This window comes from Crotalus tigris, unplaced genomic scaffold (assembly GCF_016545835.1).
Source record: "Crotalus tigris isolate CLP2741 ecotype Arizona unplaced genomic scaffold, ASM1654583v1 scf7180000019259.915256, whole genome shotgun sequence".
Taxonomy (NCBI): domain Eukaryota; kingdom Metazoa; phylum Chordata; class Lepidosauria; order Squamata; family Viperidae; genus Crotalus; species Crotalus tigris.
The window spans coordinates 300,295-588,652 of NW_024097459.1; the positions used below are offsets into that span (position 1 = coordinate 300,295).

At 37.4% G+C, this 288,358-nt stretch overlaps 10 protein-coding genes across 31 annotated transcripts; 5 read left to right on the plus strand and 5 right to left on the minus strand.

Annotated features, from left to right (window-relative positions):
- Positions 1-12,361: 12,361 nt before the first annotated feature.
- On the minus strand, positions 12,362-24,760 carry ATP5PB (ATP synthase peripheral stalk-membrane subunit b). Its single transcript, XM_039361364.1, has 7 exons — positions 24,624-24,760; positions 24,486-24,534; positions 23,694-23,839; positions 22,638-22,801; positions 18,028-18,153; positions 15,439-15,618; positions 12,362-13,117 (listed from the first exon to the last, which is right to left on the minus strand). The coding sequence occupies exons 1-7, from the start codon at positions 24,652-24,654 to the stop codon at positions 13,046-13,048; spliced, it is 768 nt and encodes a 255-aa protein (XP_039217298.1). The 5' UTR covers positions 24,655-24,760; the 3' UTR covers positions 12,362-13,045.
- An 823-nt stretch (positions 24,761-25,583) lies between these two features.
- On the plus strand, positions 25,584-36,996 carry WDR77 (WD repeat domain 77). Its single transcript, XM_039361372.1, has 10 exons — positions 25,584-25,810; positions 27,375-27,560; positions 28,606-28,747; positions 28,832-28,881; positions 30,637-30,707; positions 30,924-30,978; positions 32,642-32,713; positions 32,815-32,923; positions 34,399-34,467; positions 35,612-36,996. The coding sequence occupies exons 1-10, from the start codon at positions 25,687-25,689 to the stop codon at positions 35,769-35,771; spliced, it is 1,038 nt and encodes a 345-aa protein (XP_039217306.1). The 5' UTR covers positions 25,584-25,686; the 3' UTR covers positions 35,772-36,996.
- A 5,675-nt stretch (positions 36,997-42,671) lies between these two features.
- CUNH6orf132 (chromosome unknown C6orf132 homolog) lies at positions 42,672-84,631 on the minus strand. Its single transcript, XM_039361371.1, has 5 exons — positions 84,166-84,631; positions 71,533-71,648; positions 55,961-56,036; positions 46,789-49,657; positions 42,672-46,022 (listed from the first exon to the last, which is right to left on the minus strand). The coding sequence occupies exons 1-5, from the start codon at positions 84,311-84,313 to the stop codon at positions 45,923-45,925; spliced, it is 3,309 nt and encodes a 1,102-aa protein (XP_039217305.1). The 5' UTR covers positions 84,314-84,631; the 3' UTR covers positions 42,672-45,922.
- GUCA1ANB (GUCA1A neighbor) lies at positions 49,865-107,073 on the plus strand. Of its 8 annotated transcripts, XM_039361378.1 has the most exons (7): positions 49,877-51,694; positions 79,784-79,929; positions 81,581-81,670; positions 83,991-84,097; positions 99,437-99,493; positions 105,611-105,674; positions 106,230-107,073. In XM_039361378.1, the coding sequence occupies exon 7, from the start codon at positions 106,275-106,277 to the stop codon at positions 106,638-106,640; it is 366 nt and encodes a 121-aa protein (XP_039217312.1). In that variant the 5' UTR covers positions 49,877-51,694; positions 79,784-79,929; positions 81,581-81,670; positions 83,991-84,097; positions 99,437-99,493; positions 105,611-105,674; positions 106,230-106,274; the 3' UTR covers positions 106,641-107,073. The 8 variants fall into 8 exon arrangements, 6 of the variants coding, with proteins under 6 accessions (XP_039217312.1, XP_039217311.1, XP_039217309.1 ...); XM_039361377.1 differs by lacking the exon at positions 81,581-81,670 and having other exon boundaries at positions 79,766-79,929; XM_039361375.1 differs by lacking the exon at positions 81,581-81,670.
- Positions 107,074-107,748: 675 nt separating this feature from the next.
- GUCA1A (guanylate cyclase activator 1A) lies at positions 107,749-120,505 on the plus strand. The gene is made up of 4 exons (XM_039361373.1): positions 107,749-109,167; positions 116,782-116,931; positions 118,201-118,291; positions 119,329-120,505. Exons 1-4 carry the CDS (start codon positions 108,970-108,972, stop codon positions 119,484-119,486), a joined length of 597 nt encoding a protein of 198 aa, XP_039217307.1. The 5' UTR covers positions 107,749-108,969; the 3' UTR covers positions 119,487-120,505.
- Positions 120,506-125,724: 5,219 nt separating this feature from the next.
- GUCA1B (guanylate cyclase activator 1B) lies at positions 125,725-132,140 on the minus strand. Its single transcript, XM_039361367.1, has 4 exons — positions 131,618-132,140; positions 130,269-130,418; positions 128,965-129,079; positions 125,725-127,717 (listed from the first exon to the last, which is right to left on the minus strand). Exons 1-4 carry the CDS (start codon positions 131,819-131,821, stop codon positions 127,590-127,592), a joined length of 597 nt encoding a protein of 198 aa, XP_039217301.1. The 5' UTR covers positions 131,822-132,140; the 3' UTR covers positions 125,725-127,589.
- Positions 132,141-148,585: 16,445 nt separating this feature from the next.
- Positions 148,586-171,825, plus strand: IRF6 (interferon regulatory factor 6). 3 transcript variants are annotated; one of them, XM_039361392.1, is made up of 8 exons: positions 148,586-148,682; positions 158,953-159,129; positions 160,698-160,902; positions 161,792-161,914; positions 164,250-164,408; positions 165,385-165,777; positions 166,354-166,472; positions 168,622-171,825. In XM_039361392.1, the coding sequence occupies exons 2-8, from the start codon at positions 158,956-158,958 to the stop codon at positions 168,841-168,843; spliced, it is 1,395 nt and encodes a 464-aa protein (XP_039217326.1). In that variant the 5' UTR covers positions 148,586-148,682; positions 158,953-158,955; the 3' UTR covers positions 168,844-171,825. The 3 variants fall into 3 exon arrangements, with proteins under 3 accessions (XP_039217326.1, XP_039217327.1, XP_039217325.1); XM_039361393.1 differs by having other exon boundaries at positions 148,634-148,731; positions 165,391-165,777; XM_039361391.1 differs by having other exon boundaries at positions 148,635-148,731.
- Positions 171,826-173,810: 1,985 nt separating this feature from the next.
- Positions 173,811-177,159, plus strand: CUNH1orf74 (chromosome unknown C1orf74 homolog). 4 transcript variants are annotated; one of them, XM_039361395.1, is made up of 2 exons: positions 173,811-173,902; positions 176,145-177,159. In XM_039361395.1, exon 2 carries the CDS (start codon positions 176,325-176,327, stop codon positions 177,123-177,125), a length of 801 nt encoding a protein of 266 aa, XP_039217329.1. In that variant the 5' UTR covers positions 173,811-173,902; positions 176,145-176,324; the 3' UTR covers positions 177,126-177,159. The 4 variants fall into 4 exon arrangements, with proteins under 4 accessions (XP_039217329.1, XP_039217330.1, XP_039217332.1 ...); XM_039361396.1 differs by lacking the exon at positions 173,811-173,902 and adding an exon at positions 173,909-174,484; XM_039361398.1 differs by lacking the exon at positions 173,811-173,902 and adding an exon at positions 173,909-174,248.
- Positions 177,160-177,511: 352 nt separating this feature from the next.
- Positions 177,512-223,902, minus strand: HSD11B1 (hydroxysteroid 11-beta dehydrogenase 1). 10 transcript variants are annotated; one of them, XM_039361382.1, is made up of 16 exons: positions 218,014-218,107; positions 212,501-212,644; positions 196,866-197,246; positions 196,056-196,155; positions 195,587-195,644; positions 194,560-194,584; positions 193,792-193,821; positions 192,372-192,467; positions 189,505-189,576; positions 188,407-188,547; positions 185,483-185,620; positions 184,643-184,778; positions 183,561-183,623; positions 181,288-181,430; positions 178,977-179,090; positions 177,512-177,780 (listed from the first exon to the last, which is right to left on the minus strand). In XM_039361382.1, exons 2-16 carry the CDS (start codon positions 212,540-212,542, stop codon positions 177,697-177,699), a joined length of 1,623 nt encoding a protein of 540 aa, XP_039217316.1. In that variant the 5' UTR covers positions 212,543-212,644; positions 218,014-218,107; the 3' UTR covers positions 177,512-177,696. The 10 variants fall into 10 exon arrangements, with proteins under 10 accessions (XP_039217316.1, XP_039217317.1, XP_039217319.1 ...); XM_039361383.1 differs by lacking the exon at positions 218,014-218,107 and adding an exon at positions 198,178-198,216 and having other exon boundaries at positions 212,501-214,996; XM_039361385.1 differs by lacking the exons at positions 212,501-212,644; positions 218,014-218,107 and adding exons at positions 198,178-198,216; positions 203,833-203,963.
- Positions 223,903-255,062: 31,160 nt separating this feature from the next.
- Positions 255,063-256,647, minus strand: G0S2 (G0/G1 switch 2). The gene is made up of 2 exons (XM_039361365.1): positions 256,510-256,647; positions 255,063-255,749 (listed from the first exon to the last, which is right to left on the minus strand). The coding sequence occupies exon 2, from the start codon at positions 255,726-255,728 to the stop codon at positions 255,384-255,386; it is 345 nt and encodes a 114-aa protein (XP_039217299.1). The 5' UTR covers positions 255,729-255,749; positions 256,510-256,647; the 3' UTR covers positions 255,063-255,383.
- Positions 256,648-288,358: the final 31,711 nt, after the last annotated feature.

The following is a 288,358-nucleotide window of genomic DNA, read 5'->3' on the forward strand; positions in this document are numbered from 1 at the left end:
CTTGGAAGTCGTGAACCTCATTGATAGAGAACTAGAGGAATTATGGAATTAATTTATAGAAGTTGTTAAGGAGAAATATGATTGTTTGGGGCAATATGCTGACTTTGTAAATCATATAGAGAGGGCTATAAAGCACTATGAAGTGATAGATAAGTCTAAGTGTTATTGCTATATGATCAGTCTTGACTTTCATTTATTGTATCTTGAGTTGAAGCCTTTTTTTTTTTCTTTTAAAGAGAGAAATGACAGAAACAATTGTTCTAGCCCAACACATGTAGGGAAGTTGCATCAGGCCATGGTCAGTTTTGAAATGATCAGTTGGTCAATGCTTTTCTTTCATGGTAATAAAATACTTTTCTCTGACTTCTATAGAGGAAAAAAAGGATGGAAAAATTGCATTGACTTAGAAGAAAAGAGGAGGCTCAAACAGCATTCGTTTGCCAGGCTTCATAGAATCTTATTAAGGCTTTAGTTGATGCTGTCGGCACCAGCAATTCAAGAATAAAAAAAAGTCAATGTGGCAATGTGTGACAATTAAAACCCCATTTCTTTTTTATCTGTGTTGCTTTGATTTCATTTAAAGGAGCTCCATTCTTACAGATACAACCAACATTTTGCTGAAGCAGTCTTTCCCAAGATGGTGCCTTCTAAATATAGTGGCTATGAATCATGGTAGTCCATTCCAACAGGTCTGAATGAATCACTATTACTAATGACCAAATGGTTAATGTGGCAACTCTTCCTACGTGATCATCTTTTGTGCTTGTTAGAATGAGTGAATTGTTCTGGAGTGGAATTAAGAAAGAATTGTTGTAACTGGGGAACGGTCAAGAGCAAACACTTACCAACTGATGCTAAGATCAGAGCTGCATTGCTAAACCACATTCCCTAATCCTAACTTTTTGCCAGAGGAGTAACCCCTTGATCAATTGTCACCATTTCCTACAGTACTTTTTAATACTCTATATCTATAGCAGTGTTTCTCAACCTTGGCAACTTTAAGCTGTGTGGACTTCAACTCCCAGAATTCTGGAAGCTTGCTGGGGAATTCTGGGAATTGTAGTCCACACAGCTTAAAATTGCCAAGGTTGAAAAACATTGCCCTATAGCAGGGCTTTTTAACCTTTTCACAGATTGTACCACTTTTAGGATATGGCAATATTTGAGTACCACCAGTTGTCTAGCAAGGTGTCAAAAACTTGATGACCAAAAAAAGGGAAAAAAGTGATAAAAGTGCAGGTAGTCCTCAATTTACAACAGTTCGCTTAGTGATTTTTCAAAGTTACTAAGGCACTGAAAAAAGTTACTTATGACCATTTTTCATACTTCTGACTGTTGCAGCATCCCCAGAGTCAATCTACATTTGGATGCTTGGCAACTGATTCATATTTATGATGGTCACAGTGTCCCAGGATCATGTGATCCTCTTTTGCAACCTTCTGACAAAGTCAATGGAGAAACCAGATTCACTCCTTTTATATCCCCTCTTCTCTCCTCCCTCTTTTATATCCTCTCTTCTCTCCCTTCTTTTATATCCTTTCTCTCTGCTCCTTCTATCCTGTCTTTTCTCCCTTCTTTTATATCCTCTTCTCTCCCCCTTTTATATCCTCTTCTCTCCCATATATCCTTTTTCTCCCCTTCTTATCATCTCTTCTCTTCTCTTCTTATATCCTTTCTTCTCTTCCCTTTTATATCCTCTCTTCTTTGAATATAATGGCAAATCAGCTAGCCAATGAGTTAAAATTAGACTGAAAAAGGTATTACACACGACTGAATCTATGTCTGATAGTTTCTCAAACAGAGTTCAGTATTATAGGCAAAGATTGAGAATGAATTTCTAACCCTATTGTTGTTAAATACAAGCTGTAATACTACCTGCCCATCAATGAGTGGTAAGTATGTTAATCTACACTTGAGCAATCTACAATAACCAGAATCTTTCAGTCCCAATACATTTTATCAGTCTTGGAAGGAATTATATAAACATTTCTGGAAAGCAGAACTGGCTCAAGGACAGAATTAGTCATGTTTAAATGCCACTGAAATAGAGCTGTAATCAATTACGATATATGTTATGACTGTTGCTGAATGTCAGTCTTTCCAAAGAATCAGCTCTGAGTATCCCTTTCCCTTCAGAATAATTTATTTTGGGTAACCCTTTTCTTAACATAGGGGTGGTGTGATAGTTCAGTGGTTAAGACACTAGGTTTGTTGGCTAGAAAGCCAGCAGCCCAGATTTAAGACCTAAGTGACACGTGATGAGGTGAGCTCCCATCTTCGCTCCAGCTCCTGCCCATCTAGCAGTTCTAAAGCATGAAAATTGTGAGTAGATAAATAGGTATCACTTTAATGGGAAAGTAACAGCACTGATGGCAGAAATGTCTTTGGATAGCATTGGCTTTATGGCCTTGAAACAGAGATGAGCACTGCCCTTTATAGTTGCAACAACCAGTGCTTTTTTTCTATTAAAAAAATGTGGCGGAACTCACACACGTCATACAACTCGCCTTGCCTAACCTACAAGGTTCCATCCAAAAAAGGTGCTTGAACTCGGTTCTGGGCATTCTATGAGAAAAAAAAAAAAAAGCCTGGCAACAACTAACATAGTAAAATCCGCAGGGACTCCTTTACCTTTTTTTTCTTAACATGACTAGCTTCATTGAAACAAATGACATGTAATAATAATGCAAAGGATGTATTAAGTTAGATGATGCTGATTGGATGAACAGAAATACAAACAATGAAAAATGCTACCTGAAATAACTAAAAGTTACAAACTGACAGAGACACAGTTCTCAATTAACTCTGATATGTTACATAATAGGAAGGAAGGAAATGCACAATCTAGTTTCCAGTCAGATTCCCTGTCAGTAATAATTTGTGTGACGCTAGGAAGGTCTACTGGGTAAGCTATGGAAAAATGTTTTTTTAAGAATTGAGGAATATCACTTTTATCCTGAGATATGAAGGAGCTGATAAAAAAGTGACAGACGTTAATGAAGGCAGTGATATGGGAGACAGCTCCATGAGGGTTCTTAGTTACTATGGCATGTATATACAATTCTTATTCCCTGGCCAAATCTTGCCAAGTCAAGATACTTTGCCCAAAATGAACCAAGTTACTGTAGGACATATAAAACAGAAAAACCTATCTATTCCTTTTCCCATCATAGGCAATAAAAATACAATCATAATAAAATAATTCAGTGGTCAGATTATATCTTACTTCCACCTAAGGGGAAGTCACTGTTTCAGAATACCGTTGGGATGAAAAAAGCAAAGAAAGGCAAATGTATTTCAGTAGCTTATCTGTCTTCTAGTAGGAAGACTGTAATTTCAACATGCATGTATGATTCTTATGAGGATTCAGAGTAACAGCTGAAGCGATGGTTTCTATGAATGGGTCATTACATATGTAAACATTCAGGCAAGTAGCATAGAGCCATGTAAATATATTGAAGATACTATTAAGGTTTTTTTTAAAAAAAAATCTCTAAAATCGAATCTCTAAAGTCAAGTGCAACTCCTGGTATTATCCAGGTATGTCCATGTAATTTTCTTGACAGCAGTAAGGAATTGGTTTGTCACTGTCTTCTTCTTCCATCATCATTACCATAGGAGACTTCAACTATCAACTGGGAGACAAACTCTGCAGAGAGCGGCAGATCAAACAGATTCCTAACCAACCTAGCTACACTGGACTTAATCCTTACAAATAGAGAAATGATAGTGGGAATTGAAATTGCTGCAATCTTGGGTGAAAGTGACCACGTCATACTGGAATTTAATATAATGCAAACACTAGCAATAGAAAACAATCCAACCAGTGTCTTAAACTTCAAAAGAGCTGACTTTAACAAACTCAGAGAGAACCTAGGAAAGATCCCATGGATGAAAATTCTAAAGGGGAAAACAACCCAAGAAATGTGGGAAACCCTGAAAAATGTAATCATAAAAGTCCAGACCAGCACAATATCATTGAGAAAGAAAACAAGAAATTCAAGAAGAAACCAGCATGGCTGCACAAAGATCTCTCTGACAAACTGAAAGACAAAAAGGACAAATACAAAAAACGGAAAGAGGAGCACATAACTAAGTCCGATTATCAGCAGATAGCCAGAACATGCAAAGATGAAGTCAGGAAAGCCAAGGTTCAGAACGAACAAAGACTTGCAACAGAAATCAAGGACAATAAAAAAAAAGTTTCTTCCAGCATATTAACAACAAAAAAAAAAAGTCAAGGAAACTGTAGGCCCACTAAAGAGAGAAGATGGCAAGGAAATAACAGACAACAGGGAGAAAGCAGAGCTGCTTAACTCATACTTTGCATTAGTCTTCACACAAAAAGAAACTATAGCCCAACATACTAAAAAAGCCACTGCAAAAGACATACTAGAAATAAAAATTAAAATGAGCAAGAAAATGGTAAGAGAACACCTATCTGACCTTGATGAATATAAATCACCGGGACCCGACAGATTACATCCCAGAGTTCTGAAAGAGCTGGCAGATATTATCTCAGAACCATTGCATCACATCTTTCAAAATCCTGGTGTACCGGGGAAATACCTGAGGATTGGAAAAGGGATCATGTGGTTCCCATCTTCAAAAAAGGGGAAAAAAAACAGACCCAGGAAACTACAGACCAATCAGTCTTACATCAATACTGGGAAGATCCTGGAAAAGATAATCAAAAAACAGATCTGCAAACAATAGAAGCAAACAAAGTCACAACCAGCAGCCAGCACGGGTTTGTCAAAACAGATCACGCCAAACCAATCTTATTTCATTATTTAAATTAGTGACTAAATTAGTAGACCAGCGAAATACTGTGGACGTACTAAGACTTCAGTAAGGCATTTGATAAGGTAGACCACAATCTACTCCTTGGTAAGCTAGAAAAAGGTGGAATAGACAACATCACAACCAGATGGATCTGTAGCTAGCTGGCAAACCTACCTATGAGTAGTCCTCAACAGCACTACATACATACTGTATGGAGAGAAGTAAGCAGTGGGGTACCACAAAGTTCCATCTTAGGCCCTGTACTCTTCAACATCTTCATAAATGACTTAGACAAGGGAATTGAAGGGGAACTCATCAAATTTGCAGATGACACCAAACTGATAGGAGTAGTCAACAACCCAGAAGACAAACTCAGGATCCAAAAAGATCTAGACAAACTTGAACAATGGGCCCTATCCAACAAAATGAGTTTCAATGTGGAGAAAAGCAAAGTTTTAAATTTAGGCAAGAAAAATCAAAGGTATAAGTACATACTGGGCAAGACCTGGCTTAAAAACAGTAACTGTGAGAGGGACCTCGGAGTCCTAGTGGACAATCACTTGACTATGAACCAGCAGTTTGCAGCAGCAACCAAAAAAGCTAATACAATCTTGGATTGTATAAACAGAGGCATAGAATCAAGATCACGCAAAGTATAATAATAGTAGTAGTAATAATAATAATGTTGGAAAGGTCCTTGGAGGTCATCTACTCCAACCCCCTGCTCAGGCAGGAAACCCTATACCATTTCAGACAAGTGGCTGTCCAGTCTCTTCTTAAAAACTTCCAGTGTTGGAGCATTCACACTTCTGGAGGCAGGTTATTCCACTGGTTAATTGTTCCAGCTGTCAGGAAGTTTCTCCTTAGTTCTAGGTTGCTTCTCTCCTTGATTAGTTTCCACCGGTTGCTTCTTGTCCTGCCTTCAGGCGCTTTGGAAAATAGCTTGATTCCCTCTTCTTTGTGGCAGCCCCTGAGATATTGGAACACAGCTATCATGTCCCCCCTTGTCCTTCTCTTCGTTAAACTAGACATACCCAATTCCAGCAACCATTCCTTATATGTTTTAGCCTCCAGTCCCCTAATTATCTTTGTTTCTCTTCTCTGTACTCTTTCTAGAGTCTCAACATCTTTTTTACATCGTGGTGACCAAGACTGGATGCTTGCTATGTGACCAGCCCATTTCCATTTCAGTTCTTTTTCTCTGTTTATGATAACAGGTTTAGTGTATATTGAAAAGCGAAATAATCCACTAGATGGATCCGTAGCTAGCTGACCAGCCGTACTTAGCATGTGGTCCTCAATGGAACCGCATCTACATCGAGGAAAGTGTGTAGTGGGTGCCCCAGGGCTCTGTTCTGGGCCCAGTGCTCTTCAACATCTTCATCAACGATCTGGATGAGGGGATAGATGGGGAACTCATCAAATTTGCAGACGACACCAAGCTGGCAGGAACAGCCAACACTCCAGAAGACAGGCTTAGGATACAGAAGGATCTTGACAGACTTGTGCAGTATTCCAAGTGTGGCCTTACCAAGGCCATAATTCCAATTAAGCTTAAAGTCAAAATAAAGTTAATAAAGCATTGCTGGCTGTGGAATTCTGGGAGTTGAAGTCCACAGGCCTTAAAATTGTCAAGGTTGAGAAACACTGTGATACCACCTACAGTATCTCCTGTTTACAACAGTCCTTTCAGCAGTTCCAAGAAGATTCCACACACATTTGCACTCTGATTCTGGTGAGCCTGAGGACACAGATAAACCCCCAAGTGGCCTCAACAGCTCTCAGAGAGAGTGCAAACGACCAGATGCCTGCAAAGGAATATGAATTTCATTTTCTCTCTCTCTCTCTCTCTCCCCCCCTCCCTTCATCATTCAGTCATAACTGAAGGTTCTTAAATGAGAAGTGAAATATCTTCCTCAAGGAAAAAACCAAGTCCAGTTGCTTTTGAAAAAGCATCTTTGAGACGTAACTGTGCAGAGGGTTTTTTTTTTTTTTTTTTTTTGCGATAGCAGCTCTCTCTCTGAAAACCTCCCGTCGCCTTCATATAAAGCATTACCCTATATGTGATTCCCTTGTTGGAAGAATGAATGTGAACTACAGATTTCCAATTACAGTGCAATGAATTTCAGTAGCCAGCACCACTTGGCCTCTCTCCTGTACCTGCTCACTTATGAGAGGATAATGAGAGGTATCTATAATGAGGTTGGATGCTAAGGAGTTCCAGAATTAATTAAACTGAAAACTGGTAATGAAAAAGTCTACTCTCAGATTTCCAAATGATTTAGAGGCAAATTGTTTCAATGGAGTAAATAAAAAAGAGAGACAAACTATAGGATTAAGTCTGCTTTGATTTCAATACAAAAAGGGTTATTTTAAAATCTTTCTGCAAACATACCATTTTAGAAACCAGAAGGAAGGGTGCTGATTGAAACAGGAAATGTGTGGCTTGTTGGGTGGAAAGGGATGTATTGACATTTTCACACAAAGAGACATTCTCACAGAGAGCTACACAGAGTATTTTGTAATGCTCAAGTTCAAGTAATGGAGATGCCCACCTGAATTTTTAAGAAAAATAACTTCTCCTCCTTTGCTGCACAGCCTAAGAGTAGCATCTCCAGTTATAGATTGCTTGGCTTTGAATAAGAAACAGATGTTGCCTAAGGGAAAACATCTGTCCCACATTCTGCTTGGGTCATTTGGCAAGGACCCAGTGGACTTGTTTCACCTGGATGAAGATACCAATTATATCATTGTCTGGATGGAAGTCTTTACATTGCCTGGAAAATATGATACATTTTTCCTCTTACAATTTGAATTACCAAGCAGTTAGTATTTACTGAATTTGCTTCACTTTTAAACCTCATATTTAATACAGTGCCTATTCCTTGCTCATATACCACAATTTGGCCTATTATGGTTCATCGCACAGTCAGCCAGATGTTCAGACTCGATTTGACATTTTTATTATTAAAATTTACAACTACCCAACTCCCAGAAACTCTGAGTGGTTTGCAAATTATTTAAAATATTAAAATTAGACATTAGAAATATCAGGAAATAAAGGTAACATGGCAGGATGATAAATTGAGTGGGAAGAATAGGTCTTACTGATCCTTTCCAACTTTGGGGTCAAGAGCCAGGTCTTCAAGGCCCTTCCAAACACCAGCAGGGTGGGGGCCATTCAACTCTCAGGGAGAATTTTTCAAGATGTCATTGAAACCAGAGGTTTCAACAGAGATGGAAATAACAGAAAGATTGACTTCTGACTAAGGTAAGAGATATTATGAAACAAAAACATAATAGAACATACCACCTGTTTAATACTGGTTAGGTAAGACTTTTCCCAACTTGATGGTCTCTAGGTTTCCTTAATTCCCAGACAATTTGGCTATGCTAGATAGGAACTAAGAGAACTGAAATCCCTGTATGTGGGAAAAAAAAAAACCATTGGGAAGGCTGGATTAGAATAACTTCCAGTAGATCCAGAATCTAAAGGGTTTGTCTTTGATTGTTTCTTCTTATCAATATCAGGCAATGAAATCAGTTCTTAGTGGCCCCTTTAGATTGAAGCATTAGAAAAAATGCAGTCAAGTGAACTAGTGTTTTTCAAACAGTGGCATTCAAACACCCCCCCCCCACACACACACATACACAAGTCCCCCATCAAAACTAATATCCATTTCAACCTTCCCAATCTGGTATCTTTCAGATATTGAACTTCAGCTTCCATAATTCCAAGCACAGCTGTTGACTATGCTGAGATTTATGAGACACAAATTAGGACTAAAGTAATAAATTAGGTGTGACAGATCTAACATCTAAAAGCCATAACCTGCAATGAAACAACTCATGTAGTTAAAATATTTAATACTCTGACAACTGATGTAGTTGAGTTCACTCATGGGGTCCGTTGGGTTAATGTAAAGTGATATCATATACTTACAAAGAGAATATGGGAAGACCAGAGACAGGTATGGGGATGCCATAGAGAAAATGATCAAGAATTATTTTCCACCAGCACTAAGTCCAGAACTAATGGATGAGATTGCAGCTTTTTATATTTTGCTTATATATAAAAGAAAAAATTCCTGAGAATGAGATCTGTTAAACACTAGAATAGTCTATTTTAGAAGATGTGGGTTCTACATCTTGGGAAATTTTAAGAGGCTACACGGCCAGCTCTCAAGGATGATTAGGTTTCCTGCACATTGCAGGTTGGGAAAGATTATATTTATGATCCCTTCCAAAATCTACAATTATTTAGTTCAATGATTCTGTACACAAATAAGAACAAAGTCATTCTATTATTTGATATCCAATAGTGAGGCAATTTAAAGAGTAACTGAACAAGCAATCAATTGTGGTATAGATTTTTAGAGCATGTAGAAACAACTCAGGACAATATATTTTTTCTACCACTAGAAAGAGTGTGGGAAGATATAGGTTGGGCAGGTCCTTGTCACCAATTGGGTGAGAAATCAGCACATTGGATTTCCTTAACAGGTCAAGTACATATGGGAGAATGTTCCTATGGGACACTGTTGCCATCCTGTGGTCATTTATGTCTACTTTTCACTGTGGCATGGTGTGATTTTTGAGGTCCCTTAGAATTTACAATGAAGATACCAAAATGGTGGATTTCTGCTTTTTATTGTCAAACATCAATAGTAAAGGAACAAGCAGTCAAGAAATACAATATGCCATAGAATTAGCACTTGGTGGAGTAGCCATGAAGGCCTTGGAAAAAAATATTTTGATGCCATGATGTCTCTACATACAAAAATGAGAATCATGCAAGTATTTCTGTGAGACTTTATGGAAATGAAAGTTGGACTTTGAAGAAGAAAGAATATTGATACTTTTGAACTTTGAAATTGGAGAACAGTCCTGAAAATATTATGGACAGCCAAGAAAATATCATATTAGAGTACATTTCTTTGCCTGTACCCAGTATCTGCACTGATGTTTGTCAAACATTTATTAAATCTGAAAATACTGTGCTGTGTTCTATGTACATTTTGCAGCCCATAGAGAATCCTTTCTCTGGGCTTTGAAATGTTAACAGAGTTTAGCATTTACATTTAAAAAAACCCACCATCACTTGTGCTTTGTTTTAAAATTTTGTTACCTACCTTCAGTATTCATCAGAGTAGAAAGCAGAATATTTCTATACAAAAATAAATTTGGGTTTAGCATCTCATACAGATTTGGTAACATGCTTTCCTCCAAGATCCATGTACCAACCAGAGGTACATGGATCTTAAACACTGGTGACTAAATTTACAGTTTCAAGGATGTCTAATTCCTCAGGACCAAGCTTAAACTCTTCCCCAATAGGTTAAGTTAGACAATGAACTCCATACTATTTGTCTAACTAGCGCCCAATGCAAAGATACTAGTAACTTGAGCCAATAAATGCCAAGAGCATTTCTTATAGGAGCCTACTAGGTGCTTCTCTTGCTCTTTCACCACTGGGTCACTTTAACTAAATTGAATATTCACTGGTTGCCACAAAGTAAACGTCTACCTTGCACTGATTTGCTTGTCTTCTACTAATCACTTTAACTAAATTGAATATTCACTGGTTGCCACAAAGTAAACTTCTACCTTGCACTGATTTGCTTGTCTTCTACTAACAGTGCTCTAGGCCAATGGCCCCCAACCTTTTGGGCATCAGGAACCAGTTCTATGGAGAGAAGTTTTTCCACAGGCTGGAGGAAGTGTGGCTTCATGTACTGCCTGCATTCCGCAGATGAGGCTTCCTTTATTTGTGCGGCCCAATTTCTGGCATGCCGCGGACTGGTGCTGGTCCATGGACTTGTGGTTGGGGACCCCTGCTCTAGGTATCTCTTGTAATTTCATTTCCTGGAGTACCTTTGAAAAACTTAGGGGCTCCCTGGAATCCATGAACGGTGTGTGTAGGCATGCTCTGATCTAATGCTGCAGTTGTCTACCTATTTTCAGTAACAGCTAATGCCTTAGTCAAACCATGCAGAAGGACTCTTGGACAACCCCAAATACCCTCTCAAAACCAATGGGATCTATCAGGTATCTGGTTGGATCAATCTAACATATTCTTGCTTGTTGCAAAGGGATCCCACACAAAACTGCACAATTAACAAGAAATGACCTGTCCAATGCAAAAGAAAATTTCCAGATCATACCACTACTGCTCTGAAACAAAATTCTTATCTGGAGTATGAGCTTTGATAACTAGGGCAAAGTTCTTGGAGACCACAAATCTGTTCCTAATCTGCTTCTGACTCCATGATGAAGGAAGACAGATTGAAGTCTTCAAAGATCTGGAGAACTCCAATTCTAACCTAGTTATGACATCCAGTAGTTCAGGTAGGAAGGTATTACAGGGGTCTCCAACCTTGGCAACTTTAAGACTTGTGGACTTCAACTCCCAGAATTCCTCAGCCAGCTTAGGGACCTCTGAAGTATTACACTGCAGGTAACTTGGTACAGTATCAGCAAGCCACCTGATTCCTAAAGCTCAATTTCAAGAACAGTATTTTACATTTGGATATTTGAACACCATCCCTGAAAACCACAAGTCTCCCAGATAACAATAGCCACTTCCTAATCCCAGGACTGCAACTGATGTTGCTCCCAAAATCAGATAGGTACATTTCTAATAGGAGTTCTCCTCATGTTCAATCATAACTGCTATGTGGAAAACTATATAGCATAACATTTTAAATTGTCTTTGAGGCCTACGGTCAAGCTTGATTCAGAGGTTTTACTTATATTTAGAAATACATTCCTCCACAAGTTTATGCCTTTACTGCTCTCACCTTTCTTTCTATAAGATTAATACTTAGAACTAATTTTTATCTAAAGTAATACCAATAATATGTTTATAGTACTCTAACTTATACCAGCCTTTTAATTACTAATATTTTATAGTCAATTCAATTTTAAAATGTTACCACTCCCTATTTCTTTTAATAAAATTAATACAAATAAAGTTCTTACATGAAAAATGTAAAGGAATGCTCATAGGTTCAAAAGCAACTCCATTTTCCTCTCCATCTCCTAAAATAGTTTATATTGTTTTCATCAAGTAAGATACAAATGGAGATTAATAGTAAAAAAACCATGTTTTTCCCCTGAAACATCCTATCCTCTTTAAATTATGTATTCTTGCATTCCAGTTCAGTCATAAATTCCATCATCTATATCTCCAGAATAAAAATGTCCAGGGAACTGCACATCTAAGGAATCTTCCACATTTAATATTGTAGCTATTTATTCACACTCAGACTATTAGAGAAATTCCTTATATATATGAACACAATTTAATATTTAATGTTAAATAAAGGATTTAGAAATATGTAGGAAAGCCTGGTGAATATCTAATAGGTAGTTGCAATTACTTTCAACTACCTTTTCAGTTTGATATTACTGGGTAACTGATATATGGTGAAATAAACATATACAGAAATGAATCCTGTATTTTACATTTTCATCTCTATTAAATACACCAGGTATAAATGATGTTAGATTACTGTGAACATATGCTGCCAAGTACTAAGGTCAGTCCCAAACCAAGACTGACACAGGGCAATTCTTTTAAGATGTTCTTTATTGTTTTACACCAATAGACAAAATCTTGCCAAACTGAGCATTCTATCTTCATTTACAATATACTCTGTGAACTATTAGAAATTATTTTCACCCTCTTTCTCTCACACATAATATCTGGGCTGAGTTGCCTCTTACTTCTTTGGAATGTACTCCCCCCCTTCTGGGAATCCACCTCCTTACTACATTCCATCAGAGAGGGTTGCTACTAGACATTTACTGCATTTGAAGAATAACAGTTAACAGATCTTACTAGCCAATGTTAAATCTTTAAAAAGTGCTATTTGCTGATCTACTGAATATTACTGAAATTTCATAAAATCTCAAACTCTGATCTTATGCCACCAGTGTGCCACTATTTTAAATGTTGCATTAACTACAATAAGTTGATTTCTTACCTTTCTCGTTTGTGAAGAGGCCTGACAAAACATCTCTTCTGAATTGTTTATAAGTGTGTGAAAGAGTATTAGCCATATTTAGAGAAGACAAATATAAATTTCATTTTGTGGTTGAATATGCAAAGATAATTCCTTTTCTGAATATTGTGATGTGAAAATATAAGGAGAGGAACACATTCAAGGCGCTTTCAGAGTAAACAAAACCAGGATACATATGTTTTAATTAAGGATAGAAATTGTACAATTCCGGAAGTTACAACTTAATGCTTGACTTAGAGAGATGGTTGGGCAGACTTTGACAGTGCTTTCAGGTCCAAGAGGCATTTAGCTATACTCTCCTTCTCCTATAATATAAAAAAGAAATTAACATTTTAGTTGAAAGAACCTACAGAAAATATTCAAAATCTGGAGGAGGTTAGTTTTGGAGTTCACTGCATCTTTATGATTCTACAGTTGACTTCTGTACAAATACAAATTACATGCTATTAAATACACAGAAACTTTAAAACATTTACTCTTGATTGAAATTAAGAATTTAAAATCAAGAATGAAGTTACTTAAATTGCATATGACCTTTCCAAAACTCAGTATTAAAAGAAAAAACATCTACTGATCAGATATAAAAATACAAAAAATAATAAAAAATAAAAAAATAAGAACATACTTGGTTCTTAAATAAAGTCTTCAGGTCAATGAAGAAAAAATGTAACATAAAAAAATCCGTTCCTAGAGAATTTAATTGATATCATGAAAAATCTGGCTCTTTACCCAATCCCCTCAGTCAAAAAGTCTGCTATCTTAAAATGTAGAGATATAAGATTTATGAAGACTGCCCTAAGCCAATTGCCCTATATTTAGAATAAAAGTATGTTGTTAAAGTATATTGTTACTATATAAAGTAATCTTTTCAGCATGGAATGATATGAAAAAAAAATAAAGACAATTTTATGGGGGAAAAGTGTGCCTTCTTATCATATTTTAACATTTTCTCCATTTTAAGGAAAAAAAGATAATTAAACAAGCCTTTCTATCACAATTACAATGGAAAATTATCTCCAAACACAGTGATTAATCTCAATTTAAAAAAAAAAAAACTAAGATCAATACATCTCTCTACATTTGCTATTATAGTTTGGAAAAAGAGAAGTTATGGTTGATAATTGTGCATTTAAAGAAAATAGGTTTTGGGCCTCTAGAGAAACAATTGCATTCTATTAATTTTATACAGAAATATTTAGAAAAACTTCCCACTCCAAATTCCAATGGAGCACCACATACTTTTATATATGCTTAACCATGATTTGTTGAATAACTCATACTTGGCTGAGTCCACAAGCTATGTTTTGCCAAACTTGTAAAATAAAGAACAAATCAAAGCAGTTCTGCTTAGAGACCAACATGGCTCTTAGCCCCAACTGAGTGATTTAACAAATAAATTAAAAAGTAATAGCTATTATTCTAACAATGAATGAAGTTCCCAACCTCTACAAAGTGTGGAATTTTGAGGTATATTATTGGGGTTTTCAGAAAATAGCTACCATGGTGGGCATAGTCACGACACACACATTATTAGAAAGGAAGCTTTTTCCCATGCTTCTTTTACTTTTAAAGAATGAGAATCTCAGTTTATATTTGTCTGTATTCCCTTCCAAATAAAGTACTGGGCTGTCATCCATTACTTTGTAATAAGGATTCTGAAGAGCCCAACTGCTATGTAGAATCGAGTAATGAAGTTTGTACTTTGTTTTACAGCTTACTATATTTAAAGTAAATAAAATAAAATAACCAAGATTGAGAAGAGACTTGGACATCTAATTGCTCTCCTATCTGCCCATTATTTTCAAAACGGAAAATTGATATAATTCTTATTTGTAAGAACACATCACATAGAAACTTTGAAAATAAAATAGTACTTATCTATAGGCTAATATTTGTAGCCTATGACAGCCACTTGTGACACTGCTCACAATTTTCCCTTATTCCCACTGGCCCAAAAATATTGCTTATTCCTCAATAAGTATTAATGGACAATATCTAAGAGTTGCTTTTGTTTGTATGTCTTGTTTACTTCAAAAAAGATCGACAAAAGGGATCTGCATGCTTTGAAATTAATTCAAAATTACACTAGAACTCAGAACTGTAGGATCTCTGTAGAGTAACCAAGCCACATTTTTTTTAGACTTCTGTGTGGCCATGAATACAGCAGTGTCTTTCCAGTCTGTGCGGAAGCTTGAAAAAAAGACATGGATGCTTTAAAGGTAGGTTCCCCAAAGTGGTCAATACTAACCCCCAAAGGTTAATCTTGCTATTATTATTGTAGGAATATTATTAATTAAAGCAATATTTATTAAATTATTTTCATATAATATATATTTGGAGATCAATGAACAATCTGAAACTTTATGAAGAGGTTGATGGAGCTGAAAAATCTCCAAGTCCAGCATATATTCTGAAAACCTCTTCTATGATTAATATGGTTCATCAACAAAATACAGAAGAGTAAAATCAATACAATGAAATATTAGTTCTAGATCAAGATACATTTATTGCCCAACTGGATAGATATAATAATTTTTCACTACTGAAGTAAAGGAAGGGAAAGCTAGTGGCTTTTCCAGCAGTCAAATGGCCACAAGCTACCTGTAAGGGAATATTTGCTAAGTACCTGTTGGGCAGTAACACTCTGCCAAACACTTTGTTCTACCCAATTGATCATATGATCTCGTTCCAGACGCCGCTTGAGCTGCTGTAATGCAACTTGATAATCTAGCCTCTTCTTCACTTCCCTGGATGCAATGAGAAGCCTTTCTCTATAGTTGGCCTCCAGGATCATAGCAATATTGTTCTAAAGTGATAAGAAAACATGAGATTCCTTATTATTTTGATTATCATACTTATGTGATATATTCAGTATTCATAAATAAGCAGAATACATAGATATGCAAGAAAAGCCACAAATTCAACCAATATGAAAATAATCCATATTCCCAAAGCAAGATATAAATGACAAGTTTAAACATTTGCTATTATCTTTTGCCGATTTTTATTTCTGACATCTCCTTTCTTCCAGTAATATGTAATCCATGTAATATACAAGTAATCCTTGACTCATGATCACAACTGAGCCCATGTTTTCTGTTGGTAAGAGACAGTTGCCAAATTAGTTTTGCCTCCATTTTATGATCTTTCTTGTCACAGTTGTTATGTCAATCACTGCAGATAGGTTAGTAACATGGTTGTAAAGTGAATCTGGCTCCCCCACTGACTTCACTTATCAGAAGGTTGCAAAAGGTCACAGGACTCTGGGACACTGCAATCATCATAAATACATGCCAGTTGCCAAGTGTCCAAATTTTGATCATGTGACCATGGGGATGCTGGAATGGTCATAAGTGTGAGAATCAGTTATGTCACTTTTTTTAGTACCATAATTTCACTAAACAAACGGTTTTAAGTCAAAAACTGGATCTGGCATTTTTATCCACCTACTGAATCCTTCCCAAGGACCTGGGATAGGCAGATGTTAATGTTTGATGGTGTTAAAGGTATTGTTGCAGGGTGTAAGCTGTTCCAAGTAAAACTGCCTTTTGCAAATTGATTTTGTCAATGCCAAAGGGGTTCAAGTGGTCTTGCAGTGATTTTGGGACTGTACCCAAGAAGCCTACTATTGATATTATTTTTGTTTTCTTTTGCCCCACTCCTTCTATTTTTATTTGTGGTCTTTGTATTTTGTTATCTTCTCTAGTTCTTTCTCTTCTATTCTGCTATCTCCAGGTGCTGCCATATCCACCATCCAGCCTTTTTTGTTTTTCTCATCATCAATTGTTAATAGCAGGGTTTTAATGTACTGGCCAAACAATTCTTAGTCTTCCCATGTCTTTTTTCTGTTCTTCATTTGGTCTTCCTGCTGGCCAGTTTGATCTCTCCAGTACTTAATAAGCCTTCCTGGTAGCTTCAGTGCGTCTTACTCTCTATCCTTCAGATATTCTTCCAATACCTTATTATTATTATTTAAAATTTAATTTTCAATTAGATTCACAATCTGGGACTGGTAAAAACTTAGCAGTTCATCCTAATCAAGGACCAAAAAGCTGTTAAAGTAGTGTCTAAGTATACTGGCAGTTCCGAGTAAGGTTTTTTGTTTTGTTTTGCAAAGTCAGAATATTCAGGTCTAATAAGTTCAAAAATTCCATGTATCTAGGCCGCCCTTTGGGTATTGCTCCAAGAGCTCCTATTACTATTGGTACAACCCATTGATTTCTTTCTCCATAGTCACTCATCTTCAATTTACAAATCACTATATTTTGTTATTTTTTCTAGCTGTTTCTCTTCAATTTGTGCATCAACTTGTATTGCAATATCAATGAACCACACTTTTTTTCTTTTCCACAATAGCGCTGTCAGGTATGTTGTGGGCCAGATGTCTGTCTGCTTGGATCAGAAAGTCCCACAGGATCTTGACTTGCTCATTTTCAAGGATTTTGTCAATTTGGTGTTCCCAGTAATTTTTGCTGCATTCGAACCCAAACTTCTGGCAAAGCTTCCAATGTATGATTTTTGCAACTCAGTCATGACATTGTAGATAATCAGTCTGTGAGATTTTGCTGCAGACACTGATAAGGTGATTCACTATTTCTATTATTGTTGTTGTTGTTTTTGTACACACAGATGGCAACGGAATGAATATAAATCAAAAAGCATTAATTGTTTTAATTATTTATGATGAAAGTGATAGAACTAGTGAAAAAAACACAAATAGTGATAGTTCATGTTTTGGTTATGTCAAGAGTGATTCCTGAATAAAAAGCAAGCATAGAAAAGTGCACAAGGAAAAGAAAACAATGGAAGAAATGAGTGTGAAAACAAAACAGAAAAGACATATGAATCTTGTATGAAAAAGTATTAGATAATTAAGTGCAATTCACAGAGCATAGGGTACCTGAATGAACCATTCTGTACCAGTTGTAGTTTTTTGTGCTCTTCAGGGACAGACCCATATAGAATATTTCAGAACAGTTCGCTATAACATGACTAAGGCATGAACTGAGTACTACTCTCATAAATCACAAGTACTATCATAAAAATAAAACCATTATTCATTATTATAATAGTTACCAGAGGGATTTGGTAAGACAACTTTATAACATCCAGAAGTTTGGATTTAACTTGTCAGCCCTAGCTGATTTGGACAAGAAAAGTGTTTGTGAGAGTTGTTTGCAAGTAATTTTTAGAACTGTTCCATTTCCTACTGTACCCGCTTGGCATCAAAGAGATAGTGGCGACCCTGAAGTCTCCATTGCTCTTTTTTTTCCTCCTCAATTCCGTTCTGGCATCTATTTATATAAGCACTTTTTAAGTCCTCGTAAGCAGCAAGTTCCTCCTAAAATGAGAGAAGTATAAGTCAGTTTAATCCTAAAAGAAATCATAATGTTCAAAGTCTTTTGCCATGTACCAATTTTATCCTGATACAATACTATTTGCAAAAACACTATAGTTACTTTAAAAAAAAATGAAATTAGATAAAAGATTATAAACACAAGCAATTTATCATCATAGGCTGCATTCAGATTGAATTTTGGCTTAACTGTTAACAAGAATACAGGTGGTCACTGCTCTCATTTGATTCCTTCTACCAGCAAGAATGGCCAAGCACATAAAGATGGTTACTTCTGTTTTATTTACGATAGACAGAATTGTGGTTTGTTAGAAGAAACTAGAATAATTAAGACCTATTTTCTCATTTTATGAGACAAATATGGCAGAGCTCCCAGTTCATATAATGTTGAATAATACAGGAGACAGTGTTGTCTCTCCGTTTAGTTAAATAGCAAGCAAGAATACTTCAAATTAAATTAAGCAGCTGATTATATCAGTTTGCATTTTTCTCTACTTGAATAAATAATATATGGGTGTATCGTCCTGAATCAGATAATAACATTCGAATTGCATGACATGGCATCTCTTAATTCTGGACAACCATTCTAGTAATCACACACACACACACACACACACACGGAGGGAGGGAGGGAGGGAGGGAGGGACAGAACTGGAATATTCAGATACATTAAATTCTGTAAGTTTTATTGGGCAGTTTTATTACCTCCTTGAAAGTCTTGACATTTCACAAATAACAGCACATGAGGATACACAGGCTAAGAAGGAAATACAGTTAGTCCGCAGGTTAGGACCATTCGTTTAGCGACTTTTTGAAGTTATGATGGTGCTGAACAAAAGGTAGTTAACAACTATCGTTTTCCCGAAAATAAGCCCTATCCCAAAAATAAGCCCTAGCTTGATTTTTACGTGTGCATCTAGTATAAGTCCTACCTCATAAACAAGCCCTAGTTAAGATCTCTGGCTGTAAGAGGTGGGGCGAGGTACATGCGTAAAAATAAAGCTAGGGTGGGGATGGGGGTGGAGCTGCCCCATGTGCCCTGCACCCGCTTACCCCAGGGCCCCTGCACTCAGGCCACTTGCCGCTCGGTGACTTCCCCCACCAGTTCAATGACCCAGCTGCCCACCCACCTCTTCCCTTTCATACCCCTCCCCTCCGGACTGCCATGCTACAGAGGATGGGCCTTACCTGGGCCCCCTCCACCATTTCGGAGCCAGGGGGGAATGACAGCAAAAGACTTTGCCCTTTGCTGTGCAACAGCCGCTTCTGCCACTGGAGGGGCTTTCTTCGGTTCCTGCCACTCCCGCTTCACCCTGCAGATCACTTGCCTGATGGCAGGCACCACCTTCTTCTCCTCTGCCAACTCTCCTGTGGCTTGCACAAGCCTCCCCTGCTTCCTCTCTCCGCCAGTCTTCTGTCATCGCCACTTCGGACGGCAAACAGAAGAACTTTGCTCCAGGAGGCCCTTTGAAATTGACCCCCCTTCACTTTTCTGCCTTAAAATCTAGAGCAGATATGTTTTCTTCCTCATCAGCTGAGGATACGGTAGCTAGGATTTTTGTAAGAAGCTGAATGTACCAATATGTGTGAGTCCAGCCCCCTCAGCATGGCCCGGCCCTGTGGGAAGCGGATCCGCTTCTCAAGAGGTTTACAGAACCATCGGGGGAAGGGAAACCTGGCCTTCCTCGCCCAGCTCCAGCTAGCATAGTTTTCCTGGAGCTTAGCATCCTTCCATACGAAGCATCCTTCCTTTCCTCCCTTCTGCCAGGAAGAAAGTAGCAGAAAATGGGGCTGCCATTTCCAGAACAAAGTAGGGAGATGAGGGCCAATGCAGAGCAGCAAGGAAATGTGGCAAGAAAGTGTGATGGCAGCAACAGAGGGCTGGCAGAGGGAGGCCACAGGACAGTTGGTGGAGGTGGCGGCTGCCACCGGGCAGGTGATCTGCAGGACGAAGTGGGTGGTGGTGACTGAAGAAAGCCCCTCCAGTGGCAGACACGGCTATTGCGCAGCAGTGGCAGATCCTTTCGCTGACACTCGCCCCTGGCCCCAAAACAGCAGATGGGACCAGTAAGGCCCATCTTCCACAGCATGACAGTCCGGCTCAGGAGGAGAGTGAAAGGGAAGAGGCGAGTGGGCAGCCGGGCCATTGAACCAATGGGGGGAAATCAGTGAGCAGGGAGTGGCCTGGGTATGGGGCACGTAGGGGAGCTCCACTCCCCAAAAAATAAGATGTTCCCCGAAAAAAAAGAACTAATGCATTTTTGTGTAAAAAAATAAAAGACTGGATCTTATTTTCGAGGAAACACAGTAGTCTTTGAAGTGACACGTGATCAAGATGAGCACTAGGGCTAGAGCTAGGCGACCAGTCTGCATTTACTTCATACTTCATTTTCTCCTGCCATGTGAGAACCATCCAACACCCACCTATCTCCCCCAATTCTGCCCATTTGGACACCTTGCATTCACTACCTACCATGTCATTGCCGTCCCAGCTGACCTTAACCATTTTCTTCCTTCAACTGCTGGCCTGGGATCCATGTGCTTTGCAAAGATGCATCCCTGGACATGTGTGGCAAGGTGACAGAGCCTTGTCTGCCAAAAGGCCAGCCACTTCCATCTCTCTGCCCTTTCAGCCATTGTAGATTTTGCTACCTCCATTCCCAGCTGGCCTTCTTCCCTTCTTTCTTCTCCTGCTTGTCTGGGATCTAGGCACTGAATGAGGATGCAGCCCAAGGATATGTACTGTGAGCATGGCAGATCAGCAGAATATTATATGCCAAAGAAAGCTTACCAGACCCAGCAGGGAATAGGCAAGGTGGCATTTGTGGGCAGGGGATCTCCATCTTCTGCTGCCAGTGTGAGCAACAAGATCCTGCAGAGCATGTAGAGTGCAGCAGGACAGGCTGGTGAAGTACAGCACCCTCATTTGCTGAGCAAAACAAGAGAGGCAGCAGTAGATCCCTAGCCAAAGGTGGTTATTGTGCAGGAGGTGCTGTTCAGGATGGCAGTGGAACTGGAGGAAGCAGAAGGCTGAGGGCTTCCCAGAGGCACAACACATGCTCTCCAGGACTTTTTGGAAATGCTCCTAAAGAACCAGCCTGTGAGCTTCAATGAGGGATGGACATGAGCCCAAAAGGCCTACCCACACACCCTCTGCTCACTCAGTCCAGTCTTACTCTTGCAAAGCCGTGTAAAGGGCCAGCAGCTTCCAATGCATGCTATGGAATATATATTGGAAACACTCCTGGAGAACTAGCATGTGGGCTTCAGCAAGGGGGAGAGGCGAGCCCAGCACCAAAAGAGCCTACTCATTTTCTACTGTTCTATCACCACATTGAACAGTACCTCTCTCCTGCACAGTCGCCATCTTTGCCAGGGGAGCCACTTCTGCCTCTCCTGCCCACCCAACCACAGACTATAGTATGTTTTGCTGGTATGATTCACTGCGCTGTTCACAATCTGAGGCCTTGTTCCTTGCATTGCAAAATGGGGCTCCTCCGCTCATCCTACCCCATTGCTCATCTGCCAGCTTTGTTCTGTACTTCTCCAGCCTAGTCTGGCAAGCTTCCTTCAGCAGACAAGTCTCTGATACATTCCCAGGGCTGTGGCCTTTCCTAGCACCTGGATTCCAGGCCAGCACTGAGAGAAAAAGAATGATGAAAGTCAGTTGGAACAGCGAAGGTGGCAGCAAAATACAAGGCAGTCAAAAGCAAGTGGAGGTGAAGCAGAGGTTTGAGCAGAACAGAGAATGAAGTCTTTGTCTAACAACCACATGATCATGGCCTAATGACTACAATCTGGACTGCAAGCATTGCTATCACTAAGCAATGTAGTCATATGATGCTTTGCTTAACAACTGCTGCTCTTAGTGAAATTCCAATTCCAATTAGAGCTGTAATTCAAGGACTATCTGCGAGATAATTTTAAATAACATAAAAGATTACAATTGTGTTACAATTTTATGTATATTTATCTAGAATGCAGCCTGTATGAAAATCATGGAATTAGCCTGTGTAAATACATGTATGATATTTTTGTCAAACTGCTTGCCCTTACAAATCTGGGTTTTGCAGGTCTGTACAAACCTGGATATTTGATAAGGCTTTGGGAGGATATTAGTTTGGGTCTGCCCCTGATGGATATAATTTTTATTCTATTATTTTTGTCTTTCTTTTTGTTGCTTTTAATGCACTGTATTTTCCTGCAAATGATTCATAACTAGCCTACAGCAACTAGAAATCTCAGTAGTAAATAATTAAAATAGGAGTTAGAAAGACCAAACTTAAATTGGGAGGTATTTATTACCATAATAGTGCTTGCAAATATCAAAAAGTATTCTGTATTCTAAAAATTCCTTTAAAATGCCTCACATTATGCAGAATATATTAAATTATAATATTCCTGGGAATATACCAACAACAAAATAAGCTATTCAACAAGGTATAATAAAACTGAAGCACTATACTTACGTCCATTGTTTTGTCAAGAAAAGCTGCTACAGCAGGACCATACTTCTTAATTCCATAGATAAGTAAACCCACAATAAGAACACCAGTTACTGTTTCATGATTTATTACATAAATTTCCTTAGACAGGAAGTAGAGTGTCAGTCCAGTTGCAAGCATATATGGACCTAGCAATAAGCAAAATATAATATTATACAGAGGGCAGAAACACTCAATATAATGGAAAGGAGCTAAAATGATCCTCAAGAATATTGTACACATTATCTTTCCCCCGTATATAAAGTGCAAGAGGCAAAAGGTATTGCTCTTGAGGCAGGTCACATAAGCCTGAAACAAGAAGTGCAAACCTTAAATTGTCATTTCTTCTTTCAAAATTTCATCAAGATATAGCAATTAAGCAATTTTAATAAGCAATTAATAATTTTAATAATATTAAAGCAATATTTCAGGGACTTTATCTAAAATGCTACTGGTTATATGAATCAGCACTGACTCCTGGTGACTGCCTGGGCAAGCCTCTGTAGTTTTCTTGGCAAGATTTCAGAAGGGGTTTGTTATTGCCTGCCCCAGGCCCCATCCCTTAATTGTTGTCATATAGTGAGACCCAGAAAGCTTATCTTCTTCATTCCTGCTTCTGCCCTGTGGAACACCATTCACTCAGAAACCCATAAGGCCTTGGCACTTCTGCAAATATTGGAGTAGAACAAAGCTAAAGTTGGGAAAGGTAGAATGCTGATATGTGGGAATGTGTCACCCCAGACTATCAGTTTTAATTGTGGTTATCTGGCTATCTGCTAACAATAAATACATTCAAAAATTAATTGCACAAGCCTGCATTTGCCACAAATAAGTTTAAATGCATAATTTAAAAATCAAATCAAATATATATTCATAATATTTATCATTTCACTGCCAGTGACTAGTATAATAAAATATCCTGGCAGTAAATCTATTAATAATGATAGCATCTGAATATTCCATAATGTATACATAAAATACTTTGAAAAAATCATGAATTAAGTAAACTAAATAAATGCTAGAATAGTTTCAAAGGTATACCTGTGACTCCTGTTTTAGGATATAAAAACTGGAAAAATTCTTCAGGGATTATTCCATGGCGAACTTTTCCTCCTTTCTCTGGAAGCGATGGCACTGGAGCCAAGTGCTGTTGACTTGTGTGAAGTGATCTTGATGCATGAATTACACTTTAATTAAAAAAGTCATTTAACATGCTAAATATTGGCCTCATGTTCCATAATTTTGCTAAAAATAATCAGGCAATAACTTTTAAGGGACATAGGTAAATGCAAATAAAAAAGATAAAAACTTGCATAATGAATACCATGAATACACATATGATTTTAAGGAGAAATACAAATATTTTAATGAATTATCACTATGCAAAATTACATTTGCACAAGAAAATTTATTACAAAGACCATCTTTCAGATAGCTAATGGGGACCAGACTTGAATAAATGTATCCTCCACAATTCGTTTTTCAAAGCTTGTAGCCAGAGCAATTCACTACATTTTTTAATTCCACCTAACTACCGAAACGGTTTTTTTTTGTTTTCCATATTTTGTGATAATAAATCTGCATCAATGTATAAATCACAGTAAAGATGGTCAAGAGCCGCTGACCAACTGCAGGGTTCATTTCAATTTCCCTATTTCATCTAACACTTTCAACCAAAAGGCCTTTGCCATCCAAATGAGGATATTCATGTGGCGTGTGGTTCACTTGAGGCAGGAACAAACCGATTCTTAACAGAGAAGACCCAGATGCCGACTACCTTTCAAGGCCATCAGCGCGTCCCATTCCCTTTCCCACTGACCCAGCTATACTCACCCCGATGACAGGGAGGGTAGAGCCACTGAGCTCTTCAGGCCGGCTGGGGCTGCAGAGAGCAAAACAGCAGATTAGGTCACAGTGCAACCCCCACCCCGGCCTCACGCCCCCCTGGCCTCCCCTTTCTCATTCACTCACCCAGGACACGCAACGCCAACCGAGAGAGCATCGTGCCTTCCCCAGCACTGCCCAACGTCCCTATGACCCTCGGCCACAACACTAAAATGGCCGCCCCCGTCACGAGAGTCTCGCGAGAAAACCGGACTCGCGTTACATCCTCCGAGCACCGCCTCCGACTCAGCGGCTATCACCGTAGAGCTACGCTAATACAACTGAGAGTAGTTAAAAAAAGCTAAAAAACCCAAAACCGTGGAACTAAAAAAAAGTTCCACAAGGACATCTACTGGTGATTGCGGGACTGTATTTCGTTGATGCGAAATATTATGCTCTTTCAAGTTTGAGTTTGAGGGAAAACCTGATGAGAACATTTTAAACAATTGGAAAATTGATACTATAAAACACAGTGATTCATATCACCCAACTTAAATATACCATTGTTCTCATTTTCCAGGCTGTGGATGAGATCCGCTCAAGGCAAGCCAATACTACTATTTTATTTATTTATAAAACATGTCTATATCATCTTTCACCTCTAAAAGGTGTTGTTACAATCAAAATCAAAATAAATGAGCAGTTATGTAAAATACATTCCCCTGCTGTTGTGCTTGCATTGCAAAGCTGAAGGTGAAATTTTATTTATGAAAACTTGATAATGTACCAGGAAGTCCCAAGGTACAGCTATTTAGAACAGAATAGTAAGATAGTCAACTTTCAGAATTCAGCGTGATTACAGCCATCTAATACATCTACCCAAGTCTTAAAACAATCACATCTGATAAATGTCAGTTCAAATTACATTGGTAGATTGGAGAGGAATACTACAGACAGAATGCAATTTAACATTTTCACTTAGACTTTGGAATGGGAGATTGAGAATCACTTAGTTCCAGCTCTATAGAACTTAATTAGATGGCCTAGGAAAATATCGCGAGAAAAGCATGCAAAGGCTTGAATTCCGCCTGGGAGTATTTTGGAAGTTCTCGCGAGACAAGGGAGAGTACTATCGGGACGGTTGCGGGTGTCTTTTTGGAACACGTGGGCGTGCTTGGAGTTTGCTGGGTCGCATTTCACTGCTGTACCTATGGAAGAAGCCAAACCGAGTCCCGGGCATGGAGTGGAGGCAGAAACCGGACCCGAATGGAATATTCCGCCCAACGCTCCCGCCTGCATGGAGCGCCACCTGGACGGGGCCCATTACCGATCAGGTATCCCATGAGTGTTTACCAAGTTGGTGTCCCCAAACGCCTTTTGTTACAACTCATCACCATCACCGCCTGGGAATAATGGCAGGTGTAGCCCCGAACATCTGGAAGACGACAGGCTGCGGAAGCCTGTAACCTGCATTTCAGAGATGTTGCGATCTTTTACGCGCTTCTCGTGGCTTGGAACCGAGATGTCGGGTGCCCAAGTTATCTTTCTCGTGAACTTCGCTCTCAACTGGAGCCTCTCTTAAATTGGCTATTTCTGCCTTATGAGCCGAGTTTCATTCTGTTGATATATTTTATGCAACATTCATTATACGCAATTTAAATCTGTCTTCTTTGATGTGTTTATAATTTATATTTGTCTTTTTTTTAAAAAAATGGCAGAAACCTAACAAGAATTATCCTGCGAAGTTCTGAATCGTTACAGAGTATAAAACTCTTGCTGTAGGATCAGTCTTCCCACACTTCAGGCTCCAGCTATCCTTACCTACAATTCCCAACCTTCATAGCAAGTGATGAGGATTGATTGTAATAATTGCAAAAATCCTAGTCTGATATAGGCAAGGGTACTCTAGATCAGTGGACCCCCAACATCCAGTCCATGGACCAGTACCAGCAACCAGTCTGCACAAACAACCAAAGACCCATCTGTGAGATATAGGCAGCACACAAAACTACACACCCTCGGGTCCATGGAAAATTTTCTCTCCACAGAACCGTCCCTTGTGCCCAAAAGATTGGGGACCTCTGCTCTAGATCACTTGATCTCAAGTGTGATCTCAAATAATATTTTAAAGTGTCTGTTTCAATTTTGAATACAGTAAGTATCAATAGATACAACCTGGCTATATGAAAACTCTTTGAGGTCCTCAATACTTGTAAGAATGTAAACTGCTAGTAGCAACCACTGTGCTTTTGTCTGCTTCTATAGTTGTGTATTAAATATTTGTGTGTAGTGCATTATGCTTAAACCTGGACAACACTCAGGAAAAGCAGCTTTCTCCATAGGTGAAGGTCCCCCCCCCATGTGAATGTTGATTGAAGGGCACCTCTTATGCTTAAAAGGCACTTTTTTATCATTAAAAGGTGGATAAACTTTTGTCATTAAAAAATCAGATTCAAACCTTATGCGAGTTGAACAATCCTCTGGTCATTTTTTAGTTATAAAAAATCTTGAGTAAGTTTCCACCTTGACAAACAGCTAGATCATCTTTGAATAAACTCACTTCTATTACAGATTTTTTTCTATTGTCCTTATCATTCCATTAGCTGCTTCATATTTTTATAATTTTTATACATACACCCATTATACACTTTTTGGTAAATGAGAGTATAGGCAAAAAAAACCCTTTACTTTCCTCCCTCACTTTGAGTAGAATCCAAAACTGGACTAAGAATTTAGGAACATATTTCAAGACAAAAATACATTTTCTTTATTGGAGCAGTTCTCTGCTGAAAAACAAAGGTGCTGGGTAAAATGTAAAACTCAAGTCATTGTATGCTTTATTCATTATACATTAAATATATTTATTACACTAATCTCTGTTTTAATTCTGCTTTTCAGATGGTTCTCTGCTCCTGGGAGCATCCAGTTTGAGTGGACGTTGCTGGGTTGGTTCCATTTGGGTATTCAAAGATACATCAAGAGCTCCTAATGAAGGCTTTTGCTCTGCGGGTGTTCAAACTGAAGCAGGAATAGCAGATCTGAAGTGGGTAGCAGACAAAGGAATCTTGGTAGCATCAGATTCAGGTGAGTATCAAAAGATATTTGTCTCCTAAAACTTGTTAGGGTTTAAAGATGGTGTCAAAGATGGGATGAAGTTTCCTAGCACATGTTGATTCAAGAATGTTGAAAACTACTTCCCATATTGGAAGAATCACTTCCAAAAATAGCAGAATGATCCTATAGAAAATCAAAATATTCTGGAGGAACTGGACAATGGAGTTTGGATACAAAATGCCAGCTTGAGATTTTGCTTTATTTCTTTCTTCAAGCCCGTGACAAACTAAAAGTGTCTGCTTGTCTCTGCCTTTTTTGTTGCATATGTGTGATCAAGCAAAACAATCAATGATGTAACAATTATTGATATTTTCTGTGAATGCTTGAGCAATTTCTTGTTTTGTAATGAAGCTGCATTGTATTATAGTTTAGGTTATCCCATATTTCAATGAACATTTGATGGAACAAATACCACATATCACAGTTATGTTTATGTTTAATTTTGACGCACTGCTCTGTACTGAAATCTTTCAGTTGATTTTTTTCTAAATGTAGACATTAGAAACATTGATTATAGCAAACTTAAACGTATAAAAATAACTGTTAAAAATAAAGACTGACAGAAACATGTGCTTTAATGGGGTTTTTAAAAGCTAATGGAAATATTAGACCCATATCTGCAGGAAATGTGGTCTAAAGAGCTGAGACTGTAAAAGAGAAGGCTTGGTTCCAAATCTTAGCAACTTTAACCACACTAAGGTAGACAATCTGTAAAAGATAGATGTTCATATGAAATGAGGTGTTCGGTTAGATAGCGTGGATCTAAGCCTTGTAGGGACATAAGAAGTCCTTTGTATTTTGCCCAGAAACAAATTGACAACTGGAGTGCTTTAAGCCCAGATATAATAATATGGTCTCTTTATATTCTTAATAGGACAAGCCTAGCTGCCAAGATGTATACAAACTGAAGTTTCTGGACTAGACATAGCCCCTTGTAGGGCTTTTTTCCCCTAAGACAATCAAACAATGCAAGTTGCAGAGTATGAATTTGACTTTCTTCTCTCCTATTCCTTAGGTGCTCTGGAATTTTGGGAGCTGGATGAGAATGAGACTCTGATAGTGAACAAATTCTGTAAATACGAGCATGATGACATTGTGACAACTGTGAGTGTTGTTTCCAACAACACACAGGCCATCAGTGGCAGCAAAGATTTCAGGTGACTCTCTTGTGCAGTTGTGTTTCTGCTTTGTATAAAAACATCTATATTTTTTCATAAATCTCATCTGACTTTTATGTCTAGTGTGAAGATCTGGGATATTCCTCAACAAACAGTACTCGGCACATATAAAGGTAAGAGCCAAACTTGCCAAATATTTCCTTATTCAATTATTTCTTTCTGCCTTTCTTCCCAAGTAAATTCCAAGTGATTCACCTTTGTCCCAGTGTATTCTCATGTGGGAAGATTGATGACAGTTATCTCAACCTGATCAAATAAACTTCATGAATGAACAGAGATGAATCAAAATGTCTTCCTTCAACACACTGGTATCCAATTACATGCTTTTCTCTATTTACAGTCAGTGCATCTGAGTTTTGTCATAATTTGTGCTCTGTGATTGGCAACTTTGGCAGAAGATTGGTGTGCTTTCAGACACCCAGTAGTTTTCAGTTTTTGTTGTGATAGGTTTACTGTTTTTCAAATAGTCTTATCAATCCATTTGGTTTTTTTTTTTTTTTTTAGCTGAAATCATCTCAGCAGGGTGAAGACTGTGCTATCCATGCTGGACTTGGCTGATTTGCTCCATTTTATAGGGAGTTTAGAAGAAGTAGCCATGTAGCTGCTGGTTTTCCTTTGTCTGAGCATATTTCAAGTTCTGTCCAGCATGGATTAGAGACAGAAAGTTATATAAAATTTTTGAATTGCTTGGGTATGTAAAATTTACTGCAAGACAACTAGATCTGAAAAAAAATGGGATATTACAATCAGAAAAAGGCACCCCAATTTCAGTTTTTAGCAAGGGTTATTACTCTACTTAAGCTGACACATGAGATGACTCAACATTATGAGCCATAATTGTTATTTAGGAGATAATCCATGATATTTTTTTTTATCTCTTAATTTTTAAGTTAATTGTGGTGGCTCAAATTAACTAAAAGCATTCTCATACTCACAAGATAGATTTCAAACATTACTTTTTACTGCAAGGTATTAAGATTATTATCTGGATAGAATTCAGCTGATTATATTTCTACAATTGTAGATAATTGTACTTATCCAAATCAACAAAGCCACTAAACACTTAACCGTAATTATAAAGTAAACCCCCCATTTAGCGTTTTTCTACTCCCTTTGCACAAGGTCTCTTGTCCAGCTTTAAGTTACCTGTCTGCTTTTTGAGATTATTTGGAAAGTTATTTACGAAGAAAAATTGTACTAATTAGGAAAAAGCATAAAGAAGCACTATGTTCTTGTCCCATGCTTATTAATATATCTACTTTGCCCTATTTCCATATTTATTGGCAGAAATGTATTTGTATAATTGCATAGATTTTTAAAGCTTTAAAAACAACTTTTAACGTTTAAAATTGTATAGACATTGAAAACTTTATATGCCTTCTAAAACTTTTTAGTATGCCTTCTTTAAGCTGAATGCAATGTTGTATGAAATGTGGATCAAATCTATTTTCTCATGTCTAAGATATGTGGTTCAAGTTGATTTTGTGTCTGAATTGGAAGTAGTCTCATTCCTTAAATATTCCTGTTTATGGCTATTCATTCCTATTATGTATTATACGCATACACATACATGCACAAACACATTCATTCCATTGTTGCTTCATACGTTCAAGGTGTAGGTTGGGCTGAGAAATGGTTATCTGTTGAACTTCATAACTAATGGAGCTTGAACTTTGTGTTTGTAACACATATACACATTTCTAGTGTTATTATTTCCACCTTCTGAGCAGCATTAATGAAGTGCATTTGTGTAGAAAGATTTTTGTCTTGTGTGAATCCAGTGATTTTTTTGGAGTATTTTTAGTTTAAATCTTAAGCAAATCCATATTAATAGGATACATGATACTTTTTGTTTTGATTTGGGCTAGCTCATTCTGGTCAAGTGGCTTGTGTGGCCTCCTGCCCTGGAAAGGATACAGTGTTCCTGTCCTGTGCTGAGGTAAAGTACACTTTTTATTTCTGAATTACTATAGATATAGATTCAGACTTAATCTCTGTGTTCTCAAGGGAAAAGTGAATGAATCTTAGAAATTGTCAAAGGGATAATAGTGTTGCAAAGCAATGGAGAAATCTGGAAAAACTGGAATATGAGAGTGTATATTTTGGTTGACAGTTTCACTTTTAATTCTGTTTTATTAATTTTGCACTTCTTTAGGACAGCAGGGTTTTACTCTGGGATACCAGATCTCCAAAACCAGCATCTCGAATTGGTATGTCTCATGCTTGATAGTTTTGTGGAAATGTTTCTGCTTTATGTCTTTCCCCTCTGACATAACCTTTGAGTGGGCTATTCAGTAGCCAGTTGGAAGGTCCTAAGAATACCAATTTTTAGATACTCATACTCTCATATACTCCTGTGCACCTACTTCTTGGTGCAGGTGGATAGAGTATTTCATCCATTGCTATCAAAAGAAGGCCTAAAGAAATATCAGTACTTTTTTTTGAGAGAGAGAGAGTTGGAGGTGGCAAAAAGTCTTTGACTTAAAGCTCTTTATGCCCAATCTGCATTATGGTCTTTTTGGCAGGGAATGGATACATGTAAGATTTTGTCTCTCTAGGGTTAGACCACTCCTTCCAGTCTCATAGGGGGAAGTTGATAAATCTCAGGGAAACAGCCCAAGGGATCAATTGACTGCAGCTTATAATTTTCAAATGTCAGTGAACTGTACTTTCCAGCAGGAGCTCTTAGAGATCTTTATGATAAAGGTTAGAGAGAAATGTGGTTGTTCCCCTGGAACAAATTTTTCTAACCCAACATTCTGAACATTGATTGAATCAGTGTCCTGTTCAAAAATTATAATCACAAAATCCAGTTCCTGGAATGAATGCTTTAATAGTTTGCGTAATTCTTTCATGCATGGAGTCTATTCTCTGGTTTTCAATCCAGTCATTAGAGCAGTTTTATAGATACACAGAGTGGGTACTAATGATCACTAAGTTGTGGTTTGCAAACTCACTTCAAGTCAAAGCTTGGGATATGCTCCCTTGGCTTTAATTGTTGGTTGTGGAATGCAGAAATATAACATTATTCCAAGTAAATAAAATGAGAAGAATAGATTTGAGGTGGGGTTGGGTAAGAGGGGCTCACTACATGATGTAGTCAGACAGTGTATATTCATCTGCCCAAGACTGTAGTGGCTTACCAGTATGCCTAAAAGCCAACTCACACCCCAGTGCTTATCAAAATTATTTGCAGCAGATGGTATCACTTGAATCATGTAATTCAAGAAGGAAATCCAATTATGAATTATAAAAATTGTTATGTTAAATTTTCCTTATTGTAGAAATGGATGCAGCATTTAGAAGTATTGTAACAAGTCTAATTAAGTGCTCAAGTTATTTCTGGACAGCAGTTTTAAATATCCTTCTCCTTTGTATCCCTGTCTTTTTTCTTAGATTTTGCCTTCTAAAAGGAAAATAAAAAAATACAATGTTGAAATAGTGTAGCATAAAATATAGGACATTAAACGCTTACTCTGGTTCACATTTCCTCTTAAATTTGAGAGGTCACTTAGGTCAATGATGTATTCTTAAGCTAACCAACTTTCCATGGTGGCTTTGGGAATAAAATTAAAGGAATTCCTAATTCTAATTCTGCCCTTAGATCCCAAAGAAAAAGCAGAATATTAATGCAAGAAATAAATGACTAAAATTTCTCTCAATGTATTTTTGTTTTAGGAAAAATTCAGTGGTTTATATGAATGAGTAGTCTAAACTGTTTTTTTTTTTTTAGAAATAAGTTAGCTAAATATGTTTAAAGGAGGGAATGTCTATTTGTGTGTGTTTTCTTTTGACTATTAGCTAGCAGTCAGTTGTTTTCTCTGAAACAGAACCTTGTGAACCTAACTATATATTTTTTCTGCCATTATTCAGCCTGCAATGCCTCTTGTAATCTTTCTACCTCACTGGCATGGCATCCACATCAAAACGACACTTTTGTTTTGGGTAAGGGATATTTTTTTAAAATCCTTTTTACATATTACAATATTTTGCATATTAAATACCCATTTAATTCCAGCTGCTTGTTCTCCATTGTTATTTCAAAGGTGACGAAAGTGGGATGATTGTACTTATAGACACAAAGAATCCAGATACCATCATCAGTTCAACTGTGCATTCCCGTAGTATCACAGGATTTGCTTTTTCTGCACACAGGTAGGACTGTAGTATATATAAAAAAAAGAACTGTATTTAGTTTGTCAGTTATTTTAATTTATAAATGTATGTGTTGTTCATTTATGGATATCAACTCATTCATATATGTACACATTATATTCTCATATGAGAGCCAGTGTCACTAAGGTGCTGGACTGGGAGTGGGAAGACTCAGGTTGTACTCATGGAAGGTGGCTGAATGAATATATGTCCATATATAGTTTTTATCATTTTAAGATTGTAAGCCATCCAGAATTATTCTGTGGTAAGATGGGCAATCAATAAATTTTACAAATCCATTAAATGTCTACCAATCTATATTAGATCAATGTGATAGATTATAATCTATAATCTTCATGAGCAGGTCTTCATCCTGTAATGCAGAGGTCCCAACCTTTTGGGCACCAGAGACCAGTTCCATGGAAAGAGATTTTTCCGCGGACCGGAGGGTGCATGATTTTGTGTGCTGCCTACATCCCACAGATGGGGCTTTGCTTGTTTGTACAGCCTGCTGTAATGGACTGTTTCAGTCTCATAATAATTACATATACACTCACCAGACAAAGAAAAGCTTTCTAAAAACTGTACAAACAGCAGCATGAAAACCTTAAAGGCCTACTAATCCTGCCTTGTAATTACAAACACTAAAAGCATTACAGCTTTTTCCCTTCTAAGTGGATGTAAAAATGGTTAATCTGTCAAAGATGATAAAAGTATCTTCCCTTCCCTGATGTTTTGTAAAATTGCTAAATCCAGAAGAACTTTCCCACGGCCATTTAAATTTACAAAGATCTATATAATTCAGAATTATATGGCTCTGGCTATAAATTGTCACTTGGGACCTGGAAAATTATCCTTTAGAAATATGTTGTTGAACTTTATATTTTCCTTTGAAACAATGAAGGCTAAAACATTACTAATTCTTCTAGATCTATATAATCATTTCTTTTACTATACATTTTTACTGGTATCTTTATTTTCAATTGAAATAAAACAAAAAAAAGGACTTAATTGGAAGCCTTGGCTAAAATTAAAGTACAATTCTGATTTTACCTAATCATATTTGGTTTTTACTAACATTGTTAATCTTTTATTTTCAGTTTTAAACTACAAAGGCTACTTTATTTTTGTTCATCTTGTGTTGTTACAAAAAGGATTCTTGTGTGTAAAGCTAATCAGTTCTTTTTCTCTGGAACTCACTAAATATATAGTGTATTTTTTTTTCATTTCACGCAATCTCTTTTATACTTCTCCTCTTGGATTTCATTGTTTGCTTTATACCTTAATCCATCTGTCTGCTCACTGAGCTGATAATTATTTCTGTTTCTTCCCCAGTTTCAATATACAGATTATAAGGTTTTCTTTGCTATGATACGGGTTTTTTATTTATGTCACTAATAATCTCTCATATTTGTTTGTGACATTTAAACAAAAAAAAGATGATATGTGCTAATTGATGTTTTTTCTACCTCTAGTTCACCTCTGCTGGGTTCTATCAGTGAAGATTGTTCTGTTGTTGTCCTTGACTCCAGTTTTTCAGAAGTGTGAGTTACAACACAGTTCAATCCACTTGTCTCTTGCAATTCTGAGTTTTTGTGTCATATAATCATTTAGGCTCTCAGTGATTTAATTGCCATCTTGGTTAAAGGTTGCATGTATTTATATAAAAATAATTGTGCACTGCAGTTCATATTCAAACTGCCACCTCTGGTTAAAGTGATGATCAGAACCAAACTTAATAAAGGATGCCCATTTTTATCCTGGTGGATCCTGTAGCCGAAGGCAAATCACTTGAGCCTCATACTTGGTCTACTAGGTTAATGGATCCATGCAAGAGTAGAACAGAGCTAGGTCTATTTATCCAGACTCATCCTTTCACAATGAAAGCAGCTTGCATATAGGATAATACAGTAAAATGAAGAATTCTATACAGCGTGGAATTGGAGGCTGCATTTCAGGGAGGTAATATGACTGTAGACTCTGTTCAGATTAGTTACCATCTCTGTTCTAGACAAGAAGAAGCGAAAATTAGAATCTGGTGCTTACACTGATGCTTCAGAAATATTTGAGGATTCCCTTCTCTGGAATATTATTTAAAATATTTATTCACCATGATCTTCAGATGGTGGAACACCAACATTATCTTTAATGTTAGTACTCCACCATCTGAAGATTCCAATAGATGATATGTGGGCTATAAATATTTAAATAAATCAAGAGCACATTCCTTTAGTTTTCACTAATAAAACTTAATCTAGAATTGGGAAATTAAATGCAGACTGAAAGCTGGATTGATGCCTGTCTAGTGGCTGAATATTTGGGGGGAAATGGGTGGGACTTTAGTGAGGAGGAGCCTTGTTTCCCTGCAGAAGCCCTTTCATTGGTTGTCGCTCCTGCATATGAAGCAAATAATGATGTCATCCTATCTTTTGCTACATGAAGAATGGCCCGTGTAGCAAAAGTAGTTTTTGCTCATTGCCTTATTTTTGAAGGAATAGTCAGTGTTTACAGATACTCCATGTGGAGTGCTTACAAAGATTAGTTCTTCCTCATTTTAGCAATTCATATCTTTCTCCTGGTTTCCCATTCTTAGTAACTTGAAGGTAGTCTGGTATTAATAATTATTTCTTTATGAACTCATCTGTGGATTTCTAAACTAACAGTAGAAATGTTTCCTATCTTTCCCAGTTTTAGGAATCGGTCTCATCGAGATTTTGTAACAGGTTTATCATGGTCTCCCTTGAATAAAAACTCATTGACAACAGTTGGATGGGACCATCAAGTTCTACATCACACAATCCCAATGCAGAATAACCACCGTTCTGGGAAAAATGATATCACTGCATAGTTTGTACTTCCTTGGTCCTTTCCTCTGGAATAGCTCTTTTTGTGGGGAGAAACAATGGGGCTAAATAATGTTCCATGCAGCAAAGAATGGTCCTATAACAATTTCACAGGAGTTGCCTTCCAGCTGCTTATTACAGCCAGTCAAATTCTGCAACAAACGGAAGTTTTATAGTGATTTGGACAATAATACAAATCCTAAAAGAATTGGTTTCATTTAATTTTTGTGGGCAATACTTTATACAACCTCGAGAGTGTTGCAGATGCATTTTGGTTTTTGTGTGTATTTTTTTTTACTGTGAAATAAATCTTACAATGCTTTCTGGACTTGCCTTCCAGATTTTGACTGAATTTATAATTTAATATACTCAGTTCGCATAGTACCGTAAATGCCGGCATATAAGGCGACTTCCGCGAGTGCTAAAATCGGCGCCAAAGACGGGGGGTCGTCTTATACGCCGGAAATACTGGTAGTTTCCGGTGTATAAGACGACGTTCTAGGAATGCGGCCCGGCTATAAAGACGGGGGTCGTCTTATACGCCGGGTCGCCTTGTACGCCGGCATTTACGGTATATACATCAATTGTGAGACTGCTTCAATTTGGCATATTTTAATTGGGGAATCTTCCTAGTGTGAAGCAAAAAAACCTTCCAATTTCCTGCTACAATTCTTATACATTCAACTGTATAATAGAATTCAATAGTTTTCTTGGATTTATGTTTCTTGAACAGCAATTCTTTCCACCGTTGTCTAGCATACATTGCAGACAAAACCCTCACCTGTAACAATAGCAAGATGCATGCAGAATAATTTTTGTCTTAACTTCAGTAGGTGCTGTTTAAAAAAGGGCAGAGATGAGTTGGAAAAAAAGTTGGTTGGAAAAAAAAAAAGAGTTCTGCATAGCATATTTTGTTGGACCTGACCCAGCCTTCCAAGTTTCCTTTTTAAAGTCTACATCCTTCCCTAAAGAGAGGCCACTTCAGAAAGCCACTGTATTTAGAACTTCCATAGTTTTTTCCGGCACATACTTAATATTTCATTCTACTCCACCACCACCCCCAGCTTTTTGATAAGTAATATAACAAAAATGGTATTCTTGTAAGTTCTATTTATCTTGAAGTAAAGTGCAGTTTGCCTTTAAGTTGTCTTAACAATCCTCATTAGATAAGCCTTCCCAAATGGGCTTTCTCCAAATACATTGGGATTGCTCTTACTATAGTTCTAGGATATGCTAGCTAAGAATTCTGGGAATTACAGGGCATCAGGTTAGAGAAAACTGCTGTAGATACTGTTCCACTTTGCTATTTGGCAAGAAGACTTTGAATATGTTTACATTATGATTTCTGTTTTGGTTCAGCATTTGGAAATTCATGGATGGAGGAGGGAGATACTTTGAATCTGATTGCTTTAATTTAGATTATATAACAGAGCCAGATAGATGTGTATATGAATGGAAAGGGGAATTGGCTATTCTGAAGTTATAGAACATTCCAGGATTCCTTGGGTATAAATCAAGTCTGAAATCTTTTAAACTCCTGTCTTAAGTATGAGCTTGCACATTTTTGGGAAAGGCATAGAAACAGGCAAGTATGGTGTAAATGTGTTGTTAGCTGTTGGGGTTGTCCACCATTGATTTCCAAACATGTAGGCTTTTATAAATACAGCATATTTTATTCATTATATGAAAGCCCAAATTTCATAATGGAATAAAAATTATAGGCATATTGATATAGCACATTATGGTTTTGTAATGAGATGCTAGGAGAACTTCTGGAGAAGGTCGAGAAACATAGTTATTTGATGTTCTTAACTATTGGGTACTAATTCCATGACTTGTGAAATCTGAAATGCATAACAACCATACACTCAAATGGAAGGCAGTTTTTAAAATAAACTTCTTGATTTTTAAATTTGTGATTTTTGTTTAGCTTGTTTTGAATTTATTTGAATCTTGTCTTTCTATTACTTTTCAAATTGTATTGATAAATTTTATCACTTAACCACAGTCCATGTGATTAAGTTTACATTGCAAATGATCAAGATCCAAATGCTACTTTTTCCCATGAAATATAAGATCAAAGAACAAAACACCAAAAATGTTTGGTAGGGTGGTAATATTCATTCTGCTACACAAATATGTCTACATCCTTAGACAATAATTGAAGCTTTTCTCCATTACTAGCAGTGGGTATTTCTACTGTTGTACCACAAGGAGGCAGATTGTTACTATTTAGCTTTGCTGAATATAGTACTTTACTGCAATTTGGCCTCTATGTCAGGGATATTCATTCTTTATTTCAAAGAGGAACTACGGACCTTGTGAATGCAGCTAAGTAAAGTAACTGTCTTTTTCACAGTCTCATCTGAACCTGGAAAAAGATCTTAAGATCATTATTCCATAACATGCATCCTGGTATAATAAGAGAATAGGTGAAAGCTGTCTTCATTGTGACATCTCTTGAGGTCTTCTGTTGATTCTTCAAGAAATGGAAAATATTTATATGTTTAAATACATAAAATATTTGTTTTTAATGTTTTTAAATATTTCATTCTGGCCAATATTATGCAGAGGGAAATCATTATTTCCCATGGTTTTGGAGATCATATTGATACAGCCTAAAATCATATGTACTGTTCATGAATCATATCATAAACTGACTCCTGTTCAATTGCAATTAAAAATTCTTGTGCCCATATAATTTACAAGCAAGAAATTTGCCATCTTGTTTGCCTAATAAGATAATTCTGTTTTTTCTCAACTCATAGGAGACTTCCTTTTTACTCCTTTTGAGCTTTATTTCCCATTATTCTCATGGTATAGAATCCTAATGTCCTGCTCCAGAAATCTGTTTTTCTTGAAGTTCAAAGTATCCAAGTGGCCTCACCTCAAGGTCTCCTTAAAATCAATATCTCCCAAATTACATGGTCACTTTCCTCTAAGTATATATTGTTTTTGTGTTGTTAGCTAAGCTTCCTGCATTAATCGACCAAGGATAGCTAACTTTTAGCTTCTTATATTTCTTGTATCTAGAGGATAAAGGGTATTCTAGAGGGAAAAGTCAATATGACATGAGGTATTTCTTTCCAGGACTATACATTGGCAGGAATTTGTCATTCAATAAATATCTATGTAATTAAGTTCTCCATCACCATGGGCTCCATGCCTGTTTGAAGGATCCATAAATGCACTGTGCCTGGATTCACACAGGTGGTAAACTAAATCCTGGCAAGCTACATTTGTGTGAGCCAGTCTTTCTTCTGTTAACTTTCCCTGTTCACAGAAACAGTTCTATGTCATGGAGACAATTCCCATATGTACTACAGTAAGGATTTTTTAATTATTTGTTGTTAAATAAATAAAACATGTCTGTGTTTACATGATGAATTAAGCTCTATACCATGATCTATAAACCACAGTGGTTGAATTGTGTTCACATCAAACAAATCAAATTATAATTTAGTGCAGTGTGTGAGCTAAACACTTGGCATGGCTATAGGTTAGTAGATTTGGATTTATCTTTGTGTTTGATAAATTCTAGCAACCTGGATGCATCCTACAATAGTTCCCTCCAGAATCCCCTATCAATAAGAAACTTGGGTGTGGGAAATTCTGTGAACAAAACTCTTAAAACTTGTTTCTGAAGTCAACAAGTTTAATATATTTAGGACCAAAGAAGAAAAAGATCCAGAGGACTTCTGCAATTTCATATGAGATGTAGTAATTTCCAAGAATCAAAAAAGGAAAGACAAAATATATTTAGGACTTCAAATGCATCAGCTTGCGCAGCCAACGTAAGGAAATTGTGGGGACTACAGCCCCAAAAATGCAGACTATGCCAAACAGAAGACTAACTTTCTTTGCAGAGGTTTAAAAAAACATTTTTCAAAAAACTATGGCATCTAACAAAGATCAATGTATAGAGACTCAGATCAGAGCTTGAAGACTTCTCGAAGTAGCTGTTTCAGTAGATTTGATTGTATTCTGCCTTTTTATTACTTGTCTTGTGTTTCTGATGCTTTTGCCACCATTTTAAAAGAAGCATTGCAAAAGTATGAGCTGTATGCAGAAGATTACTGTTTTTATGGGATCAAAGATAATTGGCTTGTTTCAAGCTTCTCAAAGTTTTGCTTTGATTGCACAGGAGATTAATTGTATTTGCTATTTCAAAAGCGAGTCTGGTTAGGGCTGGCTGAAAGGAGTTGCACAGGTAGCTTGGAAAATGTATTCTGCTTATGGCATGACTCAATAAAAGTGGTAAAGCAAGATTCCCTGCCCCTGTTGCTCCATCCGCTATGCCTCTCCATTTCAGATGATTCCTTTAGTATTGATAGGAAAGACAACAAGGGAGGCAAGACTAATTAAAAATGGAGCATTTCCTTGAAAACCCTAAAGCTTGGTCGTGCGTATGTGATGTGAATAAAAATGAAGAGCAATCTGCTAAAAGCTTTTGACAAAATATATAAACAGTATAAGTTTGCTGTATTAAATTGATTTGCACTTCCTTTGAAATTGGTATATATTTTCTGCTACTTTCCTATTTTTTAGAGGAACCAGCCCCCCAAACCCACTTTCTCCCTTGTTTTTTGTTGTTTATATGGAATACTTGGCTTTAGTTATTAGACAACATAGGGAAATTTACAGAGTGGTGCATCATTGTGGTTTATTTGCAGATAGTATTCTTCTATTTATTTCTAAATCTCATGCTGCTATTCCACTGTTGATGCAAATGATAGATACCTTTAATAAAATACCAGGATATTCTATTAACTGATTCAAATTGGAGTTGATTCCAATAGGTGGAAATTTGGTTACCCATCTATTCAAGGAATATCAGTTCTGTATTTGTAATGTAATGTAAATAAATACATAAAGAGGTTTCTTCAGACATGGATAGATGGGAGTCATTAAACCTCATTCTTTGGGAAATGTGAATGCTCACAAATTAATATTATTTCCAGATTAATTATTATTCTGAGAGGAATTCCTGTTCAAACATCTGGAAAACACTTCAGAAAATAAACTCTTTGATTAGAAAATGTTGATTTGGTTCTTCAATTCTGAGAATATCTTTACAGAAAATGCAGTTATCAATTAATAAGAGGATTTGGTTTCCCAAATCTGGAACTCTATAATCAAGCTTAACTATTGTCAAATATTCAAAACTGAAAGCCAACAATTGGTGTTAATATTTCAACAACTTTGGAGTACACACATATAACACCTTTGACTGCATGGACAGTGTTAGGATCTAAATACAATCAAGCTCTAATATGTCTGGAAATACGGTATATCAGAAAGTTATGGAATGGAGTAAAAATTTTATTTTTTCTATGTAAAATTGACTTTATGGAGAAATTAAAAATTGGGGAAAAGATGCTGATATGAAAAAAATTGAATGAAAGCAGCAATATTGACTTGATTAATTGATAGATCATTAGGATGAAATTAAACAAAAGTTCTAATAATAGACAAATATCTATCAGATATTGGCAATATTTACAGTACAACTTCTGCTAACAACATTGTTTGGACCAGCAGCATTTTCAGATTCTAAGACATCCGGGATACTAGAACAACTAGTTAAATTTCTAAAACTAAAATTGATGTATTAGTTTTTTTAGTTTGTTATCAATAAATCACTTTGACATGCAGATTTTAAGAGATGAGTGGAATAAAGAATTAGAAGTTTCTGCATTCCCTGGACAATGGGAGAGCGTATTAACTTCTATATCTAAACTGCCAATTGACTTTAACCTACAACTTATATAACAAAAAAATATTTAGAATTTATTGGACTCCATTATATTTATATAGAAAAAGAAAAATGCTAGAATAGCATTTTGTTGAAGATGTAATAAGGACAATGCTTATCTAAAACACAGTTTTTTACAATGATCTATACTTACCAAGTTTTGAGAGAAAGTGGACTATATAAATGTGACTATGTGACAAAAGCTAAAATTTTCAGAAGATAATGTTCTCTTGAATAGCATACCTGTACATGGAATTGGACGACATAAGTGGATAATCTGTGTCATTATAGCTAAAAGACTCATATTGCAATATGGTAAGATGAACGTAAGGCTCCACTTACTCAATGGATTGAAGACCAGTTCACACCATCTGTGAGTCGATTGCCATAAGTGCAGACTTTGTGTGGATAAAAAGTGGTAAAGGAGGCCCTGGGGTTTTTACTTTGCTAGTCGTAGCTGACTTTAGGGGGTGGCGCTCATTTGCATTTCTTTAAGCCATTGAGCCAGTGCTGTCAGAAGATGTTTCTGTGGTCATGTGGCCAGCCTGACATCATGCCACAGCACAAAGATTTTGATGAAACAAGGAATACATTACCTTCCTACCAAAGTGGTACCTATTTATCTACTTGCATTTACATGCTTTCAGACTGCTAGGTGGCAGGAACTGGGGCTAGTGATGGGAGCTCATTCTATTGTGCGGTGGTGGGACTCAAACCACAGGAGTTTAGACCTTCTCCAGTGTCTTTTAAGCCACTGAGCCACTGTGCCTCTTGTATGGATACATGTAAGGAAATATGGGAGCAATCTATACAAAGTACAATAGTTTGAAAAACGATCATATAGACATGCACACTTCATGTTTGCATTTGATAATTCTATATAGAATTGTAACTTTAGTGTTCTAATAACATATACTCTGTACATTATTTTTTCTGTTGTATTTTCCCCCTTATTTTATAAGCACTTGTGCATTTTTGATAATGTATTTTTTGTGCTTTATTTGCTTTTTTCTTTTTCTGTCATTATTTTAAAAGCAATAAAATGTATTTAAAAATTACAGCAATATTATTGTATTAGAATTTGAATTTGTCTTCAAACCACCTCATAGGATACTTTAAATCATTTAAAATAAAGCAAAACAAAACCAGACAAAAACAAGCAGATATATTTATACAAATTCATGAGGACAAATACACAGACTGCTTTTATTGTGGAGCAAGAAAAATTAGAAACTTCTGCTTCTTCTAGAAAGGAAAGGAGAAAGGCTGTTTGTTAGTTAATTAAGCATTGGAAGCCTTCAATCAGTACACTTAGCAGATAACCAATTTGAGACAGAAGGATCTTTAACTGACATTCTGTACAGTTAGATATTAACTAGGTTAGAATGAACAATTAATGACTGAATGACCACTCTTTGACTCCAGACTCGCCAGCATATAAAAGATCATGCAGAAAGCATTTGAGAAGACCAGATGGCTGTAAAAAAGCATTTGAGAAGACCAGAAATAATGATAGGCTTTAAAATAAACAATGTTTAGCAGTTGGAGTGGCTGATGTTGTGGCATATCTCAATGATTCTTTACAAACATGCAGTCTGAAATGAGTTTCACAACTTTGAATAGATGCTGAGAATACAAAGTTTATTGTTTTTCTAAATGGCTTTCATGTCTCCTATCAAAATGAACTATAATCAATCAAAATTATTATTTCTTTGAAACCAGAGTATGGTCAAAGCTAATCATATGAGTGATCAATATAAGTAAAAACTAAGACAATTTTATGTAATATTTATGCTTTTATTATTGAAAATGCTATATTAATTGCATGTTGAAAATATCCAATGTCTCCATTTTGAAACATAATGCACACATGGGGAGGTTCCTAAACTGAATCTCTCACTATTGGACATGCAAGCAGACTCCTGCTTCTACTGCAGGTGAGGAGCCTCCTAGAATAGATCTTATAGACAAGAAGGTTAGTACATTTTTTAAAAAATCAGTTTATCTTAGTATCAAAGGTTAAAATCAGAGCTAGTCCAAGTTGTTCCTTGCCTGAAGCAGAGCAACAAATGGATACTTAATCATGGCAGGGTAGGTCCTCTGACACATGAGGCAGAAAAATCACAGAAGTAATCTTTCCATCCTGGCAGTAAAAATACAGAACAGAAAAAACAAAGGACCCCCCCCCCATAAATAACTAACAATTTACTTTCTTTCATCCCACCCATCTTCTGTTTAAAATAGATTCACTCTGCCTACTGATAGAGGTGGCTTTACTCTAGGTTCACAGGCATATATTCGTGCAAGAAATTATGTGTAAATAGAGTGAATAAACACAATATAGAAGATGGCTTGCAAACTACACCTGTTTAAACCATTTTTTACTTAAATGTTTGGAAACATTTGATAGTTTTACATGGGAAGCATCCCTAGGGGACAGATAACCATCTCCCTAAATAAGTGACTTAAACTGAACTTGAACTACACTATAATTCTGCCAAAATATTTATCTAAAAATGAATCTGCTGCCAGACAAAATCAACATGAACATACATGCTTTATAATTTAAGGTAAGTTATCTATTGGGTATATAAAAATAATGGCTATATTCTTGCTTCTTTGCAAAATCTACAGAAATAAATTGAGGCAATCATTTTCCCTCACAGTTCTAAAAACTAGAACTAAATCCATAGACTATTGGATTACAGGTAATCCATTAATTGAAACCACAACTGGAACCAGTATTTCTATGGTTAAGCAAAGTGGCTGTTAAGTGAGCTGTGCCAAATTTTATGACCTTTTTGCCATGGTTGTTAAGTGAATTATTGAAGTTGTTAAGTTGAACCATGTGACCATTAAGCAAATCGGCTTTCCCCATTGATTTGCTTGTCAGAAGCCAGCTGGGGAGGTTGCAAATGTCAATCACATGACCTGCAAACATTGCAAATGCATGCCAGAGGTCAAGCATATGAATTTTGATTGCATGACCACAGGGATGCTGCAACAGTCATAAGTGTGAGGACCATTCGTAAATCACTTTTTCAGTGCTATAATTTTGAATAATTGCTAAACAAATGGTTGTAATTCAAAGACTACCTGTAACTATCATGTATAACCAGTACAAGCCAAAATGGATTAGAGCTGTTTTCCTCTAGGCATTTAAAAGTAAATCCCATTGAATAAGATTTACCTCCAAACAGATATAGTTGACATTTTCAGAGGTGACCTTTAAGCATGCGCTGCTTTTCCTTCAAGTACAGAGATGTAATTGGGGTTAATTTGTATAGATGCCAGCATCTGTTCTATTAAACACCTTTCATATCCATTAAATGTTTTTTAACTCCTAAACCAAAATAAGAAACCACAAGAAAAACAAAGCTGTAGACAGAATGATTGCATTCTTGAAAACTATAACAATGCAACAATGGTGACGAATTGCCAGGTTAGCCTTGTAGAGATATGTTGTTTGGTTCATTTAAATCTTATACAGTTTTTAACTAAAAATGCTTCCCAAATTAAATTCAGCTGTGTGTTTTTAAAGGGGACTGCAAGAATTATATTTGTGTCTTTAGAATGGCTATCATTTTTATCCGTAGTTGTAGATTGAAAACCTAAATGATTGTCTAAAAAAAGATAATTTTGAAGAAGTTCAGTCTCAAATATTTTGCAAGATATAAGAATATTTGACAAGGGGCCCCTGGGTTTCTTATATTTTTTTTTTCTGTTATGGATTCTAACAATGATATGGTAAACAAAAAGTTAGAGATGCCCTGCTAAGAAAAGCTCCTGTCAATTTTCTTTGGTGGTAGCACTATTGAAATTACAAGTATCACAAACTTCTAATCCTTCTCTCTTGCTCATCCTTTTTTCATCTGAACGCTTCCTTTCCTTTTCCATAAATGTGTCATTTTCTTCTAGCTAACAGCCAGCTTTCTAGGCCATGCATGGCTGATCTAGAGTAGCCATAAATGGGTTGTTGAACTGCTTTCTTCATCTTGGATCTTGGATTCTCTGCTTTGCCTTTCTGTTGCAGCCTTCCTTCTTTGCTTGCTTTTCCTGAATGACCAATGCATGTTCATAAAAATGGTGCTAGTAAGGTAAAATTTACTCTATATTCTTCTATTCAAAGCAGACAGCTATTAGTCAAATGTGCCCTAGAATGAAGACACATACATAGCTACTCTTACATAATGCAAAATAAGCTTGTTAGCAAGAGAGCTTCATAAGACTCATTTATAACACTGTCTGAATAACTTAAAACTAATGTTTACAAAAAGATACAGGCCCTACAGAGCTATACAAAGATGAGTTATAATACAGAAAAAAGAATGAGGTCCAGATTGAGTAATAACAATCTTGGCCCAAGCTGTGTGCAGATGCAGAGCTTCTGACAGAAAGGTCTTAATGAAGGCCTTGGTAGGAGTAAGAAATGGGTTGTCTTGTTCCAGGCCTAACAGTAAATGTATTTAGAGTTCCATATTGTGGACTAACGTGGCAAGACCTAAACAGAAGAAATATAAAAAAATATCATTAGTCCAGTAGAAATTCTTAGCAATAAATTAAGACCAGTGATTCAATTAAGTGATATATTTCATTCTAAGTACAAGAAAAAAAATAAACTTTTCAAATCAATATCTGAGATTTTGTTAGTGAGATAGCCTTTGATTATCAGAAACACAAACAGTGAATATGAAATATTTAATACAGATATTTTTGGCATAATGGCTTTCTCAGCTAAATGCTAATAGAGTTATCTTACCAGTATAAATAATAATGTGGATGGTTTGAATATTTTTACTGCTGTTTCAAAAATAAATAAAATGTTAGTTTACCTGGAGACAATAATTCTGTTGAATTACATAAGTTTCTTAGTACCCATGTCTTCTCTCTAAATATAATTTGAAATGAACAGCTCGCAGGTCAAACAGCTGTCCACTAGCAATACAGTATTTCCCTCTCAACTGAGATCTTGGTGATTTTGACAGTGATCTTAGCTGTAGGAATAAGTGTGGAAGAAGCAGACATTTGGCTGAAGCGGTAGCCATCTGGTCACCTGACTGAATAATAACTTGATTTTAAATGGAGAATACTCTACCTAGAGCACTGTAACTCTAAAAAGTGTGTGTGTGTGGGGGGGAGGAACATATCACTTATGTTATACTGGACAAAAGAAATTGCAGAATGTCAACCTGACTTCTGGCCAAAATATTTCCATGCAGTCCCTTACTCACATTTCAACTCCTATATTTATGACAAATGAAACATACCTGCCAGAGGCGATTGCATTAGTGGAATAGTCTCCATTTTGGCTTTTATACTGGACATCATTGACAGAAGTATTGTAAGTTATAATTTTTCCAGGTATTTCCAAGGATACCCTTCGGCCCTGTGTACTATTGGGAATATTTCTGTGAGAATAATTTGCTCGATGAATCCCTTCCACAGCTGAAGAGTTGTAGCCATAGGAGTTAGGTATGCTCATATTGCGGGCAGACATAGCTGTCCTACTATATAAGTCATCAGTCTCTGATAGATAAAGGCGTTTTTTAATTAGGGGGCGGCTATTGGAACAGCTACTAAGGTAATTGGAGGTATAGCTGTCACCTGGATAATGGTGACTATAGTCACTTGGCCTTTGGACTGCTGATGTCAGAGAATAACTGTTGCCATAGTTATAGCTTGAGTTGTTGAAGTTAAGTTGCATATCTGAGATCTGAGTATCTGAAGAAAACTTTGGGATTTCAGAGGTATCATTGCTGAACTCTGGTGGTGGAGGAATTATTTCATAATTGAATCCTTCTTCCACCTCATCATTTTTAACTGTATGGTTTTGGGGTGGAGGAAAAAAATGAAAAGGAATTTCAGATCTGTTCAGTGGATCTTGCTGCTTCAAATGACTGGAGTTTGAGTTTTGAAGCAAAATAGAAGAATCACACTTATTAGATGAAAGACTTTGAGAGTCGTTTGTCTCTCTAAATTTCAGTGTACTCCTGCATTGTTCGGTAACATTGGAGGATATTTGTGGCATATTTTCACTTTGTCCTGACAAACTCCTGATATTGTTGTTGGATGCACTTGATTCATTACGCTGCTTACTTTCAGATTCTGCCAATAAGTCCTTGTGTGGGGACTTTGGGACAACCTTAATAGTATTGGGCTTTGAATTGCTATAATAAATGGTAGATAACCCATTCTCTGATTGGCTACTATTGTTCAACTTGAGCTGAGGTTTCTCCAATAAAGAACTATTATTTTGAGAGGCAGAAGCAGAACACTTGCCTCTATTGGCCCGCAGTTGTGCAGCCAGAAGAAGAGCCATTGGAGACCCCTTTTCTACTTTTTCTCCTGTAACAGGATGAAACAGAACATCACTGCTCAGTGGCTCTGCATTCCTAGATAGCTTGGCTGTTGTTGAGGGCATGTTCCCAGTAAAATCTCTTTGATTTTCATTAATACATGAACTGCTGAGTCCATCACGTATAGCTTGGGAAGAAGTTGCAAAGACAAGGCTGTCAACAGAGTCCGATTTCGACCTATGAGTCTTATATTTCAGAGAGAGATCCTTGCTGGGAGAAGCAGTTTGTGTGGGTAATGTAGTCTCAGAATTAGAAGAGGAAGATGTAGCTGGAGCCAAATGTTCACTTTGGGATTTTAAAGATGAAACTGGTGGCTTGCATGTGTGGACAGAAGGACTAGGCATCATTGATTCTTTTTCTGTACCTTCCAATTTTGTTGTTGGAAATTTCAACTCACCATTATTGACCTTATTGCCAGAAAACTGAAGAGTAACTTGTTTCCTTGTTTCTGGATTATGTCTCAGGTTTGCAATTGCAAAAGGTGGGCCTCCTTCCTTGACTGGAGACAATAAAGCTTCCAACTCCTCTTTCAGTTTCATAGCACAATTTCCTTGAGTGGTCGGAAATTTGTCTGCAGTTGAGAAAGCATCTTTGGTGAAAGATTTGGTTGGAGAATTATTGGCACATTTCTTTTCTTTCTTTTCATTCTCTGCTCTTTGTGGTAAGTGTGTTTTTTTCACATTATGCTTAACTAGTTTTAATTCATCTGTAGTAACATTGTTGCTATCAATATCTGTACCTTTAGATTTGGAAAATGTAATTTTTTCAGTTGGTCGGTCTTCCTTTCTGCAGGTTGAGGACAGCAGGGTTGACAGTTCATTCTTCAACTTATCTAAATTGCAACGTTCGTTCCAGATATCATCATCAGACGATGCATAACCTGGAGATGAAAATTCTGTTCTTTCTTCAGTGGACCAGGATAAATTCTGTTTTTTCTTCAGTGGGCAGATTTTGGAATCTGATGTTTTAGATTCTGTGACCAAAGCAGAATGATTTCCCATATTGGTTTTGGCTCTAGCTTCTGCCTCTGAGTGATCTATGGTAGCACATTGTACAGTAGGTAACAGAGGACTGTGACTGTCAGATGTCATTCTAGGAAAATGTTCTTTGGGGCTGGAGTCTTTTTCTCCTGAGAAAATAGATGATATTCTCATGGGAGTAGGAGGGGGTACTTTTAATGATTTGGGAAAAGTGAGATGAGGCTCTGGGCTGGACTGTGGTAACTGTGGTAACTCCTTGTGAATAGGTGTTGCTGGAGAATTGAGAGAAGGTTTATGAATATTTAGAACAGTCTCTGATTTCCATTTGGACACACCATTTGAGAAGAGTTGTGTATGAACTGGTAGTGAAATTGGAGGAATAGAAGAAATTGCAGAATCCATAAAATCAGGAGGAGGAGGAGGAGGGGGAGGAGGAGGAATGAAGTCTGGTGGGGTTGGAGTACTGGGAGAACAGACATCGGAATATGGAAATGAAGGTGCAGCCATTGATGAAAGCCATGGAGCTGGCAATGCTGATGGAGGTGGAGGTGGAGGAGTCATTGGTGGTGGAGGTGGGGGAGTCATTGGTGGTGGAGGTGGAGCTACCATAGAAGGTGGAGGTGGAACTACCACAGAAGATAAAACTGGTGGTAAGTCAACTGAAAGTGGTGGTGGTGAAGGAGGAGGAATTGAAGGTGGTGGTGGAATGCAATCATCATCCAAATAATCCTCCCCAAATGCCTTTGTCCTCAGGTCAATTACTGAATTGTACTTTCTATAATTGCCATTAATTTGTGAACCTAGGAAGAAAACAATACATACATATATAAATAGATTATATTGCTCTCATTTTACACTGTAAAGACTAAACTTATGTAAATATTTTCTATAGGACCATATTGATAAATATATTCAAAAGGTCTTGAAGGGAATCAAAGAAAATAGCCTCCCCTCCCCACCCCCCACCCAGGGACAGGAAAACTCAGAAAAAAACTCAGACATGTACAAATACATTTATAATGCCTTCAATTTTTGGTTTTCAAATTATTTTCTTTAAGATGCTACAGCAAGTTAACTGATGTTTTTATAATGGAAATGGAAGTTTCAGACACTGATGCTTTTTCTAATTTAACAAATGAGAAGCTCTTTAGGGGAAACTCACTTGGGCCCTAAGATAAACAGAAGAGGCAAATTATGAAAGGACATAATCACTACTGCAGCAACTACATCAAATTTTTCTATCACGCTTAAGAGAGCAGTGTGTGCTCATATGGTGACTGGAATCTCTATTGAAAAATAAGAAGGTCTATTCCTGTAATAGGAGGCATATCTGTAATTTGCAATTGAATCTGTTTATTTTGATGTTGGAGAGCAGACTTCTGCAACCTGCTTTCCCCCAAAAGAATCAGGATTGCAAAATGTAGAAGGCAAAATCCCAACATGACCAGGGGACATTCTGGGTGGTGAACTTTGAGCTGTATCCCTAAGCATCTGTAGAAACTTATGTTGGGGAAGCTGCCATTGCATAAGAGCCAAGCTAAAAGCAAAGAGCTTCTGCTCCCATGGGAAGCATTAGTTCCTGATTACAGATAAGAAGCCCAACAGATGACACAATTTATTCTGGATAGCAGCAGGAAGGAAAGTTTAAATTTCTCCCCTGCTTCTGATGGGTTTATAATAGCCACACTTTTCCCTACCAGATTATTTGTATTAAATACCCCAAAATGCATCTACATTATTTATATACTGTACATGTATGTGGAAATTTAACATCATGCTCAACTTGGCTTTAAAGGATACAGCACATATATTAATTCAACTCAATGTAGAATTCATATAAAGCAGAGAGATGACATGGAAACACATTTTCCCCTCTCAAAATCTTCTTCCCAGATATTTTTGTATGGGACAGGAGGATAATTTCATTGGTGGGGTTTCTTAATGACAGGAATAATAGTACAGATGAGAGAAATGTTCAGTTCTCTCATCTGCCTAAACTATGCTTTAATAGCCTATAACAAGGGTGTCAAACTGCCGGCCCACGGGCTGGTTTTATCATACTGGAGCTGCACCCACCCCATTGCCGGCAATGGCAAAAAAGTTCCGATACGTTGCGCAATGTCACGTGACAGTTTGACATGTCTGGCCTATAATGATTAAGTAATAGAAGAATTACTCAAAGTGTGGTAATAGAAGACATCTACCCAATTTATATTTTAATAGAAGAACAGTACTAAAAGAAGGGACATTGAGGTGGGGAGTTAGTAGGATGGGTCTAAGGAGAACTTGGGGTTTCCATTATCTGAATTATTGCAATGTGTTCTATATGGAGCTGAGCCTGGAAGCTACTAGTACAAATTGCAGCAGCACAAGCAGTAATATCAGCCTTTCAGTATGCTGATGTGTCACCAGTACTAAACATGTTGCATTTGTTGCCAGTTGACTTCTGGGTGCAATTCAAGGTATTGGTTATTAATTATAAAGCCATTTATGGCATAGGATCTGGATAACTGAAGAATCATCTATCTCCAACTGTTTCTGCCTATCCGGTATGTTCTAGCAGAATGGGTATGCTCCTGGTTTCTTCTATTAAACATTGTCCTCTTATGCGGCTGAGGAAGTGTACCTTCTCTGAACTGGTTCCTGTTCTCTGGAACAGCATTCTCCCCCCCCCCCGAGATACAGCTGTTTGAATGATCTACAAAAAAATATTTAAAAAGAATACCATAACTATTTATAGTAGCTGTTATATGAAACTACACACAGCACCCGACTTATTTGGTATCCAGGAAATGTTCCTTCCAGAGATGGCACAGATACTGGAGCTTTAGAGACGGGTAAGCCTATAAGGAGTTGCTCTAAAGAAGAGCAAACAAAATACATTTTTTTCTGATTCGCAGCAAATGGGAACTGAGGCAAAGTAGATCTGCTCATTAACAAGGAAGTAACTATAGATATTTTAAAAAGTTTGCTAATTGCTATGGCTACCTGACTACAGAAACTAGCTGAACTTGCTTTTAAGAGGCTGATTTAAGTTAGTGATAACTCCCTCAATTCTGTGCCAAGCCTTCCTGTTAGCACTGCTAAATATTTTCCATTTGTGATGAATGTTTTGAAAGGCCTTGGAATGGGAAGACCAGAAAACTAAAACTAAAACATGATGACAGAATATGGGGACATTGAAAAGTTATTAATAGCACATTAAAAACATTGATTGTCTTCTAAGTCAGGGCTTTTCAACCTTTTCACCGACTGTACCATTTTTAGGATATGGCAATATTTGAGTACCACCTAGCAAGGTGTCAAAAACTTGATGACCAAAAAAAAGAAAGTTCAAAGTTGTAATTGCACTGAAATGATTTATGACCATTTTTCACAGTTATGACCATTGCAGCAGGGTCATGTGATTTATATTTGGATGCTTGGCAACTGATTCATATTTATGATGGTCACAGTGTCCCAGGGTCATGTGATCCCCTTTTGCAACCTTTTGACAAGCAAAATCAATGGCAGGGCAGCTGGTGGCCAAGGGCTAAGGCGGGATTTCCCTCCCTCCCTCCTTCCTTCCCTGCCTCTCTCTTTCTCATGCCCCTCTTCTGAAGGAAAAATTTGACCCCCCCATATTTTCTCTCTTTCATATATTCATCAAACAGGAAAAAACCTCCAGGGGCAGAAAAGACAAACTGCTGAGTGAACTAACTTAAAAAGGCACATTCCCCTTTAAGAATTAGCTACTGGCTAGAAAGGAAAGTTAAGGAATGCAGCTGGCACTTAACGAAAAAAATGGAAATAAGTACTGGCTGCCGGCTAAGGCAGCCTCCCCAAATGGCTCCATTCATAAGTAAAGGAATATTACAGGCAAAATCCATTCAGGAGAAAAACACTTCAAAATCCCTTGCAGCAAAACTTACAGCTAACAATAGCAGAGCAATAGAAGCTAACATGAGACACCAGCCATCAGCCAAATAGAAATTGCCAAACACTCCTTAAGAACACAAAGCCCACATTGCACAAATCCCAGAACTTCAAAGTCACAAAAGAACGTAAGAATCCTTCCACTCTCCATCTCCCTCCCTCACCTCCAGCCATTGCTGCCTTTTTTCATTCCTCTTGGAGGGTGACCCCTCCCCCACTGCATTCCTTGCCTGTTTGCTGCTGCTAGCACAGGTGGCTGCCACAGCAATTGTAGATTGGCTCATGGCCGGCCTGCTTGATCTCCTCTCCTCTCTCCCACCCTCCTCCTCCTCCTCCTCCTTTCCCTGACTCTGCCTCCTCCCAAGGCTGCTGCTTTTTCTCTCTCTCCCTCCCCAGCCCAAACTGCCTCCTTTTATAGCCTCTCCTGTCTTTGCCCCTTCCTCCTTTCTCATGGGGGAGGGTAAGCCAGAAGTGAACTGGGGTCTTTGCCTTGCCCCAGCCACTCTGCAGCTCCAGAAGACTCTCTCACAGTAAGTCCTTGCCTGTGCTGGCTCTTTTCCTCCCCCACTATACTTGGCTAGGCAGGGCTGTGTACCACCTGCCACTTGTTAATGTACCACAAGTGGTACGCACCACAGGTTGAAAAGCCCTGTTCTAAGTGACCTTCTTATGCCCTATAGATTTGTTGAACAAAACTCATTTCCCAAATGCATGGATAATGGCTCTGCACTAAAGATCCCAGTTAAAGAAAATGTGACCAAGAAACTTTGTGATAATTAAGAGCTGACACTGACTTAATGGCATGTAATCAATCAATCAAGAAGACAAACACATATTACATGTGATAGAGAAGCAGTTTTGTAAGCTTCATGGTTAAAGACATTTCTTTACATTACTGGCACTCTGGGCAATAGGTATGCCAAGTTTAACTGAGCATTGTAGTGCTGCATATTTGTCACTAAATTTAAATTCAGAATTTAAAAATATCTAGAAGGTTATTAGCTATTATCAGTTATGGAATACAGGTAGTTAGATTCTTCTTGATTGATTAAAACTGCCAAAGTTTTATGGATATGAGTTGACACACTGATATGCAGATCCTTCTTGGTTCAAACCTAATCAGTTCTTTTTTTAAAGCAGATAATATCATATAGTAATTAAATATACAGATTATTTATGTAGGGAGATTGCTCTGCAACAGGGAGGTTGTCACAGTAACAACAATCCCAATGATCCCACAAGCATATCTTAAAAAAAAAATCTAATAGCTGGCAACTTGGGGGGTAGCAACTCCGAATGTCAACAGAAATTCCTTGATGACAAGTACTTTCCCCCTTCCCCTGTCTTGAGGTCTCAGCTGGTGCCATACCCTGAACCCAACTGGACACTTTTCAGAAAGGGGAAGACCTCCTCCCTTAAGGCCTCAGCCAGGTTTCAGTAACACATGCCAGGCATTCTTCTCCTCCCTGATAATATCACAACTAAGGGAGCTTTATTATTAACCAATCTGGTATTAAGCAGCAACAGTAAAAAAAATCCAGGCTTCTGGATGTCTGCTGACAAGGTCTGGGCTGGACCACAGATGGCTAGAACCCATCATCAGTACTAAACACAAGGAAGGCCTTCCCCACAAATGGACCTCACTCTGTCTCCCATCAAAACATCCCATGCCTGTCACCACCACCACCACCACCATCAATACACCAATGTATCCACCTTCTCTACACTCCCCCCTCAAGTGTCCATTCCCTCCCCCAGCTCCAGGCTCCCAGCTCTCCTAGCTGAAGAGCCCTCCATCTGCTCCTGCACATCAGACACCCCACTTCCAGCCCAAGTTCCACTCCAGGGCAGAGGAAGCAATGGAGCCATTTCAACATTTACCAGCACAAGACTACTTTATGGACAAAAATGGAAGGACATTTCAATCCCCACAATGGACAAATGGCTTCAAAAGTTGAAGGATTTAGCAGAGATGGCTAAACTGTCTGCTTTGATCAAAGAAAAAAACACAAGTACTTTTGTTTCTGTTTGGAAACCGCTTCTGGACTTTGTGCTTGAGGTGGAAAAAAATGAAACGTTGATTTTGGATTTTACTGATTAGATAGATGTGTTGTTATAGAAATGGCTAATTTATACTATTATATAAAAGTAAAAAGTTGAAGTTTGATGTTACTGTTTTATTCTTCTGCACAAGAGGGAGTCGAAGTCAATGCTTTTTTTCCTTTTCTCCCTTATTTTTCCTATTTGGTTTTGTATTTTTATATTTTATATTATAAATAATAAAAAAGTGTAAACAGTCAAAAAAAATTGAAAAAATAGAAAAAAGAAAAAAACATAAAGAAGATAAATAATATAAAGAACATTTACCATCATACTACTATATATACTATAAAAGAACAATTTAAAATACCCAGGTAAGATCTAGTGGCAAAATTCTGCAAAGCTGCAGCTCTCGCTCTCATTCTTGGTGACTTACAGACTCAGTAATGTTCTGGAGCAAACTCACAAAAACTGTTAAATTTTCTGGAATTTTGCAAGCCACTTGGGAACACAACTGAACCACATGCCTAGCACACTACTCTGGCTAGCTGGACAGAGGTGGCAATGGAGCCAGGTGTTCAATAGTTTCCATCACGCCATTGTATAAACTGTAAAAGAACTATTTAAAACATCTACGGTATCCTCTAAAACTACAATAAAACAGCATAAATAACAGCAATAAAAGCAATGCCAAGCCAAAAACAACAGCAAGCTGAAAACAATTATTTTTGTAATGCTATTTCATGGTCACTATTTAAAAGTAATCATAGTTGCCACAATGCCTATAACCATCAAATGGTTGGCTTACTTTAATAGGAATAATGGATCCTGAAATCAAAAATGATCTTTCTGTTCTCCTAGTAGATGAATTCCCTACTTACACCACCTAAAGACCCTTTCCATAAAATGTGGTCAACATCTAAACATGTTGCCTTTTGTTTCAGTCCTAAGTTTCTAAATATGAATGATAGATTATGCAGTTTCACAAAAGTTCAGGAACAAAAAACAACATTGTGCTAAGACTGCAAGATGATATACTGAAACAAAATTTATGATTTCACTGTCAAATGAGATGATGAACTATAGCTAAACTATTATCTATGCAGATACTAGATATGGTGAGCATGCAATCCCAGTTATCATCTTACCTGCAGGTAGCTTGTCCTCAAAACTTTCTGGAACAGATGGGGTTGGTACAGCTACCCCATGTGTTTCTTGAGCATCCTGAAAAGGTTGAAAGATGGACTTTAAGATTATATAAAAAGGAGTAAACATAAATGCCTCATTAGACAAATCTAATACACGCACAAAAGCATACACATACACACACATACATGCACATAAACACACATAGAGATATACTTTACTATTATTTATTCCACTTTTAAAATATATTTCTAAATATGCTAAAATATTTTTCCTGCAATATTTACAAATTGCTTATGGTTTGTATCACTGTTCAAGACCAAGACAAATATTATTTAAATGTAGAGAGAGTGCAAATTCAGTTCGTAAATCCATTCTGCTATATTGCTAACTCTCATTAGTGGAATCCACACAGTGCAATCTTTTAAACTTCCCCCAAGTATTATAACTAGGGAGACTTTAGGATGCATCAACATACATAATGATTAAGTCAATCTAGAAAATGTAGAAATAATAGTTTTGCATTTCATCATGATTTGGAATTCTCGAATATAAAGTCTGCCTGATAATGCTGTGTCTATAGCCCTTCAAATAAAAAATGTTAAGGATATTTATTCAACCATTCATTAATCAAATTATCCCCCATCTCATAGAAAATGACACTGGATGAGGTACAACAATGTTTTGGACAGAATCCAAGAAATTAGGCAATTATTTTTATGGGTTCAAGAGACTCTAGACTAGTATTTCTCAAGTTACCATTTCCTAACGTCACATATTAAAAAGTTTTTGAAATCTGAGCATTGGCTTTCAAAAGCTGTACATCATGGTTTGGGTATGTTAATCAAGGCAAAGAGGTAATTCAGTTTAGGGATATCCAAGTCCTTGAATCTATTTGAAGTGTGCACTTCTTTTGTCCTGGCCCATGGTATATTTAAGCAAATGCTATTCACATGAACAGTGGTGTGGACTCTGTCATTGACAGTCCTGGCTTTCAAGGCAGTTATAAAACATTTTGCATAATAAGACAAGCACCACTGACAACACTTTTGTTTAATTATTGCAAAACTCAAAGCATCTTGTAGATAGTTGGGATTTAAGTTTCCTCATCTTTTAAATACAGCAAACTAAGTTCATAATTTTTATTTATTCATATCAGAGCAATAATAATAAGCATCTGCCACATAACACTCCAGACTTAGCAATTGTTGATAAGAAAAACAAAATCTGGATAGAAAATGCTGTAGTACCTGAAGAGAGCAGAACCGAAGAGAAAGAACTGGAGAAAACCACAAACTATAAAGACCTGGAGACAGAAGTACAACAACTCTGGCAAAAGAAAGGAAAGATAGTACTACTAATAATAGGCACCTTTTATGCAATCCCAAAATATGTAGAGTATCATTTGAGTGCCATCTACATTAACAAAAATTACCATCAGTCAATTGCAAAAGGCAGCTTTATTTGGAATGGCTTACATCCTGTGATAATATTTTTAACACCATTAAACAACAATCTCCCCATCCCAGGTCCTTGAGAAGGACTCCTAGGTGGATAAAAATGCCAAATCCAATCTAAACATTTGGCTGACTGTGCAACCAACTATAATAATAGTATATACTGTTAAAACAAATGCATTAATAATAGTATGAAGAAAGATTGAAATGAGTTGAGGGTGTTTTGTTTGGATAAGTAACAACAAAGAGGAAATAGGTGAGCCAGACAGATTACAGAGATGATGGGCAAATTGGCTTGGGGCTGAACTACCATTGTAAAGATTACTTCTAGTTTATAGTCAACATTAGCAGTGTGTTTATAGTTCATCCTGACACTCTAAGCCTGAGGATATAGATTTAATGGTTATGAAAAGGTACTTTGGGACCATTTTAGATACCCACCATTCCTGCTACATGTTTTAAACTTCAGCTAATATCAGTGACAGTTGAAATGTCTCTTAATAGCTTAGAATAGTGAAACAGGCTTCTGCCACAATCTAGCCTCAGAGCAAACATCTATTTGTCCCTACCCAACTTGAAACTTACTCTTGAAATTATCCCACAAAATAGCAGTTAGTGCTTTGCTGTTCTTTCAACATATGTTAATACATCTAAATTAAGATGAGTCAACCCTGTATTTCTTATGTCCCTAAGTAAACTCAGAGTAACTTAGTACATTAAATTTCAGCTTCACCCAAATTCAACTGACCCACATCAAAGGCCAACCCTCTCAGATTCTTCTTGCATATATTATTCCTCAATTCCCTCCTAACCATGAAACAAAATGGCTTATAAGTTTTGGTAAATCCAAATGATCAACGTGAGTATTCACCTAATATTTAGCAAACTTATACCAAATGGCAGCACCAACTGAACTTTGGTTGATTCCCCAAAGTTATGTTTGGTTGGGCATAATTAATACTAAAATAAAAGACCATAGGTACGGTAAGTCCCAGAACTAAAGGATTTGTTCCAAAGTGTAAAAAAAAAAAAAAATAGAGGAGGAGGCAGTGAAACTCACTTGTATGTATTCATCAGGAGTCAAAACTGATTCAAGAGAGTCTTCATTTTTTCCTATTTCTTTTAAAAGTTAACTAGGAAAATAAAGAATATGATCTTGCACCTTACAGGAATATATGTCTAGAAATAGAGCACTCACACTACTTTACAATTAATTTTATGCTTCCTCATTCCTGCTATCTATTAATTATTGTGGCTAGATGTTGTCTATTGTTATTCTCTGCTAGAAGTGAAAATGTCTTCTTATAACTGTATTTAATATTTTATTGAATTATAACAAAAGGCTTCATTCTATTTTTTATAATAGTTGCATTAAATATTTCAGTTAACAGATTACAAATGAATGCAAATTATAAAAATGCAAGAATAAAAAGAAAAAATAGAAAATGCAGAAAGGGGGAAAAGAATAATATAGAAAGAAAAAGAGAAATTAAACATAAAACTATAGCAAAGAAAAAGAAAAGAAATATAAAGAAGTAATCTTTATGCCCCTTTGTAGGCATAAGTATGGAAAGGCCTTTAATATGACAGACACAAGTTGTAAACTAACCATAATTAGAAGACTATGATGATGATGATGTTTAGATTTTTATCCCATCTTGTTAATGTATATAATGTATATAACTTAAGGCAGCAAACCTTCTGAATATTCCTGTCCCCTATTTTCCCCACAATAACAATCTTCTGAGGCTGGGAGTGAAAGAGAGCAACCTGGCCCAAAGTCCCCCAGCTGTCTTTCATGTCCATGGAAGGCCTAGAATTCATGGTCTCTTGCTTTCTAGGCCAGCATTCTAACTATTATTGTACAGTAATACTATTATACTACTAGACTAAATGGGATCTCTGCTAAATTGGTATCATTATCCTAGTGTTATTCTAGTACTAGGTTTCTTAGAACTCTAGATTCCTGTTTCAGAGTGAAACAATGTAATTCACTAGGAACCTTCAACTTTAACCGTAGTTCATAGGAAAGTGATCTCCTGCTTTCTTCATATATTGGCTTATGCTCTTTTGAAGTGATTTGGAAAATTGGTGAAGTGCATCCTACAACACTCTACTGTCAGCTACAGGTGTCAGAATGGGACCAATAAGTCACAGATATGCTGAGACTGAAAAGGTTAACAACTGCTTTAAGGAGTAACTAGGAAATGAAACATCTTACAGGAATTTGATGTTTTTTCTGTCTGAATATTTACCTGCTGTTCTGAATAGAAGGTTGGATAATGATTAAACAAAGCCTGGGCTTTCTAATGAGTATTTGCTATCTGAGGCAAAACGTCAAAGTCTTTTGAATTTAGCAGAACAAGAAAACTCTCAGATAAAAATGATAAAGGGCAAATAAAGAGTTAAAAACTGGGGGGGGGGGTTAAACCAATAAACTAATCACAATAAACCAATAAACATCCAGGGGAAGTGTGAAGAACCTTTTACAGTACTGTAGTTGCATTATTACCAAAAGAAATTCCAGCTTTCTCAAAGTTCCATTGTATTGTTTTCAGTGTTCATTTGTGTTCATTTTGTTGTTTGTATTTTTTAGGGGTGGTATGTACATTAAGATTACACTAAAGGGAAGACTAATGGCAAAAAGTTTAGGAATCTCTTCTGCTCTAGTCTATGTCAGAACTGAGTACAAAAAAAGAGGCATGAAGCCTGAAGCACAAAAACTTTGTGCATGTTCCAAAAGACTTGAATGGAGGCTTGAGAGATTCCAAAGGTTGTTACCAAATTATATATATTTTTAATAGGACACAAGTATTGGCCTTCAATGGAGGGAGAGGCGGTCTAAACATTTAAGAGGGTAACAGTCATGGTTGCTATTTTGATGTTTTTTTACACCTACCACCTTCAGGTATCCTGAGAAAAGAGAAGAGTACTCCATTTAGGAGCAGAGAATATTAACTATATTGCAGAGAGTTTAGACTAGAGGATGACCTTGACAGAGAGAGGGAAGATCTATTACAAAGGCAATGATCAGATAAATGTGCCATAAGCCCACACAAAGAGACAAATTTATAAAAATATCTCAAATAGGCACTTTCTATCTACCAGTTGACATGAAAATAAAAGAGGGAGGAAGGGAAGCACATTTAGACTTGAAAGATTGTGTTAATACACCCACTATAATTAAAATAGTGTTAGGCCTATGTGGTGTCTGCTCTGTGATATGGTTTGCCTTGTAGGGCTGACACATCTGACACATAAATCAATTCTAATTTTAGTTTCAGCTTCAACACTATTTTTCCTAAACATGGTCCCAAGCAGCTTGCTCAAAAGCATTTGGCCCAGATGAAATTTCATCTCTCTGTATAAATGAGTTAAACAAAGCTTTGTGACCCCCAACCAGTGGTGGGATTCAGCCAGTTCGCACCAGTTTAGTAGAACTGGTAGCTAATTTTTTTGTTGCCCAGGCCCAGAATGGACTTCTGGAACAACCCAGAACCGGTTGTTCACATATTTGAATCCCACCACTGCCCCCAACTCTTTATTTATTGCTAGTTGTATGCTGGTAAATCTTTAAGAAATACCTATCTGAAAAAAAGAAAAAAAACCATCCAACATTTATGGATAATGCTGGCTCCATTGCCAGCACTGTGCCATTCAGCCACTGAACAGCTTTTCACACATTTTCAGAAACTTTAATAATCAGCTCTTGTGAGTCAGTGGGAGCTGGCTCTAGCTTTTAACTGCTTCTAAGCTATATAGAATTGCTCAACATTTTATCAATTGAAGGACTTCTATGCTCATTTGAGGGTTAGTTTAGAACGCTGGATAATAATCTGCCGTCCAGATGCAGCCTTGGAAAACAACAAACCCATACCCTCTCATCCCTCAATTTTTTCTATTGTGCTAATTGTACTTGGCAAGTTCAGCCCCACTTTTTTGCAAATTGTATTTTGTCTTTAACAGATAGTCATGTTCCTATTTTCAGCACAAATGTGATGTAACTATTGCATAGTCGTTTGAGTGACGTATGTATGTTAAAGGCTAACCTTTACTCTTTACTCTAAAACTTTACCATTTTTCTGTGCAAAAAATATTAAGACCTAAGATGGACAATACTTCATAAATACTTGAGCCATAGTACATACATTTGTTACATCTGCTTATGCACAATGCTTTATTGCAAAGGAAGTCATTTTCTAAGTACAGTTCATTTCTGGCCTGACAAGAAAATAAACAAAAATATCATGCTTGGATTAAGGTGGGAATTTTCTTACATAATTATATGTTTCCCAGCACTCCAAACCATTAATTGTACACTGCCCAGAGTTACTCTGTAAGTGAAATGGATGGTCTCTAAATTTGATAAATAAATATATAAAGTAATGGGGAAACAATGACATATCACAAGGTTCTTAAAAATAATGGTTGCAGATGTGTCTAAAATGCCCTGCTATGAAATTCTGCTATGAAATTCCAAATGTACAAATCTTCAGACACTCCATTATTTGGGATATTTAAAATTCTCCAGATAACTCCCTGAGGGTCAAGGCTGTATTTCAAGATTTAGAACAGTTTGCAGAATTGTATTGTGGGAAGTCAGCCCCCCAGAGAAGGAAATATTAAAAGGGCAGAAAAATATATTTCCTTAAAAGATCTTAAAGAGGCAGAAAAGCATGCCCAGTTTTTCCTCAATAGCCCCAGGTCTCTCTCCCCCAAGCAGAAACTAGCTCTGTACAAATGCAGATGTGAACCATCCAGGAAGGTTGGAAGCCCCAGCTAGAAGATGAAGAAGACAAAGACACCTAAAATCTACATACCCCACCCCATAGGATTAACACAGAGATACCAACAGGCACACTCAGACTCAGGTCAAAGTTCATGACACAGGAAGCAACACCAAACAAAAGGCTCCAGAGGGTATAAAAACCCACTCCCCACATGTGATTGTCCTTCCAGGTTCTGGAATTCTTTCAAACTAGCTGTAGCCTTGCAAGGTGTCTGCTTTTTTTGGGGGGGGGGGAGAAAGAGGTAATTCAGTAATATTGTATGCTTGGGGGGGAGTGTTTGTGCACTTGTTCCCAGGGCTTAAACAGTGTGTGTGTGCATGTGTGTGTGTGTGTGTGTGTATGTATGTGTATGTGTGAGAGAAAGGGATGCATACATATTACCTCTGTTTGTATATTCTGTTTTTCCCTTGTGATATGTCTCAGTTTATATATACGTGTGTAAGATATCAGTGATGAAATTATACAGAAAAATGGGTAGATGTTTCAGTAACACAACTATCTGAAATATACCTCAAAATCAGTCATGAAGCTCTTACAGGAAGGAAACATTTTGGAATGGCCCACATGCCCCCCAGATTTGAACATTATTGAAAATCTGTGAGGGGATGCATCTTGAAAAATGCAGTCCAAATTTCTGCATATGCCACATTCACTATTTTCTTAATTTTGAATCTATAAAAAGCTATAATTAAGTATAATATGCATTAAAACCTTAAAACATGTATTGTGTTAATACAGTATCATGTAGACATTATATTAGCTTCTATTTATTTAGAGATTCATTGAAAATACATTTACCAGAGGTACGTAAATCTTTGTTTACAATTTGGTGTGTGTGTGTGTGTGTGTGAGAGAGAGAGAGAGAGAGAGAGAGAGAGACAGAGACAGAGACAGAGACAGAGACAGAGACAGAGACAGTGTCTTTGGAGTGGCTATATGTGTTAATATTTTGAATATGTGTGGGTCTAATAAAGATGGGTTCATATATGCTGTTTCTATCTTTACATAGTACCGAACGTTTGCAAAAAGTGGGCTCCATATGGTTCTTTTTAGGTCATAGGTCAAAGAAACATATTGTTTAATTCTAAAAGTGTTACAAGCTGCTGCCCAATTGCCTCTCCCAGAAGGTGATTTAGGGGAAACAAATTCTCTACCTCTGCCTTGATTTGATTCAACCTAGTTTGGAACTGTTTCTTTAGCTGGCTTGTCCTGCTACATTAGATTTCATTCTTTTTTGTTCTTTCATCCTACTGATGATAAAAAATGGGCAGGCAGGCAGACAGAACATAATTTATTTCCAACATTCTGTCGAGTTGGAAAGAATAAAAAAGGTCAGGAAAACCAGTATTTCAGGTTTGTGGAATCTAAACCAGTCATTTGAATTTATCAATCATCTTTTCAGTCAGATTTTCATTATGCTAGTGCTGGAGGTTGGATTTGTGTCCCTGATTACATAAGACATTCATCATTGCATTTGATGAGGTTCTGAAAGGATATGAGGGAAAGGACCTTTTCTTCCAAGCTCCAAGATCATGGTTTCATCCTGTTTATCCTAAAGGAGATCCCTCTGGCTCCATTGCTGTTCATGGAATAATTAATAGTTATGAAATTTTATTTGTACTAATGGGTTTTGAAGCTGTCATTTTAGCTGCTAGATTGTTAACTGGGGATGCTATAATAGCACAAGTTGGAAAAAGTTTATTATATCAACAGTACTTTTTTTCATAATTGCTTTGAACTTTTCTCTTTTTTAAAAGAAAAAAAGAAAGAAACCCATAGCTATAAGTAAAAATACTTCTTTTCTGGTTTAACACAAAGCCATGTCTTTAAACCAGGGTTTAATAAATTGTAATGGTCTGATTCACACATAAGGCTAAATCATAAGTTCTTCAAAACAAATTTAAAATAGGCTTCCCAGTTTCCAAAATGTGAGCCAGCAAGGCAGATGCCAAGTTTGGGCCAGGCTACGGCCAAGAAACTTCATTCTTATAGGGTATTTTCATACAATAAAACAAATGGGCTTCTGTCCAATGTTGGGTGTATACAGTTCCTGTGCAATTTCAAATATTGACTCACTTCTACATTCAAGGTGGATGGTAAAACCTTCATTCCTTTCTGGGGTAGAACTGTACAGAGGTTAAGGCCTGTACAAGGAAAAATCTCAAGATCAGCCATTTCCAAGAATGCATGGGCTGAGACTCACATACTTCATAGTTTAAACTCATTTATTAAATTTACTTATTATTTAAAAACTTATCTATGTATTTTGTAAGAATCCATGACATGAAGCCATACCGAGCTCTTCTCTTTGGATTTTGCTTTTTTTTTTGGGGGGGGGGGGAGAAAAGTACATTGTACAGGATGGAGGGAATGTCAACTCTTTATTTACCAGCTCTTTTCCCCTTTCCTGATCATATAATTGTTCTTATTTATTTATTTATTTATGAGACTTATATACCGCTTTAAGTGCAAGCACTCTCTAAGCGGTGTACACCAGTAAGCAATGTATATATATATTTACATTGCCCCCAACAATCTGGGTCCTCATTTTACCTACCCCGTAAGGATGGAAGGCTGAGTCAACCTTGAGCCGGTGAGATTTGAACCGCTGACCTGCTGAACACAGTCAGCTAAAGTGGCCTGCAGTACTGCACTCTAACTGCTGCGCCACCTTAGTGTACTCCTAATGAAAAAGTAATTGCCCATGCAAGCCCAAAGAAAATAGATGAAGCACATCTTAGATTAATCTTTAGGGATTTTTGTTTTAAACATACACATATATACACAGAGAGATACAGTACACGCAGATACATACACACACACATACACATATACTATTTTTTTTTTATTACAAAGCAATTGTTGGATATATGTCAATCTATTTACTTACTTAGTAAGTCTGAAAATCTAAGTCTGCATATGGTCATGAATCGTGTATGGATGTATATATGTAGTCACTGATGCTTTCTGGGGGTTCAAAAACACATAATTTGAAAGTGAATTGCCCCAGAATTTATTTATTAGACTTTTATCCCAGCCTTATTTTTTTGGACACCTCAAAATACAGATATAGCTAATGTTCCTGCCTCCTATTTCCTCACATCAACAATGTTGTGAGGTAGATTGGTCTGAGAGAAAATGACTGGGCCAAAATAATTCAGTCAGCTTTCATACCTAAGGGAAGATTAGATTTCAGTCTCCTGATTTCCTGCCACTTTTTAAATAGAAAATGGAAAACAAATGTGAAAGTCTTAGCACATGTAAACATGCCAAGTAAGCCCAGAAATTACAGCTCTATCCAATGTAACTTCTTTTCTCTGTGATGATATCACATTGGGTAGAGCTGTGATTTTTGGGTTTTCTTACCAAATAACATTTCTCTGCTAAGAGATACTAACTTCCCTTAGAATCAGATAATTCCTTGTTTTAGTGAGAAAATGCCTGTCATAGCTTCCTTTGCAGTTTCATTGCTTAGTTAAGTGATATATATCTTGCCATAAAATTGAAAATATACAAAAAACATCAAGTTGCGGAATTCTGGAAGTTGAAGTCCACATATCTTGAAGCTGCCAAAATAGAGAAACACTGCTATAGAGAAAAGAATTGGAAGCACACAAACATATTTTGGGAAGAGACTTTACAGATGGAGCCACAATGGAGAAAACTTTCTTCCTTTGCATATATCCTTAATACTAGAGATGAGGCACAAGGAATAAAGTCCAGGAAAAGGAGTTCAAACCTTCAAATTTTTTTATGGGAAATGCCAATACTATTCAGAGTTTTAAAAGATAAGTTGTAATTCTGAAGTATGGCTAGAAAAGAATTGGCAGCTGGTACAGATTTGTTTATTTATTTTTTAATAGTTTAAATTATTCCTGCTATAATATATTATTATTATTATTATTATTATTATTATTATTAGTAGTAGTAGTAGTAGTAGTAGTAGTAGTAGTAATAGTAGAGCTGGAAGGTTCCAGGAGTTCTAAATAAAATCTTGGAGCAGACTTCAAAGAATATCCCATGATATTGACATTGAATAGTATAAGCTATATGAAAAGAAGAAGTAGATACTGTCAAGAGAAAATAACTAATTTGTTGCTGACTCATTCAAACGTGTATTTTTTTTAATGCCCATTGACTAATAATAGAAGTAAAAGCAAAACTAACGCCCAGTCAGACCTGTTTAAAATAAGAAGGTAATACTAGATATATCCACACCTCAGTCTAGAAAGCTGCTTGTCTGCTACAAATATTACATACAAAGCCAATGCATAAGGAAAAAGATAAGGATATTTTCATATTTTCTAAGCAACATAAAAAAGAAAACACTGTATACTTCCTCTTGTAGAATTACATGAATTGAGAGGTAAATATGTGTACATATAGTGAAGTGCCATTTTAAAAAAAATTAAAAGTAACCAAATACTTTTGAGTAGAAGAAAGGAATATAAAAGTATTTATTATGAGCCATTTCTTTTTCAGAATGCTGCTCCTAGCTGTATTTAATGCAAGACACCAAGTCTGGGAGAATCTGTTTGGTGTGTATGTGTGTGTGTGTGTGTGTATGTGTGCGCATAAAACAGTCAAGATGGTGACTGTGACCCCATAAGATTGCAACACAAACAAAAAGTTGTCAGGACTTTGATCATTGATTCACAGCCACCATTTTGACTTTTTTTTGATTCACTCTACACATATCCATGGATATTTCTGAAGCATGTGCACATTTTCATGGGGAAAAGCAATTCTCTGAAAAAAATGTAGTAAAAAAAAAAGGAAACAGATTTTTTTTCCTGCCATTCCTGTCCCCCAAAGAGAAGCTCCTCCAAATTTTCCAAATGCTCTTTCTTTGTTATAAACATTTGATTGTAAGTCACAGAGGTTGGAGTAGAAAAGAATAGACACCAGGATCCACAGGCAACAAGTAAGGCAGGCAAATGTGTCCTGTCTTATTTATGGAAAGATAGGGAAAAAGATGTGTGAATGAGGTTAAAGTTCAGAGCGTATCAAAATCTGAGAGTGGGCAAATTCAGGAGATTATTGATGTCAAAAATTAGAGCAAGGTGTCAGTTCCTAGTAACCATATAAATAAATATTCTACAGGAGGATCTGTCCCCAACATGGTCCTTCAAGTCTTTCAGTGATTCTCCCTTTGTTACTCTAATTGAGTCCATCCACTTTGCTGTTGGTTATTATATTCTTATTTTCTTCCACCTTTCCCAGCATTATGGAATTCTCCGGAGAGCTAAGTCTCTGAATTATGATAATTGGAGCCTGGTCATTTGTGCCTGGGCCAGTGGAGACTATAAAGTCACATAAATATTGTAACTTCATCATACAAATGTGAATTTTGTAATTTGCCTCAATTACATAAATTGCATCATTTGTGCATATATCTCGCTCAAGTTTAATTAATATCAATCACTCCCAATCTGCATACCTATATTTTGCAAATCAGACCATCACGCTAAGCCATAACATAATTTATTTATTTGGACACAGTATGTTATGTGAACATTGCAAAATTTGCATGCTGCTCTGGACTTAGGGCTAGGCACACAAGTACAGTCTGTTTATGAAAGTCAGAAAAAGACTGAAAACTGCAATTAAGTGTTTTCTCTGCTGCTGGCTTAGCACTATTCATCCTTGAGTTGGCATAAAATGATATTGACATGTAATTCATTGTCCATATTGCTGATTCCTCTCTTCCTGATCAACAACAGTCATCTCATTTTCTCTCACATAATAATTGACAAAGTCCAAAAGATTTATAGTGTTTGAGGCTTCTCTTGGATGATGAATAAAGAGGAAAACATTGCTTTAGGTAGAGTAAAGGATGACTCAAGGAATGCAAAAAAGGCAATATCGTGCAGTCATAGTAGAAAAATTGATATTGCCAGAGCAAGTTTTTGGTGTGGTTATGTATGAACAGGGAAAGGTTGTGGATTAAATCATTTATTTACATGAACCATATCATTTCCTTTAACTTAATGTACAACTTACTAAATTTCTATCAATACCTTCCATGAGATTTTCTTTCTAGATAGCCTATTTCTAGAATACAGATATTCTGATATGGAAACTAAGCAAGGAGAGAAGCAACCTAGAATTAAGGAGAAACTTCCTGACAGTTAGAACAATTAACCAGTGGAACAACCTGCCTCCAGAAGCAATGATGCTCCAACACTGGAAGTTTTTAAGAAGGGACTGGACAGCCATTTGTCTGAAATGGTATAGGGTTTCTTGCCTGAGAAGGGGATTGGGCTAGATGACCTCCAAGGTCCCTTTCGACTTTATTATTATTATTATTATTATTATTATTATTATTATTATTATTATTATTATTATTATTATCTGTCAGCAATGATGTTAATGTAGATATCTTTAATCCTTCAGCTGGCAATAAAGTATGGTTGCAGACTTTTCCACTACCTTCAATTCTGAGTCCTATTTTGCTTCAGTAATAAGGCTAAGGAGGGTTGTGGTCTTTAGAGTTTTAAGGTGGGAAAAGTTAAAGAAAGCAATTGGTGGTTTCTCCTACCCCTGTTTAGTTTTCCACCAAATCTGACCAGCCACTAGGGGGGGTGGGGGGGAACATCCTCCAATCATTTTCTTTGACATGGATTGTATCTGGACAGGAGGTGAGCTTTGGCAAGTGTTTAGCCTTGTTAAGGCTTGCTCTGGTTTTATATAAGTATTTTTGTACAGGTGTGGAATTGATACTCTGGCTCCTTTTGGACAAGGATCAAACTGATTTTGAATAGCACTGTTTTGGAATAGCGTTAAATCTTTCTCCAAAAGGATAACCCCAAGCTTGATGGGAAGAGAGGTGGCAGTTATGAGAGCAAGTGGGAAAGTCCCTCCATCCCACTTTGCAATTCTCCCCTGTGCTTTCCAGCTTCTTTACCAGAGTGCCCAATCCATGTGGCAGATCTGGGACTGTGATACTTTCTCATGAGAGAGAGAGAGAGAGAGAGAGAGAGAGAGAGAGCATAACATATGTCTGATGGCTGCAATAGGAACCATGTAATGAAGTAGGACTTCCCATTTCATGGTAACCCAACAGTGCTAGTCAGCTGCTTCTCAAGCTGGCTCATAGGTGCTGGCTGCAGGGACCAAACTCTTTCATCACCAGATTGCCATGCCATCAGATGTCCAATCAGTTTCCTTCTCTCCTCCTTCCCATCCCAGTTCTCTTTCCACCCTACCATGCTACTACCCTCAGTAGAAGTGCTAGGAGGTGAGAGGAGAGATAGCTTTTGGGTCCAGAAATAAAGGACCAGACCCTCGTGCTCCTAAAACCAAAATGGTCCTGCAAAAAACTGCCCAGGAAATGGAGGGCAACAGGCATACAGTACATTCAACAGTCTAAAACAGCCAGGCAAATCTGAGTCACTGACTGTATTATTGACCATATCATCAGAGAAGGGACCAAAAGGATCGACCTCTATAATGTGCAGGAAAATCAAATAAAGCAACAATGAAAGAAACTGTCCAGCCTTTCTTTAAAACCTACAACCTTCATAGGTAGATTTTTTTGCTATTGCAAATTTCTTAGTAATTTGTATGTAAATGAAATCTAGATGGATACAATTTATAGTTATTATAATAGGTATTATTTCTGACCTTATTTTATACGGCCATTGAAAGCACTTCTTGATCATTTCCACTGTAGTTTTCCTTTATGTCCCTGATCATAGCTTTCTTATCTTTCTTCAGTCTTTTTTGTCTCCATAATGAACATCCCAAGTTCCTTTAGCCAATCCTCCAAGTTCACTCATACTATAAGGCTCATATCAGGAAATGAAGAACACTATCTTAACATCCAAAGAACTATGATGAACATAAGCCACCTCCATGGTTAGTACGGAGTGAAATGATGACAACCCCAGAAAGTTATGTCCTTTAAGAATGGTTACTGAGGCATCTTTGTGACAAGGTTAATAAGATGTGAGTATCAGTTATATAGATCTGTCAGATCTATATAAAATAAAAGTCAGATAGCTGTGCCAGTCTGACTTGAAAAGGGAAATCTGACTGTAAAATCTCTCTTAAAAATTGTTATTTTTTTTACAATATAAATACATTCATCCTTAACATTCATGGTATCAGAACATCTCTGCTTCATCTCTGCTTGTTTCCAGATTTAAATGTATTGGTCCAAGTTGTTCAAAGGCTTATCTATCTAATATTAATGGTTTTCTAGCAAAATGAAATACACTGAAGACAATACAAGTCAAAATCAAAATACAAAAAAGTAAAACATTTTATTACAGGTTTCTGTGTTTGTGTATATAAATAAATAGATTGGGAGGGGGGAGGTTAAAAGCACAGATTCTCACTTCTGCACTATAAAGAAATAAGCTCCCTGAACCTTATTTTAGTGAATATAAAAGTTTTTTTCCTATAACTGGATGAAGATGTTCTTCTGAAAATATATTTGAAAATTCTTACTTCTATCATTCCTAACCACATTTTCCTACTTTTTGTTTTTTCTTGCCACAGTTTTCATCATTTATCTGCTTATTTTGAAAACTAGATTATCAAGTGGTGATGTATCTAATAATGATCCCTTTAACATTCCTATGAACCCTATGTTCTGCAATAATTTTCATTGTATTTGCAGAAAGGATGCTAGTCCAGTCGTGCAAGATGATAGCTATAATAACTGATGCTCAAAATAGTTCTTCAGACATTCCTGTTTGAAAACTCTTGTTGCAATCCAATGAGTTGCAACATCTACTCAAGCCATGCACAACAATCTTTCTAATACTTTAAGAACAAGCCAAGCTGAGATATTAATTGCATGAACGCAGTGAATAAGCATGAAACTGCAATAGTACCACCCTGAGCAGGGTAGTACTGGGCTGGAGATAGTAACATTTGTGTCCCTTTTAGTCTTGATGAAAAGTGTCTCTCATACTGTAACAAAAAGAAAGAACTTTCCAAATCTCCTTAATGATACACTTGGTCTGGTTCTAAATCAATATATTTCCATGCTGTACGCAAAATATATTTCCATTTCAGATTGTGATTTTCAGCATGTATGCTGTATGAGACCCGAAGCCCTTTTCAGTTTCCAAAACATCGACTTATATTTCATGCTGATTGTAATTATTCCCTTCATTCACATAAAGCCAATCTATTCAATCTCACTTATAAACATCTGTCTGATATATGAAAGCTTTGGAATTTTCTCACTTCCCCCTTCTCCTCCAAATCCCCCCCAGTCTTATTTTCAAAGCAACAACATTAAGCTGAAATCTTTAAACTGAAATGAATTGATGGATACCATCTAACAGCATGTAACGTGCAGCAAATACTCACTAGAGGCAAGAAAGTGAGCAGAGGGCGGACTCTTGGACGTGGTTTAAGTGTGGCTGTTCCAGAATCTGTCATTGACCCAAAGCGATTACCGCCATAATAAATGCCATCCACTTCACCTAAAACAAAGCAAAGGAGATAATAAATAAGCAAAGGAATGAAGAGCAAATGTTGTTTTTGAGATGAACTGTACACTTCACAAATTATTCCAGCCTGTATTTTTTCATCTAGCAAACAAACCATACCATCTAAATAGTTTGTAGTAATATTTGTCCATGAGATATATCAGATTCATTTGACAGAGGGCATTAACTAATGGGAATTAAAAACAGAAGTAGATAAAAGGTTACCATGCTTTCACAAACACTTAGGAGCCACTTCAAATTACTTTATGCATAGAATCTAAAAATCATTAGAATCATTCTAAAGATGCACATAAACTTGCCATTAAATGCAACCTCAACATGTATTTGGAAGCTTCTCCATGATTATATCAATATGATACAAGTTGAGCTAGCAATATGTAAATCCTTTCACTCTCAGCCTTGCATCCTTGCAATCATTGTAAAACTTGTGTGGGAATTAAAAGCTGAGCCTATTAACTATGAGCTCAACTCCTGATCCAAAGAAAAGACTGTAAAGACTTCCTATTAGGCTATGGTGTGGAACTATTTCCATTAGCAAAAGCACCTTATTGCCATGTGTCTGGTCACCATAACCTTTGTTCTCCATAAGCAACTGGATAGGGAGTCTTTCTGCTCCCAGAACTTATTGATGGTGTTTCCACTTGCCATTACTAGAAGAAAAGTAGGAGGAAAACAAGTAGAAGAGAATGGACTGATTGGATTATTCATTTTCATGCTTCCTTTTGGCAACAAATTTCCCTTGCTAGTGGGCAGATGGCAGGGAGTCTCAGCAATCACAACTGACTTTACAGTTCCTGTCGGTTTCCTCATTGACTTCAGGATCATGAAGCCCATAGGAAGTTGCACATCCAAGGCCACCAGGCAGGCAGGGGAGGAAGCAAAGTGGTGCATGAGTAGTCAGTGTAGTACAAATGCAGAGGAACTGGGAGATGGTTCATTAGTGGGGTAAACTTACTCAAGCAGTTTGCAACCTTACCTGCCAGCATCCTCATTGACGTTCACCCTGCGAGCTTCCCATAAGCAAAGACTTTGCTATCAGGAAGCTGTCAGGGAGCATTAGAAATGAAGATCACATGACTGTGGCTGACCAAGGCAGTGTGGCAGCAGAGCTGAAGTAGCAGTAGCATAGCAGTGCTGAAGAGGCTACAACTTTTCCAATTTTCATTCCCATGGGTATCATAAGTTCAGGATTTCAGACATTTCATAAATTAACTCATTGGTTTAAAAAATGTTGCCCTTTGAGGCACCATTTTGCCCAGTACAAACAAACAAATATGAGAGTTTTAGTAGTATATAGATATTTTAATGGACACCCACTCTTGGACCTATTATTCATAACAGCACCTTATTTACATTTGTATATGAACAGTTTCTGTAACATCTACATGTTGTACTTCTGACTTATTCTGTTGTTCAGCCTTTGCTTAAAGATTAAACCATATTATTTACAAACTAATCCTTGTGAAAGAAAATAAAATCAAAGTTGGTTACTTCCTTATAAGCACCAATAAAGATTTGTGAGTTAATAGAGATGCAAATCAATATATCCCTAATCAAAATAACACACCATTATTTACAATTCTAGCTAGCTGGCTTGCAGAGAATGTGGGCATTTGCAATTACATCCCATTCAGAAGTATCAGACACTGCATTACAGTTTAAAGTATCCCATGTTTCTGAAAAATCATATAGCCCTGTTAGTCTATGAGAAAAAAGTCCAAGTGTTGCTGGGTGATATTTCTAATATGATTAACTGAAATAGCAAGAACATATGCAAATTTGAGTTTTTCAGAATATCGTAAGAGGAAAGATGATTTAAAAATAAGGGATACAGAAAAAGCAAAAAAATTGAAAAGTGAGTAGATGTTTTAAGTTATAAGACTTTCAGTTTAATGTCATTTGCAATATGGAGTACAGATGAATCTCTGGTGGCAACAGTTTGTTCAAGTGTGATGAAAACATTCTTATCAGCCTTTCATCTAAAGTGGAGTAGCTAATTCTGCTGATAACTCAGCCTCTTTTTACCTAGGGTCTTACCTGACACATTTTGACAGACCAAACAATCAAACTGTGGTGTCAAAGAACAAGCAACAGCCTGCCATTGACCACATTCCCTAATCCCTAATCCCAAACTCTCAACTTTTCCTTTATGTCCTTCCATTGACGGTGCACAATCTCAAAGACAGGGACTCTATTCTCATATGCAAGTACTTTAGCTGCTTTTATCACCTCAACAGATCTTGGTCATTTAATTATGCTCAGAGCACCAAAGGACAAAGCATCCTTAGTGTTCTTCAGTTTTGCAAGTTTACAGCCTGCATCCACCACAGTGCTTTTTGTCTGGTGTCTTTGAAGGAAACATCAAGCAGGGCCATAGATATGGATTCAGTGCATTCAAAGGCTCTCCAGTGGGAGACACAGATGAGATTTCACTGAAAGAGACCTGTTCTTTATCTGGATGTTTCATTTTTGACTAAGTAGGGCATTGAGGAACAGTAAGAATTAGAAGGCTATCTTTCACAGTCACAACACAATGTGTATAAATTCCTGGAAATGCTCACCCTGGTTCTTTTGCTGGATAAAATAAATGCATTATCTCATGAAGACCAATCTTAAGATGAACTGGGCATATAGCTAAAATGGTTCCTATTTCTTGAGAATAAGAAGCAACTTGTTGGGAAGCACCCAGCCTGGGAGAGAGGAGGGATCAAGCATGGAGTTCGCCCTTAATTCCTTGGTTTTCACTTTAAAGAATTTTGAGAATTCTCTTCCTGAATTGGTATCTTTTTAAAACAATAATTAGACCTATTTTCACTTTGTAGTATCTCATCTTAGATTCTCAAATGGAGCTCAAAATTGGCTGAAAGTTTGACAAAAGAAATACAGAATTAAATCTGTTAAATTATTCAAGGAACTTTAACTATAATCCTGTGCATCTCTACAAGTAGACTTCAGGACTTTATTTCCAAGAAAATCTATAAAGAATTACAGCCGTAATATATGTGATTTAGCCTTTTAATAGATTCATTCAGTTACATGTTTCTATATTTGCAAATGAGTAAGCCAAACCTATTTCTGAATATGTATTTCTGCATATTTATATATATGTATTTTTTTCAAATGATCCTGGCACATAAATAGTGGACATTACTTTAGAAGACAAATTCACTTGTTTGCAAAACCAATGAGGAAATGAAATTCCTAAAGCTAAGTTTGCCACCTACTATTTTATAAAATTCTATTAATGCATTTTTTAAACTGGGATATCTTAATTACTTATTTGGCTACAGTTTTATATGTGCATATTTAAGACTTTCATTAAAATAAATAATACTTTCAAATTAACATGTATTAGATTGCATAGTTTATAATGAATTAATATAACCTGTTTATTCTAACTGCCCCATAAAAAGACATTGAAAACATATACAAGGTTAATCAGAAATATAAATAATATATTTTATCATTTAAATTAAAATATTAAACTAAATGTTGATTTAAATCAACCTTTTACAATCTGATACCTCTGAAGTTGAAGTGGGTTGGAATTACAACTTCTAGAATGCCATGCTAGTATAGTCTTTGATTATATTGGGTTGGTATTCTAGATTAGAATTTCTAAACTTCAGCAATTTTAAGACAGTGACTTCTATTTCTCAGAATTCCCTACACAACATCTAACCTCAACATTTGCTGAGGTTAAGAAAACTAGTCTAGATGATGGAGATTTGGTATATCTGGATGGCAGTTGCTTGGTCCAGATTGTTTAACCTATCAAACATTAGCAACCTAAATTTTAGTATCTCTCCCTTTATTTCACACCTGGTTACATGTCCAAACTAATAGCGCTAAATGGATAATATAAGTATCTTGGAGATTTGGAGAAGCCACCCTGATCATTATCTTTGTACATACCTTCCTAGAACAATCTTTGGTAATATAAAGGAATTTAAATCTGACCTCAGGAAAGGTATAAGCAAGCCATTAAAAAAGGTCTTGGAAAGACCAGACACAGAAGGAAATGTGAAACTCAAAATAACCCTGTCTTACTCTTATTTAGTATAAGATGAGATAGAAACTTGGACACAATTCTGTTATTTATGCATTACAACAATAAAATAGCAATCCTGGAAACTCTGTGGTGTCTGTGTTTTGGCCCAGCCTACTTTGAAAAGATGACAAGAATCTAAGACTTGTCTAAATCTCTATCACCTGATAAATATTTAGAAAAACTGCCCTTGGGAGGGGGTCCCAAAATAGCTCAGCAGGGAATGAGGCAAGCTCATGATTCTTGAGGGAGAAGGAAAGGAAATCACAAGGGAGAGATAAGTAGAATGGAAGAAAGAGTGCAGGAACCAGAAACTCCATTGTTCTTTCCTTTTTCAACACTCAGGTATATCTCCTATTTTTCTGTAGCCAAAACAACAGGGCCCAAAATATGCATGGGGAAAATAAAATTAAACAGAGCAATAAAAAAGTGGGAATAGGAATTAGTAAGAAGGTGGACTCTCTGGAGGGGCGTGGTATATTCTAGAGGAGTAAGGCGGAACTCAGCTCCTATTTGCTACGTATTACATGCTGTTAGATGTGTGAGAGGATGTTGGAACATTCTTGAACCAGGACCTGTGGACATCTTAGCTTCCAGCCTCACATTCTTGCCACATAATCACACATCTCTGAGCTGTGTTTTCTAGTAGTTAAAACAGCTCATAATTTACTTTAACAAGCTTCTGAGGTGAACAGCATGAATTAACAAGTATGATCAGCAGACACACTAAAAATGTATAAGCCCCACCTCTGTTGGAAAGCTCTGTAGGAAGTTGCTGCAAAGAAAGTAAACATTAAAACACAGCAAAAGAAGGGAGACATAGAGTATGCATGATCAGTAATAAAAGAAGCAGAAAAATCCTTGCCCACTGCAATCAGTACCATTACATTACTGATTCAAAGTTGGAAATAGACAAGGAATTAAATATAATTTCATTACATAAAGGGCATGTGTGTGCTTTCCCTCCCTCTCCACCCGCTAGCAAATCTGTATGCACTTGTTATGTTTGTCAGTTAAAGCACCACTGCATCATTTTAAGCTCTGCCCATTTTAGGCATCTGGGTCATGATGCAAATAGGAAAAGTTATGATTTGCACACACTTGTACAAACATACAAAAGAGCCCCAAATATCTGCAAAACACTTGTCCCTACCCTGTGTGGTTTTTTTCTGTTTAGCAAATGTAGTCCATTAATTCCCTTTCTAATTTGGAAGAAATGTATTTCTTATGGAAATACATATTTGAGTATTTCTTCTATAACAATGATCATGCACCTGAAATTCTTCAAATATTTGTTCTTCTGGATTGTCATGTCAATAAAGATCATACACGCTAAATTCATCTCTCCTTTTAATTTATACATTCTTGGACCAATTTTCCATATAGATAGCCAAAATAAACTTTGAAAACCAACAAGCAATTTGTAGCACAATTGACAGCATATTGCTTATATAAAATATTATTCTTTTCTCACGAGTAATATATATTTTAATCTCTTTTAACTGATAACTGGCACTGTTCCAGTGTTGTCTTACAGTTCAAAACTAAGTTTAGTATTTCATAGCAAGGACAAGCTAACAGGGTAGACTCACAAAAAGCAGAAATGCAAAGCATTTGAAATCCTTTCAATTCAAAATAAATACTAATTGCTGAGAATCATAAGGAATGATGAAATAGTAAGTAGATGGTAGGGAATATAGATAACAATAAGATAAAAAGAGTTATATACCAGTCATTTTAATGGGCTATTGATACCTGGCAATCATCTATATACTAGTAAAAAATCTTGTGTCTGTAAACTTTAACTGAGTGAAATGGCACATTATAGGGCAATTCCCATGGAACTGAAACCTGGAAAATTTTACTAAACATTTTATGGCATAAAATTATCATAAAACATTTTGTGACATAAAATTATCATGAAGCATTTTATGACATTATACAAAATGTCATAAAACCCGTCCTGTGGTTAACTACTGATGTTTGACTGTGCTAAACAGTTCAATATGGGCTACTTTCAAGGCAGATACAACTCTGAATGTTTTCTTGAATTTTTAAGAGCTTTTCAAGTCCATAAAAAGTTCTGCTGTTGTTGAAGGTACTAAGGAAACTGGTGAGGAAATATCTCTGAAACAATGATCCAAAGGGTCACAGATTGTCTAATATTTTCTAAAGGTAGATTCTCAGGGTGGCTATTCCAAAAAGTAAACCTAATATCAGAAAATATTAGGATTTAAGTAGTTATTAATATGAATAGGACAATCAGTGCTAGGTTATGGGAGGAAAAATTAAGAAGGCTTCAGTGACATGAAAAATAACACAAGACATTTGGGAAAGAATAAACATCCAACCAAAATAGTTATATTTTCAAAACAGTTGTCCAAATTAACTCATCTGAGAATTCGGTCAACCCAAACTGACATGGAAAGAGAGGTTGTATGATACTTTGAACACATCCCCAAATTACAGTTCATCACATCCTTTATTTATTTTTGGAAATTTTCTAAAACCTTGGCAAGTCTTCATTTGGATGTCCATTTCTCATAGCTCACAACCAAGGGGTGCCTAATAAATCATATGTAGTTTGTTATCTTGCCACACAATGGCTAATTCCAGTGAATTAGGGCAGGGGTGTCAAACTGCCAGCCTGTGGGCTGGTTGCATTATGCGGATGCCGTGCCCACCCTAGCCCTGGCAATGCGGAAAAAGTCCAACACTACAGCAATAAGATGTTAAGAGGGAAATTGCACTGAAGGCAATACAGGTAGTCCTCGACTTACAACAGTTTGTTTAATGACCACTTGAAATTACAACAGCTTTGAAAAAAGGGACTTATGACCATTTTTCACACTGACAACCTTTGCAGCATTCCCCTGGTCAGGTGACCAAAATTCAGCTGCTTGGAAACTGACTCATATTTATGATGGTTACAGTGTCCTGGGGTCATGTGATTACCTTTTGCGAACTTCTGATGAACAAAGCCAGATTCACTTACCAACTGTGTTGCTAACAAGTGTAGTGATTCACTTAACAGCGGTAGTGAGAAAGGTTGTAAAATGGGGCAAAACTCACTTAACAACTGTCTCTCTTTTTCAACGGAAAATTTGGGCTCAGTTGTGGATGTAAGTTGAGGACTACCTGTATCTTTGTATTCCTCATATAATACCTGCATCCTACCATAAAGGCTTTTAGCAGCGAATATGATGGGATTTCTTTGTAAGCAAACATGCATAGGATTACCACTGTCAATAGCCATTACATTTGAAGAAGGGAGAACTAATTATGAAGAAAACAGATGTGCCTGTAGCAATGCAATACATGTATGGTCCAGCCTACATCTAAGACTAGATTCACACTCAGTTTACTAAATTCACTAATTGTACATGGAGATTTGTACGTGTCATATACTACAACGCATTCATTATCTCTTCCTTGCATAATTCAAAGGTTTCCCAGATATAATAATCCCCACCCCACAAGAGCTGGGTTTTTTTCCTCACCTATCCTGTAATCTCTGCCCACACAGATTCTATTCAGGTAACTTCTATATTCTTCTGTATTGCAGTTTACTAACCACAGCTAACTTCATATTGCTCCAGGAAAGCCAGGCAGAAATTATATTTACCAATCTGTCCCATCTATATTTAAAGTAGCCAGCCATTGAATACAGTTTTGTTCATTAACTGGAACACAGCATCTATGCAAACTGTGCAAGTATTTTTAAAGATTAACTCTGAGTTGTCAGAATACATAGCATCTTGGGAATCGCAATATATCCACAAATGAGGGGGGATTTGGGGAAGCCACAGGATCAGTACCAATATAAAGAATGTAGTATGATTGTATTTAATGAATAGGCACTTAAACAAAGCTGTGAAATATAATATATTCATAAACAAGGTTGCTAAATATATAATACAAGGATATGTATGCCCAATGCCTGGTTTTAGTGAAGCAACATCTCTCTGAGAGGAGGAATTCAGAATAGAAAAACTTTCAGAAAGAGAGAAACTCTAATGCTTTTTCTACCTATTATTTTCAGTGGCTTTTTCATTCTTAGGTATGCAAAATGAAAACTTGCAAAGATAAAGATGAATTTGAAATGGGAGTAAAGGATATTTGGAATTAGAAGTTGAAAAAAGAAATATAAAAGGAATGAAATTTCCCACACGTAAAGATTTTAATCATTCTCAATCAGTCTTGAAGGTGAGTTGGACAACAATTTCTATTGAACCATGTTGATTGTGCATGTTGATTACAAAACACATTTGCAAGGGACCTGGTTGAGAAAGGCTGATCTGCCCCTATTATTTGCTAAACTAAACTTATCCCCTTCTTATAATAAAGTAAAATGAGACTATCTGGGAGACATCTTCCTTATCAGGTAGCAAAGAATAAGAAAGCCGAAAATCTAAGAGACTGAGCTAAAATACTCCAGTAAATCAAAGGCTATGATGTGTACAGAACTTGACAGTAATATGGGCATGGTCAAGTTCCATATTGTTAGTCAGCTGGTTATTCAGATGGAAGAACATGAGATAAGTCAGCTGGCTTATTCTTGGGTTTTGGACACTATGTAGACAGTTGTAGACAATCTGCAAATCTCTCGCCCAGAGACTGCCAAAATTATGACATGTTCTTACACTGAAAAGAAGCAAGAATCCCTGTCAGCCCTATCTTTTATAAGGCAACCTCATTGCCTCAAACATCAGTTATTGCAACAGTTTAGTCTACTTAATATAAAGCAGGGGGTGATAGAGAATATTTTTGTATCCAGAGAGTATAGCATTTAATAAATTTCTTTCAGTGATCAAGAAGATGCAGATGTTATGATGGTAATGTGATGATCTTATTTCAGAAATAGAATTTTTGATCCTTTCTTCATTTTTAGAGCAGTAAACAGTGGTATCTTTAACATTAATAGGCACATCAAGCTGTTAAGAGATTAATGTACCAGGAATGTGGCAACACAATTAATTCAAGTCAATTAATCTTTATTTAAAGCAAGGCTTCACAAACAGCCTTCTTGAGAGATTTTTTTTAAGCTAGCTTCTTGAGGTTGAGATGAAATATTGGAATGAGAAAGATATACCTCTTTCATGTGAACTTAATCAGATGTTAGATTTTTCTCTTTACAATTTAGCCAGGAAACATTTAACCCAAGGAACAACAACACCAAAGCTCTAATTAATAGTATTTATTATAAAAACTGCAAAAGATAATTTATTTAATACATAGCAAAAGAACTCCAATAAATTCCGAGGAGATGCCCATTTATAGACAATAAAAACTTTTGTCCATTTCTTTATACATTTTTTAAGTTGAGAGGTGGAGAATGGCCTCTTTCTGAAGGTGGGACAGTCTGTATCTATGTCCATCATTTTGGTACCTGTTCTTCCTCTTATCATTATGAAAAATAATTCTTGCACCAGACTCAGAAAAGTTTTTAAAAACAAAAGCCTAATTTAAGATGTGGTTTGCTGATCTTTAGTCAACAAAGTTGAACTGCATCATCTGGTTTCTTACAAATGTATCAGAATGGACTTGTGTCTCTACAAACTCTAGGTATGATATACCTTATACCAGTTTTTGTTAAAAGGGAGCTAGGTATGTTGGAAACAAATGTAGACAGCTCTCAGAATTCCCAGCCATGCTGCACTTTCAGATCTGTCATTAATTATGAAAGCATCTGGTTGTGATTGGCACTGAAAATGTTATGCATGTGTGTGTTTTTTTAAAATAAAAATAAATAAATGAATATGCCTAGTGCTCTAGATTCATTGGTAGCAGTATTTTGTTGGGAAACAATCTTGAATTCTAATGTTTGCATCCCATACTTTATCAACATCTTCCAAAGAACTCTCTAATTGTAACCTCTAACTCTGAGGATTATACGGAATGAAAGCAGTAAATAAGGAATCAATGAGAATAACTCCCATAAGTGAAGGTGAGTATTAGGAGATAGATGTACTCTGTATATAAATTCAGAGCTGCCTAAATGGCTCATGTGAGGGCTCATTTAACTCGGAATGCAAAAGGACTAATAGTTAAGAGGATTTCTCAGATATTCTTACAATATTTATTCAAGTCAGTTCAGGATTATTTTACTATTGTAGTTAAACTGTAAATTGAAAATCCAATTTTCCCCTCAGTGTGCTGTCAAGTTAAAAATCAAACACTAAATTAGTGTTTCTCAAACTTGATATCTTTAAGAAGTTTGTCAACTTCCAAATTTCCCCAGTAAGCATACTGGCAGAGATCTGGGAATTGAAGTCCAAACATATCAAAGTTGACAAGTTTGAGACATTGCACCAACCAAGAAAATGATTCATATCCCAGGAACTTTTGTGAAATAATTCATCAGTGATAAACTTGATCATATTTCAACTAGTTACTCAGAGATAAGATGGAAGAAAAGCTAAATCTGTTGAGAACTTGCAGGGAACCCTTTACAAAATTGAACATTCTTGAAGATTGGCTTGTATTTGTAAAAATTACAACATCTTCCAAATCAGTATATAATTAATTCAATAGGTAAGGGATATTTTTCAGATTTGTAGAACAATGTTGTGTCATTTTTCTGCATTACGCATGAGAGGTGTAGCTGTATTTTATGCTGAGTACATCCATAGCTTTAAGGGAAGTATAGGAGGGAAGAACCAGAGATTAGATCCAGAAATCTTTGAGTCAGTGACACCCACAAGTCCACACCCATTGCAAGTTGAGTAACTTGTGTTTACTTTGCAATTCATTTATGCAAAACTAAGGTGAGGTTCAAGCTGAATTCAACTTTTTTTTAGTCCATGCAGCATAAAAAAGTTGTAAACATTTCTTTTAAGGAGCTGTTTAATATATAGGCATGGAGGATACCTCAAATAGTTAGCTTTCTCAAAGAGGGCACCCATGCTTCAGATGTAATTTTCCACAGTACTCTGTACTAATTACAAATATGGATGGACAAGAGCAACATTATATCCTATAGAGCAAATGTCTTCAATCTTGGTATGCAAATTCCAACTTTTCAGCGATACATGAGCTGACTGAAGAAATCTGGCAAATAAAGTATGCAGGTTGGGAAATGGGGTCATAGAAATATAGCAATAAAATGTTCTCTTTCAAAGGATGTGCAGTCCAATGTTAGCAGTAGAAGAATACAGAGGCAATTATTGGAAATACAAGAAAATAGCTGACTGAATTTTATTTCAATACTGGTATTGGATTAATATTGCTAAGGGAGCCAGATCTTTTGTGAAAAAAGCGCATTGATCTATCTATGCATTGATACATTTATATTTCACTTCACTCTGTTCTTCTTCCCTGCACAGGGAGGATTTGATATAGCATAGCCTGAATTACCTTGACACAAGATAAGAAGGAAACATGTTGTGAACAGGACAGATTGCTCAGCTTTGTATATATAGAAACAGAGCATGGAACCAGTTTTAGATATTTGTGCAACAAAGAATAAAAACAAACATTGATCCACTCTTCCTCATTTCTTCTTGAGCTTATTTTGGAATGACACAGAAAAGTGGATCCTGGGCTAAAAATTAAATATAAAAAGGAAGCAGAGTCCTCTGAAATATTTTTTCAAGACTAATTCCATAATTAGGGGACATGGTAAGCAATAAGAAGTCCTTATGGGCACAAATTATATAATTTGGTGACCTTTAAAGGCCCCATTTATGAAGAATTTTATTATGCAGTTTCCATCTATTGCATTGGTCTTTGCATTCCATTCCTCTGGACAATCCCTGGCTGAAGCAAATAAGTGTTGCATGGTTGCCTTGGTGGAAGAGATTTTAAATTTGCCAGATTATCATGAACACTCTGCATTCCAAATGAATTCAGAGTTAATACCCACGCATCTGAGCCTGAAGGCTATTATACCACAATTACAGGTTACAAGAGAGAATTACCATCTAGAGAACAAGTCTTTTGCTGTCATCACCAGAGGCCACTAGCACATATCCATCTAAAGGCCTCCTGATGGCTGCAATCAGAACAATTCTAATCCCATATGAAATGACAAACATTTGATTAAATTGTCTCAGGAAATCAACTTCTCATTGTGCTCTTTAAACAGTGCTTTTACAGGAGCTACAATTGGAATCTGCTGTACTCATTCTTATGTTTAATTATTTGAGACGGTGCAAAGATCCAAGCTGCTAGCTTGGTTTTACAGGTTACAACATGTTTCCATTTCATCCAGTCATTCTTACCAAATACGTAGCGTAGTTTTCTAACTGAATTGTTGTTTAATATAGATCTCTTGGAGTACAAATTAAAAGTGCCCACCAATGCCACCCCCAAAAAAGGTCTGATGGCTGGATCAGTTCTACAGTACAGAGCCTGTTCAGGTGAAAGTCCACAGGTAAAGTATAAATCACTTTTCCTTTTCCTTCCCACTCTGCTTTGAAAACTCAAAGAAGTCATACTGACCTGAGGTTTTCAGGCTGTCAGAGTTGACCTCTTGCGTGAAGATCCAAGGAGGGTTGGTGGCAAAGAGAGAACTTGTAGAATTGTTGCTGGCATGCTTTTTCCCAAAGAGTCGGCTAAAGGTTCCCTGGACTGAATTATGCTTCTTCATCCTTATTTCTGCTTTCCTTAGTGTTTCTTAGCTCCTCCGCTTAGAAAAACATATTTCCAGTTTCCTCAGTTACCACCCAGCACACAGAGCTCCAGCAGGTGTTAGTCTGAGGAACTCTCTTTTCAGCTGCTTTAAAGCTAAACCACCTGAGCAGGTAGAGGGCTGGCTGCTGTTGCCTGGCCACACCCCACAGCAGCTCCTTCCGTCACATTCTTTCCTTGCTGCTACAATAAGTCATTGTTAAGCCCAAAACAGTTTGTTACCTGTGAACTGGTGAAGGTCTTCCCCAAGGCAATGCCACGTCCCAAATATGACTATAAGCTTTACAGTGCTTCCCTGGAAAACTGCAAAAAAACAAGCACACTATCCAGATGTTCAGATTAAAACCAAGTAAACATGTATGTATTTGTTAGCAACATAGATTCTCCAGCCTGCCAGGTCAATATTTATTCAACTTTATAACCTTCTCTGTTTGTTAAAGGTTTAGAAGCAACATTTGTAAATGTGCATTTTTAAAGAAAAATTGCTATATTTTCTTTTTAAGTAAGTTTCATGCATGCAAGAGAACTCAGCCATGGCGAAATAGAGATCTTCAAGGGCTACTGAAAATCTGGAATGTGACCATCCTATGCCATCCAAATATTATCACCAAATTGTCATGTTTAATCTCATTGAAAGGGACAATGATGAATATAATATATATTAGAGCTGCTGAAGCAGGTGCTTCAGGGTACACAAGCATATGTACTATTTGTAGGAACTCCCTAAAGCAAACATGTCTTTTTGGGAGAGCACAGTGCAGCTGCGGAAAGTAATCACACAGTCCTGGGGAGAGGAAAAGTTGCTTCAAAGAGCTGCAGACAGGTGCTTACATGAGCACCTCTAAAGATTCCAAAGCACTACATGAAGTGAAATCAAATTTTGTTCACCTGATCCCATTCATATTTTGCAGGGCAGCTTCCCTAGGAAGATTTTATGTGTGGAGGTATCTAGACATGATCCTGAAAGAATCTTTTATGAAGGACTTAAAGAAGCAATTATATACAAGTAGACCTTGGCAGATGATACCACTCTAATGGCAGAAAGTGAAGAGGAACTAAAGAGCCTCTTGATGCGGGTAAAGAAGGAAAGTGCAAAAGTAGGCTTGAAACTCAACATTAAGAAAACCAAAATCATGGCATCCGGCCCTCTCAATTCTTGGCAAATAGATGGGGAAGAAATGGAGGTAGTGACAGATTTTATTTTTCTGGGCTTAAAGATCACCTCAGATGGGGATTGCAGCCAAGAAATTAAAAGACACTTGCTCCTGGGGAGGAAAGCTATGGCAAATCTAGACAGCATACTAAAAAGCAGAGACATCACCCTGCCCACAAAAGTGCGTATAGTCCAAGCCATGGTTTTCCCAGTTGCAATGTATGGCTGTGAAAGTTGGATCATAAGAAAGGCTGAGCACAAAAGAATTGAGGCCTTTGAACTATGGTGCTGGAGAAGACTCCTGCAAGTCCCTTGGACTGCAAGGCGTTCAAACTGGTCAGTCCTAGAAGAGATCAACCCTGACTGCTCTTTAGAAGGCCAGATCCTGAAGTTGAAACTCAAATACTTTGGCCACCTAATGAGAAGGAAGGACTCACTGGAAAAGGGCCTAATGCTGGGAAAGATTGAGGGCAATAGAAGAAGGAGACGACAGAGAATGAGATGGCTGGATGGAGTCACTGAAGCAGTAGGTGAGAACTTAAATGGACTCCAGAAGATGGTAGAGGACAGGAAGACCTGGAGGAACATTGTCCATGGGGTTGCGATGGGTCAGACACGACTTCGCAATTAACAACAACAGACCTTGGCTTACAACAATTTGGATTAGAATTTCAGTTGCTAAATATGAATAAAGTCACATCTGATTTTACTACTTTTTTGCCATCGTTGTTAAGTGAATCACCATAGTTAATAAATCACATAGTTGCTAAGCAAATATGGCTTCTCCCATTAACTTTGTTTGTCAGAAGCTGCCTGGGAAAGTTTCAAATGACCCTGGAAGGCTGCAACTTGCTGGTTCCAAGCACCTGAATTTTGATCACATGACCATTGGGATGCTGCAATAGTTGTTAAGTGTGAGGACCAGCCATAAGTAACCTTTTTTCAGTGCCACTGTAACTTTGTACAGATTTTAAACAAATGGTTGTAAGTCAAGGACTATCTATGGTCTAGAGCAGTGTTTCCCAAACTTGACAATTTTAAGGCATGAGGACTTCAACTCCCAGAATTCCACAGCCAGCAACACTGGCTGTGGAATTCTGGGAGTTGAAGTCCACATGCCTTAAAACTGTCAAGTTTGGGAAACACTGGTCTAGAGCAATGTTTCTCAACATTTGCATTTTTAAGACGTGTGGACTTCAGCTCTCAGAACTTCCCAGGTAGCATGCTAGTTGGGGAATTATGGGAGTTGAAGTCCACATATCCTTAAAACACCAAGATTGAGAAACACTGGTCTAGACTCTAAAGCAAGTATGAGAAGAAACTCAATGGTTGTTTCTATAAGATGGGGCATAGAAAATGACCAGTTTCCAAATTTCTCTTATTATATCTTACTACAATAAAGAGGACACCTGGAATACCTGTGGTTTGTTGAACCTGGCCTACTCAAAGGGCTGTGGTTGCCCACAGTTTTTTCATTGGGGACAAAATTAACACTTTAAGCCAAAAGCTGCAGAGACAAGGCAATGATCCAAAAAGGATGGAGCCCTATATACATCAGTGGATCCACTGCCCTTTTTCCCCTGACCTTTGAGAAGATATTGGATAGTTTTTTAAATTTAATTAAGCCTATTATAGGACAATTTTTAATGGTTAGGAAACATAGCTGAAACAAGCAAAATTGTCATACATTTATCAGAAAAATCTATTTGAAATATGAACTCAGCTCTAGAAAACTGAGTTGCCTGTGAAGGCCTCAGCATAGTTGCACTTCAAAGAAACAATTTTATGGGCCACTTTAAAAACACAAATAGGGTTAATTTCTCAAATGTACTGATGAGATCATTTGGTGACAGCTAAATACATCTATTCAGAATAAAAAGTAGAGATTTTAAAAAAAGTTTAAGCTTTTTAAGTTAATGCTAGGCTGCATTAGCAGAGGGATAGAATCAAGATCACGTGAAGTGTTAATACCACTTTACAATGCCTTGGTAAGGCCACACCCAGTTTTGGTCACCACGATGTAAAAAAGATGTTGAGATTCTAGAAAGAGTACAGAGAAGAGCAACAAAGATGATTAGGGGACTGGAGGCGAAAACATATAAGGAACGGTTGCTGGAATTGGGTATGTCTAGTTTAACGAAGAGAAGGACGAGGGGGGACATGATAACAGTGTTCCAATATCTTAGGGGCTGCCACAAAGAAGAGGGAGTCAAGCTATTTTCTAAAATGCCTGAAGGCAGGACAAGAAGTAACGGGTGGAAACTAACCAAAGAGAGAAGCAACCTAGAACTAAGGAGAAACTTCCTGACAGTTAGAACAATTAACCAGTGGAATAACCTGCCTCCAGATAGGTGAATGTTGTAACACTGGAAGTTTTTAAGAAGAAACTGGACAGCCATTTGTCCAAAACGGTATAGAGTTTCCTGCCTGAGCAGGGGGTTGGACTAGATAACCTCCAAGGTTCCTTCTAACTTTATCGTCATCATTATCATTATTACCTATTACATATGTCCAGATTAGGATGAAATAGTCATTCCTGAAATCACAAAAGAATATATAGATTCTCTTTCCATTTAGAGAGAAAATATAATGCATCAAATCAAATCTTTCTTATGATCATTGACCAGCATAAGGAGAGTGGGGTACAGTCAATTAAAAAGCATAGAAGATTCATCAGACTCAAAAAAACAAACATTGTGAAAAATGAAGTCATAACAATATATTAAAACAGAAAATACATATAAAAAAGACTATAAAAGAACCTAAAAGGAGGGGTCAGAGCATGCGTGTAGGAGAGCATAAGATTAGTATGTGGAAGACTATATCTACCAAATTAGAGAGCATTCTGGTATGACAAAGGAGATGCTCATTTTGTCTACGGCACAGTCATCCTCTGACAAATTTTAAGTGCTACTGCTCAGAACCTGGCAACACTGTATTTTGTATCAGGGTTGGTACCTGAAAGCAGAAGAGAAATATAGAATTGTCCTTACTCTCTGGATATTTGTGCAGTACTGGTGAGTTGAGGCTTGTACAAATGTCTTTGTAATACAGGCATTGGAGAAGCATAATCTCTGTTGTTTCAGTGTCCAGAGGCACAGGGACATATTTTCTCCAGGTAAGGAACCTTCCTGTATCGGCCTTCAAGACATTGTGCCAGAGTAAAGGGCCTCCAGTGTTTAAGTTAAGGGGAAGCAAAGTATCTGTTGGATTCACTGGCACTTTATGTCTGCTACACACAATTTAATGAGCATTTTGGCCTGATCATATCCTATGCTGAGTAGAAGACTTGGAGAGATGAGATTTTAGTTTCCAATTCCTATTTCCATGTGAACTGAAAATCATTACTCATCATTTAAATTGCCTGTTAAAATGTACAGAGGAAATAATTATTTTTGAATTCACAAAAGAATATATTTATAAAAAAGTATAATGGACGAAAGCTGCTTTTATTTGAGATTATGAATTTTACTATTTTAGCATTTTTCAGTTATTAAATACAGGGGTAAGCAGAAATAGGTAATGATCCACAATCTATTTCCAAAGGTTTCTGTTCACCTTTCAGCTTTTGAGACTCTTACGTAGAATGCTTGATCAACCCCCCACCCCACAAGTCTTCCAGAGGTGTCAGTAAGATGGACTAGGGCCAGTGATGGGATTCAAATATGTGAACAACCAGTTCTCTGTGTGGATGCCACTCCCAGAAGTCCATTCTGGGCCTGGGCAACAAAAAACTAGCTACCGATTCTGCTGAAGTGGTGCGAACTGGCTGAATTCCACCTCTGACTAGGGCCTTCTAATTGGAAATCCAGGGAATAAATAGAAACTAGATGGATGAGAAATGCTGTGGACTAGTCCTAAAAATATAAAAGCAAGAATTATCATTTAAAATAGATTAGTTATTTTTATCTCTTAAAATCTGGTGTTTGTCTATAAAAATTAAATGTATAAGACTATAGTAGTTATAGTTCTTAAAGAACAAAATATATTTATGCAGCTATGAAGTCAATCCTCTTCTACTTCACTTCATCAGCAGAAAGTACATCAATATGAAAGACATCTGTTAACCAAAATATGCTGCCATACTGTGTATTTTAAAAAATTAGCAAGCTAAAGCATTAATTTCTTGAGACATTAAATATTTATGAAACATTACCTGCTGTTTAAGATTTAATGTTGAGAAATGTTTCATATGCTTACAGCTTTTTCTTACAACCATAATTTGCCAGAACTACTTGAAATACTTACAGTTAGGGGGATGAAGCTCTATTTAAATAGAAATGGTCATTATTTCTTGATAAACCTGACTGAACTGTCAATCAGAGTGTAAATTTCATTTTAAGCATTGGTCCAATTGCAAGAAGTATCTTGCAAGTATATTTAAGTTTGATGGACAAATATATCAACAAATCAGAGGGAACACCCATGGAATCACCACTTTCAGGACTCATAGCAGAGATTCTAATGCAATGTCTAGAAACTATAACTCTCCCACGCATACAACCCAAAGTATGGATCTGGTATGTAGGTGACATCTTTGTCATATTGTAATAAAAAAGAAATAAGAGAAGACACATGAAGCAACCAACATTTTCAAAAAAATAATACTCACAAGGGAAGAATAAAACAACAATGCACTATCCTTCCTGGATATTCACATAAGCAGAGGCAAGGATGGCAAATTAGACACATAAGTTTATCATAAAATCATCCACACTAATCAAGTATTCCATTACCAAAATAACAACCTAACCTCCCACAAGAGAATCTATGTAAGAACATTATTTAAACAAACACACTGCAGCAACCCTGAAATCAGGGAAAGGAAAGAGATCATTTATACAACATCTTCCAGCAAAATGGTCTGAGAACTAATCATTATACATTGATTTCTGCGTTGTTCAGATTTGTGAATTTAGATACAGATAATCCATCTTTGAAAGGTGCTATTTCTGCAACTGGGCCAATCTTCAGAAACTTCTAAGTAGTATAGGGAACAAAAGAGAATTTCACTGAATAATGCTTTATGATCAAACTTAAGATCAAACAAACTTACATGTGTTTGTTTAGGGATTGCCTAAACAATCCCTATTGCCTTAATCTATTACAACTGCTGGCAGTTTACAGAATACTGTAATTAAAAAAGCAAAGTAAAAACAAACAATTTAAAAACCCTAAGGACATACTCACAGCCTGGTTGTCATTCATTTAATCCTTCCCAAGCTCTATGAAGCAATTTCATGATAGCCTAGACTTGTCTCACTGTAGATATGGTACTGAGAAGAACTCCAGATGACCAAGCAGCACAATAGGAGTACAAAAAACAGCATTTAGTCACTGTTTTTATTTGCCCTTTTCTTTGTAGAATCAGAGAATTGTACAATTGGGAGTGACTTTAGAAATTATCTAATCCAGCCTCTGCTAAAGCAGGAGCCACTGAATATCTCTGAGAGATGACCATCTGGCTGTTGTTTAAAGATCTCTCTATGGCAAAAGTGAATTCTCTATATCAGGAGTGTCAAACTGCCGGCCCATGGGCTGGTTTCATCATACGGAGGCCGCACCCACCCCAGCTCTGGCAATGCAAATAAATAAATAAATAAATAAAATCATGATACGTCACATCACGTGACAGAGAGTTTGACCCCCGTGCTCTATATGATGTGATAGCCTATTCTATTGGCTATCATCTTGTACAGGTAGTGCTTGATATCGCCACAATTGAGCCCCAAATTTCCATTGCTAAGCAAGTGAATTGCTTAAGTGAATTTTGTCCCATTTTATGATCTTTCTTTCATTGCAGTGAATCTGGCTTCCCCATTGACTTTGTGTCAGTTGCCAAGCATCTGAATTTTTACCATGTGACCATCAGGATGCTGCAATGGTCATGTGAAAAATGGTCATAAGTCATTTTTTAAAGTGCCATTCTGATTTCAAATGGTCACTAAACTAATGGTTGTAAATCAAGGACTACCTGTATAGTCAGGGAATACCTCTTGATGTCTAACACAAACTTTCTTCCTTATAGTTTTAACCTGATATTTCTGTTTTTCTTTTTTGAAGCAATAGGTAATAGGTTCAAACCCTCTTCTGTGTGACAACTCTTCACCATGAAAAAAAGATCATAAAAATGGGACAAAATTCACTTAATAACTGTCTTGCTTAGCAATGGAAATTTTGGGCTCAGTTGTGGTGATGTCACGCACTACGTGTACAAGTTGATAGTCGATAGAATAGGATATCACATCATAGAGAGAGTTCTCTTTCGCTATAGCCTTAAGATGACTATTATTATTATTTCTGTAGGCTAAACATATTTAAATCTTTTAGTCATTTCTCATAGCACTTGATTTGCAGACATGTTTACCCTCTTGGTTCCTTCTTGTTCCAATTAGTCACTTTCCTTTTTTAAACTGGTGTCTCTGACTGGATCTTAACTCTGTGCTTCTGTTAATAATGTTTCAACATAAATTTTGTTTTTTTACAATTGCATCACACTGCAAGCTCTTGTTTAATTTGTGATACAACAAGGATACCTAGAACTATACTTGCATTTTTTTCCTCCCAGGTCCAAAACTTTATATTTCTTTCTTTAAAATTGCATCCTATTGATGTCAGCTCACTGCTAAAACTTATCTAGATCTGCATAGAACCTCTCATTTTTCTCTAACGTCATCCAGCTTTGTGTCCTCTGCAAACTTTATAACTGTTACCCCAACTCCTTCATCCAAGTTCCTGATAACTCCAACCCCTCTTGAGATGTGATCATTCAGCCAACTGACTTCATCTAAGAGAAGTAGCATCTTATTGGTGTGCTGCCATTTTATGAAGGAAATATAACCCAAAATTCTATCAAAGACTTTGCTAAGATCTGCTATGTCCACTATATCTACAGCATTTTGTGACATATAAAGCTTTTTTCCTCAATGCACTTATTTTCAAGGAGTGCAGCAAAATGGTGAGTGAGAAAGGAAAATGATAAAACTATTTCTTCACTTTAGTGTGATAGCAATTTGGCAACTGCAAGAAAGGGAAGCCAGGAAAGCAGGATGAGGCAGTCACTCCTACCAATGGGAAAACAGACCTCTATTCAATTCCACTGTGAGTTTTAAAGCAGGATTTTGCAATTCCTCTGGAGCTGCAATCATGTGATTGCAATCATATCATCCAGCAATCAAGCTGGAAGTAAATTGACTTGGTTGCTCATTTGTGACAGGAGCACAGGTGATCCAGCACTGATGCCAAGGTGCCATGTGGTAGTATTCTAGAAGTCATAGCTAATGAGAAGAAACTCTTGCGACCATCCTTTCCTCAGCAGCTGCACTGTTCCTGGATGAATCTCCAGCTTTCTGACAAATTGGCTTCGCAAATTAAACTATGGCTTTATTTGGATCTGTGACACCAAAATAGGAAGTAAAAGAGGAACTAGGAACTTATCTGAGGAGTTGGGGAGGGATTTTTGCATCATGTGGCTGCGTGTTATCCTATTACTGGTTTGCCTATTTGATTAATTATGATTAGAGGCAGATCAATAGGATTTTGATTTATTTGCACATCTCAGGTTTAATTGCAAACTTTTCAGGTACATATATATTTAGATACAAGATGCAACCATGCAGGAAATTTACTGCAAATGCATGTGAGGCTGCAGTATACAACTTGAATTGCACCAGAGTTTCTCATACCCATATTGCAGCCATTCTGTGGATCAGCTTCCTTGTCCTGAATTCTCCATTACTGATTTCAGAAATGCAGAGAATCACAATGTTTTTGTTATGCATTGCTTCTGTAGTATGATAAAAATCCATCCGAGGTGTGAAGAATGGAACTGTTTTTGTGAGTACAAACATTCTGCCCACTTCCTTCTAAATATTTATCTTTCCAATACATTTATAATACAGGTTCCTGAGAAGCTGAAACAATGGGCAGAAACTAGCAAGATGGATTTCAGCATCTTAATGGTTTACAGGCTGAATTTGAACCAACAGTGTGATGCAACTGGGAAAATGTTATGATATCTCAATAATAATAATAATAATAATAATAATAATAATAATAATAATAATAATAAAGTTGGAAAGGATCTTGGAGGTCATCTAGCCTAACCCCCTGCTCAGGCAGGAAACCCTATACCATTTCAGACAAATGGCTGTCCAGTCTCTTCTTAAAAATTTCCAGTGTTGGAGCATTCACACTTTTGGAGGCAGGTTGTTCCACTGGTTAATTGTTCTAACTGTCAGAAAGTTTCTCCTTAGTTCTAGATTGCTTCTCTCCTTGATTAGTTTCCATCTGTTGCTTCTTGTCCTGCCTTCAGGTGCCTTGGAAAATAGCTTGACTCCCTCTTCTTTGTGGCAGCCCCTGAGATATTGAAACACTGCTATTATGTCCCCCCTCATCCTTCTCTTCATTAAACTAGACATACCCAATTCCAGCAGCCTTTCCTTATATGCTTTAGCCTCCAGTCCCCTAATCATCTTTGTTGCTCTTCTCTGTACTCTTTCTAGAGTCTCAACATTTTTTTTACATCGTGGTGACCAAAACTGGGTGCAGTATTCCAAGTGTGGCCTTACCAAGGCATTGTAAAGTGGTATTAATACTTCACGTGATCTTGATTCTATCCCTGTTAATGCAGCCTAGCACTGTGTTGGCCTTTTTGGCAGCTGCAGCACACTGCTGGCTCATATTTAAGTGATTGTCCACTAGGACTCCGAGGACCCTCTCACAGTTACTACTGTTGAGCAAGGTACCTGTACATTTGGTTTTTCTTGCCTAAATGTTGAACCTTACTTTTTTCACCATTGAATTTCATTTTGTTAGATAGTGCCCAGTGTTCAAGTCTGTCCAGATCCTCCTGTATCCTAAGCCTGTCTTCTGGAGGGTTGGCTAATCCTGCCAGCTTTGTGTCATCTGCAAATTTGATGAGTTCCCCATCTATCCCCTCATCCAAATCATTGATGAAGATATTGAAGAGCACTGGGCCCAGAACAGAGCCCTGGGGCACCCGCTACACACTTCCCTCCATGTAGATGCAGTTCCATTGAGGACCACACGCTGAGTATGGCCGGTAAGCCACCTACGGAGCCATTTGGTGGTGATGCTGTCTAATCCATATTTTTCTATCTTATCAAGTAGTAGGTTGTGGTCTACTTTATCAAATGCCTTACTGAAGTCCAAGTAAATTATATCCATTAATCTAATGTGAAGATCAAGGAAAGCTATTGTTCCTCTATGTTGGTCAGACCACATTTCAGTTTTGGAATTGTTTTCTTCCTTGGCAAACAAAGTAGAGCCTATCCAGAGAATGGAAATCAAATATGACAGGATGACTGGAAGGAAAACTTTATGAGAACTGATTGGAGGTATTGAATATGTTTAAACTGAAGAAGAGGAAACAGAATTCAATGCAGTTAAAAGCAGGCTCAGTAATTTTCTTATATAGTAGAGAAGATATGTGCATGCCAATGTGCAGGTTAAATACCTATGAGAAATATGCAAGACATATTGCCTGGTATTTGCACTGTTTCATCAAACCTGTTTAGCAAGCTATATTATACACACAGGAGAAAGAAAGGAACAGAAATGGGAGGTGCCTTCTAAAAGAGTACTATCTTGAGGAGTTGGTAGAGACATGTACTAGGGCAGGAACGACTTAGGAAAAATGGAGAAAGCTTTTGATTTTTCACATTACTGGTGAGCTTTAGGGCTTGCTTACTGTTGTAAGATACTTTATTTTGTCATAAAATGGTATAATAGTGCTATTTGAGGATTTATTTCTATTGAACCAAGAGGGATGTCTACTACTCCTGATTGTTAGAAGAAAGCTATTATGTATTATTATCATTATTAATACTCTCTTTCTCCATCAAGAACTTTGAAGCTGGCAATGAATTGTATTGTGTTCCTATACCTCTCCAGGAACTCTTATACTATGAGGATGTTTCTTTTATGTAGTCTTTTGATTCATATATGGCATTTTCTCATTGCTTATGCTATCATTTCCCTTAGTGTGAAAGAGAAAAAAATAGAAAAATATAAAAAAAGCTGCAAAATTTGTTTTGATTGCATGTTGTTTAGCCAGATGGGCTGTAAAAGAGGGTACTTTTCTAAACCTTATTTTATTATATGAAGATATTACACAGTAATTTTGCTATACTCTGAATATATTTCCTTTTCAGAAAATAGCTATATAGTCTCTTAACCTTAAGTCTCATAAATAAATAAATAAACCATATCGATGCAATGGTTAAAATGAAAGTGGAAATAATAGACAATTGTAGGCTAGTTTTCACCGCTCTTATTTGAATGGCTTATCCAGGTTCCAATCTATCGTTATTTTAGTTTGTGGCATATGGAACACACTAGTACATAAACTGTACAAGGCTTTGACAACTGTAATTTTGGTTTTAGTTTTGGCTGATCATTGTTTTTAATGTCTTGTTCATCATCCAGAATCCCTGGTTCCCATATAAACCAAATAAAGGAAGCAAATAAACAATAATGCTCCAGCTGGCCTTTTCCAAGTTTGGGATGTTGTCAAAGTACTGATAAAAGGGATGGTATTTATTTATGAAATTATCCCCAACCTCATCTCAGGCTAGAAAGCATGGACACATTAGTCATTTTACCCATCATAGTCCCATGTCAGTTTTCAATTGTCGTATAGAATGTACAATTCTTTCATCTGTTTGTGGTGCAGTGCAGGAGGTATGTATATCAGAGAGGAAGCAACATGAATATACTAAGAGACATTTGCATGTCTTGATTTAACAAATTCTATTTAGTACAAGGTCATCTGTTTTGTAACATGTTCTTTAAGGTAATCCTATATTTCCATGCCTTCAGTTATGTAAGATACTGGATTAACTCTAAAAATAGAAAAATCTGATGTAGGTGCTCTTCTAATATGCTCTTCCTTATTTATTTTGACTTGATTTTGAGAATAGGTGGTGAAATTTGTAGAATCAACCATTCAGAAGGAAACTTTTGGATGTTTTAAAATACTCCACTGTTTTAGGCTTTTTTTGCTCCCCATCTAAGAAATCTGTGCAATCACATTGCATTTCCACGTTTTGACATTAATTAGTCATCACTGTGGCAAAGTAAAACCTATATTCGTTAGTGCTGCTTTTCCACACAACTGTGGAATGACAATATTAGACATTATAAATCATTAGTGGGGAAGAAATTGTTTGTTCCTTTGCCCATTACTGTTACAAACCTTTAAACCATGGCATATCATAAATAATCCAGAGAAAAGAAGTTAGAAAAACACCCATAGTCAGCTCTTTCAGTCAAGATGTGGTTGGACAAGTTAAGGCTTGCCTGTCATCAGGAAGTGTCAGTAATGCTAAAGCACAGCCTCAGAATATATGTAGCAGTGATGTTAGGACATCTGAGCATATGCAGGAAACATTTTTCTCTGAGAACTGAATAAAAGGGTTTCCTGTCAAATAGGCATTAGACATTGGCAATTGCATATAATATTGTATTTGCAGGCTCATTTAGGACTAGGATTGGTGTATATCTCCATTCAATTATCAAGTCATATGTTAGAGAACAGTAACCTTTTCAAAGCTTCAATTCCATTTGTAAGAGCTCCCATGATTCAAATCCTCTGGTGTGAAAGTCACAAGATTTCAATTATCTCATGGAAATCACCAAAATATTATTATAGATGATTTGTCATACCTGGTTAGCATTTAGGTGGGAGACTTTCAGGAAATCATAGGGTAAAAGGCTAGACTAGGAAGTTGAAAAGACATCCTGAAAGAAGACAACAACAAGCCACTTCCATTTTGTTGCAAAAAAATAAAATAAAAAAACCCCTGTCATGATGGGTCTATAAAATTACTTGGAGTCAAGCTGAACTCAGAAACTTCACCTTTTAATCTGCATCTGTGTTGACAGAACCTTGAGGAAAATCAGGCTGTTTGTGTGATTCTGTAGTAAAGCAAGATCCTTGGGAACAATTCAATGTGCCTAAGTAATGTAGAAAAACATTGTATCAGCAATCAATGCAACCCTAAACTTTTGCTTCTAAAAGACAGGAAAAAGGATGGAGAGAGAAAAGTTGGTTGAAATGAGTGACTGACAAGGGAACAATTCATCAGAAGTTCTCCAATCATAATTCAACAGGATTAAAAATATTCTTTATCTACAAATATAATTATGACCTATAAAGAGGTACCTCCTTTTTATATAAAAATGTAAATGTAAAGTAACTCAACTCCCATCTCTATACCTATTTCTATAAATTTTCATGTTTCCTGGAAGAGACACTTGGAATACTGCATCCAGTTTTGGTCACCATGATGTAAACAAGATGTTGAGATTCTAGAAAGAGTACAGAGAAGAGCAACAAAGATGATTAGGGGACTGGAGGCTAAAACATATAAGGAACGGTTGCTGGAATTCGGTATGTCTAGTTTAATGAAGAGAAGGATGAGGGGTGGCATGATAGCAGTGTTCCAATATCTCAGGCGTTGCCACAAAGAAGAGGGAGTCAAGCTATTCTCCAAAGCACCTGAAAGCAGGACAAGAAGCAATGGATGGAAACTGACCAAAGAGAAAAGCAACTAGAACTAAGGAGAAACTTCCTGACAGAACAATCAGTGGAACAACCTTCCTCCAGAAGTGGTGAATGCTCCAACACTGGAAGTTTTTAAGAAGAGATTGGACAGCCATTTGTCTGAAATGGTATAGGGTTTCCTGCCTGAGCAGGGATTGGACTAGATGACCTCCAAAGTCCTTTCCAACTTTATTATTATTAAGATGAAACATCTGCAATTTCCCCAGATACTGTTCACTAAAAAGAGGGCAGTTGATTTCTTTGTCTTACAGTTCTGTACAAACTGTCTTGCCTTTATAAGACTGAAATTGGATCGGTTTGCTCTCCATGGAAGGGGCCGCACCAAATGCTTGTTCTGTCCAAAACAAAAAATAAAACTTTTTTCTTTCCAAATTTCTAAACCTAATTCCAGTTCTCATTTTATGTGAATAGAACTCAAACTTGGTTATGTGTGGATTTCAGCTTCCAGAATCTCTTAGCCAGCATGCTTTCTGTGGAATTCTGGAAATCAAAGTCTACGCATCTTAATATGCTAAAGATTGAGAAATTCTGGTATAAAGTTTGATGAAACTGACCTCTCCTACCAGCACACTCTTTCCTAAAACCAATCTTCCTCTTCCTGTGCCTGAAGCAAACTATTTGTTCAGCAATTTCTGACTCTGGGCATAATTTTCCCAGGACTGTTGATCAGTAACTGCTTCTTTAACATCATGCGTTAGAATCAGGCAAACAATAACTTCCATGGTATCTATCTTTGTTGTCCGTGTGATATCTTTGCCTTTTGATATTTTGCTTGAGATATATTTGTCCTATCTTAGTCTTAGGTCTAACTATTTCATAGGATTGCTTTGCAGGCAAAATGGTGGTTGGGAAGGAAGCACAATCATTGCCTTGAGCCACTCAGAAAAATAAAGGTGTAGTATCAATAAATCAAACAAAGAACAGATATAAAAATGCCTATAAAATGCCAATAAAACAGAGAGGGAATTTTGTTTCATGACTATCCTACACAAAACTCTACCAGCACAGAACCTGCTACCTAGTTTAGAATGTACATTAACTTATGTTAGAAATATTGTAAGAGCTAAATACAAACCACCTTTCTATTCTGCTTGACAAATCAGTTTTCTGCCCAAAGCACTTGAAACAAACAGGAATGAAACAACCTATCTAGTTCTTCTGTATCAGAAGCCCTGATTATTTCTTTAATGTGGCAATATTCAGTTCCTGCATCTTTCTGCCTTGTTTTGTTGAAAACTTTAATACAACAAAAGACAAAAATATAACATGCACAATAACATATCCCTCTAAATATTTCACATCATAGTGTGAAACTAAATATGTTTGTTTTATACCAACAGCCGGTTTCAAAATGCTGCAGTACAAGACAAAAACAGATAACTGGAAAGCACTGAAAGGTATGAAGCCTAAGCTAGAAAATGTGAGGAAAAAAAATGTAGTCAAGTGATTCACACACTGATGATAAACAAACGTTAGTAATCTGACATTTAAGTTTGCCACCCTCAAGCAGTAATAGGAATGGTCTCTCTGACACAGTAATTCTTAGAGGTGTTTTCTGATGACATTTGGCTGACTTACAGCACTTTTGCCCAATAGCAGGAGTTGCTTTTTTGTTGATATTTCTTTAACTACAGTCTGCTACAGGATGTGTCCCTCAAATTCTAGGAAATAAATTTTGCATTTAATGTGTGCCAAGTAACATTTGGTGCTAAACAAGTCATGGGTGATCCAGTTTGTGTCAATGATTAGTTGCTGTTTGAGGACAATATTTCAGTTGGTTTTCCAGGTTAGAAAATTTTTCACCCTATTTTTATATTTTTCTCAGCTTTTTATATTAAGAGAGGGAAGTTATTCCCCAATCTTCATTTTGCAGTAAACCAATTTCTATAAAGATAGAATCTAATGCAGGGTTTTTCTTGCTGATGTAGAGGAATGAAGACAGGATAATTTCCATATTCAAACACATCTAATTTCTATATGCTCTAGTCTATAGTCATATGGGCACCCTTGAAATCTGCTTCTTATTTTCCTTATGTATTTTCAACAAAACTTTATGGGAAATCAAAAATCAGAACATTTAAAACAGAAACGTAGATGATTTTCCCAGAATAGAAGTTATATTTCTCAGATTATAACGAAGGAAATAAATGTCATAGGAGAATTAGCAGTTGTAATGGTAATGATGATTTTGATGATGATGACTACGCGTTCAAAAGTAAAATAAAATAAAATAAAATAAATTGATTAATAATTTTGAATAAATGTGACAGTTTATTTTTCCACAAGAGGGCAGTGCTCTAAAAACCAAAAGAGATACTTAACATTAATATTGTCTGATCTCTCATTTGAATTGTGTGTATTCCATGTCATCTAAGAAGTAAATATATGGGGGAATCCTGTTCATCTTAGTGAACTCTCAACCATTTTAGAAGTGGCATGTAAAACCTGAATAACAGATAACATTTTTAGAAATGTTTTGCCATAACATAATACAATTGGAGATACTATAGTAGAGGCATTTTGAGTATACCCAGTCACTTTGCTTTGCATTCTCACCCAAGTGAAGCTGATCTGCATGCAAATGTCAGTGGATACCAGCAGGAATGGCATCTAAAAAGCTGCTTTAACACATTGAAAAAATGAAGCTTCATATGTACTTTTCATGATTCCTTGAAATGGAAACACCCTGAAATATAGTATCATTATTACTTCTCTAGAAAAGGTTGAACAGTCTGCAATGTCTGAGAATTTTCCCTATTAGCTGCCACATTAGAACTCATTTTATCCATGACAATTGGTAGGAAAGAAATTAAAGAGTGATATTGTGATGACATTACGTGATAAATGTTAAGTGTAATGTCATTATGGGAATGGAAGAACACAAGATGAACTTAGAGATAGTCCTGCACCATGCTCAATGTTTTAGTAGTGGAAGCTAGAGAAAAATACATTTTTTAAAGGGGTGGGGTAGGAAGGAGATTAAAGCAAAGTCATTATGACATGTTATCTCTGGATATGGATCTAATTACCATGGAAATCAGAGAGCCTATTGATTTATGAAACACAATACTTCAAGTTATGCACACATACTTGTACATATTCACAAATCTGAATATGTTCAGAGATGAATATGCCCGGTGATGACAATTATGTACTTATTGGAAAAAAAATACAGCAGGGAACTTATATAATAAAATCACAGCACTCCCTTTCCTGTAAGTATCTGTTATGACATGACGCAAGTTATTCATGCCTCTAACTCACATGAAACTCAGCTATGCATAAACATTAATTGATGGATGCCTGAGAAGGGTGTAGTCTCTTTAAAAAGATTTTTAAAGAATGATAAGCTGTCACAGACAACTAAGCAGGAACAAACTATTGATATGGCATTCCATCCATAATCACACAATTATACACAGGAATTTTTAATTGTGGGGAGACAAACTCAGAGGCAAGCTTGTAGTTCTACCCTTCTTAAGTTTATGGAAACTTTTTGGCAGCCAAATTAATCGATAATTGCATATAAATTATGACAAATAATTATAAGGGTATGCAAACTATAAGAATATATTTTTGCCCAATATATCAGTTCCTAGGATTCTTGCCGATATGGCTGCTAACAGCTACAGTCTTCCTGTGTCTGGAGGAAATCAGGTGTCAGCCCTTTGAGATAGGCCAGGTCAGGAAAGTGATATCACAAGAAATACAGAAAATATTTTATTGATACAGGCTTTACAAACAGAATCTTGAAAGCCTGACACAATTTTCTCTTCTCTCTCTCTTTCCTGTAACAAAGACAGTCAAGATGGGTGATCTTGAGTTTCTTTTTCATGCTTTGTTTTCACAGGCTAAGTTCATGTTTTACTTATGATTGCCCTATATCTATTTGCAGCAGTTTAATACAGTTGTCGTAAGCTATATTGCCCATCAATTCATCTCTCAGGGCACAAGCAGTTTCTTAATTGAAAGTTTCTCGAAGCTTATGGACTGTTGCTCTGAGAAAGATAGGGTTTCTCAACTTTGGCAACTTTAAGACACAAGGAGTCAGTTCCCAGAATGCCCCCAGCCAGCATGGAATTCTGAAAGTTGAAGTCCACACATCTTAAAGTTGCTAAGATTGAGAAACAATGTCTCAAGGTGCTGGACTAGGAATGGGGAGGCCTAGATTCTAGACCTTTATTAGGCATGGAATCCAGCTGGGGGACTTTGGCCAGCCATGTCTTCTGTGTCCTAATTAGGGTCAAGGTCTGCACTCAGTAGTTTGCAACAAAACCTCTCATGCCTCATCTGCTGATAAAATTTACTAAGCAGGACAAGTGCTTAGAAGAATGTGTATTGTTGTTCTGGTCTGTCCTCTGTCTCTCAAATTAGCTTAATCACCCAAAAAATAATGACTGGAAGAGCAGTGCAGGAAGTTTCAAATAGATAAATGTGCTTAATTCATTTGATATCATGACTTATCTAAAAATTGTAAGATTCATTTGCTGCCCATTTCCTTCAAAATGATTCTTTGAAATTTAGTCTAAGAAATAGTGATTGATAAGACAGGGGAAGAAAGGGGTGAATAATTGCAAGGCATGCAAAGAGAGACCCCAGGTTAGCTTTCTGCGCTTGCCTTTTGCTGGAGAAGAATATTGAAATGTTTATTTTATGTAAGCTATTTCTGTTGCCAATCATCTCACCAAAAAGACTCTAGACGGGCGCCCATACACACACAACAGCATTATTTACAAAATGGTATTCCAAAATAGTAAATCTTAATGTCAGTACTGCCTCGCTTGTCATACAAGACCATTGCTACTGCTTTCCCAACACCATTTAGGGCCAAAATAGCGGGGAAGGGAGGGCAAGGAAGAGCTATAAGGAGCGTGCCTCGCCCTCCCCCTCGCCCTCCCCCTCGACCCCAATTTCTTGACGCTTGAAACCAGGACTCGGCTTTAGAATTCGTATTTAAACAATACCGCTGAGCAAATGCGGAAGGGTTAATTGGCTAACTGCTTTCTGATTCTGCCTGGCGCGGCCTTCGCTGCTGGGACAGCAGAGAATGGGCTGCTCCTAAACAGGAAAGGCGTTTTTTCCTTCTGAAGTCTCAATCGCTTCTTGACTTTCCCGCAACTGCCACGTGAACCCAGCAACGCCCAGCCGCTAGCTTCCCTTTGCAGGAACAATCCAGCTCTGCCTCGCCAGCTGACGCCTTTCCCCAGTCACAATGATCCAGATATGGACCGGGAGGCGCGGAGCGGCGCCACCCGCAGCTGCAGTCAAGAAGTGGAACTGGACGGTTCAGGTCATCATGTGTCCGGCAGCAACGCCCACCTATTCCCTCCTCTCTGCCGGCTGCATTTTCCCAGGAGCTTAGGAAGGACTGGAGGAGGAGGAGGAGGGGCGCGGTGCTCACGTGGAAAAGAATTGCAGCGTGACGCCAAAGGGGAACCCGCCGGGAGGGATTCCCTCAGAGGTAGGAGTCGGCTGGGCTTCAGAGGACGGGGCGGGGCGCGAGGAGGGGAATCCCCCATTTTATCATAATCCATTTGTTCAGGATCCAAGAAATCCAGTCTGCGAAACCCCTGAATATGCTGCAAAATTCCAGCCACTGCAGATTTTGGCAATGTGACTGGGAGAACAAACTGTATGGACTGAATAATAAAACAATGGCCTGATATTCGAAATGAGAAGCAGTGAACCTGAAAGTTAGTTTATAGGGTGGCTGTGTCAAAAGCTATCTCCTTCATCCTCTTATCCAATTAAAAATCACTTTTCCTAATGTCCTCCACATGCTGAGACCCAGGGTATCATATTGTGGAAAGTTGGCTAACTAGCACAAAAGTATAATAGCAGAGTATTAGAATCAGGTTGCTTCATATTAAAGGATTCTAAAAAACAGAATACAGATAGCCTCGACTTACAACAGTTTGTTTAGTGAACATTCAAAGTTACAACGGCACTAAAAAAGTGACTTGTGACTGTTTTTCACATTTATCACCATTGCAGCATCCCCATGGCCATGTATCAAAATTCAGACACTTGGCAACTGACTCATATTTATGATGGTTACAGTATCCTACGGCCATGTGATCACCTTTTGCAACCTTCTAATAAAGAAACTCAGTGGGGAAGCCAAATTCACTTAACAACTGTGTTAAAAATTAGAGAGAAGCAAATCTTCAATGTTCCTCTGGGAAGCAAAGCAGCTCCTATCTTCATTGCTCAGTAGCAATGGCTTTGGGCCAGTCTTTGCAAGGCATGTTGACCAATTGAGGTAGAGTAGTATGACCTTGGCTCTGAAAACCTGTTCACTAAGTCAAAGAAATGCTCAACAGCTCATTAGAGAAAAATGTTTTATCAAACTGAAGTGACACATTCTCTTAGGACATAGTCTGTAGTTTTTTATTTTCCTGTCTCAAGGACTTGGGGAAGCAGACCACCAATTTCAAAGTGTTGTAGTCAGTACTCATTTGGAGTAGGTTCTGCAGGCTATGAGAAGGGATTGGGGACTTCTTGACTCCACAGATTGATTTCACTTGGAAATATATCATGTACCGTATTACAGTATAGTGTACTATAGACCAATGTATAGTGGTCTTACAAAATAGTGTAGACCAGTGTTTCTCAATGTCAGCAACTTAATGATGTGTAGACTTCAACTCTCAGAATTGGGAAGATTCTGGAAGTTGAAGTTCACAGTTGTTGAGTTTGAGAAACAGTGACCTACACTATAATCTGCATTTAGATTGTTATGCTATTAAAACTGAGCTGCTTCATTAAAAAGATCTGTATTCTTTAACATTGTTATTTAACAACAACAACAACCTTTTCCTGTGAAGGGTGGCTGACGAAAGGTGTCTTTTCTCTAAACAGAAAACACCCAAACAAAACCCGGTTATCTTGTTCTATTTACCCCATAAGGTTTTACTGCTGTGTTAAGTAATTTTCCTTGTTAGAGGATTAATGGATTTATAACTTAGTGGACAGAACTAGATTTAGAGAGCTGAATTAGTGCAGCCTAACAAGCTCAGAGCGTCATGGAAAGTAAAAAACCATTAATAAGGTTTTATAATAACGTCAAGGACCATCATGTTTAGAATGCACAAATAAACAGTTTCATTAACTACTGAATAAATCATTTTTCATTCAACAGTCTCTAGGAATGTAAACATCACAAAGAAGGACAGGTTGACAAATAAAATATATCAAAATGTGACAGTGTAATTGAAGCTCTGCACAGTTTTGTGGACATTATATATGCAACACATATAAAAACTAGCAGAGATTCAATCACACATCATGGCTGCCATCTTGACTTTTTTTGACCATATGCTATGAACATATTGATTCATACTTTCAATCTTTTACTTTCTGCCTGGAACGGCTGAGCTGCCCTGCATCCTTTCACCTATCTCTTACATTGCAATAAAAGTCAGAAGCTAGAGGCAAGCTTGGGAGATAGATGGTGGATAGATGGTTTATTGTTGTAGTGGAAAGAGTTTGATTCATTGTTGTTGTTTTTCCAGTAGGGGAGCATGACTGCATGGCCTCTTCTAAAACGAAAAACCATTTTCAAAATTAACTGGAAAGGTAAGAGAGGAGGAAATAATTTTTAAAATTGTTTTTTTAAAAAAACAACAACCATAGTGCTTGTAGATTTATAATCTGTTGAAAAATATGGGGTTTTTTTATTTCTGTCATAGCAGAGTACAGGCTACTGGATAGTGTCTTTATGGGGCATAAAACATGAAAGGCCAAGAACCAGTAAGTTAAAGTACAGCACGAGTAAAGATGAGGATGGAAATCTCATCTTTATTTTACATCTCAAAGTGGTTCCCCCCCCCGCCATTTTTTTTTCTCCCTAGCAGTGGTTATTTTTAATCAGTTTGTTTCAGACTAAAAATATTCCTCCATTAGGGGAGAAATGGATTTAAAAATCTTTGGGAAAAGGGGTGGGTGGCTTGTTATTGTTAAAATCCCCCTTGCTATGAATTCAGGCTAACACAAATATTCACAGGATTCTGCTGCACATTTTTAATGTGGCCTTGAATTTGGGGACAATTATCTAGCCAAATGCTAATCCTGTTGCTTGTTGTATAAAAGGGAGACTAAATCTGTCCCCCCCCCCGGCTTTTCTCTTTACAGACTAAGTTATACCTGAAGACAAGGTCTTAAGTCAAGCCTTGCAAGATGGCACAGAAGAAAGGGGCTGCAGCTTTGCTCAAGTCACCGGCTCCTGCATGCAAACCCCAAAAGCAGTTTCCCATAGCTCTGGGCTACAAGATGGATCAGGCTTTAATTTCTGAATATGTTCCTATGGTCATACATTCAGGAGGACTTAAGCCTGAGTATCTTAGCTTTGCCTTCTATAACCCTAATTACTCCAATTCATACAATCCATTTTACACTTTACAAAAACCAACCTGTGGCTACCGGTATTGTCGAGACACTGACCACCGAAGGAAGGTCATGGATATTGAGAGAGTAAATATTCCGAAATGGAGAACTATTGTGGGGAAAAAGCCAGGTGTGGCTTCGGAAGGCTCAAAAGTCTGAAACAGCCGTGCATTTCTCCTGAGACTTTCCTAACAGCATTCTGATTCAAAATCTGAACTTTGTCATCCTCCAAGCATGTCTAAAAGGAGATGCTGTGGGGGCTTTGAAAGAAAGAGTTCTGCCTTATAGCAAGAGCTTCTGGAACCAATAATGATGGAATAAGTCAAGTCCTACAAGAGAGCCACCTTACTTTGGCTTTGAAACATCTACAGCTGTAGATCTCCCACCAGCCAGAAAAGCACCAAAATGAAGATCAAATGAGCAGATACTTTTCTCTCTGTTGTTTTGTTTACTACATATATTTATTAATCCCAGAGAAACAGGGAGAACTAAAGCTAAAGCAATTTAAGATTTGCTTTGTCCAGCCAAGCATAGTTCCAGATATTACAATGAAAGAACCCCCCCACAATACTCCCCATTCTATTCTATGAGTACACACACACACACACACACACACACACACACACACACAGAGAGAGAGAGAGAGAGTTATATATGAAAACAATGAAATGTGAAGCAATATATGCAAGGCTGAGGAATGTGTGTGCAAGATAGAACAGGATATTTTCACAGATTATTTTAATTTTATTTTCATTCGTAGATATGTATTGGAAATTTTCTTGTGGTGTCTTTTTAGACCAAGAAGCATGGTGAATGCTCCAACACTGGAAGTTTTTAAGAAGAACAGCCATTTGTCCGAAATGGTATAGGGTTACCTGCCTGAGCAGGGGGTTGGACTTGATGACCTCCAAGGTCCCTTCCAATTTTATTATTATTATTATGAAAAATATAATTTCCTACTCAAGATGATATCTTGATAATAGCTTATACAGTTAATTCACATTCAAAGTGCAGAGTATGCAGACATGATAACAACCATAAACACCTGCAGTTGATCTCTCTATCTGAATTGGCTTGGTAGACAGATGTAGAATGCAAGTATGTGATAGGGATTAAGGCATCAGTCTAGAAACCAGGAGGCTATGAGTTGTTGTCCCATTTTAGGCATGAAGACAAGTTGTATTACTTGCCCAGTTACTCTCTCTCAGCCCTAGAAAGGAGGCAAGGCAAACCACTTGTGAAAAACCTTGCCAAGAAAACTGTAGGCACTAATCCAGGCAGTTTCCAGGAGTCAAAACTGACTCAAAGTCACACAAAAAAGATATAGATGTGCCGCATCTATGTCTTCACTTGTCTGCTTGTCTAGTAAGCATTTGAAATTCTGTTAAGAACTCTATATTTGCTCTATTCAGAGTCCTATGATGGGCAGGTCTACCTCTTCTGAATTTCTGAATCATCAGAGCTTCCAAAAGTTAGCTGACTGTGCTTAGAGAATCCTTGGCAATGCAAAAAATCTGTAAAAAGGAGCTTAAACATATACCCACATCTCCTGGTTCAATTTACTTATATCCCTGAGCAGCCAATGTCTGCACAGAATTTTATGGCTTTTAGTAAAAGATAACAAAAGAGGAAAGCGACCACAAGGGCAGGGACATGCAGCATGCTTATTATTATATACTTTGTACATGAGGAAAATCATTAACAGTGTCTTTCCTTAGCTTTAGCATTACTATGTGATGCTATCTGCATACCTCAGCAGAAGAGATGGTTATGTATAACATACTACTTAGTTTGTTGTACTTATTTCATCTTTACTGTATAATTATTCAGTAAAACCCAGTGGACTGTTTCTTGCACTGTGTCTATCATGCAATGTGTCTATTGCACAATGAGCTTTAGAATTCAGTTGAGAGCATTGCTTAAGCTTATTTGAATGGGCCTGCTTTCCAATTTAATGGCCTTTTCAAATTTTTATGATTCCACAAGGAAAGTAATAGAAACTGTGAAAGACAACACAATTGTTTTCACAAACTCTTTCTAGTTTTCTCATGGCTGACATAATCAAAAGTGGATTATATTTTATTAAGCTATCTTCAGAGCTATGGTTATGGCCATTTCAATCTTTTTCTGGGCCTTATAATCAATTAGTCTCTCATTTTACATTGTTCTATTTTTGGTCTCAATTTTTTATGACACTAGTAACCCATCACAGAACTTTTCTCTCATTGGCTATTTAGTATTAAGTCTTTAGCGCCTACTTAAACATCAGAAGCTGCTTTGAAGAAGCTGTCACTATTTTAAAACTCTCAAAGAGCTTTTTCACCTTCCTCATTAAAGAAGTTTATTTTTAACAGCTTCTGTCCTTTCTACTTCATCAGTTTTTCTCTGAGATATTTGTTCTATATGAATATTTAATAAAGAGGGGAAAAAAACTTTTAGAATACCGCACTGTTCCTCAAAAGACGTGTATCTCTGTTTTGCTTTAAATATGGGGAATATGGATGGCAAATCTGTTGAAGAACTGAGTACCACAGAGTGCCACCAGTGGTACAAGAAATTTATGACAGAGTGTCCCTCTGGACAATTGACTCTACATGAGTTTAAACAGTTTTTTGGACTGAAAAATCTGAGTCAACCATCAAATGAATACATTGAACAAATGTTTGATACATTTGATTTTAATAAGGTAAGTGATTTAATATAATAGTTATAGTTTCCCAGAGTTGTTGAGAGTTTGTTGGCATACAAGTTTAATAAATTATTATTATTGCATACAATATTCTGTATTTGCACATGTGTGTGTGTGTGCAAGGAGAAAGAAAACATTTAAGTTGCAGAAGATTTATATATGTTGATCTGATCAAGATAACCTTATGGAGTATTGTGGTTCTTTAAGGAGCAACAAATTTATTACATGATATATTTGTGGGTAAGTATAATATATGAAAGATGATACCAGAATGATTTATTAATTTTTAATGGGCTTCAAGATTTTTGCTTGTGCTGACATAAAAGCAAGTGGCACATATACAGATCTATAATGCAATGATCAATGAAGTAATTTATATGCATTGATTCATTTTCTACTGTGGGTGATAGCATTTGTTTCTGTGAAAATTAACTACTAACTAGTTTCACTCAAGCACAATAGCATTATGTCGGGATTAATTCTGCACACAATTCCTATGTCATATTTCACATTGTTGTGTTATATAAATAAATCATGGGGTATCTTTTTTTAAAAAAAATATTTGTTACAATGGCTAAATTAATTATTTTGGGATTAAATGGTAATTTAAAAGAATAAGCTAGTCTTCAGAAGTCTAGAATTGTCTGATTAAAAGGCTCATAAGTAGAAATAGAACAGAATGATTTTTATTGTAATTTCCTTCTACCCAACATTAGGTTGCTCCTCTTTTGTCATTTACTTTTTTACTTAGATCAGTCTCTAAATACTTACTCTACAAAAATGTTTTTCATATCAAAATAATTTCAATGTGGCAAATAGTAACAATATCTGTTGTAGTTGCACAAATATAAAATGATAATGCTGAATCAGCTTTCCATTCCACAGTAAAAATGCTGGCTGTCCAGAATGGTGCTGTCTTACAATTTTAACTAACTCATATTATGAAGCTAACTGTTGACAACTGACAGCGGTAGGGATTCAGATTCAGAATGGGGAACATTGAGAGAACAGCTGTTTCAGAGGGAAAGTATGTACATGTGGAATTGTTTGTTGACATTGAAGAAGCAGGCTGGGGTTTTCTTTTCTTTTTTAATATACATTTTATTTTATTTTTTAATTTTAATATCAAAGTGCTCAGGAAAACACCGTGGTGAAAAGGTAATCAATCATAACAAAACAAGTCATATATATATATATATATATATTTAGGTTTTTAGGTTTTGCTAACAAAGAATAAAGAGAGAATGGTATAGCTATTTCGGGTTCCTTTAACCCTCATCAGCCAAACTTACTCTTCTGAGATTCGAACCTGGGCTATCTGCATGTTAGGCAGATGTTATAACCTCTAAGCCACGGGTTCTCTCCCACTTTGTTAGCTACCAGGAGAGAGACAGGGGGAGGAGATTTTTACCTTGAATGAACACCCTGTCAGCCCAGATATGGGAGAAAGAAATCTTCTTTCTTTTCTTTTCTTTTGCCTGTATCAGCTCAATCTAGAGCCATCCACAAGCAGCAGTCACTAACTGCGACATCATTTTACATTTTTAGGTTTTTAGGTTTTGCTAACAAAGAATAAAGAGAGAATGGTATAGCTATTTCGGGTTCCTTTAACCCTCATCAGCCAAACTTACTCTTCTGAGATTCGAACCTGGGCTATCTGCATGTTAGGCAGATGTTATAACCTCTAAGCCACGGGTTCTCTCCCACTTTGTTAGCTACCAGGAGAGAGACAGGGGGAGGAGATTTTTACCTTGAATGAACACCCTGTCAGCCCAGTTATAACTAAAATTAATATCTTAAAAAATTTCCCCCCTCTATTTCCTCACATAATATAGCAAATTTAGTTTAATTTATTTCTTCTTAAAATTCAATCAATCGAGCTTCCGGTGGTCAGCGACGATGATGGCGGCTACTTCGTAGCCGTCCTCCTGGGACGGCGTTAGATCTGCGGAGCACAGCGGACATCAGCTGGCCCGTGGCTCGAAATCCCCTTCCCGGGCGAAGGGAAGGGGTAGAGACTACACGAATAGAGGTAGAACCTCTTAACTCCCCCTGGATTTTTTTGGGGGGGATAGAAAGAGTGCTCCCTCGGAGTTCGTGCTTTCTCCGCCTCCCAGCTGTTTTTGTTTCTTCGGAAACAAAGTGAAACACCGCTACCATCTCCGCGCTTAAAGTGTTCTGGTGAGTGACTTCTAAAGCAGACAGAGCTGTCTAAAGGATTTTATTTGGAGTGTAGTGTTTTATTTCTGTTTTAGTTCATGTTGATTTCTTTTTTGTTTTTTACTGGTCTGGAGAGTGAAAGTAAGATGGCGTTTTGAAAGTGCTTTGCTTTTTTTTTCCGGAAAGAAAGAACGGACTTAAATGAAACGTATGGACTGCTTTTAAGCTCTTCTTTTCTTTTGAGAGCGTTTTGGAGGTTTTGAATTTCTTTTCTTGCACTCTCCCTGGTTTTTTCTTCTAAACCTTAAGGATTTTAGTATTTTCTTTTTCTTTTTTTTAAGAAGAAAGAAGGAGAGAATAAGATTTTGAAAAATGGCTTCAAAGAGGCAACCAGCTTCTATAGTTTCTAAGGTGGTCTCTTCTCCTGCAATTCTAACAGTACAACAACAACTCAAAGCTACACCACCAGTACTGCAACCTAAAGTTACACCTTCACCTTCTCCTCCTTTGCCAGGCTTATCTGCACAAGATATTAAAGATAAAAGGTAATGCTGTATCCCAAATCAGAGAGGAAATGAAGCAACTTCTTGAACAGAACAAGTCTGAAAGTAAAGAGGAAATGAAAGACCTTCTTAAACAGAATAAATCTGAAAGTAAAGAGGAAATGAAGGAGCTTTTAGAGGAGAATAATACTATCTTGAGGCAAGACATAGTAACAGCTTTATCAGGCCTGGCTTCTGTGGTTGAGAAGCTGGACTCCAGAGTGGAAGAGGTTGAAGATAAAGTAGACCTCCTTGAAGATAAATTCCAAGATATGGAAAAAAAGATGGAAACCTCACAAGAGGATATTCTTATGTCTCAGTATAGGGAAATCGAGTATGCTTTGATCTCTTATGGGAAGAATTGCAGTGATTAAAATGAATGTCTTACCAAAATTTCTCTTTCTGTTTCAAATGCTACCTATTTTAAAGAATGAGGTTAATTTAAATGAATGGCAGAAAGGCATTAATAAATTTATTTGGGCAGGGAAAAAACCAAGGGTAAAGCTTAAAATTATGCAAGATTTCCGTGAGAGAGGTAGACTCAAGGTACCGAATTTGAAATTATATTATGATGCTGTGGTTTTAACATTAATTAGTGATTGGGTAAATTTAACAAATGTAGAAATACTGCATCTGGAGGGTTGGGATTTACTTTTTGGATGGCATGCCTATTTAATTTTTAATAAAAAAGTGGATCGGGTTTTTAAATCTCATATTATAAGGATTTCTCTACTTCGGGTTTGGAGGAAATATTATAAAAGTGATTTTAAAATACCATTATGGGCTATACCTTGGCATGCGATAGAGGGGATAAAGAGAGGAATTAAAATGGATAGGGTTTCTTATACACAACTACTTAGATGGGATGGCCAAAATTGGCAGTTAAAATCTTTGGAAGATTTACTACATGAAAATATTACCTATTCATGGTTTCAATATAGACAAATAGTGGATAGATGGAAGATGGATCGTAATATGGGCTTGCTTAGAGAAGATGAAAATCTTTTTAAACAAGTAAAGGATCAAAGACGAACTCACATTAAGAGAATTTACGGGGTTCTAGTGGAACTGGATTCAGAATCAGAACTAATTAAAGACTGTATGATTAAATGGGCACAAAATTTTGGTGAACCAGTTCTACTGGATACCTGGGAAACTATCTGGGTGAGGAATGTCAAATTTACACAAGCCCAGAACTTAAGGGAGAATTTTTATAAAATGTTTTATAGATGGCACCTTGATCCACAAAAAATGTCTCTTATGTATCCTGACTTACAGCCTAAATGTTGGAGATGTGGTTGCCTGGACGCCACTTATTATCATATTTGGTGGTCGTGTAAAAATATAAAAGCTTTTTGGATTAAGATATGGTGGAATATCCAAAGAATTTTTAGAAAGAGGGTAAAATTTACTCCACAATTGTTTTTGTTAGGTATTGTTACTGATTGTGATGCTAAGGAGGTTATATCGATGTTGAATTTGATTACAGCCGCAAGGCTGTTAGTAGGGCAATATTGGAAGAAGGAATCTTTGCCTACCTTGCAAGAGTGGCTTTTTAAAGTTTCCTATCTGGCGGAAATGGCAAGGATTTCGGCTTTCTTAAAGGAGCAATCGCAAGAGAAATTTTTTGCCGTATGGGAAAAATGGATAAATTTCACACAATACAAATTGGATATAAAAAAATACCATTTAGCCTTTTTATAACTTGTATATAAACTTTGATATTTTATAGATTGTACTTTTTCTCTTTTTTCTTTTTTTATCTCTTTTCTTCTTTCTTTTTTCTTCTTTTTTAAGCACTTTTTCTTTTTAATGCTTATGTTTTTTTTGTTACATATATCTTATTGTTAATTATTTTATAAGTTGTTTAACTTTTTTTTTAGGATTTTTAAAATTTTAATTAAGCCTATATTCAGCTCTGGGAAGCTCGGGGGGGGGGATGGAGGGGGTGGTTTGGGAGGGGTTGGGTGAGGGTTGTTTTTTTTTTGTTGTTGTCTTTTTTGTTTTTTGTAAAAACTTTTAAAAATTTTCAATAAAAAAAAATTCAATCAATCCACAGAATCATCCCTACTATTCCATCTACATAAATCACTCCTGCTTTTAAGCTCCACTAATTTCAATATTGATCTTAAACAAACATATTAATACAATTTTGGGTATCCCTTCTAAACACATAATATTCCAAGAATAACATTCTAATATTTTCACATATATTCCATCTCTTAATTTGATACATCATTAATTAATACCCTTTCTTCTCTTTTCATAGATCTCTCTAATTCTTCTGCTATTACAAAGTAGTTTTCTATATAAACAGAGTAAAAAAAAAAGAAAAAAATCATTTCGACCTGTTAAGTAAAATTTAACTCTCAACCAAATTAAGTATCGTATCTAAGACAGACATATTATTACACCAATTATTATCTTACTGCTTTCATTTACTTAATTAGATTGTCCAATCAGTCCAAATTTCTAAAGCCTTTTCGACCCAATAATTAAAATTTTAAATCACATTTTTAAATTTAACTCTGGCTTTTTTTCTATACCAAGCTGGTTTCCGTACTGTTGCTTCTATGTCACCAAATCTCAGTATTTGAATACTAATGTTTATCAACAAATCAATCTGATCAAAATTCTCTTACCCTTCTTCCAGTATCTTATACACAGTATAGTCCATTTTATTCCATATTATAATTTCAGCTTGCTTATCCAGGTTGTCATAACTTTCAATCGATCGCGTCTGTCAATACCTGTTAATTTTGGCAATGGGAGAACTTCACTTATAGTCATTTTTTGATCTTCAAAGTTCTCCATTTGTAGATAGACTTGTGAAATATCCTCCTCTGTAGTAGTTAGTTGATTTATAGAGTAGTTATTTAAGGTCTTAGACTGGGCTTTTCTGTTGGGTCAGCTTTGCCCTTGAGCAGCTTATCTGCATCAAAGCAAAATAGATTGAAGTATGCAAAATCCTTTCAAGGAGATTCAAGGAGTTCCTAGCTGTAATGCATAGATTCCAATGAGATATTTGCTAGGAAGAGTCAAATGAAAAATAAAAATCACCTTAATTTAGTGACATGCTAAATTCAGGAGAATAACTTTATATGAATGAAGATGTGGCACGTGTGCTTGACAATGAAAGATCAAGCAAAATAGACACCATATAGAAGAAAATTTAATGTTAGTAATTCTTTTAACAGAAATACTCTTTAAGACATTGGAAGTTATGCAATGATTAAAGGGTCCTGAAATATACACTGTTCTGTAAAAACTACAATCAAAAGCAATTAAGCAGTTATATATTCAATCTAGCATATATATATTTCAATAAAAGAGAGTATCTGTAATTCATGGTTGAATGTGGAATTCTTGATGCTTTCTGATCTTGGTTGTTTGTTTGCAGATGTTTCATTACAGTACTGAACTAAGTAATATCATCATTCATTCACTATGTGTCTATATTCAAGTATTTGTTTATGTGCTGAACAAGGCTTTCAAGCCTAAATCACAGCTTTTGTTGGTGCTTTTATAAAATGCTATTATACAAGCAATGCTCTGATACAATCCCAAAATATAATAATAATGGATAGAGAAATCAAAATTACAATTACAATGGAGCTTTGATTGGTTTCACTACTACACATTTGTGTTACTTTGACACAAATAGCAAATGGGAAAATCTATCCTATAGAAATATGCATGTAAAAATGAGTCCTATATAATTCAGCAAGATGTAATTTTATGAATTATTTAGTAAAGCTGCCTTAATTACAGACTGTGATATTGTATAGATAAATTCATCTGTACAAACAGAATTGTCCATGATCTATATGTGAGTGTGTATGTTTGTGTGTGTTTGTGTGAGAGTGTGTGTGTGTGTGTGTGTGAAAGGTCAAGATTGTGATAGCTTTTTTACCTTCTTTGGACACCATTACAGATGAATGTGACTTTGCTTCTTCTTTCCAAATCTGTTCTTTCTTAAATTAATTTATGGGGTTGATTATTTTGTATTGGCCCATTTAGGAAATGCTCATGATGACTTTTTATTTTGTGGTCTTAATTTTTCCTAAACTCAGTGGGTACAATGCATTATCTCTTCCCTGAAAACCTTGTTTGACCTCATAGATGTAATGAACATCAATGGACCTTCAAATTATTATTAGTTAATATTATACCATTGGTCAAGCCCCATGGGCTCGACATTGAAGGGAGGGGGGGAGGGAGACGACAAGGATGACCGGGAGGAGGTTGGCGACGTCACTGAACAGCTGAGAGGTTCCCTGGCTGGGCCGCCGGACAGCCGTTCAGTGCAGGATAGCATAGGGGAGGAGGCCAGCGGTAAGGACGACGGCTCGGAGAAAGCCAGCAGCTTTCTTAAGAAACAATGTGCAAACAGTTGAAGACCAATAAGGAAGATTGAAAAGGGGCCATATTTATTTTCTGTGGTCATCATGACTGAATTTTATCAGTTGAAATTAATATTAAAACATCCTCAGTTGGAATATTTTCCCATGCAGTACTATTTGCTTTTATTTTATTACACAATTGTATGGGACAATTTTTAGCAGAGAAGTTCCTTTCTGGCTATGCTATTATAGGAATAATCACAATTTTTACCTTTCACAAAATACACTGGCTTGATCTTTTAACTTTCACTCTAAAACAAGAATGTGAATAGGATCTTAACCTTTTGACCTTAAGCAAAATAATCAGTAGAAAAGGAAAACATAATTTCTGAATAAGAGCTTTCAAGCTTAAGAGGATAACGGCAACATTAGATGATAACTGCAACATCAGCAATAATCATAATCATAAAGTATTAAGTTACAAAAATACATTTATAAAAGCTGTGGCTATACGTATAGCTCCAGCTTACTTAAACTAAAGGACATCACTTTTTGCTCTTCAATAGGATGGCTACATTGATTTTATGGAGTATGTGGCAGCTCTAAGCTTGGTTCTGAAAGGGAAAGTGGAACAGAAGTTGAAGTGGTACTTCAAACTTTATGATGTCGATGGTAATGGCTGTATTGACAGAGATGAGTTGTTAAACATCATTAAGGTAAATTATTTTCTTCAATCTTTTCTTCAGTCAATTGCTCTTTTGATTATATATGGTTGATATACCCAGACATTGCCCTTGATAGTAAGATGCTAAAAAATTTCAGTTTCTCTTACACTATATGTGCCATATGTCTCTATTACTTATGTACAGGAAAATGAGGGGGGAAACTGTAATATATTCAACATAGAGGACATTGTATTTATAATAGAGATGGGTTTAAACCCTGCATAATATCACTTGGTCAAGCCAGCTAGTCTAGCAACATTATTAAACACTGATGATTGACAACATATAATTGTCGTAACTATGGTACTTCAGGAGAAATTAGTAGCATCAACAGTACTTGAAACTTGTAATGATAAATCTAACATTCAATCTTCTCTGATCACTAATGAAGCAGGAAGACTTGAGAGATCCTCACCCTCCAAAAAACAAGAGTCTAAATAGTAGCTGCTAGAATTTCCTAAGGTAGTGAACATTCTCCCTGAGGTGAGGTTAGCCCCATACCTCTTAGCCTTCCAGAAAGCCCTTAAAACATACTTTTTCCAGCAATCTTGGGGAACCCATGGGAATCCTGCAAAGTGATTGTTATTTATTAAATATATTTGCTGCCCATCTCATTTCAAAGTGACTCTGGGTAGAATGTATTATGTAAGTTGAATTAGTATTCTCCTGCACTCCTGCTTTTCTATGTTTGATGATGGTTATACTGTTTTAATTATCACTGTGGTTATACATTGCCCAGACTCATGTCATTTGAGAAGGGCAGCTATATACATTTGCTACATAAAATAAAGAAATAAATTTACCACCAGATCAATGTCTGTTAGAGGAGAACCACTCTCTGCTGGAGCAGGGGACAAATGAATCACTTTAAAGTCATTAAATCAATAGGTCAAGTGGTCAAATGACTATGGCAACAGGCAGACTATCTCCTATTTCTCATTTGGTGTGGGCAAAGAGCTTAAAGAGATTACACAACCTCTCCAAGACCAACACAAAAGAACAGAGCAAGAAGATTGGATGAATGGATATATAGACAAAAAACTGAGTAGATTAGAACTGTATAACAAATATATAAAAATATAATCTGATTTTCACATTTTAAAATCACAAATTAATTTGTAATTTCCATTGGAAAATGCTGCATCTATATGAGAATTTGTTAGTTTTCTTTTTTTAAAAAAAATCATACATATTCAAACTGTTCACAGGTAGGGAAACTGAATACCTTTTCAGATATTATATATCTATTTTTCTTTTCAGGCAATTCGCACCATTAATCCATGTCAAGAAATCATGTCAGCTGAGGAATTCACAGATATGGTGTTCAATAAAATTGATATAAACGGAGATGGTAATAAACTTCTTTATCTATGCTGAGATATTACTGGCTGGATGCAATCCAACAGTATATCATGATATCTGTGTAGGGAAGAGGTTTAATTTGACAATTTAGCAATGGATACTACCCCACTTCTGGATACTATCCCACCTTTTTGGCTAGAATCTAGTTAAACTGTTAACAATTCTACCTCCTTGAAGTCTATTTTATTACACCTACCACCAATTCAAATTAGTCTCAAAAATGAAGGAATAATTATCAATGAGAAATGCCCAAAGTGCATATCAAGAAAGTTAGAGTTAAAACCAGCTAAATATTGAGGTACAGAAATCAGGTCTTCCAGTTACTTAAGATGAGAAGCAGAGAAGTTATTTGCAAGCTGAAGCCTGCATTTTCTTATTGAAAAGTAAGAAAATGGTAAGTGGAATGAAACTCATATGGCCATGTCATCCATTCACCCATCTGCTTCAGTTTTTAGTCTTGCATCTATCCACAGAGAGAAACTTGGACAGACTTGGAAGTCTGATGTCAACCTTTGATGCAGGCTAGATCAAGAAATGGGCATGGCAGGGATTCCAGGAATGCTTGTTTTGAAGTAAGGTAGGATAACAGAATCTTGAAAGCTGTCCAAGTTTCTCCCTGTCCCATCTTATGCCATATACAATCAAGGTAGGTTTGCTTTGAGTTTCTTTCTCATGTTCTCCTTTTTCTCAGGACTGAATAAATTTAATGGTTTGTTTGTATTTTTCTACCTCCAAGGTCAACTCCAAATTCCTTTACAGATGCAAATATTGATGGAATTGAATTTGGTTGATTGATCTATCAAACTTTTTAATGTCCTCATGGAAATGAGAATTTTGTATTCTTCAAAAGCCTAGGAAAAACCTACAACTTTTTTTTCTTTTGTCAAAAGGTGACCAAACTTAAGTATAAAGGGATGATGCAGTTAGTGCTAATTGAATATCCATGCTTTGTACAGTTCACAAAATCAGCTCCCATTCATTTCTGCAGGCCATACATGAACCAAATTCTCCTGTTTGTGTCTATAGGTGATTTGTCTCTTGAAGAATTCATAGATGGAGTACAGAAAGATGAGGTTCTACTTGACATTCTCACCCGTAGCTTGGACCTCAAACATATCTTTGAAATGATCCAGAATGATGGAAAGAACCCTGAAACATGTGGAATATCCACAAAAGATGAATAAGCAAATTATTATTCTTTTAAATAATAAATATAATATTATGAGAACAAAAATTCAACACTAAAAATTGTGACAATTTAGAATATTTGTGTTGTATGTAAAAGAGGCACTGTCTATTATGAACACATTGAATAACCGTTATCAACGATTGATGAAGACATCAGATTGGCCTAGAAAATTAAGGCAATTATCAATACTTCTGGTCAGATGAACACATAAAAATGAAAGAATATCCTTAGTTTATTTGGTCTTTAAAGTGTCAGTGAGGAAAGTAAGTATAAAAGAATATTATGATCCACAAGATGCCTTGTGCCATTTTGACTGCTTCTTGTGGTTGCTTCTTATGGTGAAGATACAAGTAAGCTAGAAGAGAAACAAATTAAGGAAAATTGAAAAATACAGCTTTGGATAGGATATCTATTTTTTGATCATCCTAAGTAATAGTGAGACCAAATGGCATCCAAGATTGAATATCTAAAAATGGTTCTTTAAAATCAGTGGTGCAAATCCCATTTACTCAAATTGATGTCAAGTCTGTAAATCTATTATAACTTCTTTGATATAAGCCTTTTTGCATATTCAGAAGTTCTTTTTAATATTGCCCAAGAACAATATTTTGGCTTTATATAGATTTAGCACATGCCGTTTAAAGATTAAGTACTATATTTTACTATAGCAAATGTTACTCTTATAAGAATATGCTATTTTTTCACAAAATAATTCACCCTTTGATCTGGGTTCTTTATATGTGCATATAGTATTTTGTTTCCCTAAAACAATTCTGTATTTTTTTTTTAAAAAGGGACTTATTATTTCTCTAAGTACTTTTTTACAGGAAATGAAGCATAGTTTAGGTTTAGTTGGTATCAGATTGACACTCAAATTCAGGTACATAGAGAAAACCCCAGATGCTAAAATATTTTCTAAATTGATTAAGCTTTAAATTATATTCATTTATTAGGGATTTTGTAGCCTAAGCATTACAATGACTACAATGAAAAAAAATCATTCTTAAAAAAAAACAAACGGAAAATAGTTGGCTTTTGTAAGAGCAATTCTGAACATTTGTGACTACATTTTTAACAAAGAATAATTAGTGTGAAAACACCAATATACCCTTGACTAGGAAAAAAAAATATTTCTCTTCTAGCTTTGGTCTCGCCTAATGGTTAAGACCCCAGGCTTGAAAGCTAGAGATTGTGAGTTCTACTCCTGCCTTAGCCATGAAAACCAGCTGGGTGACCTCAGGGGCCAGTCATTTTCTCTCAGCCCATCTCACCTCTCAGAGTTGTTGTGTTGAAAATAGGAGGAGGATGTGTTGCATATGTTCGCCACCTTGAGTTATTTTTAGGGCCAGGTTACTTACAGGACCGCATACTGCCGCACAGTTCCCAGAGACCGGTGAGGTCCCACAGATTGGGCCTCCTTCAGGTCCCGTCGGCCAGACAATGTCGGCTGGCGGGGAAGGGCCTTTTCTGTGGTGGCTCCGACCTGGTGGAATCAACTTCCCCCCGAGGTTTGAACTACTCCCACCCTGCCGGCCTTTAAGAAAGCCATTAAAACTCTCCTGTTCCGGCAGGCCTGGGGCTGATGTCCCCAGGGGGGGGCGGGATATGATCGGACACGTTGTATGAATGTATTTATTTTATTGTTTTATTGTCATATTATTGTTTTAATTTTGTATGCCGCCCTGAGTCCCTTGGGATTGGGCGGCATATAAATTTTAGAAATAAATAAATAAATAAATAAAGGTGTGATATAAATAACATAAATAAAATAAAATAAATATTAAATTTATAATAGAGGCTAAGGAATCCTAAAGTACCTGAAAGTACTAGAAAGTACTTTCTAGTATGAATTACAAACGCTACATGAAGAATTCTGAATAGCTCGGTCAAATTTTTATTGTAAGGTGTGTTTTCTTTTTTTACCAATCAGTGGTGGCATGAATAAAGATCTGTTTGAGTTGCAGGTGTCATCTTTGACATGAACAATAGAGCTGAAAATTGCCACACAAAATGAATAAAATTGTGTTTCCGTTTCTTGAGAAAACTGAGAGAATAAGCAGATTAAATCACATTATACTGAAGGGAAGAAAAAAAATTAAGGTTTAAATCAATAAGTTAAATTTTTTGGGATTAATGCTTGCTTTAAAATCAAACAAGAGGAAAGCAAGCTTTATTTCTTTATACTTTCGCTTCATAATAAGTGCTGTGTTACAGTACTTTATGGAAACTGCAATATTCTAAGGTACTTGATATTGCAACAGGGTAGGTGTGAAAATGATTGAGCTGATACTGGAATTAATAATTTCCTTGAGTTTTAGCTATTTTATATTAGATTTGGTTACATAGACTTCTCTCTGATTTTCTGTATATATTTCAGTTTACATTTCTGATTTTTTTATATTTATAGTACAATGAAATGACTCATTAAAATTTGCATTTTATAACATCAGTTTGGAATTTTTATTTAAATTTTGGAATCAATACTGTATATTTTTTCAATTTTCTAAAATGCTTAGTATAAAGAAGAACTATAGCTGCTGGAAACTGCAACAAATTTGAGCATGGGAGTCAGCGGTATTTGTGGGACTGGCCAAAAATTTAAGGTGGTAGTTGTGATAACATAGTCACAGCCTCACCTCTTTTGAAGAGAGGAGAGGGTAAAACAGTGTCAGCATGGGTATTAGTGGCTGAGATAGGAAATACTGAAATAGTGAATATGACTTACTGCCATACAATATATTCATATCAATTTCATTTGTGTTTGCTCACCAAACTATTTACTTGTTGGTGGTTAAACAATTTATTCCATAATCTTGACAGATAAAAACATCTCTAAAATAAAAAAAAAGCTGAAAACCATTTGACTATCAATTTATTTACTTGTAATTATTTATACCACCTGCAGGTTTTATTGCTAACACACTACCTTTCATCATCTATATTCCAGTCCTTTTGCCTGTTTACTCATTAGATTGCTCCACAAAACACCAACAGAGATGTTTAGTTTTCAAGATATGTTCCTTATCTCCAGCCTTTACAGCCAGAATGCTATTCCCACTTGTATCCCTTTATCATCTGCCATCATGATAAAGGATCTTATTCATAGTTTGCGCTCTTTTAGTTTTATTAATATATCTTATTACTTATTCATCAAAATATCTTCTATATGTATCTATGTAACTGAGAATCTATTTGAGCTGCTTTTCCATACTGCATTTGCAGGGGAAAGAAAGAAGGAATGAAGGAAGGAAGGAAGGAAGGAAGGAAGGAAGGAAGGAAGGAAGGGGAAGGGAAGGAAGGAAAGAAGGAAGGAAGGAATTAAAGTTTGTGAAGAATTTAACTTGCAAAGATTTTCATGACATCTTTGTCCATTTTTTAATCATCTGTTGTGGTTTCTTCCATAGCTTAGAATACCACCAACTGGCCATTTCTATAATTACACTCCTTTAACTTACATTCATGTCACAAAAATATGCATTTCTGATACCAACATATCTTTCATAGTCAAGTTTTGTTAAAACTTTATCAGAATATAGAGTTATCATGTACAGTGCTCTCTGTTCAGTTATCCAGTTCTGAAAACTTTATGGCTGCAAAATCACTGTAGTCAATGAAATTAAAGAAACTTTGATACTGAATTGTGGACACTATGCTACTTTTTTACTGGCTCTTCAAAATCTCTTTCTACCTGCCACTGTGATGAACTTTCATAGAATTAATAGGCAAAACAAATGTCTACTGGCAGGTTTGCACTGCTGAGCTTTATTTGGCTTCAGCAAGGCCAGTGACTGGCACTGTTTATCCAAGATTTAATATGGGGCATGATTGGTGTCACCAGTTGGCAGGAAAAAACTGCAAATCACTTCTTATGGGAGGAGGAAACCTAAACCATTTGTCAAAACTGGCCTTAAGCTACTGTAGCTAATCCATGGGCTGGAGAGGGGGGGTTACTAGACAGATTCTATCCTTCCCACATATAAGAGTTGCATTGTCTGATCTAAGAGATGATAATAGTGAGTTGCACAGTAAAACAAATGATGCTATACTGCTTTCCTCAGCAGGGCTCTTTTTACGTTCCCTTGAGTAGCAAAGCAAAGGTTTGATAAATTTCAAGGAACACAAATGCTTGGAGAAGTAGAATTTCTTGTAGAAAATTTATAAAGCCATTACAGAAGAATTTCAGTGACTGCTGTGTATCAAGCCTTATTTATAGTAAAATAAAATTTAAAAAATGTCTGCCTTTCTCCCATCCAAGCAACAGAATCATTTTGAGTGGGAGGTCCAGTTTCCATGTATTTCCTGTTTTGATAATGGACATTAACATTGGTAACTTTAACAATTTACCCTCATGGATGAGGATAAGTGCCTATTTTTTAGTGATGGTGTTGGACAGCTTTACAATAAAAAAAACTTACCCTTGTCCCCATTTCTTTTGCTACCTCTTTAAGCCCAGCCATCCTGTAGGGATCAAAAGGTTAGCAAGGGAAGCAGAAAGTGGGCCTTTAGCTATCAGTTGTCTCATCCCAGAAACAGTATATAAAAAGCTGCTTCTCCACCACCACAAATACATAGACATCAGAGGTTTGGAATAAAAGGTTTCTCAAACTGTATAATTGGGCCATGGGAATATGCATGTAAACTTTAGGAAATTTTAAATCACCAACTCACTTTTTGAATCCTACAGCAGGATTTTCTCTAACACAATCAGACCATTAATTTCATAAAACACACACTCAATTTTATTAGAAAGATTTCACCAATTCATAGGAGAAGGACAAAGGGAAGGTGTACATCTATACATTCATGATTATAATGTACATCTGTATACTTATATTATGATTAAGCTATTCTTAATACCTGTCTTATTTAGAAAATATATTCAAAGTGGCTTTATAAAAACATTAAAACTAAATTAAGATTTTTAGCATGTTCACACAATAGCCTAATTACAAAGTTTCTCCCCATCTAGTTGTTACTGACTCAAGTGAGGCGGTGCTCAGCTGAGGGAGCCAGTGTTGTCTGAGAGATGCTTCTGTCATCATGTGGCCAGCATGAAGATATGGAATGCAGTAACCTTTCCCACTGAAGTGGTACCTATTGACCTACTCACATTTGCATGATTTCAAACTGCTAGGTTGGCAGGAGTGGGATGAGTAATGGGAGCTCACCATTGTGTGGCTCTCCGGTCTCAAACCCAGGCTGTCAGCTTTCCAGCTGAGAAGCCCACCATCTTAACTGCTGAGCCATTGCACCACCCTTGTGTTAATTATACAGAAGTATAACTAAATTAAAAGTTAAAAGAATAGCTAAAAAGCAAGAAATTAAACTGAAGCAATACAAAAACAAGCCTTCAACCCATTAAGGATGGGAAATTCTTAGCATCCCATAAAATTTTAAATTGTATCCCCACTGGCACTTAATCACTGCACAATCATGTTATGACAATTCTTATTGCTTTCCTTGTCCCTATGATGCTGCCTGCATTTTATCTCGTGAGAGAAAGACATTTAGTTGTACTGGTATTAAAAGAATAGTATTTTCTGCTATATTCCCGACATTATCCAATAACAATTTTAAGATGCATAAAATCTATTATTTTGCTGCCTTGGAAGAAAATCAGGTAACTGGTAGTGACTGCGAACAAAGATGACAGAAGCAGAGTTAAGAATTGCCAAAGGGGACATAGATAGTATTTTGTGACCCAAGGATAGGCAGATAGTACTTTAATTCAGTAGTTAGAAATGAGCCTGTAGAAAATGGAAAACATTATTTATTAAATTTGTTTGTCACCCATCTTGCTGTGAGGCAAATCTGGGGGAATTTAGGGGGGGAAATTGCCTGTATGAGGAAAGCAACTGGCCTTGTAGACTTCTGACAAATATACAGTATTCTAGAAGAGGATATGGTTGGCTGGATCCCTGAAAAGAAGTCATACCCATGATAACTTAAAGGACTCTCACCCATCCTTGAGTTGGAAAAAAACTATTCCAGAATAAAATTTTCTGACTTTCTTCCATCTTTGACCTAAACATCATATGCAAAGTTCTAACAACTCCTCTTGTACCACCAAAAATGAAGCTGGCTAATAAACTAAAGAGAAAGAATGAAATAGCAGAGATTATTGGGGAGAGAAACTAAGACTTTGGGTTTGGTCTCCCTTTTTAACACTCCCCATCCCTGCCCAGTATGAGCTGCCAGACGCTTGGGCGTGTTAAGGACCTGGAAAACATAGATTGTGTGTGAGACAAAAAAAAAGGTTTATTTCATTTTGGGAAATCAATATGTGTTGTGAAATATTACATGGCATTGTCTATATGAGATCCATGTGAAACCATAATCATAGAACTCTTTCATTGGCACACAAGTAGCTATTACAATCATGGATTTAAAATTTTCTGGCACTAGAACAATTAAAAAAGCATGAATGCATAGAATGAACCCTCATCTTTATTTCTACAAGGGATATCTCAGAAAACAGAGTACAGATCAAGGATTTGGAGGGGACATAAAAAAGTATAACAATCAAAAGTGTATTTTGATGTTACCAAGGGGCAAAAGTCTAAATCTAAGTCACATACACTTTTAGATTCTAACTTTTACATACAATTAATACAGGTATTGACTGCAGGTTATGAATTTGCAGAATTTCTTTTACCTAATTACTATGGTAACAATATTTAGAATAGTCTATAAGGTATAAACAGTGATGGGATTCAAATATGTGAACAACTGGTTCTCTGTGTAGATGCTGCTTCCGGAAGTCCATTCTAGGCCTGGGCAACAAAAAATTAACTACCGGTTCTGCTGAACTGGTACGAACTGGCTGAATCCCACCGCTGGGTATAAATCCATCAAGTTCACTCAAAGTAGTTACTAGGCATAGACTATGGACGTGTTGAATTTTTGTGAAAAAGTTACAATTAAAGATAAAATTTGGGGGAAGCAGAAGTGAAGCCAAGGGTAGATGAAGTGATCCTTAACTATAAGTCAATCACAGCTTATGAGGCTCAGCAAACTTTTGCAGCTTACATTGCTCACAATATTAAGATCTTAGTGTAAACGTTTTGAGCCCCTAAGCATAAGAAAAATAGTATGATATACTCCTCACCTGATATTTTTGACAACTTTAAAAATAACTACACTATTGGCTGAACCTGAGATCATAAAATTCTAAGATCAGAAGACAGTTCTTTTATGAGCAGCAGAAGCCAGAGGAAACTTAGGAAAACTCGTGTCTTTTTCTATGTCAGTTCCAGAAAACAAGGTTAATACATAGCTATTTTACTGGAAGTGCTGTCATCTTTTCTGACCTTCATTCAAGACTAGTTTTTACTATTGCTGCAGAGAGACCTTGGTTCACTGAAATCAAATTATTTCAATACCCCAAATGATTTTTGCATTTTTCTGCAGAGTATTTCATCCATTCTATGTACAACCTACAAAAATCTGTATGCTGAAGAGAATGTCAATTGTATCTGCTGATGCTGTTTCAGGCTATATTCACACTCAGTAGTTGAGTTTGCTCAAAATGCTAAGCTACATTATATTTAACATTTTATAACTCAATAAATTGTGCAAACCAGACAGTTTGCAAACCCTTGCAATTGGTTTATTTGCTCCTTCCTATAAGTTTACAAAACATTAACTTTTCCCTGATATGATATGTTCGACAAAACATTTGGTCATGTGATACCATCTTGCAGTGTGAAATATGACAGCCCACACATTATTTTTAAGCACATCATCTTTTTCTAATAACTAAGTCTGGGGTCAGAAATAAGCAATATGGGATAGTGCTAGTATTCTAAGTTGTGAGTTGGACCTTCTGCCAACCCTGTCAATAGCCCCAAATCAGCTACAGCCACCCATATAGTCCTCATTCCTACATTCAGGTGGACTTTTAATTTTTTTCCCCAAATTACCATGACACAGCATTGTTCCGTGGCAAGGCCTAGATGCACGGCAGCATATTTAAACAAACAGCATTAGGGTTTTTTTTCTCCTAGTGCTTAGCCTGCTGCTATCAAGGAAAAATAGAACGAAGGAAAAGGGATGCTTTTTTTCTGTCATTACACTTTTGAAATAATACAAACAATGATTAAAGCATTGCACTTTTTCTTCTCTGATTGGCAAGCCATCCACCTGGGCTTACATTGATTTGTAGCATCTTCATCACCCACTTATCTCTTTGCGCTCCTTCAAGGAATTCGTCCAGAGATAATTGTCCTAAAAAATCAATGACAAGAAAGAAATCATAGAATGTTAAAAATGGGGGAGATGCATTCTGTCCAATCCCACTAGTCAACTCCTATCTTTCTTTTTCATTGGACTATAAAGAAGAGAAGGAAATGTGCTAACAGATTGAACTGTTGCTTCTTTGATTCAGAACAGATGGAATCCTTTATATTTTCCTCAAGTAGGACTGTGATATTTAAGAACAATTAATTAAGGCAGAGTTACTTGAAAAGTCTGATTTGAAATTTCAGAAACATAATTTGCTGGGATGGTAGATAGTGGTCAGCTGCCCCTCATAAATATTTAAAGAAGTCAAGAAATTTCAGAGCAAATTTGGAAAGGACAAGCCAGATAATGCAATACTTAGGTGTGCTGAAAATGAATCGTTCTACAATATTGTGCAGAAATTAAGGAGAATGAGTCACAATCTGGAAAACTGACAAGTCTTTTTCTATCTTCCATCTGTGCTGCAGAGCAGAGATAATAAATCTGGGTATCTATTAGAGAAAGAAAATGATAACAAGAAAACTTGAAGTTTCCAATCAGTAGCATTATATAGTATGCACTTGCTCCCTAGAGCTGATGTGAAATCAGATAACCTTGCCAAATGCATGTCTAAACATTATTTAAATGTCTATAATCGTTTCTCATATTTTTTTAAATAAAAATTGAATATATATATATATATATATATATATATATATATATATATATATACACAAAAAAAAGAAAGGAACTCAAGATGAGTATGCTTCTAGGATTCTTCATTGTCTACATCAGGGGTCCCCAACCCCTGGTCTGTGGACCACTATCGGTCCACGGCATGCCAGCAACTGGTCCGCACAAAGAAGGAAAGCCCATCCACAAGATGCAGGCAGCCCACAAAACCACACCACCTCCGGTCTGCAGAAAAACCTCTCTCCACAGAACCGGTCTCTGGTGCCCCAAAAGTTGGGGACCTCTGGTCTACATCACTGTCACTTGATAAGTCAATAACTGTTAAAGTGTCAGTAAAAAAATGTCCATGTTTTAATGACATGGATTAAAATCTGTGTACTATTTGCATCAGGTACAGGCAATATGTTGCCACCAGAAATATTGAGATGTAATTCTCATTAGACTTGTACTGAGCCTTGATGTTTTGGGAGCTTCAGCATTACAAAAGTTCTAGAAGGGCATCAAATTGCCAACCATAATTTCAAATAAGACATCAGTGTGGCTTCAAATCAGGTTATTACCATCTCCATTGTCATCTACGAGATGAAATATTCTTTCCACAACTTCTTCTGAAGTGAGACTGGGAACAGCTCTTTCTTCCTCAGATTTGTATGCTTGCTTAATGCTATAAATAGCCTGGAAAAAAACCCTATAATGTTAACAGGAAGCCACACAATAATGCATATGTAAATCTCTCAGACAGATGTGCATAGAAATTTAATGAATCATTTGATCGAGTGTTTCTAAAGTTAAATATAAAAAAAGAAATCTTTTAGGAAATTTATAGGCAAGAGTGATGTAGACTGTTTCCATAAGGACTGACTACTCCTATTGTTCTATCAGACACAATGCAGTCTGCAGGTCTTCTATCTTTTCATCTTTTCAATATTTTTAGTGTTAAATACAAAAATATGAAAGAAACAATTGGAAAATTATGATAAAACATATATTAGCTATGTTGTCTATAACCCAGGATTGCTATAATGGCGAATATCTGTAGCTAACTCAGGATTTCAGGTTTGTTCTGGAAAAAAAATAATTAATACACATAGTTTATCCTTTCATATTTCTTCTCTCTCTCTCTCTCTCTCTCTCTCTCTCTCTCTCTCTCTCTCTCTCTTTCTCTCTCTCTGTATGTGTGGGGTAAAATTACATAGGAAAGAATAATCCATTGTCTTATTGAAACTTGTTAGTTTGCTCTTAAACTGGGACCATAAGTCAGTATAGAACTGTTAATATCCATTTTCTTTCTTTCATTTGTTTCTAGCCTTCTGCTTAAAATAAACAAATAAAATGTAAGGGGAAAAATCCTCTATTCATCTTTCTTCTTTTTTTGGAGGGATTGTTGTAGACACATTTTTTAAAGAATAAATTTTAGATTTTTTCTCCTTCTCACATTATTATGATGTATTCTTTGACCAAAAACAACTTTGGGCTTTTGTTTTATCAGACTGTAGAATTGCCAGGCAAAATAGACTTATGTTTTAGACATAAACATGGTTCCCTTCCCAATACTAAGGATTCACAAAGTGGAGGTCTGGCTCATTAAATAAGTTATGGCTTAATTGTAAAAGTAGTAAACAATAGTGTAGGTGAACTTATGAGTTAGGGAAGGTGTGAATAGATTTGGAAAGTCTATCCTCTTATACTATTCACAGTATAGCAACTATAATGCATATGACAGCTTCATTCTGATTCTTTTTAAAATATAATTTTAAAAAAAGTACAGTAGGAAGCCAGCATATGCAAACTAAAGCATTATATTCCAGATGGGCAAAAAAAAAATCAACATTTGGCAAAAAAACCACCACACATTTCTACTTACTTCAATTATTTCTAGGAGTTCAAGTCTATCTATGCAGCCATTTCCATCTTTATCATATATTTTGAATATCCATCTCAGTTTGTGTTCCAGCTTCCCTCGCAAAACCAGATTCAAAACAGCCACATATTCTAGGAAGTCAATGGTGTTATCCTGGTAACATAAAATGGTCATTTTAATTGTGATCATCTTAGATCTCAACAGTAGTAGATTTATTGTTTTGTGGCTTTGTCACACAATATACCACCTATAGTCATGAGCTGCAAATGGCTCCTGTGCCTCTTTTTCATGGCCTCTGAAGACTGGAGCAGATTCCCCCAAATCAACCACAAACAGTTGAATAATGGTGGTACAACTTTTTTTTTATTTGTGCAGGGGTGATGGGGAGAGAAGAAAAAAACAACTTCAAGTAAAATAGTTAAGCTTCCAACGAGCTGAAAGCAGCTGTTTTGCATGAAGGAGAGAAGGAAAGTCTGAAAATGAACAACCTGTCATTTCTAATGACATAATAATCACACTGTATTCAATTATTTTGGCATCAGTGAGTTACACTGAACAGCCAGTGGCCAATTCAAATCAGATGACTTTCTGGTTTCTTTTTCTGGAAACAATATCATCGATGAAAAGGAGTTGCATTCTGTGTAAGCAAACAAGTGGCTAAATGTGTTGAGAATCACAGAGCACACAGCGATTGTACAATGTCTATCCAAATTCAAGGCAAGCCATTCAATATCACCATTATACAAATCTACGCCCCAACTATAGACTAAGATGATGAACTTTTTTACAGTGAGCTTCAATGTGCTCTCAAGCAAATACAAAAAAAGGATCTTTGTATATTATGGGTGATTTCAATGCAAAGGTAAGCCAAGGAGAAGTTGCAAGAATAGTAGGCAAGTTTGGGCTAGGTGAACAGAATGAAGCTGGCAATCAACTGGTGCAATTTTGTCAGAAAAGTCATCTCAGCATAATGAATACATAGTTTATACAACACAAGCAATGTTTCTATATGTGGACAGCACAAAAAGGATAATCAGATACTTTATTTTAGGCCAACAACCCTGGAAAGATTCAATTGCATCTGTTAAGACAGTTCCTGGTGCTGATTGTAACTCAGACCTGTACAGCATTCTGGATCTCCTGAGTTCCTGGCATATTTATCACATTTCTTATCTGAAATATAACACCATTTTCAGAAAAAGATTTTGTTGTGCTCTATGGAACTTGCTTCTAAGTAAGTTCTATCTAATCATAGCATTAACAATTAACACCTACCCAAAAGAGAAATTCCACACTTAGAAACCAGGAGAATGTGAGCTTTCAACTTTTAAAATCAGTTGTAACATGCTTACCCCATTCTTATCGAAAGCTTTGAACATGCTTTCCACATAATCCGATGCTTCTTGATTATTATGAACCCCAAAGAATCGTTTGAATTCATGCTTGAAGAGTGTCCCACTTGGACATTCCATTACAAACTTCTTATACCATTCCTGCAATTCAGCCACATCAATCTCAACCTGTTCTCCTTGTTCATTAGTGAAGTGTTGTCCCATGTTGCTTTGAAAGATGGAGAATAAATATTTGCTATTTCTTTCTTCTCAGTTTTCTTCTTGCAAACTTTTATTTCTTCTTCTTAGAAATTTAATTTATCTTTTTTTCAGTGACTATTGCACATGCAAGCTGGACTTCCTCTCCTCATGTTCCTTTTTACTTGCAGCCTCTATTCAATCTTGTTGCAGAATTTTCTCACTGTTTCATCTTCATGTACTTTCCCTGAATTATAAGATAAAAATATCTTAGTTCATTTAAAAGATTCCCACATACGTAGCACAATATCTCAGCACAATCCTTTAGTTGGAACTCCCAGATTGGTCTTTGATGCTAATCTACTAATATGAATGTTACCCGATTAACAATTATTTATAACCTCATTTTGTTGACCTAATTTGAACCATCTGTGAACTTATCACAATCGTTTTCCCTCAAGTTGAGCAGCATATCTATAAAACAACAACCCTGCTGCTTATTTCAAATTATGTGAGTTATTCAGAAATGGAGATGAGATTAAATCTAAATCATTTTGTTGATTTTCTTTATAATGCATAATCAATGACATAAGGGTTGGCTTGCTAAAGCAAAGTATGACTTATTTGTGTTGGGCTTAATATGTTATGTAAAGCTAGCCATTGTAGCCATGATTTAATGTTTTAATAATGACTGTCTTATTCATTTACTGTTTTACTGGATTGTTGTACGCTGCCCATAGTCAATTTCCATGATGAGCAGTCATATACATTTGATAAATAAATCAATAACTTAAAGGTTTTGTGAATCTAGATAATTATACTTCATAATTCAACTAGTTATAACAGTAAGATATGAATGCTTAACAATAGCTTTCAATTTTTCAAGCTTTTAAAGGAAATAAATTTACTTGCTTTCTTCCCAAAATGGCAGTTTGCCTGTTATACTGAATTCCTTAGCAAGCATTTATTTTACAAATATAAGTTTTTCTAAAGTTATCATCTTATTTCATTATTAAATTAACAGCTTATCCCAATTCGCTTGTCATTCAATCATTCCCTTATTACACCAGACCAAACTTTTGTTTTCGAATTAAAAAGAAACAACCTGTCATTTTAAATAGGCCGGAACCCTCTGATAAACAGATATGTCCTATTCCAAGAAGATTAGCAGAGGGATTAGAGGAAACAATAATCTCCGTTATTATAATAGCAGGACTGGAATGGATTAAAGGGGCTAGACTGTACATCAGGTCTATTTCAAGCAAAATGCAACCCCACATAATATAATAATGAACTGAAATGCCTGCTCAAATATTAGAATATTAACTTAAATCAATATTTCATCTATTTGTATAATTTCTATGTTGTCTCCATTCAAGATTTATGGCATAATAACAATAAAATAGGTGAACATGTAATTAGTATTTTAAAATACATATATAATTAAATCATTTTGGCCCTTCCCCTTGTATGCTTGTTTAGATTGATTTGATCCAGCTTTTCCTCATCATCAATCAAAATGGTTTTGACTGTCCCCTAGCATTATGCTATCAGAATTCATTTTTTCTTTTACTTAAATCTAAAACCATAGTGGGTTAAGTTTGTTAGAACCAATAAAAATGATTCATAAGAGTGTAGCATTTTCAAACTCTCAACAGCTATTCTTCAATGTTTTGCAAAAAGTTAGAGATGAAGAAACTCCCCAAATTAGGCCAGATATTTTAAGCTACAAGATTTTTTTTATTCTTCAGGCACAGTGATCCAGTGGCTTAATGATGCTAGAGAAGGTCTATACACCGGTGGTTCAAGTCCGAGCACCACGTGATAAGTGAGCTCCCATCACTTGCCTCAACTTCTGCCAACCTAGCAGTTTGAAAGCATGTTACATGCAAGTAGGTTAATAGATACCACTTCCATGGGGAAAAAAAACTGTTTCAAGCAGCAGTATGAATTCAATCAGTCCTGGATCTGCCTGAACGCAATATCCAAATGAGAGGTGACATTGGTAGTGGGAAAAGCTGGAGATGACACTACAGAATGCCGTCAGGCCTTCTGAGTGTGGAGCTAATTCGCCCCCTATGGTGCACTGAAGCTGAACTGAACGGACTAGCAATCATCAGCCAAATTTTGTATTAACACTATAGTCTCCTGGCCAATATAATATTACCGTACACTAACTCTTATTCTGTTAGAGTCTCAAGATAGACTGTAGATTGAATACAGTATTAGTGTAGAAAGGGGCAAAGATAATTATTGTTTTCTCCTTATTAGTTTCCAGAAGAGACTTGTATTAAATCAACAGTAAACATCAAAAAGAGTCTGGTAGTACCATTTCAGACTAACAAATATAATGAAAAAGTATACATTCTTGTGAGTTACAGTTCACCGTTTCTAACAGAGTGGTTACACTAGAGTAGATAAACTGGAATAAAGTAGGGGAAAGGAGGGGTTATGCAGATACAGTACAGACTATTTGTGAAGCAGATTAGAAGAACCTTATCTATTAGCAACTGTCATTTGTTTAAAATATGTTGATCATTCTTTTAGCCATCTTCCTGTCCCTTCCAGACTGCTGAACTCTTAATATTATCTTCTCAGATCTCAAACATTTTTTTGGCCAATAAGAATATATGGATACACAGCAATTAATCAAGAATCATACTAACATTCCTGTTGATCCAAATATGACCATAATGGAAGACAAGAAGTCAAACCACGAGTTACTGTACCAGCTGACTACCCTGTTTTCTGAAATGATTATTTGCCATAGAAGGCAAATTATATTGCGGTTGAAAACCAACTAAAGCAGAAAAATAAATCTGCATTCACTTCTATGACTGATATTCTATTAGGTGGATTATAACAAAAGCTTATTAGTGCTTAAAGCCATTTAAACTCTTTTAAACTGAACATATTTGTCCATGCTTAGTAATACTTACGTGATTTTATATTATGAATCTCCAGTTTGGGATATTGAGAAGCGATAGAAACCAAGGACAAGGCGTTTCTTGCTATGCTTCAGTCATTCAGTGACTTTTGGTTCTCCTTAAGTTGATGGACATCATTTCACCAGAACTCTTTGTCAGTAACCATTTCTCTCTTGCAAGTTCATATCTGTGTCATCAGCGATAGCATCCGGCCACTTGTTTTCTGTCAGTCTCTTTTTAAATTGCTTTAAAGTTTTCTAGGCCTCAGAGTCTTCTCCAAGGACTCTAATTAAATGATTAAATTTTACATCATTATTAGAGTTTCCAGGGTAACAGTCTAGTTTTATTTGATCTAGTATTGAATTATTTGTTCTTGTAGTACAAGGTATTCTCAAACATGCTGTTTCAAAATCAACTATGTGAAACAAGATTCCACATGCTCAAGCCATCACTATAGTGTTGCATCACTGCTATGTAAATTTGGATATTAATGATTAGTTCTCAGGAAGACAAAATAGCTTCTCTGTATTTGAAATAACATCATCATGATTCTAATTACAATTAAAGACTCTTTACACTGATAACAGGGGATATCTATTATTTTATCTTTATGGCATTTTGGAAATAATAACCAAATGTATCTTTATCATTTCAGAGATGCCTGCTTGAATGTGAGTATTCTTAAAAACAACATAACAGAACAACAGTGTCTATGCCAATGGTATTGTTGTATAAAATCACAAGTGACATGGAATTAGGAATCATCTAATTTAATTTCCTACCAAGAAAACCACTTATTGCTAATAGCAATAATGGACATCAGCTTCTGTTTAAAGCATGAACACTAACTTTAGAGCAGGGGTGTCAAACTGCTGGCCCGCGGGCTGGATGTGTCATCGGGAAACCATTGCCCGCAATGGCGAAAAAGCTCCAATATGCTGAGCAACGTCATGTGATGTCGCAAGTTTGACATGTCTGCTTTAGAGGAAATCTTGATTGAAAGTTACCTAGAGTTGCCTCAGGCAGGACGAGTAGTATAAACAAACAAACAAACAAATTCCACTGATCAACACTGTACACTGTTTTGCCTCAAAACAAAACCAAAGAAATCACATTATCATTTACTTCTATTGCATAGATTTATTAAACCCATTATAGTGTGTTAAATGTTCATACAAGATAAGGAAGCAACAGCAAAAAAGTATGCCTTGCCTTGGACAGCCAAAATCATCAGCTGTCGAAGGCAAGGCATACTTTTAAAACATCCTATACTAATATGCACTTTTAGCAAACATGAGCACAAAGATTTTCCCAGTTAAGAACTCTGGGAGGATTTAACGAAAATGATTACTCATTTTCTTTTAGTCTATTTATAAAGCATGTTCTCACATGTTAGCTATGTTAAAGAAAGAAAGAAATTCAGAAAATGCCAGCAACAGGATGGGATCAAATCTTTGCTGGCTATAAGAAAGGTAAAGGAAGAGGGAAAAGGTATCATTTGGCATAATAGCATTTATTACAGCTTAAGAGTTTAATACAGAAGGGTGGAATACAAAATTCCATTATGAGTTTTTTTGCTACTGTTTAATGGTCAGCTATGAGCTCTTTCAGGTACAAAAGATTATTAACATAGTCAATTTGGTATTCAGGTTTGCTCTAGAAAATATATTCAGCATTAGAATATAGTACTATATTAATTCAAAAAACAAACAAGAGCACAAGATACAAGGAAATTAGTATTTCTGGCTAAACACTGGCTCTTTCACTTGACCTGAAATATGTTATGAACCACTTTTTTTCTGCATGTTCTCATTTCATTAGCCAAGAGAATACACCAACTGCTTTCCTTAAATTTCCTTATTATAAATAAGGAAATTATAAATTCAGAAATCAGCTATGAAGAAGCGCTCAGAAACAAAAACACAATTCATGCTTTAAAATTTTCTGGAAACATGTGTAATTAATTTTGCATTCGTAGCTTAAAAAATCCTAAATCCATTATTTCATAATTCAACTCTGAAGTATGTTCTTTTCAGTGATAAAACAATAGCAATATGACAGGAACATTTGTTTAAAAATCTAGCAAAGGCCAAGTAAAACACATTTCCCCTTTATTACATTAAATAATTATTAAGATTAATAGAATAACAATAACAGAGTTGGAAGGGACCTTGGACCTCAAGCAAGAAACTCTGTATCATTTCAGACAAATGCTTGTTTAATCTCTTCTTAAAAACCTCTAGTCTTGAAGCATCCACAACTTCTGAAGGCAAGTTGTTCCGCTGATAAATTGTTCTAACTGTCAGGAAATTTCTCATCAGTTCTAGGTTGATTCTCTCCTTGATTATTTTCCATCCATTACTTCTTGTTCTGCCTTCAGGTGCTTTGGAGAATAGGTTGAGCCTCTCTTCTTTGTGGTAGCCCCCTAGATATTGGAACACTATCATGTCACTCCTAGACACCCCAATTCCTGCGATTGTTCTTCATATGTTTTAGCTTCCAGTCCCTTAATCTTCTTTGTTGCTCTTCTCTGCACTCTTTGTAGAGTCTCAACATCTTTTTTAAATCACGGTGGCTAAAACTGGATGCAATATTCCAAGTGTGGTCTTACCAAGGCATTATAACATTTCAGAATATTGCCACAGAGACTTCCCCAAATTAGAAACTTATTGAAGATACCTGAGATTAGATTCTATATCAATGTTTTTCAATTTTAACATGTGTGCACTTCAACTCCCAGAATTCTTCGACAAGCATGTTTACCAGTCCACACATTCTTAATGAAAAGCAGTGTTCTATATGGATAGAAGGAAGGGAACCTTCTCTTTTGTTCTGATTTATATGGATAAAATTACAGGGTATAATTTGCTCTCTCGAAACCAAGTTTCATTACTGAGTCATCAGATCCTTAACTTAGAAGGCAATGAAAGTAAGGAATCATACTTGAATGCTTTGAAAGTTGTATACTTATAATTAAGATGAATGTTTCACCTAAAGTGTTATTTTTATTCCAGATGTTACCAATACAAATGACAGATATTTCATTTAAGGAATGGAAAAAAGATATAGCAAGGGAAAAAAGAGAATATAAATTGCTGCAGGATGCTAAAGAAGAGGGACTGACCTGAGGTGGTCTCCCATGGAGAATGAGACATGCATGCAGCAGGTATCTCGGGATGGGAGCCCAGAGCTGACTCCAGCACCCTCTTTTATTGTTACTAAGGTTTTTACATCACACAGCGTAATCAAAAGACGTATATAGGGGTGGTTACAATATATCAAATAACAGACACTCTCCAGATGAAAGGCTAGCAGGTGTTCTTATCAGAGTCTGTCCAAATGGTTGATGAATGCATCCTGTGTCTAGAGCGGTCCGTTTGTTATCTCTGGGGCCCTTGCGGGAGATGCCCATGGACATTTGTGCAATTAATCCCACATCTCCTCCTTTTCTGTTTTTTCTTTAATGTTACTCACTTCCAGTTCCAGAAGGGATCTTGATTCACTGATTAAGGCGTCCTTCCTAGTGGAGGGCGTAACATTTTTGCACATTTGCAGGAGGGAGGGAATACATTGAATGCAACAACATAGCAATACAAATAATATCAAAATGGTTACTATAATAGAAATCAAAGATCGTAGCCAGGATCCATCCGGTAGCCAGGACCAAAGGGCACCCCAGATATCCACGGTGCCTGATCCATCGCTGCGTAAGGGATTATTTTGTAGCAGAAATTCCATTTTCCTGGCTGTAGCAGAAATATTAGATTGAAAATCATGTATATACATACAACAATGAGAATGAATTAAAGCACACACACCGCCTTTTGCTGCTAAAATAATATCTAAAGCATACCGATTTTGCAAAACTACTTCCCTTATTTCCCCCATTTCTTGATTAATCATTTTAATGCTGTTGATTGTTTCATTAAACATATGAACAGTCCAACTGTTAAGCAAATGAAGGTCCCTATAGTTCATGGCAACTCCTAGATTGGGTAGAATCCCTCTGCTGATTTGAGTCTCTAAACTACCACCCAATGTTAGGGGTGGATCTGAGGAACCAGTATCACGTTTGTTCCGCAGGCGTCCATCAGGGAGATGAGGCAAGGCATATACAGCAGGAGTCAAAAGGCCCAGTGTACAGGTGCCTTTCCAATCCTTAGGCACCTGGCGATAGGCTTTACGGCCACATAATAGCCACATATTGGGTAACTCATAATAACCCTGGTGAGACTCATTAGCAAATGTTATTATGGATTCCATGTCAAGGCAAGCCATGTAGGTACTGATGTTTGTCCATTGATTGCTTTGATAAGTGTCATTTATCTTAGTAAGGTTGCTTTTGATGGATTTGCATTTCTTTGCTGAATTCCATATAATAACTTGTTGACAATTACTATAAGTTCCCAAATAAATGGCAGTACGGAATAGTCCTGTGCTATAAAAACAAAATCTGGCAGGTTCCATTATACGAGCGCCCACAGCATATGTCATATTCAATGTCTCTGTAGTTATGCTCCACAGCTGCTTCCATCCTGTTTCATTGAACGGGATGGCATGGAAAATAAGGCCACCACGACTGTCACCAGGAATTTGCATGCAGATCCAACAGTTCGTGACGTTAAGTGTAAGAGCAGTGCGCCTGGCATCCCGTACAAAAGCATTAAAAGCCCACAGTCCCTGATCCTCATATGCCTGGCTGAGGTGGTGTACGTTGAGCCATATAAGGACGAACACAACGAGCTGGAGTCCAAATGATCTCGCCATGGTCGTCTATTGCAGCATAGCCTCGACCCCAAGTAATGAGGGAGGCAGGCCCTTTCCAGGTGGGATCAGGCAAACGTCGATAGTATACCTGGGGGCGTGAAGAATCTGTGGGAGAAGCAGAAAAATGCCTGCTTGCGGCAGTTGAGCCAGGGGTGCCAGAAACATTCAAAAAGTTTAAGGCAAAAAGTACAAGATTAAGAGTGTTTTGTATCCCAGGCAAGCCGGGGGTATTTTCCCCTTTCTTTTTTGCATACATGTCTAGAGCCTTTTTTACCGTCTGATTGGCTCGTTCCACAATTGCTTGACCAGTGGAGTTATATGGAATGCCAAATTTATGAACAATAGACCAGCGAGAGCAAAACTGCGCAAAGGAGGTGCTGGTATAAGCAGGAGCGTTATCAGTCTTAATTTCTTTTGGATTGCCCAGGGTAGAAAAAGTACGAATACAATGATTAATAACATGTTTAGCAGACTCACCCCTTTGAGGGGTGACCATAATAAAACCTGAATAGGTGTCAATGGAAACATGCAAATATTTCCAAGGGGCAAATGGCAAATATTGCGTAACATCCATTTGCCAAAGTTGACAGCTCTGCGTCCCTCTTGGGTTGACCCCTTGAGGAACAGAGTGTGCTTCGAGGCTGCAGGTGGGACATTGTTGTATGATAGCCGCAGCCTCCATAGCTGTTAAAGAAAATTGTTTCATTAAAGCCTTCTTATTTTGATGAAAATATGAATGGCTGTCCCATGGAGTTATGGGAGATAAAACAAGGACAGAAACATCCTGGTGAGTCGAGGCGGCCAAAGCGGCAGCATCCGCCTTGGCATTGCCTTCGGAGATAATACCAGGGAAAGGTTGGTGACTTCTAATATGAGCAGGAAAAAAACAAGTAGAGTGGGAGAAAGAAGGGATTGGAGTGTGAGAAATAGACTAAGGAGAGAGTCATCCAGTGAGGGTGACACATATGAATCAGATAAAGAGGTGAGAACTTTATATACATAAAGACTATCTAAAATAAGATTAAAAGGTTCAGAAGAAAAAGTTTGTAAAGCCAATATTGTAGCAGCAAGTTCAGCACGCTGAGCAGAAGTTTGAGGAGGAGTAATTTTTGTGTGCCATTGTTCACCCTCCTTCCATACACATGAACCATAAGTCTTGCTGCCATCAACATACAGGGTGACAGCGTTAGGAATGGGAGAGGAGGAAATGGGAGAATGCAGAGAAATTGAAACATTATTAAGGAGTTGGAAGCGAGAGTCAGAGGGAATATGACAGGAAACAGATCCTGCCCAGTCAGCAAGAGAAAGTTGCAATACATCTGAAGAGGCAAATAAAGGTTCCCATATAGTAAGAGACATGGGGACATATAAAAAAACAATATCAAATCCAATTAAACATTTTGCTCGAAAACGGCCCTTTGTAATTAAAAGAGCAAACATATATGGCAGTGGATTGATAGATTTGCGAGGGGTATTGGGGAGGTGAATCCATTCAACAATGGAGACACTCCCCTTTTGATGTTGGAGAAGGGCAGCTGTAGGAATAGAAGGAGTATTAAATATGGCCAAAGACAAAGGCTCATTGAGAATGGCCCGGTCCACCCATCGGGTGGAGAGGGCACTATTGATTAAGGCAAAAACATGTTTTTGAGTAGGGTTAAGAACAACAACAGAGGAGGGGGACGTGTGGCCTCACAAAGCCAAAAACAAGGGTGCCAATTGGGCAGTGGTGAGTGCAAGAAATGGACGCACAAAATTTATGGTGCCCAAGATTTGTTGTAAAGCAACTAAAGTGAGAGCAGAAGGAAGGTGGATGGCAGGGAGTACTGGAACAGAATGAGAGGCTAGGACTTTGTGTCCCAGATATAAAAAGGGAGATTGGGTCTGAACTTTTTCTGGGGCAACAATAAAGCCATAAGAAGCTAAAAGCTGAATGAGTTGGGGTAGGACAGTTTGTACTGTGCCAGGAGGACCCGGGGCAGCTAGGAGAATGTCATCCATATAGTGATAAAGCAAAAAGTTAGGATAGGATTTGCGAAAAGGCAACAAGGCAGCGTCCACAAAAGCTTGACATATGGTGGGGCTGTTAAGCATGTCTTGGGGAAGAACAGTCCATTGATAGCGAGGAGTAGGTCGGGACATGTTAGTTTGAGGCAAAGAGAAGGAAAAAAGTTGTTTGTCATCAGGGTGTAAAGGAATGGTAAAAAAACAGTCTTTTAAATCAATAATTGCCAAATCATAGTCTTTGGGGATCATATTTGGGTTGGGCATTCCGCACTGTAGCGGACCCATGGGTTTAATTATTTTGTTAATGAGGCGTAAATCATGAATAATTCTCCAGTTGCCTGATTTTTTCTTGACTACAAATACTGGGGTGTTATAAGGACTGGTAGTTGGTTCCAAATGGCCAGATTGTATTTGCTGATATACCAGTTTCTGCAATGCTTCTTGTTTTTCTAAAGTGAGTGGCCATTGGTCTACCCACACGGGGGTGTCAGAAAGAAGCGTAAGCTTCATGGGTGAAGGAGGCATTGTTAGTCTTCCAGAGTTTACTTCGCATTAAATTGAGAGAGTAAGTCTCTGCCCCATAAATTTGTGTGAAGAGGGAGGATGACAGGTTTAAATTTAGCAGAAATGCCTTTTGTAATTCGTTGTGCAGTAAGCCAATTTTTACTGGAGCTTGCCTGTTGGAGACCTCCCACTCCCCTGACTGCCGGCGAGGATTCCAGGGGCCAGTTAGAGGGCCATTCAGCTGTTCTTATGACTGAGACATCCGCACCAGAGTCTACAAGACCAGAGAAGAGAATGCCATTGATTAAAAAAGGCATCACCAGTTTTTGGGGAGTAATTTGCTTTGTTAGTGCCAATAAATCAAAGGAAGAATTCCCAGAGTGAGGTGCATATGCAGCCTCTGGAATGGGTGGTGCTGGACGTGGTAATAAGACCAAGCGTGCCACCGTATCCCCCCGGTTCATTGTGACAGGGAGATTGGTATAAAATTGGACTTTTAGGGTGTCTTTATACGTGGGATCTATCAAACCTGGAAGCACAAACACTCCTTGTTCCCGAGCAACAGGTGTGGGAAGGATTATTGCCTCTGTTTCCGGAGGCAAGGGTCCAGAATAAAGGGTTTCAGCAACCGTGAGTAGGTTAGGAAAAGTAACAGAAAGATCAGAAGCCAATTTTAAATCAATGCCAGAAAAACATTGCGAAGCTGGAGTAAGATCTGAAAAGGATGCAGCCTTTGGAGAGGGGTTAGCTACAGACCCCTTTGTTAGTTTCCCCGATTAGACTGAGAGGAATGGCACTGATTGGCCCAATGAAAACCCTTTTTACATTTTGGGCACACAGCTTTGGGCTTGGCTCCGGGGATGGCATCGGGTCGAGCTGTGCCGCCTCCTGGGGCTCTGCATTGTTTTTTAAAATGACCAGATTTGCCACAATTAAAGCAAGTGCCTTGGGGTTGATTCCCCTTTTGGATTGCAGCTGCAAGAGTGTCCATTTGAAAAGCATTGGTTCCCACAATGCGACAGGCTTTAAGAAAGTCTGCCAGAGTGGCCGTGGGACTGGAAACAATTGGTTTAAGAATGGACTGGCAGTCTGCATTTGCATGTTCATAAGCCAATTTTATGAGGATTTCATTTGCTGCATCTCTGTTTGAAATTTGACGCTCAATGGCAACTTGCAAGCGATTCACAAAGTCTGCATAGGATTCAGTTGCAGTTTGGCGAATGGCAGAAAAAGATTGAATTGGGGTGCCAGACTCATCAACACGAGCCATGGCAGAAAGAACACAAGCATTAATGATAGGAAATGCAAAGGGAGTAAAAGTTTGAGCTTGAGCATTAAGGGTAGCAAAATTGCCTTCTCCAAAGAGTTGTTCTGCTGTCCATTGTGAACCTGGGTGATTAGCTCTGCTTTGTGCCTCTCTTTTATATTCAGATTCAAAAACTACGTATTGTGTTCCGTTAAGAAGCATGCGGAACAGATCTTTCCAATCTTGAGGCAACATTCGATATGCACTAGCAATTGAATGTATCAGTCCTCTAGTATAGGGACTGGTTATGCCATAATCTTTTGTAGCCTTTTTCAATTCTCTGATCATAGCCAGGGGAAGTGCTTCCCAATCAACTACTAAGCCTGTTGCAGTCTGTTGGTAAGTAACAGGGAACAACTCTGTCTCGGATAGTTCAGAAACGCTTAAATCACCATTGTTTAAAGCCTTTTGAAAAGCACCACGGATGATTCTGGGCCGGGAGAGAGGCGGCAACGTGGCAGGAACAGGAGAGGCTGTTTGCTGTTTATCAGGATCCATAAAATTTGCAGGGGCAGAAGGAGGGTTAAAACCTGCTCCAGGGGGCAAGGGAGTGGCTAACATAACAGACGGACTTTTATACGGTGGAGGATCTAATAAAGGCTGATGAGGCGAGTCAGCATGGGTTTGAATCAGGGTATAGGCAATTTTCCAAAGGCACAAAATCTCGGGGGGGGGGGGCTCTTGGAGACTGATGGAGAACAGCGCCGATTTTCCTCCATGTATCTACTTTTAAAGATCCAGACTCCGGATAGGATGAGCAGTTAGCCCATACGTAAGCAAGCAATTTAACAGCCTCAGATTTAGAAAGGTGACGGGTTAATTTCTGTTCCTGATCAGTAAGATATTTTTTCCTGCCAAGTAGCCTCAGCTCTTCCACATGCTGCTTTTGAGCGTGAGACATTCCACCCCCCATACTTACGAAGAGGAGTCAGTTGCCAGCAAGTTCGTCTGGTGCACCAAGCCTATTCCAGGAGATAAGTAAAGGGTCGGCAGGGACGTATCCCTCAGTGGATCACGTCGGGGTCACCAGATGAGGTGGTCTCCCATGGAGAATGAGACACGCACGCAGCAGGTATCTTGGGATGGGAGCCCAGAGCTGACTCCAGCACCCTCTTTTATTGTTACTAAGGTTTTTACATCACACAGCGTAATCAAAAGACGTATATAGGGGTGGTTACAATATATCAAATAACAGACACTCTCCAGATGCAAGGCTAGCAGGTGTTCTTATCAGAGTCTGTCCAAATGGTTGATGAATGCATCCTGTGTCTAGAGCGGTCCGTTTGTTATCTCTGGGGCCCTTGTGGGAGATGCCCATGGACATTTGTGCAATTAATCCCACACTGACCAGACTTAAAATTATATTTTGATGTTTGTTGCATGGTTTGGATGAAGGGAATAGGATATTTTGAAGAATAAGAGGTTAATAGATTTGGAGAGCTATGATTTGTTTGGCATGACTATTTGTGATATGATAAAACTAAGCGAATATAATTTTTAGGTACCAGTATCTTTTTTAGCCATGCCATTCTAAGAGTTTGGATTAAATATAAAACAGGGCTTTCTTAAGTTTCTTAAAGTTGAAAGAAGAATTGAAGTTGGAAGGGCATATGTGTCATTGGTTCACATTTTTACAATTAAAAGATTTAACTACATAAGAAAAGTCACGGTTTTGACTATAAACAAATGAATTTGAAATCGCATTGTGTGCTAATGAAGAACATATATTTGCTAAGATTTATAGACTGTTGTAAAAACTGAATTTTGAAAATGAGTATGTTAAAGACTGTATTGTCCAATGGGCAAAGAATTGTGGTTGTAATGATTGACCAATGGGAAAACATGTGGACTAATGGATTGAAATTGACACTGAATTATAATCTAAAAGACAACTTTTATAAGATGCTGTATCATTGGTATTTAATGCCTATGAAATTGTCAAAAATGTGTGCATTTCCTTTTCTTATTTTTCTAACTTTTGTTTCTTCTATATATTTTTCTTATAATGAAACTTAATAAAAAGTTAAAAAAGTATACTTACTGAAAAAAGATTACAAAGTATGGCAGTCATACTGGAATACTGATGCAATAGAAGCAAGGAGGCAAGGTCTCGATTCTGTAGCTAAGCACACGTGCAATGTTAAGCTAGATGTTGGTTGGCTTTGACTTACATGTTGTATGAGCCAGCTAATTGTAGTTTATTTTTAGTAAACTAAAGTTCAATAAGCCATTGTTTGGTATTATCTATAAATCCAGTCTTTACTTAAATTTTAATCATGCTTTATTGAAATCCGTGGAGTCGTCACAGTTTGAAATGACTACTTAAGGTACTATACATGTTTTTAAGAAACAATCCTGCTATAAAACAGAATACTGAATACTTACTATTGCATTTCAACTGGAAGATGTTCCTTTAGAGCAGGGGTGTCAAAGTGGTGGCCTGCAGGCTGGATGCGTTATTGCAGGCCACGCCAACCCCAGCTCTGCAAAGGCAAAAAACGTTGATACGCCGCAATATGTCACATGACACGATCGAGTTTGACACCCGTGCTTTAGAGTATCTCTAATGAGCTTAGAAGAAACACAGTATAATGAACCTGAAGAGGAACAGTGAAATATCATTTAGCCTTGGGTTGACATGACTTTTTGCAGCAGCTCTTTAATGGGTGGTTTCGCACTCTGCATAAAGCCTGAGTAAACTAGAGTTGATTGGACTCATATTATATGCTAACCCACAAACCTGGTGTATAAACTGGAGCATCTACTTCTTATAATATATGTATCTATTAATTAGTAGGATTTACAGATTGCTGCAGTTAGAATTGACTCTGATATTAATTCCAAGCCAAACAAATTGCATTATAACTTACGACGATCTATGAAGCGCTTTAGAAGAAAGGATCTGCTATAGCTGGAAAAAAATGCCTTGCAAGCTCTTCCTTCCCAATGACACACCAGATGATACTGATGCAGTTGTGCAGGTAACAACACAAATGTATAGTCCAATTGTGTGTGAATGAAAGAGAATAGGAGACAAAAGAGAGATATCCATAGATGAGAGAGGTTTTCTTGGAACTGGCTGGAGTGACACATTGAAGTTTCTTATCAAGAGAGCTAGAAGTTTTTTTTTTTTTTTTGAGTTTCAGAGCTACAACAGTTACGTGTGTGCTGAAGATTCAACAATTGCATCAAATAAAGATATAACAGTAGTAAGGGCACAAAAAGGTCCAACCAGGACCAAGAATACTCAGGGAAGGAAGTCTCATTAATGGACTTGGTGTGGTTAGCCAGAAGCTGTTCAATAGGAGAAACCTAGGGAAAAATTTTAGTAGGTAAGTAAGTCAATCAATCACAAAGCTACTGTGTGGGAATTGTGTGGCCTACTAAGAGACCCCTGTAGCAAGATATCCAGTGGCAATTGCCTATTGAAGAAGCCATGGTGGTGGTGATTCTTTATTCCTGTGGCTCCTTGTAACTGGAATAAAAGCATCTTCTCTAACTGAGCCTTTACCTTGATTCTTTGTGTTGCTAGCTTTAGAACACAGGTTTGAGTTTCCAGAAATAGATTTATTGCTAAATCCTAGGTAAACCCATAAGAGATTGAGACTTAATTTTCATAAGATCCTGAAAAAGTATATCCCAACAGATTCTGGAGTGCCATCAAGGACATAGATAATTCTCCTAATAAAAGGGAACCAGCCACAGATCAATTTACTACACATATTCAGCAACAATCTGTCATGAGGAGTGTGCAGGGAGGAAGACAAGCTGACATATGACATAATGACCATCAATTATTTAAAATGGTGAAACCTAGAGAAGTCAATGAATCATTAAATAATCTTTTAGCAGCCAAGACAATTTAGAATATCAGATGTCTTTTTCAAAGACATCAAAAGGTTGAAAGCAATATAGAAAAAGACAAAAGGTAGACAATTAAAAGTTTTAACATCTTTCCTAAAAAGAAAGAAATTTTGTTTATTGAGAAAAAGACTTAATAGAAATTATTACAAATATTTTTTACCTGTATTACAAGATATTTTAAACATATAAAAATTCTTCACCAGCTTTAGAAGACACTCTTTATAGAAAACTCTTGCCTTTCTGTAGTATTTTGGTTCTCATGCTTAATTTTAGATGGTTGACCTAATATGATCCTTTTTTTTTACAAAACTTTTGTAAGTCTTTTGGTGGGGATGGGAAACATATTTGTGTTTGTTCTTTTATTTTTCATTTGCAGACATCACATGTTATTTTAATTTGCATATTTGAGTTAAATATGTGATCAATTGGTCTATAATCCAATGACAATAGATTAATACTAGAATTCAAATTGACGTATTAAAAACCAGTTTCAGTCACATTTTTAGAATTTGCCATCAAAAGATACAGTGATAGGAACTACCCAATGAAATGACATGGATATATCTGGCATTTCCAGGAACTGTGTATGTTATTCGGTTTTTAAAAGTGCCTTTCAAAAGAGCTGCAAGAAGGAGATATAGCATTTATTAATACATATGAAATTTTTTATATCTGTTTTTAAAAAGTATGGTGGCCTACAGTAAAAGACTTGTGAGTGAAATTTCTGTATTCAGAAGCAGAGTATCCTGCCTAATTATACTATTTGTCACCTGGAAGTATTAACTACCTGACCTTAGATTATAATGCCATCTGGGCCCTGTAGGACTATTTTGTAAGCATCTGCTTACAATTTTAATCATACTACATTTACTTTTCAGGAAACCAAAATGGATTAAAGCAATGCCAAGTAAAAGTTGTAGCACCAGTTGACTCAAATCAAGTTTGGAACCTCCAAGGTAAAATTGTATGAAGCATCTTGGCATTAGGGTGGGGGTGAGGGGTAGCATACAGGTTAGACCAGTTACACTAGCTTGTTCCCATGGAAAATGCCTGGAGAGGTTTTTTCTTTTTTTTTTTAAAGGAACAGTACCGGTAGTTTCAAACAATCTGAAAAGGCTTTCCAATTTGGGGCCTGTGAGGTATTTTCCAATACCGTACGTCTAATTCAGGGTGTCCTGCAGTCTCTCAATATCATGGAATTTGGTTCAAGTATTCTCAGTGATAAATCCACAAGAGAGAAGGCAAAGGAAGGGAGCAACGATTTCTTGAGCAAGAAGAAACAAGACAGAAACTTTAAGGGCGCCCAAAGGAGCTCTTACTACTGTATATGAATGCTATTCCTAACAGTCAAGGCACTCTGCTACCGATCCGAGCGCTTCCGTTTCATTTAATTCTCCCCCGCTCTTTGCCATTTACTCCCTTTTCCCGCCCACACCCCTTGGAAGCTCGGCCCTCCTTCTCCTCCCTAGGCAACCTGAAGGGGCGGATCCAGTAGCCGCAGTACCTGGGCCAGGTGAGCGAGCTGTATTGCACAGCAAGGGTGGGATCCTGGTCGAAGAGCGGTAAGTTTTGCCGGAGCGGGGGGAAACTCGGCAGGGAAGCCCTGGAAGCCCGGGTCGCTGTAGATTCCTCTTTACAATCCAAATAACACTTCCGCTCCTGAACTGCTGGAGCTTCGGGCTCTTACGAGCCTTTTCTCCCCGCGTGTTTTTTACTCGCGCCCCTTTCTCGCCTTACGCTCTTCTCCCCCTCGCCGGACGGTTAGCTTTCCCCAATTCTTCCCTTCCCAGCTAAGCACCTCGCTTGGGTTCTCTCATGTTCATTTTGCGCTTGAGTAGTTCCGCTCGTCCTTGTCCTCTCGTTTTCTGAAGGAGTCTGACGTTGCGTCTCCCTTAGGATCTTGCTACAAAAGACTTCCTACGTTGCCCCTCTGCCTTTTGGGTTCGTGGGAAAACCCGAAAAAAGCGTTTTTCCTAAAAGAGGCCTCTGCCCGAGGGCAATTTCAGCGAGTTCTTGCCCAGAGTTGACTGCGGGCGTGTTCGACACTTGTCGATTATTTACTTCTGGATGTAAACACCCTCCAATCTTTCAAAGCAGCTGAGAGCAGGTACAACTGTTGCCTGGCTTTGATACTAGCTAATATCCTTAGAAGTTCAAATTCGGTTAGAGAACATCAAAACCTTCCTTAATTTGCAAATTATCTGCATATGGTGATTTAGCAGTGGTTTAAACATCTCAGTTATTTGATCATAGTGAAATGAAGTACCTAGGGTGGATTTATTCAGCCTAATATTCCCTCAGAGAAGGTGTACATGTGGTATTGTGACATATTGTAGGCCATATACTTGGGGAAAATTTATCCACAATATTCATTAAAATTGAGACCTAGAAGAATCCCAATCTCAACCAAGTTGATGTACAATTATATTTAAGCAAACCTTAATATGAAATGAAAAGGTTGAGTAAATGCATGGTGATGACTGCCTTAAGTACACAAACCAGTTTTAAAAATGAGATCAGATCTTTGAAACATTTCCTACAAAGCAATACAAAAGCTGTAACCTTTTATATTTTAAGCATCTTTTCTAGAACAGCATAACTACCCTTGGTAGTGTTTTACTAGTTTGGATATCTGAAATTAAATTCTGAAATCAACATGTATGTAGAACTTTTTTTTAAAAAAAATACAGCATTATACACCATGTATGTTTGTATGTAAGTAATGCATAGAGATGCGGATTATTATTGCAGATGAATTCATAGATAACATATATCAACAAAGGCTTGTGGGTTTGTTGTTTTTGCTGACCTTGTGAACAAGGTTGTGATTGTCTTCTCTCACAGATCTCACAGTTGCTGGATTTTATGCCTGCTGCTTCAAGCATTTTATCTTTATCAAGGTGAAGAGCAATAGTAAATTATTGATATCTTGTTGCCTACACTATTTGTAAATGTTAGTATTTTCATAATGCAGTGTAAAAATAGTGTTAGAATAAGATTTTGAGCCTGAGCTTCAAGAATCGGGAATCTTAGTGTATTACATTTTAATTTGGCCAACACCATTATACTCTATGTCTATTTGAAAGTCTACCTGGATAACTTTCAGTTCTTCTGTAAAGCCAGAAAGGAAAACAAGGAAAACAAGGTAAAAGGAAAACAAGTTCTGTTGCTAAGATCTATGCTGTAATTTTTCTGGAGATCAGTCATAGAATGATATCAGAGCAGTTGTGATGGAAGAGGTGGGAATTCTGTCTAAGTTTTCCTAATTTGGTTATGTCTGTACTAGGCTGAAAAGTTGACGCTGGCGTGTTTTTGCATATTTGCTTATTGTACTTCCTTTACTCTCTTGAGGAAGTTTTCCTTTTTTTAATTTAAAGGGCAGAGCTATGGAGTAGTAAAGATAAATGTACTATTATATATATATGTAGCTATTATATATTACATTTCAATGTAATAGTAGAAATCCTCTTTTAATATAAAAACAATTTGTATTATAGGTTTTACAAGAAGTGAAATATAGTCTAATATTAATGAAGAGGATTATAGATATTAATGTGAAAGTTACATTCAGTATTTATTTCCATTCTGCTTATCAGTATTGCTTTAGTTTTTTCTTATCTTGTCTATAGTTTTAAAGATGGGTATTTCAGGTATTTATTTCTTTTATCCAGCTTTTATTGCTTCTCATGCTGACATCTGCATGCGGAACTTAGAATAATCATTCTGTGTATAGCCATGTTGTATTTATTGATTGAATCTAAACTTTTCTAATTTTGCTTTAATAAAGCAAGGTTATAGTCAAAAACCATAAACAGTTTGAAATGCATAGGTTTTATTTTCTTCACTATATTTTCTTGTTCTTCCTAACTTGTCCCTTCCAGTTATTAACTTCATCCCATCTTTGCAGTATTATGTGCCTGTGTACTGATTTGTAATATCATTCTTGATATAGGTTCAAAACCTCTACTGTGCCTAGACCACAGGTCGGCAACCTGCGGCTCCGGAGCCGCATGCAGCTCTTTGAGCCTTCCCCTGTGGCTCCCAGCCTCCTCTGCCTTTGCAGAAAGAGACAGAGACAGAGAGAGGCAATTGCGCTTCCCTGCTTCTCTCTCTCTCTCTCTCTGTGTGTGTTTTTGTGTGTGTGTGTGTATCTGTGTGTATGTGTAAAAGAGAGTGCACTCACAGTATTTTCCGAGGAGCTGAAAAGCTTACTGGGCGGAGCTCCTCCCTTTGCTGCATCTCTGCAGGAAGCAGGAAGCAGGAAGGGCAGGAGAGAGCTAGTTAGCCCAGCTAGGCTGACTCAGGAATTCTGGGAGTTGAAGTCCATGAGTCATAAAAGAGACGAGGTTGCTTGTTGGACAACAGCTTGAAGCTTGCCAGGTGAGCAGCAGATAGGAGGGGGGGGGGAAAGAGAGAGAGAGAAAGAGAGAGGGAGGGAGGAAGAGAGAGAGAGGAAAGAGAGAGAGAGAAAGAAAGAGAGCGGGGGAAGAGGAGTGGCAGACCAAGGGCAGATAGAGAGGGAGGGAGAGAGAGACAGAGAGAGAGACCCTTTTGACATCTAAAATGAAGATAACACTGCATATATCCTTTTTTTATCTGTGTGTGTATGTGTGTGTGTGTGTGTGTGTGTATACACATACATATATACATATACATATACACACACACACACATACATACATACACCTATAATAAAGGTAAAAAAGGATATATGCAGTGTTATCTTCATTTTAGATATCAAAAGGGTTTTGTGGCTCCCAGTGTTTTGTTTTTGGTGGGAAACGGGTCCAAGTGGCTCTTTAAGTGTTTTGGGTTGCCTACCCCTGGCCTAGACTAAACACAGCTACATTCCAAAACTTGATTTTTAAACTGCAATTGTTGAATAATCTATAATAATTACAGTTAAATACTCTATTGTGATGTAGTACAGTGTGAAAACAGCAATATAGATGGGTGAATCACAAGAACAATATATGACAGAAACTTTCAAATACCTGACTTCTTTTCAACACAAACTGCTTCAAAAGAGGGAAAAAATATGAGAAACAACCCTAGTAAACTAGCTTGGTTTTTAAATACTATTTAACCTGGGGAAGAGTATACTGTATCTGGTTATACTCTAGAGTGATGCATATTGTTGAACTACATCATTGTACTGTCTTATGATTATATGAAGGAGACCTGGAAACAGGACCACATAATTGATATACCTATGATTTCATAATATGTCATGAAATCTTTTTATACATCGTTAAATACTGCAAACTGGATGGCAGCACTTTCCTAATCTTTAAAAAACTTTAAAAAACTACACAGGGTCAGACATGGTTAGTATTTGGCAAAGACCACCAGGAATTTCCAGGTTAGATTGGAAAGATTAAAAAAAAAAAAACTCCCAGATGAATGCAAACCACATCTTTACTGCTGCCAAGAAACATACATTGATGTGCACTGGTCCATTAGGTGTTGAATACAATTCAGAGGAGACTTTACTTAAGGCTCTGGAAACTGAATACTTTGAAGGTCAAAGAAGCAAGCAGGCATGTACAACATAATCATTGTGTGCAGAATTCTATGTCTAAGTTATGATCTGAGACATCTGTATTATTCTGCAGGGTTTTTGCTTTTAAAAGCAAAAATTAAAAGTGTTTTGTGCAAATCCCTCTCCTTTTCTAGATAGCTGTAACCCATTGCTAACTATTTGGTTCCAGAGATTCTTAACCAAAAATGCTCTTAAATTTCCAAGAAATGTCAAATCTCAAAATTTGTGCAAATATATTTTATTTGATTAAAAGAGAAATTCATGGGAGGAAAACAAGATTCCTCTTTCTTCCCAAAAAGAATGGCTAATGTGATCCAGAAACTTCAAATGCTTTCCATGCAGCTATCAATAGGACAAAGCTCAGCCCCGTCTCCCTTTAAGCAATTTTGGCTGTTTTTTACATTCTTGATTTCAAAGGAAAGAGCCTTTAATCCATACATTAGATTAATGGAATGATCCATTTTTAGATTAAGTGCACAGAAATATTGCTACATTATTATTGCCTTATTGATCAACTGTAGAGTTTGTTGTTGTTAGTTGCAAAGTCGTGTCCGACCCATCGCGATCCCATGGACAACGTTCCTCCAGGCCTTCCTATCCTCTACCATCTTCTGGAGTCCATTTAAGATCACACCTACTGCTTCAGTGATTCCATCCAGCCACCTCATTCTCTGTCATCCCATTCTTCTATTGCCCTCAATCTTTCAACTGTAGAGTAGCATTCTTCAACTTGACAAACCTCAGGTATATGTTGGATCAGAAATCTTAAGCATGGCTATAGTGGTCCATAGTAAGAACTGTTGTCCATTAAGGGAAAAGAAGACTAGAAAATATAGTTGCTGAAGCATTTCTTTTTGCTATGTTGGTCATTATATATATAGTTCTGATAAAAGGCATATATGTTGCTTGAAACCTGTTTTAAGGTCGAGGCCATTGATAGCAAAAACTGTAAAAAGGAAGAGGTCACCAGTGTCTGAGTTTTCAACACACATACTGTATACCCTCGATGTTTGCTATAGATCTAGTCAATGATAACACACGGTGGGATAAGTATCCTAATTTTCTGGGACTGCTAATGTTTGATTGTGCTATGCTATTGATGCATTGTTGTAGAGAAAATATTTGGTGAACCTTTATATCCTGTATTGGTCAGCTTGGTTATTCAGTTCTGGACACTATGCTTTTAAAAAAAAGATTCAGACAAACAGATTCCAAAAGAATATTTTTTTTAACAATTAGACCCAATTACTTGTTTATAGCAATATCTTAATTTGGATTCTTCATAGAACAGGAGGTTGGTGACTCTGATCTTTTGTTATATTAGACTTAAAAAATTGTTATGAAAAAAATGATATTTGCAGCAGTGATACCCACAGATTTGGGTTAAATTGGGATTGGGAATGAATAGCTTTACAGAAAGAAATTGTGTGCATAAATATATAAGCCTGAATTTGCATACTGTATACAGATTATTAGATATGAGCCACAACCATTCTGATTGGATGCATTTTTCTTTTGGCCTTCTGTATTTTTTATTTATACTCTTTATTATACTCTTTATTTATACCTTTGCATTGTTTAGCACTCTAACATGCCTTGTTCTTACTGCTTTCACATTGTGGTGTATATGCCAATGTAAAGAAGTTATGAGATGATCTATAATAACAAAAACCAGACTTATTTTCAATATAACATTTAATTTTCATGATGGCCATACAAATGCCTTCGAAAACCTACAAGTCGATATGGAGTACATTAGTACTCTCTGCTTACGTTTTCCAACAGTTGATATTCTAAATATACCACCTTTGAAATCAAATATTATATAGTTACCATAATTGCTAGCTCTGACAGTCTGATGAAATGATCCATGAAAAAAGTACAAAATCTGTTTCAGCAAAGATAAGTGTGGTATCCTTAATATGGCCATGTCTGGTTATGTTCTTCAAGAAGGAAAAGAGAATACAGTATGTGCTTGTCATTGGATGTACTGTTTTGTAATTTCTTCTGTAGTTGTTTTTTGCAGTCCAATTATCTGCAATATTTGAGGTTTTGAATTTGTTGCCTGCATAGGATTTGGGAACTCACAAAAAAGCAGTTAAATGTGTATCAGCAAACCTTTGGCCACTCTCTCTAAATTGTTTATTTATTTTTTTAATCTCATTCTCCTTAGTATTGTACAGACTACTTCATCCTGTAGATGTGCCTTAAATTACAACTCTTAGTGTCCCTAGCCAACTGATCTGATACAGTACCTAGCAATGAGGTTGTACAACAAACACATTTCTATGTTATTGTATTCTATTTCTATTTTATTTCTATTCTGTTATTAAAGTAAATCGCACAGAATGGATAACAAACTTGGTACACTGATATATTTGGGGAAGGGGGGGAGACTTTAATATGTATCCCGATGTTTAGATTTGATCTTGGAGTCATTGTATTGGAAATACTCATAAAAGTCACCTAGTCCAATTCCCTACTCAATACATTACAATAGCAATGTTAGCAACTTAAAGATGCTGGAACTTTAGAAGTTGAAGTCTACGCATTTTAAAATTGCACAGGTTGAGAATTGCACTAGGGCATCTATGACTATTAGCTTCTGTTTGAAGGAGATCTCATCCCAACATGTGCCTGCCCGACTAGCTGATGGCTTGTTCAGTGAGGAAATCCTCCGCATTCCTAGCCTGAACGTTCTTGTAATTGTAATCTGTTGATTCTGATCCTGCTGTCTCAAGTCCAATGCTACCTCTGTAGGATCAGCTATTTAAAGGTGTTATCATATCATCTTTTAGCTATATTTTTAAATACTAAACATATTTGGATCTTATACATATTATTCCTCATATAGCCTTGTTTCCAGATCCTTCACCATCTTGGTAGCCCTCTTCTGAATTTGATTTAAATTATCATTGTCCTTTCTGAACTGTGGTGGCTAAAACTGGACCAAATACTTTAAATATGGTCTGACCAGGACAGAGTAGAATTGTATTATGTCCATGATATGGACTCTATGCTTCTGTTAATGTATTGCGAGATTGTTTGACTTTTTAGATACTGCATCGTACTGTTAATGTTTGATTGCACACAGATCCATTTCACATGTAGTACAAACCATGCTTTCCTCTATTGCTTCCATTCATCTCATAATATTTTCCAAATTGTATTTTTCTCTGTTAAATTTCATTTTATTTGGGTCAACATTGCTCTAGTGTGTCTAGTTTGTCAACTCTGATCTTTTTAAAAATACTTTTTTATCTAAAATATTAGACAACCCTCATAGTTTTAAGTTTTTTCTCTATGCCCTTATGTAATATTTGATAAATATGTTATACAATATATAACCTAGACCACAAAGCTATGGAATTCAAGCCATTAAGGAGTACAGTCAACTGTGTATCTAACTATATTATCATGTATCATCATTTTACCTTTTTATGAAAAAGAATATTATGAGATATTTTGTTGAATGTTTTGCTGAGGTTCAGGTATGTCTATGATATTTTCTTTCATCTACTTAATTTTTCTTACTCACTTTGATCTAGTAGTTATTCTTTCAAAGAAGGAAATAAGTTAGTTTAGCACAATTTACTTGCAACAAACCTACACTGGTTCCTTTTGCCTAAATGTTCACATATATAATTCTGGTTAGAGGCTTTGCCTAATATATATGTTAAGCTGACAGGTCTATGGTTTCCTGGTTCTTTTTCCTTTCTCTTTTTGAAGACAAGGATAACATTTTCTCTCCTCCATCTCTCTGAGACTAAGCTAATCCTCCAGGAGTTCTCAAAGATTATTGATAATGATTCTAGTTTTTTTAGTAACTTTGGATTTAGTGAAACTGGATCTGGAGATGTGAATTCATTTAAATTAGATGAATTCTCTCTTAATAGTGTTCCCTTCTTTTCCCAGCAGAATAACCATGGTTATTTAGGGTTTCTTTCTGAGAGAAAGTAAATGCAAAATATGATTTAAAAGGTTCTGTCTTCTCACCAGTCACTCATTGCTGTTTCACTGTTTCCTCCTTTTTATAGTAATTTTCTTAAAAATTGCAAATACAGAAATCAATGTCAAGTATGGGGAAATCAGGAAATTCAGGCAGTTCAAATGAATATAAAGTTTTATTGCAAGCTCAAGCTCTCTACAAAAAGCTGAACTATTACCAGTCAAGGCAAATTGGTAGTAGATAAGAGTCAATAGAATTCAAGGAGGGCTGGATGAAGAACTCTTGTGGGTACAAAGGGATTTGAGACTGATAACATGTTTGATCTCTCCCTTGGGTTCACTTGATCATCTGCTACACTGAAACTAATAAAAACTAAAAGAATAAAAATAGAAGGTAAAGAAAAAATAGAAAAATAGGAATATAATAAAGAAAAGAAATATATAAACAACTTCCCCCTTCACCCTTTATCACATGTATAAACAATTTTAGTAACTTATCACCTCTTAAAATATAAGAAATGTTCTGTTCTTCCCAAAGGTCATTTCTTATCATTAAACAAATCCTTAAAGCCCCGTCATTTCAATCTTGATGTCAGCAAAAGTCCATTAAATGTTACCAGAGATAACTTGTCTATTTTAATCTTGATCAAATAAACCAAAACTATATTTCTTCCTTTTACTTTTAACAGTCTTGGTTGTTAGTTCCTTCAAGCTTAGTTTTGAAAACTAGATCTTGATTTCTTTTCATTTTATCTTTGTCCCTTGTTACAAAGTTCTTCAAAGCTTTAACAAATCTCTTCTGTAAATCCAATATAGAAAAGTTATCCAGGTCACTCTTGGTTTGTTGTTTGTATATCTCTTTTAATTATTAAGACATCATCTGATTTCATTGGTACATCCAGTGTAGTATCTTTTTCCATGTCGTTGTTATAAGCTGTCATTTTTAAGTCCTCTTCCAAATCAATCACAATCCTGTCAGGTAAAACTTGTTCTGCTTCCATAACATATTTTAAACTCAGTGTATCCATAGAGGCAGACACCCTTAAAAATAACTTCTGAGTCCATTATTAAAAAAAAAAAAATCCTTCAATATGTTGAATGTTGAAGTATTCAGCTTCATTCTATAGTTGTAAATTGAATTCAAGTGTTCCTCCCCTTTAATTGTAATCCTTAGTTCCTTATAGTTCTCTCTAGTGTTCAGTTTTTAAAATCTTATTTTAACAGACCCTTGTCTGTTCGTAAGTTTCAAAAAAAGTTTCAATTATTCTTTTACTGCTTATTCCAAAAACCACACACTTGTATTTAATTCCCCCCACACACAAACATTGGAAAGACATCCAGTGTTATAAAACTTGTCAATTCTAGGGTTTGTAATAGCTGAAAAGCAGTTTGCAAGTAATTTTCAAAAGTGATTAGAAAAGGAAGTAGTGAACTCAGTGTCCTTTCAAATGCATCAACCTCAATTTGAGCAAGATGGCTATTCCCTAATTTCCCAGAATTCTAAACTTGCTGGCGATTGTTGTCATGTAATGTCCTCACAGGAAACAACTGTCTGGGGCATTTATGGGTGATCTCAAATCATCTCCTTGTCTGGAGAGGAATTACGAAGAACTGAGCTGTTTGTGCTCTTCTGCCCACCATTTCTTTCCTCACAATGGAGTTACATTCTCTTTAATTTTCCTTTCATTTCAAAAATATCCAAAGAGCTTTTTTTGTTATTTTTGTTATCTTTTAAAAGCCTCAGTTCATTCTGAGCTTTACATTTTTTTTTGACAATTCTTATAGTTTTTAAGATTCCATTTCATATAACCTTTTAATATTGTCTTTGCCAACCACATTCCACTTAATATAACCATTACCAAGGTTTATCACTACTGCTGGTCCCCAGAAACAATGACAGAGCAAAGTCTTCAGGTTCTTTCTAAAGATCAAAACGATAGGAGCAAATCTACATTCTGAAAGATGATATTCCAAAATGTGGGAAATGTTTCCCCCTTCATTTTCTATACATGCCCCTGTATTTCATTGTAAAGATATGCTATGCATAACTTAATTCATTTGAACAGTTGTTTTGACTATGGGACAGTTGATCGTCTCAGTATACTGAAAAAGTTAAGTTGACCTCTCTGTCTTTTGACCTAGAAAGAAATCAAATCAGTTGATACAAAAGTTGGTTATAAGAAAATCAGAGCAATGTGATTACAATCACAATTGGTTTCTATTGCTTTCTCTTTAGAAAATGAGCCTATAAACTCTTCATACATTGTTTGCTGTGTGTATTTTATCCTTCTAGATAATGGCGTCACATCCACGCAGAGTTCGACTGAAACCCTGGCTAGTAGCTCAAGTAGACAGTGGAATGTATCCAGGTCTTCTTTGGCTTAACAGGGATGCAAAGCGATTTCAAATTCCTTGGAAGCATGCAACTCGACATAGTCCTCAGCATGAAGAAGAAAATACCATTTTTAAGGTAACTGAAAAACACAGTTCTATTAGTATGCTACATAATAGAATGGGATTGGTCTCTCTCTCTCTCTCTCTCTCTCTCTCTCTCTCCCTCCCTCCCTCCCTCCCTCCCTTCTCTCTCTCAAATGGATGGAGGATGAAATTAATAATAGCAAAAGTAGCATACAAATAATCTTACGTTTGTTGTTCTGTAGCAATAAAATGCTTTGTATGTTCAGAGATGCAACCTGATGGAGATGTATGCTGCTTTGTTTTCATAAGCAGGACCACATTCTGATCTGAAGTCCTAGGTGAAAAAGCATGCATGCAATACAAAGACATTAACATACAGGGAAAAATGAGAGGCAAAGTAATATACAAAACACAATATATTCAAATAGGGTTTCAGGTAATTGGTAGATAAAACTCTCTTCCAATCAGTCTTATCTTTGTCTACCTTGAGTATTTTGTGCTATAGCAGAACTAATTTCCCTGGTATATTGTGGTTTTCCTTCTGAGAATTGTCAGATTCAAGGTTTTAATTATCTACTTTTCAGCTCTTCACCTCTTTATGTTTGCATTCTTGTCGCTTGTCGCTAAAGTTCCTTATCTTAAGCATCTAACTTTTTGGGGAGTTAGCCTCATTCAACTCTATTGGATTTTCTTCTCAACATTTTGCTGAGGATTATATTCACCTGGATTTTTTGAAAAATGTACATTTGTTCTCATGAAGTACAGGTAGTCCTCGACTTATGAACACAATTGAGCCCAAAATTTATGTTGCTAAGTGAGAATTTGTTGTGAATTTTGCCCCATTTTTTTACTTTTCTTGCCACATCTATTAACTGAACCATTGCAGTTGTTAAGTTAGTAACATGGTTGTTAAGTGAATCTGGCTTCCCCATTGACTTTGCTTGTCAGAGGGTTGCAAAAGGGGATCACATGACCCCAGGATACTGCAACCTTCATAAATATGAACCAGCTGTCAAGCATCCAAATGTAAATCACATGACGATGTAAATCACGATACTGCAATGGTCATAAGTGTGAAAAACAGTAAAAAAAATCACTTTTTCAGTGACATTGTAACTTTGAACGGTCACTAAATGAACTGTTTCAAGTAGAGGACTAACTATAAATTTTAGCAATGCATGTATAAATGCGGAAGATTTTTCATGCAACCATTTCTGACAATTTTATAAAGAGAAATAATCAGGGAATAAAAGTATTTGTTAATGAGTTTTTTTGTTTGGTGTAGGTTTTCTCTTTTCTTTTATTTTAGAAGATAGTGAATTAATTTTATCTAGTTAAACTTGGAATTCGATTCCACATTTAAAAAAAAGAAATTGTAAACACTGAATTGATTTCTTTTAACATAGTCAGGTATCTTGTTAGAAATAGCTTGAGAAAGAAGACAGCTAATGGTTTTAAGACATTTGTGTCTCCTAGAAAGGTGAAAGGAAACAATTACCTGTTGCAGAAAGTATTTATTGCCTAGGTGTATCTTATAGATGAGAGTTTGTTTGGCAGCACAATTCAACAGAAGCTGGCATAATGACAACACTTAACTGACATGATGTACTTCGCTCTCAGGCGTGGGCTGTGGAAACAGGAAAATATCAAGAAGGGGTTGATGATCCTGATCCCGCAAAATGGAAAGCCCAACTCCGCTGTGCTCTCAACAAAAGCCGTGAATTCAAGCTCATATACGATGGCACCAAAGAAGTACCAATGAATCCAATTAAAATTTATGAAGTATGTGACATCCCACCATCCCTGACGCCAATCATTAATCCTGGTGAGACATGTGTTTAAAGAAGCATGGAGCTAATCCTAAACTAATTGTCTTATTGGGAGTGAGGCCTTCTAAATTACTAAGGTTTACGTGAATACAGTAACTATATTGAACAAGCATCTCAATTTATCCTTTGTGTTATTTAATTGACTGTACTTCAGATTCCATTCTACATACTTAGGAATTTACTACATATATGGTACAATCTAAATAGCTGAGTTTCCTTTTGAAAGCCAAAATTGATCAAAAACTTTAAAGTTCAGGTACATCCTGGCAAGGATCCAGAGTAAGAACATGAATTTTGGGTTTTGGGAGATCTAGTTTTTTTATGCATCTGTCATTGTTGACGGTGGATTTCCTTTCCCTTCATTTTGAACTGAAATAAGGGCACCATTACAAATGCCCCTATTCTAAAAAGAGTGCTACATTGGATAGCATTTGTTAGGAACTTTGGTTGCACATTTCCTGTTTGCTAAACTGGGCTTTATCAGCACATGGCTGGAAGAAATATAATATCTTGGGTTAGTTGTTGAATCTGAAGGGCCAATAAATATTTGAGAAAGCAAACTTTCTTATCTGCCATGTACTTTCTAACACTCTAGCTACATAGTTCAAGGAGAGACATTATAGTATTCTCCTGAAACCCTCAAACTCTAGGAAAACTGCTTTATGCCACCAGATCTGAACTGAGAAACAAAAATGAATTTTGGATTTCACAGACTCTCCCATGTTTGGAAACCAACAAATATTTAGCATAAGAATTCCAAAGATTGAATTACTCTGTAACACTTTCATAGATCTCCGAAAGAGAAATTCCATTTTTTCCTTTGTTTTGTTAAAAATTAGAGTGTTAATTACTTTCTAATTTTTCAATTCCTACATTTTTTTCCAGGTTCCACTGGTTCAGTTCCATGGGATGAAAAGGATAATGATGTAGATGATGAAGATGAAGATGAATTAAATGAGTCTCAAAACGTAGCAATACAGGACAGTTTTCCATTTCTTAATATCAATGGTTAGTAGATTATTCTGACATACGGTTAATGAAACTGAACTTAAATGTATGTTTTAAACAATTTTTTTTGTTAATGTTGCACTAAACAACATTTTGACAAATGCTTCCTCAAAAGTTTATCTCTAGATGAAACTAAATTAACATGCAATATGCTACAGAGATATAACTTATATTTAGCACAAATGGTACATGCTGCTCTCCCTGGTAAATATTTTCATCCTGCTTTTTGTGTATCTCTTAGATACTTAATAATAAATGCAGGTAAGTGTATGTACTTACTGAGATATTTTTGAATTTCTGCAGTCAGTCTGACATTAAGTGGAATTCAAAATCTTAATTATTAACTTGAAGTCTTTCTATATGCGTGTGGCATAATCTTGCTTTCTTTGCTTCATGTCTGTCTGATGTAAGGCAAGTTGGATTTTAAAACAAAAGGCACTCCCTTGCTGCTGAGAATTTATTTTAATTGGGTTCCTGAAGATTATGAAACTAAAGCTTTGGAATTAATGAAAGGGTGGAATAAGTTATGGCAATGGTATCGGCTCTACAGGAATCTGAACATCGGCTAGATGGCAACAGATACAGAAAAATCAAACCTTGTTGTTATTTGCTGGTTGTCCAGATATTTTATAACCCTAGATAAGTTTATGCATGCCATATGGCATCCACCACTGCTATTTGAAACAGTATAAGAAGACTAGACCACAGAAGGTTGTTTCCATGGAGGCATACTGTCCCTCCCACATACACATTGTGTACCATACTCTTTTGGAAGAAGGTAAATTCCCACAGGATAGCAGGGACAGACACACCTTCCTGGCAAAGGCAATATGTAACAGCTTTAAAAGTCTTGGAATTCCCTGGAGCTAAATTCAGGTTTTTCAGGTTTTAATGCATCATTGGTTCAACAAATATTTCTGCATTAATTTTCCAGACTTAAATTACATTTTGATGGAGCTATTTTTTAAGTTTTCTCAATGTACAAGTGACACATTTTTTTTTTGTATGCTTTGCATCTAAAGCTTTCTTTTCCCTTTTGTTCTCTTTTGGTCTAGAAGCAACCGTGACTTATGCTGTAGAAGGCTTTATAGATGATGACCAGCACCTTAAATTGCACTTGGAAGCCTACTGGGAGCCAATGCAGCCAGTGGGGCAGTGGTGTTACATGGGTATAATGAGAAACACCAAAACCTGCCTGCATGGCTACATTCTGACCAGCTGTAGCTTCCAAATGCTCTTCAAGGGTAGCTCCATGTAGAGTGTGTTACAGTAATCCAAACAGGAGGTGACTAAAGCTTGATTTAGAGTACCCCACAACTGTGGTAGATGTCACTGCATACCTATGCTGCAAAAGGGTTGATGGGTAAGCATAGGTTGCAGATGGCTGCAGACAGGCTGATGCGCATACCTCCCAAATCCCAACTGTGCATTGTGTGGAGGTGTACATCCTGCATGCTGATTGGTTGATACAAATTCCTGTTCTGTGCTTTGCCTAGCCAGAATGTTAACATTTGCAGTTGTATAAATGCAGCAGCTATGCAACCATCTCTGAATGACAGACACATACATTCCCTGACATGCGTGACAGAGGCTCTAGGTATGAGTCACCATGACTAAGGCCTCCCAATTCAGGAATTGGTACAATTGATGCATAAGATAAACCTGTGCAAAATCCTTTTGGCCACAGTTGCCGCTGCTCTGCAACTCAGCATATCAACTCTGAATGAGGAAATCTACCCCCATGTTGAGTTAAAGCTGGAAAAACCCAAGAACCAGGAGACCTTAAAACCTACAGTGATTCTATCTTACCAGGGTTGAGTTGAAGGCTGTCCTCTGCCATCCAAACCCTCACAATTTCCAGGTGCTGGGAACATTTGAGGCCATCACTTGATTGGCTCAGAGAGGTAGAATTTGGTATTATTGGCATATTGGTGAATCCCCACTCCATGCTGATGGATAACCGTATCTAATAGCTTCAGGTTGAAGTTAAATTGCAATGGGGAAAGGGTTGAGGCACCGACAAAGCAGCTCTACAGCTATGCTGATTAGGAAGATATGGTTATGTTTGGCTTTAGAACTACTATCCTTCACTTGGCTGACAGTTCTAGGAATTATAGGCCAAAAGTGTTATATTGCACTAATACAATCTCTTATTAATACTTACTAGAAGAAAAGAATACAAGTTTTATTTTAGATTATCAGGTTTGATGAAAGGGGAGGTAAAATTCCAATAGTACAAGGTTAATTGCATAAGGAAGTCTAATGAAACCTGCTTGTCTGATATGATTGAATCTCTTTATAAATATTATAAATACATTTCATTTATTTTACTTAGATTCCCCAATGGCTCCTGCTAGTGCAGAGACCTGTAGCCCTGAAGCTGTGTGGCCAAAGAATGAGCCTGAAGATGTGGAGATGCCAATGCCTCCTGCACTGCCAGCTTTACAGCATGATATGTACAGCTCTCCTGAACTTTGGATTAGTTCTCTTCCTAGTAAGTCTTTTTGGTCCAGGAGCCACTAGAATAAATAAAGGACAAATCATGCATTCTTTTGTTTGGAAAGTGTTGAGTTCACCTCTAATAAATAAGCTGCATTTCTGAAAGATTTGTTGAACAAATGCAAACATTCTTCTGCAGTTATTGTTCAAATTGGTCTGGGCAGGAAATAATTCTGATTTAAAATTGGCATCAGCTTGTAAAAGAAACCTGCATGGGGTCCTCGATCACAGTTGAAACTTTAATTTGGTTATAAGTTCTTGCAGTTATTAAGCGAGATCCCCATGTGACCACTTTGGTGCATGACCATCACCTCGGCACTTGCAGCTGCAATCGTTAAACTGAGCTTGAAGACAACTCAGGTGGGGAACATCTTGTGAGGCCCAGTATAGGGCATGCACAAGCTGAGGCACAATGTCATAGCCTGGCCCTGTGGTGTGGCATTTCTCAGTAGAAGCATGGGGCCTAGAGGCTTGGGTCTTTTAGAGTCTCAACCATCTGCTACTGCCCTACGTTTAAATATCAGCCAAAGCACTGTTGCTGTCACTCAAAAATGCCACCTCACACTGTTCCCCAAGGTACAAAAGCCTTGGGAAGTGGCATGATTGCCATTATTGCCCAGTGCTCCTACAGTAGCTATCTCCTGCATGCTGCTTGCTTTCAGAAATGTTATTAATTGGGTATCCATTATGCATAACAAGTGATTAGATTGTTGCTATGGGTAACCACTGGATTTATATAGTGGCAAGTCTTTTAATAGTAACTTTGCCATTATTTTACAATCAATCTGACTCCATAATGTTAGGATTTTGGGGTTTTTTTTTTTTTTGTAATAATGGCAAATTATATCTTTTTTTTGCATATACCAGTGGTGTCTCCTATATTGTGTTGATTTTATTCAGTTAGATATGGTACACTGTCATTTTGGTTCCTGCTGTACTGCCTGATACATTAATAATGTATTCTTCTTAAGTGACAGATCTCGAAATCAAATTTGAATATCGAGGCAAGGAGTTTGGGCAGACAATGACTGTAAGCAACCCCCAAGGCTGCAGACTTTTCTATGGAGAATTAGGTCCTATGCCAGATCAAGAAGAACTCTTTGGACCTATTAATTTGGAGCAAGTCAAGTTTCCAGGGCCCGAACCCATCACAAATGAAAAGCAAAAGCTGTTCACCAGTCGACTGCTTGATGTAATGGACAGAGGGTTAATACTAGAAGTCAGTGGTCATGCTATCTATGCTATCAGGCTTTGCCAGTGCAAAGTATATTGGTCTGGGCCATGTGCACCTTCCTCTACCACACCAAACTTAATTGAAAGACAGAAGAGAGTTAAGGTCTTTTGTTTGGAAACATTTCTAAGTGGTGAGTAGCTCTAATGCCTTTGAATCACTATCAATAGATAACCTTGTAATCTATGGATTAATACCATAAACTAGCCTAGCTAGGGCTGTATCCCTGTTAGCATTATAGAGTGGATACAGCTGTTTTTGTAGTTAGTCCTTGCTGGGTCTACAATGCGTAGCTTATGTTTTCTATAAACCAGAAAATGTGAATGGATATCGATCCAATTTAATGTACTCCATTAAAGCAAAGGTTTCTGCCTATTTCCTTCTTTTTGGCCCAAACTGGTCTCTGGTATCATTCATTCTGTACCTCTTCACATTATTGAAAGTTATGAGTGAAATAGTATGAGCAGCTACCTATTCTATTATAGTTCATTATTGCACAGATCTGGTTTTAAAGTCTAACTGAAAGCAAATGATTGGGATCAATTGATACAACGGGAAGGATAGGATAGGATAATTGTTTCAAGTAATTACTTCAAATATGTCATTTCAAAATGCATATATATCTTACTGGACATTACCAATCTGTTCTTTTACCATAATAATGTAATTTATTATATACTCTCTTTTCACATTCTTCCTCTAAATTCAGAGTTAATTGCCCATCAGAAAGGACAGATTAGTAAACAGCCACCATATGAGATCTACTTTTGTTTTGGAGAGGAATGGCCAGATGGAAAATCAAAAGAGCGAAAGCTGATTGTTGTTCAGGTAAGAAAACAATTTGCAAAAATACTGTATGCTACTAGTCCCTAGTAGAATAATGCAGTTGCATCTATCATAATATAGGCCTTCACCTAGAATGTGTAAAATCTGCTTCATGGGTTCTTTTGAATATGAGCAGATAAGGCGTGTAAAGAGCCAGAGCTGCTGGTCCACCAGTGCACATATTTCATCTCTTATTTTCAGGTTTTCTTCTATTGAGCAAGATGATCTAAAGCAGGGGTCTCCAACCTTGGCAACTTTATGACTTGTGGACTTCAACTCCCAGAATTCCTCAGCCAGGGAGTTGAAGTCCACAAGTCCTAAAGTTGCCAAGGTTGGAGACCCGTAATCTGAAGGAAAGACTGTTAATGTAAAGACACCTTTTCTCAAACCTTGTTTAATACAATTAAATCTGAGAATGAAAGTCAGGATCCACATTTCCTTTTCATCTAATAGACTGAGGCTATTGATGTTCTAAAGTTAACTAAGGAAATGTAATGGACTTAATGAAACCCAATAAAATGAGACTGAAATGGAATTACTGATTTTGGGAGGGATATCTTTCCTGTTTAGTAGTAATAGCAGAGTACCTGAAGAATCAAGTTTCTAACATGTTTTTTTTAATCTATCACCATCATTACAGGCAGAGTAAATAGTCAGAACTTTTTATCTTTTGACACCAATTCTTACTCGATTTGAGCGGAACTACCTTATAAGAAATTTCCCAACAATTCAAACTAAAGACTACAAGTATTGTATACCAAAAGTAATTTAAAGTGACTACAACCTATATCAGTGGTTCTCAACCTTTCTAATGCTGCGACCCCATAATACAGTTCCCCATGTTGTAGTGACCTCCAACCACTTATACATCACCGGGTACCAGGGGCATGGCCAAAGAAAAGGGGGGGAAAATGGCGGACAGCCTTGTCTGGCGACCCCCGTGAAATGGTCATTCGACCCCAAATGGGGTCCCGACCCACAGGTTGAGAACCACTGACCTATATAGTCAGTGAATACCTCTGCTATTAACTAATTACCAAAAGAATAATTGTTTTACCTGTGTATAAATGATGATTAAGGAGAGTCTTGACACATTGTGCTAACCATAATGTGCTAACCAGCCATAATGTGATTTGTCTATGCTATACAAACCGAAATACTATGTTTTCTGTATTACAGAACATAGGTAGAGAACTGTATGAATCTAATGATTGTGATTTACTCTTTTGTGAATCTGGCCATAGGGATCTACAGCTCAAGCAATCCCACAGAAATTGTTAATACAACTTTATTTCCATAAAAGACAGAGGCTTTTTATTCCTTTTTAGTATCTATCTGATATTATTCTATTGCTGTCTCTTGCTGCTATGCAAAGCACCTTTGCATTGCTATGTAGGTGCTGGATCTGAGCAGGCGTAGCTTAAACATGAAACATAGTGTGGACTGTAGGAATTGCAGACTTGGATTTGCATTAATGAGTTAATGGAAATTAATCATGTACCCTAATGTCCTTGGAAACAGTTGTTTCAAATAGCTAATGGTATAGCGCAGTTGGTGCATAGTTGTTGATGCATTTGTTACTGCCATGGCTCCTCTTCATTGCTGCAGTGGAGCAAGGACTCACTGGTGACATAATCTGTACTAGCTAATAATGTTTTGATAGAATACTACATATCTATTTTCAGTCATCTAGGTCATGGTTGTTCCAAAGGTGCTTTTTTGTTCCTTGAAAATGTTTCGCTTGTCATCCAAGAAGCTTCTTGGATAAGAAGTGAAACTTTTTCAAGGAAAAAAAAATCAACAAAGTCTAGTTGCTTTTTGAAAATCACCTTTGGGATGGAATACTACCTTTCTTTTTCCATTTCGATGCTGCATAGAATGCTGATAGTTGCTGCATTTTTTTTCTATCTCTGTTCTGAAGTGTTTTCATGACTTTGATCTCAAAAAGCAAGTTATGTAAACTCTAAATGTGAACTTTGTGAAGCACCGAGAATCCTTCGAGATTGTGCTGGAGTATAAATGTGATCAATCAAGAGTACATTTTTCAGTAGTCTTCACCAGCTTGAGCATTTGGCTTATTCTAGGTTCTCAGAAGAACTTTCAGGAATTGATCATCTTTTGTCAGATTAACAAGAACTTTCTTTTCAAACAGGTAATTCCAGTTGTAGCCCGGATGATCTATGAAATGTTCTCTGGTGACTTTACCCGCTCCTTTGACAGTGGCAGTGTGCGTCTACAGATCTCTATCCCGGATATCAAGGATAATATTGTTGCCCAGCTAAAACAACTCTACCGTCTGCTGCAGAATCACCAAGAAGGCTGGCCAGTGCAACCACCAAATATGCAGATGACCCCACCCCTCACAGCACAGTGATGACCCAGTCTTGGATCCAGCAGTTGTCTGTATTCTTCAGTTCTAGATTGAAATTAATTGAAATAAGAACACTTTTAAATATTTCTTCATATGTGACATTTTAATGACAAATATTGATATACAATATAATCTGTCATAAATAATTTTGCAAAAGTTGATCTAGTTAAAGTACACGTAGACAAGCATATTTCTCTAGAAATGTTTTCACTTTTATACATGTAACTATATAAATATAAAGTTTAAACTTTTCCTTGCTTGCATGTAATGCTATGGTGCTTTTTTTAAAAAAAAAATAAGTTTGACAGGAATACTTATTTCACTCCTTTATTCTTAGAGTATTTTTAAAACACAGTTTAAATGCATTCTATTAATTCATAATTACTTTTTAAAAAAAATTACTCCTATTGCTGCTGCTACATGTGAAATTTGTAATGAATACAAATTAAATTTTTCAAAATAATGATCTGATAATTAGCAGTAGGCAGTTTGATTCTATTAGCTATTGTTTGTTGTTTTATTTCTATATAAATGAGAAAGTGCATGAATTTTAAGCTGAAAAGGATGTTTTAAAATTAAAGTGACTTTAAAACCAATTGAAAACAAAGACAATAATAAATATTAAGTTTGGTAAAATAGAAGCTCTTTACATGTTTTTCTATGTTGAATGCTGTAGCCTAACATGTAACCTACTTGTACAAAATGAAAAAATTGTTCAAATGCAGTCAGTTGTTTCTAACTGAATTAAACTGTCACATTGCTAGAAGATACAAGACAGCATGTGTAGGAAATTTATTTTTTGTTTTTTTTTAAAAAAATGAATGTTGCCAAAATGTGAATACGCAAAATGAATATTGTAACAAAAGCTCAGTCAATTGTAAATATGGCACTTTTAGGACTTCTGGAGAAGAAATAGTGAACTGAAGACCATGGCAGAATGAAGAGCCAAGAAATAAACTGGCACTTTATAATTTCTCTCTGGATAAGAAGAGGAAATCACCTTATAATTTCTCCTGACAGCTGTTCTTCATGAGCAGACTGCAAGACAGTTTAGACTCTGGGAGATGAGGGAAAGTTATCTTTGTTCAAATAACAGTTGGCACCTTTAAAAGGTCACAGGGTATGCATTCTTCCTTTTCAAATCACTTTAGCAAATTGCTTTTTAACTGTTTTTCAGGAAAGTTAAAGGAACCTTTGGATTTACATGTTTTATAACACTAGGTTACTTTGCTTCAATTCTTAGCAAAAAATAGTTTTAAGGATTTTTTTTTTTTACTGAATAGCAAAAAGGTAATTAGAATGCTCATTTTGGAAAGATACAAATGATCTAAAGGTCCAGATGGATTTGAAATAAAATTTTGGAATAATAAGAATTCTTCCCATGGAAAAATTAATATTTAAAAGAATACGATGAATCTTTGAAGGTTGACACTAGAAGGAAATCACAAAGAATTAAATATTACAATTAAATGAGAAGTTAAGTTTGGCTTCTAACACAGAATAGAGCAAAATACTTAACATTGGGCATATTGAAGAATATTTTTGAACAATAGACCCAGAAATTAATTTTAAGAGCATATGGCATTATAGATAGAGTGTGTTTAAAAGATGTTATGGTAGAGCAGACATGTCAAACTCACGACATCACGTGATGTTGCGAAACATATCAGGACAGTTTTGCCATTGCTGGCAATGCGGTGGGGGTGGCTTCCATGTGACGCATCCGGTAGAGGAACAAGTTTTATTGGACAAGATTGAGATTGATCTGAAGATGGTTTTAAAAATGATAGGCTACAATCATGACATGGAAAAAGATCCTAGACATATGAAACTAGAGCAGCGGTTCTCAACCTATGGGTCGCGACCCCATTTGGGGTCAAACGACCATTTTACGGGGGTCGCCAAACAATGCGATCTGCCATTTTCCCCCTCAGGGGGCGGCGGCGCGCATGCGCGCTGCGCATGGGGGCGGCGGCGCGCATGCGCGCTGCGCATGGGGGCGGCGGCGCGCATGCGCGCTGCGCATGGCGGCGGCGACGTGCACGGGGCGTGCATGGGGCAGTGGCGTGCACACCTGGCACGCATGGGTGCGCATGGGGCACCAGTGCGCACGCCCAGGGCGCGTGGGGGCACCGCGCATGTGCGCTGCGTCCGTGTGGCCGGGGGTCGCCGTATGAAAAGGTTGAGAACCGCTGAACTAGAGGATGTCTTAGTAATTAAAAGTGATACAAAAATAACAAGCCAAAAAAATGGCCTATATAACTTTCCTATACTTTATTTACAAAAGACATCTGTTAAAGCTTTGAAAAATTTTGTGAGAAGGAACAAAAAAACAAAACAGATCAAGTTGACATTTGAAGGGATTGAAGATAATTGTTAAAAGTAAAATAAACAAATGTAAAATTGGTTAGAATAGATACAGTTATATCTGGTAACCTTTATGCCAACCAGGACTTCATGACAAGATTTTAAGAATCTGTTTATAAATAAGGCATGAAATACGGTGAGAAGTTTGTGTTTTGCATTTTAAGAGGTGATATGTTACTAAAATTGTTTATACTTGTGATTTAAAGGGGAAGTCATTTCTTTATATATTTTTTTTCTTTACTATATTTTTACTTTTCTTTCTGTTATGCACTTTGTTTTTTCTTTTTCTTTTGTATTTTTATCTTTAATTGCAATGTTTAATTACAATAAAATATGGCAATTTTAAAATTGTAATTGTAGTTTAATTCTAGACAAGCTATGATGGAAAATGTATTTTCATATAGCACATCACATTGTGTTTTCTTAGCATCAGATACATCTACATTTTTGCTAGGTAGCAGTTACATATACCTGAATCAAACCTACTTTGCATTCCAAAGATAATTGGCATTCCGCTTTCTACTAAGTATTTGTTTTGGAACTTCTTGTTTTGAAAATCATTTGTATATTAAAATGTTTTCATAGCTGCTTTTTCTACAATAAATGGAATAGTTGGAATATTGTCTGTTGTCTTACTACATGGCCTCGTAAAATGGCCTACTTTACACAAGCATTACTGATAGCATACATGAAAATGTGCACTTTTTTTGGATACCTACTTCCAACTTTTTCATGAATCCAGTTTGTGAATGGCTTAAAAAAAATCAAATAGAGATCAAATGAACTACCACCATGAGCTTACCACTCTTTCTCCCCTCCTGTTTACTAAATAGTGTAGATGTTAGGGCTGCAAGCTGCCAAGAAACAACTATTAGATGGTTGATGGAAGTTAGCCCCCCCCCCAGAAGGAAATATTAAAAAGGGCAGAAAAATATATTTTTCCTCAAAAGGACTTTTTAAAACCAAACCTGGCCCCAAATCTATCTCTCTGCCCCAAGCAAGAGCTAGGCCCATACAAATGCAAATGTAAAACCATCAGAAAGTTGGAGCCAGAGCAATCAAGAAGACAGAAGATCTGCATACCCCACCCAAACTCTAGGAATCAGCCCCATCACCTGGGAAGCAGGATATGATAATAGAATTAAACCACAGATATCAAGGCCTAGACAAACACTCAGAAACAGCCTCAAGGTTCATGCCACAGGAACAGGAAACCTCCAAACAAAAGGCTAGGGGGGTATAAAACCTACTGCCCATGTGCTCAATCTCGCTCTCTGTTCTCTCTCCTCTGCACTTTCCTGAAGAACCATCTTTCTGCAATAAACTGTAACCTTCTTCCCAAAGCAGTCACCATGTTTGCTTATTTATTCTTGGCTTGGATGAACCAGGATGAAGACTTTACTTCTAACATGGTGGACAAGAGTTAAACAGTTTAAACATTTTATAGCTAGTGAGTATCTGGATTTTGCCAACCCAGATCTAGTAGCTATAATCATTGTAAAATCAAATTTTCAGAAATGCTCAAATGCATTTTTTTCCTGCCTTTTCAAAGTTACAATATGATTCAGACAACCATTTGTCTGAAATGGTATAGGGTCTCCTGCTTGAGCAGGGGGTTGGACTAGAAGACCTCCAATGTCCATTCCAATTCTGTTATTCCTTCTCATATTAAATCTTTTTAATGAGCAAAGCGATAAATCACCATTTCAAGACTTCTCAAGTATCAACTCTAGAGGGTGGGGAACCAGTGACAAAAAGCAAAAAGACGACTGATAGAATGGCATGAAACAGACACAAATACAGTGTGTACGGGCGGGGTTAGAAGCATGATAGCACTGCGTGTGTGTCATCCTAATACAACCTTGATTGTTATCAGGATGATACAATCCTGATACAAAAGTACAAAGGAGGAACTAAGACGAAATATATGAACACTTGCAGGAGTTGGGTTTGGCTAGTCTAGAGAAAAGAAGGACTGGGGGGGGGGGAGCATGTCAGCAGTATTCCAGTATTTGAGAGGCTGCCACAAAGAGGAGGAGGTCAATTTATTTTCCACAGCACCAGAGGGCAGGACAAGAAACAATGGATGGAAACTAATCAAAGGAGAGAAACAATCTGGAACTAAGGAGAAACTTCCTAACAGTGAGGAAGCAGAACAGCTTTCCTTCAAACGTTTGTGTGTGCTTCATCACTGAGGATTTTTAAGAAGAGATTGGACAGTCACCTGTTTGAAATTGTATAGGATCTCCTGCTTGAGCAGGGGGCTGGACTAGAAGACCTAAAAGATCCCTTCCATCTCTGTTCTGATTCTGATTCAATCAGTTTGCTGTGGATACCTGTGCTACACCCGGTTTCTGTAGAGCCCGTGGCTGCTATTCCAGTCAGGGCAAAATCGGCCCTTGCCGCAACACTTGCTACTGGCGATACCGGTGTTAGCTCTAGTGGAGGATGAAATCCGCTTCTCCTTTCTTCCCCTCGCCTCCCGAACTTAGTACATCTCAGCGGACAGCCTCGCTCTTCGCTCCCACATCCGCTCCTGTCTCTTTAAGGCCCGGCTGTTGGCGGTGAGAGCCAGCCTTTTCCTTCCGGTTTCTAGCTCTACGTTTGTTGCCTTCGCTCAACGTATAGGAAGCGGAAATATAATTCGCTCGTGAGCGGAACCGAGTTTGTTTCGGCGTGGCCGAGACTCGCGGAGGTTAGTGGGTTCTATTTAGGAGGGAGAGAGGGCAGCTGGAGGCAGGTCGGCTTCGTAATGTCGCTTGGCGATGTCCCCTAAATGTCTGCGCTCTGAACTACAACCTACTTGCATTGAAGTCAGGGCACAAATGTAAAACGTATTGCTCAATAAAGCCAAGAAAATAGGGCGTAATGAACAGGTCACATTTGGGAGTTTGCTTCTTTCAAACTTCAAAACAAAATTGATCTTTAAGCAGACCGAACATTAAGAAATATACACACGTAACCATTATTTAGATGGCGATCTAGCGTTTTGAATCTGGCTTTTACCTCCAGGGTGAGCGATTGGGAGATGTGGAACAAATGTAAGATAACTTCAGGCTTGTGGCACTTATTTCAAGATTCGGGGCTGGGTTCTGCTGCGTGATCTTTATGGATCAGAGCCTGCTCTTATTAAAGGGCCAGCAATGGAAACATAAAATGGGACCAGATGGCTAAGGAATGCAGCGGGAAATTATCACCTCGTCATACAAAAGTTGGAATTAATGTGATTGAACAACTGATCCTTTGCAAGTTGTGAGATGTACATCTCAAAAGCAAAGTGGGTGTTTTGTTATTTAAACATATTTTGTTACTGGTTTTGCTTGGATTTTCTTATCCCATTTTGCAACAACAGCATCTCCATCACTGCCTCTAATATTTCTGTATTGTGTGGTATGTATCGTGGGACAAGTTAGACTCAATGGTTCTCTAGGTGTTTCTGAACTACAACTTTTCAGATAGCACATGATAACAGAGGCTGAGAATTATAACTGTAGCATCTGAAAGGGCACAGATCCTTTACTCCCAATTTACTCTTTCCATCAAGGGGAAAAATGGGCTTTTTCATAGTCTTCATTTTAACCAAATTGGTGGTGTATATGGAGATATATAATTAATAAATATTAACTATATTGTTGGAAGTAAAGTCTTTATCCTGGTTCATCCAAGCCAGGAATAAATAAGCAACATGGCGACTGCTTTGGGAAGATGGTTACAGTTTATTGAAGAGGCAGAAAGATGCTTCTTGCAGAAAGACCAGAGGAAAGAAAGAAGGACCTGAGCACATGGGCAGTAGGTTTTTATACCCTTTCTAGCCTTTTGTTTGGAATAATTTTCTGTTCCTGTGGCATGAACTTTGAGGCTATTTCCTGGGTCACGTATCCTGACCTGAGTCTAGGTGTGACTCTCTGGTATACTTGATGGTAATGGGTTAGTCCTATTATGTCCCATCTCAGGTAGGATATGCTTTTAGGTCTTTGTCTTCTGGCTCCAGCTTTCTGATGGTTTTACATTTGCATTTATATAGGGCTGGCTCTGCTTGGGGCAAAGAGAGAGACTTGGGGGCTAGGTTGATTTCTGCTTTTAAAAGTCCTTTTGAGGAAAAATATAAAATATATTTTTCTGCCCTTTTAATATTTCCTTCTCTGGGGGGCTCTGACTTCCCATAGTATGAACTGTTATGTATAAGGTTTACATGGTACTATTTAGCAATACAGGAATACTGTATATGAGAGAATTATATCCTAAACAGTTTAAACAAAGATCAACACACTAATATTTGTCTCAGTGTAAGTTGAGAGGAAAAGCCAGTTTGATGTAGAAGCTGTAAGTGTACAGTACTGTCAGGAGGCTGTAAGTACTAATCCTGCCTTATGCAGGAGCATAGCTGGATATCTTAAGCCAGTCATAGTCTCTCAACCCCAAGAAGCAAGCAATGGCAAACCACTTTCAATATCTTGCCAAGGAATCTACAAAGGCTTGTCCAAGCAGGAATCAACAATTACTTGAAGGCATAAATAAAAAATAGAGGAGAAAGCTGATTAAATAATCAACTGGTTGCCCAGAGAGCATTCCAGCACCTATTTTCCCCTCTTGAACAGAGAAGCAACTTTATTAATTCTTATATGCTTTATATTTACAGTAAACAGTCTAGTTTATGATTTTTGCTATTGCAAGGCTAAATTGGTTACTGTGAAAAAAAAATCCATCTGATTACTCTGATTTGAATGAGGTTTCACCTGTAGATGCAATGTGAAGCTTATCCCGACTGCAGTAAAAATTGAGCATTCATTCTCTTTTCTGAGAACTTTTCTGTTTTCTTTTCTGAACTTAGCATGTATAATTCTATATTACATTCTTGTTTCAGAATGAATTACATGTATGTCAAACTTTCCATTGCTCATTTCCCTCACATATCTTCTGTTTATTATTTCTTTCAGCTTACTTCAGTGACTCATTTATAAAAATGAAACTATTAATTATTTTTGTTACATCACTATGAATTGATGTTTTACTATTTCCTAAGGCCTGGCTGAAGAAGCAGATGTCTAAAGCCAGTGGACAATCAAGTGTTTCTGGAGTTCTTTAATAGAGTTATCTCTCTAATTAATGAGCTATAAATGGCGGAGCAATTGACACAACTGCTCATTAAGGCAGCTCAACATCATCTTAAAACTGGAAAGAAGAAAAGATTATCATTTTCAGCCTCCTTGAATGTAGCTGGGGAGGTATTGGCAGTAGCAGCTGGTTTAAAACCAGCTTTTCTGTATGATTACAATTCTGCTGGGACTTCTCAGATTCTGGACTATGTTCAACATCTTCAAACTACCCTTCAACTTACATGTCGGTTACATGTTCTTAATATAGCCGAAAATGTTCTAATAATCAACTTGGGACTGATGTGTTTGTGTCTGGAATCAGTCCTGCTTAGCAATAATGTCACTTTCATTGATGTTTCTGCTTATAGACCATGTCCTACCTTTTGTAACTCAGAAAATGTGAATCTTATAAAAAGCCATCTGTCAGAAATATTAAATCATATTAAAGTACTAACAGAAGATACATCTCAGACAATATCTTCAAGTGAAATTTTTTCGACTGAATGGAATCTCTGTACTCTATTTGGTGTATTGCTAGGGTATCCAGCATCCTATAATTTTCCTACTCAGAAGAGTTCTGATAATTGTCTTACACTAATTCCACTGAGAGTGTTTACTGTTCAAGCCATATTTTGTATGGTAAACAGTGATTTCAGAGTTAGGTTTTACTCTTTCAGTATCCCAGAACTCTTGTATCCAGACATGAAAATGAACCTCAGCACATGGTGTGAAAAACTCAAGGATGCTTTTAAAGCTCAGAAAGAATTTGCTAATCTCTGCATTGCAAATGAGGTGGTTGTTCTATCAGCAGTGGCCTTGTAAATATGAATCACAATTCATAGATAGCGTTGCTTCTCCACAGTATTCTACTGATTTCTTTAAAAGCAATTTGGCAGCTTAGTTTAAGCAATTATGTCAGTGTTTTTTTAAAATGTGCGCACTTTCAGCAGCATTCAGGATACCCTTCATGCTTAAATTTCCCAGAATCTATTTCAGGTTAGCCTATTTTTCCAGAATATATTATTGAACAATCTATTCCAAATTCCAGGCAAAAGAATTCTCCAGCTAAAATAGGCAATGATTTCAATTCCAATATGGTCAAGTAATACTTAAGTGAATTGAGGAACTTAAGTTTTTTGAAACTGTAAGAATGGTGATTGTGTCAATGTATATAGATCAGTAGTATATGGATAGGCATACAATCAATATTTGTTGCTTTGGTTTTAATAATAACTGTACAAAAACTAAGCAATACGCAAAACCAAGCAGACAAACTCCTTCATTACAATATGCAGTTAATTTTACAAGCATTTTAAAATTGAAATACTAAGCATTTGAGATAATTTAGACTGCTATAGTGCAGTCAGTTATAGGCAAATAAGACAAGGTATGTTCAAGGTGTAAAGTTGCTTAAATAAGATACCAGAGCTGTTACTATTATTACCATTATGATAGGAATCCAATGATCATGCTTTCTCTGAAAAAAGATAAAATATTTAGAGATAGTAAATTGATTATAAAGTACACAGAAAAAACCCAATTACACCTGGTCATGTAGTGACATTTTTATTGTGCTTTCACATTGTTATTTTATTTCAGAGAAGCTTGTACCTCTATTTGATTAAAATATATGTATCGGAAGTAAAAGTCCCCCCCCCGCAATGACAAGAAAGAAAAAATAAAACTATAGGGTTGATGCTGAAGATAGATGAATTATGACTCAATTTTATTCAGTGTGTTTTGGTAAAAAGATTATCTTAAAAGCTACATTTCGTAAACACTACAGAGACACAAGATGAATCTTTTGTGCATGGGTCTTAAGAAAATTACAAGCGTATAAAGGGATTTTATTCATATTTCTACCCATCTCACCTAAGTGACTCTGGCGGGTTATAATAATAAAAAATATTTTTTGTACATGTCTAATTTAAAAATACCCAGTTTGTATATCTCAGGCTTTCTATGAAGTCTTGCTTGGCATCCAGTCTCTTCAATAGTAATGTAACATTACAATATCTTTATTTTTGTTGCATATATATGCATATTTATTTTTGAAACATTTAAGTTCAAATCCATGAGCAGGGTACCAAAACAAGAAAGGTGGACTATAACAGTTTCCTCAACCAAGAACTCTTTGGATTGGTTAGGATTTCAACTTCTAGATATGCTAGCTTTGAGGTAAATTGATGGATTTATGGGAATTCTGGGCATTTGAATCCCAATTTCTGTAGAATGCCGATGTCAAGGTTCCGACTAATGAAACACTTCAAAGAACTTCCAGGCATTGTTTATCTTAAAAGCCTTTATTAACAGTATAACAGATTGTTGGCACATCATGGATGGATGCCAAGATCTGAAGTCTCCACCCTAGAGCAGTTATTTTTGCTAGCATTTTTCCTCTTTTGCTGTCATGAGTCACGTTCTCCAACTAGCCTGGGGGGGGGGCAAAAGTTCACTTCCTTCTGAAGCCCTCCGGAAATTGCTCTCTCTCTCTCTCCATTGTCATCTGAGTTAACTCTAAGAGTGCCAGACAGTTCTGCATATTTTGTCAAAGCAAGAATACTCAATATTAGCAGCGTTGACAGCCGAGTTGATTGGGGAAATCTGTACTGTATCTTTGATGATTAAGCTTGCAAGATTAAATAGCACAAATGGAAGTTCAAAGCCTCTTACCTGGGCTTGCTTGTTTTGAGAGTGCTTGAATTCATCACGACACTGTTGTAAATTGGCAAGGCAACTGCTATACTCATTGTTCAGGATCTCTAGTTTATGACAGAGATCAGTGCACTGGACAAGAAAACAAAACATGCTTAAAATGACTGTTTTCTATATTGTTTTAATAAAAAGGTTTATGGTAGGGTAGGTATCATGAACCCAAGAAGCCATCTGCCATTCCTCATTCTTATTTTTGCAAACCCCAGCGTTTTCTAAGATCAAGCTGCTAAAATTCTGCAGTATGTACAATTCTGGCTGATTTTACTTTAAAGAAACAAATAAAAGCTGCTAGTTAGATACAGCTTTTCCGAATTACTGTGAAATTATGAATATAAACATCTGTTTAATAATTTATGTTCTAGTTTTCCTTCTTCATTCCACAGAATATAGATCTTTATTTTCAGAAACTACAATTAAAAATTTTAAAAAGTATGTTTATACCATTTATTTTATTTTATATATTTAGAAAATTTATATTGCTACCTAGTTGCATATGGTGGCTTACATAGATATAAAAACACCATATAAAAGAATAAAAAATAACAAGAAAATAATAAAATAATAGCCCCCCACCCCACCACACCACCCCAGTAACAACACACATTCAAACTAGCAGGCTCCATCCTGTTCTGGGTTCCCCTGGTAGAACCAGGTCTTCAGTGCCTTCCAAAAGAGTGTTAGAGTGGGAGTCAGCCTAATCTCGGGAATGATGTTCCAGAGAGAGGGAACCAGCATGGAGAAGGCCTTCTTTTGAGTTCAGCCAGATGTATCTCCTTAGGGGACGAGACCCGCAACATTCCTTTCATCCCCGCTCTAGTGGGTCGAATAGATGTGATCGGCAAGAAATGGTCCTAATGTACCATCCTGCCACATTGGGAATTATGCCTTACATTTGCACCTGAATGCATCCCTATCAGTTTGTGTCTGTACAGCACTCTTGGCATATTGCATACTGTCAGGTGAAAAAACTGGTTCCTGCTGACTCTGGGGGAAGAAGCTTCTTTTTGTGTCAAAATTAGCTGCAATGTATTGTATTAGAAAAGTCTTAAGCTTATGGCATTTTATTTTAAGGTTTCAATGTCACAGTCCCCATTGCGAGCCTTGCATTTCATTGGGAAACTTTATATATATTACAGAATTGTTCATATATTTTGGAATTGAGAGAGGCGAGAAGCAGTGAAATTAAGAAACATTGGGGACGATTTGAAACTAAAATGGATACTAGCATGGAAAACCTTAACCAAGATGGTGTCACAGATTCATGTTAAGAGTCCAACCTTAATAGCAAAAGGAACAAAGGGATTGGGGATGTTAAATCCTTTCTTAATTTTAGCTTAAATTTAGAAGACTAGCTTAATTAGAGAACAGCACTTAAGGAGACGAATGTGACAACAGCCAAAGGTCTTTTCAATACTGTTTAAAAGCATTTTTTGTCATCCTATGCCAATGGTTCCTGATCTACTTTGAAAAGAGTTGACTCATAATAAATTGCTTGGGTTTTAACCGAATCACTGAAAGCCACAAAATTCACAACAATTGTACAATGAAATGCAAGATATTTACACATCCTTGTCTACTTTGCATGTAACTATGTGCTGAACGCCTCATGGGTGAAATATGGTATTGATTGAAAATTTCTTTTAGGAGAACAATTTATTTTATCAGTTCATCTAAGTAAGAATGGATGAAAAGATGTGGAATAAATTTTTGGCAGAACACTAGTTATTTTTATGATATACATGCTATTTTTCTTGCCCTTGTTCCTAATTGAGGGGATAGTATCAAGTACAAGTTTTAATTAGCAAAATAACCAAAACAATATGGGCTTGATTTTCACATTTGATTTGTGATCAGGGAAAATGTTAGCTGTTTTGTTAACATAAACTAAAACTGAGGTGCTCTATTAGTGTTTGGATGTGAGAAATCCAATATGGGATCTGGATCAGTCCCTCTGTTCCACGTCTTTGCATATGATAGGATTAAGAGTACATTATTATAATACAGCAATGATCAGCCTTTTCATACACAATCGGCATATATTGTCAACTGAAAGAGAATATGAGTTTACTATCGGTGATAAGCAGTTGGACATATATTTAGTGTAAGAGAAATTTGAAATAATGCATGTAAGAGATCAAATGCAAGATACTAGCTTGATGAGATACGAACTGATAATACAAAATGTCATAGTTCCATTGTAAGATATTCACAGATAACAGTCTCCTAATGAGATCCTTTAAACTTATTAGCTGCTTGAATGACCTTTCACCTCTTTTTTCTTAGCTGCAAGCTGAGATGTCCTTTTTTGCAGTTCTTCTCGTAGGCTACTCTCTGTCTCTTCATCCTCTAATTGGACATTCTGCTTAGTTGTCACCCAACTGAGAACTTCATTGGGCACTGCGGCAGTCTGCTCTATAAAAACAATGATATTAGAAACATATTCTTGGATTCCTATGATATTGCAGAATGATTGTCTTGTTCAATAAATGCATGAATTAAAACCTCAAAATGAACTAAGGCTTGCAACAAGTCAGAAACATCAACACTTCTTTCAACATGTAAAAGAAAAAAAAGTCAAGGAAACGATTGGTCCATTAATGGGAGAAAATGGCAAGAAGGTAACAAGCAGCAGGAAGAAAGCAGAACTGTTAAACTCAATGTTTTGCATGTGTCTTTAAACAAAAAGAAAAAATAGTCCAATCTATAAAAAAATTGTGTAAAATGCAGATTAGGAATGCAAGTCAAAATAAGCAAGAAAATGGTAAGAGAACATCTATCTACTCTACACAAGTTCAAATCATCAGGACCAGGTAGATTACATCCTAAGATTCTGAAAGAATTAGCAGACGTGAACCACTGAACCATATCTTTCAAAGATTCTGGAGCACCAGAGAACTACTAGAGGACTGAAAAAGAGCTGATGTGGTCCCAATCTTCCCAAAAAAAAGGGGGGGGAGAGGGATCCATGAAACTACAGATCAATCAGCCTGACATCAATTCCTGGGAAGATCCTGGAAAAGATAATCAAGGAACAAACCTGCAAACATCTAGAGGCAAAAAAGCCATAACTAGAAGCCAAAAACAGATCATGCCAGACAAATCTTATTACATCCTTTGACAAAGTGATAAAATTAGCGAACCAGTGAAATGCTGCGGATATAATTTATTTGGACTTCAATAAGGCATTTGATAAAGTAGAACACAACCTACTACTTAATAAAATAAAAAAAAATGTGGGTTAGAAAGCATCACCACCAGATGGATTGGTAACTGGCTGACCAACTGCAGTCAATCTGTAGTGCTTAATGGAATTGCCTCTACGTGGAGGGAAGTATGCAATGGAGTACCACCACATGTGTAAATATATCCAATATATTTACATATGTAGCATTGGTAGGCAGTTTATTTTTATAAGGAAACTGAAACTAAAAAAAAAGACAATCTACTATCTAGATTTGTTTATTTTATTATAGCTTTAATCATCACCAACAATAGTAATATAGATTATGAAATAAATACTACAAAGACTAATAGAATAAGAGTTGGAAGGGATCTTGGAGGTCTTCAGATCCAACTCCTGCTCAAGCAGGAAACTGGATACCATTTCAGACAAATGGTTGTCCAATGTCTTCTTAAAAACTTCCAGTCTTAGAGCACCAAATAATCCAGGATACAGTATCAATCTTGTATTGATATGGTTAGTGTTGTGTTACTGCTACTACTTTTATTAAATACAATAATTATTACCGTAAAATTAACAAAAATAATATTATTATTCCTATGACAAATGCACTCATCTTGCTCGGGTTATATTATGCTAACCAGTTTAGCTTATTTTAAGTCTCACTTACGCCCTACTTCAGTGGTTCTCAACCTTTTTAATGCCGCGACTCCAGTCGTAAGTCGAGGACTACTCAACCGGTCGTAAGTCGAGAACTACTCAACTGGTGCAGCACCGTTTGCAGAATGGGACTTTTGGCAGGCTCAGCAGGGCAGAGACAGCCTGGACAATTCCTATTGGAGTTTGAAAGCCAATAGAATTAGACTCTATTCAAGAGAGTTTATTCTATTGGCTTTCAAAAGCCAATAGAATAAAAGGGAGTAGCACAGCTAAGGAAAAGGAGAAAAAAATGGCGGACTGCGTTGTTTGGCGATCCCCGTGAAATGGTCGTTCGACCCCAAATGGGGTCCCGACCCACAGGTTGAAAACCACTACCCTACTTGAAAGTTATTCCACATTCAAAAGCCTAATGTTTTCAGTAATATAGGTCATTTTTATCACACTTAAGAAATCACTACTACATTCAATGATATAGCTGGTGGCTCTATCCTGACCTCTTTAAATGCACTAATGGTAGAGACTAATAGCTGTAAAGATGGGAATTTGCAGGAATTATATTCCCAAGTATTGATATATTGAGAAGAAACAAAAATAACAGCTTGAGACTTTTAACTCAAAATACTGTCAAAGAATGTACCTATTCTATTATGATAGACCTCCAAGTTAATTATTTACCACTTTTCTCAGGCAGCTTTACTTACTTCGAAGATGTTCAACTGTTGCCTCCAATATGATTTTTTGCCTTGCTTCAGTTTGCAGCTTGCCTGAAAAGAATAAGGAATGATATATAATTTTCTGCAGTTTTTTTTCTTTTGCCTGAGCAGAAAGGTTTGTAAGTGGGAGATGGATTTAGGTCTAGCCTATAGAAATCTATACTATATGATGTTTAAACACTGCAGCCCTGACATTCTTTTTTTACTAAATCCAAATGAAGCAGTATTGTTTACCACATTAAGCAGAGCAACACAAGTAATTTTTGAATACTCTGGTGGCTCAAGAAATAAGCTGTACATTTCATTAAAAAAATAACAAGTTTAACTTATTATAGCAACTGTATTGTTTATCTGAGAAAGTCAGACTTCAGGACTATCTGGTATATCTTTTATAACAGAGATCCCCAACCTTTTGGGCACCAGGGACCGGTACCATGGAGAAAGTTTTTTTCCTGCAGATCAGAAGGGATGTGGTTTTGAATACTGCCTGCATCCCAAGGATGGAGCTTTGCTTGTTTGTGCAGCCTGCTTGTTGGCATGCTGTGGACCGGTGCTGATCCACGGACCGGGGTTGGGGACCCCTGTTTTATAAGATCAAACAATCACACAACACATCAGGAAATTAGTTGCCTGGAAGCATTTACATTTCTATTTGTCCATAGCTAGTACCTAACAGCATATTACTATAAAGCGATTTTGATTTGCAGAGAAAGAATAATTCAAAAAACCATTCTTCAATATTCATTCTAAGTTTATTTATTTGGTTGTAATTTATTCATTTTAAGTTTATTCAGTTATTATTCAATATCTTACTAGTGTTTGAAATCAGTGGCTACCACCCCAGAAACAGGCAGTTAGTTTTAAATATTATACATAAAGTACATGGGAGGAAAAAAATCTTAAACTTTACAGTTTCAGTTCTGTTTCAGTTTAGTTCAGTTTGTAGTATTGTATAAATTGCATAATCTTGTTTTAATTGTTAAAGGTAATTTAAATGGAAGCTTATGAGATTTCTACATAAATTAATTCTACCACAATCCAGCTTCTTATTCTTGCTGTTGACTCTTTACCTTCCACTTCACCAAGATATTCCATGATGAGTCTCTTTTCTTCTTGCATATTATCAATTCTTGAATACAGACTTGCACACTCATTCTCCATGTCTTTTAGGGCTTGTTGAAGTTGAGAATTTTGGGTGTCTGACCACTGTAAGCATGAAATAAGCACAATAAGAACACTTGAGTTGCTATTATAAATCACATGAAAGAGTATTCAAGTCTTAAAGCAGAAATAACATGACAGCTGTTTTACTGATTGATAGTTTAACATGTAAATGAGATGCCTGTAAATTTGATAACTAGAATTCTACCTCTTTGAAAACAAGTTTCTGGATGGTAGTATTTTATATCTGTTGTGTTTGGGGAAATGCAGCACTGATTACTTCAGATCCTTTCAATAACTTTGCTTATTTGACTAGTGGGTTTCTTTAAGGCATGATTCCCCCACTGTCAATTTTGCAATTCCTTGTTGATTGCTGGTTTTATTTTAATTATGGATACACATGTTCTTGGCCATATGGCATTTTCAATATGTGTATAGTTGTTGCATTTAGTTTATCTTAGTTGTTGATGTTTATTTACTGGTTTGGCTGCTAAGTTGTAAGCTATTGGATAGAATTACTATATACTTTTGTATTGGATAGAATTACTATATGCTTGTAAAGGTGCATAAACAAGAACAGCAGCAACTTTGTTCCTATGTATTGTAATGATATGCTACTGTCCTTAGAATGGTGGTAACAATTGTGTCTGAGCCATGGTTTCTTTTTCAGTTCTATCACTACAAACTGCTAATTTGACAAATGCTACTGTGAAATGAAAACCTGGAAAATAGCCTCACAAGGAGGTTACCTGCAGTTTGTTCTCCAAAACATGCAGCTTGTTTTTGACTTCAGTGTGCTGGTCAGTTAGTTGACTCCAATCTTTTTTTAAGGTGTTAAGTTGATCTTTCCAGAGGCTACAGTCACCCTCAACAACAGTTAGGGCTCTCTAGGAGGAATAGCATCATTTATCATTAGTAAAGTTGACAAACATATGTTCTTGACAGTCTCGTTAAAAAAATGATTAGCTGTTCATTGTAAACATGGCAATTTTATTGTAAGTCTAATTTGATGTGATTTTATTGTATGTCTAATTTGATGTGATAGGAGATCCAATTAAGCAAAATATGTCAGAACATGATAGGCATGCTTATACATATGGATAACTGATCTCCTATCCTTGCATAATTGGAAATACTGTCATACTGCTGAAAATTAATTCAAAATGAATCAATACTTCAATTGATTAATGGCATCAATTTTTAAATAGCTTTCTTCTTGAAAATATTTTATTGATTTTTTAATTTTTAAGAAAAAGTACTCAGGACACACCGTGGTGTTTGGGTAATCAGACATTCCAAAGTAAAAACATAAATAAACAACTCAACTCAATACATTCACTGTCTCCTCTCTATTTGCCTCAAATAACATATTCTTCTAATATATTTTGATTTATACCATAGTCAGAAATAGCCTGGACGTCCATTTGAACATTTGAAGTGAAATCCCTAGATCTTAGTTCTGTAGTAAACTTTTTCATTGTAGCACATATTTCTGCAGCAGCCTCATAGATCTTTTCCAATATAAGTGTATAGTTTAAATGTGACTGAAGTTTCTCCATTTTGATAGTAATTAAAAAGAGTCTCTTTTTTTCTTTTTTGTGGAGGCTATATTTAATATAATTTAGGCAATATCCACCTCCATAGTTCCCACAGTTACCCAGCTTATCTTTCCTCTTCAAAAGTATTTTGAAGGTCAGCAAATAGCTTTCTTCTTGTGAAGGGCTGTTCCCTGGAATTTGAGGCTGAAGAAGAGTAGATAGTCCAAGACCTGAGGCAGAGACTTTCTAATTTGCACTTATTTATAAATTTCATGTTGGTACATTATTCCTGACTCACATGCATTTCTAGGTGTTCTATAGAATTGGTGCATTTCTCTAGTTCATCAAAATGTCATTTCTACACATCAGGTAGAAAACAACATGCTTAAGACAAAACAGCATTGCCTTACAAGTAATGTTGTGGTTCACATCTTCAAGAAAGGGGGAAAAAAACTATTGTTTTGCATGTATCCTAATTTACAGCCTAAGTATTGGAGATGTCGTTGCTTAGATGCAACCTATTATCATATTTGGTGGACGTGTAGAAATATAAAAGCTTTTTGGATTAAGATTTGGTGGAACATTCAGAAGATTTTTAATAGAAAGATAAAGTTTACACCACAATTGTTTTTGTTAGGTATTATTGAAGATTGTGATGTTAAAGAAACTATTTTAATGATGAATCTTATTACGGTGGCAAGGTTATTGGTTGGGCAATATTGGAAGAAAGATTCTTTGCCTACCATAGAAGAATGGTCGTTTAAAATTTCTAATTTAGCAGAAATGGCCAAAATTTCTGCCTATTTGAAGGATCATTCACAAGAAAGATACATTTCGGTGTGGAGAAGATGGATAAATTTTGTACAGAATAAATATGGGATTAGAAAGTATCATTTAGTTTTTGATTAACTTATAGTTCAAACTGGGAGTTACTTGAGTTAAAGTATTTTAGGGATTTGGTTATTGGTATAGTTGGATAAGCTTAGTTAGAATTTGTTTGCTTATTTTTTAACCCTGTAATCAGCTCTGGGAAGTGGGGGGGGGAGGGTTGGGGTGGGGGGGGAGGGAGGGTTATTGTATTGTAATAATAAATTTGTATAAAACTTTTCAATAAAAAAAAGAAAGGGGGAAAAACAGACCCAGGAACTATAGACCAATCAGCCTAACATCAATACCTAGAAAGATCCTGGAAAAGATAATCAAAAAACAGATCTGTGAACAACTAGAAGCAAACAAAATTATAACCAGTAGCCAGCATGGGTTTGTCAAAAAACAGATCATGCCAAACCAACTGTGAGAGGGACCTTGGAGTCCTAGTGGACAATCACTTGACTATGAGCTAGCAGTGTGCAGCAGCAGCCAAAAAAGCTTATACAATCCTGGGTTGTATAAACAGGATCAAGAATCAAGATCATGCAAAGTATTAGTACTGCTTTATAAAACCCTAGTAAGACTACACCTGGAATACTACAACCAATGTTGGTCACCGTACTACAAAAAACATGTTGAGATCTTGGAAAAAATTCAGAGAAGAACAACTAAAATGATCAAAGGCTTGGAGACTAAAACATATGAAGAACGGCTGCAGGACTTGGGTTTTGCTAGTCTAAAGAAAAGAAGAAACAGGTGTGACATGATAGCAGTATTCCAGTATTTGAGGGGCTGCCACAAAGAAGAGGGCGTCAATCTATTCTCCAAAGCACCAGAGGGCAAGACAAGAAACAATGATTGGAAACTGACCAAAGAGAGAAGCAATCTGGAATTAGAAAGAAACTTCCTAATAGTAAGAACAATTAACCAGTGGAACAGCTTATATTCAGAAATCATGGGTGTTCCATCACTGGAAGTTTTTAAGAAGAGACTAGACAGTCACTTGTCTGAAATGGTGTAAGTTCTCCTGCTTGAGCAGAGGGCTGGACTAGAAGACCTCCACAGTCCCTTCCAGCTCTATTCTATTCTGTTCTGTTCTATTAGATGCAAATCTATCCAATTTTCCAAGAAGAATTTCTGCCACAATCAGAATGGTCAAGGAGTTTCTTGACAACCTTGATGATCTGAAAATATCTCAGGATATTTAGAGCTTCAGTAATATATAAGCATCTTCCTGTAGGCCTCAGGCTGAAATCCTTCCCTACCTGGGCAGTTTGAAATTGCTTTTGTGCTTGCATTTTCTCTTCAAGCAGTTTCTGAAGAGATTCTTTTACTTTCTGTTCATAATTCTGCTTTTGATCTTCCATCTCCAGGAGAATCCTTTTTAAGCCCCTCTTTGAATAACTCTAAGAAAAAAGAAAAACAACATATATATAGAGAGATATATGAATCAGAATTCCTCTTCTTAAAATACTTGGCTGGCTATGATTTATCTGATAGGTTTATCTGATAAACTTTATCCCCCTGGGACATGTCAATCATGACTAACATGGACTAACACAAAATTTAATGTGGATTTACCCTTTGAAACCCAAGAGATCCATAGCTCATCAAGCTAAGCTTCTTGTACTAGAGATTTTTTTTGCAAGCAATAATACAGTACTCTAAAGAATGTTATTTCTTAGAAAATGACAAAGAAAACTGGCAACCTAACATTGTAAAAGACAGAAGCATGTTAAAAGATTTAAGGTTTTAGGCACAGCCAACAGACCAAAGCTTTGAAATATTATGTAGCCTACATTGCATCTATTAAAATGTAAATCAAGTTATGATTTTTTAAAAACTTTTTATTTTAAAATAAAAAGTTTTAAAAACCCTCTCTAGGCATCTGCAGAAAATTCTTAGTAGTCTTATATTTTCTTAGCAGTGTTACAATTTTATTACATATATGGAGAAGAAGCAACATGTTGATCTCATGTAAAATGTTTCTATACTGCAATTTGATATGAGCTCTAGCAAAATAATAGTGACAAATCTTTTAGCAATAACCACATAAATCTGAATGTGAGACACAACCATAAAAAATAATGGCAGTATAGTTCAACAGCAAAGTGCAAAAAAAAAAAAATCATGATGCTCAGGAAACAAAGAACAACAAATGTTATCATTCTTCGGTCTCTGAGGAAGAGTTATAAAGTGTATTCTTACAAATATGCCAAATTTTTGTATGATGTTAATATTATTAATAAGTAGATATCTGAAGAACAAAGCAGGTCTCCAAACTACAGAAGGTACCACTCTCCATGTACATATTAAAATTATCAAAAATTGTCAACTTTCCCTTTTTGAGTCAAATATATTACCTGGGTGCATATTTGCAATTGATTCTCCAGCACACTCAGCCTGCATTTGAGTTTATCTTCATTAAACTGACCCTAATAAAATTTAAAAAGTTAAAAATTGTGAATAATTTTGGAAATAAGAATTTTATAACTCTTAGATACCAAAAGAGATCCTGTTTCTTGCTTTATTCATATTATTTAAAAGTTTCATTTAAAATTAAACATCAGATCCTTCAGAAATCAATGGCTTTCAGGAAAAGAAAAGAAAACATATTCATATCACTTATCCTTAATAAAATGTAATAGCTACCCTAATTACCAAAAGACCTATGCCAGTGGTGGCAAACCTATGGCACGGGTGCCAGAGGCGGCACTCGGAGCCCTTTCCCCGTGACCCCCTCCTCTCCAGCAGCCCCCCTGAAGGAGAGTCGCCCCTGAGCGTGGCCCACGTGGAGCAGCGCAGCCAAGGACATGGCAGCCAGGCAGTGTAGACAAGACTCTGCCCTCACACCCCATCATGCAGTTGATGCTGCAGGGTGCGGGCAGAGGGTGTGGCTGCCATAGTGCTGTGGGCAGGCATGAGGGATGGGGGGCAGAGTGGGGCAGGGCAGGGGGTGGAGTGGAGGCGGGGCCAGTTTTGGGGCACTTGGTCTCTAAAAGGTTCACCATCACTGGCCTATGCTTATTATTTATTTTAAAATTCCAGACAGTTGCAAACAGACGCATCATTAGTCAGGATTAACACAAACATACAACTACACATACAAACATGCCTATCATATATAAAATTACACTCATGTTGTTTTAACATGTATTGTCTTTCTCAAAAATGATCTTTCTTTTGTGTAATATAATTGACAACCTACATCTTTATTACATCTAGCTGCCTTGGGAATGTTTGACAATCCAAAGAATACCTAATTCTGCAATCCCATGTATACTCACAGCAAAGTAAATGGGACTGCTGAATATGAGAGGCATAGGTTTATTTTCTAAGTATCCAACAAACCGTATGTTGTACATAACAGTTGTAATATATGTTTAGTATTTTTACAGAATCACTAGACTTGGTTGTGCAGTCAAGTTAATAAGGCTAGGATGGAGCAGAAATGCCATGCCATTCCACACATATAAGATAGCCTAGTTACGGTACACACATTTTCAGCAAGAGAGTGGAATGGAAATCAGCTTTCCAGTGCTAAATATAAACATGAGAAAGTACTACATTGTATAGTTCATTGAAGAATGAAACTGCAGGAAAGGAATATACCAAGTCCTTCTAATGTATGTAATTTCCTTCCTTCACCAGCTGGAAGGGGGCATCACCAAAAATGATGGGTTGGTTGGTAATTTCTGGGAAGCAAACTATTCCAATTTACTCTGCACAGTACTTGGCGGCAGGACAAGAAGCAATGGATGGAAATTTGTCAGAGGGAGATTCAACCTTGAAATGACAAATTTCCTGACAGTAAGAACAATTAATCAATGAAACAGCTTGCCTCCCTGAATTATAAGTGCTCCATCACTACAGCCTTTCAAGAAAAGATTGGACAACCATTTGTCTGGGATGGTATAAGGACCTTGCCTTGGGCAGAGTGTTGAACTAGATCTCCCTTCCAGCCCTGATTCTATGATTCAATTCTCATTCTTAAACTCCAAAGTCATTGCACTGAAACCAATTTTAATGTAATGAGCTCAGGTTGTTTGCTTAATTCATAAGCCTCCATTGGAGGTTGATTTGAAAGATTTGGCAGAGAAAACAGAAGGACATTTTAAGCCCTTTGCTTCCATGTGTACCGTACTTTGTCAGGAAGAAACAAATATTGCCCACTTTGTTAAAGAATTTTGGCAATTTTGCTAGGGAGCTACATGAAATCCCTAAGCTGCTCAGCCCTGCAACACTTTGTTTTGTACTTGGATAACCTGATCTACACATTGAAATGCAACACTGGTTCTCCTTTGCTTTGTTTTTAAATAGATAGTATAATTTAAAAGCAAAATCTTGCAAAACAAAACAGGACAGTCAATGGATAAGGACAGGACTTTGCAGATATCTCCTGCTTTTTTCTTGGCAACGAAAGATTTAAAGCACTTTAAAGAGGCCTTTATATTTCAGCTAAAATTTGCATCTCTTATTCCATTTATCATTGGCAAATTTGAAAATTTCAGCTCTGTGCAGCTCTGTATTAATTTGGGAATCCCAGAAGCAGTTTGTTGCTTTAATGAATAACAAATTGGAAACATGGGCGACACTGGAAACATATACAGAAAACAAATGAAACAGTACACACCTACCTGTTGATAAGCTGAGGTTTAGAGGTTTAATTACCACTTCCTGTCAGTAAAAATGTTAAACTATTTCCCCCCTGCTATTTTGGATGTTAACATCAGTGTTTCAGAGGGGAAGTTTGAAAATTTGACTGAATTGCCATTTCTTTTTCTGGATCAAGTACTTTAGGGCATTTCTTTGTCACCAGTTCTACTTAGCTGAAGCACAATTCCATGGAAAGTAGATGTGTCTTCTTTTTTTTTCCCAACAGGATCAAACATAATATTATGAAAGATAAATCTGAGCTTGATTATACAATTTTATTTCACTATGTCTTCGTCTTTATAAATGTGCCACTCAAAGATGTAACCTTCATTCACTATTAATAGATATTTGGAAAGGACATTTTGGCAGCAAATACACTTGTCATTATAGAATATTGTTATGGTAAGAAAATCTGCCTCTGCTCGAAATTCTGTTATGAATAAGCTAACTATCAAAAATACAGGATCCCTCTTAGTTTTCTGGTGCATCATTACTTTGAATGATATGTATGTACGATAAAGAATAACATACAATTATGGATAGTAATAGTAATCTTAGTATGACTATTTGGTACCTTCCAAGATTTTTCTGCTGCTTCTAGCAACATGGCTAGAAGCTCTTGTAAAATCACCATTTTCTGCTTCAATATTAGTTCTCGATGTAGTGCCTCCTAAACAGAAGAAATCAAAGTCACAACATGTTCAAATGATATCCTAGGCATGCTCTGTATTCGTTGTCCTAGTTCTACGATTAATGAGGATTTTCTTACTCTACCATCAAACTTCTTTTTCAAAGGAAGCATGGAGAAATTTGATTATAGCAACTTGACTACTTTACAGAGAATAAAGGCCTTTTTATCTAGTCAGTCTGTCTGAGCTGACTCTATAAAGTCCAACTCACATAAGCCTGCTACCAATTTGCATTTGTCAATTATATATCATATCCTTTTAAATCTTAAATTATACTTGTAAAACTATAAAATCATATGTCTTATATCCTTTTCAGTCTTTCATTTTCTGCACACTAGTGCTGGAAATGCTAATTAATATGTTCTACAGTTTCCACTCTTGTTAGTGCAGATTGACAGTCCTGTATGAAAATTTAATCAGTACATCTAACTGGTGATTTCTATTGATCACGAGCCATTGTCCATATTTATTTATGTCACTTTAAATATATACTCTGGGCAGCTTTTGCAGAAAAAACAAGATTAAAATATCATAAACAAACTAGTAAATAAATATAGGAACTGGGATTTAAAAAGGAACACAATCAATATAACCAAGTTATGGGCATAACCACACAACCTGGGCCAAGAGTCTCTTTGAGCACCTACCAAATGGCACTTTTTAACAAATGGAACCTGGATCCTGCTTCTACTGCTGGATCTCATAGGTTGGGTAGATACAACTGGGAAGAGACGATAACACAACTTTCTATTTCCATTCAAGGAAACAGAAAGATCTTTTGTACAGGTACAAAACTGTACTCTAAAAAGTGAAGTTTATGTCCCTTTGTTCTTAGATAATTATTTAACTGGCTTCTCTGTTATGTAGTGAAAAAAAGAGGGTATTTATTTTTAAATTAATGTAATACAATTTATAGAACTTGCTATCTGATTTAGTATCCTTTTAAAATTGAATGGAAGATTTTAAATTGTTTCCTTTGATCATTGGCATTTCTCGGGTATCAAAACCAAATTGATATCAGTTGGATTTTGTACTTTATACTTAAACCAAAATGGCAGATCTGGAAATGGTAAAAGCTACATTTTGTGAATATATGTATATTATTTTTTCCCCTGCAGGAATGAATCCTGCACTTCAAGTACTGTATAGCATTCTACCATTATTGTTTTCAAATAAATATATTGTTTTCAATTGCAGTCCTATTCTAAGAAAGTAAGACTTTATGTATTAAAAAAACCTAAAAAGTATATGATTTATGAAGCGGTCTTTTCCCCAAACTGTCTAAAATTAATATTGATTACTCACATTGAGGTAGTTAGAAAGTTGAATAATTTCCTGGAATACAAATAAATATATTTATAATCTCAACTGACTTGGCAAAGAAATGCAACCATACTATTTGTCAGCCTTTGAGTTTTATACTCACAAAACCTCTAGTATACTAGAAGATGGGCAGTTTTACTGCTATTAATAAAAAATCATTATTTAGCTACTGTCAAAACATATTTATAGTCAGAAAACAAATGGAAACACTGTTATATACAGAGTTGTACAGAAATAACAGTGCTCCTGTAACCCCCTTCTTTTAAAACCACCAAATACAGCAACTCCATGATCAAAACCTGATTACTGGAAAACCTCATGAAACCTTTACTAAGGGCCATATTCAGACAGGGAGCCAAGATTTGCTTATCTGAAACATCACAACTATAACAGCTTGCCTGATTAAGGCCATTACGTGCAGGAAGGTTATGGTTATGTATGTATACAGAAATGAGAACAATACCAAATACTAAATACCAAATTCTTCCCCCATTTGCATTTCTTTATTTCTTGAAGAAAGAGGAATCTCATCACCACTTTCTGTTTTCCATAAAAGGAGTCATTGCAGATTTTACTCCACTAGTCGCTGTCAATTACAGGGGGTGGTGTTCATCTCCATTTCAAGGCCATTGAGCCACCATTGTCTGAAGATGTTTCCGTGGTCATGTGGCCAGCATGACGACACAGAGCACTGTTACCTTGCAATTGAAGTGTCACCTATTTATGTACTCATTTTCATGTTTTCCATACCTTATCTAAAACTGCTGTTCCACAACTGAAAAACAAAAGAGAAAAGAATTATCAAGGAGATATGACACAGTTGCAGTGTAATGCAATTGTCAAAAGGAAGAAGGTAAAAGATTATCCATATAGAATTGCCTGTATAAAAATTTAAGGCCTGAACAAAAACTCCTGAAAAAGTCACCAAATCAAAAAGTTTTTTAAAATTCTAGAATAGACAAGGAGTGCTAGGTAGTCTCTGCAGTGGAGTTTTCCTCTTGCCACCATGAGTCTTTTTCTGCCCGCTGAAATGTTACTGCGATGTGGTACCGAAGAACTTTTGTACTATCTATTCATTCATTGCTGCACACGTGAAGATTTGCAATAAATCCTTGCATTTGTGCAAACAATATTTTGCAATATGAAATGGAATCTCTGTACTCTTGGTTACCACTCGGCTTTTAATGAACAGGAACCTGTGTATTTTTTTTCTGACACTAGTTGCTGCATGGCCAAGATAACTGAGGCAGCTTGTAAACAGTGGTGAAAAACTCCAATAATAACTTCACTGATAATGCATAACTGACCACTGAAAGCATGGGAAACAAAACTATTGAAGCCTGCAATGTCTGGAAGTTTTCTTTGTAATCATAGGTCATACAGTGGATTGTTCAAAGACAGAGTGACATGATAACATTTTTATATGCTGAAAAATGCTTTTCCCAGCTGCCTGGGCACAGAAGACTCTATATCAGTGGGCCTTGTTATCATTGCTGTGTTATACAGCTTCAAGAGGATTTTATATGTGGTTTATGAAGTTATGGAATGCTATTCCTTAATGTAAGCAAGAATGTTCTGGATTGTGATAATTTTGGATGAGTAATCAAGGAATCTTGAATAATATTTCTAAAAATATGATTCAAACTTTGATTATTCCTTGGACTGAAAAACTCTGATCATCTTCATAAAAATACCTCATATTCAGTGTAAAATGTTTAGTATCCATTTTTAAAAATACTAGTTCCAAAGGAGAAAAAAGCCTGAATAATCTACTTACTCTTTTTGCTGACAGGAGTTTTTCTTTTCAGAACTCAGTTCTTTTGTGGTTTGTGTACCTATATATAAATAAATTCCATTTCAATACTTTTAACAATTGACAGTGAAACATCACTGTTTTTATCTATTCATAAGACAACATATGTTTCTAAAAATATGTTCAAAAATATATAATTACATTTTAAAAACTTTTGCATTTCAGACAGAGGGGCATCTGTGATATTTGCATTAAAATTGTTTCTCACAGAATGTAAGATAACAATTACCTACATTAAAGGTATATGAAAGCAAAATATCCATATATTTAGGAAAGTTATGAGCAAAAATATATATGATTTTTTAAAAATTAAAAATCTGAAAAAAACAAAGTAATCAAAATTAGTCATGGACACCAAAAAAAGTCAAGTTTATGCTGATTTATATATTTTTCTGCTGACAACTTTAAGGTTGATTTATAGATTGTCACTTACCTTTACAGTTTTTGGGAACATTCACAGCGAGCATGGCTTGAGATGATTTGCTAAGAGGGAATATATTACTGAAGTTATGCTGTATAGATTTGGTATGAGGCTGAAAGAAAAAAACAGAATAATATTTGGATTCTTTTCCATGTGTTGATCTCAGTACCCCAATATCCAATACTCCCCAAATTTGTTGGGATTACTAAAGTATCTCTTTGGGACAGGAACTCTAAATTGTTGCAATACATTTTTTCCTATTTTTAGAGGAGAGAGGAGCATTGTTTAGTTACTTGGTTGCTAAATAATAAATTATTTTGCAATCAGTAGAGAAAGAAGGAAATTGGTTTTTGAAGCTTTCCTGCCCCCTGACACCAATATTTTAGAAAAACTCTTTAACCACTTCCTAACCAATAAAATAAAATTTCCAAAACTCTCATGAGAACATGAAATGTTGTGAAAGTTTGACAACTTCATGCAAGATTTTGTAAATTGCATACCTAGGAATGTATGACCACAAACAGTTGGAACACACACACACACACACACACATACATTCACACACAAACACACATATATGACTGAAAGGACCACACACACACACACACACACACACACACACAGAGAGAGAGAGAGAGAGAGAGAGAGAGAGAGAGAGAGAGAGAGAGAGAGAGAGAGAGAGAGAGATTAAAACTATACATTATTTATGACCAATCTCCTAGCCCAGGTCAACAGATATGAAAATCTAAATTCAACAGACAGACTTCCCAACTAACTATTTTGGGATTGTGTAGCTGCATTATCCCCATCATTAAATATTACCTGGATATTTGACAAACAGTTCAAATAGTTCTGAGGTGGTATTTGCCCTAGACTGTCAGAACAGTTTACAGGAAATAGAGATCGTCTCTTGCCAGGAGGCAACATCATTTTTGTCCTCCCAAGTTCTTCAGTTGTTAAATTCCTTCGTCGGAAGAATTCCTTTTGTCGAGGGCTCTGAGCTGATTCCTTGGTTTCTGTGCTCTGGCATTTGCTTGTGAGACGGCATGTGGTCCTGTTGTTTCTCCTGAGCAGGTTTTCGTGCTTCTTGCACCGGCGCTCATATTTTTCTTCATAACTCTCATGCTGGGGGCCTTGCTGGCCAGGAGACTTGGAAAATCCAGTGATCATCCTACTTTCCAAATATAGTGGAGACTCACTTTCCTAGAAAAATCAAAAGAAAACAGTCAGGACCATCTAGGCCTAGGCTGTACAAAACTATGCAAATTATTTTGTATATTTCTTTGAGATGTGTGCTACTATTGTGAGATATCAAAGCCTAATTTGAAGTATTGCTGTTAATGTCCTGAGCCTCAACAGTTGAGGAGCCAAATATTTGAAAACACTTCCCTCTCTCTAAAAAAACTGCCCACAAACTAAAATGTTCAGGGAATCTTTTTTTCAGGCTTCCTTTTCCAGGGGAAATTTGTTGAGGACAACCCGGGCACAAGGCCTTTTCTCTTGTGAAACTCCATCTTTAGAATGTTCATGGATTTTGGATTAGCATCCATTTTGCTATGTTGGCATAAGATTAAAATTTGTTTGCCCAAGTGTTTCAAAACACAGATTTGTTTGTTTCTGATTTTTATAATATGGATCTGTTTATATTATTATATCACATTAATATCATAGTTTGATTCCTGCATTTTTGTTCATTTATTTACCACTCTGATATTTTAGAATATAACGTGGCTTGAAAAACTTCTAATAAATAGATAATATAATATAGCCAACTTCAAAGCTACTGCTGTAACATTATGTTATGAACTCCTAGAAGACAAAGTATTCCAAATAGCAGCTGTACAGAAGCTTTACTCCATAAATTATCAGGACCAGTTTAGAAACTACAGATTTTATCATTTTCCTATTCAGACTTTTGTTACAGTAGATATTGGATATTCCGATTGCCTTCAACTTAACTTTCTGATTTCTTTTCTTTCTTTTTTTTGGGGGGGGGGGAGAGGGAAGGTGTTTAGCCATGCTTGTTAAATTATTTCTGCATTTAAAATTTACATCTAAAAAAGAGCAGAGAATGCAATTCCATCAACTTTTGAATAATTTTGTTTTCTTTAAATCCTTTTCACATTTTGCTTACCCTTTAGTGCTACAGTCAGCAGACACTGCATACTTCTGGCTGAGATCAGAAAATGAACAAACAAGTGATTTTCGTTATCTCTTCAAAAATCTGTTTAGTGAGTTGTAATTTCTGATGACAAAATTTTCATCAACAAATGCCACAATGAATAGCTAAAACACAGTTTTTAACTGACACCCCTTCACATTTACTATAGATTTATTTTTGGTATCCTCCACTTTTTAAAGTCTACTTGATTAAACATAGTATTCCAAAGTGTTCTACATTTATATATACTTATGCTTTGAAGAAGGCATACAAATCTGAACTCTAAAAACTAATCTAAAAGCACATTTGGTTTTTTAACTTATTATTTTTCTCTATGTTTACAGTACAGTCAAATGTCATGGGTAGATTGCAACACAATTAATTCAATTAATACTTTTGTTGTGGTATTACCTCATTGATCTGTGTGTTTAAATGAAAAGTAGGTTTTTTTTAATGTTCCTCTTTTTTCATTAAAAACACTGCTTGAAAAACATCCTCTCATCCATACTATTTCTGTTCACTTCCAACCATTTATCTGTAAATTCTTCTTGGATTAAGCTGGTAATCTTTGTGGGAATTCTAAGAATGGTGCTTGGAAAAACATCATGTGAACAACCTGCATATTCACACAATTTTAGACCTCATTTAGCCTTCCTTTGTATTTTAATGAATAAGAATTTAACTTAAAATAGAATTGGCATTTATTGAAGTAAGCATAAGCAAGTTTAAGTATATTTATATACTTATTTACCATAACCTTATCTATGGTGTAGGGTTTCCTGCTTGAGCAGGGGGTTGGACTAGAAGACCACCAAGGTCCCTTCCAATTCTCTTATTCTGTTATAAGCTAATGGCAACTGTGTGTGACATATAACTTCATGGCACCTTGGATTGGTCCAAATGTGGTAACCAATATTAACTAGGATAATTCACTAGCAATAGCTTATTCATTTCATGGGATCTACACTGACTGTAGCTTTACTTCCAAATCTAATTTGAGGGGCCAATTTGATTAGTATCTTTTACAATTTGGAATTCAGACAGCATAAAAACCACCTGCTCATAAATGAATACACTCAAATGTTAATATCTTCCATTGAAGCCCATTTAAGAATCTTAAAGCAATGGCAACCAACGAAGATGCACATGGATAATAATTAAAATATCAACAATTTAAGCATCTAATTAATTTATTAAAAACCATCCAGTTGGTATTGATTCTTAGCAGCTATATAGATGGATTTTCTCTATGACAATCTGTCTCTAGCACCGTCTTATGGATCTTCCAATGGTGCTCTCATCACCACTGCAATTGAATCCGTCACCTTGCTGCTGGTCAGCTTTTTTTTCCTTCTCTAGAAAGCTATGTCTTTATATAGTATGTCTGAAGAGCATGTCATTAAGACGCTTACATTTTTCAAATTATTTTTTAAATGCATCTTTAGAAATACTTATTTTTTTCACTCTCACTTCATCATTGGAATGATTTTTCACATTGGTGATAGATGGATGATAGATAGATAGATAGATAGATAGATAGATAGATAGATAGATAGATAGAGGTATACAGAGGTAGAGATAGATAGATGTTGTTTTAGATTTTAAAAATTGTTTAAAATTGGTTTTGAAATGGTCATCATGTATCCTCTTTGTCCTTCCCTTAGTATTTGATTCAAAGTCATCTACAGAATTCAGATATTAGATCCAATGGATTCTATATGATATGAACAGACCTTGTCTTCCCGGAAACATTTTTTTAAAATGAAACTTCACATCTAGATTTGACAGTGTGCAAGATGATTTTCTTTGTCCTGCAGAGGCTTTGCTTATTGGGAGTTAAGCAAATCACTACAAAAATGGTTATGGAGGACGAGGGTTGATGATTGAAATATTTATATTATCTAATCATAATTCACTGCATGTGCAAAAATACATAATATATACTTGAAAGCAAAGGATTAAATTTTCCATGTGGGCATTAAACATGTTTTTTCCCTCAAACTGCTTTTAAAAATTGAGCGCCCCAAAAGCAGCTGGTGATTTACAGAAGAGAATCCTCACTTCACTAAAAAGTAAAATATTCCATGGAACCAGTGAAATAACTGTTGTGTGAATTACATTTGCTGTTTGGCTTTTAAATTACATTTTTCCTAAAACATCGTATAGTCAGAGATTTAATGGGTCTGATTTGGTTTACCTTCTCTTTTACTTTCGACTGATTCTGGCTCACTAGTCCCTGAGCCAGCTATTTGTTAAAAAGAAATAAGATACAGGATGCAGAACTAAATAATATGAACAATGTTGCCTGTAGTTTGGCTTTCATGTTGAATAGATTACATTAAACATTACAGAAGACCACAGGCATTTTAAAAAATTCTAAATATAGGCTTTAGCAGGTTTCATTCTGCTAATTTCAGATTTCACTTTACATCAAGCCTTCCTTCCTCCCCCTCTTCTTCCTTCTTCTTTTGGATTCATTCATTTGCACAAGGGTCTAGTGTAGGTGTTTGGTATTATAAAATTTGATTTCAGAAAAATATAATCTGACTTGCTTCATTTGCAGTATATGCCCATTAGCATTTTTGCATAGTACTGCAAAAATATGCACAACATTGTTTGTACCTGTTAAAAGGCTTTAAAAAGCAGGAGGGTGGGGATGGAACACAATGGATGGCTATTTCAAGCACAGCCTACGTCCAGCTAGGCATTGTCCTGAGGACTCAACATTCTGGGTTGGCAATTGCTGCCTTGATTTCAGACCAAGTGTCATGGGTTTGGGGCTGCTTCCTAGGCTCTTGCACAAAGTTCATTTCCGCAGATCAATAGCTACAACTCCCTTTGTTGTAATATTTCCAGTTATGTTCTCCCTTTCCCTACCCCTATTGCTTGATGTTTCTCAACGTGGGGAGGAATCAACGTTGTGACACCATTTCACACTATGAAATGGTACAATCTATTCTACACAGGCATGACTCTGTTTCCATCTTCTGCAGTACTGTATCTATAGAGCAGATAGAGTTGAATTATTGCCACTTTTAATATAACTCCCACTTTGAGTAAGAAGTAAGAACTTCCTGTCAGTCCTGCAGAGCAGGAAACCACTTATTTCTCTACTTCATTTCACATCACAGCAGCCACCAAATTGAACAAAGCTATTTACAATTTTGTACATCTGCATCCGGCCTACAGGCTAGAGGCGTTTCACCTCTAACTTAAGAGTAAGCAGTTTATATGTAAGAGATATGTGTCCCAAAGGATTTATCAGTTGTGAACACATATCCCCTCCAAGAACTGTAAGACTAAATAAAGTCTCCTGTTGTCTTTCCTCACACCAGGTTCCTAATTCTTGTAATTTTATTTTGCAACACCCTTGCTTTGTTTAAATTATTTTATCTTCTTCCACTTGTTCCTCCTGTCTTGTTTCCATCAATCTGTCTGTCTGTCTGTCTGTCTGTCTGTCTGTCTATCACCTACCATCATCTATATCTATCATCTAATCTTCTTCTGTCCTGACTTGTAGAACTCTTGTCCCTTATTATATATCCCATGACATACATGGAATGAAGGCTGAAACCATGAAATGACCAGTATAAATTCTACTGTTTCCCTCTTGCACCATTCCCTAATTTTGAGTTTGCTACTGCAATGCCATATTAGCTATATATGCAGTTCGGTATGAATATCTAAAAAAGAAACATATTAGTTCCCACATTTGCAAAAGGATCATGTTGAATGAGATTCCAAAAGAATAGAGGATAGGGATGTGAGCAATAACAAATTCAACCAAACAACAGTGCTGTCAAAGAAACATGCCTCTGTTTTGTGCTAAAACTGCCAGAAAGAGTAAATATTTAGCAGCACCCAAACCCAGAAGCATCTGTTTTCCCCTCATTCTCCTTGTTTGATTAGGACTTGTCATCTTTCACAATTATCTTTAGTCTGATTCATGTTATAACTTGTAGAAAATTTTAGTTACAATTCTTTATTTTACTCATAACCAACATACCGTACCTAATTCCTTGCTCTATTAAACAATATTTTTAGTACAGGAAGAAGCAACTTGTGGCTCCAGGATGCATTATTTTTCTTTCATTATATTTCAGTAATATTTTTGAAAAATATTTTAAATTGATTTCTAGATAGCACCTAAGAGCTTTTTTATTTTTAAACCATCTCCAATTTATTGTAGCAGCATACTTTTTCACCTGGACTAAAATTCCTGGTGTTTGGATAAATAGTTAAATAAGCTGTTCATATTCAGCTAAAATGTAATTGCTTAGAACTATTATGGTTGTTTGATATGTATCATCTTATTCCTGTAGCAATTCATTTCCTATTTCATATTAATAAGGAAGCAATTAGAGTCAGAGTTTATTTAGGATTTTATTTCTTAGTTTCAATAATACAGTACATTTTATTTGACTTATTAATCCTCCGTACCCCTGATCTTTAATGATTCAGTGTTTTGTATAAGTAGGATATACTAATACAGTATATCTACCCAAGAAGCTCTTGTTAAACCATGAAACTGAATCTGAAGAAATCTGATAGCATTTTTTAAGACTAAGAAATTTAAATGCAAAAAAATTAAAGAAAAACTTGCAGCTTTTAATAAAAAATGGAAAAGATGTCACTAGATTTGATATTTTGCCACCATAAACTATTCTCTTTTCCAACCATGCTACTGAATGAGCTACTAAAATATAGACAATCACACTGGAAAATAGAAATCTAAAATATACAGTAGGAAATACTTTTATTAGACCATCCAAAATATGACAAAGGGATATATATTCTGAGTTCTTGAAGACATTTCCTTAGATCTGATCCTTGGGTTCTATATTTTGACCCAGTCTGTAGGTAGAAACTGAAGATTAAATGAACCATAATACTGTTGGCAGATAGCATTCTGTAATCTTAGTAGCCATGGAATTGTTGTAGATAGAAAGTATCATGGAATGCTTCTTTCACCAGGCCATGTACCCTAGGCATTTTATTCTTATGAAAAAAAGAAAGATGGTCATCCCCGTTTGATTTTTTTTTCATTTTGCTGGTTTGAAAATGAAGTTTTGCATTAAATTTTAGGCTAAAATGGAGAAGTGACTGAAGTTTACCTATGGCATTTGTAATAATAAAATTTCGATTTGTCTATTCAAAATTAATCTTCAGAATCTATGGTTGAGGCAAATTTAAAGATGAGTTTTTTAGTATTTTATATGTGTGTGTCACATTTGAATGACTTGATACCCCCAGAAGTGAATTAACTGGCACTCTTCTCAGAGCACCCAGTAACAGCTTACCTTGTTCAGATGCCAGCGTCCTTATAGTGCATCTAATTGAAAAGCCCTTCCTTTAAGTAATTCTGAACAACGAAGAGGAGATATATTACTCCAGTCACTTAACTCACTGACCTAGGCAAATTTTTGAGGTTTAATTATCAGATTATGGGGTTCCTTCCTTTCTAGACCAATGTATTTTTTTCTAATGAGCACAAATGTCCTTTATCTTTTCCGCGCATGCATTGTTGCAAGGTAATGCCAGAATGCTGATCTGTTTTAGTACAAATGTGCTTGCTCTCTCTTCATTTAGAAATTAAATCTGAGGTCATTATTAAGGAGAAATCCTTACCTTTGCTTCTCAGTGGTAGACCTGATTGAAGTTCATCAAGATCCAAAACATTAGCTTAGTTATCAACTGTTAACATACTGTAACCGACAAGAAGTCACTATTCCTTTTTCAAAGAAGTGGAAATGCTCTGAACTCAGTACTGGTATCTCTCTCTCTCTCTCTCTCTCTCTCTCTCTCTCTCTCTCTCTCTCTCTCTCTCTCTCTCTCTCTCTCTTTCTCTCTGCCTTGCTCTAATACAATAAGGAAGTCTAGCTTTCTATAAGCAGTTTTGTGGTGTAGTAATTTGACTTTTTTTTTTTTAGCAAACAGATCTAATTTCTTTCAGTATTGGGTAAGACATTCACATCTGAGCTGCCAAAATCTAGATAACCCAGGGATGATAATTCTTCTTCACTGCCATCTCCCGGCTATCCACATTTTTGCAACTCACAGCTCAATTAGGGCAACAACTCTTTGCTAGCCTAAAATCTTTGTGAATGAAAACAACTTAAATTGACAACATAAAGCCGGTCTAATGGAACATGAGTTAAATATGTCCCAAAGGTGCTTTTTCAGGGAGTATGAATGGATTTCCAAAAAACATTGCAGACTACTGGAACAGGGCAGAAAAAATCCTGCAGCCAGAAGGCTCCACACACATTTTCTGTGTCATCAGGTAACCCTGATGACACAGAAAACCTCCAAATGGTCCCAAGGACTCTTTAAAAGAATGCAAATGACCAGCTGTCTGCAAGGAATATAAATCCTTCCATTTCCCACCATCCCGTCAGAGCTGAAGAAGCTTCTTGCATGAGAAGCGAAAAGTCATCAAAGAAAAACAAGAAAGTCCAATTGCCTCCTGGTGAGAATCTCCATAGACATGAGTGAAGTATATTCGTTTGTTTGGAGTGTATAACTTGCAGTGCTTTTTTTCTAAAAAAAAAAAAAAAAAGGTGCTGGAACTTACACACGTCATACAACCCCCCTTGCCTACCCTATAAGGTTCCATCCAAAAAAGGTGCCGGAACTCCGTTCTGGGCATTCTATGAGAAAAAAAGCCCTGATAACTTGTATTTCTTTTCCTTCAAACCCCCTCCCCCCCAGCTTCCTTTATTCTATGTTATTTCTTACAGGAAATGGAAATATAAGAATAGAGGAAAACTTCTAATGTCTCAAGAACTATATCAACTATATATAACTCAAAGTGGCAAAGATATTTGATACTCCCACCTATCTTTCTCACAGCAACAACCAAGTCAACTTTCATGCCTAATGTGGAATTCGAACTCACATTTATTTTTTAAATAATCATTTAGACTCAGTAGATTGAAAAGTCTGGAATCAATATGCTTGATGGCCTGTTGACCTTTTGTTTTTGACAATAGTTAGAAACAAACAATAGAAAAATGAGGAAAACGAAATGAAAGCAAATATAATGGGCAGTTCAAATAGCTAAATGGAAGTGGAAGGAAGTTGTATGATGATGAACCATATGATATGGATATTTTTTCTTATTTACAATTAGGTTCCCTTGAGTAATGAGCTATATAGTATTTATTTCTTAATTCCTTCTTTTGTTTAGGACACAATTAAGTTTCAAAAGTTACATTATACTTCAAGATCAACTCACTGATATAGTTCAAATTTATTATTTGTAAATTTCAGCACCAGCAGTGGTAAATATTGGATGCACAAAATTCTTTTTAAAAAGAATTGTTAATATAAAATTTTATGTAAACCTTTAAATGTAAGGGCTTTCAAAAAATATGTTGAGAATATATTTATACATAAGTTTCAATTCTGAGTCTTGTTATGTCCATTGTATAACATATAACCTAAATACATTTGGAGGAAAATTCTTACAACTATTTTTTAAATTCAAACTGTCATTTTACATAAACCTTATTCAGTTTTTAACAATATTTTCAAATCTGAGCAGAGATGTCTGAAAGATCCAGTGCTTTTTTCACAATGACAAAAATAGCACTGGCCAAAGCCTCTTCCCTTTTGCACAAGCACACATTGCCTTGGGGCAGTCCTCCTTTTACAGTTTTAACACACACACACACACACACACACACCTGCCCCCATTTCTCCCACAAAAACTATTTTGTGGAATAGGTTGGGTTGAGAGATAGTGATTAATTCAAGATTACCCAGTAGGTTTTCCATGGCTGAGGTGGACTAGAGCCAGGGTCTTTTTATGTATTCCTTTTACAAATTACTCAGTATAAAATATTTCCTGGGACTTCTGGAGGAAGAAATGGTGGGCTGAAGACAGTTCCACTAAAAAGAGAAGCAATGACCATGGTATGCAATGAAGAGCCCACAGATAGACATCTGAGCTCAAACTGTGGCCAGTGTCTTTAAAAGGATACTGACTTTGCATCCTTTTCTAATCAATTTCAGAAATTGCTTGTAAATTGCTTTTCAGTTTTTGGACACCTTTGTATTGACAAGTTTGATAGCACTGGATGAGTTTCTCTTCAGTCTTTATCAAAAGAAAGTTTTAACTACAAGTTTAAGAACTTAAAAAAATGGAGAATAAACAGAAAAACGCTGATTAAACATTTGATTTTAGAAAATTATAAATGGACTAACAGTCCAGGTAAATTTGAAATAACATTTTGGAATTAATTATAAAGAATCCTTCCCATTAGAGAAATGCCTTTTTGTTATATTTTTTAAAAAACAGAATATAAGATTTTAAAAAATGGACACTAGAGGGAACTAAAGATTTGAATTTAATGTGGAGAACACATAAACTAGATGTACAATTTCAGAATGGAGCAAAATATTCTAACTTTGGACATATTGAATGATATTTTTGAAAAAATTGGATCAAAAATTAGCATTAATAGTGTCAACAGACACATATGCCTCTATGGAGAGACTGTGTCTAAAAGATGTTATGGAAGAGGAGCAAATTTTATCTGACAAGACTGAAAGAGGATTTACAAATGACAGGCTACAAGGATGGCATGGAAAAAGATGAACATACAAAAGAAACTGGATGATGTTTTAATAACTAAAAGGAACATACAAACAATAAATCAAGAAAGCAATCTGGATATTTTTCCTATATTAGATTTGCAAAAGTGGTTTATTAAAGTTTTGAAGAATCTCATAAGAAGAAAGACAAGAAGGCAAAGAAAAAATGAAGAAATCAAGCTCTATTACCTTATCTGAATGGACTAAAGTGGACAGCCATTTGTCTGAAATGGTGTAGGGTTCCTGCCTGAGCAGGGGGTTGGACTCGATGACTTCCAAGGTCCCTTCCAACTTTATTATTATTATTATTATTAGAAGTAAAAAAGAGCAACCTTAAATTGCTTTGATGAAGATTAAAAGACACTTTATATATTTCTTTTCTTTTTCTTTATTTACATTCTTCACCATTTCTCTCTTTTTTTCTTTTTTTGTTTTTTTGTTTTAGTTTGCATTAATTGTAATTAGAATTAATGTCTTTAATAAAATTACTATAAACATTTTCAACTGATTTTTTTGAAACAATTTTAAAACTGAAAAATTTAAAAATGTACTTTTTTTTGCCAAATGTTTAATACCAGATGTGTTAACTATCAAGTGCTTCCTATCAGTCCAAGCCAGAGGGTACCTTGCACTTATTTGCTGGACCTCCTCTCTATATAAGAAATCTGCATAAGGAATTGATTCAAAACTATGAAACTCAGCATTATAACTTTTTTCATTTTATGCCATGTTTTGTTCTGAATGCAGATTAAGAGAAACAATCAACTGGATGCACTTTAAGAGCATACAAAATATTTATCATTAAACTGAGTTTTTCTAAGATATCCACATTTATTTCCTTTGTCCTGTTCCAGAATATAAATATCCGTAATTCAATCACTGATAGCCTTAAATCCCAAGCCACAGAACTGGATTTCGGGTCTATATACAGTCTAACAGCATAGTGAATCTTAAGATCAGTTTGGTAATGAAACATCTGCCACAAAATAATCAAGTTCAGAGAGCACCAAGCACACTACAGTTCAACCCAGTTCAATGAATATTCTCTTTTATGGATTGTATTAATGTTTTTCAAACTTGGTAAATTTAAATTCTGTGGACTTCAATTTCCACACATCTCAAAGTGGTCAAGTTTGAAAAACTCTAACTTGCATAGCCAGAAAAGAAAAATGCAGAGGCAGCGAATAGACAGATTGTTATTAATCTTGTTTTTGATTGTCCACATTAAAACATAACCGAAGCATATAGTCCAAAAGTTCTGGAGCCCAATCTCGCAAAAGTGTAGGGATCTTTGTATATATATATTTATAGTAAATCTCCCGCTGCCGCAGAATGCCCCCTTTAATGATTTCTAGTGCACATTCTTCTTTTGGGGCAGGTGGAGGAGTGAATGTACCAGATACTGCTTTCATGGCATTTTCTAAGAGTAGAGAAATGTTAGTTAGAAAGTATTCACTGCTGAGGAACCAGATCACTACAAATTATCTTCCACTGAACTTTTCTTACTGCCCACATCATTTAGTAAGACATCCTCATATATATTGTACCTTACACAAACAGATAAGAAATTATAATTTTGGTAATCCAAACAAATACATTTTTTCACATTGAAGTTCTTAGTTTCTTCCAAGTAACGTTTCATGAATTTTGCAGGTGTGGATTATATCTAATGTATTCTTCCACTTCCTACAAAACAAGCCCAAGCAACAGCAGTCCTATGAAGCTCTAATGAATTGTGTTATAGTTAGTGCAAATGTCATCTAAGTATTGGACATTCAGAACAGGATTTCTAGAGTGCTAGAAATGATGGAAGCAGAAAAACACACTTTTATTTTCCGTTAGATAATTATCAATTCAAATTTGCATGTTTATGAGAGAATAAAAAGTTAATTGTGAATTGGTAATGATATGTGTGTGTGTGTGTGTGTGTGTGTGTGTGTGTGTGTGTTTTCTGAGGTTTTTGCGGATGTTTGTATGTAGGTCTTTGGTTATTTGGGTTTTCTCCCGCGTCAAATTGGAAGTGTTTTGGCGATGTTTCGATGAAGTCTCATTCGTCATCTTCAGGCTGGTGCTTTCGGCTTCGTGCTTCTAGGAGCAATGTGTGATCATACCTGTTTCTTCCTTTTAACTGCCAGTGGGGGTATGAACTGATTGGATGAGAGCTTGGCTGTGTTCTGATTGGATGGAGGTGTGTTCTGATTGGTTAGGAGCTTGGCTGTGCTCTGATTGGATGGGGGATTGGCTGTGCTCTGATTGGATGGGGGGTTGGCTGTGCTCTGATTGATTGGGGGAGTGTTCTCTTTGGGTGGGGGCTTTGTTGTGCTCAGGTTAGTCTGAGTTGCACGGGGATGTGAGATGGTGAGCTGCACTGCTATTGTTTGGCTTCGCGTTCGTGGTCATGCCTCATCTTCATGGTGGGTGTTAGTTTGCTTCATGTATGGATTGGAGGGGTTTAAAGTGGCTAATGATGCAGCTGTGGTCTGGCTTCTGGTTTGTGGTCGTGCCTCATCATCGGTGTGGCTTTGGGTTTGCTTTTTGCATGGACGTGTGGTGGTGACATCCTGTGTGGCTTTTGTGAGTGTGAGTCTGGTGTCATTCTTTGTGTTAGGGACTCGTTTGTCAATAAGGGCGGGTTTCCAAATGGTTGGTACGTGGGAGGTATCATCTCATTTGTTCATGCTGTGTGGCCGCTTTTCTATCTCAATGGCTTCTCTGATTATTCTGTTATTAAAGTGTTCAGTTTTGGCGATAGTTCTGGTCTTTTTAAAGTCAATTTCATGTCCTGTGATTTTAAGGTGTTGGACCAGGGAAGAAGTTGGTTCCTCTTTTTTGACTGAGTTCTTATGTTCTTCAATGCGTGCACTTATTCTTCTCTTGGTTTGTCCGATGTATGTGATGGGACACATAGTGCATGGGATTTCATATACTCCTTGATTTTCTAATTCAATTTTATCTTTGGGGTTTCTAAGGATGGTGGATATTTTTCTGTTTGGGCAGAATGCTGTCACTAATGCACTTACATCCAATGGATTCCAAAGAAATAAGATTACCAAACTAATCCAAAAAGAAACCCCCACTAAAACCCAAGACAGAGAACAAGAAAACGGCAAAGCCCTCCTCCCTTACATAAAAGGCACCACAGACAGAATCAGTAAGATCCTCCATAAACACAACATCAAAACAGCATTCTGCACAAACAGAAAAATACCTCCCACGTACCAACCATTTGGAAACCCGCCCTTATTGACAAACGAGTCCCTAACACAAAGAATGACACCAGACCCACACTCACAAAAGCCACACAGGATGTCACCACCACACGTCCACGCAAAAAGCAAACCCAAACCCACACCGATGATGAGGCACGACCACAAACCAGAAGCCAGACCACAGCTGCATCATTAGCCACTTTAAACCCCTCCAATCCATACATGAAGCAAACTGACACCCACCATGAAGATGAGGCACGACCACGAACGCAAAGCCAAACAATAGCAATGCAGCTCACCATCTCACATCCCCGTGCAACTCAGACTAACCTGAGCACAACAAAGCCCCCACCCAAAGAGAACACTCCCCCAACCAATCAGAGCACAGCCAACCCCCCATCCAATCAGAGCACAGCCAACCACCCATCCAATCAGAGCACAGCCAAGCTCCTAACCAATCAGAACACACCTCCATCCAATCAGAACACAGCCAAGCTGTCATCCAATCAGTTCATACCCCCACTGGCAGTTGAAAGGAAGAAACAGCTACGATCACACATTGCTCCTAGAAGCACGAAGCCGAAAGCACCAGCCTGAAGATGACGAATGAGACTTCGTCGAAACATCACCAAGACACTTCTAATTTGATGCGGGAGAAAACCCGAATAATCAAAGACATATATATATCCTCCTCCCCTGTCTATTCCCTCTCTGACACAGCTGACAAAGTGAGAAAGAGCCTGTGGCCTAGAGGTTAACACAGGTGCCTAACGTGCAAGCAGCCCAGGTTCAAATCTCAGAAGGGTATGTTTGGCTGATGAGAGCTAAGGAGCTCGAAATAGCTATTCCATTGATGGCTCTAGATTGAGCTGATACTGGCAAAATATTTCTTTCTCCCATATTTGGGCTGACAGGGTGCATCAAAAAACACTCAAAGTTTTGTATGTATGTGTGTATGTATGTATGTATGTATATAATTATAGCCCTATAATTACCATACTTGACAATGCCCAATCTACTGATGATTCATTGCATAGAAACCCAAGAGAGGGAATTTTCAGTTCAAATATTCTTTTTATGAAGTTCCCAACCTATTCATGCTATGATTCATAGCAAGTTGTGTGAGCTATGGCCCTCAGCTCTAAGCATTGGTCAAACTTACATGTCATTTATTGTTCAAATCTAGATTTTAATTGTATAATCTTGTATGTTTCGTTAATATGTGTTGTTAGATCCTTTCAGATTATTTTTATAAAAAACAGACAAGGAAGAAAGGAAGGGAGGGAGGGAGGGAGAGAGGATATAGATTTCTGTAGCAATTACTAAAACAGATACAGATATCTCAGCTTATGACCACAATTGAGCCCAACATTTTTATTGCTAAATAAGACAGTTGTAAGTGAATTTGCCTGATTTTATGACCTTTTTCCCCCACAGTTGTTCGCTGCATTTCAGTTTTTAAGTTAGTAACACAGTTGGTAAGTGAGTCTGGCTTCCCCATTGATCTGCAAAAGGGGATCACATGATCCCAGGATACTGCAACTGTCATAAATGTGAGTCAGTTGCCATTTTTGTTACTTGAGTTTTGATAATGTGACCATGGGGATGCTGCAACAGTGGTAAGTGTGAAAAATGGTCATGTCACTTTTTTCATTGCCATTATAATTTTGAACGGTCACTAAATGAATGGTTGTAAGTCAAGGACTACCTGAACATACACAGCACAATGTAAATTTGAAAACCATTTAAAAGGAAAATTTATAAAAGATGCATCTAAGGGAGAAAGATTTGGGAACACGTGCATATACACATGTCTGATATGAATTATAAGATATGAAGATATGAATTATAAAAATATATTTTTTGTTACTTTAAAAAAACGTTAGAAGATCCAAATGGATTGAAATAATCTTCACTACTGCAGATATCAATATGGATTTATATTATATATTCTTAAATATTGGATTTATACTGTATATTCTTCAGTTCAACATAACTGAAAGTCTCAAGCTACAGAAAAGCTAGATTATTATATCCATAAAAAGCAAAGAAGAATTTATTGTATTTGGCTGATAAAACTAATTGTTTTTGCTGAAATGATTTTTCATCATTAAAATGAAAGCTTACATGTTCTTTTCCTAATCAGATGGCAGATCTTATTTATTAGGCCTTCCAAGATACGATCTACTTTTGTAATGTGACTAATCCTTATTTGGGAGCTAAGGGAACATTTAAAAAACAAATCAATATTTAATGACTTCACAATCTATGATGATTTGCCAATTTTGTGCTCTATGTGATGGCTGGAGAGTACTGGGAGTTCTAGTGTCAACAGGTTTATAGGGGATCAGTTAGTACTTTAAGGATAATTCATAATGACTATGAATTCTAAAAAATGTTAAGCAAATAATTTGTCCAAGCTTGGCCGGCATCAGCCTGATAAGGAATTCCAGGACTTAAAAAATCAGATGTGGAAATGAGAATTGTACCTGTGTTGATGAGTCCAAGGATGCAGAGCGTGATGGAAACATTGATGTTCTGCATAACAAATTCCTGCCTCAAAGAGTTGAAAAATCCCTCTAGTGCAAACTTTGTTGCAGAATAAGGAACAGTCAATGGGAAGCCAATTTTGCCTAGAAATACCACAATTAGAATGATACATTTAATTTATATTATGCCATGAAGAATAACATTAGAGATATATGGAATACATTTTTCTTCTCCCTGATTCTATTTATGAACTTATCATTTGTTTTATCCAATAATTTCAGCCTTGAAGTATCCAAAGAATGAATCTTGGCTGTTGCAGTGGTCCTCCCCCTTATACATCAGCACTATCATGAACTCTGCTCTGGTCTTCAAGCCTCATCCACACAATACATTAAAAGTAGCTCTTGGCTATCCAAATGTTACCCATCTTATTTGTCATTAAAGCAACTCTTCCTGAGGTGTAAAAAGTGGCCATTATTAAAACATTTCAGCACACAGAGAGCATCTTTCTTCTATATAAATATTGGCTCATTGTTTTCGTTTGGTTTTTGTTTTCCTCATAGATTCAACCTTTCAAAAATAAATGCTTTTTTAAAAAAATCACTGTATTTGATTGTAAATGCTTCAAGATAAGAATGTATAAAAATGTATGTGCATTACAATAAACATGTCAATATTTTAAAATAGAACATAACACAAACAAGAATTTTACAGGTTTTTTTTTTAAAGTACAAGTTTGTAATTTATCTGACATATTTGCAACTCAGAGATCCTGCTAGGCTCTTAGGAGACAAATTCTTAAGTGTCCTTATTGGCTGGAAGTAAATAATACTGAATTCTGTAAACAACGTGGCATATGGTAGTTCTTTTGAGGTATATTTTACTTAGCAATGGTGGCAATTGACACAAACAAGACAATGGAGGCTTTTATGCTTGCTACTATATTTTGTGAAGTTATTTACTACATGTATTTAGAACAGACATATACACAACATAAACCTAGTGTTTTTACTCAGTGCCAGGTTTCCTCCTAAGTCTCCCTCCCAGAGACGATTCTTTCTAATTCTCATTTCTTCCACTTTTCACTGTGCTTCCCTTCCCCCATTTCTGGGCTTATGGAGAAGAAATGAAAAGAGAGGGGAGGGCTGGATTTACTCTAGTGTGCTCAGCATGGATTGACTTTCTCCTGGATCTGCTCAATTGAACACCTACTGCTTCTCTGTTTGGGGAAGAACCACTCTCAGGGTCTTCTGCTCAGTTCTTCCCCAGAGATCAGGGCTTCACCAATGACCAACAATCCCCTTTTTCCTGTCTTTCATGAAGATGACACCTCTTTTTGAGTCTTCCCTTGCCTTCTTCCAAGGAAGCCACTTATGGGCATTTTTTCTCCCTCTTGGACCATTAACTACCAACTGCACTGGAGGCTAATTGAACTTTAACTTTTCTCCCCATCCACTGTTTTACATTCTTTTTCTCTCCTTCCTTTTCTCTTCTTTCTTCATTGTTTAATCAGAGTACAGCACGTTCCCCAGATGGTGTGCCCCCTCCCCGAGCTCTACTCCCCAGCACCTACATACAAGGCTGGATCAATGGAATAGTTGTCTCTGCATCACCCCACAACAGCCGTGACTAGCAACCTTGTGACAGCTACCATCCAAACTCAGAACCATGCTTCTTCTCTCCTTTTCTCACTTCATTTGCTGACTCATGCCAGTCATGTTCGGCAACTGCAGTCATGCTAGCTAGGGCACTAAAATTTTGAATGATATTTAGCAACTGGCTGTAAGTCAAGAACAATCTGTATTTTTAAACATGTAGATATATTATTAACACGTATTAACAATACATTCAATTGTTTCTTGTGAATGGAGAAGAACATACAGATTTTTTTAAAAAAAATTGAAGACTGAATAATTTGAGTGAGAATTACTGAAATAACTGTCAATTTGCATCCAGTAGAAAGAATCTATTTTTAAAATGAATTTTCAATGTATTATAATATTAAAAATAAACAGAAAATTCATGCTTCTATACTGGAAAACTAAATAAAAAGGTAATGTGTTGCATTTTGCTTCCCAAAATTCACTTTTCATTCTTTATCTTAACCATGTCCCAAACTCATATGTGACACAAGCCTCCTTTCCTTGAGAGATAACTTTCTTAGATACATTGAACAGAAATGCAAATAAATAAATAAATAAATAAATAAAATGCTTTGCCATTTCTGACTTTTTATGTAACTTAACAAGCATTTTTTGCTTTCCATTATAGAGCTCAAGTAGTTCTAACATGAACTTATAAAAACATTACTCATTTTTAAAAGCCCTTAATGATAATCAAGTAACCCTCACTAAACTGGTATTATTCTGATTTGACATACTAGACCAGTGGTTCTCAACCTTTTTAATGCCGCGACCCCTAACCAGTCGTAAGTCAAGGACTACCCAACCGGTCATAAGTTGAGGACTACCCAACTGGTCGTAAGTCAAGGACTTTTCCTGCCTGGGAGCGCCGTGCATGCGTGGTGCCGCCCCCTGCGCTGGCCGAGGCGTAGCTGGCAAGCGGCAGAGACGGAGCAGGCTGACCACTGGCTGGGCCACCAGCTGGCCCAGCCCAAGGGAGGTAAGGCACCCGCCGGGCTCCACGTGCACCAGCAACCCTCCTTACGCCCGCTGGCCTCCCACCTCCCACCCCTGGCCCTCTTTTACTTACATTTTTAGTAGTTGCTCAGCAGGGAGGGGTGGAAACTTCCAGACAGCTCACCTTCGCTTCAGACAACTTGCAGCACCGTTTGCAGAATGGGACTCTTGGCGGGCTCAGCAGGGCAGAGACAGCCTGGACAATTCCTATTGGCTTTTGAAAGCCAATAGAATTAGACTCTATTCAAGAGAGTCTATTCTATTGGCTTTCAAAAGCCAATAGAATAAAAGGGAGTAGCACAGCTAAGGAAAAGGGGGGAAAATGGCGAACTGCATTGTTTGGCGACCCCCGTGAAATGGTCGTTTGACCCCAAATGGGGTCACGACCCATAGGTTGAGAACCGCTGTACTAAACATACTTTCAAAAAGTGAGGCTTTATACTTTTATGATAGGAATATATCAAAAGCAGAGGTAAAGGATAATAAGAAAGTCTACAAACTCTGAAGAACACAGGATATTTGAGTATGCACCTGCCAAAACTCAGAATATATTCTGCATATTATAAAAAGTAATATATGCCAGAATCTTTTTTGTGAAAATCTAACCCTTATTGTGCTTCAAAGAACAAGCACCTGCAGAAGCTTTAGAAATCATTTCTTTCTGTAATATGAAATATCTCAACTGCAAAAATGTATTAAAATAGTGATTTGATCACCACACAGGATAATTATGCATATTAGAAAGGAAGGTGGAATATGCATAAGCTGTAATCATTTAAGCTTGCAGTCTTATGAGTATAACAGCCAACATCACAATTGATTCTGACAACAGGAAAATCAATAATATTGGTAATAGCTTTAAGATTCTGAGGTCACTGTACATTATGAATTAATGCTGACCTGCCAAAGATGAAACAACTACTATGCTTCCTCCACTGTTTATAAGCATGGGAAGAGCTGAAACTGTCATTGTTGCATAGCTTAGGAAATTGATGTTCAAAAGCTTTTGCACATGCTCAATGTCCCTATTGAAATAATTGAAGTAAGACCTGCCAATATGATTCAGAATCAGCATATCTAGACTTCCTGTAAGGAAAAGATAAATTATCTAGTTATACTAGGTTGATAGATGAAGGCACATACAGGTATATCATTGTGATCAAATATTTTAGCTGCAGTATTGGATAACTACATACTTTGAGCTGGCCTTGATTTTATGTTGCTTTAGAAGATTTCAGTACAAAGTCTCAGTTAATTTCTAATTCTTTTCTGCAATTATATTACTTATTTGGTAATCCTAAACTCTTTGTGATAATTATTTACAAAGCAGTTCTTGAGTACACTGTATGCTATACAAAACACAAAGTGAATTTTCCTTATATGAATCACACAAATAGTTGAGAGGTCCGATTAGAATGGAAATAAACTAATAAATGAATGGTTCATTTGCAAATTGATTACCTCATTTGAGCAAATCTTTTTAACCATCTACTAATGACACTTGAAGGTCACCTGAAGTCACTAGGGAAGATAAAATATTCAGGTAGTAGAGAAGAAAGCAAAACATTTTCCTTCTAGGAAGCTGTGAGGGATTAGAACTGAGAACAAATTGGGAGGATTGTTTTCTCAGATTTAGTTTGACCAAGGACTTCTCAATATCTATGTCACAGTTTCCTTGTGACATAGTAGGAATCCCAGTATACCATTAATAGAAAATCATTTAGTTTACACATTTAGTCCATGGGAGCACAGGAAATGGAGATGAGCATTTACTAGCTGGATGCCCTTCCTAATTCCAACATAGAGTTCGTAGCAGATATTTTCTTTTTGTGCCCTGTGAGAGAAACATCTGCCACTATCTAGGATTGAACTCTCAATCTTCCAATTGGTAGATGAGTGTCTTCAGCACTAGGTCACCATGCTGCTCTACCTAATATATATTATTAACATACAGAATTCCCAAGACATGTAGCTGCATTGTCCTAAGTGGTTTAAATAGAATTTTACCAGTCTAGTGATGCTTTTGGATATTCAGAAATTGAGAAAGAGAAGACAAAGATCATAGCACTTTTGAAAGAGAAAGATGCTGTCCTGCTTCTGAGATAGTGCCGGAAAGAGAATAGGAGTACATGCCCCTCCCCATCCAAGAGCCAGGAAGAACTTAAGCCATATGTTTGTTATAAAAGTGCCAAGCTGCAGTCTAAAAACAACAGTGCTGTTATGTAGCTATACAACATGCTGGGCAGTTGTGAAGGAATGTAGCTCTATCCTTGAGAATAAGGAAGAAATGAGCAAGCCATTAAAGGGGATTGGGACTTGCTGAAAAGATTGCACAATCCTAAAAAAGAGGAAAGTGTGAAAAAGAAACTCAGAATACTTAATTTTGTTTGGTATAAGAAGGGATAGAGAAACAGGCTTTCAAGAATCTATTATTCTACTTTAATAAAATAAAGAGCATTCCTGAAATCCTGGCTATGCCAGCTTCTTCACCTGGTCCATCTTAAAGTGCTGTCATCAGTCTTGAAAGCATGTCCAAATTTATTTCACCCTTATGGTCACCATGAACAAGAGTCTATTTTACAACCTGTCAACTCCTATTCCTAGCTAGTACAATGCTTACTTAGCTGGAATATACCAGGTTTTTGGAGTTGGAGGGAGTGTTGAAAAGTCAAAGGCAAGGAGGATAGCTCAATCAATAATTATTAACCATGATGGTTGTGTGATGAATCTCTGAGTCACTAAATATAAATTACAGAAGACCACTATCTTCACATTCTAATCCCTAGTTCTGGGCTTTTGGAAGCATCTAGCTAGTTAGAAATAGGAGGCTGGACACCATGAAATCATCTCATGTTCTTATAAAGTCAACATACCCCATAATACCTCTGCTTTCTTCACCACAGCCTGAGCAAATTTCATATCTTCCATACTGCCATTAATGTACCTGGCAGATGCTGCACCCAACTCTAAGCAATGAGCAACCACCTAAAGCAAATAGAAAAGTAAAATTAGTAGAAATTATTTCATCTTTTAAACTCTTTGCGCTCACATTTATTAAATCAAATTTCTGTAGAGTACTGCAAAGAAGAAACCAAATAATCAGTTTACAAGGATATTTTGACATCACATTTTAAATCTGCTTATTGGATCAACATTATCAGTAGGGAATTTCCACTGGAAAAACCACCTCATTAACAATTTCAGCTTAAAGCATTTTCAGCTTTTTCATGTACAACTCCCCCTATCAAACATTTATTAAAAAGAACATTTTAAATATTGGATTTGTAGCACTTTCTTTGGTAGTCATGCTGGGCTTATAAATCTGAAAAAATATTTGAAACCATGGAACTTCAGTAACCATATTCTGTAAATAACCAAGAAATTTTTTCCCTTAAATTCAGGAACCAGAAAAAAATAAACTAGTTATGTGTAATATATTGCTCGCAACATTTGCTGAATTGATGATATATTGATTTTTGCTGCAAAGAGGTTGGTATCCCAAAATAAACTCTGTTGTTGAGTAAATATACTAAAGTCTGATTTGAACTTAGGGACTGATTTCAAAGTCTCACCTGAAAATGTTCCCACTTACCATTGAAACAGGTTTCTTAGAAAGCACAGCAAAATCTGTGCATTGTCCGATAGTCATGGAGAAGGATGGGATAGATTTCATCTGGAAGTTTGCTTGCATTGCTTTAGCTAAAGCCAATAGTCAATAGTGAGTTGAAAAAATATTTTTTCTATAGATGATCAGATTCTCTCTCTCTTTCTCTTTGTCGCTCTGTGTGTCTATCTATTGAGATCAGCCATGATCATGCAAGGGAGACACTGTAATGTATTGAGGTGAATTACTTGTAAATATTGAAAAAATGGTCATAAGACTCTGTCAGTTAAGAGCCAGACTTTCTGTTTCCATGCTAATTACTTGTGTTAAAAGAGGGAACAATACTTGAATCCTATTGGCCACCACCTAGTGGCTGAGTGTATATAAAGGGGTGGAGTGGCAGTTATCCAAACCTGTGTTAAAACCTTTAATAAAGAGTTGCTTGTTTCACCTGCTGCCTCGTCGATGCCTCATCGAACACCAAACATAACAGAGACAATATGCTTTCCATTAAGGCAGGGGTGTCAAACTGCTGGTCTGCAGGCTGGTTTCATCATACCAGAGCTGCGCCCACCCCGTTGCCGGCAATGGCAAAAAAGCTCCAATACGTTGCATGACATCACATGACGTCGCGAGTTTGACATGTCTGCATTAAGGGATCTCCTCCTATTACTTCTGCGTTTACTATAGCTTTATTAACACTAGTATATCTTTGCCAGAAACTCTTTATTTCTCAGTGCTATTACCCACCCTATTCACTTATGTTTTTAAAACATCAGCCTTCCCTAAGTTCATATACCTTTAGTGGATTGACTGAGAATTATGAAAGTTCAAATTCAACAGATTGGATGGAAGAAAAGTATAGTCTATATATATATAAGTGTATATATATGGAATGAGAACGTTTGCAAATGGTTGAGAAGTTTTGAATGAATATCTACTACATATTCCAAAACCTATTCAGGTAATTTCTTTGTACCAAAATACAGTGCCATACATCTACTTTTGAATCAGTGGAAAAGGATAGCAGCATGAAATTTACTGGCCCCTTTGCAAAGCACTATGCAGCTTCTACGGCCATTGCTCTGATTCACATCATACTGTCAGATATGCAACAAATGATAAGCAAAGGCTGAATTCTCTGACTTCATTGGTCTCCCTCCTCAACATGTCACTACCTGGAAGACTAATCCACCTATCATGACAACAGTAAGAATACTGTCATAGAAATAGGATAGGTCTGACTGTTTGAATCATCATTCATGTCTAGCCACCTTCCTGTGCCTCACCTGCTATGGTATATCTCATTTTTAAAGTTAAATACAAGTTAATAAATAAATCAATAAAATTAAAAACAAGACAGATTTGACTCATGAAGGAATCTGAATCACAAGCAGTACTTTGGATTATGATGTATCTTCCCATCCTTTCCTTTCTTCATAAGTAACAAGTGCCAATTTTCAGATTTTAAGGCAGACATGTCAAACACAAGGCCCGCAGGCCAGGTCCAGCCCAAATTTGGCCCCTGGAGCTGTTCCAGAAATGGCAAGGGACCAACCCTCACTATTCCAGCCCTGACCCACCCCACCCCAGCTGGGTGCCCTCCTGGCGCACGCATAGGAAATGGAGAGTGCTCAGATGCTGGTGGTGTGCAGGAACAGCTGCAGCTCATTTGCCTCACTCTGCCCCATCCCTCCTGGCCTCGCCCTGCTTTACTGGGCCTCTCCTCATCTGGCTCTGCTTTGCCAGGCCTCACCTCACCACGCCTGGCTCCACTTTGCTGGGCCAGGCACCAAAGTGCCACTGAAAACAGGACAAAGCAGAGTGGGGAAACATATTTTCCTCTGGTATATTTCCAGTCTGAATTAGACTAAGGCAGGCTCCCTACAGGAGAGCCCCTTTAAGGATTATGTAATAATAGAAAAACAACTAACCTATCTCTGCTCATAAAAGCTAAAGCTGTTGCACATAAAAAACAGAAGAACTTTGATTAACTATCACAGCCACCATTTTGACAGTTTTGCTGTACTGTTGTCTGTGGATGCCCCCACTAAAAGCAAGCATGGGATAAACTGAGCCTGGTTTGTTCTCAGTCTTTTAAGTGGCCACAAACTACTAGCAAAAGTGGCATTTGATCACAAGGCAAGAGGGCATTGAGAAATGTTTCCCCTTTTGCATTTGAGCATCCAGAAGGGATAGGAAAGGAGAAAGGGAAAAAGGAAAGACAAAGAAAAAACAAGGAAAGAGGGGAAGGAAGAAAGAAGAAAGAAAGGAGAATAAAGAGGGAAGGAAAAAGAAGAAAAGGGAAGGAGGAAGGAAGGAAGGAAGGAAGGAAGGAAGGAAGGAAGGAAGGAAGGAAGGAAGGAAGGAAGGAAGGAAGGAAGGGCCTCCCTCTGACCGACATACTTTGCCCTTCTGCACACATCATGAGCAACCTGGCCAAGGAGAGCAAGAACAGCAGCAGCAGTTTCAAAGAGGAGGTAAGCGCAGCGGGGTGCCCCATTGAGACAGCAGGACTGGGCTGGGCTGTGGGGTCCCAGTACCCTGGTAGCTTGAGGACCACACTAGGCGCTTGCCCTCCACTGCCCAGGGCTCCAGGCAGCCTGTGCTGCTGTCTGGGGGTCCTCCGCATGGCCTGAGAGGAACAAGAGTTTGGTGCTCGTCCTGGTCTTGCCTTTCTCCACTGGAGACAATGAATCCCCCTAGTCCTGCCACAGGTGCCCCCAATACAAGCCATGTTGAGCTGGCCACGCCCATACCCACCCCAACCACACCCACCCCAACCATGCCCATGCCAACTACACCCCCTGCCCTCCCGAGGTCAATCATAACCCTGATGTGGCCCTCAGTGAAATTGAGTTTGACACCCCTATTTTAAGGAATACTCCAACTTATCTTTGTTGATGCTGCAGCTTCTGTCTGTCTCTAGAGGGCAGTGGCAAAAACACATCCTTTGCTAAATATTATGTGTAGATGTGTATAGTCAATCTATTGTTTCAAATAAAATATGAGTTAACTGTTTTAAAGATAGCCTGGGCTTGTAGTTCTGAACTTAATATTATATTAAGTTTTGAATGAATATCTACTACATGTTCAAAAACTAATTCAGGTGCCTTCATTGTGCCAAAATAAAGTGCCATCCATCTAATCTTGAATTGGTGGAAAAGGATACATTTTTCAGAAGATACATTTTTATCAGGTGCATGGCTGGAAATACAATCACATAGACATGTATACTTAAAGATGTGCAAACATACTCACATGCTGTTGATAATAAACTAAAACTAAAACCTGGGATCCACAATTTAAAAATTTAAATATCTCCCAAATCTTAATATTTACCATCCTCCCTTCCTGCCTATGATTATGCATATTTATTTATGTATATATTTATGTATGTATGTATGTATGTATGTATGTATGTGTGTGTGTATTGACTTGACTTGACTTGACTTTACCCATTAGACCAGCCCATTGGACCAGGCTGTCACCCCTGCTTTCTAACATCACAGCAAGAGATCAAATTACATTTCACCACAGACAGAGAAGGAACTGCTCTAGAGATCTTACCCTGACTCTTCCTACTAGATGAAGCAGTTCTCTTTCTGTATCCCTGGGATTTTAAGATGTAGTGCAGTCTGACCCCATTAATCAGCCAAAGAAGAAAAATGCTATTAACAGTCACCTATGAATGGTGGAAGTTACCTCCTTGCTTCTTTCTGAATTTGAAGAATTAATCTTCATTCTCAGTTTGAGGGAGGCTTCTCTTTGTCTCTCTTAACCCTTTCAATGTATGAGAGCTTGTCTAGTGAGTGTAATTATATAGTGGGATAAATGAATATTTAATATTTACTTGCTGGAGCTGGGCTTCTGTCCGTGCAGTAATCAGGAGATGAGAACCCATCTGTGCTAGGTGGTATGCTATCTGCTCGCCAATTCCAGTGCTTGCTCCAGTAACAATCACCCGCTTCCCTTTCAACATTTCTAGACAATAAGATACAAGAACCACGTTTTATAAAGCTGACATTAAATAGCTTCCCATTCCACCAAATAAATGCCAAATGGGTATATATAAAAAAATAATTAGGAGGATACCTAGCAATTCCAACCCTCAAATCAGTTGTTAGTCATAGCAGTCCAATTCACAAGAAAGCAGCAGAAACAAGTACTAGCATTCCAAGGGAGCATAAAATAATACCAAAGTAATTTTTACTCCCCCACTCTCTGTCTTTCTCTCTTTCCCACAATGTAATTAGACATTAATTGTAACCCATTTTGTGCATTTCAGGTACGAAAATTTTAAAACAAAGACAAGTAGATTTTTCTGTTTTTTCGGGAACTTTTCACAAACAAAAATCCATTTTGAACAGATAGAATATCAAAAGCCTTCATAAAATTAAAAAATAAAAACAACACCCCCAGATATTTCCCATCTTACCTGCTTGCTGAGAAAAAAGAAATCTACTTGCTTTGTGGCTTGATGGCTCATAAAAACTTCCAAGCAAAGCCATCCATGACCAACAATGCAAAGCAGGATTCACGTTAGGCTCTGAATCAGTTTGTGTGTTTTTAAAAGCAAGGCTCCCTTCTTTTCTCCCCCATCCTCTTTTAATTCAAAAATGCCTTTACTTCAAGTAACTTACCAGGTTTAAACTCTTCTTTTCCTGAATAAAAATAGATGGCCAAGACCATTCCTACCAAAGGAATCAAAATCTTTTGCCACAGGTTCATCCCACTGTAGTTAAAAAATAATCTTGCATGAGAAACAGAGGGTTTAAAAAAAGAAAAGAGAGCAGGAACAATGTTAATGCTGCAAAAACCTGCTAGTATGGAGGCAGCAAGTTTCCTAAAAATCCAGCTTTCAGACAATTTCAGGGCATTTATTCCAATGGTTCCATCACTACAAGCCTCCTAATTTTTTTGTCAAGAGTTGATAAACTGATCTATGTGACAGCCTATGGATTCTGGCTGTTGCATTTCATATTTCCTGTCCTTTGATTTGAAGTAGAGAATTTTGCATAATACCCTGAAAGAGGTGTGTCTTTACTGAAAAGATTCAAGTTTCAACTCAGAGACAACCCTAAGCTGCCTCCTCCAGGTGGACTCTTTCTTTCTTTCTTTCTTTCTTTCTTTCTTTCTTTCTTTCTTTCTTTCTTTCTTTCTTTCTTTCAATAATTTGTTAGTGTTTTCAAGACACAAACTCCACATGAAGCAGGAGAATCTTGTTCAACTAGATTATGTCTGTTGCTTCCAAATGTTTGCAGAGTAATTATAACACAGAAGCTGAGCACAACACATGAAGAATATACAGTAGTTTGATGGAAAGAAATTGGGACATAAGCTGCTTTGGGGATTTAGATCTGTTTTGAAATTCTATACAAACTTGCCAAGTTGTCCTACATACTTAGCAATGAGTATCTAAAACTGCTAGGCGCCTACCACATTTAAAATGTTCCATATTCTTTATGGAAATTTTTAAGACAGAGCTATGTTAATATGCTATGCCATGCTATTCAATTCTGCAGGGTCATAGAGACATCAATTAGAAACAAGGACATCCACAATAAAATAGGCATTGGATTTAAAATTGTGGAAACGTCTCTCTTTTTAATGTGAGTCACATGTACTAGATGCCTGTAAAAAAGACTGGGGCTTTGATTGCCTGGCTATATCTGCTATTTCAAAGACCATCACTACAGATGTCTCTGAACAAAAATGTCACAAATGAATGCAAACTTAATCTTTGCATTTTTTTCCACTGCCAAGTCAAAGTGCCAACCTATCCTCACTTGAGCTGGCAGAAAATTATATTAACATGATATTTGCTGATCCCATTGTTGGTCCCTATCATGCTTCACCTGACTTCTTCGAAGGAAATGCCTGACAAAGCTTAATGGGTTTTATACCTCTTGAGGCTGTTCCTGGATGATGTCAGAACTGTTTTAAAACTAGTTCAGTCAAGCACAACTTTAAATTGTTTCTGTCAAGGAAAAGATGCCAAGGTGTTGTGGTTGGATGGTTTGAATTGTGAGTGACTACTGAAGAAAATAAAATATTCTTTTATTATTTAAAACTTAATCAAGCTACAGAACCTCTTACAAGATGTATTAAGCTTGGCAATTACAGTCATAATTTGTGATGGTCGTAAAGTGGGTCACCATGTGACCTAAAGTGTTTTTCCAACTTTTTTTGCAGAGCTCGTTAAGTGACGACTCTGTCACTGACAGAGTAAGTAACTATGGTTAAGCAACTGCCATGATTGTTAAGCAAACCCATTGTTCACTATTGCCAATTTTTGCCAGCAACTGGAAGTAAATGCCAGTTTCTGGCAAAACTGTAAATCACAATCATGTAATCACAGGTTGCTACAAACAGCCTTAAATGCAACTGGCTGCTGAGTGTTCAAAATGCAGTCACATGACCACAGGAGTGTGCAACATCAGAACTTCAAAACTGGGTCTAAGTCACTTTTGTGGGGGTCCATTGTAAGTCAAGGACTACTTGTAGTATCTAAGATCTCTGAATGCAAGGTGTTAATGAAGGCAATACTATTTTATTTTGTATTTCTGTATTTTGTAGTAAAAACAATGTTGCCAGGATATAAAGGTGCTCTAGTGTAAAGTACATCTTTCCCACAGTCTATTCTTCCTCTGTGGAATTCTGCCTGCCAAAATCAACTTAAAAATACTTAGGAAAGGAGGAGCATGCCTTGCTGCATGTGGAGTAAAGAACTGCTGAAAAATTAACACTAAAGAGCTCTTCTCTGCCCAGATTCCCAAAAGCCATGAGCACAGAGAGATACAGGCCTGTATTCACTGATAATAATTCCAAAACAAAACTTGTAAACTTGAAATCTCACATTAATTATTAAGTCATTCCTATGGGCAGTACTGCCAATTATGCTTATGTTTAATGGTCTCTAGCTGTTGTCCTTGGATCATTTTTGTATGATTTATGCCAAGTTTAGACAATAAAAACAAGCCAAAAATTAAACAATATTATCAAGCAATGAAAACTTCTAAATGTTTAACCCCAGCTTAACAGCTTGACTAATCTTGTACTGCATTAGTAAGGATATTTGTCACCCCCTTGGAGAAAATCTGTGGGACTGCGCAGGGGTGGGGTTGAAGCAACCAGTAGATGAGACCAGGGTCAACACTGGATGATGTCCCCCTTCTTTCTCTGATGCCTGCTTTCCCTTTCTGGAAATTTCCCACGCGGTTCCTGTCACAAGTTTGAGGTGGTCTCTTTCATAGGGGATTTTGAAATTAAACAAAGATACGTATCAAATTAACTTTAGGAATAAATGCTACCCTAGATTTGCAGATGATCCACCACTGTACAATATTATAAACCAGTGTTTTTGTTCATTTGATTATGTGCTATGAAGTCAATGCAGCATCTGAGAGCCACATAGATAGAACTTCTCCAAGATGACTGTACAGTTTATGCTTATGGAAATCCAGCCATGTAAGGTCACTAGGTGACTTGGAGCCAGTGAATTTCTCTCAGCCCATCTTATCTCAAAGGGTGGTATTATGATAAAATGAGTTGAGGGAGCACTAGGAAAGTCACACTGGGGAAAGATAGAACATTTACAAATTAACAAAACGACATTTGGCTCTTAAGAAATTATTAACCTGGTGTACACCTAGTAAAATTCCACAAATCCCATCTTTACAATTATTTTAGTTGCATGCCATTAAATCTATAGCTATACTCACTATCCAGGGGATAGAGTGCTTATTATATTTCAATTATCTTTGTGAGTACGCTGGAACATAGTATACTTTGTAATAACTGAGATTGTTTTAAAAATAAAGTTTTTGCTTATGCTCATCTTCACTGTTTATAATGAACAACCAAATATACTATCTCACATCAACTCCCCAAAGAAGCACAGATTATAGTGCCTCCACCAAACTCAGTTTGATGTTCATGGTCTCACTTCAAAAACTGTACTCCCTTGTGGTTCAGATTTCTGCACAAGTCATCAATATGGAGCGTCCTTTGCTAAGCAAGTGGAAGAAATATAATTAAAATAAAATGGAAGTTCCTTCAACTCTCTGCTAAGAAAATTGCAGTATAACTGTTTACATAAAACTGGCATTCTGTTTATTCGGCAATTTCCTAATTTTGGCCAAATAACATTCTTTAAAGAGAAAATATTTATTAAAGGGAACTAGATAGTAAAAAAAATTATCATGACTTTTGCATCCTATTATATTATTTTAAGATTGCACTGATCATGACATAAACTTGTCCTGAAAGCATCTTTTTCCTATAACGTCCTCATGATATTATTTTCATCTCATCCCCTGTCCATGAGTGACACAGAGTTAATCTGAGGTGTCCTTGGTTGCTTTCTTGCATTCCTTCGTTACCAAGCTAGGTGACATCTTCAGTTCTTTTGACATCTGCAACACAAGCAAGCTTACAGAACATCAAGAATCTAACAGTTCGACTCTGAGTTACATGTATTTTCTATTAATGAAACAATTTACTTAACAACAATGGGAGAAGTTAGGTTGTAAATTGGAATGGCATTTCCAGTCCCAATTGTGGTAGTTAAGAATTTCATTTGAACAAATTGTATCCTTCAGTTTTTATATTCCAATAGACATATTTCCTTCTATAGTCTTTATCTGAGATTCGTACTCTGTAGTTTTCATATCCGTCCCCTTCTCAGTTCCATTTAAAACCTTCCTGATCATATCTGATGTGCATTAGCAAAACACTTTTTAAAATCAGACCTTGTGAAATGCAATCCACTCCTCCCAGCAAAGATCATGGCTTCAGAAACCAAACTCCCTTTTACACCATTGTATAGAAAGTCATTCACTTAAACTCCAAGAACTAAATCTGGCTAGGAAGCAACTAGTAATTCTTAGAGTAGAGAGAATTCATATATAAATGTATCAGGGCCACCAAAAGTAAATAAGCAAAACCTCAAGTACCAATTGTTAAGTCTTCGCAGTAATGGCAAATGATGAAGACACATCTTTCCTTGAACCACTCTTTATTTCATTTCAGCCCAAACTCCAACAACGAGCAAAGGCATGCAGGCCTCCTTTTATAAGCCCAGATCCCCGGACATAATGGCAGGTGCTTTTCCTGCCTTGCGCATGCGCACAAGCCGGCGCCACTCAGTCTGGTCCAGGGCAGCTTCTGCAAAGCCCGTGACCATTGCAATGTCCCGAGCCTGCATTTTCAGGCTCAGGACACAACATCCCTTCCCCCTAGCTTGAATCAATCCTGACCTTTTTTTAACATTCTTCTTTGGGAAGAGTGTCATACTTCCTCACAGTCAAGCTTGGAAGGAGTGCCTGACGTTGCCTCCACCCACAAGTGTCTCCCATTGTTTTGGTGAATTACTATACCCAAAATCATAAATAAAACAAAATAACATTATCAGTCAATGACTTTAAGGGCATTACTCCTGGAACTGGACAGCAACTTCACAAAATCTGAAAGATATTTGGGTGGGCACTTGGCCCTTTGCGACCTCCTCGGACCGGGAGAGTTTGCTTGGTCCCTTCCATTTCCAACGAAGCTGGGTGAGTCAAGATGTTGCTGCCCACTTGCCTCAGGATGCCCTGGTGCTGTTGCCTGACCTACCTGCTCGCCTGCCAGGCTCAATAGGTCAGGACTTTGCTGCCCCACGTACCTGGTCGACCTGCCCATCTGCTGGCTGGCTGTGCCCTCTGAGCTCAACCCAGCATCCCTTGGAGGGGTGGTATTCCCCGGATCCACAATGGACATTTCTTGGGAACACTGTCCCTTGAACCCAAGGTCAGCAGATGGAAAGTCAGTGTTAGCTGCAAGAGCCCAGTACCCATTGGACCCTAAGGTCATGCCTGAGGTGCCAGAATCAGGAGTTGCCTCTCTGTTAGCCCCCATTCCAACAGACTTCCTTCTGGGAGCAATTGCAGAATTTGGCCATCCCCCATGCTGTGTTGCCAGTTCTCTTGTAGGGTGTGAGATGTGTGGATACCCCTAGTCAGTCTCCCTGTCTGGAGGATTACTGGTTGTATATGAATAATGTGGATATCCCCAGTGTGACTCCCTAGCTGAAGTACGTATGGGTGTGTGGGATAACCCCCTGCCCCATGAATTCCTGTTTGGAGCACTTGCGGAAACTTGAGATGAGACACAGTGGTCTCCTCAGCGGCCAGTGATGGCTGCTGACCTTGATCCTCAGAATGCACTCTATAACCCTTCTTCCCCCCCCCCAAGAGCAGAGCCAGGAGCAGAAGGGTGACACACCAGCGTCGCACGCAGCTGATCTATGTGCTGCCGAAAAACACGGCCCCCTTCCAAGGACACTTCATAGGACAAAGGTCCAGAGAACTTGCAGACCACAGCTGGTATCCAGAGATGAGTCCAGACCGGATCACCCACTTGAAGGCAATTCGGTGCTCGTGGATGCGACACCTGAGACGCCACCCGGTCAGGATGCAGTCTGTCCAGCTTAGTAATGAGCCGGCGACCCCAGCGGAGTTCAGCAGGGCTTTTCCCAGTGGATGTGCAAGGTGTGGTGCGATGTGCAAGAAGAAAGTCTGCTAACCTGTGATGCCAGTTACCATAAGTTAAATTCTTGAGGGCATCCTTGGTGATGTGTACCATACGCTCAGCCATTCCGTTGGTGGATGGGTGGAAAGGAGCCGAAGTTGCATGGCGTATCAGGTTGGCCTGCAGAAAAGCCTGGAACTCAGAAGAGGTAAATTGAGGATCGTTATCTGAAACCAGAACATCTGGAAGGCCATGAGCTGCAAAAATATCTCTCAACACCTGGATAGTCTTGGCAGTAGTAGTGGAGGTCACAGGAACAACCTCTAGCCACTTAGAATGGCTATCAACAACAACCAAGAAGAATTGCCCCTGAAAGGGCCCAGCGTAATCTATATGTACCCTAGACCATGGGGTTTGAGTTTCCTCCCACCTATGAACTGGGGCCTGAGGCATTTCAGGCCGGGATTGTTGGCACATGGCACCCATGCACCTGGGCTTCGATAGCTTTATCAAGGCCAGGCCACCATAAATGGCTGCACACAAGCGCTTTCATCCTGACTATCCCAGAGTGTCCCTCATGTACAGAGATTAAGATTCTAGACCTCAATGAGGCTGGGATTACTACCCTACTACCCCATAACAGGCATCCATTGAAAGTGGACAACTCATGCCTCTTTTTCCAGAAACTTTGGAACTCAGTATCCGGGCACATGTCAGGCCATCCTGACAACACCCATGTCAGCAGGCGTGTAAGCATGTGATCAGTGGCAGTTTCTGTGGCCACATCCCTAGATTGAGGGGAGACTCAGGCAACTCTTGAATGGACAGAATATTAACTGGAGCAGGATCAGGCTCCAAGGTTGGCAGGCCATCAGCATGAACAATTTCTTTTCCAGATTTGTGAATCAGCGTGTAGTCATATGCTGACAAGAAAATGGACCAACACAGCATAAGAGGAGACAGGATATGTGGAGTTTGTTTGGAAGTGGTAAACAACCCCAGCAAGGGCTTATGGTCAGTGTACACCATGAAGTGGCGGCCATATATGAAATCATGAAACTTCTTAATGCCAGCCACAATAGCCAATGCTTCTCTGTCAATTTGAGCATAATTACACTCAGCAGAAGACAAGGTTCTGGAACAATAGGCCACAGGAACCTTCCCATCAGCCTTCAGGTGGCTAAGTACAGCACACACCCCATATGGAGATGCATCGCAGGCAATGCAAACAGGTATTTATTTATTTATTAATAAAATTTATATGCCGCCCAATCCCTAGGGACTGAGGGCGGCGTACAAAATTAAAACAATAAATATAACAATAAAAATAAATGCATTCATACAACATGTCCCAATCATGTCCCGCCCCCCCCCCGGGGACATCAACCCCAGGCCTGCTGGAACAGGAAAGTTTTAATGGCTTTCTTGAAGGCCGGCAAGGTGGGAGTAGTTCGAATTTCGGGGGGAAGTTGATTCCACCAAGTCGGAGCCACTACAGAAAAGGCCCTTCCCCGAGGGCCGGCCAGCCAACATTGTCTGGCCGACGGGACCTGAAGAAGGCCCAATCTGTGGGACCTCATCGGTCTCTGGGAACTATGCGGCAGTATGCAGTCCTGTAAGTAACCTGGTCCTAAGCCATGAAGGGCTTTAAAGGTGATAACCAACACCTTGAATTGTGTCTGGAGACCCACAGGAAGCCAGTGCAGCTCGCGGAGGATAGGTGACACGTAGGTGTACCTTGGTGCATCCACAATCGCTTTCACGGCTGCATTCTGAACCAACTGCAGCCTCCGAACGCTCTTCAAGGGTAGCCCCATGTAGAGCGCATTACAGTAATCCAGTCTTGAGGTGAGAAGGGCATGAGTAACCGTGAGTAGAGGTAGCTGCTCACTGAAGTGAGCTAGCACTGCATTATAAGTAAGCAAGGCTTTAACCTCATTGAAACTTTTTTCATGGACTTTAGTCCACTGCCAACAGACTTGTTTGTCTAAGAGCCTGTGCAAAGGTTCAGCTATTGCAGCTTTATTTGGCAGAAATGCATGGTAAAAATTTAATAGCCCTAAAAAGGCTTGTAGTTCGTCCTTAGACTTAGGGCTTGGGGCCTGCTGAATAGCTTTCAATTTAGCTTCAGAAGGGTGAATGCCTTGACCATCTATCCTGAATCCAAAAAAGTCAGTAGAATTGACTCCTATCTTACACTTGTCCTTCTTTAACCTAAGGCCTGCTCTTCTAAAATGAAGCAAGACAGCCCTTAAACTCTCTGCCAAGTTTTGAGATGATTCCCCAGCAATGAGAACATCATCAAAATATGGGCAGACTCCAGGAATACCCCTCAGTGTGTTTTCCATGACACTTTGGAATATGCCAGGGGCTACATTCACCCCAAATTGCAATCTCTTTACTTTGAAAGCCCCTCTATGGGTTACAATTGTCTGACCCTCAGCAGCTGCTTCATCAACAGGCAACTGTTGATAGGCCTGTGCCAGGCCTAGCTTCGCAAAAATGCACCCCTCCTTGAGGGAAGCCAGGATGTGGCTTACTACAGGTACTAGATACGGATGTTGCTGCAGTGCCTTGTTTAGTGTGCACTTGTAGTCTGCACATATATGTATGTCCCATTTGGTCTTTAGAGGTGTTACTATGGGGGTTTCCCATTGACTAGAATCTACAGGTTCTAAGATGCCCTGCTGGAGCAATTTGTCTAGTTCAGCATCAATCTTGCCCTTGAGGGCAAAAGGTAGCCTCCTAGGCTTAACCCTGATGGGCATTATGGAAGGATCTAATCTTAATGAAACTGGAGGCCCCTTGTAGGATCCAAGCTCAGAACTAAACACATCTGCAAATTCCTCGCAGACTTCTGCCAGGCTCCTCATTTGCAAATTGTGAAGCCCTCTAACCTGGATTCCCAGAGCCTCGAACCAATCGAGTCCAATTGCATTCACCCCCAACAACCAACACATCTAAGGGACCTTCAAAATCCTTATACTGTACCTTAAGGGTGGCCTCCCCCTTAACACACACCTTAGAATTCTGAAAGTCTGTGAGTATTACATTGGATGGCCTGAGTTTAGCTCGAAGGCCGCTGCTGCTGCAAATTTTCCTGAATGTGTTGAGGGAAATAATGGAGAGAGCAGACCCAGTGTCCAATTCCATGGATAAAGGAACCCCTTGCAACCTTACTTTAAGGGACAGTTTCTTCTTTAGGGGTTTATGTGTGCCTATCCTTAAAATATTTTTGCGCGTTGCGCAGAAACCCACCCTATTTTGGATGGGGACCCTGGTACCTTTCAGATGCAATTCTTCTCTAGGTTGTACCTTCTGATGACCCAAACAGACGGATGTGATGTGGCCTTGCTTGCCGCATGCTCTGCAAATGGCAGAACGGAACCGGCATTCAGCTCGTTTGTGGCATCCTCTGCACCCGAAGCATTGAAGAGCTGCTGGGGCCTTTTCTGTATGATCCTTCTGGCTGCCTGGTAAAGCTTATCCACCTCTTCTTCAGGATCTTCCTCCGACTCTCCCCGCACATTCTCCTGGTGGACGGTTACTGTCTCTTGAGGGGTTCTGGTGGGCCACAGATTCTTTACCGCCCTGCCTGCTGCTTCCTCTGCTGTAACCTCTCACAGAGAATCTTGGAACGAGACATCTTCTTTAGCGAAAATCTTTTGCTGTAAGTCTCTGTTCCTTAAACTGCATACAAAACGGTCACACAGCCTTTCTTCCAAATCTTTAAACTCACACGGTCTGGCTGCTCTCCTCAAGGCTGCAATAAAGTCCTTAGCAGATTCACCTGCCCTCTGATCCCTTTGTTCAAACGTGTGCCTCCAAGCAATGACGGACAGCTTGGGCTGGAAATGTTCTTTCAGAAGTTTCTTTAAATCAGTATATGTTACTGATTCCAAAGAGGCAGGGGCCACCAGATTTTCTGCAATTTCAAAGGCTTCCTGCCCACAGGCACATAACAGGGTTGCAACCTTCAAGCCATCTTCTCTGATCTGGTTTACCCTGAAATAATTCTCCACCCTCGTAACGTAGGATTCCCATCTCTCCGGGTGTGAGACATCGAACTCGGATAAACGGCCAATCTTCGCCATCCTCACTTGCACTTCACCACTCGCTTCTCTTAGGGAAGGGGTTTTTTAGCCGAACTCACCCTCCAGTGACGCTGTACTGGCAGGCTGGGACGCTGACTTTAATGCCGTCTTCCCTCTTCAGGACTTCTTTGGGTGAGTCTTTAAAGCTTCCTCCTGTTTAACTTATAAAGCATCCCATCCTCGTCGCCAATGTTAAGTCCTCGCAGTAATGGCGAATGATGAAGACACATCTTTTCTTGAACCACTCTTTATTTCAGTTTCAGCCAAAACTCCAACAATGAGCAAAGGCACGCCCAGATCCCCGGACATAATGGCAACAGAAACCCAGGCGCTTTTCCCGCCTTGCGCATGCACAAGCTGGCACCACTCAGTCTGGTCCCGGGCAGCTTCTGCAAAGCCCGGGACCATTGCAACGTCCTGAGCATGCATTTGCAGGGTCAGGGCACAACACCAATAGCTTGAAAAGGTGGGAAAAAAGCCCAGAGTTTAGTATCTGGAATAGAAACCTTTATTAAAGTTTTTGACTTCTTTATGTTATATTGGGCAAATAATCTCTGCGTATATAGGTTTATTCTTGTATCTCGTAAAGAACAGATTCTATCTGAGTTGTGTCTGAGAGTCTTCAGTCAAGTAAGTTTCTTTCTGAATAAGGCAATAAATGTCTGGAGAACTGAGATTTACTGCCTAGCTCTATTATGGGACACATCATACAATGTCCTTTCCATTTCTGGTCCTCTTCTGGAAAGATGTATGAAAATACTACAAGGAAGTCATGAGTTTCTTTCCTTCAGTAAATTTTCAAATCAGTGGTGGTAGGTTGTAGCTGTTTTTGGCAGCAGCATCGGGCATTTTATGGATTATTGTGAAAGGGAAATCATCAGTAGATATTATAAATCTTGGAGGTTCTTGACATCCCTGATCCTTATTCCAGAGAGACATCTGCTAAACCAGTGGGGCTGGTTGGGACAGTTTTACTTTAGCTCTTTGTAATAGTGAATCCAAACAGTCATAATTCTTTTGTTTTTTCAGCTGCATCCTCTCTCTTCTTCAAGGATGCACTAGACAGGCATAGGTAGTTCTTGAGTTACAAACTACTCATTCAGCAACCATTTCAAGTTTGGACAGCACTGAACAAAGCTGATATATTATCAGTCTGCAAAGTTATGGCTGTGCAGCATCCCCACAGTCACAAGATTGCCATTTGGACCTTCCTTATTGGCTTCAAATAAGCAGTGGGAAAACTGGAAGGAAACTTCAAGTTACTTCAGCTTCTACTGCTTTTTCTCCTGAGGAGCCCCTGGGTGGCAGGGTGAATGCAGACCTTTTTGCAATATCCTGCCCACCCTGCACTGGAGCCACATTATTATTTCATTGTCACTTTCTTTGTTTTCAACTTTCAATCAGTGCTCTCTTTCCTGTTAGACTGAACAAGTTGTATTCTCATGAAAATGGTATTTATTTACTCAGTTTTTCAAAAATCCAAATATTACAAATTGGTCTGGTGCCTCAAGCTGTTAAAAAAATATTAAATTGTTATTCAGCCTTTTGCATTTCATATATTTTATATTCTTGAAGGTTTTTTAAATGGCTAATTAATTGTTCTTTTATTTTAGGATGAAGTTTTACACACCAGGTAGTTTTTCAAACTTGTTTTTTGGAAGTCCTTTTTTAAACTGTAAACAATTATAAATCCAAAAGGATTAGAAAAATGAGATGGTTGAAGCCAGTATCCTTAAAGACTCTGTGATGGCTGACAGCTTGATGGCTTCCCATCTTTCAATGTTCAGACCTACAGGATGACTGTTATCCTCCTGACTCCTCATGAGGAGCAGCCATCCGGAACACATCTCTCATCCTCAACTTTATCTGGATGAGTTTTGTTGACTGAGCTTGCTGTCACTTGGTCAGTCACTACTGTGTTGTCATCTCTGCTCTTTTGGAGATGTTTTGAGATGTCACCATTTTCCTCATATGGAAGTCCAAAGCTCTTCTAGAATTCAGTGCTGCAGAATATCTTCTCCATTTTTGGTTTTTGAGTATAATTCATCCTCTTCTTCTTTTCACTTACATAGAGGTATTTCCTCTGTCAGGTCCTCTTATGTCTGCTTCCTTTTGATTTGCTAAGTCTTCATTCTCTCATATCACCATTCACTATTCTAGTCAACTGACATTTTCTTCAGGGGTCACTAAAAAGTTGCACTTACTGTAAATATATGCTAGTTTTAGTCAGAAACAGAAACAACCCACATTGCCAGTTCCAGATATGGAATCTTATCCATTCATCTTCCCATTAATTTTTAAGGTTAGTACTAGTATAAAGCTTTTACTTGTTTTTTGTTCCTTTGTCTATCTTAATCTCAAAGGGAAAGTTCGGTAAGGACTCCTCTGGCAAACTTCTCTTTGCTCCCTGAAATTTGGCTATCAATTTCTCTCTCTCTTACAGTATATGATCTGATTGGTTAACTTAAGTAAGGACTTTAGTGTCTACAGTACATGTGTGGTATATATATGTGTATGTTTGCATGTGTCAAAAAAGGCAAGATGGTGGCTGCAATAACAGGACTGCCATTTTTGTTTTTCAAAACAATGAAAACAATTAAAGCAATGCTTCTGTTTTTATATAGGATTAGTGCCTCTTTTCTGTTTTGAGTTAGCTGTTTTGTCAGGATTTGGGACTGAAAAGCTGGTTTAACATTTAGGAAAGAAATATGTTCTAACCCTGCTCAAGTAGCAAAGGATATTTATACTATGAATACATATCTAAATAATTATTTAAAATCAAATATTAAAATAAGCATTTATGTTAAGATAGAGACAGGAGTGCAATAAGTTTGCATTCTCTCCCCTTTATTACTGTATTTTTCCATCTATAAGACGCACCCTTGTATAGGATTTTCTGGTATGTGAGTTTCTCCATGCTGCGGAGTGCCGAACAGCTGAGCCAGCAAATCCAGAAGTTCGGCTGGCTGACGATCTTGCCCCATCCCCCCTCCTGTTAGTGGCAAGCCCACAGGGGCTTGACACCTGCACCCGGTGGCATGGCAACCCACACAGGCAGGCCTTGGGCTGTGGAGGTTACCATTATTTTTCCATGTATAAGAGGCTGCACTTGTATAAGATGCACCTGATTTTTGAACAGGGTGTTTGTAGGAAAAAATAGCGTCTTATACACGGAAAAATACGGTATTCAATCTGTATGCCGAAATGATCATGAGGAAGCTAGATCTTGAAGAATCAAAAATCAGGGTAAAGATTGGTGGAAGAGACATCAACAATCTTCAATATGCTAATGATACAATTCTCTTCTCATAAACCAAAGAAGGCCTGGAACATCTGAATAGATAACATCATCATTCCTTAAACATTAAGAAAGAGAAGATTTTACAAATTAAAACACAGATCCTAAGTGTTTTTCTAGGCTAGGAAGACCATCTGGAATTTTGTTCAAACAGTTAAGTGTTTCTTTCTACCTATTTTATCTTTCTGGATCCTGATTCTGCTTCCCATTCTTAGCGTCCACTTCTCTTTTTTATGGGCAGGCCACAACACTTTAGTTCAAAGAATTTGGCTGCAGCCCCCATCTTATTTTTATTTGTAAGAACATATAGAGGGCCTATCCAGAGGCATTCTTGAAAACAAAGGAGATGCCAAAGCTTGACACAGTTTATATGATATAGTTAAGGCTTAAAAGGGAGAGGAAAGAAGGGATTTCCTGGGTCAGGAAGGAAGCTAATCATTAAGAAGTTAAGGAAATAGAGTTTCATTTAAAAAGCTAATTGTTTCAAGCAAAGGCTAAAGATCTGAGTATTGAGTCTTATTGGTTTCTTGTATACTATAACTCAAGACACCATGCTTAGTAGCAGGCCAATTTTCCATTTAAAATTAAGAGATTCTAATCTTTTGATTTGAAAGAAAGAAAGAAAGAAAGAAAGAAAGAAAGAAAGAAAGAAAGAAGAAACAGGGCAAGGAGCCAGGGTGTAAGGACCCACCTCAGCTAACCACCCAAGAAAACTGAACTCTTGAAACAGGCATTGTCTCAAAAGGAACTTTTATTAGGGGTTAGTGACAGTGGGGAAGTCAAGGTAAGATCTGGGGAAAATCCTGCTTAAACGGTATACTTAAACTAGCAATCTTCCTCCTCCCACCAAAGTCATAGTGTCCATTTGAAATCCAGCCAATCCACAGGTGGCATGATGTTTGGGTAACTGGCACAGTTGGCGCACATCTCAAGGTCCTCCAGTTTTGTTTCTCTGTAACTGTCTCCCTGATAAGGGAGACACATTCTCTTCTCAAGTGGATAAAGGCGGGAGAGGAAAATAGAAAGCAAAAGTCATCCCAAATGAAAGCAAATCACCCCCTCCCAGCAGAATGGCAGGCCCCAAACAAGGATAGATATCCAGGGAAAACAATAAGGATTTGGGGACCTGACACAGGGGTGGGGAACTTCAAAAGAGGAGTTCAAAGATACATGGGTACCCACAGTGCTTTTTTTTTTAAAAAAAAGGGGGGGGTGCCGGAACTCATGCACAGCTCTGGCTCCAGTTGAAAGCCCTTTACAGAATGGGGGGTGGGGGAGAAGAAACCACTTTAGGGAGTTTCCAAGGCACAGATCACTCATCTGGAAAAGGTCTGTCTCCTCTCTGCCGCGGTTCCTGCTGCCATTCTGATCTGAGGCCAGGGGATGCGTCCACAGCCCCCCACGGCCCAATCTGGGCTCTGGAGGCCTGGAAAAGACCTCTGCCACCCGGGTCCATAGCTGTGGAGTGATTTTGCAGCCTTCCTGCAGCCCGATTCGGGCTCTGGAGGCCCGAAAAAGACCTCCAGAGCCCAGATCTATGGCTGCGGAATGATTTTGCAGGCCCCCAGCAGCCCGATCCAGACTCTGGAGGCATTTCCCAGGCATCTGGAGCCTGGTTATGGCTGCTGGGGGGCACAAAATTGATCCAGTGGCAGAGGTCTTTTCCAGACCTCCAGAGCCAGGATCGGGCAGCAGGGGAATTGCAAAATCACTCCGTGGCCATAGATCCGGACTCTAGAAGCTTGGAAAAGGCCACCGGAGCCTGGATTGGGCCTCAGGGGGGCTGCAAAATTGCTCAACGGTCATGGATCCAGGCTCTGGAGGCATGGAAAAGGCCTCAGATCGGAGCAGCAGCAGGAACCACGACAGAGAGGAGACAGACCTTTTCCAGGTGAGTCCCGTGCGGAAGGAAGGGAGAGGGAAGCAGGAGAGCATTAAGTGAATGCTTGTAACTCACTCGTGCTGGCAGCTTAGAAGGAACTGATTCTTCTGTTCAAAAAAAGATGCCACAACTCCATTCTGTACGTTCTATGACAAAAAAAAGCACTGGTACCCACAAATTGATAGGTCTAATATTAAATCATAGTGTCCAACTTTTCCAAGAGGAAAAAATAAAGCCATAGAGATACATTATTCCAAGTGTATAATTATTGTCTGCATAGGTAGTATGAGCAGCAAGAAGAAGAAAAAAGAAACCATTTCAATGGTATACTGTCATCACATGTATGTTCTTAGAGGCATATAGAGAGCCAAGATGATGTACTGGTTAAGGTTCTGAACTAGAAACCAGGAGACTATGAGTTCTAGCTCTTTCTTAGGCATGAAAGCCAACTCTGGGCCAGTCACACTCACTCCACCCAACTTACCTCCAAGAATTGTTGTTGTAGGGAAAATAGAAGATGAAATCATGTCCACTATCTGAATTTGTTCAAAATAAAAGTGAGATATAAATTCAATAATAGCAAAGGGGCAGCCTTAATCTGTGATCTGTAACGTCAATTCAAACATGAAGAAGTTTGAAGCACTAAGAAATCCAGAAATCTATTTTGGACAGAAATTAAAGGTCATTTGATTGGGATCAGAATAAAATCCTTGGCACAGAGAATATAATGAAGCCTTCTAAATCTATTTGCATGTAACATAAATGTAAAAAGTCAAATATGTCTACTTTTCATAAAGTCCTGTATTTGACAAAGGAACTGGCAGAGAAAAAGCCAAATGATTTATAACTTGTTTCATTTATAAGACAAGTTTCATCAAGGTCTCCAGTGATTTTTCAAGTTGCTGTGAGGAAATGACTGTTTGAAAACAGCTGCTTTAGAACCAAACTGCATTTATTTACTTCATTCCCTACCGAATCTGCAAGATCTCATTGCCAAAGTTAAAGGCAGGATTCTAAAATACAAAATAATCATATAAATGGAAGAGGTGATGTAAGAACCTGGTCAATTAAGGAATCTAAAAATTATCTCTAACAGATGGCCAATCTCTTCTTCAACCTATGCAGTAACAGAAGCAATTGGCTTTACTTAAAATGTTAAGTCGAATAGTTTAAATTGTTAAAACAAAAGGGAATGAGATTTGGCTGCATGTGTATATGGACCATGCATCATTGAGAAGAGTTATCTCTCTACTTTACAAAAATAAAATATTGTTAATGATTGATATTCTCTTAAGGCAATTGGCTGTTAAGACATTATCTTTTCTCATTAGCAAATTGTGTTTATGATTGAAAGCATGACATCTATACTAAGGTAGCCTCCCCAGTCTGATACTCTCCATGAATCTCTGGATGACCAAAATACTGAGAGTAATCCCTATACATCTGGAGGCCACTGTTGTGTCCTGAGCCTGCTGAAGCATTCAGCAGGCTCAGAAATGTTGCAAGTGGTCACAGACAGACCAAAAGCTGCCTGGGACCAGACTGGCTGTTGCCAGCCTTGTGCACATGCACAAGGCATGAAAACAGCCGGATTTCTATTGGCTGACACTGTCCGGGTTTTGGACATATAAAAGGCCAAAGGTGAGCCATTTTGCTTTTTGCTGGTTGTGAAAGAGATCAATAAAGGAGGCTTGTTTAAAAAACCATTCCTGCAATGTAGGCAAGGATTCCTTCTTCCAAAATTGTCCTACTAACAGCCTTGCGGCTGTAATCAAATTTAACATCAATATAACCTCCTTTGTATCACAATCAGTAAGTATACCCAACAAAAATAACTGCGGAGTAAATTTTACCCTCCTTCTAAAAATTCTCTGAATATTCCACCATATCTTAATCCAAAATGCTTTTATCTCTCTGCACGACCACCAAATGTGGTAATAGGTGCCATTTGGCGGAAATGGCAAAGATTTCGGCTTTTTTAAAGGAACAAACACAAGAGAAATTTCTTGCTGTTTGGGATAAATGGATAGAATTCATACAATTTAAATTGGATATAAAAAAATATCATATTGCTTTTTCATAATTCTTATTTCTATATACATATACATATATTTCAGTCTTATTTTTTTTCTTTTTTATATATAATTTTTTTTAATTCTTTTTTAATTAAGCCTATATTCTGCTCTGGGAAGCTCAGGGGGGAAGGGGGGGTGTTTTGGGGGGGGATAGGGAAGGGGATGTTATGTTTAGTTTTTTGTATATGTTGTTTTCTGTTTTTGTATTGTTCTATTTTTTTCTGTTTTTTTGTAAAAACTTATAAAAATTTTCAATAATAATAAAAAAAAATAAAGGAGGCTTGTTCACACAAGCAGGGTCATTTAATGCCTCGACCCTGCAAACATAACACTGGTGACGAAGGTGGGATCGCTGCAGGCAAGAGGAAGATTTACAACAGAATTTAGGACTTAGAAGGTCCGGAAGCTTGGGAAGTCGGCATCCAGCATAGCAACTCAGCATCGTTGGAGGTGAGCTTGGCAAATGTACCCCTTCCCCCAAGACAAGGCTTGCAGCGAAGGCATTAATGAGACTGTAAGGCTTAAGATGTCTAAGATTGGCCGGTTATATGATTTTGATGTGTCCCACCTGGAGTGCTGGAACTCATACATGGCGCGGGTGGAGAATTACTTTAGGGTCAATCAGATAAGGGAAGACGACCTTAAAGTGGCAACCCTGCTGTGTGACTGTGGGCAAGAAACGTTCAACATAGAAGAGAATCTGGTGGCCCCAGCACTTTTGAAGTCAGTAACGTATGCTGACTTGAAGAAAATGCTTAAAGAACATTTCCAGCCTAAACTTTCTGTTATCGCTTGGAGGCACACATTCAAGCAGAGGGACCAGAGGCTGGGTGAGTCTGCCACAGACTTTATTGCTGGCTTAAGACAAGCGTCCAGGCCTTGTGAATTCAAGGATCTGGAAGAAAGGCTGCGGGATCATTTCGTTTGTGGCCTAAGAAGCCGGGAGCTGCAACAAAAGATCTTCGCCAAGGAAGAAGTTTCATTCCAAGATGCCTTGAGAGAGGTTGCAGCTGAAGAAGCAGCAGGCAGCACTGTGAAAGCTTTACGGCTCACCAGAAACCCTCCAGCCACCATGACCATCCATCAAGAGGTCGCTTGAGAAGATCCAGAACCGGATCCTGATGAGGAGGTGGACAGGCTACACCAGCCAGCAGAGAGAAGGCTGAAGGAGCGTCCAGACAAGGCCTCAGCATCTCCTCAGTGCCTCGGGTGTGGAGGACACCACAAGCACGCTGACTGCAGATTCCACTCCACCATTTGCCGGGCATTTGGCAGGCAAGGCCACATTGCCTCCATCTGTTTGGGTTGCCAGAAGGTCCAATCTTGGGAAGAATTGCTTCAGAGAGGTACCAGGGTCCCCAGCTAACACAGAAGTTGCAAGGGGTTCCCTTATCAATGGAGTTGGACAGAGGGTCCGCTCTATCGATCATTTCACATGACACCTTCAAAAGGATTTGTAGCAGAAGTGGCCTTCAAGACAAACTCAGGCCATTGAACTTAATTCTCACTGACTTTCAGAATTCTAGAGTCAGTGTGAAGGGGGAGGCTATGCTCAAAGTACAATGTAAGGCTTTTGAAGGCCTACTAGATGTGATGGTAGTTGGGAGTGATCACACGAGTCTCATTGGACTCGATTGGTTCAAGGCCCTTGGAATCCAAGTGACTGGGCTGCACAGCCTGCAAACGCCAGGCCTTGCAGAAGTCTGCAAGGAGTTTGCTGATATGTTTAGCTCAGAGCCTGGCTCCTACAAGGGGCCTCCCATTTCCTTACCCTTAGACCCAGCTATCACACCCGTTAGGATTAAGCCTAGAAGGGTGACTTTTGCTCTCAAAAGCAAAATTGATGCAGAGCTGGATAAGCTGCTCCAGCAGGGCATCCTAGAACCTGTGGACTTAAGTCCATGGGAAACCCCCATTGTAACACCTTTAAAGGCTAATGGTGAAGTCTGAATTTGTGCGGACTATAAGTGTACATTGAACAAAGCGCTGCAACAGCATGCATATCCAGTGCCTGTGGTAAGCCACATTCTGGCCTCCCTCAAGGGGGGGGCGGATCTTTGCGAAGCTTGATTTGGCACAGGTCTGCCAACAGTTACTGTTGATGAGGCAACAGCTGAGGCTCAAATGATTGTAACGCACAGAGGAGCCTTTAAAGTCAAAAGACTACAGTTTGGAGTTAATGTAGCCCCTGGCATCTTCCAAAGTGTAATGGAGCACATGCTCCATGGTATTCCTGGGGTCTGTCCCTACTTTGATGACATCCTCATTGCTGGGAGGTCATTTCTAAACTTAGCTGAGAGACTAAGGGCTGTCTTGCTTCGTTTCCGCCAAGCGGGTCTGAAACTGAAGCAAGACAAGTGTAAAATTGGAATTACATCCACTGAATTCTTAGGATTCAGAATTGATGCTCAAAGCATCCATCCCGCTGAATCCAAGCTTCAAGCAATTCAGCAGGCCCAAGTCCCAAGTCCAAAAGCGAGCTGCAAGCTTTCTTGGGACTCTTCAATTTCTATCACACATTTCTTCCCCACAAGGCTACAGTGGCAGAGCCATTACACCGGCTCTTAGATAAACAAGCTCCATGGCAGTGGACTAAGATCCATGACAGGAGTTTCAATGAGGTTAAGGCCTTGCTCTTTTCAAATGCTGTATTAGCACATTTTAACGAGAAATTGCCTGTATGCATAACATGTGATGCATCCCCTTATGGGGTGGGAACAGTACTTAGTCACCTGAAGGCTGATGGGACCCAAGTCCCTGTGGCCTACTATTCAAGGACTCTGTCATCTGCAGAGCATAATTACGCTCAGATTGACAGAGAAGCCTTGGCCATAGTGGCTGGTATAAAGAAATTTCATGATTTCGTATATGGCTGCCACTTCACGGTCTACACAGACCATAAGCCTTTGTTGGGTTTGTTTACTACAAACAAACAAACACCACACATTATTTCCCATGTATGCTGAGATGGTCTATCTTCTTGTCAGCATATGACTACACCTTAATTCACAAACCTGGAAAAGAAATGGGCCATGCAGATGGCCTCAGAAGATTACCTCTAAAACAGATAGAGGCAGTTCCTGCTCCTGCTACTAACATTCTCTCCATTCAGGAGTTGCCTGAATCTCCCCTCAATGCTAGGGACGTGGCTGCAGAGACTGCCAATCATCATACGCTTACACGCATGCTGACATGGGTGTTGTCAAGATGGCCTGACATGTGTCCAAATACTGAGTTTCAAAGTTTCTGGCAAAGGAAGCATGAGCTTTCCACTTTCAGAGGGTGCCTGTTATGGGGTAGTAGGGTAGTCATCACAGCTTCATTGAGGTCTAGAATCTTGCTCTCTCTGCATGAGGGACATCCAGGCATAGTATAGATGAAAGTGCTTGCGCGCAGCCATCTCTGGTGGCTTGGGCTCAATAAAGCCTTCGAGGCTTAGGTGCACAGGTGTCAAGTGTGCCAACAGTCAAGGCCTGAAATGCCTCAGGCCCCAGTACATAGGTGGGAGGAAACACAAGCCCCTTGGTCAAGGGTACATATAGATTATGCTGGGCCCTTTTAGGGGCAATTCTTCCTTCTCCTTGTTGACAGCCATTCCAAGTGGCTAGAGGTTGTTCCTGTTTCATCCACTACTATTGCCAAGACCATCCAGGGGTTGAGAGGGATCTTCACCTCACATGGACTTCCAGATGTCTGGTTTCAGATAATGGCCCCCACTTTACCTCTTTTGAGTTCCAGGTTTTTCTTCAGTCCAACTTGATCCGGCATGGGATTTCTGCTCCATTCCACCCATCTTCCAATGGCCAGGCAGAGAGGGTGGTGCACACTACCAAAGATGCTCTCAAGAAACTCACTTATGGCAGCTGGCATCACAGGTTAGCAGATTTCCTTCTTGCACACCGCACTAAACCTTGCACAGCCACAGGAAAGAACCCAGAAGAACTACGCTGGGGTCGCCACCTGATCACCAAACTAGACAGGTTGCACCCATAATGGGTGGCTTCACAGGTGTACAGCCGCGGGCACCGAGGAAACTACAGGTGGGTGATCCGGTCTGGGCAAGGAACTATGGTCCTGGACATCTCTGGGTCACAGCAGTGGTATGCAAGGTCTCTGGGCCATTGTCATATGAAGTGGCCTTGGACGAAGGACGTTTCATCCGATGACACATCGACCAACTGCGCTGGAGGCTTCACAGCAACACTTCCGCTCCTGGCTCTGCTCTCGGGGGGGGGGAGGAGGACCATAATTTTCATTCTGGACCACAGTCTCCCAGCTCCAGCGGGTTTTCACATACTACCGCACATGTTCCCATGGCAGAAAGGGGACATTCACAGGATTCAGTTATTGCTCCAAAATGGGGGTCATACCAGGCTTCAGCAAGTGCTCCAAACAGGGACTCTTCAAAAGGGGGTTTGCCATGGAGGCGGTTTCTGACTCTGGCACCTTCGGCACACACACGGGTGCTATACACTCTGCCACTCAGGCCACTCCAACTGCTGGTCTTGGGCTCGAGGGACAGTGCTCCCAAAAGGAGTCCATTGTGGATTTGGCGAATTCCACCCCTCCACTAGACTTGGGGAATTCCACCCCCCCAAGGATTCCTGGTTTGGATTCAGAGGATCCAGCCAGTCAGCAGCTGGGTGGGTTACCTGGGTCCTTGGGGCATCAAAGTCCTGTTCTGACTAGCCTGGCAGGCGAGCTGGCAGGCCAGGCACATTCACCAGCCATTAGAAGGTCAGAGCGGGCCAAGGGCCCACCTAAACATCTTGAGGACTATGTGAGGTTTCTGTCAATTCTAAGGGAACCTTACTAGTCCTTAACAAGATGCAGAACAAACACTCAGTGAAGAAGTGTTATCTTCAACTTATTATTTGCTGTATTTTCTTTTATAAGAATTATTAATGTAAGAGTGCTTTGCCTGTGTGCAGGCAATTGTGATTTCCACTTACCCCCAGTCCCTTGAACACATGTACCTGTGCTGTTACATCATAAGGTATATTGTTTTATCTAGGGGGGAGGGGTGTTGTGTCCTGAGCCTGCTGAAACATTCAGTAGGCTCAGAAATGTAGCAAATGATCCCGGGCAGACCAAAAGCTTCCTGGGACCAGACTGGCTGTCGCCAGCCTTGCGTGCATGCGCAAGGTGCAAAAGGAGCCGGATTTCTATTGGCTGACACTGTCCGGGTTTTGGACACTATAAAAGGCCTGCGAGCCATTTTGCTTTTTGCTGGTTGTGAGAAGAGATCAATAAAGGAAGTTTGTTCACACAATGTGTCTCCACTTAATGCCTCGACCCTGCAAACATAACAGCCACCATGTTAGGGAAGCTTGTACTAAGGAATCCCATGATTAGCATTCAGATTGTTTCTCTTAACCTTCACAATTTCTATTTTAAGCCAGAGTGATTTGAAAGCATAGCAAAAAGTTTAACCTGGCCAATACATACGTGCTAAATAACTGCCAAATATAATGTGACAAAATTAAATAATATTTGAAACTTTATTAGATCATATGTGAAATTCATTTTGCACTGCAAGATTCCAAGTTGATCACAACTCACATCTACTAGGTTCCAAAAGAATAATAATAACAGTAACATTAAAGACATCAGAAGCATTGACAGATACTTAAATAAATGTCACCTGCCACAAAATGTGTCTGTAAGTCTCACTGTGTGCTGATATTTTCTATCATCTCTTTACTGGCTATTGCAATTCCAAAAGAGCTTCATATATTTAACACATTTCTATCTTGCCCATCTCACTTTAGTGATTCTTCTTGGTTTAACACCTTTAGATGTCTTCTGTAGGGCATCTGCTTCGCACTGCTAGTACAGGGAGTGAGCCATGGTTTTGGAGCATGCTGAAAGTCTTCTTGTAGTGTATAGGATGCAAAAGTGAAGGTAATCATCTTCACCCTTGTTTTATACATGAAGAAAGAGTGTTACACTGGTTAAGGTACACTGGTTAAGGAATTGGAGCAGGAAAATCCAGTTTCTAATCTATTTCATCTATAGAAGGTCATGAATGACCCTGGATTAGTTATTTTCTGTCAGTCCAATCTGCCTCACTAGATTGCTGGCCAAAAAAATAGAAGGTATACTATTTATGCCATCTTGAGCTCCTGAATGAAAGGCAAAAGATAACTAGATGATAGAGTTGCTCACACCATCCCCTTTTTAAATGATGGGTAGGCATCAACTCACACATATTTAGCCATTTACATTGCTTCTTTCCTTGGTTGGAGTATCTGATGAAGCAGAATGAGGCTTTGATGTACAGTTTCAATCCTAGTGTAAAATTTGGGAGGAATGGGGATCAATAGTTTATTGCTTTCTGGAGAATGTTAAAGGTCTATACTGTATTTCTACATAATAGATGGTAGCTGTGCCTATTTCTACTCCATTAGCCCATTTTCCAATGGTTTTAGAACGATTTAAAACTATAAGTTTTAATAAGTTAGCATTTATTTGCAAGGTTTTGGATTACATGAAGCTGACTCTTATGTACAGTATCTTTTGACAAGCAGAAAATGAAACACATAATCTTAATCATTCAGCATTTAGGTAAAGCAAGCAGAGTTTTATGTTCTTTGGATAAGGTAGAATTCCATCACAAGGAATGGAGTACAGCTTTGTCTTATTATAAAATTGGATCTCTGGGCAAATTATTCATGCTGTGTAAAATTAGATGCTTTCATGTATTTTGCTCCCTGTGGTTTTAATGAGAAGAAAGAGACGATCATTTAATAAGTCTACATTTTTTTCTTGTCTTCTAAAGTGATTGTTATTCATTTCTATTTATCTTAATGTTCTAACTTTTTTAATCCCACAGATCTGAATGAGAAAGCTCAATGAGCATTCAGTGTGCAAATGGATGCTATAATTGGTACCTATGCAAAAATGATGGTTTTCAGCACTGCTGAAAATTGAATTTAAAAGCAAGAGACTTAAGACATCAATTTGGGACTAGGATTGCAATGGATCTGCAAGGTCTAGTAATAAAATTTAAGGGGCACACTGAAAAAAATGGCACTAAAATTAAATATAAAGAAAATCAAACTGATGAGAACAGTTACAACAACCAGCTTTAAAACTGACAATTAAAATATTGAAGATTGCTCCGCCTTTTAGGATCAACCAACAACTGTAAAGGAACAAGCAATCAAGAACTATGCTGCAGACCTGCATTTAATAGGGCAGCCATGAAGGTCTTGGAAAAGGATGTGTCTATAGATATAACAGTCAGAATGGATTTGAGTTCAAGTGATTTAGTAGTTTGCAATGAAATGAATGCTATGGTCAGTGACCTAATCTCAAGTTACTTCTGCAAAAGTCTATTTAAAACTCTGTACTTAAATTAACTCATGCTACCTGCCACATGTATTCCAGGCCTTTTCCAGGCAAGTATCAACCACTGTTATTTGTGATCCAGTCTTTTTAAATTCTCTAGGCTAGGGTGACATTGGGAACCTGAGACCCCAAGTCACTAAACATGGTTATGTTTTTTTGTAAACAGCCTTTCTGTCCTTGAGATGGGTCTGGGAAGCTATCAAAATTCTGGATGTTTTCTGTCTTGACCAGCATAGCAGCTTTTCACAGGCTGAGGGCAGCACTTGGCTTTTGAGTAGTGAGGGGTGGCGCTAGTGGCACAGCAGAAGCCTTATGTAAGGCAACTTCTCAGTCACATGCTTAATGATTTTCCCTTCCTACAAAATTGAGAAGTAGAAATTGATGACCACTTCTAGAAGGATTTTGAAGTTACATACAGTATTTGAGGAACTCCATGTGGCTCTCAAATTGCATACATCTGACTTAAAGAATGATTCAAACATGTTAATATATTATGAAACATTCTTTGAATATTAGTTATTATGTAACAAATTGTATGTATTGTAGAAGTGAGAGATAGTAGTACACTCGGAGAAACCTCAAGTTTGGTAAAACTACAACATAGCTTTAGACAAATAAGGGAAAGGGGAATCTAAACAGCCAATGACAACAAAATATGATATTGAACATAATATGCTTAGTATCTGTTGTTAGAAAATGGAAAACCAAGAATATGGGGAATGGAGTGATGCATCATAGAAAAGGACATGATTGACTGATGGATTGAAAACTAGTTTACTTTCCCCCCCCAAACCATTTAATAGAACTTCGGCATACTTACTAGATATTGTAAGATCTGAGATCCACAAGGTTGACAAAACAACAACACCACCCACCTACTTCAGGTGGCAAACTTAGAATGCTGGGAGTCTATAGAAACAACTGTCAGAGTTGTCTTACAGGATATCATTCTGAAAGTTTGAAATTTTGGGAATTTAAAGAGTTTTCTGTAAATCTTTGCTGCCATCTAGAAATCATCTGTGTTTTCACAGCTATGGTAGTTATCCAGGTGCAGTCAGATTTGTTGAAAGCATGAGTCAAGGAAAGGCCATGATGGATGGATTCCTTTGTTTTAACTATACTGATGCTTTAGTTTCCCTTCCCCCATTCCCTCTCCCCATTTTGATTTATAATATGCAGAAACTGATTGCAATGTTCTTACAACAAGCCATAATGGACATAAATATATTTTTAAGTGCTGGAAAATAGTTAACTAAACTCAGTACTTGCTCTCAGTATTCTTGAAGAAAAGCAATTAGCCATTTATCCTATGTAAGCCTTGTTATTCTTTCTATGCTAGCTGCTACAGAATTTAATTATTTTGTTTCTTGTCTACCTGAGGAAACAAGCACTCAAAATCTTGGTGGGAACAAAATGTTTTCTCAAATGGAGTTGTTGGCATATATCCCAGATTTCCTTTGCAGGAGTCCGGATGTCTGGCAATGCAAACATAACATTCTAGGATGTATGTTTGTGTGTCTCTGTGTGTATGTATATATATATGTATGTATGTATGTATGTATATATGTATGTATGTATAAACAAATAAAAGAAAAAATGAACACCAAGATATAATAAACTAGCCTGTTTAATATAAAAGAAAAATTAGTGACTCTTCTTAACCACAGGCTTGTTTGTATTAAATAGGCTGGTTTATTATATCCTGGTGTTTGTTTTTTTCTTTTATTTGTTAGCATAATGCCCATAATTCACATTTTTAGTATTTTAAAAGATATGTATATGTATATATATATATATATATATATATATATATATATATATATATATAAAACATGAGCACCAGGAAAAGTTAAAACATTAAAAGTTTTATAAAACGTTAAAAGTTTAAATAAAAAACATTTAAAAGTTGAGGACAAACTGAGCAATTATGTAGCAATTGACACAGGTGCAACGATTGGCCGGTTGGGACCTATTACGCAGTCCAGGAGTCGAGTGCAGGCGCTGGCTTGTTTATAAATGTCTCTCCCACTGATTCATTTGCACCCTGATGATGTTGGCAGGAGCCAACGAAAGCTAGGTCTGCTTTTTAAAAAACCTTTAAATGTTTTATATTTAAACTTTTAACGTTTTATAAAACTTTTAATGTTTTAACTTTTCCTGGCGCTCACGTTTTATTTCTTAGTATGCATACACCCAGGAATCACTCTTTTATTTTTACCATTATATATATACATATATATATATATATATATATATATATATATATATATATATATATATATATATGTTTTCTGAGGTTTTTGCGGGTGTTTGTATATAGATCTTTGGTTATTTGGGTTTTCTCCCACGTAAAATTGGAAGTGTCTTGGCGACGTTTCGACGAAGTCTCATTCTTCATCTTCAGGCTGGTGCTTTCGGCTTTGTGCTTCTAGGAGCACGAAGCCGAAAGCACCAGCCTGAAGATGACGAATGAGACTTCGTTGAAACGTCGCCAAGACACTTCCAATTTTACGTGGGAGAAAACCCGAATAACCAAAGACATATATATATATATATATATATATATATATATATATATATATATATATATATTACCTTGAATGTGCACCTTGTCAGCCCAAATATGGGAGAAAGAAATCATCTTTCTTTTTTTTTTCTTTTGCCTGTATCAGCTCAATCCAGAGCCATCCACAAGCAGCAGTCGCCAACTGTGACATCATTTTGCATTTTTAGGTTGCTAACAAAGAATAAAGAGAGAACTGGGATAGCTATTTCGAGTTCCTTTAACTCTCTTCAGCCAGACTTACTCTTCTGAGATTCAAACCTGGGCTATATGCATGTTAGGCAGTTGTATTTAACCTCTAGACCACAGGCTCTTTCTCACTTTGTCAGCTGTATCTCTCCTGATATATATATATATATATATATATATATATATATATATATATATATATATATACACATATACATATATATATACATACACAGACACACACACATAGACACAAGTAGTCCTCAACTTACAACAGTTCGTTTAGCAACCATTCAAAGTTACAATGGCATTAAAAAAGTGACTTATGATTGTTTTTCATACTTATGACCGTTATAGCATTTCCATGGTCACATGATTAAAACTCAGATGCTTGGCAACTGGTTCATATTTATGATGGTTGCAGTATCCCAGGATCATGTGATCACCTTTTGCGACCTTCTGACAAGCAAAGTCAATGGGGAAACCAGATTCACTTAATAACCAGCTTACTAATTTATCAACTGCAGTGATTCACTTAATAACTGTGGCAAGAAATGGGGCAAATCTCAATTAACAAATGTCTCACTTAACAACAGAAATTTTGGGCTCAATTGTGGTAATAAGTTGGGGACTACCTATATGCGCATGCACACACACACACACACACACACACACACACACACACACACACAAACCATCTGATGGTCATACCAAGAATAAAATAGAATTTTTCCATTAAAATGACAGAAATAAAAAATGTATCATTGCTAACTTTCAGAAAATGGAAAGTCATATGTTATCTGCTTTAACTGATGGATTAATGTGGTATTACACATTAACTACATGTACATTACCTACATAAGCTCAGCTGGATTGACAATCCCGTCTGCTGCAACACAGGATATAAAATGAAGGCACCCCACATACTGTAGCTAAACAAAGGAAAGAGGAGACTGTGGACCAAATACAGCCATTGTACCTGTTCCTATTTTTCTTCCCATAGGCTTAGAGTATAGTTTGTTCTGTTTTCTCCTACAGTTATATACTGTATCAAGGAAAACTATTGTGCTCAAGGGAAAATGACACAATTAATATAATCCTTCCTGATCAAACTGTGTACAGGGTAAACAATAGCTGGGACTCCCACTAGGAAAAGACAGGATAAATATGTACAGAGTAATTAGTGATGTTGCAGCTGTTCATAAACCTTAAATGTAGGCATTTTTGAAGTTAAATGCCAGCACTCATCAATTCTTCATGCTGAAGCCTTTTCTGCACCTGTACTTTTTCCTTGCTGTAGAAAAAGGTAACAGGTAATTAAAAAGTAATTATAATGCTTTATAATAATTATTTATGTTAAATAATAATTGTTTTCCTCACCAAGATGTCTTCCCCAAAAATTCATCTATTTCTCTCCTCCATGTTCAAGAAACATGGACCATTTTGCTTCTGTGTGTAGGTTATGAATATAGTAATCTGCTTGCCAACTACAAATAGCTAGCTCAGACATTCCCAATCCATATCAGAATTAGAAAGAATATGAGGCATCTATCTTTGGAAAAAAGGTAGTGGCAGCAGGAACTATTAAATTGCTAAGTCAAAGCAGGTTTCTGGAAGATAAAGTTTGAAACTTCCAGCCTTTTACCTTTTAGGGTCAGCCAGTTCTACTATGGTTCCATGTGTAGCTTTTATTTAACAATAAATAACTAAATGATGAGATATAAGGAAGAGAATGCGGGATTTATCTTGCCTCCTCAAAAAGCAGATTTGGTCAAAGAGAGGAATGACTTGTGCTGAATTGTCTGTTTGGTGCATCAGGGCAAGGAAGAAAAAAACAGGGACAAACCTTTTGTAGCAGCATAGAATTAGGTTCTCTTGCTTTCCCAGCTTAGTTCCAAGAAGTCAGGCAGGAAAGAATTATCCATAATCTTGCCAATCCTCACCTTCCTAAAATAATCTCTGGCATAGATTAACATTCATAGGAACGCCTAACTGTGGCTAACTTACTCATGGTTGACTCAGTTATTTGGTTTCATACAGGACACTGAAGCATACATGTATGGTATTTGTTTTAAAGTTCTAAAACCATAAATTAATGCATTCACATGCCATGCTAGGTCAAAATGTGATAGACTTAATTTGTGACCCAATATGACCTGCAAAGTGAACCATATCTTTTTCCTGCAGGATCTTCAATCTTAGTAAATCACTGTCCATGGATCAATTGTTAGTCAATGATTACCCTGATTAAACAATGTAAAACATATTAGAATGACCTCTAAGAGCTGAGGTGGCGCAGCAGTTAGAGTGCAGTACTGCAGGCCACTTTAGCTGACTGTGTTCAGCAGGTCAGCGGTTCAAATCTCACCGGCTCAAGGTTGACTCAGCCTTCAATCCTTCCGGGGTAGGTAAAATGAGGACCCAGATTGTTGGGGGCAATGTAGATATATATATACATTGCTTACTGGTGTACACCGCTTAGAGTGCTTGCACTTAAAGCGGTATATAAGTCTCATAAATAAATAAATAAATAAATAAATAAATGACCATTGTAAGAGGGAAAGGCTAGGAACTCAATATTTGCCCTTGATTGATGCTTATTTCTTTCTTGTCTTTCTTTTGCTTCTCCTACTGTAGTAATGAGACAAATCTCCAACAAGATTTTTGAGTGTAATGCAGATGGTCAACAAAACCCCACATTGCAGTAACTGTGATCAGTTGTTCTCTTATAGCTGGATATTATTTCTTTCTGTATATGATCACTGTTGGACTTATGACAGTGCTGTGATTTGAATACAGCTAACAACCAATGCTATCGATATCGCTTGTATAAACTAGTTTCAGTTTGCTGCCAACACTTAATGCCTCAATTGTACAGCACCTTTTGCTACTACACCATTCCAGTATAGTGTCTATGTAACAAGTCAATACACAATGGTACCATAATATGAGGATATCATCTTAGTAAAGCCCATTATTCATTATCTTATTATGGAGATTAAATTGCTATGGATTAATACCTCAGTTCAGATTGTTCCTGTTGCATTTAGCTTATTCCTGTCTGCCTTTAAGGACAAAATAACATTATCAGAACCTTACAGGAGAATATACCTATCTCCCTCTGTATCATTTTGGGACATTACAATTGTATTATTCACCAACAAAGTGGAACCACGTTATCTGGATGGTGAGGATTTAGAAACTACGAGTTACTGAATTAGAAAAATATGAATTTGCCTATAGCAATATTGCTATAGAAATTAGTTAAGATTTGGAATTTTTTTTCTCTAAATAATTTAGTCACAAGAACTATCCTAGCTAAATTTAGTTATAGATAAGATTAATCATTAAGAGTGAAAAGCATACTTTAAAATTATATCTTAAATCTTTCCCATCATCATATTAAAGAACCTCAATCTCAAAATAGAAACATAAAATTCTATCCGAGTTCTAAGGATGTCTTTATAGACATTTTATTGTATTTATCAATGTCAGTAAAATCTAGGCATAAGAAAGCCTTTGCAATACCGTGACCAGGCTGTAATGACTGAAAAATATTAACAGCTATTTCTGGCTGAAACAATGTTTGCTTATGTAGGAACAATTTTCCTGAAGCCTAAATTAAACTACGAAGTAAAAACCATGAAAAAGAAGAGTGCCCAAATTAGTGCAAAATATTTTGTTAGCTTCTAAGTGCAAACTCCCAGGCTCCAAAATATCCTCTGCCAAGAATCCTAATTCTTTTGCTTTAGTGCTTTCAGATTACAGACTGACTTTTTTATCCTCTGTGATCCTTTATCTTGTAGAACATTTCCTAATTTGGGGAGGAAATTATTCCCTAGTTAGACTCCACATACCACTGGTTTGTGAAGTACACTTTATGAAGAGTAAGCCTTCTAAATTCCTTTCTGTAGAATAGGCATACTTTTACTGTATCTTCACCATTGAATATCTGATCCTTCCATTTTTGTGCATTTGCAAGTGTATTACAAGCAAAGGTGGCCATCTGGATCCTCTAATTTTCTTTCTCCCCATATTCACATTTTCTTATTTGTAAATTATTAACCAGATACTGAAAAATAGTTTTTAATTCAGAAAGCTGACCTCAGATTTTGATACTTATAGGCCTAAATTTTAATCCTAGAATATTTTTTTTCCTTTCAAAAGTTGTTCCTTGCCATTGGTGAAATTATTTGTAAAGAAAAGTATAAACCAATGCCCCTCATTTTAATATTTTTTTCCAAATGGTAAGTCAGCTTTGCTTAATCTAGAACACAAAACTGAAAAAAACCCTCCTTTTAATGCTCTTCAGAGAGCTCTCCCTCCCCATTCAAGAGGTCCACACCAGCATCTGTCAGGTATAAAATGGTTTATTTAAAATGCAAAATATTTGTAAAACACATAGACATTAGTAAAAAATAAATCCCACATAGGCAGGGATAAGATACAACAGAGCTTATATACCAAAAGAACAGGTATATAACACTTTAAATGGCAGTGTTGTTCAACCGCTGCACAGCAGCAAAATAAAACTTTGTTAAGTCTTTAATTGCAGTCTTTCACCAGAGATGTTCCCTCACAAAGGCATTATTTGGGAATCTGCCCCTTAAGAAGGGACAAATGTCCTATATACTGCAGATCGCCATCATTTCATTCCACAAAGAACAGTCTTCTTATGAGGCGTGTTGCCTGTTCACAGAGTTCCTTAAAGCCAGCACCTGTTTGCCTTTTTCCTGGATCATGTCCTCTTGTTTCTGAGCCACAACCTCCACCTTCTCCTCTCTTTTTGTCAGTGGCAGAGCAGGCCTTTTCTTTTTCTCATCCTCCTCTTCCTCCTCCTCCTCTTCCTCCAGCTTCCCTTCAGAGGTGAAAGGACTGCAGACAGTCTCTACCAAGCCAATAACCACCCCAAAGAAGGCCAGCATGCTGCCCAGCATGTACAGCTTGACCATTTTCCCATTGGGCTTCTGGCTCAGCATCTCTTTTGCAAATGGGATCAGCTCTTGCATTGTCTCCATAGTTCAGCCACTTGGAAACACCTAGATGGAGAAACAAATGAGAAATATAGGTCAAGCTACAGCTTAGCTTGTAAAAAAAATCCTTTTGATCTCTAGGCCAGAACTCCCCAACCTTTTGGGCATCAGGGATTGGTTCCATAGAGAAAGGTTTTTCCACGGACCGGAGAGTGCATGGTTTTGTGTGCTGCCTGCATCCCACAGATGGGGCTTTGCTTGCTTGCTTGTTTGTACCAGTTGCTGGCATTCCGTGCTACTGGTCCATGGACTGGGGGCTGGAGTAGCCATGCTACTCTGAAAGAACAGTTTTTCCCAACAGAGGCTTGGCAGCTTACAGAGCCCCATTATGCAGCTTGCCTACAGAATTTGTGAATGCTCCAACACTGTAAGTTTTTAAGAAGCGGTTAGACAAGCATTTGTCTGAAATTGTATAGTTTTTCCTGCCTGAGCACGGGGCTGGACTAGAAGATCTCCAAGGTCCCTTCCAACTGTTATTCTGTATGAAAAGGCTACATTTACTACTACAGTAAATGCATTTCTAATACAGACAGTCCAAGTATAATTCTCCTTAGGAGGCCAGTCAAATGTAAAAGCGTGAATTCAAAACTATTAAGCCTTTTTTTCAAAAACCAAAAACAATAGCAGCCCTTCTGTCCAATACAACCCCACGAATCCCTCCCATGAATTCAGTGCCTTCAAATAAACCGCAGCTCGGTTCTAAACCAGCACTGTAGTTTGGACGATCAAAAGAAAATAATAATAATAAAACGTCCGCCAGCCTTACCTCTAAGAGCACGTCCGCCTCGCTCGGAGCTTTGACCAGCCGTTGAGTTCGGAGCGCACCTTCCGATTCCGAACAGAAGCGCCAACTCGAATATCTTCCCTCCAGTTAACTCGCCTCCCTACTTTATAGTCCCATGCTTGCTCGAGGCCCCGCCCCTGCTCGGGCCGACCGCTTGGCTTCGTCCCTGCAAGGCTGCTGGCCAATGGGACTGCTCATGCGCCGAGCACGCCGCTATCCTACAGCCATTGGCCAGAAGCAGAGCTTTCTGCTGGCAAAGGGCATCGCAGGCGGAGGTGGTCGCTAGCCCCCAGGAGACGCGGTGGGGAGGGGCGTCCAAGGCGCGCAGGCAGCAGCAATAAATCACGTTCATTTATCAACCTGGAGAGAGTCACGTAGCATCTGGGCAGGCGGCCTTTACCAGTGTTCAATCCCACTTGAGCGACGTGCGCCAGGGCTCGTGTTGGGGTGACCTTCACTCTTCCCCTTAAAACCGCATTGCCTTAAACGGACATTGCGAATTCAGAGGAGGTTTAATGGGTGACTCGTTGCATTGTTTTGCTTTGTTGATTGAATTTTAACTCGCCCCGGTATTAAGATTCAGAGTAGTTAACTGCAAAAGCGGGCTACAGCAAAGCAAGATTCCCTGATTTTCGAAAAACAGACTAGGGATTCGATTTTAACGTGGCTTTAAAAGAAGATTAGACACAATGTAGTATAGAAAGTTGCTAATGGATGCTTGGCCAGATGACACATAAAGCAGTTTGCCTCTAAATGCCAATTGCTGAAGAATGAAGTCCTGGAAACCATTATAGCACTTTACAGACTAAAAGACTTGGAAAGGACCTTGGAGGTCTAATCCAACCCCCTGCTCAAGTAGGAGATCCTATACCATTTTGGACAAATGATTGTCTAATGTCTTTTTAAAAACCTCCAGTGATGAGAACACCTACAACTTCTGAAGACAAGCCATTCCAGTGGTTACTTTTTCTTAAGTTCCATTTGAAGGATTCAGGGTGGCTACTATGGTAAGACTATTTAGGTAGCGTTTTTCAAACTTGGCAACTCTTAAGATGTGTGGTCTTCTAATTCCTAGAATTCTATAATCAGCATTCTTGTCAGAGAATTCTGGGAGTTGAATTCTACACAACTTAAAAATGCCAAGTTTGAAAATCACTGATCTAGATGCTGATCTTACTCATATGACTACCAGAGGGATACAGATATTCCTTGGTTATTACCACTTTGCTTCCATCTCACAGCTGAATGGAGATGATAACTGTTTTTTTCTTTGGCCTATCTTTTTTTTGACAGCCTTTTGTCTTGAGAAGACAGTATTTTGTCCAATTATATTACACACATCACTATGGAGAAAAGGGAAATGTACATACAAAGTACATTTTGGTTTTATACTCAGAGCACCCTTGTGATGTACAAGTAGAGTTACTTTAGCAGAATTTCTGTGGCGGCCAACAGCACTGACTTAGCTTTTCCCTAATGAATCAGACGTGTGGGGTTTGCATATTTGCTTCTTGATTCTAAAGTCAGCCTCTACTTGCACTTGTGGATGTAATTCATACGCACATCTTTCAGCTTTATCCCTTCTTTTCCAAGGCCCTTCTACTCCATTTTTGACAAGCAGAGAGGCCAATTGTGGTCCAAGTCACTGAGCTATGTGCTGAGGGGAATCTGAATGTAAGCCTCCCTAGCTACTGTTGGAGTTCTCAATGTTAAGAGCCAGTTATTTTGATTAAAGGAGCACATTTAGAATCCAAAGCTGATGAAAGTCAGCCACTCCTCCAGAGACCTTTCAGTCCTTTCTTCAAACATGCAACTTGATTCATCCAGGTGAAAGATAAGCATTCCTCTCTTCCCCCCCCCCTTTTTTTAAATGAATGTGGGTTCAGCATGTTTAGGAGTCGGTTCCCTTTTTTGTACAAGGGCATGGATCTAAGACTTTATTCCAGGGATCTGCATTCTATTTCTGTCCACTGAGTTATGCAACCTTGCGTAAGCCTTCTCACCTCTCACCCAGTGCTGGGCAGTCTCTTTGGACAATCAGGGATTGTGACTCTGCTTGCAGCCTGCTGCAAAAATGGCCCGTGTTGCCACAAAAGGTTTTTACAGCCAATTCATATAAACAAGGGTCTGAAAAGTCAGAACAACAACCAGTAGAATTTGGCTCAGGTTTTCAGAATGGTTGGAAAAGAGGGAGGGAGGGTAGCTGGAGTTAGGCATGTGGTCCTGTCCTCAGCGTCCTCATTTAGACATCTAGTCCTTGCATACAACTGCCCAAATCTGAGAAGGTGAAATAAGGTGTAGACATTTCTATGTTCAGACTCTAGTGAAAGTAGCAGAATGAATGTGTAGATGTGAGTCTCTAATGATCTTTTCCTATAAATTTTGATTTTAAATGACTGAAGGGGGTTGGTGAAGGGAAATAGATCCTGAAAAATATAAAGATGTTATTGATTTCTTTGGGCTAATCTGTACAACCACCTTGCCCCAATGTGAGTACAGACCACTATTTCCCAGCAGGAATTCATGCTGTCACCCTGCTAAGGATTGAAAGTGCTGTTTTCCTACAGTACTTATGTCTGTTCAAGTGGTGATGTCTGGAACCTTTGCTCTGCTTCATTTTTTTTTTTTCATGGTAGATGAGCACTTTCATAGCAATTGACTGTTGCCACTGGAATGCCCGCTCTGCTCTGGGCACTGAGCACTACCCTCATCAGTGTTTCTCAAGCTTGGCAACTTTAAGATGTGTGGATTTCACCCCCGAGAATAGTCCTTCATGATTTTTTTTTAAAACAAATTCATCAGTGAGACAGTGAAAGGTTAGGGTTTCCCCTCCTTTTTTTCATTTTAAATCTTTGATGGAATATGAAAACCCAGACTTCCTTTCTCTCCTTTTTTAATCTTGTGAAATTGATAAAAGTTCTGTCACTTTCTTCTTCAACTCTACATAGCAAACAATGTCAATACAGGTAGTCCTTGATTTAGGACAACTGAACCCAAAATTTATGTTGCTAAGTGAGACATTTGTTAAGTGAGTTTTACCCCATTTCACAGCTTTTCTTGCCACAGCTGTTAAGTGAATCACTGCAATTGTTAAATTAGTAACATGGGTGTTAAGTGAACCTTAACATTAACTTTGCTTATCAGAAGATCACAAAAAGGGATCACATGACCTGAGACACTATAAATATGAACCAGTTGCCAAGCATCCAGATTTTGATCATGTGATCAAAATCATCCAGATTTTGATCATGCTACACCATTCGTAAGTGTGAAAAATGATCATAAGTCACATTTTCAGTGCTGTTGTAACTTTGAATGTGTTTTCTTTTCTACCAATGGAAATTGTTAAATGTGAGGGGGAGTCAATGGCAAGGTACTTATACAAAAGGTCTATCAAGGAAAATCACATATCCTTAAACCAAAGAAAAGCAATTCACAATTGCTTTTTCATGCATGAATAGAAGAGGTAAAGATGCAGCAGAATCACTGGTTGTGGTAGGCCTGGTCCATACAATGAACCAGGACATTATTGTGGCACAAGTGAAGAAAGGAGATTGAAATCTAGAAAGGGATTTCTTAAACTGGCTTATTTCTAGGCAGGAGCCAAGCAGCTTAAGGCTGCCATGCAGAAAAGCCCTTAGTTTCTTTTAGTAGTCTGGCATCCTCCATTGAATTCAAATAGTACATAGACTGTGGAGTGAGTAGAGCTAAATATTTGGCATCCCATAAGCCATATAATAGAGTACATGTAAGCACAAATTTACATTGGATTGAATTCAAATTTAGAATTTTCTAACAAAATAACTAGGGGTTTTGCTGCACTAATAAAGATGTGATCACGGATATTGGATGAACTGTAGAGTTAAAATTAATCAGTACTCTTTGGATCTGAGCTTGAAATCTCAAAGATTGAATGATGATTAGTAAGCCTGCAGGTGCTATTTCCAGTTTTGGAGAAGATAATTGCTGTCGTCTTTGACAGACATCTTATAGATACTGTCTGGGCAAATCTCTCCAGTCCATGTTTGTAAATCTTTCTCATTCTTCTGCTCAATTATTGCCTTATTTGCACAACTGCAGTTAAGTATATAGACAGCCAGTTGGGTTTATTGGTTAAAACACCAGGCTAAAAATCAGGAGACTGTGAGTTCTGGACCTACTTTAGACATGAAGCTAGCTGGTGATCTTGGGCCAGTCACTCTCTCTTAGCCCTAGGAAGCATGCATTGGCAAACTGAAAAATCTTGCCAAGAAAAGTGCAGGGCAAAAGTCCAGGCAATCGCCAGGAGTCAAAACTGATTTGAAGGCACATGGACATACCCGCAATTATTTAACAAGCCATTCAACTACAATTATACGTTAACTCCAGAAAGCAAAATAATTATGACACTGGGGAATTTCCTTTTCTCTTTAAAGGCAAATGACCCTGTGACCAACTGGTCCTACGTAGGCTTTCATAATGGGAGGACATGTTCATGGTGGAATTTTCAGATTGAAGTTTTTGGTGCAGGGCAAGGTCTTTTCCAGTTTCTACCAGATTGCCAATTTGAAATATTTCATTGCTCAAAATTATTGCCTTTGTGAGATACCTTAGGTATCTTTTTTATTATTTTGTGGTCTATTCTGGTCTGCAAAACAATTTGAATAAGCAACCAAAACTTATGTACAGTCAAGCAGAGCAGATCTGTGGAGAATATTTCACAACCTTGAAAGCTAATATATGGACTTCAACTCCCAGAATTCCCCCCAGCTGGTTGGGAGTTGAAGTTCACAACACTGGTTAGGTAAAGACCTAAAGACCTAGAATTTACAATCTCCCTAGATCCTGGGATGATATGTAACAGTGATGGATATTGTTAGAAGTTGAGGCATAGTGGTGCCAGACAAAAGTTTGTCTTTTTTTCTTACTAACTTTTGCATTATGGGTGTACGTAGGTCATAAATATTTCTAAATTGGAACTACAGAATTCTAGTGTACTTTCCTGGTTGTCTTTCTTTTCACTAGATTGCCTGAACATAGATGGGTTTTAATTATCCTTTTCATCCAATTTTTTTTTTCATTTAAGTTTTTTGAATACTGGATCCCAAGAGAGAGAGGAGGGAGAAGTACGTGTAGGGAAGAAACCATTCTGAAATGTATATCTGCCAAATACCATATGCAGTATTGTAATCTACCTTCCCCAGCACATATATTGCATCTGGAAAATAATGTAACATTTTAATAAGGAGTTTTAAACAGCTAATAGACTTTCCCCTGCTGTGCAACATAGTGACAAAACTACTGCATGTATTTGCTGAAACCGTGCAGGGGGGAAAACAAGTGCTTCCATAATTTATTTTAGTTGAATTTATTTTAGTTTTTCATTGTTGTTTCGTACTGTTGTTTTTAAAACTGACTTGCCTTCAACCTAAATGGCAAATTGTTGAGTGGTAGTTAAGATGCTGACCTAGAAAGCAGGAAAGTCCTCCTTGGGCATGAAAGCCAGCTGGATGACTTTGGGCCTGTCGTCTTCTCTCAGGCCAAACATCACACAGGGTTATTGTTATAGGGAAAAGAGAAAGCAGGAGTATTAAGTATGTTTGCCATCTTGAGTTATGTATAAAACACACAGGATAAAATAATTTCAATTACAGCAACAACAATAAAAATGAGCAGTTAATAAATGAATGCTTCTGCATTCTACTATTTCCTTTTCTTCCTCCTGAAGCCCTTTTTTACACAATAGGCTTTCCTTCTCAGATTGTGAAATCTTAGAGAACCCAGCAGCTTGTTTATTGCCTCTCAGTTAACGAGTCAGAGCAAGAAGGTACAGCACATTCTGTGAGGCAGATTGTGGCGTTTCTCTGCTTCTTTTACATTTCTTTGCTTTCATCTCTCTATGAGTATTGCATATTACATCAGCAGTACAAAGCAGATTATATCAGCTTTGGTAACATTGTATGACCTCAGATTGCTGTTAACTTACTTCATGAAAGCAATAGGTTGGTTGTGTTTTTTGAAAGGTCATAGTTCTGGAAGATGGATAGGAGCAAGGCACAATACTGTATTTTCTAATGCTAGAAGATTTTATTTTCAGGATCAAAATTTTATTTTCTTTTTTGCCAGTAGTGTTGGTAAAAAGACAAAAACCGGTGAGAGTAAGTACACAGGTGACTTCTAATAAGTAAAAAAGATTCAGGAACAGTGCTAGACAATAAATTCACCTTTTTAAAATCAATTCTCATCCTATTTGATAAAAAGAATGTGTTATAAAAATGATTTTGAAAGATAAGAGAATGTCAATATTGTTGTGGACAGAATGTGACATTTTTGCACTGATTTGGTTACAGGATGGCCAAGAGTTATGTGTGAATATCTACTCACTGTAAGTCCTTTGTGCATTTCTATACTTCTTTTAAATCCCACAACTGGATTTCTTCGGTAGAGTTGCTCATATTATTGCTAAGAGGAACTCCTGCACTTCAGAAACCATATTTCTTTCTTTTCCCTGGACAATTTTTGAAAAACCAACAAGCCAATTTCTATGCTCGCCACCTCTTTTGTAAGTGCCAGGTCTAGGTTGCAAGGCAACATGGAACATCTCATTGACCCATATTGCACTGGCTATTTGCATTAATTAAAAAAATCACATTGCTCTGTCAGCTAAAAACTCTTCTTTGAGATGCATCTAAGTCACTTTTCTTCTGTTCAGTTGTGTTCAGTTCTCAGAGACTGCCTGGACAAGTCCCTGCAGTTTTCTTGGCAAGGTGTTTCTGAAGCGATTTGCCATTCCCTCCTTCCTAGGGCCAAGAGCAAGTGACTGGCCCAAGATTACCCAGCTGGCTTAACCATTACACTAAACCAGTGGTTCTCAACCTGTGGGTCGGGACCCCATTTGGGGTCGAACGACCATTTCACGGGGGTCACCAAACAACGCGGGTCCGCCATTTTTTCCCCTTTTCCTTAGCTGTGCTACTCCCTTTTATTCTATTGGCTTTTGAAAGCCAATAGAATAGACTCTCTTGAATAGAGTCTAATTCTATTGCTTTCAAAAGCCAATAGGAATTGTCCAGGCTGTCTCTGCCCTGCTGAGCCCGCCAAAAGTCCCATTCTGCAAACGGTGCTGCACCAGTTGAGTAATCCTCAACTTAACAACCGGTTGAGTAGTCCTCACGACCGGTTGGGGGTCACGGCATTAAAAAGGTTGAGAACCACTGCACTAAACTGACTCTCAAGCCACTTTACATAGCTGTAATAAATATGTACAGTGAAAATATAGAGAGGTGGGACATTAAAGAGTAACAAATGTATCATGCATAAGCTTTTCATAGTCTGTCATGAACATAAAATGTTATCCAAGGTCAATTATAGGACCAGCCTACCATATTTTTCTGCCAATAGCAGAGAAATAAATGACTCATCTAGTAAAATCAAAATTATTTGGTACTAGAGGTAAAGAATTTCACAACTTATTTTTCTTCATCCCTGGTAGTAGACATATGAGAAATTAAGTGGCTGACCATTTACTGCTCTTCTGTTGTCAGCCAAATTTGCCACTTGAGTCATTTGACTGTCTTTGTCTTTGTCTAATGGCACTGCTGCCTCTGTTTGGCAGATTTATTTGAGCATATATTACTGGCCAAAGAATTTAAAAAAAAACTATTATGAAAAGAGAAGCCTAAACTTTGGGAAATGCAAAAGAGAGCAGTAGCATTTTTCAAGGCAAAGAACAATAAAAATATTAGCTCTTCAGTTGAATAAATACTTCACTCATCTAATTTATTGTTCATTTTTTGTTGCCCATATTGCTTGTTGATACGTTGATGAGAAAAGCATGCCCTTACCAATAGCTGACAGGAGGCAGAGACAGATCATTCAGCATTCTGCAAATAAGCACATGCCTACTGACTGGCTAGACTTTTGGATAGATGTGGTCATCTGACATCAATCAAGAAGCACCCATTTGACAGTGTGCTATTACTATTTGTTGAGATATACAAAATGAGACTGGCCTGATGGTTCAGCGATTAAAGATGCTAAATTTGTCAACTGGAAAACTGAAGACTGGGTTCAAGACCCAAGAGCCACATGACGAGATGAGCTCTCATTACTTGCCCACTTAGCACTTTGAAAGCATGCAAATGCAAGTAGATAAATAGGTACCACTTCAGTTGAAAGGTAACAGCATTCCATGAATCTCAGCGTATAATCATGACTATGGAAAAGTCTTCGGACAATGCTGGCTCCCTCGGCAAAGAAATGGAGATGAGCACCGCCCCCCTCTAAAGTTGGAATTGACTGAACAGGGGAAATCTTTACAAAATGAAACACTTCTTCAAGCCGTGCACATTTAGATTATGGAATCCATTGCGATATAGGATTTAGATAATTTAGTTAGCTTTAAAAGAACTTTTATTTGATTAGCAGGACACTTAAGCCTCGACCTCCTCAGCTCAAGACATGAAAATCAAGAAATAAAAATTGACATAAGAGGCCCTCATAAGGCCCTTCTTTCTTATTATTAAACAAATTTTATTGGTTTTTTAACTTTTACAACGAGGTGCTCTAGAAACACCGTGGTGATGGGATAATCAATCATCAAAAAACAAAGTCATATATGTATGTATGTATGTATGTATGTATGTGTGTGTATATATATATATATATATATATATGTAGGTCTTTGGTTGTTCGGGTTTTCTCCTGCGTAAAATTGGAAGTGTCTTGGCGACGTTTCGACGAAGTCCCACACCTCCACCCAATCAGAACACAGCCAAGCTCCCACCCAATCAGTTCATACCCCCACTGGCAGTTAAAAGGAAGAAACAGCTAAGACCACACATTGCTGCTCGAAGCACGAAGCTGAAAACACCAGCCTGAAGATGACGAATGGGACTTCGTCGAAACGTCGCCAAGACACTTCCAATTTTACGCGGGAGAAAACCCGAACAACCAAAGACCTACATACAAACACCCGCGAAAACCTCAGAAAACATATATATATATATATATATATATATATATATATATATATATATATATATATATATATATATATATATATATAAAACTCAAATTAATACATTAGACGTTCCCTCTCTGTTTCCCTCAAATAGTATAACATATTTGAAATGGTTCATTTCTAGATTACATTTATATAAATCCAAATCCTGTTTTTAAGCGTTACTAATTTACAATTACCATAATCCAATTTAATCTTAAATAAAAATATTATTAGCACTTCGGGTACCCCTTCTAAAATACACATAATATTCTAGCAATAACATTCAAATATTTCCAGATATAATCTAATTCTTAATCTAATAAATCATTAATTTTATCACACATGTCTCTTATTTCTTCTTCCATTACATAATAATTATCCTAGTTAAGATAAAAACATTACTCTACTCTCTCTATATATAGTCTATCAGTTAATCTATTTCTATAACATAACAAAACAAAACAAAAGACAAAATCTTTTCAGTCCATTAGGTAGAATTTAAATCTCATTCAAATAATTATCATATCTAAAAGACACATATTATTACACAAAATATCATCTTACTAACTTAACATACTCAATTAATTGTTAAATCAGTCCAAATCTCTGAAACCTCTTTCATTTTCTTGTTCTTGTTCCATTACAAAATAATTTTCATAGATAAAATAAACATCTTATTTCAGAAAGTACATTCTTATTCTATTTCAGATATATATTCTACTAATCACAAATTTTCCTCTCACTTCTAATTCTAAATCTTAAACCTTAAATCAATCCGTGTCTCTACAAAACCTTTTTGACCCATTACATGTAGTTTTAAGTCTCTTTTTTCAGTCTTATTCTGGCTTTCTTTTTGTGCCAAGCCGGTTTCCACAACAGAGCCTCTATTTCAGCAGAAAGATCTCCTTTTATTCCTTGTGATGTCATTTGGGTTAATGGAAAACATCCTATCCTCTGTTTTAGAAGCCTGACTCCTTTGTAGTTAGACCCTTGTTGCTTTAGAAGTTCAAGTCTCAATGTTTGGTTCAGTTGAATAAAACATTCAGTTGTATCCAGTTTTATAGTTAATAGTTGGTTATCAAAGTTATCATTGTTCTCAATAAGTCGTGTTTATACATCAATACCTGTTGTTTTTGGAATTGTGTATAATTTGATTAAGGTTACCTTTTGGTCCTCAGAAGTCTCAATAGGATGCTTATGAGATAATATAGATTCCTCTTTAATGTAGGTTAATTCCTCTTCTGGTATACTTTGGCCTATAGAGTAATCAATTGAAGTCTGAAAGTCAGTTTGGAGGTTTGTAGTGAGGTTTCTGACTCTTATCTCTGTAGTGATCTCTTTTATTTTAGCGCACACTTGCTCAGTGGCTTCATAGATTTTTTTTCCAATATAGGTTTACAGTTTAGTTGTAAATAGGGTTTCTCCATTTCAATAATAGTTAAAAGCAGTCCTTTTATATTTTAGTGGAGGCTATATTTAATCAGGGTTAACCAATGTCCACCCCCACAGTTTCTAACAGCTACAAACTTCTTAATATTTTCCCTTTTATAATAGTTTGAAGGTCAGACCAACATCATCTCCAAACAGATGCAGGCAATTGCAGTATTAGGTTTCACCACAAGATGTCCTCAGTGGGTTACAGACTCTTTCCCAAACATCAATAAAATGAATTTTCCTTTTTTTTATAGAAAAAAGCTCTATAAAAGGTTTTTTTCGGGACCCCAGTTAGAAGTAGAACATAGGCATTAAAATTAATTATTCTGTCCTTTTGTTCAGCGCTTTTCTTCCCAGGCAGACAAATGCCGCTCTCTTAGGGCAGGGAAATAGTTCCAGAAGGGCTTTTTACAGGCAAAAAGAGAAATAGGGTGAAGAGAGGAAAAGGAAGGATCTCAGCCGGATCATCTGCGGTGGTTCTTAATGCTTAGATGTTCTTGTTAATTTCAGCTGGTGCAGCCATCTTGCAGGATGATCTTTGCTCCGTTGGCCCTAAGGAGTCAGCTGGAGCCACGGGAGAAGCTGCTGCCTTCCCGCAGTCACTAGAAAGCCTCCTTGTCGATGGTCGCCCCTTCAGGGTGACTTTCAACCCCCTTTGGGGTCTACCAGCGAAGGAAAATCGGCTGATGAAGAGATGAGTCTCTTCGCACGGCCGCAGTCGCTGCAACCGGAACCAGAAGTCCATAAGGCCCTTCTTTCAAAAGCTATTTATTGGGTAAATGAGAACCAGGCTTCTATTGTATTGTTTTTTTCCTTTTTTTTCTATTTCAATGAGATAATTTATTTGTGAAAACTTGTATTTGTTATGAGATGAGCTCAGTTCCACCCTTTCTTCCATTAGAATACTTCTCTTAAGCATACCTTTTCTATTTAATTCAGCGACCCCCAATCTTTTTGGCACCAGAGACTGGTTCCACGGAGAAAGATTTTTCCGTGGATCGGAGGGGGTGTGGTTTCATGTGCTGCCTGCATCCTGTGGGTTGGGCTTTGCTTGTTTGCATGGCTTGGTTGCTGGCCTGCCACGGACAGGGGATGGAACACGGTTGGGGACCCCTGATTTAAATCAATTGCCATTGTAACTGTTATCTGTTTATAGCTTTCCCCCCATTGTCTGAGTGTCCCCTAGGCAGCTGAAACATATATATGAATATGCTTTTTACAAGCTGAGATCCTGCTTTTCTGTTCAGTTTTTTTTTTGAATTGTATTGAGGTTGTTAGCCTAGCGTTTCACAAGGCACAATGGAAAGTGCATTGCCAGAGAATGTTGAGAAAAAGAGGAGGATTTTGTTACAGAGACACAATGGAGAATAGAAACACCACTAAATTTAATTTCATTCCTGTCTATTGAAAAGAAGCAAAAGGTCTGTGGTTCATTTCTCCTACAACATTAGTGTATATATTATTCATTATATAAACCTTAACATTTATGTTCCTTATTTTAAGAACTTTGCGAGTTGACCAAATAAAACATGCCCAACAGAACAAGTAATGAAAAGGTTGGAGGCAGATAACAACAGACCCTCGAAGAACACATTGTTCTGAATCCTTAGTATCTTCATGTAGGCGTGAACAATGTCGAACATTCTCTTGTTATTGCTATGGAAGCAGAATAATGTACTGCTACAGCATGTTCTGGAAATACTCACCGAGATAGGTGAACCATAAAGATGCACAGACCCTTTACTGGGTGGCAAAGAGCAGAACAATTTCATTACAGTATTATAGTATTTTGCCTTCAGAATAATCCCTGCCAGTGTTTGATTTAATGCAGGTGAACACTGGCTGTTTGAGTTCTAATGTCTGCATTAGCCCAATACACAGGTGTCTGTTGCAGTTGATGTCATTTGGGGAATGGGGAGAGAAGCTTTTCCAGGCATTCCAGTATCCTTCTGACTTTGCCATTGAGTTTTCTTGTGGGAAGCTTGTAGGGCAGTGTTTCTCAACCTTGACAATTTTAAGGCATGTGGACTTCAACTCCCAGAATTCCACAGCCAGCATTGCTGGCTGTGGAATTCTGGGAGTTGAAGTTCACATGCCTTAAAATTGTCAAGGTTGAGAAACACTGTTGTAGGGAGCAATGGAAACCTCTCTCCCTCCTTCTCTCCCTTCCTTCCTGATATGTTTTTTCCCCCCACATTTACTTTTTAAAATCCCAGTGGACTTTAATGTGCCTTCCCCTACAAAGTCCAGGAGACTGCCCCCTCACTCCCCCCATTCTAGAGCTATTGGGCACGTTTTCAGCTGATTTGGATAATGCTTTTCTCAGCTGAGAGTTGATCTTTTCCCTTATGTAGATCTTCCAGAATTAGCAGGAGCTTTGCTCACGAGATACAGGTGATATGTCTAATCACCTGTCTGATACAAATTACTCTGTCCTTGAACTTTCCCTGTCTTATTCCCAATGCTGTGGAAGTTATCTTTAATGTTAATGTTCACTTTTTAAGACAGAGAAAAGGAAATAGGTTTTAAACATATATACTGACTAACCTTTGTTGCCAAGTTGGAGGCCAAGATAAGAGGTGTTGAAAAACACCTGTGAAGTGGTCAGATTGGATAGCTCTTTTTTATTTATACTGTGTTCCCTGCAGTGCTGTCTGAGAACAAGGACAATATTCCAGTCTTTATGGTTTGACCAATTATTTGCACCAACTTGGGATTTGTCAAACGTAAATGGGGCAACAAACCATAAGCCATTCTATTAGAAGTTTATATGTGGGATAATGTATTAGTCAATCATTGTATACACTGTAACAACATAATTTAGTATTTTATTTGTACACTATTAAAAATTCACTAGACAATCTGTGCCCTGTTGGATCATCATTTCATAAATATTTCCTTAGCTAAACAGAGAAACAGAGTGACCAAAGGCAGGCTAGAAAGCAATGGGAGCAGGAGCGGCTTTCAATTTCTTGCCAGCTTCCCCATTGAGTTTCTTTGAACACTGCATATTTCTCTTCCCTTCCCAGCATGCAAGTAAAGTGACTGCTGATGGTGGCAGTGGGAGCAAAGGATTGCAAAACTGGCTAAGAAACTGTATATAAAAAAAGATGTTGAGACTCTAGAAAGACTGCAGAGAAGAGCAACAAAGATGATTAGGGGACTGGAGGCTAAAACATGTAAAGAACGGTTGCAGGACTTGGATATAGTTTAATGAAAAGAAGGACTGGACATGATAATGTTACAATGACTAAGGGGCTGCCACAAATAAGAGAGGGGGTCAATCTATTCTCCAGAAGGCAGGACAAGAAGCAGTGGATGGAAACTAATCAAGGAGAGAACCAACCTAAAACTAAGAAGAAATTTCCCGATAGTTAGAATAATTAATCAAAGGAATAACTTGCCTCCAGAAGTTGTGAATGCTCCAACCCTGGAGGTTTTTAAAGAAGAGATTGGACAACTATTTGTCTGAAATGTTATGGGGTTTGGTTGGGGTAGAACAGGGATCCTCAACCTTGGCAACTTTAAGACTTGTGGACTTCAACTCCCAGAATTCCTCAGCCAATTTTGCTAACTGGGGGATTCTGGGAGTTGAAGTCCACAAGTCTTAAAGTTGCCAAGGTTGGAGACATCTGGGCTAGAAGACCTTCCATGGAACATTGAAAATGAAGATCACGTGAAAGCAACAGCAGCAGCAGCAGTGGTCAGCCACAATTTACCCAAATTTAATTTCCTTAGGAATCATAGATCCTGGAATTTGAACACTTTCTGCAAATTAGCTCATCTGAGTTACGTTGGTTCAAAAATTGTTGCCCTATGATGCATCTTTTCACCCAGTAAAAGGTGAATGTCAACTAGAGCTTTAGTAGCATATAAAAGATAGCAATTGGCTGATCCATTTCAATATCAGGTAAGTCCTAAGGAAGGGGTGTCAAACTGGCAGCCTGTGGGCCGGATGCATCATGCATAGGCTATGCCCACCTGGCTCCACAAAGGCAAAAATAGTCGTGATATATCACAATATGTCACATGACACGATCGAGTTTGACATCCGTGTCCTAAGGTAAACCATAATCTATTATAGTATTAATCAGATATGATTAGTGATTAACAGTCAGCCTCATATTACTAGACTAAAAGTATTATGCAATCACGGAATTCAGTTTTTTTCCTCCTATGACCCAACACAAATATGCATGTTATTAATGGCAATACAAATGTCAAGGATTCATATTTTTTAAATAATTGTTTTCTAGAAATAAAGGATCTCTCTCTGATTTAAATATTTCAGGAAGGTCTCCTGATTGTCATTATATAATAGTAAAATATGATAACAGTTATTTCTATTTTTAAAATTTGTATGCCACTCTTTACATGTTTTCTCAAGGAATGCTGCATAAATATTTACATCATTCTTCCACATGCATTATTTTGGCTAGTTCTAAAAATTAAAAACAAGATTATTTGGCTAGAGAAATATAAACAACTCTAAAATTAGAATCCCATGCACAGAAATAATGTATTTAAGAAATAATATCTCTGACAAACTAATTCAGTTGGTGGAATCCTATGCGAGGTATCCATTATTATTCTTATTGATGCATTCTGAACCAAAAGATATACTTTCAAATAAGCTTTAAGTAGTGTTTTTTTTTTACAGATCTCCAATCCATACATAATCACTTTTTTACAGGCACAGTTGGAATTTTGAGAAAAGACAATATAATTTTTTAATATGATGCTGTATTTGGTGGCAGTCGATCATAAAAGTCCATTATTACAGAAACATGAAAGTAGAAATGGTAAATTGAAAGAAGTAATTTTCCTGAAAATTTAAATGGAAGGCAGGGCCTGAATTTTAAATAAATGAATACATAAATAAATAAATAAATAAATAAATAAATATTATCCATTCTTCCTTTGAACTATCAATCTTTTGCTCCAACAGAAATCTAGTACAGAGAAGGAATGCTCTGTAATGAAGTCTAAAGACAAATTACATACCAAGGATTGTGTAAACATCCAAAAACACAAATCTCTAGTTCTGTACCTTCAATTCTTTCTTATTCAAAGCTGTCCTAAACAAACTCAACCTCATTTTACATCTCCAGCAAAACCTACAATTAATCATTTCTTTTTGACACCAACACGCAATCATTTCCCCAATATACCTCTTACCTCTACACAAGTCTCCCTATTCCTTTTTCTGCTATCAGGCTGGCCTCTTCTTAATCCATGTGATTGCATTACTTTCTTGCTTCTTCTTTCTTCTACAGCTCTTTTCAGTCTAATCTCTGCTCCTTCCTATATTCCATTATATTGTACTGCTACCTCATTCTACTGTATCAAGTCTGTTACCACTAATTATTTTCAAGATCACCCCTGCCCCCACTGCCACCTCCCAATTATCCGTTGTTTAAAGCAGACAATTTGTATCTGTCCTTTTTTCTGTCAAGTATTTGGAGGAATGCTTGGAAGTGAAGTGCTCATTTTTTCTTCCTAAAAACATCTCTTGCCCTTGGGACCCTCAGATGCATTTCTTGTATCTGGCTGGATCTTTATTTTGAAAGGTTATTGGGCACCTGGGGATAAAAATGGAAGATACTGGCTGCCCTTGTATACAGGTGTGTGAAATTTATGTACCTTTTCAGAGAAGTAGTAGGCAAGCTCTCTTTAAGAAAGTTATTCTGTCCTTACTAAAATTCACTGAGGAAGTCACCCCATGGTTTAACAGTGAAAAATATTCTTTAGCAAGTGAAAAGTGAAACATTAGCAAGAGTTCATACCATTTATAAAGTAGATTACTGGAAGTGATCCCCTTACACTTAGCCTAGTGAGTAATGCTCAATTCTAGAATTTGTTCACTACAGAGAAAGCACATGTTTCTGAGGAAGTGAGAGCTTTTGCTGTCTGTGTGTGTGTGTGTGTGTGTGTGTGTATGTGTTTTGTTCCTTAGGGTTTGAATGACTCATTCAGAATTTAGCAAGAATGGCAACAATTGGTTGAAATGGTTTTCAGTGGAAGACTGGTCTTATCAAGTTCCCACCGTAAGACTAATCCGTGCAGAAAACAGTGTTCTTCTCTATTCAAAGAAATTTCCATGTGATCCATAGAGAGAAATAGAGGTATGCCTGCATGCAAGGGCCAATAATCTATAAATGCTTGCCATTTTCTGACAAAGCACATTTCATTTTGGTAATATGTTTTAATTCAGATTCAATATCAGATCATCACAGTTGATTTAGCTAGTTATACTTCCTCATTTTAAATATATTTTTATTAAGAATTACATAAGAAAAATTAAAAACCACGGAAACATGAGAGATTAGAAGAAAGAAAAAGAATTGAAAAAATAAAAGAAAAAGTTAGAAAGTTAAGGAAAAAGGGAAAAAGAAAAATCTAAAAAAGTGACTTTCAATCTTCATTATATCATTTACAAACATGATTATTACTATTTCCACCCTCCCAAATTACATATCATGGTTCCCTTCTTCCCATAATCAGTAAATCCCAAACCATCCATTCATTTTTGTCCATTTTCAGTAAAAACTCCACAAAATGTTTTCTGTTTTTTTATAAAACTAATTATTTTTCTTTCCCTAAGGAAGTAGATGATATTTAATTAATTCAAAGGAACTCAGAACAAACAAAGCCCCCCAAAACCTCATTGGTTCACTTATCTGTTTAAAAACTTTTATACTTAAGCTCTTAATATGCTTTAAAAATTATACGTTTTTAAATCTTGTAATTCCTTTTCCTTATCTGTTAATCATGCCACAGGCTATGAGAACATTCTCTTGGTGGTCCAGTTTAAGTCCTGTTCTGAACATCTGTTTTAGCTGTTAAATAATTATAATCCAAAGTGATTTAGAAAGTTTGGTTGGACCTAGTACCCTTTAAAGGCTCTGCTGAGGCTGCAAACCTCATCTTCCTTCCTTGGTTCCTAGTGCTCTACTCATGCGGTGTCTGCCAAGTCCCTCCAGGTCCTGCAGGCTTTACTAGAAGCTACCAGGAGGCCACATGAGACAGCTTGGTTGGCCACATGTGACTTATTGATTGTGTGATTTACAAGTGTGTATTGCAGCTACCTTTTAATACCAAAGTAGTTTGGATGGTTGAAGTCTCACAAAGAAGGCTTCTTGCTTCCATTCTTGGTTTTGCTTTAGTATTTTGCATTAACCCAGTAATTGTGGTTATAAATCATAGTTTATTGGATTTTTGTAGAAACCAAGCTAGCTGAGATGTATTTTATTAACAATTTGCTAACTGAGTCAAGACAATAATAATGCTATTGGCTGTAAGTTAAGGGATGATTTATCATTGTACATATTTTTCCTGTTAACTCTTATAATACTCTGGATTTACTTGAATGCAGAAATAAAAAACAACACCAAAGATGTGTGATATTTCAGGACAATGTTCACTAGAAAAAAACTGTTTTTCATGCTGCATTACTGAGTCGTTGCAATTCTACATTTCTTCATTTTAAAGTCAGTTGCACTGGTAATCCATAAGACTAAAATTCTAATTCTATGTACATTGTCTTGAAAGTGAGTCCCATTGACGTCAGAACTTGCGTGTAAGTAAACATCATAGGATCATGCTGTTACTGAGGATTGAGCATAGGTCTATAAGTTTAGATAACCAGTTCTTTAAGATTTTAACATTACAATTCTGTATTCACATCACCTTGCATGAAGTAAGAACATTACGTCTTTTAGATATGTTGGACTTCAGTCTGTAGACACAAAAGACAGCAAGTTGGGAAAGTTTCATAAAGATTATGATGACCCACTTTCAAAACATTTCATGTAGTATATTTGTATTTATCACTGCAAGTATATTGTCTAGAAAATAATAACACTTCTTCATATTCCTAGTTGATTTACATGTTCCTATCAGTCATAACCTATCAAACAAAGCCAATTTTTTTATAGTTTAGGGAACTCACATATAATGACCAATTTTTTTACAATGAAAAGGAGGACACAAATAAATTGAAGAAAAAAATATCATAAATAAAAGAAACATTTTATTCATTGCAACAATAATACAGAATACACTATAATATGATAAATGCATAATAAAAATATTTGTAATATTTTATTATTGTTATTATTATTGTTGTTAACAATAACATTTTATATTGTAATTATACTTACATGCCGTACCCCCGCCTGCAGTCGCCCTGCCAGCACTGCTGCCCCGCCGTGTAGAGCGGGCCCCGCGGCTCCCAAAGCACCAGCTGTGCCGGCTCCGGCCCTGGGGGGCAGCCCACCAATACATCCCACCTGCAGCCACCCCACAGCACCACCGCCCACCCTGCACAGCCCCGTGTAGAGCAGGCCCTGCAGCTCCCACAGCATGGGGGGCATCTGGCCACCGTCGCCCCTCACACCCCCGCCCACAGCAGCCCCATCATCCCTGCTTCTTATGCCCGCAGCCATTATTTCCCTAGCAGGACCGAAGATCAAGAGAAAGTTACCATAGCATCGCCGCTCCAGTCTCCTCCAGGTATCTTCGGTATAGTTGGGTAGTAGGAAGGGGTGCAAAGTTCCTGCCAATTTGCCTTCGCTGCAGACAACTTACATGTGCAAAGTTTGCTGGCTGGGTGTTTTGGCGCACAAAAGACAGCAATTGCTATTGGCTTTCGAAAGCCAATAGAGGGAGTAGCACAGCTCATGCAAAAATTGAAAAAAACCATCAAAAAAAAGTCCCGGAACGCCTTCTGAGCATTCTATGAGGGAAAAAAAGCCCTGCAGATAAGTGTTCAAATATAGAAAAAGAGGACATTTAGGAGGACATTTTCGAGGGAGGACAGAACTCACAAAAGGAGGACTGTCCTCCCAAAAGGAGGACGGTATATGGAAAAGGAGGACATTTAGGAGGACACTTTTTGAGGGAGGACAGAACTCAGAAAAGGAGGACAGTTGGTCACCTTAATAATGTAATACATAGAACTCCTTTGTATATCCTACATGCTTCTGTTTAGCAGAAGGCCCTATCTGGTTATTTATTATAACTGTCTGAAATCTGTGTCACCCATTGCTGCATTTACTTTCCCCTACTCATGGATGAGGATAAATTGCACATGTTTTTATCAATTACCTTTGTAAAGAAAGTTAGATTGTGGTGAAGAAAGTGTCCCTACTTAATGTTTATAGTTGCAACAGGGCCTGCAGCAACTCATGTCTGCAGGCACATCAACGTAGAGCAACTACAATAGGTGACTGCAGATTTGCTGTTTCATTAAGGATTTCATGCTATAAAGTTCTATGACGCAGCTGAGTTTCTTATTGATCTTTACTGTTGAAAATATTCTGTGAACTGAAGCATAGTCCTGGTGACTTGGGGCATCCGGATTAAGTTGTCAACAATCATAAAGGGTCATCAGCAGGCTATAAGACATGTTATTTTTGTATCTGCACCTGTCATTGTAACATGCTACTTCGTTGTCATCCACAACATTGAATTCTTACAGTGAAGTATTCAGGGAGTAGCTAATGCCTAAGTGAACCTCCTCCAGTTTGGGTTCCCTTACGTTACAGTATCTTCCCTGCACAATTGAGAATTGTAGGAGTTGAAATCCACACATTTGAAGGGAATCCATCTTGGCAAAATCTAGGTTAGGCAGAGCCGCAGGGAAGGTGTATGCAAACTATACAGATGGAGGAATCAATTTTTGGGGTTCTCAGTTTTCCACTCTTAAATTTGGTGCATTGGATTGCCAGCAGTTTGTTTGGCTCATATTCATAAATTGGCTAGAAATGACACTGGCTTAAGAAATGAACTTCTGGATTTCAACTCCTTTTCCCACTTTTGTGACATGCTTATCATAGCCCTTGATTAATCAATCTGCCTGCTTCCTACTATCTCCACCAAGAAAGCAAACACCTATCACTTTGCTTTCCATGGGCAACTCTTTGAAGATACATGGTTTCCATGCATAAAAACTTTTTTACTTTGAATCAGCCTTGTACATGATCCCTTTCCATCTGGTATATTTAATGATAAAAAGAATCTTATCATTTTTCTGGCCACTTGGGCTAGACTGGAAAACTCGTAGAACTTTGGCAATGCTACCTGGTTAAAAAAGGAATTCGCCTTTGGTGTAAATATCTTTTTTTTTAAAAAAAAGGTTCAGAGTAGATAGGCAGCACAGAAGCTAAACTAAAATAGTCATGGAAGACAGCAAACAGGTGAACTGGACAGCACTTCCTGATCAATACAAGGTTGAAAACACTATTTTTGATATAAGCAAGAAAAGACATGTGTAAGTACCTTGCCAGGTGGCAAGATGTGCAGAGAGAATGAAACCCTGATTTTTTGCCTTCAAGAAACAGTTGTTGGCCTATATCTACAATGGAAATATCTGGTCTTACATATTAGCCCTTAGCATGACCATTGTTTTTTTTAATTGTAGGAAATATACTTTTGTGCATTGCAAAAATATATTGTAATAGATTTTCTTTAAATGAAAACCATTAATATATCCACAAACAATCAAAAGTAAACATCAGGGATGGGAGTGTGGAAGGATAGCAATAAATATGTGGGATAATATGTGCATGAAAATCTGTATAAACTATACTGTTGGACTTCAATTACTTAAGCATTTGGATGGATAAGATGCTACTCCATTTGATATTAGGACTGTGCAAAGTTTTTGAAAGAGATGGTTCACAATGCATGTGGTAGCACACAGAAAGCACTTTTTTCAAGTTGTTGAAACGGCAATATTTACAGACTTTGAATGGCTGTTTATCAAATGCTTCTGGGGTCTCTGGTGTGGCAGTGCATGTGCAATTAACTAGGACCAACTTCTGAAGCAACAACAATAACCTGGGAACAAGTGGTTACTCTTTTATTGATTTAAAAAGATAAGTTTTGTATAGCCAACAACACACTGTAAAGCAACTCTTTTCAAGGGCTTTCATAGTCCCAGGGCTTTTTTTGTCATAGAATGCCTAGAATAGAGTTCTGGCACCTTTTTTGGATGGAACCTTGTAGGGTAGGCAAGGCAGGTTGTATGACGTGTGTGAATTCCGGCACCTTTGTTTGTTTGTTGTTGTTTTTTTTTTTTACAAAAAAAGCACTGCATAGCCCTATCTTATATTTTCATGATTGATAAGATTTAGTGTGTGCAGGGGGCAGGGAGAACAAAGTGAAAGAAAGGTATGTGTGTGAAAACAGTTGGTGATATGGCTAGGCAAACCTTGTCTGACCTGAAAAGCTAAACTGGGTTGGCTTCTTTAGTTGGAGACCATTGAAGCGATCCAGGCCAGAAGGTTAGACTGGGAATTCAAGAACATCCTGAGAGAAAGTAGTGGCAAACCAGTTTCACATCATACCAAAAATACTGCATGGTTATACTAATGTCACTATAGCAATTATCTGAGCAAAAGAAAAATTGGAATGCTGTAACTTTTATCTGGGTTAGAAGGCTAATAGGTTTGTCCAAATGGTATACATGGAACGATGCAATATCGACATCCTGATTGATCCCAAAATCCATTGCTTCATCCAGATGATTTCTAAGAGAACGATGTTTCAATTATAATGGTTCTGTATGGTGAAAATCCAGTTCTTTCCTCTGTCCTCAGTCTGTCAATTTGTTATCTTTTCTTAAAGCATCTCCTCAGTTAAATCATTCCTGTCTAAGAAAGTGTAAAAGATGTAGGAAGAGGAGAATCTTGCTTTATTTCAGATTTCTTTGGACATTGTTAAGGACAACCATTAATAGCAATAAATCTACAGTTTTCCTAAAAAAAATCATATTTATTTACTTACTTGATGGATGTAAAACACCACCAATGTCAAGATATACTTGTAATACTACATATGGTACTAGCAGTTCTGCAGTTCAAAGCTCTGGTCAAGTATGATTCAAGCAATGTAAATGGACAGAAAATTGATTAAAAGAAATCTCAGTTATGGATCATCCTGAAAAATGTTTTTCTAATTCTTCATCACAATCATCACCATGTTGGACTTGCTGCGTCCTATTTTTTCATTGTTCATCTCATGGAATGCATATCAGTTTAGACTCCTTAAACAAGTCCTTAGTATAAAATTCTTCCTTATGTAAATGGGGAAACTGAGCTGCCTTGCAGATCTGAACTTACATATAGGTTCAAGCGAAGAAGGGTATTGTCTCGTTTATATATCTGATCCAGATAGATAGTTATATGTAATGGTGCAGCTATTATTCTAAAAGCAAATGAATAAAACTGGTTTTGATTTAATTTAAATCTATGTTGGCATGTATTTAAAATTTTAGGAAAAGCCCAATTGCAACATTTTCTGCTGCTAGACTTCAAAATACTTCTACAATGGAGTTTCAAAAGTAACTGATGCTATTCTTCCCAATGTTACCAGAATTTGCATTAGCTATGCAGAACAGCTTTGCTTTCTGCCAGACAGACAGCAATGCTTCCCAAATATTGCACAGTGTTATTTTTACCCTTGTACTGACAAGACAGAAGAGACCATTGCCACATCGCCTGGTTCCACATGGTTTCAGTACGGGCAAAGGCCATCAGCACGCGGACTTTGGTTTTTAGAGTGAATGGTCTGATGATTGTTGGCATGGATTTCAGATTACATAATAAAGGCGGCAGAATCCTGATCCAGTTTTCCTCTCAGTCAAATCTTTCATTAAATTTCTCAAATTATACTCATTAAAAAATTTTCCACCGCCAAATTCAGAGAAATCCAGCATTTGCTATTTGAACTAATTTAAAAAACGAGTAAAAAATAGGTAAATCTTCATCACCCAAATGGTAACAGAATAATTTGTTGTTGTTGTAGTAGTAAATGCAAACTCTTAGTGGAATTGGGAGGAGAAAACAACAGCAACTATTACTACTACTTCTTCCTTTTCTTCTTCTTCTTCTTCTTCTTCTTCTTCTTCTTCTTCTTCTTCTTCTTCTTCTTCTTCTTCTTCTTCTTCTTCTTCTTATTATTATTATTATTATTATTATTATTATTATTATGGATCATCGCATAGTCAGCCAGATGTTCAGACTGGATTTGGCATTTTGTCTACCTATCAAGTCCTTACCCAGGACCTGGGATAGGGAGATGTGGATATTTGATGTATTATAGATATCGTCGCAGGATGGAAGCAGTTCCTAGTAAGGCCGCCTTTTGCAATTGACTAATAGCGAATTTGTCAATGCCAATGGTGTTCAAGTGGTGCTCCAGTTGTTTTGGGATTGCACCCAAGGAGCCTATTACTATTGGTACTACCCTTGCTTGCTTTTGCCACAGTCTTTCTATTTCTATTTGTAGGTCTTTGTATTTTGTTATCTTCTCCAGTTCTTTCTCTTCTATTCTGCTGTCTCCAGGCACTGCCACGTCCACTATCCAGACTTTTTTGTCTTTCTTATCGACAATTGTTAAGTCTGGGGTGTTATGTTGCAGGTGCTTGTCTGTTTGAATTCTGAAGTCCCAGACCAGTTTAATTTTATCATTTTCTATGACTTTCTCTATTTTATGATCCCACCAGTTTTTGCTTACAGGCAAATGATATTTTTTGCAGATCTTCCAATGCACCATTGTTGCTACTTTGTCATGCCGCTGCTTGTAGTCAGTCTGTGCAATCTTCTTGCAACAGCTTACCAGGTGGTCCACTGTTTCTTCAGCTTCTTTGCATAGGCGGCACTTATGTCTGTTGCTGTCTTCTCAATTTTGACTTTATATGCATTTGTCCTTAAGGCTTGGTCTTGTGCAGCCAGAATTAGTCCCTCGGTCTCTTTCTTCAATTTTCCTGCTCTTAGCCATTGCCAGGTCTTGTTATTATCTGCTTTCCCAGCTATTTTTTTAATGTATTGGCCATGTAGTGCTTTGTCTTCCCATGCCTCTATTCTGTTCTTCATTTGGTCTTTCTTGTAGGCCAGTTTGGTCTCTCCAGTAGTTAGTAAGCCTTCCTGATATACTAATTTCAGTGCATCTTCATCATTGTTCTTCAGATATTCTTCCAAAGCCATTTTTTCTTCTTCAACCATCTGATGTACTTGTAGCATTCCACGCCCACCTATTTGCCTTGGTAGATAAAGTCTATCAATGTCACTGCGTGGATGAAGGGCATGATTCATTGTCATTATTTTTCTGGTCTGCCTATCCATTGCTTTTAGTTCTGCTTGAGTCCAGTCCACTATTCCAGCTGTGTACCTAATGACTGGGATTGCCCAGGTGTTGATTGCCTTTATGGTATTTCCTCCATTGAGTTTGGACTTTAAGATCTTCTTCACTCTCTTGATGTATTCACCTCTAATCTTTTTCTTGACTTCAGTGTGCTTGATGTTGTCAGCTTGAAGGATACCCAAGTATTTGTAGTACTCTTCCTCATCCAGACTCTTAATGTTATTTTCGTGGAGCATCTTGATTCCTTCAGTTTTCATTATTTTTCCTTGTTTGATAGTAAGTGTGGCACATTTGTCCAAGCCAAACTCCATTACAATATCTTGGCTATATATACGGACAGTGTTGAGCAGCGATTCTATTTCAGATGATGTTTTTCCATACAGCTTCAGATCATCCATGTAAAGGAGATGGGATAGCCTGGTAGATGTTTTTGATGTTTGATAGCCATGTCCTGAGTTATTCAGTATTGTTGACAGAGGAAACAGTGCAATAACAAATAGTAATGGTGATAATGAATCTCCTTGAAATATTCCTCTCTTGATATTAATCTCTCCCAGCCTCTCACCATTGATCTGCAACTGTGTCTTCCATTGTGCCATCGATCTTTGCACAAATTTTCTGATGTTTCTACTGACTCCTGTTATTTCTAGGCACTTGATTATCCAATCATGTGGCAGAGAGTCAAATGCCTTTTTGTAGTCAATCCATGCCACATTCAGGTTGGTCTTCCTTCTCTTGCAGTTTTCCAAGATCATTTTGTCTATTAGGAGTTGATCTTTTGTTCCTCTGCTATTGGGGTGGTTTCCTTTCTGCTCAGGTGGAAAGAGATTGTTTTCAACTAGAAGCTGTTGTACTGCATCAGCTACCACACCAGTTAGTAATTTGAAAGTTGTTGGTAAGCAGGTAATTGGCCTGTAGTTGCCTGGTGTTGCCCCTTTTACTGGATTTTTCATTATTAGGTAGGTTTTCCCAGTTGTTAGCCACTTTTCAATTTCTCCTCCTTGCAGTATATTGTTGAACTGCTTGGCAATGAGTGGGTGTATAACAGTTAGATGTTTCAACCAAAACCCATGCAGTTTATTATTATTATTATTATTATTATTATTATTATTATTATTATTATTATTATTATTATTATTATTATTATTATTATTATTATAATATTGGCATTTGGGTGATGGAGATTTACTTATTCTTTCCTCATTTTTTAAATTAGTTTAAATAGCAAATACTGGATTTCTCTGAATCTGGTGGTGGGAAAAGTTTTAATGAGTGTAATTTGAGAAATTTAAAGAAAGATTTGACTGAGAGGGAAACTATGCCATCCTTTTGATGTTAGAAGCCACCACTTTAAAAAATGCTCAGGGTTTCCCTTAATTTCTCTCCCTTTTTTTTCTAGGTTTCATATCTTTAGATAAAAGCCAATGTGGATAAGAATGATGCAGACCACTTCCAAATTTTATGAATATGTGGAGGTTGGTACACATGAGCCTATCCTGTTCTCTCTGTGGGTTGACAATGAATCTAGTGGTTAAAAAGAAAATACAGATTGGGAATGGAATAAAAACATACTGCAATTGAGTGGTTTAAAAACACAGGACAGAAAATAGCATAGAACAGATTAAATATTAAAAAGTATAATTTGATAGAATTCAATATTTCTTCTAAGTATGTGCTCCCCAAATTAGAAATTTCCTTTTATTCATTTTATGCTGGAATATGAGTGAGGGGTTCCCCCTCTCATCCTCTTACAGGAAACATTTCAGCAGAGACAGCAAGCAAGATAATGGGTAGATCAAACTTCCTCAAGATGATGACATGCTTATATCCTTGGATTACAGCTTCATCCCTTCAATCATCTATGAGCCATAGCAAATGTAGTAATTACAGTATATCTGGAAGGTACCAGATTCGAGAAGTTCCCATTAGATATTGGCTGCTTTTGCGTTTTCATTGTTCCCTTTATAGTTCATAGCACAGAACTTTACCAATGTCTAATCTCATTACCAGCACCAGAAAACTAAAAGGTAGGAGAATGAAGAAAATGTAGCTTGATGGCTTTTGCACAGTGAGGCCTTGTATTGTATTTACTGACTCCACATGAAACATGGTGTCATAAGCATCTGAATCTGCGCTATCTCTATACATTTGATGCATGCCATTCCAGCACTTGCGGCCCTGTCCTGGAAGCCAAGCATTTGAAGCCAGGAAGCCAGCATCATGGCCGCTGTTAATAGTATTCCACTGCCTGAGGCAATGAGGGTGAGTGGAGATTGCAACAGTAACTGGGCCAACTTCAAAGCAGAGTTTGAGGATTATTCCCTAGCCACAGGTTTAGATGACAAACCGGTAGCAGTGTAGGCAGCCACACTGAGAGGCTGATGCGCAGGCAGCAAATGCCTCCATATTTACAAGCATAATTTAACCCTTACAGAGGAGCAAAAGAGTGATACTAAAGCCATCCTAGATTCCTTAGAAGTCTTTTTCAGACCCTCTAAAAATGTCATATATAAGAGGCATATATTTGGCAGCTGTAAGCAAGAAGAAGGTGAAGCAATAGACAGTTTTGTCACATGGCTAAGAGAAAAAACTGCAAGCTGTGATTATGGTTCTCTGAGAGATGAACTTATTTGTGATAAAATAGTTCTGGGTATCACTAGTGAAAGCACACGCCATCGCCTTTTGAGAGAACATGATTTAAGCTTACAAGCTGCAATTGAGATATGTCGTACCATAGAACTTACAGACAAATGGTTGAGAGCCTTGGAGCAGGATAAACAGATTGGCAGTGTCAATGCAGCCTACTAACAACAGCTAAGCATGAAAAACCACCAGCACAAACGTCAGCACAAAATTCATCTATACAAGTCACTTGGGAGCAACCCAGTATCATGCAAGTACTCTGGCAGTGTGCATGTACGAGAGAAAGAGCAGTGTCCTGCATATGGGAAAACCTGCAGAGCATGTGGGGGACCAAATCATTTTCCATGAGTTTGTCTCTCAGGTAAAATGGAAATGAGGAAGCTGCACACAATTGAGCAAATGTCAGATCCTGAGGATGCACACTTGTTTACCACCAATGTAGTTTGCACAAAAGAATGCATTGGTGTTGTAAACTCCTAGGGAAAAAAATGATTTGTAAATCTCAGTTTAAACAATATAATCCAACCCTGCTAACTGGACTCGGATGCAACATGTGATCTCATGAGTTTAAAGAACAAAATGAAACTGGCACCTGAGATATCTCTTCAGCCTAGTAGCACCAAACTGAAGTTATATTCAGGAGAAGTAATGGAATCATTGGGACTTTTCCAAACAGAATGAGGCATACGTGGGGGTATCCACATACTTAAATTTGAGATTGTGGAAGGTGATCAGAAACCACTATTGTCTGGATCAACATGTGAGCATCTGGGTTTGATGCAGTTCACCATTCCGGCTGAGTTACACAATGTCAAAGATTTATCCCTCAAAATCTTTGGCGAGGCCACTGACAAAACAGTGAATCCTCCTAGTCTACAATGAGATGTTTGAGGGCCCCATAGTATCTGTTGCAGGAGAGGTTCACTTTGAACTTGATCCTGCCATTTCACCAGTACAATGTGCCCCACGCAATGTATCAATCGCCATTAAGCTGCTGGTCAAAGCGCAACTGGACAAGTATGAAGCTGAAGGACATATTACTTCAGTATCTAAACCTAGCAATTGGATAAGCAACATGACTGTTATTAGGAAGCCTGAGAAGATCAGAATCTGCATTGATCCTAAGTTTCTGAATATGGCCCTGAAATGGTCACACTACCTAATGCCAACACTTGATGATATTTTGTACAAACTACCCAAAGCACAAGTTTTCATGCTTGTTGATGCTAGAGATGCCTTTTTACAGTGCAAACTGGATGAAAAGAGTAGTTACATGACCACATTCTGGACTCCTTGGGGTAGAAAGAGATGGCTCAAACTACCCTTTGGAGGTTCTGTAGCACCAGAGGTGTATCAAAGAAAGCAGCATGAATTTTTGAGTGGACTCCGTGGAATTGAGTCAATAGCTGATGATATTCTCATTGTTGGCTGTGGTGATATAGATGAATGATAGAGCTACATATAAGGTAAATATAACACCCATAACAATCACTATGTAAGACAGTGCTTGATCCTGCTACTTATCTGAGTAGAGATCATATAAGCCTTGACTGTGTTTTGATCTGTTTGTTCCATTTACACCAAACAATCAGTTATTCTAATTTTAGCTGGGTGTCAACATTTTTGAGCCCCACAGGGCAAATTGTATGAAAAAAGATGTGATTTACAACAGTTATTTCAATTTTCTAATGTTAAAAAATCCAGGTATACCTGCAAATTTTGGGGTGGGGTGGGGTGGGGGAGAGATGTCTTACAATTGTAAATGCTGGAAGGTATTCCTTTCATTGGAGACATAGCCTGCTTTCTGCTACAGACAGAGCTAATCAGTGCTTACCCCTTGCAATTCAGTGGCCCTAACTATATGACCTATCATGCAGACATTGGTACTGTTTAAAGTCATTGGCTACATATTTTTTTGTAAATTTATAAACTAAAACAGAGAGCCAGCTTTAGTGATTAAGGCACCTAACTCTGAGACTGTGAATTTTAGTTCCATTTTAGCCCAAAGCCAGCTGGGTGACTTTGGGCCAGTAACTCTCTCTCTCTCTCTGAACCTTAGGAAGTTGGCAATGACAAATCACTTCTGCAAAACTTAGCAAAGAAAATTGCAGGCAACTCTGCATAGAGTCTCTAGGAATTAGTACTAATGTAAATGCACAACATAATAATAATGGACTGGAACATATAGTTGCTTTGCAGCCCTTAAACCTGGGGTGTCAAACTCGCCACATCATGTGATGTGTCATGATGTATCACAACTTTTTTTCCATTCCCGGCAATGGGTGGGCGCAGTTTTGCCATGACGCATCCGGCCCGTGGGCCGGCAGTTTGACAGCCCTGCCTTAAACTCTCTTTTGCATTATGAAAGAAGCTGAAAATATATTTTCATGCATTCTTCTAAGAGCTTTACTTCCTTTTTATTCTCCAGCCTTGGATCATTTTTACATTTGGGCATTTTTTTCATTAAAAAAATGCTGTCAAGGCAGAAGATGCTTGAATTCAAATAGCTACATGCAGCTGTCAAACTGAATATTAGTCAATAATTTCAAACAGGAAACAGTCTGTTTGCTAAGTTAAAAAAAAAACCCACCATAATGATGAGCTCAGAATGCTCCTCCCTTCTGGTCTGACTTAAGCAATGTAGTAATAACCCTCAAGAGTAGACTCATATTTCTACACCTTGGTCGGCTGACCTGCAATAGGCCAGACTGAGGTCAGCTGTCTGGTAAAGAGGATTACATTTTTCAATACAGATAAGATACAACAGCAAGAATGATATTAGGAAGCTAAGAATGCACAGCAATGTTGTATGCATTCAATGTATAGTATGACAATGCAAAACGAGTAGACCAGAATTTATTTTGTAATTTTTGTCCTAGCATTTACAAGATTGGGGCTAGTTTAAGAGCAAAAATACTTTTAGAATATAAGCACCCAATACAAACTGATATTCACAAATGATGAAATAGACATAATAAAAGAAGAATTGGGGACTGAGGTTGCCCTTTCCTGACAGCATTGGGATCCTATAGACTTGTGTGTGTAATTTTTTTCAACTTTGGAAGAGAGAGAGAGAGGGAGGGAGGGAGGGAGGGAGAGAGAGAGAGAGAGAGATAGAGAGAGAGAAAGAGAGAAAGAGAGAGAATTGTAATAAAAGAAGAATTGGAGACTAAGGTTGCTCTTTCCTGACAGTAAGAAGAATTAATTAGTGGAACAGTTTGCCTTCAAAAGTTGTGGTGTTCCATCACTGGAGGTTTTTAAGAAGAGATTGGACAGTCATTTGTCTAAAGCAGAATCTCCCACTTGAACAGGGAGTTGGACTAGAAGTCCTCCAAGATCCGTTCCAATTGTTATTCTGTTATATTCTGTTATAAATAAAAATAAGTATGTACAGTTAATACTATTGATATTCATATAGTTAATAATCTTCCTCTTCTAGTACATTAAAAATAACCATTTGGTGGCAACTTAAGACTTTTGTCTGTTGCATGTAACCCTGAACCTCAGTGATCTTAAGGTAGATTATAGTATTACAACTCTCGCCATTTCTTATTTGCTGGCTGGACATTATAACACTTTAGCTCAAGTGGGCTCAAAGTGGTGATAGACTGGTTTTTAGCCGATTCATATAGATGCATGATATGGTAGAATGAATGAGAGATGTTCAGTGATCAATCACAGGTATAGTTCTATATTTAAATGGTCTGTCTAGTTGTTCTTTCCTTGTTATAGTTCGGTATTCTGTATGACAATTTAGAAAGAGAAAAAGAAAATGTTTTTGCTCCTGGTATTTGACTAGACTATTTGGATTTATTCTTTTGTGGAATTATTTTTTAATGTAATGCTTTTTTGGGATGTTGTCCTCACCATTTTGTCTTTTGCTAGTTTCTGCTAATCTTCTTTCGGCATGCTGAGAGCTGTTGTCTGCAAGGTGATTTGTTGAGCCAAGATTCCACAGAGAAAAAGTTGGCATCAACATATGAGTAATTGGAGTCTGAGCAAGCAGTACAAAAGAAGGCACACCCAGGATCTCTACCCATTTATCAAGCATTCTTGACACACCCAAGAAGGAGAAAATCCCCAGATAATCCTTCAGATTTTATATGCCTAAGGACACAAACTGATTTTGTGATTTTTTTTCCTTCTTTTTCAAATATCTAAGGTGTATATCTTGTTTTTCATTTTAAGAATTAAAATCTTAACAGATTGGTAGCTGGTTCACATGTATATGTACTGAACTATCGTTTGTTTAACTAAAGATTCATGCAACATGATGAACTAAAATCAAACAAATCACATTAGGACTCTTAGTGTGTTTTGTGAATCCAATTGTTCTAGTTCTATAATCAGCAGCATAATAGGAGGTTTAAGGCAGGCAAGAAGATGCTCATGGCATTGCCATCTATGCCTCACTTCTTGGAATCCAAATTACATTCCATCACAAGCCCCATCCCTTTGGACTCACCATTTTGAAGCTAGTGCTCATTATGATGTTCATAATAGACATTAGCTGATTAGTCCAGTTCTGCAATTTGATGCTTTTAGAAACTGTTGGATTTCTACTTCCCTTATTGATTGCTATTTGGACCAATTCCCATAAAGCTCCATGCTGGTTAATGAATG

Bases quoted from the DNA above. Each gene is read 5' to 3' on its own strand.
- GUCA1B (XM_039361367.1), bottom strand. From the start codon at position 131,821: ATGGGACAACACTTCACTAATGAACAAGGAGAACAGGTTGAGATTGAT. The intron at 130,419-131,617 runs GTAAGCATGTTA...TTATGTTACCAG, and splicing joins AAGCTTTCGATAAGAATGGG to GATAACACCATTGACTTCCT. The intron at 127,718-128,964 runs GTAATAACCTGA...TTGATTTTTTAG, and splicing joins CGTAGATGACAATGGAGATG to GACAATTATCTCTGGACGAA.
- GUCA1A (XM_039361373.1), top strand. From the start codon at position 108,970: ATGGGGAATATGGATGGCAAATCTGTTGAAGAACTGAGTACCACAGAG. The intron at 116,932-118,200 runs GTAAATTATTTT...TTTTCTTTTCAG, and splicing joins AGTTGTTAAACATCATTAAG to GCAATTCGCACCATTAATCC. The intron at 118,292-119,328 runs GTAATAAACTTC...TTGTGTCTATAG, and splicing joins AATTGATATAAACGGAGATG to GTGATTTGTCTCTTGAAGAA.
- G0S2 (XM_039361365.1), bottom strand. From the start codon at position 255,728: ATGGAGACAATGCAAGAGCTGATCCCATTTGCAAAAGAGATGCTGAGC.
- CUNH6orf132 (XM_039361371.1), bottom strand. From the start codon at position 84,313: ATGAAGAAGCATAATTCAGTCCAGGGAACCTTTAGCCGACTCTTTGGG. The intron at 56,037-71,532 runs GTGAGTATTTGC...CAACCTTTTCAG, and splicing joins TGCTCACTTTCTTGCCTCTA to GATGCTCAAGAAACACATGG. The intron at 49,658-55,960 runs GTAAGATGATAA...TTTTCTTCCTAG, and splicing joins TGAGGACAAGCTACCTGCAG to GTTCACAAATTAATGGCAAT.
- CUNH1orf74 (XM_039361395.1), top strand. From the start codon at position 176,325: ATGGCGGAGCAATTGACACAACTGCTCATTAAGGCAGCTCAACATCAT.
- WDR77 (XM_039361372.1), top strand. From the start codon at position 25,687: ATGGAAGAAGCCAAACCGAGTCCCGGGCATGGAGTGGAGGCAGAAACC. The intron at 30,708-30,923 runs GTAAAGTACACT...GCACTTCTTTAG, and splicing joins TGTTCCTGTCCTGTGCTGAG to GACAGCAGGGTTTTACTCTG. The intron at 32,714-32,814 runs GTAAGGGATATT...GTTATTTCAAAG, and splicing joins AAACGACACTTTTGTTTTGG to GTGACGAAAGTGGGATGATT.
- HSD11B1 (XM_039361382.1), bottom strand. From the start codon at position 212,542: ATGTTTCCATCACGCTCTGCATCCTTGGACTCATCAACACAG. The intron at 188,548-189,504 runs GTAATATATTTG...CTTTTTTCTTAG, and splicing joins AATTGCAAATATGCACCCAG to AGTTATTCAAAGAGGGGCTT. The intron at 179,091-181,287 runs GTGAAAGGTCAT...TTTCTTGTCCAG, and splicing joins TTGCAGCTAAGAAAAAAGAG to TGCACTGATCTCTGTCATAA.
- ATP5PB (XM_039361364.1), bottom strand. From the start codon at position 24,654: ATGCTCTCTCGGTTGGCGTTGCGTGTCCTGG. The intron at 23,840-24,485 runs GTGAGTATAGCT...TTTTAATTAAAG, and splicing joins CTACCCTCCCTGTCATCGGG to TGTAATTCATGCATCAAGAT. The intron at 22,802-23,693 runs GTATACCTTTGA...GCTTATTGCTAG, and splicing joins TCCTAAAACAGGAGTCACAG to GTCCATATATGCTTGCAACT.
- IRF6 (XM_039361392.1), top strand. From the start codon at position 158,956: ATGGCGTCACATCCACGCAGAGTTCGACTGAAACCCTGGCTAGTAGCT. The intron at 159,130-160,697 runs GTAACTGAAAAA...CTTCGCTCTCAG, and splicing joins AAGAAAATACCATTTTTAAG to GCGTGGGCTGTGGAAACAGG. The intron at 166,473-168,621 runs GTAAGAAAACAA...CTTTTCAAACAG, and splicing joins GAAAGCTGATTGTTGTTCAG to GTAATTCCAGTTGTAGCCCG.
- GUCA1ANB (XM_039361377.1), top strand. From the start codon at position 106,275: ATGGCACAGAAGAAAGGGGCTGCAGCTTTGCTCAAGTCACCGGCTCCT.